We start from the raw sequence: 261,849 nt of genomic DNA, 5'->3' as shown, positions 1-261,849 counted from the left end.
TCAGCTTTCAGAAGGGGGGACAGGCGGGCAGGGTTCTGGCAACAGTGCTCCAAAAGCCACACAAAATGGAAGGACCTTGTAATGTTACATAAAATGGATCCCTGTGAGAAGCCTATATAGGCACCCTGAAGTGTATCTTCTTAACTGAGCGCCACTTCAGCTTGGCGGCGACTTGTGCAGAGAAACTGCCAGCACAGTGCGGAAAAGGAAGGCGCCAGGCTTTGGGAACCTTATCATGTTTTCGGAAGGAGATGGGAGGGCTCTGGCTTCCCACCGCCTTCCCTAAATCCGGTATGAAGACCTCCACCTTCCTGGGGCCCCCTGTTCTGGTAGTTTCACACTCCCCCCCCCATACAGGATCTTTGTCCACATTCAGCTGACAGGGGCCTCAGATTCTGCCCCCCCCCCAACATCCTGCCCTGACAAAACCAATGACTCACATATGTTTGCAGCAAAATAAAGGGTGGCGTCTAGGTTCATTAGTGATGCTGCAGACACCTCTCCCCCCTTGCCACTCACTTCTGTTCTTGTCGTGCTGGCTAACAGATGCACAATAAGACTAAGGAATATGAACAACAAAGACCCACACTTAATGTTGGTTCCTGTTGCATTAGCAGCACTAAAGGATTCTGGACAGTTCTAGTTGTGTGGTTGTGGTCCAAAGGATAGCAGAGCTATATGATTGGCACCAAATTGGCTGCAGATGTTGCCTGAAGTAGGCGTGAAGGGAAATGTACAAGGCACCATCCAATCACCTTATGGATCCCAGTATGGTATTGTGTAGGGTTTACTCCTTAACCTTTTCTTTTCCAGAAGCAATCCCATAAGGCAGATGCCATAGGCAAAACCAAGGAAGTGCAGGGGGACAGCTGCCCACCTATATCAATCAAATAAAAATATATATGCCGGACTAACTGAGCAATTACATCACAGATAGGTCGGTTTTGCCCCCCCCCCAGCATAAATGCTAGCTATGCCCATGGCAGCAGGTAAGGATTGATGTAGCTGCACAAACCCCCTCTACACAAGAGGTTAACTGAGGTAAGGCAATGGCTCTCTTGAGGTAGCAAAACAGGAGCCCTAAAAGCCGACATCTGAAGGGCAAATTCATTTCTCAGAAACCACCATTAGAAGAAACACAATTAAGCCCAGAGATTCAATCATACTCTTTTGTTCCAGGCTTTATGCAATTCTGAGAACCACCACTACAGATGCAGCTGGTATTCTTTAAGGACTGAAATAGCATAGTGCTATTAAAACTTAGAAGAGAAATAATGAACAAACAGCATTAAGTACCTCATATTATATCATATATGAGGTTCAGCTACTTGAACAGACATGTATATTGACCAGTTGAAATGAGCATCCTACATAAATGAAATGAAATGGTCAGAAATGAAAGGGCTGAAACTAGGGCTGGGCTATAGCTGTTTTTCAACATTGTGATATCTTCCCAGCTAAATATCATGGTATACAGAGGTAAAATGATATCTGAAATACGGATATAAGTAAGTAGAGGCATACCGGGTAATATACTGCAAAGTGCTACTTCTTAAGCATCTAAAACAGACAATTTTTTACTTACAACTGTTATTTTATATTAGAGATTATTTTTATATTAGCACATTTTCTCAAAGATTAAAGCTGTACAGTGGTGCCTTGCAAGACGAAATTAATTCATTCCGCGAGTTTTGTCTTCTTGCGAAGCACGGTGTCGGGAAAGTTTTGGAAAAGCTTCAAAAATCACCAAAGTCTTTAAAAACCTCAAAAAAGGCTACCACACCGCATTCTATGAGTTGCTCCTCGAAGTCAAGTCGCAACTGTATTAATGGTGTTAAGAAAAAGGAAACAAACTTGCAAGACGTTTCCGTCTTGCGAAGCAAGCCCATAGGGAAAATCGTCTTGCAAAGCAGCTCAAAAAACAAAAAACCCTTTCGTCTAGCGAGTTTTTTGTCTTGCGAGGCATTCGTCTTGCGAGGTACCACTGTATAAGTAATTAGAAGCATAGATATTCAAAGGTAAGGTGAGAGATAGTTCCCTAAAAATTTAATTATTTTACTAAGCATTAAAAAAAGGAATACTCTGACAAAAGGAGACACAGAAACACTAATACACACAGACAAGAGGAGAAGGGAAGAAAAAGGCTTAAACACCAGGGGCAGGTTTATTTTAATTTTTTTTCAGCTCTGAAGAAAATGACCTCAGTTTATTTGTCCACAGGACTCCATGTGGCTTCCAAGCTGAAAAGCTGCCTTTGCATATGGTTTCCCAGAGCCCCTCCCTCCTTCCAAAAACTGGGCAAGCACTTACGGGGGTGTAGCTAGGATTTATGTAAGGTGGGCAGGCTTCGTGTTAGGTGGGAAAGGACCTCCATTAGTTAAGGGGGGGTTGTATTGTTTGGGGAGGGGAATTGTCCCCTACCCCTTCCCAGGACCATGACACTAAGTAAGCTTCCAGCTTTCGGGTGGGGGGTGGCATTGCTCTGGCACCCCTCTGAGAGGCCTCGCGTGCCCCAAAAACTACACAAAATGGACATGCTTTGTAATGTTTCATAAAATTGCACCCTGTGAGAAGCCTGTTTTGCCGCCCTCAAGGGGATCTCTTTAATTGTACACCACCTCAGTTAGGCATGCATCGTGCAGAGAAACTGCTGCCATGCCATGCTGTCAAATATTGCACTGCAGCAGAGCAAGGTGCCTGGCTTTCTGAAGCTTACCATGCCTTGGGAAGGAAATGGGAGGGCTCTGGGATGCTACCAGAGCCCTCAAACAACCGCCTTCCCAAAGTCTGGTAAGCAATTATCCGCTTTGCTGGGTCCCCTGTTCTTGAGGTTTTTTGTTTTTTGCCCCCCTTCCCCCATACAGGATCCTCCTCCACATTCTGAGAAGGGTCTCAGATTTTGTGCCACAGCATCCTGCCCTAATGAAACCAATGCAGTGGCAGAGCATATGTCTGTGCTGCCCAGGGTGGGCACTCTCCCGAGGGGGGGGCGGGACATGGAGGGAGCTGCACACCCCCACCAATCCTGCTTTCTTCCTCTCCCCTACACTTCCCCCTCCGTTATTTACTCACCTGCCTCCTTCCTGTCCTCTCCCCTGCCTGCCAGCCTGCGAGCGTCCTGGGAGGTTTCACAGGCAGGCAGGCAGGCAAGCAGGCAGGCAGGCAGGGGAGAGCATGGGAAGGAGGCAGGCGAGTAAATAACGGAGAAGGAAAGGAAGGGAATAGGAAGGAAGCAGGATCAGTGGGTGCACGCAATGCCCAGTGGGGGTGCCAGCACCACCCGACGGGGTTGCACGAGATGCCCGGCATGGAAGGAGCGCGGCTGCAAAGATCCGCAAGGGTTTTGTTTTTTTTGTCACACACCCCAGAGATGGCACCTGGAACGAACCCCACCCCCACCTTCGTCCACCAGTGAACCAATTACGCACATATATTTGCAGTAGAATAAAGAGTGCGTCCACATTTCATAAGTGAAGCTGCAGACACCTCCCCTCTGCCATTTGCTTCTGTTCATGTCACGCTAGCTAGCAGATGCATAATAAGGCTGAGGCAATGGGATATGCACAAGAAAGAACCACCCTTAATGTTGGTTCTGTTGTATTAGCAGCACTGAAGGGACCTCTCTGGGGCACAAGCCTGGGCAGTCCTGGGCTGCCCAGATGGCAAGCACCCCCCCTTTTTCCCCATTTTGGCTGAGGTGATGCAGTCCAAAGAAGGCAGAGCTATATGTTTGGCACCAGCTTGGCTGCAGGAGTTGCCCAAGGTGGCGTACAAGACCTCACTCTGGACTTGTGTTGAATTTATTCCTTGGCCTTTTCTGCTCCTGAAGATATCCCACAAAGCTGCTGACATGGGTTTGGCCCAGGGAGCTGGGGCTGGGAGGGCAGCTGCTGTCCTCCTAATACAGTAAATAAAGAAAACTTTACTAATTGGCCAATCACATTGCCGATAGCTCAGTTCTGCCCCCCAAAACATATGTCATGCCCCCCTAACTTCAATCCCAGCTATACCCATGGCAGCTGGTATGGATTCTCCCATCTTCACAAGCAAATAAATAGTTGTCAGTTAAAGTGACATAATGGGGTGGCTTCCTAAGGTAAAAAAACAGAAGGCTTTAAAATCTGAAAGCCAAAGGGCGACTTAATTTCTCAGAAACAATCATTACAGGAACCACAATTAAGTGCAGAGGTTCAACCATACCTTTTTGTACATGGAAGTGTTTATGCCAGAGGTTTCCAACCTTTCTGAGACCATGGCTCCTTTGACCAACTACATTCTTTCTGCGACATCCCTTTGGGGCTCAGGGGCCCAGTTATGTCACCCCTTGCCTTCAGAGCTGGCAGCCTTTTTTTTTAACATCTCCCTTGTGGAGTATTCCCTCAGCCTCCTCTCACCTCACCTCACATCTCCTTGGGAGTCCTCTGGGTAGCCACTGCTGCTGCCCCTGGTCTCTGAGCTCCCTCATCCCACCCCAAAGAGTGGTACCTCTTCACACCTTTCCACAGGGGCCTGGGCAGAGGATGTTCCCAGCCTTAGTGGCCTGATGGAGACTGGCCAAAGGTGAATGTGAGGCAAGCACCTTACCTTGGAAGGCAACAGTGGCAGTAGCAAGCCTGCTACAACAAACAGCTGTGCAAGCCTTTGAGAGAAAGAGATGCAAGAGGGCATCAGAGGAGAGAGGGAATGAAAGAGGGAAGAGGCCAGTGTTGCCCACGGCATCACTAACCATCATTCAAGGCACCTCAGGGTGCCACAGCACACTGGTTGAAAACCACTGGTCCATGCAATTCTAGGATTGGACCACTAGAAGAGCATATGAGATTTTTTTAAAGGACCGAAATAGCATAGCACTATTAATCATGAGAACAGGAATAATGAACAAGAAACAGTGTTTACTACCTCAGGAGGAATATACCCTACAATGGGAGCAGGTCCTATGGCAACTATTATATCATTTATAAGGTTTGGCTACTTGAAAGGTATGGAGATTAACAGACTAAAATAAGCATCCTACATAAACATAGGTTAGAAAAGAAAAGGGCTGCAAGTAGGCTATGGGTGGTTTTCAAAATCGTGATATGTCACCAGGTAAACATTACAGTTTACCAAGATGACTCAGTGTCTGAAATAACGATGAAACTACGTAGAGGCGAACAAGGCATATGTTGTGCCATCTGCTACTGCTTAGGGGTCTAAATTTTTACTTACCTTTAATATATTATTACAACTGTGATTCTATAGTACAGATAATTTTGACATTCATACATTTCCTCTAAAAACAAAGCTGTAGAAGTAATTAGTAGCATAGATATAAAATGAAAGGTGAGAGATTGTTCCCACAAATTTAATTGTACAGTATTACTAAACATGAAACGCCCATCATGTGACATGAAGGAGACACAACCCCCCCCCCACACGCATACACATAAAGAAGGGGAGAAGAGAAGAAAGAGACTTAAACAAAAGAGGAGACTTCCCCACCCCTAAGCTCTGAAGTACGTGACCCAAGTTGCTTTTAAACAGAACTAGGAGCGGCTTCCAAGCTGAAAAGCTGCCTTTGCATAATGTTTATGTGTCAGGGCTCTGGCAGCATCCCAGAGCCCTTCCCTCCTTTCCAAAGTTGGTCAAGTGCTTACATAACTTCCGGTATGAGGAAGGGGATGCAGGGCTCTGGTAATCTCAGAGCCCTTGCACAGTATTCCAAAAGCCACACAAAATGGACGGACTTTGTAACGTTACATAAAATGGCTCCCTGTGAGAAGCCTGTATGGTGCCCTCAAGTGGATCTTCTTAATTGTGTACTACTTCAGCTAGGCACGCCCTGTGCAGAGAAACTGCCGTCACCGCTCTCAAATACCGCACTGCGGCAGAGCAAAGCGCCTCGCTTGGGGAAGCTTACTATGCCTTGGGAAGGAAATGGGAGGGCTCTTGGATCCTCCACATTCAGCTCAGAGGGGCCTCAGATTTCTCCCTCCAGATTTCTCCCTCCAGCATCTGCCCTGGCAAAACCAATGAGTCACATATCCTTGCAGCAGAATAAATAGTGGAGCCATGGTTCATAAATGAAGCTGCATACACCTCACCCCTGCCACTTGCTTCTGTTCTTGTCACATTAGGTAGTGAATCAGAGTAAGGCTGAGGCAAAATGATTTTAGTTAATATTTTAGTTGCAGTTCATTCATTTTCAGCTTTGTATTCTTGTTATAACAAAGTGTGTCAAGACATTCCATTTTTGTGTCCTTAACCTAGGATTAAGGTGCCATTTAGCCCCTACCTTTAATATCTCCATTTATAACACTGTGCCTAAAGGACCCCACTCTGGACTTCTGCAGGTTTTACTTCTTTGCTTCTCTTCTCCAGAAGCAATCCCACAATGCAGTGGGCATGGATGTAGCCAAAGGGGGCAGAGGAACAGTGCCCCCCCAATCAAGCAAATAGAAACGGATACTTAACCAATGGACCAACCATGTCACAGAATGCTCAGTGCTGCCCCCACCCCATAAATCCAGCCCCACTAACATAAATCCTGGCTATGCCCATAGCAAGAGGTGGTGGTGGTGGTTTTATACACCGCCCATCTGGCTGGGTTTCCCCAGCCACTCTGGACAGCTTACAACATATCTAAAATCATAATAAAAACATCCTTAAAAACTTCAAATGTTGCCTTCAAATGTCTTCCAAAATTCAGATACTGTAGTTGTTTATTTCCTTGACATCTAAAGGGAGGGTGTTCCACAGGGAAGGTGCCACTACTGAGAAAGCCCTCTGCCTGGTTTCCTGTAACTTCTCACAGTGAAGGAACCAGCATAAGACCCTTGAAGGAGGACTTTAATGTCCAGATTGAGCGATGGGGATGAAGATGCTTCTTCAGGTATAATGGGCCGAGGCCATTTAGGGCTTCATAGGTCAGCACCAACACTTTGAATTGTGCTCAGAAACGTCCTGAGAGCCAGTGAAGATAGTTTAGGACCAGTGTTATATGGTCTGACGGCCACTCCCAGTCACCAGTCTAGCTGCCACATTCTGGATTAATTGCAGTTTCCGAGTCACCTTCAAAGGTAGCCCCACGTAGAGTGCATTGCAGTAGTCCAGGCAGGAGATAATCAGGGCATGCACCACTCTGGCGAGACAGTCCGCGGGCAGGTAGGGTCTCAGCCTGCGTACCAGATGGAGCTGGTAGACAGCTGCCCTGGACACAGAATTGACCTTCGCCTCTATGGACAGCTGTGATTCCAAAATAACTCCCAGACTGCACACCTGGTCTTTCAGGGGCATAGTTACCCTGTTCAGGACTAGGGAGTCCCCCATCCCCACCCACCCCCTGTCCCCCAAAAACTACTTCTGTCTTGTCAGGATTCAACCTCAATCTGTTAGCTGCCATCCATCCTCCAATCGCCTTCAGGCACTCACACAGGACCTTCACTGCCCTCTATGTGAGGGGCATGTTGGTTAAAGTGAGATAAAGAAATGGCCCTCCTGAGGTAACAAAGTAGAAGCCCTTGCAATCTGAAAGGTAAAGGGTAGCTGCATTTATCCAAAACCATCATTAGAAGAACCACAATAAAGTTCAGAGGTTAAATTCTATCTTTTTGTACAAGTCTCTAGGCAATTATAAGGTTCTACCACAAGACGTGCATTTGGGATTTTTTAAGGTCTGAAACGCATAACAGTATGTAAAAAAGAGAACGGAAATAATGGACTGGAAACAGCGTTAAGTACGGTAGGGCAGGAGGAATATACCCTACAAGAAAAACAGGTCCTACTACAGGCAATGTATTATATAATATATCAGGTTCTGTGACTTGAAAAGGCATGAAGATTGACCGGCTGAAATGAGCATCCTACATAAACAGAGGTTAGAAATGAAAAGGGCTGAAACGAGGGCTGGGCTTTGTCTGGTTTTCAACATCGTGATATGTCAGCAGCTAAACATCGTGGTATACCGAGAGAACACGATGTCTGAAATAAGGACGGAACTGTGTAGAGGCGAACGGAGTTATACACTGTCAACTGCTTCTGCTGAGTCTAAAACGAACTTACCTTTAACGTATTGTTTCAAGTGTGATTCTACAGTACAGATAATTTTTAAATTAGCACATTTTATGTAGAACTAATTTGTAGCATAGATATCAGAGGTAAGGAGAGAGATTGTTCCCTAAAAATTTCATTTTATTACTAAACATGAGAAAAGACAGTTATGTAGCAAGAAGCGTGCACAGAAGCACACAGAGACAAACAAACACACATGGAAAGGGGAAAATGGAAGAGAGAGGTTTAAACAACAGGGCTTCATTTATTTGTATTTTTAAAAATTCAGAAGTAAATGGCCCCAGTATATATTGTTTCACGGGACTCAGAGCGGCTTAAAAGCTGAAAAAGCTGCCGTTGCAAAAGGTTTCCAAGTCAGGGCTCTGGCAGCAACCCCTCCCTCCTTTCCAAAGTTGGCCAAGCACTTACTAGGCTTCCAGCTTTCAGAAGGGGGGGAGGGGCAAGGCTCCAGACCATCCCATAGCCCTCGCACCGTGCTCCAAAAGCCACACAAAATGGACGTCTTTATAATGTTTCATAAAATGGCGCCCTACGACTAAACGACTAAACAACAACAACAAATGAGAAGCCTTATTGGCGCCCTCAAGTGGATCTTCTTAATTGTGCACCACTTCAGCTAGGCACGCCCTGTGCAGTTCTCTGACGTCACAGGCACTGCTCTCAATCCGGCACTGAGGCAGAGCCAGGCGCCTGGCTCTGCGAAGGATGCTCCTGGGCTCTAGCAGGGTCTAGAGCCCTTCTGTCCTTCACAAAGCTGTGCAAGCACTTAACATGCATTGGGAAGGTGATAGTAGGGCTCTGGGATGCTGCCAGAGCCTTCCTGCTGGTTTCTTGTTTTATACATTTTCCCTCCCATATGCAGGATCCTCTTTCACATTCAGCTGAAATTGTTCATAAGTGAAGCTGCATACACCCTCCCTCTGCCACTTGCTTTTGTTCTTGTCATACTATCTAGTAAATGCATAATAAGACTGAGGCAAAAGGATATGCACAAGAAAGAACCACCCTTAATGTTGGTTCTGCGGCATTAGCAGCACTGAAATGACCACTGGGGCACAAGCCAAGCCTGGACAGTCCTGGGTTTCCCAGAGGATAAGACTCCCTCTTGGTCCTGCTGATGTGGTTGAAAGGAACCCAGAGCTATACATTTGGCAACAGCTTGGCTGCAAAAGTTTCCCAAAGGAGGCGTGCAAAGTGCCATCCAACCACCTTAAGGACTCTGCTCCAGACTTGTGTAGGGTTTACTCCTTGGCCTTTTATTCTCCTTAAGATAACCCACAAGACATAGGGCATGGGCAGAGCCAAGTTGGTGTGAGGGGCTGGAGGGCAGCTGCTCCCCCCAGAATCAAGACTAATTTACCAATCACATCCCAGAAAGCTTGGTTTTGTCCTCCTAACATCAATCCTGCCCCCACATATGAATCCTGCCCGTGCCCATGGCAGTGGGTAGGGATTGTGGTGTCTTCACAGCCCCTGTCTACATAAGTAACAGTTGTTGGTTAAAGTGAGACTAGGAAATGGCACTCTTGAAGTTACAAAAAAAAAACCCTTAAACACACACAGCAAGGGCAACTACATTTCTCATAAACCACGATTAGAAGAACCCTATTAAGTGCAGAGGTTCAACCGTATTTTTGTACAAACAATTCTCTATGCAATTCTCTGGTTCCACCACTAGAGGCAAATTCAGGATTTTTTTAGGTCTGAAAAAGCATAGCACTATGTAAAAATGAAAATAACAGGAAAGGACTGGACAGAATGTTAAGTACCCCAGGAATAATATACCCTATAAGAAAAGTAGGTCCTACAAGCAATGTATTATTTCATATATGAAGTTCTGCTTCTTGAAAAAGCATGGCAATTGACCAGCTGAAATGAGCACCCTACATAAACATAGCTCAGAAATGAAAAGGCTGCAACTAGGCATGGGCTATGTCTGCTTTTCAGCATCATTATGTCAGCAGCTAAACATTGTGTTATACCAAGACAATACAATGTCTTAAATAAGAATGGAAGTAAGTAGCGGCAAATAAAGTAATATCCTGCCTACTACTACTTCTTGGGCATCTGAAATAGATTCTTTTTGACATACCTTTAACATTTTGTTACAACTCTGTATTGTAGAGATGATTTTATATTAGCACATTTTCTCTAAGATTAAAGTTGTGGAAGTGATTGATAGGATGGTAGCATAGATATCAAAGGTAAGGTGAGAGATTGTTGCCTAAAATTTTAATTTTGTTATTAAAGATGAAAAAATAAATTTATGTGACATGAGAGAGACAGAGAAACACACACACAAATACACAGACACACACACACACACACACACACACACACATACAAAGAAGGGGAGAAGGGAGGAATGATATTCAAACTGCAGGGCAAGGTTTCTTTCTTTCTTTTAACCTCTGAAGTAATGACCTCCACTTATTTTACCAAGGGACTAGGAGAGGCTTCCAAGCCAAAGAGCTGTCCTTGCATAAGGTTTATTTTTGGAAGGCGGTGTCAGGGCTTTGGCAGCCCCTCCCTCCTTCCAAAAGCTGAGCAAGCACTTACTAAGCTTCCAGCTTTCCGGAGCGGGAACAGAGGGGGAGCAAGGCTCGGAGGGGGAGCAGAGCTCTAGCACAGAGCCCTGCGCCTCTCTCCAAAAGCGCACACCCTGGGCAGAGGAGCTTCAGGCAGCACTGTCAAGCCATTACCACCACTGGAGCTGAGCAAAGCCCCTGGCTCTTGGAAGGATGCTCCCGGGCTCTTGCAGGGTCCTAGAGCCCTTATTCCCTTTCCAAATCTGGACAAGCATTGAGAAGGCAATGGGAAAGCTCTGGGGTGCTGCCAGAGCCCTCCTACAGCCATCCCAAAGTCAGGTGAGCAGTCCTCCACTTACTGGGACCACTGGTTCTGGAGGTTTCTGGTTTTATTCATTTTTTCCCATATGCAGAATCCTCCACATTCAGGAGAAGGGCCTCCGATTTTGCCCCCCAGTGTCCTGCCCTGATGAAACCAATGATGCACATATCCTTGCAGCAAAATAAAGAATGGAGTGACGGTTCAAAGCTGACACTGCATATCAGCTCCCCCTTAACATTTGCTTCTGTTCTTGTCACACTAGCTAGCAGATTTGTGATAATGCTGAGGCAAAGTGATATGCACAAGAAAGACCCACCCTTAATGTTGATTCTGCTGCATTAGCAGCACTGAAGGGACCTCTCTGGGGAACAAGCCTGGACAGTGTGTGTGGATTTCCATACAAAAAGACACACATGCCACACTAATGGGATCCAAAGGAAAGGAGATGTTCAGTTCACATCAATTTGGCTGCGGGAGTTGCCCAAAGGAGACTTTTAAGGTGCCATCCAACCGATTTAGGGATTCCACTCCAGAATTGTGCAGGGCTTATTCCTTAGCCTTTTCATCTCCAGAACATATCCCACAAGGAAAAGGATACATTTTGTTCCATCTTCCCAAAAAAACCTCTACATGACAGGAGAGACAGTTGTCAGTTCAAGTGAGATAACAAGATGGCTCTCCTGAGGTAACAAAACAAAAGCACTTAAAAACTGGCAGTTGAAGGGCAACCTCATTTCTCATAAGCCTTCATCAGAAGAACCACTATTAAGTGCAAAAATTCAAGCACTCCTTTTTGTACAAGGAAGTCTCTGCAATTCTGGGGTTCCACCACTAGAGGTGCAGTCTGGAATTTTTAAGGACTCAAATAGCATAGCACTATGCAAATATGAGAACCGTAATAGACAAGAAAAACCATTAGGTACCTCAGGGAGAATATACCCTACAAGAAAAGCAGCTCCTACAGGCAATGTATGAGATCATATATGAGGTTCTACTACTTGAAAAGACATGGAGAATGGAAATGGGCATCCTACAAAAACATATGTCAGAAATGAAAAGGAATGAAACTAGGGCTGGGCTCTGTCTGGTTTTCAACATCGTGATATGTCGGCAGCTAAACATCGCAGTGTACCGAGATAACACGATGTCTGAAATAAGGACGGAACTGTGTAGAGGCGAATGAGGTTATGTCCTGCCAACTGCTACTGCTAAGGGGTCTGAAATGAACACATTTTTATTTTTAACATATTTTTACAACTGTGATTCTATAGTACAGGTAATTTTTAAATTAGTACATTTTCTCTAAATCAAAAGCTGTATTAATTAAAAGCTAATTAGTAATATAGATATCAAATGTAAGGTGAGAGATTGTTCCCTTAAAAATTAATTCTATTACTAAACATGAAAAATGTCAATTCTTTGATATGAAGGAGACACAGAAACACACAGAAACACACACATAAAGAAGGGGAAAGGGAAGAAAGATACTTAAAGAACAGGACAAGGTTTATTTTTATCAATTCTGAAGTAAATGAGCCCAGTTGATTTTTCCATGGACTTGGAGCGGCTGAAAGGGTTCCGGCTTTCGGAAGGGGGGACAGGGCTCTGACCATCCCAGAGCCTTCACGCCGTGCTCCAAAAGCCACACAAAATGGATGGAGATTGCAATCTTTCATAAAATGGTGCCCGCAAGAAGCCTGTATTGGCGCCCTCAAGTGGATCTTCTTAATTGTGCACTACGTCAGCTCAGCAGCGCCCTGTGTGGAGAAATTGCTGTCACCACTGTCAATCCGGAACTGCCGCTGCACCTGAGCTAGGCACCTGGCTCTGGGAAGGACACTCCCAGGTTCTGGTAAAGTCCTAGAGCCCTTCTACCCTTTTCAAAGCTGGGCAAGTGCTTACCAGGCTTTAGGAGAGATGGGAGGACTATGGGATGCTGCCAGAACCCTAGTGTTGCCTTCCCAAAGCCAGGTAAGCAGTCCTCCACCTTACCGGGGTGCAGGTTTTGGAGGTTTCTGATTTTATTCCTTCCCCCAAATCCTCCTCCACATTCAGCTGAGAGGGGCCTCCGATTTTGCCCCCCTGCATCCTGCCCTGACATAACCAATGATGTACATTTCTTTGTTTATGAGTGAAGCTGTATATATCTCCCCCCACTGCCACCTGCTTCTGTTCTTATCACACTAGCTAGCAGATGCATAATAAAGCTGAGACAAAGGGATATATACAAGAAAGACCCACCCTTAATGTTGGTTCTGCTGCATTAGCAGCAGCAAAGTGACCTCTCTGGGGCACAAGCAAGGGCAATGTGTATGGCAGACCAAAGCTCCCCAGACAACAAGATTCTCCCACTAGGCAGCACTGATTTGGTCAAAAGTAAAGCAGAGGTGCATGGTTGACATCAGCTTGGCTGCAGGAGATGCCCCAAGAAGGCATTCAAGGTGCCACCCAACTGCCTAAGTGGCTCCACTCTGGACGTCTGTAGGGTTTGCTCCTTAGCCCTTTCTCCTGAAGATATCCCATAAGTCTTCATAAACTTATTTACTATATAAGTGACAGTTTTCAATTAAAGTGAGATAAGGGGATGGATCTTTTTGCGGTAATGAAACAGATGCCTTTAAAAACCCGCAGCAGAAGGACAATTCAATTTCTCAGAAACCATCATTAGAAGAACCAGAATTAAGTGCAGAGGTTCAATCATATCTTTTTGTACAAGGAAGTATCTATGCAATTCTGGGGACCCACCACTAGAGGTCATTCGAATTTTTATAGGACTGAAGTTGCATAGCAACATGTAAAAATGTAAACAGGAATAATGGACAGGAAACAGAGTTAAGTACCTCAGGAGAAATATACCCTATAAGAAAAGCAGGTTAGAAATGAAAAGGGCTTCAAGTAGCCTTTCATTCATTGGTAGAAGTGCAGTATTTAAATGAAGGAATTGATTGATTGATTGATTGATTGATTGATGAATGAGTGAACGCTTCCAATGTTTGACAATGAACTGTCACCTGATTTTAATAATGCAGAAGCATAATGCTGATATGTGCCACCTGGCGACTCTTCCTCCTCCCTCCCCACCTCTGCCATCAGCTATGGAAGATACCCCAAAAATAACTGTATCTCTGCCTTCTGAGAACTGTAACCTCAAGAAATGGTGCCTATACTTTCTTTTTCTTTCCTCTCCATCCCTTTGTCCCCATCCTTCTGCAGGGCCTGCAAGATGGAGCTGTTCCGCCTGGCCTTCGGTCCTGGCCCAGTTTGACCCCCCTCTATGGGACCCTTTTATTGGCTCATGTGGGACCAACATGGATAGCTGGCCCTGATGAATACTTGAGGTTCCCGATCCGTATGGTTGTAATTCGTGGGCAGTCATTTAATTTTACCCTGATTTTAATTTTTAAGCTGTATTTTAATCAATTGTTCGATTGTGTTTTAATGTATTTGATATTAGATGTTAGCTGCCCTGAGCCCGGTCTTGGCTGGGGAGGGCGGGGTATAAATAAAAATTTCCTTCCTTCCTTCCTTCGTTATATGTACTGTGTCCTTTAAGAGTGCAAGTACCAAATGCAGGCAAGGGATGTGTTACTACTGAATCTTTGTATGGTGCTCTGAGACCCATTTTGGCTGAGGGGTTTAAATACATAAATACTTATGTGTGCAGTCACACATAAGACTGCACATGTTGAATTATATAGAAGCTCAGGAAGTTTTACCCAATGCAACAGAAGACAGAATCAAGGATTTAAGATGACCTTAACAGATTGGAGAACTGGTCCCAAACTAACAACATGAATTTCAATTGCAAAAAAATTAAGGTTCTACAGTTAGGCAGGATGAACCAGATGCATAAATATAATCTGAGGGACACCTGGCTTGCCGGTAATACATGCAGAAAGGACCTTGGGGTCTTAGAAGACCACAGCTTCACATGAGTCAACAGTGTGAAGCAGCAGCAAAACAAACAAACAAACAAACAAACAACCCTAATGCTATCGTAGGCTGCATCAACACAAGCATAGTGTCCCGTTCAAGAGAAGTAATAGCTCCACTTTATTCTGCAATGGTGAAACTCCACCTGGAATACTGTTTCCAGTTCTGGATACCACAATTTAACAAGGATATTGGTAAGCTGGAATGTGTGCTTAGGAGGGTGACCAGGATGATCAAGGGTCTGGAAACCAAGTCTTATGAGAACAGTTGAGGGAGCTGGGTATGTTTAGCCTGGAAAACATACTGAGAGGAGATATGATAGCCATCTTCAAATATTTCAAAGGATGTCCCATGGATTATGGAGCAAACTTCCCCCCGCCCCTGCTCTGGTGGTACCTCTGGTTACGTACTTAATTCGTTCTGGAGTTCCGTTCTTAACCTGAAACTGTTCTTAACCTGAAGCACCACTTTAGCTAATGGGGGCTCCCGCTGCTGCCACACCGCCGCTGTGCGATTTCTGTTCTCATCCTGAAGCAAAGTTCTTAACCCAAGGTACTATTTCTGGGTTAGCGGAGTCTGTAACCTGAACTGTATGTAACCTGAAGCGTATGTAACCCGAGGTACCACTGTATTTGAAATTTTGTTTTTTTATCTTCAAACCCAGCTTTCCTCTTGTCTTCTTTAAGTATAGCATTTACCTGGTGGTATTGCAACCAACCTGTAAACAAACCTTCAATTTGTTCATATGGTTTAAGCTTTAACCCTTGTTCCGTTCTTCTGGTAATTTCCTCATAGGTGGCTCGCCTTCCCTCCATATTTACTTTCTTAACCGTCAGTACCTTTATCAGTGATATCCACCATAGTGTCTTTCTTTCCAATAAGTTTTTATTTCTTTCCCATACTTCATAAATTGTCCTTCTAATCACATGGTTTAGGAAACCTTTATGAACTTTTACCTTATCATACCAAAGGTACGAGTGCCACCTGTACCTATTATCGTGACCTTCCAAATCCAAAAGATTCATATTTTCCAATATTTTCCATTCTCTTAGGACGCCTCAAAACAGAGTTTCAGATCTGGCATGGAGAATCCACCTATTTCTTTTATATCTGTTAATATTTTAGATTTTATCCTTGGCTTCTTCGCCTGCCAGACAAATCTCAATAATATTTTTTGCCATTCTCTAAATTGTCCTGTCCCCTTGATCACTGGGATTGTTTGAAATAAGAATAACATTCTAGGCATTCTAGGCAAAACATTCATTTTTATCACTGATATTCTGCCTAAAAAAGACAGTTCAAATCTATTCCAAATCTCAAGGTCTTTCTTGATTTCCCTCCATGTGATTTCATAATTATCCTTAAATAAATTTATATTTTTTGATGTCAGCCAGATTCCAAGATATTTCACTTTCTTAGCCACCATAATTTCTGACCTACATTGCAATTCCTCTATCTATTCTTTATTCATTTTCTTAACTAACATTTTGGTCTTAATTTTATTAAGTTTTAATCCTGCTACTTGCCCAAATTCATCTATTTTCGCCAGAGCTTCTCGTACACTATTCTTTGGATCTTCTACTGTTAAGACTAGGTCATCTGCAAAGGCTTTTAATTTAAACTCTTTTGCCCCCACCTTAATACCTCTGATTTCTGGCAATTCTCTCACATTCTTATTTAATACCTCCAGGACCATAATAAACAACAATGGTGACAGTGGGCAACCCTGCCTGGTACCTTTGGAGATATCAAAGTTATCAGACAAATTATTATTTATTATGAGTTTGGCTTTTTGTTCTGAATATATGGCGCCGATACCTTTCAAAAACATTTCCCCTATTCCCATCATTTTTAAATTTTCTTTCATAAAATGCCACGAAATATTATCAATCGCTTTTCCCGCATCGATAAACATTAGTGCTGCTTGTTTATCATTCCTGGTCTCCAAATACTCAATTATATCCAATATATTCCTGACGTTATCTTTCAGTTGTCCACCTGGTAAAAAACCATCTTGATCCTTATGGATTACTTCATTTAACACAATTTTTAATCTATTAGCCAGTACATCTGCAAATAACTTATAGTCATTGTTCAACAATGAGATAGGCCTGTAATTTTTGACATTCAAGCCATCAGTGTCTTTCTTTGGAATCAGGGTAATGTACGCCTCTTTCCATGTATTCTGAATTTTCCCTTCTTTCAAAATATTATTCATAACCTCACATAGCATCAGCAATAATTGCCCGCTTAGTATCTTATAATATTTTGCCGAAATACCATCCTGGCCTGGAGCTTTCCCTATCTTCATTCTTTTTATTGCCATCTCAATCTCCTGTTCCATTACTAGCCGATTTACTGTAACTGTTCCATTTTCCCTAAAGGGATCTGTTGTAACTGATGACTTTGTATGTAGCTCTCTATTTTCTTAGTATCTTGTTAAAGTAGTCACCAGAAATTTAAGAACAGCATAAATAGGAGCGGGGAACCACCAGGAGTCTGCAAGACACCAAGTGAGTTACTACCAGTACTTTCTAGTGCTCTGCCGTGGTTGATGTTGCCCTCTTTGCTCTGGGGCTCTGCTGTTGTAAATGAAGAAGAACATGCACACAGAGAACACACACACACACACACACACACACACACACAGTGGGTGTGGGTGTGGATAAATGCACCCAAGACATGCTAACAAGCTAAAGTGGCCTGTTAATTTATGCAGCGGGGAGTCAATTGAAAGAGGAAGACTCAAATATGCAAAGGAAAAGTGCTATTTAGAGCTGATTTTTGCTGTTTTCTCTAACGAAACCTTTCAGAAACCACCTTTTTACTTGGAACTTTTTACTGAATGTACTTGAAATGGTTTTCTTATGATCCTGTGCATGTAATTTAAAAAAAACCCCTTTTGACTCTTAAACCATTCCTGACTTAGCGCTTGTACAGTGGTACCTCGGGTTACAGACGCTTCAGGTTACAGACTCCGCTAACCCAGAATTAGTACCTCAGGTTAAGAACTTTGCTTCAGGATGAGAACAGAAATTGTGCTCTGGCGGTGCGGTGGCAGCTGGAGACCCCAATACCTAAAGTGGTACCTCAGGTTAAGAACGGTTTCAGGTTAGTCGGTGGAAGAAGATTGGAAGAAATTTAAAGACTATTTACAGAAATATTGTAAAATTAATGAATGTTAGAATGATGTTGGACTGAAGTTAAGTGGTTTCTAGCTGTATAGGTACAAAAGAATATGGAAAAATTGGTTTTTAATATGTAAAAATCTAACGCTACAATATATCAAGACTAAGGATTAGGATTAAAAAGGAGGGAAAGGAATTGTTGGATTAACAAATTGAATTGGAATACAAAAGAGGGAGGTATGAGGAGGTCCGGGAAACAAGTAAACGTAAAAGAAGTGAGGAAAAGATGGAATTGTTTTTAATTGTTTTTTCTTTTTCCTACTTTGTATTTTTCCTTTTTATTGTTATTTTTTATTATTATTAATGTGATTTTTTTTTCCTTTGAAACTTTAATAAATATTATTTTAAAAAAAAGAAGAAGAAGAACGGTTTCAGGTTAAGAACGGACCTCCGGAACGAATTACCGGTAAGTTCTTAGCCCGAGGTATCACTGTATTAATCTGAAACAAATGTAGAAACTCTGATGGAAGTAACAAACAGTAACCATTTTGAATGTAACAAATAATGTAACAAGGGCAAATGACTTTGAAGCAATATACATTTATTGAGATACAAAGACAAAACTGCTGAAAACTCTTTCCTGGGAGTAAGACCCTTCTATGGTACCCCATGCAGCTACATTGCTTCTTAATCGTGGAAGTCTTGAGAGTGTCAGCCACCTGCCTGTTCTCAAACTTGCCTTTGACTTGTAATTTCTTTCTTCCCTTCCTGTAAAGGCAAAACCTAAATGTCAATATGATATGCAAGACATCACATTGCATCTGAATACCCTGTTTCTGACACCTATTGTACCACTCCGATTTCGTCCATCAACCTCTTGTCTGAACCACCTAAAGTTGTCACGCCTGTCAAATGCAAAAGTGTCTGCACCCAGCACCACTGTCTTTGCATCTGTGTGCCTCCTTGCATGCCTCACCAATGTACCTAAACCCACCCCACCTTTACGTTAATATGACAGCTTGCGACATTTCATACTGCCCGAAAACCTAAGGTATAAAGGTTCAAACATGTCTCTGTTCTGGGTTCTTCTTCTGCCCATCTCTGGCTACCCAATTACAACTGAATTGTTGTTGTTTAGTCGTTTAGTCGTGTCCGACTCTTCGTGACCCCCTGGACCAGAGCACGGCAGGCACTCCTGTCTTCCACTGCCTCCTGCAGTTTGGTCAGACTCATGTTAGTAGCTCTGAGAACACTGTCCAACCATCTCGTCCTCTGTCGTCCCCTTCTCCTTGTGCCCTCCATCTTTCCCAACATCAGGGTCTTTTCCAGGGAGTCTTCTCTTCTCATGAGGTGGCCAAAGTATTGGAGTCTCAGCTTCAGGATCTACAACTGAATAACCAGAATCAAATTTTAAAGCTTATTTGATCTGATACACTGCATTGCCTGAGTCTTTTCTCCACTTGCCTAGCAATCTCTCCTGAGGGCTCCTGAAGCTCCAGTAGCAGATGGGGACCTTCCAAAGTCCCCCCCACCCACCCCATTTTGTATTTTGACAAACGCCAAACGCAGCTCCTCCATGGCCCTGGGTGCTTTTCAGCACCTGCAATGGTCTTTGTAAGTGTGCCAACGCGGTTGGCCCTCCATGGGAAGCCCTCTGGCAGTTTCACCTCTGACTGGTAGCTCAGTCCATCTCCTTCAGGCGAGGGACTGTGCACACTTCTTCCTCTCGGGTGGCTGAGGCAAGCGAGGCAGAAGCAAAGCTAGCGGGGCGAAGCCATGAGTGGACACAGCATAGGATTGGGCAATGATAGCAGAGAGCAGTGGGGAAGAAGAGGTATCAAAAGCACCTGGAGGTGGGGGCAGCGTACCTAATCTCCACTTGGCAAGGAGCTGCAGATGCACTCCTGGTCTCTTGTGCCCTTGGCACCTCCGAAGCCGGGAGAGACCATGGGCTAGAAACTAAAAAATGTTGCTTTTCGTCACCTTTCGCACTCTGCCAATAGCCATTGGGGTCTGCTCTGCCTCCCTCCCTCCTCCGTTGATCCATCTGCCTGCCTGCCTTCCTCCTCCTCTTCCTCTCCCCCCCACTCGCTGCTGTCACTTCTGCCTCCTCCCTCCCTCCTTTTTTCCTCTTCCTGCATCTCTCTCCCGCTGTCTTTCCCCATCTTTCTGCTTTGATGACCCATGCAAGCAACTGGATTCCTCTCCCGAGCTGCCCGACCGCCCAGAGCAGCGGATGAGAGGCCCAGTGAGCATATGAACGGGCGGGCTCCTTGCCGCTCCAAGCCAGACTGGAGAGACGCAGTTTTTGTGCCCGCCTGAGAATGGCCACGTATGGATGGATGCAGGTGGCAATGGTTCCCCATCCACCACTGACCACTGATTATTACACTGGGCAATAATTTTTTACTTTTTGAATGTTGTCTAGATTTCTACAACTGATTTAGGGTATTTTTGCACTGCTGAATCAGGAAATGGCATCCGTTTCTCTCCATCAGGTCAGGTTTACTGTAAACTGAATGGTGGGCATTGATAAAGGTAAGTACATGTAAATTGCATGTTGCTTCACCATTTTTCAAACTTCAGGGCTTGAACTTCCGTTTCTTGGAACTCCTGGAATGCTCAGCAGCAGGGAGGTCTCTCTTCAGAGTCCAACAGTAGTCAGCCATCATGACTGCGTCCCAGCGACCCTGATACCTGGTCTCCATCTCTTTCATGTCCTGATGGAATCTCTCTCCCGGCTCGTCACTCATTGAACCCAGTTTCTCAGGAAACCGGTCCATATGTGAAAATAAGTAGTGTATCTTGACGCTCATGTTGCAGCCCAGGTTTCTGAAAGCAGTCAGCATGTTGTTGACAAGTTGTGTAGTTTCTGGCCTTATTGTTGCCAAGAAAGTTATTCACTACCAGAACAAATGCCTTCCACGCTTCCAGTTCCACTTCGTTCATTGAGTTTCCGAACTCTGGATCTCTGATGAGCTGACGGATCTGAGGACCGTCAAAGATGCCAGCTTTCAACTTCTCCATGGTCAATCCTGGAAAAGCCTGGCACAAGTGAAGCAGTCACCATCCTTGTCCAGAGCCTTGGTGAACTGCTTGATTAAGCCGAGCTTGATGTGCAGCGGTGGGAAGAGTATTCTGTCTCTGTCCACCAGAGGGTTGTTGATGACGTTCCTTTTTTTGCAAGGCACCAATTCCTCCCACACAGGCCAGTCCTTCTTCGTGTAATGCTGAGCACGGTCCCTACTATCCCACATGCACAGAAAACATGGGTACTTGGTGAAGCCAGACTGTTGTCCCAACAAAAAGTTCACCATCTTCAGGTCAACACAAATAAACCACTTATGCTGATCATAACCAATTTTCTCCAGCACATACTTCACCGCTTCATAGTTCTCCTTCAATGTACTCGAGTGAGCCAGGGGTATAGAGGCAAACTGGTTGCCGTTGTGTAGCAGAACACATTTCAGTGATCGCTTGCTGCTGTCAATGAACAGTCTCCAATCTTTGGGTTCGTACTGTGGCACTCCAAGCCTGAGCAGAAGCTGTGCAATATCTGCACAGTACACCAAGTCCTTCTTTTCCGCGAAAAAACGGAGGTACTCTTGATGCCTGTTGTGGAAGAAGCTGGTGCGAGCACTGTCAGAGAGGAGGTTTTTTTCCTTCAATCTGGATGCCAACAGTTTGGCAGAGTCCTTTGACAAGCTGAGGTCGTGAACTAGATCATTCAACTCCTTTTGGGAAAATAGATGTGGAGCATCATCTTCAAGAACCACTTCTTCTTCTTCATGTCCTTCAACACTGGAGGCATCTTCGTCACTAATGTCAGGAAGTTCTCCGAAGACAGGCACTGGAATTTCATCACAATGAGCTACAGGACGGTGGGCTGATTGAAGATCAGGATTACCGTAACTTAGTTTTGATCCCCCAACTTTATGCTTTGCCACACCAATTTATGGAAGATTTTGAGGTTTTATGACTTCAAACTGATCCCTTTTCGACATAATCACCCAGAACTATCAGACCTGAATACTTATTGTCATTAAAATAATCATTTCCAATCAAAACAGTTATTCAACATGGCATTTTACCCCCACCAACTTCTTCTAAAATGCTCCACACATGCGTACATGTGAACAAAAACGTAAAAAAATGACATGTGGCCATAGCTCAAAAACTTTTTTTTTTTAATGATATTTATTGAAAATTTTTAGAATTACAAAAAAGAACAAAACAGAAAAAAAAGAAAAAACAAAGAAAAAACAATCCACATCAAACAATACAAATTCAAAAAACAAAAATACACCACAAACACTCAAAAACAAATCCATCATTCTCATATCCTCAACTGTCATTACCTTCTTTCTTTGACCTCCTCCTCCTCCCTTTTTTTGTATCCTAGTTGTTAATTGTCGCAGCAAATCCTTTCCATATTTCATAATATTCTGTCATTACATTACCTTAATCTATTTTAATCTTATCTTACTATAAAGAACCTTAAAACTTAAAACTTAAATCTTATTTTTGCCAACTTCTCATAACCATAATATTCTTACATGATTCTTTAAACATTTTTGCTAAAGCCAAGTAATTTCTTTCCAACATTTTTCTAACATTCATCAATTTTATAAAACAATCCTAGTAGTAAAAAAAAGAAATAAAAACAATCCAGTCTTCATCCAGCATCCCTTCCTCCTGGTCCCGGGTTTTGTCAGTCCTTATTATCCCATCGATCTAGCGCATTAACCTGGTAACCTTGTATCCGAGGCCCTTAAGTCTCTTCCATGTCCCTTCCGCAGCTCTTCTTCATATTTGTAACTGTATTTTCCTTTGTTTTCTGCTCCTTTCACTCGTGGGAACTCCAGCTTAACAATGTTTTTGACCCTTCTCGACAAATCAGCCCCTTTTCCATAGTCCACACTAAACTCCATGTGGTATTTAAGAACATGTTTCAAAATCCCTCCAAAATTAAGAGCCCCCACAACCCCAAACATCTCACGGCCCATTGCCAGACTTGAAAGGTCCAAACATCCCTGCATAGGGGGGTCTATCCAACCCCCCATTTCCAAACCAAACCAAACTTTATCTTTCCAAATCTGGCTTTTTCCAAGTTCATTTGTCAAGTCCAAAAGCTCATGTTCCTGCTGGGCCACAGCTCCCTTCATCTCTGGCGCCCAAGGTTCAGCAACATCCTCTTCCCTCCTCTGTTCTGTCAGGGCACACTCCTGATTTAATTCCTGGGTGGGCTCCGTATAATTTCCCACTGCCTGTTCAAAATTTCTGATCGCATCAGCCATCAAGTCCGTCTTCTCATGTAGCTGTTCCAGTAGGGCATTTGTTTTACAGAAAGCACACAACAGAGCTTCTGAATACATTGTCCTGCAAGGTCAGAAGTCTATTCCCACGATTGTAATCTGTAACAGCTGCAAGCTCCCCGGAGTTGGTTACAGTTTCACAGTCTCCCTCTAGGGGGAAAACTTCTATTTGTTCTTTCTTTTAAAGACAAGTCTAACAACAAAGTTTCCTTTTTCAGATATTTTGTCAATATTTGTTCCTTTAAAATGCGAAGGGGAACAATGGAACCAATGTTTCTCTTCTTATAGCTATCTGTCAAAAGCGTTTGTCTCTGGTCAATGAGCTTCAAAAAACGTCAGTCCTGACACCCCGCTCCAGGATCAGGACGGTGGAAAGTTACTTTACTTTACACTCACTTCTGCAGGTTTAAACAGTCCGAAAAAATCCCCCCTCTTCTCCTGCTTCCGAAGGGGGGTTCAACAATTTTAAATGATGAAAGTTAATCTTTTACAAGCGATTTTCTGAGCTCTAGTTTGCCATGTCTTTGCTTTAATCTATCTACAAAGAAACGGAAGGCTGACTTCCTGTTTAGACCTTCCCGTTTCAGTGCCAAATTGAGGTAAACTTTTAGGTCCAATTTTCCTTTCTGCTCGCAAGTCCTTATTTAAAGTCCAATTGTCCAAAATTTAAGTACTCACAGGTGATTATTTTAGAAGCCAAATTGTCCCAGGAAAAAGGCAGCGCTCTCCGGCAAAAGCTGTGCGGCTTCGCTCCACGGAAGAAGCAGTTGACTCTCAGCACCGCGCCACTTCCCCCTCTTCACTTCGGAGTCCGTTAGTGGGTTCCTTTGCGGGTTGGGGGGGCGCTAAAGGTGCCCGCCGAGTCCCATGGTCACAGGCTTCATCCGCCTGTGATTTTTTAAAGGGTCCCCACTTCGCCGTAGCGGAAAAGACCCGTTTTGCGTGGAGCTAGTCCCTCCAGATCAGAGGGAGTCCGCCATTGCCTATGGCGCCACCCCAGAAGTCCCATAGCTCAAAAACCTGACCTGATTGAGCAAAACCAATGTGATTTTTGGATTCAGCGCATCAGATTCGTCCTAAATCAACTGAAAAAAATGCAGACAACAAATTTGTTGTTGATCAGTGTTATCAAGGGACTGCTGCCCTGATTTCCAGTTAAGCATTTGCCTTCAAAGTTCCAGCTCCTAGTGTTATGGAAAATATGCTCGTAGGAAAGTGCATTTTTACTCTCGAGTATGCATAAGCACAGCGCAGACAAACAGCACTGCTGACAAGCGCCGGTAGCCCATTAGATTTTAAAACCCCTTATAAAGCAGCAGTCTCTATAGGAATAGCCTTGTAAGCAGCAGACTAGACTCTGCAAAACCTCTGCAGAGTATCCATCAAACAGCAGGGGGCAAAGTAGAGACACGCCCCTCGCGGGACTTAGGGTTTTAATGCTGGTAAACTCATTTTTATGAATGAAAACACAGTAAATATTCCCAAATGTTCGGGTGGTCCTGAGCAGCCAGGTAATTGGCAGCCACAATTCCGGTACTCAACCTTTCCAGCAAGCTATCAATGAGCAATACCGGGTAACAAAAGGCAGAAATATGGTTATCTAATCATAAATAAAGGACTATTTGAACAAGAGGTTGAGTGAAAGCGATTAGACCGATATTATCTGTCATATGTCAAAGAGATATGTAAGTTGTTGCCCAAAAGGTGAAAGACACTTTGACTGACAACTGACAGGTCAGCGACTCGAATTTATGCACATTACCACCCCTTTCTGTGACATAATATGCTGACTGTATTACGCTTTTGGGGGTGGATTTCGGGAGGAAAGAGAAATTTGAAAAGGAGTTGCATCCTTTCGTTTGGAGCTTCTTCTTGTTGCCTCTATGAAGTGGAAGCGTCGTAACAATTAAAAATCAGTCTTACTAGCTACCGTACTTTGTTTTACCTAGACTTGGTTTCAGTTCTTGACAAATGAACCCTGCAAAATCACAAGGTCCTTTTCTGAGGGGTGAGCTGCACCAGCAACCTCTAATTGCACATCAGTAGTTTTCATGGAGACGATTGTGGGATCTCGGAGATTTTGCCTATTGACTTCAGCAGTTCAGCCACCAGTTGCAGCTCTTTCACACTAGAGAGCAGCTACCTGAACTGAAAGGAGGTCGTTTGAAGAAAGTTAAAAAAAAAAAGGAAAAATAAAAGGGGGGGAAAGGAATGTGAACATGCCAGGATTTTTTTGTTTATTTGTATGACCGCTGTGACATTAAAAATATATAAAAGAAAGAGAAGCGAAATTAAAACTCAAAGATTATGTGGAAATTAAAGGACTTGGTTTATGACTGGCTGAAACATAGACAATTAAACGAGACATTTAAGGAAGATAATAAGAAGGGATTCATGTATACTGTATCTAGATTCCAAAGAGAAATAATAGAAGAGACTAACAAATTATTAAAGAAAACATATAGTTTACTTTTAGAATGGGAGACAAAAGATGAGGAGGTGAAGTTAGTAATGATAAATGGGCACAGGATATAGGACATAATATACAAATGGATGATTGGGGGAAATTATGGAAAAGTAACCTAAAATTTATGTTTGCATATTGTTGAAAGAGAATTATATGAAGATGATGTATAGATTGTATATTACACTGGAGAAAATGGCAAAAATGTACAAAATAAGTTCTAATAAGTGCTGGAAATGTAAAGAAAAAGAAGGTAACTTTTTTCATATGTGGTGGAATTGTAAAATAATTAGAAATTATTGGGAGATGATTTATAATGAAATGAAGAAAATGTTTAAGATAATCTTTGTTAAAAGTCCAGAAGCATTTCTGTTAGGTATTTTAGAGCAGGATTTACCAAAAGACGAGAAAAATCTATTAATGTATGTGACAACAGTGGCCAGAATTTTATTAGCTCAAAGATAGAAAAGCGACCCACCAACGCCCCATCCGCAAGCTGAAGATGGCAGGCTGGCAGAGCTACGTGGATAACCTGATGTGCGATGGCTGCTGCCAGGAGGCCGCCATTGTCGGCTACTGTGATGTCAAGTACATCTGGGCAGCAAAGGCCAATGGCATCTTTCAGAGCATTATGTAATGGGCAAAGAAGGAGTCCATGGAGGCGGATTGAATAAGAAGGCATGCTCAATGGCAAAATACTTGAGAAACTCTGGGTTCTAGTTGCTAGGCAGGCTGTTAAGTATTAGGGGAAATTGCTGTTAAACTTTCCTGGCCTCAAGCTACATTGTGGAAACTTTATTAGCAAATCAGGGTGATGGGGTATGAACCTGTGTCTTCTTTGTATCCCTCTATTGGTAGGGAACCAAACTGACCAAACTGTGGGAGGCAGTGGAAGACAGAAGTGCCTGGCGTGCTCTGGTCCATGGGGTCACGAAGAGTCGGACACGACTAAACGACTAAACAACAACATTGGTAGGGAAAGGTGTTATTCTTTCTTTAATTCTGTTCGCCCTTGTTTCCTTGTGTACTCCAGCATTGATTATGGTCATGGGAATGGGAAGGTGTCCATGGAGGGACACTCAACAAGAAAGCTTATAAACTGGCTTTATACCTGAGGAGGCCTGATGTCTAAGCAGCCTCTCCCCATCCACATAGCAACTGTTTTCATCACCACCTCTTGTGTTAAAAGTACTACTAGCCTATAGATGGCAGTTTTATTTACACATTTCCCTATTGTCATGGCTCCAGTTACCCTTTTCGTTTGTATGTTAATCACTGTTGTACCCATGTTCTGTATCTGGCACCATCTATTGCAGCACAAAAGATGATATGCATGATAAGTTGAAGTCTTGGGAGGGAATCATGCCAAGTCTAGGCATCACTTGTCTTAGCAATTAGCGTGACATTGAGAACTAAACCAATTTAAATTAAACTAAATAAGGTGCCGGTTGTAAAATCCTGATTGATCAATGCATCCTTACACTTTGAGCATTTACACAGCTCATTAGTCTTCCTTTTGTAGAGCATGGTTGGGAGGGGGAAAGTGCATGCATATCTCCACTTTCCTCCCGCTTCTCCTTACCTTTAATCCACTCTTCTTTTTTGTTTGCTTCCATCTCTATCTATCTATTTATCTATCTATTTATACATTTTTAAATACAGTGCCTGGTTTGTTTTAACCAATTTGCTGCTTGAAAGCAGTCACAAGTGTTGCTTTAGTTTTGTTGTTGCTCTTCTGTGTAGACTTGCAAAACTCTTCATGGTGTCTGAAGCGCACCCTGCTTTTAAAAGGGTAACTGCAAAACTATGAAAAGGTGCAGATGCTCTTCTCTTCTCCCCTTCACCACCATCCCCATCCTGAATGAATCCCCTGGATCCCCTGGAATAAATGGGTGCACTCTTCCCACCTTAGATCAAATCTATGCTGCCAGGTGCCATAAGAAAGCGGCAGAGATAGCACAGGATAGTACGCACCCCGGAAATTATCTATTTCAGCTTCTGCCTTCTGGAAGAAGGTATAAGGTTATGAAGGCCAGGACTAGCCACCTGAAAAACAGTTTCTACGCAAATGCAATTCTGGTTCTAAACGCAGCATAAGGGGTCTCTATAGTATAGTGTATTTTATAGTATAGTGTATTTTATAGTATAGTATAGTGTATTTTAAAATGGGGTTTCAGAGTTTTAAGGGGTTTTTATAGTATAGTATAGTATAGTATAGTATAGTATAGTATAGTATAGTATAGTATAGTATTGTATAGTATAGTGCATTTTAAAATGGGGTTTCAGAGTTTTTAGGGGTTTTTGAATGTTTTATGTAGTTTTTCAGTTTCATTGTTCTGAATGGGATAATGACAATAAAGATATCGTATCGTATTGTATCGTATTGAACATTCCATCACTGCAATAGCTCAGACACATAATTTTGTTTTTGTTTTTGCCAGCTCCTGTTCTGAAGTTGAAATGTAAAAAGTCTGCCATCATGGACTTTAGATATCCCAGTGTAACCATCTGGAGTGTGTCCAGTTTCATTTTTTCATAGGACCAATTTGATTTGCAGCTTGGGTTTTTATATGAAACTGCATTGTCATTGTCAACAAACTACCACCTCCAGCTATACACCTATAGCCCAGTCTGAGATCGGTCTGTCAGATCAACTGAGAAATAAGATTTGCTGCTTTGATATCAGTGTGTGTTTTGAAGGTTGGTAGTTGTAAGATAAAATGGTCCAAACGGATACCATTTCAAATCTAATCTTCATTTGGCCTGTTATGCCCTTGCTGCAGAAATTGTGGAGTGAACTGCCTTGTGCACTAGTCATCCGAAACATGTGTAACCAAATTGTCAGTTTGAGCACAGTACTAACTTGTATGTCAATTTAAAAGAGAACTGCAGAACTCTGTATACAAAAGAAAAAATGGAAGATGGTCTTGGTTGGAATAACTGAGTTGGCTGTCTTGTGATGAATTTTTAATGTATTCTGTGCCATACTAATGTTTTAAAAAAATGAACTGTTGCTATTGTGAGATGGATTTAACTGACAAGAAAGATTTCTTCTGAATGGCACTACTTTAGAGACACTAGTATTTGCTTCTGTTGTTCGGGCCTTTGTGGTGTGATAGGAATTTTATGGTCTTAGATATATGTTAAATGTTCAATAGTGTACCAACCAAGCACATACATAGATCAGCACAGGAAGACCGACCTGGAACAATTTTGAATCCCAAACTGTCCCAAACTGACCAAATGTTTTCTCTGCAAGGTCGGGGAAAATGGAAAAGCCTCCCCATTGTCTTTTCCTTCACAAATCCTGTCTTAAGGGTATGTCTGTGTTTGAATAGGGTTAGTTACAGATAGGTAGCCGTGTTGGTCTGCCATAGTCAAAACAAAAAAATTCCTTCCAGTAGCACCTTAAAGACCAACTAAGTTAGTTCTTGGTATGAGCTTTCGTGTGCAAGCACACTTCTTCAGATACACTGAAACAGAAGTTGCCTTCTATACAAGATCTCAAAGTAGCTGTTTTACTACAAAGGAATTTCAGAAATAGACTGGAAAGAGAAGCTGCTGAATTACAACTCATTACCAAACTTAAAACCATGGAGAGACCTGGCCTGAACAAAGACATTGGATTCTTATCTCATTATACATGACAAAGCCATTTCTCACCTTCTCACCCCTTGCTTTTTCCTGTAAGACCTATTGCAGTCGTTAAGAGTCGTCAACAGACTCATCTCAGCTATCTGCCAATCACCCATTCCCACCACCCTTCTGAGTAATACCCCTCCCCACCTTCTCACTATATAGAAGGGTCTGGCAACTTCTGTTTCAGTGTATCTGAAGAAGTGTGCTTGCACACGAAAGCTCATACCAAGAACTAACTTAGTTGGTCTTTAAGGTGCTACTGGAAGGAATTTTTTTGTTTTGAATAGGGTGTGAGCCTGTGACCTGGCCCAGGAACTAAGTATTTATCACTACAAAAGAATGGCCAGGCTCCCCAGGCAATCCAATCAAGTAACCTGCCAGACAGGAGATAAACAAGGACAGGAGAAAAAACAACATTAAAATTTTCTGTTTTAGACCGCCTTTTCTGTGATGTAGGTATGATGTATCTGAGGGCTGGTCTTAGGTTACACCCCTTCTGTGATGTATGTATGATGTTTCTGGGGGTGGTCTTGATCTACAGGGTGGCAATTTCAAAAGTCTTTATAAGGCCTTGCACACCATTTTTCTGGGTCCTCCTCCTTTCCTGCGTGTGAGGGGAGCACCCTGTTGCAACAGATCAATAAAGATCAAGCTTACTAGCTGCTTTGCTTCTCAATATTCTCTGGTTGGCCTCTGTTATTTTCTCCTACCAATAGGGAACCTATGTAAGGACTCTATATGGGCTCTTGGATACCCCATAAGGGAAAAGGGCAATTTTTGTTTACAACAGTGGATAATGTACAGACTTAAAACAAATTATTGTTGATGATTTGTCCATTTATTTCCCTGCACTTTGTTACATCTGGGATACAGTCTAACTCATCTGATTTCATATGCATTTCAAAAAATGCCATAACTATTAAACACCTTGTTTACAGACAGATGAAATAAATTTATTCCAACAACAACAAAAAGATGGAAAAGCGACAAAATACCAACGAATGAACATTGGCAAGAAAAGTTGATGGAATATGCTGAAATAGTGATGCTAACTGAGAGACTCAAAGATAAGGACAATAACGACTTTAAAAAAGATTGGGAATATTTTATGATGTATATACAGAAACAATGCACTGAAATGAACTCACTGGCAGGATTTGAATAATACACTTACAATGGACAAATACAAACAGAAAATATAATTTTTTGGTAAAAATGAGAAGAATAGACAAATGATACAACCTTAATTTTAATATACAAGGAATATAAAATTATGAGCAGAAGAAACAGATATGCTATAAACCAGGAAGGGAAGTCGTGGGAAGTTGGGGGGGGGGGTGTTAACTGAAATTGTAAAATGTAATTTGAATGTTTGATTATGTTAAAATTTCTTCAATAAAATTAAAAATGTTGAAAAAAGATAAAAAAGATATCAAAGCAGTTAACATCAATAAAAACATAGCACCACACAATAAAAACCATTGAAAAGTCAAAAACCGTTAATCACCATGGAAGGATCTGTTTATAACTGCCCACACCCCGGCCTTCAGTTCTTTCTCGGCGACGGAGAACTGGAAAGGGGGGCGCGTGGCACCAGGGGTGTTGTGAAGGGGTTGCCCAGGTGGATAGAACACACACTCCTGGTCCTTTCTACCAGGCCCTGAGTGTGTGGCTCTGAGTGTGGCGCAGCCAGGGAAGCGCAGTTGCCCCTTGCCCCGTAAACAAAGTAAATAAATAAAAATACGTAACTAACTGACCAATTGTGTCGCACATAACTCGGTTCTACGCCCCCATAAATAAATCCTGGCCACGCCCATGTGGGTCTCTCTCAACTTTGCAAGTTCAATGCAAACCTATGCCATGGACCTGTGCCCCGAGGCTCTTACGGATCTAGCCATGTCCCTGCAAGCAATGAGCAACTGGCTTCTTAGTGCAATCAGAACCCATTGTGTCCTTATTCATGGCTCAGTGGCAGAGCACCTGCGCTGCCTTGCAGAAGGCGTCCCAGTTCAATTCCCAGCGGCATCTCCAGGTAGGGTTGGGAGAGACACCTGCCCAAATTTTTTGGATAGCTACTGCTGCCCTTGGCACACGCCTGCGCAGGTTCATCAGTCCCGCTTAATGCTCCGCATGCGGGCATGATTTCCTCCCCGCATATGGAGCCAGGAAACTTATTGCCCTCTCAGTGAAGGGAACTCCTCACCAGCAAACTACAATTCCCAGAACTCTTGTGGTGGGAGGGGATATAGGAGGCCAATACGCTTCGCGTCCAGGAGAGAGGCGGGCCTTTGGGCGCCACCGCAAAGCCGAGAGTGGAGGAGTTCTACGCCATGCAAGCCATAGAGGCTGTAGGGGATCGAAAAACAAGGCTCTGAAGCACAGTTGCCCCCTCAGCGTGCACAAAAAACCGTAGGGCGGAGGAAGCACGAAGAATCTGCCCGTCAAACCTCTTTGGGCGAGGGGTCCATTGAGATCCGGAAGTGTTAAGCGGGAACCTTATTCTCCTTTCCTCTTTACTCTCGCCCTCCTATCTTCTCTCTCCCTCTTGCAGCAGCTGACTTCAGCTCCGCCCCGTAAAGGCGGCCGCCGGCTAATCCACGCTGCCCTCCTCAACTGGCCAATCCGCGCTCGCCTCGCGTGCCTCGTGACTGGCACCTCTCCGCCCCCGCCGTAAAGGGAAGCAAAAATGGCGGCCAAGGTGGTCGGTCGGGGCGCCTGGGGCTCCGCGCGGAGGTGAGGCTGGAGCGGACGCGGAAAGGGTGGGGGGCGTTATTTGGGGGCGAAACGTTAGCAGTGAGCCCCGCCTCCCTCAGCTTGTCACTCAGTGGGGGCGATGGGGAGACGCTTCCTGCCCACGAGATTCTCCCCTCCTGAGAGAGAGAGCGCGCGCCAAGAGGCGGCCCCTTTCCCTGAGGGAGAGAAACCTTTTTTGTGGAACTCGCGGGGAGGGCAGGAGCTCCCGGTGGGTGCAACACAGACCTCCCCCCACGCTGTATTAACTCAATATAACGGCAAGCATCGTTTATGCACTGCTTTCCCCGTGGTGAGCTCAAGGCAGTGGCTGCGTCCCCCAGCACCCCCATTCCACCCCTGCCACTTCCAATTTTATCCTCACTACACCCCTGTGATGTAGGTCATGCTAAGTGGTTTGAACAAGGTCTCCTAGCAGGAACCAGGAAGGTTGTGGCTCATAGCTGTCAACCGTCCCTTCTTTGGCGGGAAACTCCCTTATCCCAGCGTCGTGTCCCGCTGCTGTCCCTTATTGATGATGTCCCTTAAATTTCCTGAGTTTCATGCTCGCCCGGCTCGGGAGGGAAGCAGTGGCTCGGGGTCCTCCGCGGTGAGAGAGAGCACGTGCTGGCGCTGTCATCCTGGCGCAAGGAGTTCCATCGGCCCTTCTCCCCCCGGGGGGGGGAGGGAGAGAGACTCTCGCCCACGCCACCCGTGAGTCCGGAGGTGGCAGCGGTGGTGGCAGCTGAGGAGGCAGCCTGAGGGAGGAGGAAGAGGAGGGGATGGGGAGGGACGCAGAAGGGCAGCGCTTCAGCGGACGCCGCAGCCCCGCAGCCGCCTCATGCCAGATTGACAGCATCTGTCAATCCTACCAATGTATGTAACTCTTTACAATAGCAAAATCCCTTATTTGGGCTGCTGATCCCTTATTTTTGAGGCTGCTTGTCCCTTATTTTCAAATCTGTAAGTTGACAGCTATGTTGTGGCTGCATCAGAGGTGCCAACTTGAATAAAATATTGGGGGGCCCAGGTAAGCCCCGCCCCACATAATTGATCACAAGATGCGGTGCACACCATTCGAATGGCAATGTCTATGAACTTGGGGAAGTTGGTGCCCTCTAATATTTTATTTTTGGGGGGGATGAAGGGACCTCACTCCCTAGTAGTTGGCTCCTATGGACTGCATTGATACCTTCATGTAAGTCTGGTGTGTGTGTATTATAATTACTGTTAATTTATTTTGTTTGTATCCTGCCGTTCTTACAAACGAAACACATGTCATATAAACCTGCCGTTCTTACAAACGAAACACGTGTCATATATAAACCTGCAGTATATAAAAATAAAGCAATTAAAATCCAACTAAGTCTGCTCAAACCCATTGAAACGAATAGCTCTATATTACACCATGCTCATTATTTTTCAATGGGTCTGAGTAGATCTAGCAAATGAATGCAACCTATACTTGCTGAAACTATTTATAAATCAGTGTAAATTCTTATTTATTCTTCTGTAGGTTTGGACTAGTTGCCTACCGGAAATACAGCAGTGGGGGCAGCTATCCCAACATCCCTCTGACAGCTCCTCTCCCTGGAGTGCCAAAGCCCGTCTTTGCCACTGTTGATGGCCAAGAGGGCTTTGAAACCAAAGTGACCACCCTGGAGAACGGGATGCAGGTGGCTTCCCAGAACAAATTTGGACAGTTCTGTACAGTTGGGAGTAAGTTGATTTCAGTTGCAGCTATGCAGGTTTCCTGGTACCAGATTTATCTGCTTGGGTATATTACGTGACACATTTTGTGTGGTCCAGGATGGGAAAAGCAGACTATTCTCTGCTTTCTTCCCACCAGCAAACCCATCCTGGTTTTCCAGTCTAAAGGGATGGGAATAATTTTGCTTTGGCAAAGGGCCTTATGTTTTGGGGTGGGGGTCATATTTGTGAAGAGGCTTTTGAGCCTTTTCCCCTGACATGCCTCCTGACTGGGTTCCCAATCCCAAGCGCAGGAAGATCTGAGCGTCCACACTACTTTTGGAGGGTAAACAAACTGATTCTCTTTTCTTCTCTCTCTCTTCTCCTGCCCTTTTCTCAGTCCTTATAAATTCAGGCTCAAGATATGAAGCAAAACATACTGGTGGCATTTCACACTTTCTTGAAAAGCTTGCTTTTTCTGTAAGTAAAGTGATGAGTGATAGTCATATGTACTTGAACTTACTCTTTGCAGTTATGGGTGACCAACATCCATTGAAGTCAGTGGACCCAATCAGACTATGACTTATGTTAGGTATCACGCTGAACATATTATTGTAAACTGTATGCGGTCTCTTGATGAAGAGCGGTATATAAATTTAATAAGTGATATAACAGCAGCTGCAGCAATTATTGTAGTAGCCTGTGAGCCTTACTACTGTTATTTGGTAGCATGGGTGTGCCCTATAATTCCCCTCACCTTTTTCATATCCAGCCTCCTCCCCATGTCCTGTTAATCCTATAAGTCTCTGAGAGAACCCCCCTCTCTTTGGCTACAGCCATGGTCACCCGCGGCTAGAACATGGTTTATGCTGACCCTTCCTTGCTTTTTCTGTTGTGCTTTCAGTCTACAGCTCAGTTTGGCAGTAAGGACGAAATCCTCCTCACTTTGGAGAAGCATGGTGGCATCTGTGATTGTCAGGCGTCAAGGTATGTCTATCTAAGCATCCTCCGCTGAAGACAAAATGATCAGGAAACAAATGGGCATCTGTCGAATTTGTATTTTATTCACTCTTTTAAAAAGCTAAATAATATATGGACCTCTAAAATAGGACTTTTTTTACGCCAGGCTCTTATGTTAATCCTTTTTAGGGTTCAGATTAGAGCCTGTGTTGTGTAGTGGTTAGAGTATCACCTGGGAGACCAGGGTTCAAATCACCACTTAACCATGAAGCTCACTGGGTGACTGTGGGACAGTCGCTGCCTCTCTCAACCTAACCTGCCTCACAGGGTTGTTGTGGGGATTAAACGAGGAAGGAACGACGTGGGTCACTTTGTGCTCCTTGGAGAAAAGTTGGGATAGAAATGCAATAAATAAACAACAAAACTGTTCTGACTTGTAGTAGCTTTCCAGGGTTTCTTAAGTCTGGTGCACCTTTCTTCACGTGCAGTTAAGACTGCTTTTTAATATAGTTTAAGAAAGGGCCTCAGCAGAATCACAGCAATGTAGGAGGTGTCTCAGGGCCATAACTTCACTGAGGCTGAACGTCCTAAACTGCTCATCAACCCAAATTCATCCACCTTTGCAGGGACACCACCATGTACGCCGTTTCAGCCGATGCCAAAGGCCTGGATACTGTTGTCAGTCTGCTGTCTGATGTGGTGCTACAGCCCAGATTATCAGGTGAGGCGGTACAAATCTTGAAACTGTGGCGGGAGAGAGGACATAAAATCCTGGTTTGGGGAGCCCCTGTTTCCACAGATAAAGACATAACAGGGGCCATGGTTGCTGCAGCAGATACCATGAATATGGGGATTCGGGGCAGGAGAAGAGTAGCATGGGGGCATAAATGCATGCCCACTGAAATTTATTTGTTGGCAACTCAGAGGCTTGGCTCTGTTTTGAGGACCATATTGAGGTTCAGGCAGGACTTTCCTTCCACATGAGAATGGCATGTGAATGTGCCGTCGTAAATGCAGCTTCAGTAAATGTGCTGTTGTACACTGACCAAAAGGTCAAGGAGTGACATTCTTGGCCTTGCTTTGAGTTTGGCTCTGTGAGCGGCATTCAAGGATCCTCTTGTGCTCAGATCCTGCTTGCGGCTTTCCCATGGAGGCACCTCACTGGCCACTGTGAGGACCAGATGCTTGACTATATGGGCCACAGGTCTGACCCTTCATGGCTCTTTGTATGTTCTTAGGATGCTTTTTTCTCTTGGCACAGATGAGGAAATTGAGATGACACGCATGGCGGTCCGCTTTGAGTTGGAGGACCTGAACATGAGGCCTGATCCAGAACCACTGCTAACAGAGATGATTCATGCAGTAGGTCCTGTTTGAATCTGTTCCAGGAACAAGTTTTTGAGATTGAAATTGAGCACTCTGTGTGCGATGCTTGAGAATCCCTCAGCTGCACAGCTTAGCAAAAAGAGCAGTAGCTAAGAGACCGCTTATCTCTTGAACTGACTATGAGGGTGCTCTTTGGAACGACACTGTCAGTGGGCCAAATAGGGGCATTACCGGAACAGCTGCCCAGTGCTGGTTCTGAGAGCCTTCCCAGACTGTGTACCTGTTCTAGGATAGGCTACCTCCCTAATTCCTGGACACAAGAACAGCTCACTTAGAGGATCTCCATCTTGTTGTGATTAAGCCACTGGTTTTGTTGCTGGTGCTCTATGTTCACAGGAGTTGGATTTCTGCTGAAGGCAAAAACTTTTATTGTCTTGCCTGATAAACATATTTAGGCCAGCAGTAATCTCTTGCTAATTAGACTCTTGGGACTCATCTCTTATAAGGCAAGCGAATGCAAATGAATTTGTGGATCACTTCCCCCTCCCCCCAAAAAAGAGCCTCTCCATCCATTTTTTCTCCCAATAGGCAGCTTTCAGTGAAAACACGGTAGGATTGAACAGATTCTGCCCGGCTGAAAACATAGACAAAATTGACAGGAAGGTTCTCCATTCATACATGCGGAATTACTACACACCCAATAGGATGGTATTGGCTGGCGTTGGGATCGAGCACGACCAGCTGGTGGACTGCGCCCAGAAGTATTTCCTTGGAGCTGAGCCTGTGTGGGGGAGCAGTACGGCTGCAGTAGTGGACAGGTCTGTCGCCCAGTACACAGGAGGGATCCTCAAGGTAAGCCAGAGAAAATCCACTCCTGCTAGCCAGTGGATGCTTAAAGAAGGGCTTCCAGGTGGAGTTGGTGGCGCAAGCTTCTTATTGGAAGAAGCCACAGTCTGCGGTGAGCATCTGTTTTCTTTTTCTGATTATTTTCTCCCTCTGCAGCTGGAGAAAGACATGTCAGATGTGAGTTTGGGGCCCACCCCTATCCCAGAGTTGACCCACATCATGATTGGGCTGGAAACCTGTTCATTTCTGGTAAGGACCTCCCCGCCCCCTGAAGCCTCTGCTTGCACTTGACATCCTTTACGCCAAACTCTCAGCCACCCACTGCCTTTGCCCCCTACACTCTAGGAGGAAGACTTTATCCCCTTTGCTGTCCTGAACATGATGATGGGAGGAGGTGGGTCCTTTTCTGCTGGAGGGCCAGGCAAAGGCATGTTCACCCGGCTGTACCTCAACGTGCTCAACCGGTGAGTCTCTTCTGCTCAAGGGGCAATGTGACAGATCCCCTCACAAGACCTCCTTGTCTGAGATCCCAGACTTGTGCTTCTGCACTGGGGATGAATTGCGCATTTGTACACGGGAGGTTTTGAGCAGAGGGGGAGAGCAAGATGAGGGTAGAGGAGCCAGCAAGAATTGTTGCCTGTGGGAGTTCACCTTAGCTTCTCCTCTTCCCAGGCACCACTGGATGTACAATGCCACAGCCTACCACCACAGCTATGAAGACACAGGCCTCCTGTGCATCCATTCCAGTGCAGACCCCAGACAGGTGGGTGGCTTTCCTGGACTGATTTCACATCACAGACCACTTGGTGTCCGGTCTTGGGCATCTCCTCTGGCCACCTCATGAGTTGATCACTGGTAACTGCAGTGTGGGGATGCATTTACAACCACAGCTAAAAGCTTTCCAGGCTGGCATGCAGGCAGCCCTGGAATCCCACTGCTCTCAGTGGGGCAAGATTGGGTGATACTCTTCATCTTTTGTGGGTTCCAGAAAGAACTCATTGGTGATCAGCATTTTATACAGTTGCCTTCCTTCCTTCCATCCTTCCTGTCCCTACTTGACAGCCACCTTCATTGCTGCTTTTCATTTACTTACTTCATTATTTGCTTCCAGGTTCGAGAAATGGTGGAAATAATCACCCGGGAATTCATTTTAATGGCAGGAGCAGTTGGAGAGGTTAGCTGTTCCCCATATTCCTAGAATTTCCCTGCTGTTCTTAAACAGAGCAGCAGCAGCAAATTCCCATCTGGGTACCTGGGAGGAGTTCCTGGGGAGGTTTGTGCTGCTCATGACTTTCTGGTGCCTTTGGTCACTGACCCTGCTCCCTCCTTCCCCATGGAGCACATGAAACAAAAGCCTGAAGCATAGGTTGCGTTTGTCCTCTGTCTCTTCTTCCAGGTTGAACTTGAGCGAGCAAAGACTCAATTGCAGTCCATGCTGATGATGAACCTGGAGTCTCGGCCGGTTATTTTTGAGGATGTCGGAAGGCAGGTGTTGGCAACTGGCATGAGGAAGCTGCCCCATGAGCTCTGTGTCTTGATTGGTAAGTAAACTTGACTGGCTTTTCTAGGGTCTCTTCTTTTTCTGGGCCTCATAGCTCAGAGCACCTGCTTGGCATGCAGAACATATCAGGTTCAATCCCCAGCAGCATCTCCAGGTTGGGCTGGAAATGCCCTCTGCCTGAAACCCTGGAGAGCTGCTGCCAGTCAGTGTAGACAATATGCAGCTAGAGGGCAGCTTCTCATGTTCTTCTGAGGGAGAATATATTTTTGTAACTATCAGTTTTATTTTGGCCTCTTACCAAGACCAGCTTCATTGTGCCCACATCACTTTGACACTCCTGAGCACACACACAAAGCTCTGGCTCCTAATGCAGTTTTAGATCCCTCTCATTTCTCTAGCCACTTCTTTCTTTCTCTGGGCCATATGACTGCTGTTTGCTGGCCCCTTGATCTCCATTGCTCCTACTGCACCTCCTTCCTGGCTTAGATTTCCCTTTTTGTGCTAGTCACCCCGAACTCATCTCCTGCTAATAGTAGGGTGAGGAGCCTCCAGCTCCGTGGCTGAATGCATCCCTCTGGGCCTCTCGATCCAGCCTTCATGACTTTCCAGAGGGTGTGCTCTGCACCACGTTGGGTGCCTTTGCCTGATTGGAACGTGTACTTTAGCTGTGCTGATGTTTCTTGCTTTGGCTGGGTGGAGGCTAGAGAGGTGTATGGGTGAAAAGACACCTCTGGCTTTTACACAACTGGAATGTTGCCTCCCATCTTAACAAAATAACATTCGCATCTGTTGCTCTAGCCCCACTCAGTGCCTTTGGAAGGTGCGACCCTTGGGCTGGAAGCATTTGCCTGTTATTCTTACAGTTCACCATTACAGTCCAATAGCCAATACCTACATATACTCAGCACCAAAATTTAAAAACTAAATTTGCGTAAGCAGAAAGAGCGGCAATGTGGCTTTACTTGGTATTGGTTCTGAATGTCCCTTGAAGCCATGCCTGATAGTTTTGTTCCCCTTCTTTAGGCAAAGTGAATGCTAGCGACATCAAGAGGGTGGTGACAAAGATGCTGAGGAACAAGCCGGCTGTAGCCTGCCTGGGGGACTTGACTGAGCTGCCCAGTTATGAACACATCCAGGCAGCCCTTTCCAGCAAGGATGGGCGGCTTCCAAGGATGTATCGGCTCTTCCGTTAACAAGCCCTCTTGGATCCACTTGTCAAGATTTGTGCTTTCCCTGCAAAGCAGCTCCCGGGTGTGTGAGCCCAGGAGAGGAAGCTTTGTGCAGGTTCTCCGGGTACCTTCGTAACTTTGAAAAGAGCACTCTGGGCCTGTCAACTCAAGCACCTTTGTCTCTGGAAACAGTTTCTTCTTAAGCTTCCTAAACGAACAGCAAAACATGCACCTGTGAAAAGTCAGTGGAAAGAGCTGCCCACAGAAGTACAGCCTGCTGATTTGATTTTATATGTGTTGCAAGCCACCCAATAGTGGCTGGGGCAACCCAGCCAGATGGGCAGGGTTTAGACAATAAAATTATTATTATATTCTCAAAGTTTCTGTTCATGCTGATTTTTTGTCCTAAATCAGGTGCCTGCAGCCCAGCGACCAAGACCCGTTCCACTCCATGGTAGTAAAGAACATAAATAAATTAATATAACAGGTCACATGTTGTGATTACATACTGATTTTTGCTTGGCCACAGGAATATACTGATATAAAAATTAGAGACCCAAGGTGTATATTTTTGATTGTAACGTTTCAGTATTTCACTATTAATTGCTTTTAACCTCTTAGCTAGAATGTACAAAGGAAAAGGTTTGATTTTTGTGTGAGGTTCCCTATCTAACAAGGTGGCACAGATGGCCCTCCAGGATGTTGTTCTATCATGAGTTAGTTCTGGACTGTAAAACCAGCTATCCTTGAAGCTTCTTGGGAGAAAGTAGAAGGGAAGTGAGATACAAGGAAGGCATGTTAATAGCCCAAAGGCCTGGTTGCCAGAGCAGCAGTGATAGAAGCATGACATTTGAGACCAATGGCCTGGTCACATTTGGGCCACTCCAAGGTGATTGCAAGGGTGAAGATACTGATATGGAGCCATGCGTGGTTTTTGTTGTGTTGTTTTTTTTTTTTTTTACTTCTCATGACCTGTAACCTTTCCTGATGTATGTAGAAGGATGTTTATGTTTTAAGAATGTTTAGATATTTTGTGGCTCTTTGTGTGCTGCCAAAAAGCCCTTGTTCTGATGCTCCTCATGGCAGACTTCTTAACTGGGAGTTCTAGCCTATTGCAATAGCTACAATCAATGCTGTGTCCCTCCTGGACTTGAATTAATTTCCTTGGTTCTATGTTTTATTTAAGAGGTGGTCCCTCAGCTGGGTAACAAACAGAGTGGTGTAGAAGTACATTCTTACTACAGTACTTGTGTAGAAGTATATGCCACTATTATGGTCTTTCACTTAGGCAGAAAGAGTAAAGTGCTTAACAGTGACTGGAAGCCTCAGGCGAATATTTGGGCTATCTGAAGAATGGGATTCTTTTCCTCACCTACTGCCCACTTACCCATGGCCAGCCTTTTCCTCTGCCTCTATAGAGTTACAGCAGCTTAGCCAGTGGTAGCTTCAAGTATGCTTGCAATGCCCCATCATGAACAAAAGAGCCTTGCTGGATCAGGCCAATGGATTATCTAGTCCAGCATCCAGTTCTCACATTGGTCAAGCAGATGCCCTGATGGGAATCCTACAAACAGGACCTGAGTACAACAACAGCATTCTCCCCTCCTGTGGTTTCTGGAAAACGGTTTTTAGAGGCAGGAAGTGGCTGAAAACGGAGGCAGTACACTGCCATCATGGCTGATAGTGACTGGTAGATCCACAGAGGCACATCAGGATTCTTAATTTTTAAAAGACATTCAAATTGGTGGCCCCTGCCACATGGAAGCCAGGTTTTAACTCCTGTGAAAGAGGGGCATCTCAAACCAGTCACAACCAGAAAGATGCCCCCCCATCCCAAATCCATTAGTGCACAACAGTGATGAACAGGAGAGATTCCTGCATCTCTGGGGCATTTATAGGTGTGAAATTTGCCATGAGGCACAAAATTCAACCTATTAAACAAGCTCCTACTCCAACATGGAATCATATTAATTTCCTTTTGCATTATTTACTCTGAGCAGAGTTTAATATGTCACAACATTTAGGGGTGGGGTCCTGCCTTTTCAAAATGACTGAAAGCTTATCCTAACCTGATGGGGTGCCTTATGTTTGCTTTGTGAGGATGTTTGATGGTGAAACAACGATGCAAACTGCAGCTGAAGAAGAAGGAAAGCTTGACACATTTGAAATAAGTTTTTAGAAATCCAGCTCTTGGTTTATTAAATTATGGACACAAATGCAGTCCAGAGCAATAACAAGCAACCAAATGGTGGAAGGGTAAACCCAAAACTCCAACATGCCTGCCCTGCTTTGCACCTGTTGACAAGTCAAAATTTGGTCTTGCCACAAAGAATACTGATTTTTGTAGCCAGCTGGGAAGAGACAAGCAACAAAGGTTCTTGGTTCAATGAAACCAGAAAGCCTTCTATTTCTTAATACTACTAATCTATGTCCGGGTCTGGGAATGAGGGAAGATATCCGAGGCCCTTCCCATGAGTTGCAACATGCCATCAGCACTCTCCCTGGCACTTCCTACTTCAAAAATAAATGTGCCTGTCCCAGATGGGGACTCTGTTCTTTCTGGAATTGAGAAAACAATGTGTTTTGGGGGGCAAATGAAGCTAGCAGCATGCTCAAATGTTTCTGCATATTCAGCTTCTTGGTGGCAGGGAACGAATGGAGTAAAAATACAGATGCAGAATGTTCCCAGAGCTGGTCCCCAGAGGCACCTGATGAAAACCAAGATGTGAGCACATGGTCTTGAAACACAAAAAGGATGCCCATGACCCTTTTTCAGGCAACAAGTTTCCCAAAACGGCATCAATGAGACAAGGGAGCATCTCAGTCTAGGAAAGTCTCCCCCCAGCTCCACTGGACAAGTTCGTTGCCTTCTTGTGATCAAGTGTCTACAAAGAGCCAGTCACTGTCAACCTCAAGAGCATTCCTTCCATGTTTCCAGGCACAGCAGCGACAAGGCAGTTTCAAAGACCTGATGGCAGGAGGCCCCAAGCGACAGATGCTGGCGCTTTTCCTGCACAGGCCCTTTCACTGTGGGGAGGAGTCAGAAGCTCCTCTTGTGCCCAGCTCAGAAAAGCCCTCTTTGGATGGCCCTTTGAGGTCAGGAAACAGAACAGACGGCACTGGCTTTTTGGTCCTTGAGTGCTTGCTTCCTCTGAAGTTCCCTGGTGATACGTCGCCTGATGCCAATCAAGTAGAGTTCTCGATCAAACAGGCCAGCAGCCAGTGGGATGCTGGAAAGAGACAAGGCAGCATTTAGGTGGGAAGTGACACGCAGGTGGAGGAAGCTGCATCTTCACAAGCCATAAAAGCAGGACTCTGGGACCTGCCTGGCATCTCCAACACTTGTTGAACTCTTAACTCCCAGCAACCCCAGTAGCCAGCATCGTCAAGGCTCAAGGAAGATGCTGGTGCTGATGGTGGGGAGTATTATTCAGCAACATCCAGAGGGCCTCTGTTTTCCCATCCTTGCTGTCAAGGGATATCCATGCCAGGTGTGGGGAACCTCCAGATGCTGCTGGACTATGACTTCCACCAGCCCCAGTGGCTGAGTAGGATGAGAAGAGTTGAGAGAATAATAATAATAATAATAATAATAATAATAATAATAATGTATTACTTATATCCCACCCATACAACTGGGCTGCCCCAGCCACTCTGGTTAATCATGCTACTGCCAAAATAAAGACTTTTTACTGAATTAGACCACACATCCCTCTCTGGGGACTAGTCTGCAAGACCTGTGCTGCCTGCCCATGGCGCAATTCCTGTGCCAATGTGGTTCCCTACAGCAGGGGAACAAGTGCTACCAGTCTGCTCTCTCTTGGAGGCTGCTTAGTACCTACCCCTCATCTCCAGCCCTCCATCAGATTCATGCCAAAGGCCACCATGACGCAAAGTGTCAATACTAACTTGTCTCTTCCAGGTCTCACTTTGACACGAAACAACCCATATACAGGCCGGTGGTCTGACGTTTTGATCCCAAGGCAGGAAGAGTATTTCACAGCTTGAATGTCATCCTTGTGACGGCTCCGGTAGATCACACGATCCTGAGAAATCCAAGGGGCAAAGAGGGGAAAGGTGAGTTAATCGCTACAGCAGAGAAACAGCCAGCTCTCTTCCAAGGGCACTTTCCTTTTCACAAGCATAAAAGACACTCGGTGGCCAAGTGCTGTACTTCTTTCCCACCAAGGCACAATATCATTCTTCCTGACGTTTCCAGGTGAGATGCTGTCTGCTGCTCATGTAGAAGTTCTTACCGTGTACGATGGTGTCCTCTGCTTGGAGGTAGTATCGTAGGAGTCCTGCCCAACATCAAACTTGTAGGAAGGGCGGAAAAGAATGGGAGCCTCTTGGAACCCCTTGAAAATTGATCCTGTGGGAGGGAAGGACGCAAAGAGTCAACTTTCCCCATGGCTTCATCAGGGCTGAATCAAGCTTTAGTTTTGGGATGGAAACATGGCTGTGATATTCTCCTTACCACTGGCCATTTCCTTAATCAACTGGTCATGCTGTAGCAACTTAGACATGTCCGCTTCCAGCCCTTGGCTAAGGATCTGCTCCACCACCTCCCGATCCTCGTTCAGGCGGAAATTGAAGTCCCCGAACCAAAATACATTGTCAAAGTGGGTTGTGACGTCTGCTGCAGAGCCAAATGAAAGGGAGCTGGGATTAGGTGAGGAATCTTACCATGACCCTATTTCAGCTGAAGATCCAAGATGCAGAAGCTCAGCAACCAAATTGTGAGATGCAGGAGTTTGATGAGATTGTCACAAGCCTTGACCTTCAAGAAGCACGTAAATAAACTGCTAGGTACTGCCACTGTTAACATTCTAAATTAAGGGGGATGCCTCCTCAGCAGCTTAACTCTGGAGCTCCCTTCTTCAAGGGCTTTATGGTGGCCTAAATACATTCTCTTATGTTTACTGGGCCAAAGGAAAATAAATTATAACTGATGAGGTTTTCAATCTCTCTGAAGATTGTGGACTTCCTCCTCCTTCCCTGCACAGGAGGGCAGCAGATTAGAAGTTTCAGCCTCTAGTTAGTGGAAAGCCATTGCCTGTAATTGGCAGTTCCTCTACGTCACACTAAACTGTGGTTTAGCATGACATGCATGAGCAGGAGGAACTCCAGCAAATTTCAGGCTCTGCCTTGCAGCTGGAAGGAGGAGTTCAAAAACATTCACTTTGGCTTGTGTTAACTGTGTTTACCATTAACCACATGAGGGCTAGACCACTGATTTGGAGAGGAAAATCAGCGTATTTTTTAGAACCAAGTTTTCCATGGTGGTTTACATCTACTGGGAAGGAGCAGCTCATTACAAAATTGCAAGTATTTCACACAACAAAAAAGGGCCTTTCTTCCAGACATCAAGCTACTCACAAGGGCTGGAGCGATAGGGGTTGGTATCTGGAATGTTTTTTGGAAGTGTAAGAGCCTGGATGGTTTTGTTGTAGTCCAGGACCCTCTCGTACACTTTGCCATCTCCAGCTGAAAAAGAAAAGACAGTCTGCTTAATGCAAGGCCTCTTGAAAACAGGAAACAGGGGGCAGAGTTCATGGGTAGCTTGCTCTGGCAATTAATTATCAAGAGATTCCTATATAGAGAAGAGGCGATGGATTCTGTTTTGAAACCCAGCTGTACTGCACAGGTCCTGGGCAGGATGAGGTGTGGTCCACAAGGCTGAGTCAAGGCAGCCCAATTTAGCAGTCAGCACCACCAAGCATGTTAAGCAAGATTTTCCTCAAAACAGACTATCCAAAGATCCAGAAATGCCACACATACAAATACAGACATCCAGCAACCGAAAAATGGGAAGAGGACAAAGACCGGGGGGAGGGACAAAGCCCAGAAATGCCAACAGAGGATAGTACATTAATTTCTCCACCCCATAGAGAAGCTCTATGTAATCTAAGACTTGGAGGAAAACATCTGGTCAATTGCCTTTCCTCTGCTTCCGTCTCTCTCTCACAGACACACAGTCCCATATTCCACAAATACCCAGCCTGATCTAAATGGTTCATTTTAGCGCCTGCTCTTAAAATGAGATGTTGGTGACAAGTCCCATTCAAACCATTGATCCCGGAAAGAAGGGGCAGCAGTGTTCCTTGCCCCATCTGCTTCTTTTATATGGGGATGGGGGCCTGGGGAGATACTCACACGTGAAGTGGGAGGTAATGAAGAGGAAGGAAGTGCCGAAGAAGGTGAAGCAAACTCCGAGGGCCCCCTTGGTCTTGATCTGAGACACAATGCGAGTTGTCACGGTGGCATATTCCACCTCTGGAAGGAAGGAGGGAGAGAATGCCTGTCACAGGTGATGCACCCAACTCGTGGCCAACCCTGACCTCTGGCATAAACCAAGATCACAGGCCAGTGGTGGTGGTTAAACAAGGGACTTTCCTTCCAAAAAAAGTTGAAGCTTCTGCTTATATTGGTGCAGATTTCATCACATTGAAGAAAAACAGTAACAACCGACCCCTGGGTTTGAGTCATTTTAATTCTGTTGGATATTGCGGTTTTATGGGCATTTTTAAAATTAGATTGATTATAAATGGTTAGTTTCTCTCTCTCCTATCTCCCAGTCCCTACTTCGGAATGGTTTTCTAGGATTTGGGATATAGCAGTAATGTATAATATAAATTAATTTATTGTAACCATGCATGGGGAAATATTCTGTATGAATTATTGAAAAAAAGAGCAATTTTAATTTTGGTTTGGAATTAGAAGTTTGGAGAAGACATTAAGACCCTGTTTATTATTAATGTTACTTTAAAAAGAGTAATATATTATCTGCACATTTTTTTCTCTTTTTGTCCTATTCTGTGAAACATAGTAAGAACGAGAAAATATTATGTATGGCTTAATTTAATTTGCTGGAAGCTGCCTTGACCCCTAAAGGATAAATAAATAAATACTGTCCCTAAATAAATTTAAATCCAGCTTGATTAGATTTAATACTTATACCTTGCTTTTATATCCAAGTAATAATCAAAGCAGCTTAACAATGCAAAGCAACGAAAAACTAACTAATAAACTGAAACTGATACGGGGACAAATAGAAGAAAACACCTTCACCCCGGTATGGCTCCCCTTTATCATATACACAGCCCAACAAGACGACAAGAATCCACCAATAGCATACAAATCAATATGGTTAACTTGATGCAAAAATACCCACCTCACTCACACATGAAAACGAAGTTCACCATGGCCAATCACAAACAAACAACCACACCCTAGGCCAACCCCAGCCTCTCTCACCACCAAAGGAACACAAACAAATAGTAACGAGAACCCACAAAACTGACGCTGACACAAAACCCCACCTATACACTAAGTAGAAGCATTGCCACCCACCCCCACTCCCCTCACCCATTCCCCCCTTCACCTCTTTCCCCCTTTTCTTCCTAATATAACACTAATGTCTCATCAAATGAAACTGATCTGTAGAAAATGTAACTTGAAAAAAGAGACATTGCACATACTTTTGTAAACCAAGAAACCTTTAATTAAAAATATGTTTAAATAAAAAAAAATGCAAAGCAACAAAAATACTAAAACTACATATTCAAGATCAACGATAAGAAATTCAATCCATAAATGACTTAAAACTTTTTTCAAAGACCACCCAATTGGCAAGCCCCACCTGAGCAGAACCAGATGAGGTCCCTCCGCAGGAAAACTGACATGTAGAGCACACCGTGAGATGCCGCAAAGAGCATGACGTAATGGGGGCCCAGCGTCTCCTGCAAGCGGATCTCCCACTCACGCCTGGCAGGGGGAAGCAAAGGAAAGGAAACCTGTTGCGTGAGCTTCTCCTCACCCAGCCTTGAACTCCACCAGACATGTTTCAAAAAGGCTTGCTAGTGACAAGTGTCAGGCTCATTTACATGACATGGGGTGTCTGACACTGTTCTAAAAAGTGCAGAGAATCCTCAGCAGTGCCCCCAGATTTAGGTTGTACCCAGCTAAGTCCTACTCAGAGCAGACCCACTGAAATAAATGAACGTAAGTTAGTGTCATGGACTGGCTGGATGCAGAGGAGTGGTGGGAGGCAACAGCTGGGGAAACCCTTAGGGAACCCCTAAGGGAGGAAGGCTCAGAGCCAAAGGATTTGTGCTGAGACTATGATGAGTGGTCAGAGGGAGAAGGAGCAGGCTGGAAGGAGGAGGTGTCCGCAGTAGGAGAGGTGGAGGGTTTAGTGAGCAGGAACAGGCTGTGGCAGAGGGCAGTTCAGACTGAGGCTTAAGCAGATGCTAGAGAGGAGAGGGGTCAAGAGGCTGCTGAAGAATACAGGGAATCTCCGCCTCCTGCTGCGACCAGCTCCCCTCACCCAGTCTTTGAGAATGCACAGAGAAATGAAAAGAGCAGTGATTAGTTGTGTGCAGACGCAGTTTGTGACTGCGTGGGGAAACTCTGGAAAGAAGAAGTCTTAGAGAGGGGTGGGAAGGCAGGAAACTTTAGTCCTTGCAACTGCTTCACTGGGGCAAGACGTCCTAGGAAATGTTGCTGAGACCACTAAGCCTGAGCTCTGTGGCTGGTTTCCTTGAATAAAGATTCAACTTCACTGGCCTCGGGTGATTTGTTTTTTTGTTTGTTACTGACCTACACCTGACTCAAGCCCTGACAGTTAGCCATGTCCATCAGCTTAAATGCATCTACTCTGAGTAGGACTAGTACTGGATGCAACCCCAGACTTCTGAATCCTTGCAAGGAACTCTCCGCTCCGCCCACAACAGAGGCGAGGCAAAGGCCTCCTGCCTCCCAGGAGCCCCGGGGCCCTTATTTCTGACACTGACAATGATCCAAACTGAAGAAACAGGGTACACTTGCATCAGGCAGCAGGAGGTCTGTACTGGCTATACTCTACAAGGGGAGCATTGCCCTGCATGAGGTCCCGTGGCAGTGCTCAGCTACAGACTTTGACCCCTTGCAGGCAAACCACCCTCTGTGCAGTGGGTGGGGGTTATGAGGCCAAAGCCAGCTTCTCTTGGTTTCCATACCTATCTGGGCAGCCTTCTTGGATCCCTATCACATACATGTCCTGGGCAAAGTCAGGGCCTGGCGGCAGCAGGAAATCATCCAACACCTCAGGAAGTTCCTGCAAGACAAGGAAGACTTTTCCAAACTCTAGGTGAGTACTGTACTTAAGTGGGAGGGTGATAGGGAAGGAGAAGGAATGGACTCTCAAGGACACAAGCGCCAACAGGTTAAGGGGATATAACCAGCAAGCTGACCACAATAAACCAGTAGAGTTCTTTAGGTTTACAGACACACATCATGCACTCCAGGTGTGCTTCCAATAAAGTTTCCATAAAGGTATAAAACAAGTTCAAAACAGGAATCATAAGGTGGCACCACCAGGGAACGTCTACACTTCTTAAGTGGCACATGTAAAATGTCACAAGGGATGTGAGCAGGAATGATCTACTCTGCCATCTTGCTTGCTGTATGTGGGCAAAGCTGTTATTGTGACCAGATTTGCAGGATGTGCATGACAGAGGGAGGAAGAGGCTTCCCAGACAATTTTGGAGACAACTATGCATAGAAACATAAGAAGCCGCTTGATACTGAGTCAGTCCATCTAACTCAGTATTGTCTACAATGACTGGCAGTAGTGGCTCTGCAGGGTTTCTGATGAGACATTCCCAGTCCTGCCTGAAGATGCCGCTGGAGATGGCACCTGGGACTTTATGCATGCAAAGCAGGTACTCTGCCATTGAGCTATGATAGCCCTTTCCAAATAAGTATTCTTGACTTAGCCAGGCTCCCTGGGTCAAAGGCCAATCACCAGGCAAAGCCCCCGGCCAGCCCTCTTCTTCCCTCACCTTTTGGCCCTGCATATTCCAGGTGGCAACAAAGATGCCAATGTTCCGGTCAGGAAAATACCGGTTCAATTCCTCTGCTCCCAGCAGTGCACCAGTCGCCAAAAGGCTGCCTTCCAAATAACTTCTGTAGGGAAAGATAGTGCATTATTTCTTTTTAAAAAATAATAATTATAAATTTGCTTCATTTGAGGCCAAAGTGAAAACTGCCCAGTGATGCAACAGCACTAATGTCCTGCCTGGGTGGGGTTTCTATACAGGTGGAGGTGTGCTGTGCCACACCCTGCACTCTTGTGCTTGAAAGATGGGTCTGGAAACAGAACAACAGCTGATGAGGCCACTGGGATAGTGAAGGAATACACTCCTAAAACCCAACACATAACCTGTTCACTGCATTCAAGACCAAACTCCTCCAAGAGAGTCCCATTGAGAATATGCAGCAGTAAGTCAAACTGTAAGATGTAACTCAAGCATGTGTCACTATGGCCAGATCTGCACCCTCAAGGCGCTGGCTGGCATGTCAGTCTAAGTGGAGCCGGGGCCTTGCTGGCCAAGGTTGTCACCTGGACAACTGTAATGCCACAATCCGCTATCCCAGATTGCTTTCCTCATTCTTTCTTCCTTGGGAAATGAAAAACAAAACAAAAACAGAGTTTGGGAAACATCCTATGAGAGTCAGGGAAGGCAGGCAGGTGGGGAATTACCTAGTTAAAAGGTAGTGCCCTTCTATTATGTACTGGTGTAACAAAATATAGCAGGATGCTGAATCATAAATACTACTGGGAATCCTGTAAAATATATTATGTACTTCTATTTATTTGCTCCCCCCCTCATTCCTTTCTTCTTAGTGCTTCTTAGTGCCATTTATTTCTTTTTGTGTGTATTTATATTCATAAGGTATGGGAAATAAAAAGATGAAGGCAAATGAACTAAAAGTTTAAATAAATATATTCTGAAAATCTAAGGGGCCCTTTTCGGAAAGAGATGAGAATGGGTTATCAGATTCCTGCTAACTCCTGTTCCTAAGTCTTTCCCTGGGACGACCTCAGGGATTTTTTATTCCAACAGAAAATTCCGTCCCCACCTCACTGAGCACTCAGTGAGAATTAGCATAAGTGTACCTGTGGAGGAATGCTCCTCATGACTCCCCCCTTGACCTCCCCCCACGCTACAAGGACCCTACCTGTTCCGCACATCCCTGACGCGGATGGGGGTCAAGAGACTGAAAGTGGACTTCATGGAGGTGGTGGAGCAGTTGTCACAAACCATCCCGTGGCTGTGGAGCCTGGTGTCACTCCAGCTGCTGCCTGCCCTTGGAAAGGCACTCTGGGAGCAAAGCCTGTAATCCGCCCAATCTGGGTCGATCCTATTAGTTGTCCTCAGAGAAGGGAAGGAGCCATCAAGCTCCAGAGGGGGCGGAGGATGGGTGGGCATCACTCTAGACAGCTTCCCATGCAAGTTGCCATGCCTGGTGGGGGGTGCCTCCGAAGCTTGCTGCAAGCCACAGAGGGATTCCTGGTCACAGTGCGAATTGCTTGTGGAGGCTGCCATCTGTCCCAGATGATTCTCCCCTTGGAGGGATCCGTTGGAGGAGCCCATCTCAGAGGGATCTACCAAGCTGTCTCGGCTCATCCTGAAGAGCCTCCTCCTCCGCCAGATCAGTTCATCGAGAGAAGAAGTTCGCTCAAGTCTTGGGGGCTTGCGGGGAGGCTTTGGGGTGAATGACCTGAGCTCCGTGTGGGCCTGGAACCCTTCTAGATGGCTTTCCAAAGCGTTGTTGAAAAAGGAAGCCTGGATTTCTTGCTGGTGCTTGGAGAGGAAATCCACGTTGTCACCCGCCTCCTGTCTGGCAGCCCGAGCAGCCTCCTTGGGTGGTATGTTTTGTGGTACTTTGTCCTCAGGGTTTGGTGTGTGCTCCATTGTCCCCTAGGAAAATCCATTGGATATCCCATCTATGCGGAAGTCAAGGCAACAGCCTAATGCATGTTTTCCTGAGTGGGAAAAGAACCCCAATCAGGACACCAGTGTCAGGAACGGAAGGCCCGTTGCCTGAATATGAAGATGCATTGCTGGGATCCACCTAAGAATAAAATAACAACAACAATAATGTATTTTGTATTTATTTATTTATTTTTTTAAAAAAAGATTAGCCAAGATCTCCAGGCATTATTAAAGGCTTCCCACCTGAAGCTCCCAACCTCCACATAGGATCTCTGCTTTCTAGAATAACTGTTTTTTATTAGTTTTTATAGGAGTGCTTTTGGTGTTTTATGTTGTTATCGTGTTGGACTGTGAATATGACATTCTGGGCTCCCTTTAGGCAGGACAAAGGTGTAACAAGCAAATAATTTAAATATATTATTGATTAGCCAGGTCACTCCCATTTGACAGGTGGCCAGCTGAGACTGACTCGCAAGTCAGGAACCTGGGATGAGGGTGCATCAGTTGATTCAGGGGTGCTTTGTTTCCACAGCCTGCAACTGTGTGGGAACACCGTCATGAGCAGTGACAGTGTTTGTGTACACAGAATCTGCCTGGCAGCAGCTGTTCAAGTCTAAAGCTCCGGAAAGGTGCTGCCACTCTAAGGCTCAGTCACGCCCCTCCGTTTCTCAGAGAAGCTGCAAGGACCCATAGCTACAAGCAAACAGTTTGACTCAGCCAACACACCTCTTTCCATAGCAGGTTTTCTCAGGGATTGCTTGAATCAAGAAATATGAGGTTGGCCATCAATGTGGCCCAGTGTTTGGGAAGAAGACAGGACTGGATTCGAGACCTGCTTCTTCTACAGCCGCTCTTGCTTAGCCTCTTTAGCCCTGTCTATAAAATGGGAATAGCAGCTGCCTCTGTAGGCACAAGAACGCTAAGCAGCAATGGCTGATGGCTCTGTCCTAAGGCCTTTGTCAAGGCAGTGATCCAGAGCTCAAAAGGAGGGATGCCAGCAGAACAAGGGCCTGTTTTGAAACTGTAAAAACTTTAGCATACACTGTGAGTTTCAATAGGATATTTAAGCAGCTACCCAGCTAAGTTATACTAGAGAGTAGAGCGGACCCACTAGAGGTTAATGGAACTAAGTTAGTCGTGTCCACTATTCTGCAGTGTGTGTTTATACATTTATATTGACCTAAAAAATAAAATGCTGCTGTGATACAGTATTTCATACAACCACACACACACACACACCAATGCATGTAAGCACGAAATAGAACTCTACCAAAGTTTCCGCTGGATCCCTTTTAGAATTGCGGTTTGTCACCAAGATAATATATATGTCATTGTGATTAACCAACAAAAAATATCATTTGTATTAAAGCAGCCGATGAAGGTGCGATTCAAACCGTTTCCATGCATATTATTCACAGTAATAATATGTAACACAGTAACATGCGTATACACACACAACGTGCGTTGAGACACCCTGTCCCGGGACAAGCCCCACCCGCATCCTCTTCCCTCCAGTCCCACCCGCCGCCTCCATCAGCACCCCCAAACCTGCAACCCTCTGAATGAGGCCAGGCCGCTTTCCTCCCCGGCCTCTCGTCGCCGCTGCCCTCCTCTGCCTCCTCCTGCGGGGCCTCCCTGCTGCTCCTCCCAGCCGCCTCACTCCGCGAGGGGAGCCAGAAGCTCGAGTCCTCCTCGGAACCGCCGCCTCAGAGATGGGCCTAGCGGCGGGGACTCCAATTCCCATCAGCCCCTGCGAGGGCGGCCAATGGCAGGGCATGACGGGAGTTGGAGTTCCGAAACACCTGTAGAGGCGTCCTGGAGGGGGTGTCTTCCCCACCACGGACCACGACGACGAGGGCTTTTACTACTTTAAAATAAATGGATACTGCCTTTCTATCTTAGAAACAACAGCAACAATAGTAGTAGTACTTTATATAGTATGGCACCACTTTTACCGGTTTTTCAACCTGTGGGTACTCAGATGTTGTTAAACTACAACTCCCATCACCCCTAGCTAGCAAGGCCAGAGCTCAGGGGTGATGGGAGTTGTAGTCCAACAACATCTGGGGACCCACAGCTTGAGAACCGCTAAAAGTGTCCGTGGTACATTGTGTGAGGGATCCCTAAGTTAGTCCTATACTGCAGTCATGGGCTTTAAAAGCAGGAGCACCTCTGTGGCCCTCCTGGGATTACTGGACTCAAACTCCCATCAGCCCCTGAGAACACATCCAATGGCCAGGCGTGATGGGAGTTGTAGTCCAATAACTCCTGAAGGCCCACAGCTCTCCCCCCGCTCCTCTCAAATTCAGGGTTTTACTCATTTACTACATTTATGTTCCAATTCTCCCACTTTGATCTTCACAATGACCCTGTGAGGTAGGTAAGGCTAAGAAGGAGCCACATGCTCCAGCTGGCTGTATCCACTGTTAGCTTCTACTCAGAGCAGACCCACTGAACCTGATTGGACACAACTAACGGCAGTGTATTGATTTCAGTAGGTCTGCTCTGAGCAGACGGCAATCCTAGTTTTCCAGCTTTTTTATTAGCATTATTTAAAACATGGTGCTGAGGGGGAGATGCCTATGGTTCTACTGTGGCGCATGATAGGGTCTTCTGTTGTGACCAGCCCCTCCCCTTTGGAAGAGATATACTTTGAGAACCCCAATTCTTCTGCGTGACCCCCCAATAACCACAAGCCAAGTAAATTGTGAAACGTGCTTCAGAGCACAAAATATTTTATTTTTTTAAAGAATGTACAGTGTGTTGATTCTAACATTTAGAGAGGACAGGGAGAAGGCTCTCTGTGCCAAGGAAAACCTCTTGAGCTGAGAACATGTTTTGGCGGGTCCACATGAAAAGACACAGAATCAGAGACAGCTGCACAAAATGGGCAGAATGGCCAGTGGGGCACAAGTATTTGAGAAGACTTGGAAGGTAAAAAAAGAAGCAGCCATCATCACACTGTCAGCAAAAAGTCCAGGGCTCTTGAATGTGGATCGTTAACAATTCCTCCTGAACACAAGTAATCCCTTCGTCACATATTTAAGGCTTTCCAGATTCCAAATATGTGGATTTAACCCATAAACACTCCAGTCAATATTAATAAATCAGTAATAATAATCATGATTTATTTATATGCTGCCCATCTGACTGGGTTACCCCAGCCACTCTGGGTGGCTTCCAACAAATTAAAACACAATTAAGATCAAACATTTAAAATTCCCTATAGAGGGCAGCCTTCAGATGTCATCTAAAAGTCAAATAATTGTTTATTTCTTTGACATCTGATGGAAGAGCATTCCAGAGGGAGGGTGCCACTGCTGAGAAGGCCCTCTTCCTGGTTCCCTCTAACCTCACTTCTCGCAGTGAGGGAACCACCAGAAAGCCCTCAGAGCTGGATCTCAGTGTCTGGGCTGAATGATGAAGGTGGAGATGCTCCTTCAGGTATGCAGGGACAAAGCCGTTTAGGGCTTTAAAGCACCAACACTTTGAATTGTGCTCGGAAACGTACTGGGAGCCAATGTAGATATAATTTGGGACCAGTGTTATATGGCCCCAGAAGCTGCTCCCCATCACCAGTCTGGCAGCCGTATTCTGGATTAGTTGTAGCTTCCGAATCACCTTCAAAGGTAGCCCCACATACAGCACATTGCAGTAGTCCAAGCGGGAGAAAACCAGAGCATGTACCACTCTGGCGAGACAGTGTGCAGGCAGATAGGGTCTCAGCCTGTGTACCAGATGGAGTTGATAAGACAGCTGCCCTGGACAGTGTTGATCTATGCCTCAAGGGACAGCAGTGAGTCCAAAATGACTCCCAGGCTGCACACCTGGTCTAAGGAGTCCAGTTACCCCATTCAGAACCAGGGAATTCCCTGCACCTGCCCACCCTCTGTCCCCCAGAAACAGTACATCTGTCTTGTGAAAATTCAACCTCAATCCATTAGCCGCCATCCATCCCCCAACTGCCTCTGGACACCCACATAGTATGTTTACCACCTTCATTGGTTCCGATTTAAACAGGAGGTAAAGCTGGGTATCATCCACATATTGGTGAACATCTAGCTCAAACCCCCTGATGATCTCTACCAGTGGTTTCAGTGTTAAAAAGCATGGGGGAGAGGACAGAAACCTGAGGCACCCCACAAGTGAGTGCCCAGGAGTCCATTCACTTCCCACTCCTTTCTGGACACGGTGCAGGAGGAAGGAGCTGCATAACAGTGCCTCCAACTAAACATCTCTTTCATCTCTTCAGCATGATTGGTTGTGGTGGGTGAGTGAATTGGCTCCATCACTACCAGAGCAAATCTTAACCCAGCACATAAATAAATATTTAAGTCTCCCTCCTGTTGGGGTTCTGTCAAGCTTAAGAGGGTGTGAGTGTGGCCTACTTCAAAGGGAAGGTTGGCTGAATCAAAATCTGCTTGATTTAATAGAATACCACAGTGATCCTGATCATGAAGTAAGAGAAAGACCCTCCCCCACTTAAAGAACAACAACCTTTAAACCATTACTGCATTAATTTAGAGATTTATAACCAAGAGTTTGAGAGAGAGAGAAAGAAAGAAAGAAAGAAAGAGATATATTGCACTTCAAGAGGAATCGCCAGAGAGAGAAGAGCATCATCTACGATATAAAGAGCTTCTGGGAGTTGTTTGTTTTTTTAACTATACAGTGGCTGCAGAAGGAGCCTAAACACAAACTACATACATACTAGAGAAAATCCACTTCCAATTAATTTTTAATTACAAATCACAGTTTTCCTTTTTCCTTTTTTAATTCATTATACATATATCTATTTGGATGAGCTATGTTTCCTGCCTCCCACTCAAAGGGAGGAGGTGTATTGTGGGAGAAAGGTCAATATGTCAAGAAAAATCCCAGCCAAATATCTCTTAAATGCTTCAGGATAAGCAACAATGCAGGCTGGTGGTTTTATATGCATAAAACTGTGCCCCAAGCCCTGTAAGGCCACAAACTGCAGTGTTAAACGTGACAAATATCCCCCTAAATATTGGGAAAGAGCTCCCCTTTCCTAAAGCATTCAGAAACCACTGAAGAATATATGGATTCCAATCAAAGTCAGCCAAAGGGTGGGGGGAGGACAGTCCTCTCCCCACCTCTCTTTTGATTCTTGCAGCAGAGAGTAGCCATTTCATTACTGGGGATTTGTCTCTCTCTGGAGTTAGAACACTCCAGCTGGCTTTTACGTAACGGGGTGCATTTGATGACTGATGCAAGTCAAGAGTCTCAGTGGGAAAAGCCACCAAAACGAATCTTCCCCTCAATATGAGAGAGGACAGATTCTGTACGTGGCATGGGATTTTGAGAAATTCTTTGTAAATTCATGTGTGACGGCCCAGGTGACAGACTTGCTGGGTGCTATTTTAAGGTGGGGTATTTTCTCTGTCCAATTCTGCCATGTCTTGAGTTTCCTGAAGCTGCAGCAGACTGGAAAAAGACAAGAAATAAAAAGCTGAATCCAATTTCTACCTACACAAGAGAAGAAAAAAATCAACAACCCACAAACAGAACATTTTATTTATTTATTAAATTTGTATACTCGTATACTCGTATGTCTCAGGGCAGTTCATACCAGGGACATTTTCATAAATGTATGGAAACACTACTTCCCTTTGACTCCAAGTTGAATAGATAAACTCAAAATGCAAAGCATCTGGAATTCTGTGCCAAATCAACCTGAATCCCCAAAGCTGAAAGGCTTTTGCAAAAGCATCCCCCAAGCAAACCGGTGGGCTGAGGTGAGACACAAAGAAACGTCTCCTGGTCAGTGGTTCCTCCAAATGTTGCAGGACACCAACTCACAACACCTACGGAGAATTTGCCAAGCCAACTTAGGCAAGCTGTAGTCCAGCAACACCTGGAGGCCCAAAGGTTTCCCGCCACTCCCTGCTCTTGACCATTTACTCACCCCACCCCCAAAAGAATATAGGCTTTGCTCAGGCTGTAAATTATGGGATGTTTTTGCAACAACTCCTCTGTGACCCTCATAACTCCCATCTGTAGAATGGGCAGAAGAGGGAGGATCTCCCTTACCAGGGGGCATGTACATGTGTTTTTTGTGTGTTTCCAGGAATGAACAACGTTACCTGCACAAACTGGGAAGGGTTGTAAAACTGGACTGTGCCGGCTGGGGGTCCTCCTGAAGGTGGCTGCAGTGGAGAAGGAGAGCTTTCCATTAGTGAGATGCAAACAAAAAGAGGCATCACCGTTTCTTACCAAGTTCATTTTGTGCACTTGACAGATGGAAGGAAGAGGTTGCATAACACTGCCAGCGCCCCCAAGTAGGTGCAGAGCAACAGAAGTTTGGTGTTATACATGGATGGAAACACACAAGACACACACACAAAAGGAACTAAACCCACGCATTCTTGGCCCTCCCCCCCCAGCGCTTCAAGAAGTTTCCCACATTGTCAACAGCAGCAGCAGGGTGCAGGGTCATCGCCAAACCAAGGCACATGCACAGACCCAAAATGACTTGCTTGCTTGGGGCATGCGGGAGGAAGAGCAGAAGGGGTTAATGGTGGCCAGTTGCTTGAGGAAGCACCAGCCAGCAACCTGCATTAGTGAGGCTTATGCCTTGCTTGAGAACCGCATGGTGGACTCGCCCCAATTCATATTATCAGAGGAGCCCCCCCCCCCCAGGAAAGTATAAGAAGCACTTGGCTTCTCCCTCACAGAGCTGGGGGAAAGACTTCTGCACTCCTTGCATTTTAAAGGCTAAGAGGCCCAGATGAAGAAAACCTGCTTTGGAGGCTCCTCCAAACGTAAAAGGCCTTAACCCAGACAGATCGATTATCAGATCATTTCGATCTCCAGAAATTGCGCTGTTAGAAGCACCACAGCGTCCATTCCACATTTGTGAAAATTCAGTCTTTTAGTGTGGTAGGAACTCTGGAACTCCCTGCTTATTGGTGTTAGGAAGGTGCCCTCTTGTTCTATTGCTTTAGATACCTGCTGAAAACTTTTCTGCTTCAGCAAGACTATCCAGACCCGTTTGCTTGTTTCATAAAAATTATACACCTCTCAAATGTAAAAAGAAAACGCTGGTGACCAAATGGGGTGACAGATGTCACAGCCAGATCGTGCCCTCACATCCAAAAGGAAAACCTCAAAGCGGTTTACCAAAAATTAAATAAAACAAAAGAATAAAATTGACACTAAGAAGAATTTACAGTAACGATTTAGGAATTTCAAAAATGTAAAAATAGCAGTTGACTAAAAACAGATTAAAACTTGCATCAACTTTCTAAACATCTGGGCAGGCTCATCTAAACAAGAATGTTTTAGCAAGTGCTGAAAAGAGTACAGGAAAGGTCTGACATCAATAGGCAGGGGGTTCCAAAGTGCATTGGTGCTATCTGACTAGGAGATCCAAGTTCTTACAAATGGGAAATGGGTATTATGTGGTACCTTAACAGTGCCTGTTCTGTTTATAAATTTTCGAAACAAACCACCACACAGAGGCGGCTAGTGACGTCTTGGCCCTGTGGGCGGAACCTCCAGCCTGGCTCTCCTCAGGTCAACACCTCCCCTGCAAAGCATCACACAGAGACCAGAGTGCTTTTGGTACATCTGATGCACCACCATGCAGTGGCTGTAAAAACCTTGGTCTGCCACATTCCCTCTTTTGCCCAGGGAATCAAGGACTTTCAGAGAGAGAGAATTATTTTTAAGCAGAACAGCAACATGTCCACTTGGGGATGGCGCATGTTCCAGGTCCCCAAGTATCACTCCCCTTGTACAATAGCCTTCAGCATTATGGTGCTAACTCTACTTCAGAGGTTGTAGGACTACAACTGCCATCACGCCCACCCACTGTTAGGGACCATGGAAGTTGTAGTCCAGCAACTTCTGGAAGGCACCAAGGTTAGAGGAAGCCACTGCAATAGTATTTGAAGGGCAGTAAAAACTCATATCTGAGTGTTTGACATGAGGAGAGTTTAATTTGCTGGGTTCTTCAATGCTGCTCTTTAGTCTTTGTTGCATTGGTTTCAATGTTCTTTGTGTTAAGCTTTAAAGATTCATCATGTTTATCTTTATGCTTTTCCTGTTTGAAGTACAATGCCCTGAATATTCATATCAAACACTGTCTAAATCAGCCTTCCCTTTAAGCTGTAGTTCAACGCTTCTGGTTGGGGAAGGCTGGTCCAAGAATTCCAACAAATAAATATGGGGGGGGGGGTCACCACCATATTTTGAGGAGTGGAATAAATCCAGCTCTCAGTCCTGAGTTATTTCTTCCTGCAAAGACTAAGTAAGTTGTGTCCGTCCCCCACAGAAAGAGGTGGAATGTCCAATGCAGTCAAAATTCTCAAAGGGAAGAATTACTAAGAGAGGAAGGAGCCCAGCTAAACTTGGATCACAACTGCGACTCTCTAAAGGCAAGGAGGAATACTTCATCTTTGTGGCCTCATGTTAGTCCCATGAAATGCAGGTAGGAGAAAATGTGTATTAAAAAGTAAAGCAAACATAAAAGGGGGGGGGGAGAGAGAGAGAGAGAGAGAGAGAGAGAGAGAGAGATGGAGGGTAGGGAGGATGAGAAGAGAACTCAAAGAGGGAGAGAGCCAGGGTTAAGGAAGGATGGCCAGCCAAATGTACCTGATTAAAATGCTGGCTTACTTCACGTGATAATGAGCTCATTGAGCTAGAGCGCGAAAGCTACAAAACAGCAAAAACACACACATACACACACACACAACAACACACACAAAAAAAGGGAATCAAAAAGTCATCATGCAGGCTTCTGCCTCAAGCTCTCTGTTCTCCTATTTTCAATAAATGGGGTGGAGAAAGGACCTTCCGGCACCAATGGTTAAATGATATGAATTACAAAAGGAGGTAAGTTAGCTTAAATTGCAGAAATAAAAAATAAAAGGGCAGGAGAGTAACTTCTTTGGTTAAACACACCCAAGATGCAGCTGGTAATGGTGCCTGCCTACGATTTGTAAATCTAGTGGGGTTACGGTTATGCATCTGCATTGGCATTTAATATGATAAACCACACACATGCACAGAGGGGGAAAGAGGAGAATCTACCACCCTGCCTTTTCACATAAAAAAAGAAACTTCCTCCACAACCTCCTTCCTGTGGGGAAAGGCCACAGCTCAATGGCAGAGCAACTGCTTTTCATGCAGAAGGTCCCAGGTACAGGCCCCCATGGCCTCTCCTGGCAGGGCTGGAAATGTCCCTCCTTGTATGAAAACCCTGGAGAGTCACTGCCAGTCAGTGTAGACAATACTGAGCCAATGATAAGGCAGACTCCTCTGTTCTTTTATGCAGAGACCTGTTCAATTAGCACCCCCCACGCCCACCCCCTGCCCAGCCTGAAAGAACAGCCTGCTGGAACAGACCAAAGGTGTGGCATTTAGTCCAGCCTCCTGTTCACACAGTGGCCACCCAGATGCCCCAAAGAGAAGTTCAAGAGCAGGATTTGAGCACAAGAACACTCTCCCTTCCTGTCATTTCCAGCAACTGGATTTCAGAAGATGACTACCTCCAAATGCCAAAACAGATCTGAAAAGCCTCTGCCAACTACTCCTGGTTCTGATTTTGGAGGTAACACGAAACTTCAGGGGCAAATCTGCTCATGACTCAGTTACCTGCTGCTGCTGTCCCTTTATCTAAGGGTTTAGGACTTGCCTGTAGAGGTCCCCCCACCCACTCATTTGGCCATGCAGACCTACCTCTCCAGGCTGGGAGTCCTCTGGGTTGGAGGGAGGGAGCTCAGAGCCAGGTGGCAACATGGCAGAATTTAAGTACTCCAGGGAGAAAAACAAAGAAGCAGAATTAGGTGGCAGAACAAACCAGGGAATGGGACCCTAAAGGCCCAGCAAAATGCTACCAACAATCCAAAGATCAATAGGCTTTTGAAAAAAATAGGTATTTTACGAAATTCTTTTCTTAAAACAGAAATCCTGCTATGGGACAAATCCATATCAGTCCCCAACAAGGGTTGTGTAACCTCCTAAAGACTTATAAGCGACATGCTGGATCAGGCCAAAGCGGGCCCATCTGGTCCAGCCTCCTGTTCTTCCAGTGGCAAACCAGATGCCTATTATGCCACAGGAAGGACCTGAGCACAACAGCAGCACTGCCCCCACATGTGTGGTCTGATTCAGAGGCACACTGCCCCTCCAGCATTGGAGGCAGAACATATCCATCAAGTTAGTAGCCACAGGCAGTCTTAATATTCTCTGAGAACATGTTAACACTGCAAATCCAACTTACTGAGGGTTCTGCAGCCACTCCAGGGTTGCTCTGGCTTCCTGGCACCAGCTGCCCTCCCGCCCCTTTCTCCTCCAAAGGCAGCTGATCCTCTGGAACTGCAGGAGAGAGACCCCAAGTTAGTACACAAAACAAGCTTTGTATCTCTTCAGACAGGGTGGTTGCACCCAAAGGTGCGCATGGGAGAGGCCAAGACTGAGCAGCCCATTTTCCAAGGAAAAAAGACCACAAGCAAAGGATAACTCCTCTTTGCCCCTGAGAGTAGGTGGGACTAGCAAGTAGACCTTCCACCTGCTGCTGGACTACAACTCCCATCATCCATGATTATGGGATCTGTCCTGGAGTGTCAACACAAGGGGGCTTGTGAAGAAGGCGCAGCAGAGACTGTACTTTTTGAGAATACTAAGGAAAAACCATCTTCCGCAGAAACTGCTGCTTGCCTTCTATCACTGTGCCATTGAGAGCGTGCTCACTTATGGCTTATGTGTGTGGTACGGAAGCTGTACTACCCAGGACATGATGGGGTTGTGCAGGGTTGTTAAGGCAGCAGAGAGCATTGTTGGCTGCCCACTCTCCACCTTAGAGCAGATTTATGCCACAAGGTGCCATAGGAAGGCACTGGACATAGTAAAAGATCCATCGCATCCTGGTCACTGTCTCTTCGAGCTCTTGCCGTCGGGACGGAGATTCAGGACGATGAAGACAAGAACGAGCCGTCTTAAGAACAGCTTCTTCTCCAGAGCGATCTCGGCCCTGAATGGGAAGCCCGGACTTTGAAAGTCATCTAATCTCCCTTGCTGTATTATACTGTATTGATTAATTAGTGTTTTTATGGAGCAGTCAAGTAATTTCGTTGTCCCCGAAGGGGGCAATGACAATAAAGATATTATTATTATTATTATTATTATTATTATTATTATTATTATTATCAGCCATGCTGACTCAGGGCTGATGAGAGTTTGAGTCCAACGCTGTTTGGAGGGAAACAAATTAGCCACCTCTGCACTTTAGAGCTTTCCATGATTTGCCAGAAAACAGCTGTCTGCGATAAAAAGTTTCACCCTCTAAACTGAATAGGGGTGGGGGTGGGGAGACTAATTGCTGTTTGTTAATGGGATGTTCTACACAGTGTCTACATTTCAGAGTTATGAAGCCATAAAAGATTGTTTGCTTCATATTGTATACTCTACTCTAAATATGTTTTTTAGTATTTTCATTTTTATGTTGTAGAAACTCATGTTTATTTAGCACCTTGGCTTTTACTTTTAGATCTATTGATCAATCGGGGAATATATTCTCTAGTGCTGGCTGTTCAAACATCAAGTCAACTGGTAAAGGAAATTTCAAATTTCAAGGAAGAACCAGAGAATTGTAGGGCTGGAAGGGAACCCCAAGGGTCATCTAGTTCAACCTTCAAATCCCACTTTTAAAAATTATTATTATAAAACCCAAGGCACCTAAAGAGAGCGAGAAATACTTATAGCTGCTGGCGAATCCACCCACCAAATGGCAGTTCCCATGAAGACTGTGAAAACTCATGACACTTTTATTTCCTCCTTTCCTTAAAGAACAAGAAAGAGGCCAAACAAGAGGAATAAGACTGACCCTCAAACAGTTATACAAGAGGAAGTGAGGGAGGCAGAGGAGGTGGGCTGGGGCAGGGAGAGGCCTCTCCAGGCTCGACTCACCTGAGTTTGGGACAAAGAGGTTTGCTGCGATGGGCATGGGGGCCAGGGGAGCAAAGAGGTCTGATGGAGCAGGGGGCGCAGCACCACCACTGGGTGACTTGGCCCCACCAGGGTTCAGGATGTCGACATACCGGGCTCTGCTTCCTGCTGGAAAGAGGCAAGGAGGAAAGCTTATCACCATGCAGTGATGGAGTCTGAAGGTTGAGATCAGGGAGTGGGTGGGTGAGGGCAACCAGGAAGCAAGAGCACCCTCCAAAAATAGTCATAATCACATTATCCAGAATGCGGCAGCTAGACTGGTGACTGGGGGCGGCCGCCGAGACCACAAAACACTGGTCTTGAAAGACCTACATTGGCTCCCAGTACATTTCCAAGCACAATTCAAAGTGCTGGTGTTGACCTTTAAAGCCCTAAATGGCCTCGGCCCAGTATACCTGAAGGAGCGTCTCCACCCCCATCGTTCTGCCCGGACGCTGAGGTCCAGCGCCAAGGGCCTTCTGGCGGTTCCCTCATTGCGAGAAGCAAAGCTACAGGGAACCAGGCAGAGGGCCTTCTCGGTAGTGGCGCCCGCCCTGTGGAACACCCTCCCATCAGATGTCAAAGCGATAAATAACTATCTGACATTCAGAAGACATCTTAAGGCAGCCCTGTTCAGGGAAGTTTTTAATGTGTGATATTTTAGTGTATTTTTGGTTTCTATGGAAGCCGCCCAGAGCGGCTGGAGAAACCCAGCCAGATGGGCGGGGTACAAATAATAAATTATTAATTATTATTATTATTATTATTAGCAAGGGTCCAAGCAAACCCATTAAAACTAATGGACATTATTAACTTAGGTCCATTCATTCACAGAGAGCCAGCATGATGTAACAGTTAAGTGATGGATTAGGGCCTGGGAGAGACTAGGGTTTGAATCCCCACTTGGCTATAAAGCTCAATAGGTGTGACCGTGGGTCAGTGTCACTACCTATCAATCTAATGTAGTAAGGATTAAAACAGAGAAGGAAGAGAACTATATACACTGCCTTGAGCTCCTTGGAGGAAAAGGTGGCATATAAATTAAATAAATAAATGAATTTTCAGTTACTCTAAGCAGGACAGCTGGATTCAAGCTCACTAACGCTGGGAGTGTGAAGTGCGGAGAACAACACGTGCGAGTAGAATAGCCACGTAATGGTCATTCCACACTTGCAAAGAACCAATTCTTCAGTGTGGCAGCACCTACCCTGTGGAACTCCCTGCCCCTTGATGTTAGGAAGCCACCTTTGCTGTATTACTTTCAATTCCTGTGTTGTTGTTTTAAACTGTTTTTAAAACTACTCACTTGATATTGAAAAAACAACTAACAAAGTTTTTTTGTTGTTGTTTTTTTTTAAACCTGGCCTTTGGTCATAATGGCAAAAAATAACTGCTTATCCAAGAGCAAGAATTGCAAGTTAATATGGAAATAAAATCTGGGAAAACTGGTTGCCCCTTATACATTATTGTCAGGAAAGTAACTGCCTACTCTGAGAGCAGATTCAAGTAGGTTTTGAGGTATGCAAGGTATTTTAAATAGGAAATACTGTAGTTCTGTGGGTTATTGTTAATAGTTGTCAAATAATAATTACACACACACACTTCTCTGCCTAATCCCTGCCTAGTAATTATTTGTTTCACACATAATTTTGCGTAAGGGTAACAGACCTGACATGCAGCTTCTTGCATCTGTAATGACTGGCAAAGATGGAATCCTCTGCCAAGGACCGAAACAAACAAACATGTCTATTGTACATGCTATTAATGCCCAGAACACAGCTCACACCTGAACAGTTACCTGCTTTCCTGGAGAACATGTTTACGGAGCTGTTGGGAGGTCCTCCTGATCCAGAGGGAACTGCTTGAGGGACCTGAGGGAACCCTGAAGGAGGTGGAGGTGGTGGCTTGCTCTGGAAGTAGGAGGAAAACAGACCCTTGAAACCAAGGCCACCTCCTGGGGCAGGTGCATTAGGAAAGGAAACGAACTAAACTCTGCTCTTTGCTTGACCCCAGACTATCTGTCACATTCACATCATGCACTGTGATACCACTTTGGACAGTCACGGCTTCTCCTGAATAATTTTGTGAATTCATTCATGGTGCCAAGGGTTGCTGGGAGACCCCCTTAGACCCCTCGCAAAGCTATAGCTTCCAAAATGGTTGAACAGCCAATCCCTCTTTTACAGGGAACTCTGGGAACTGCAGCTCTGCCCAGTATTTACCTCTTCCTCCGGTTCATCCAAGTTGACCCACCGCTGTTTCTTTTCATCCCAGACAATCTAGGAGAACACATAGGAACTGGTTAGGAGGCAATCCAGGCAGGTTGTGCAGATGTTCAGTTAAGGACTCACAACCACTGAGATTCAGGGTAGACCTACCGATTTGTTCTTATCATCAGGGAGGTGAGCTTCGTTCTTGCCTTTCCCCATCAGCCAGCCAAGCCACGTTGCTCCACTCTGCAGGGAAAAGAAAAGAAAGGTAAGTCTTGCAAGAGGGTGAAGACAATGGCCCCGCCCCCAACAAACCCAGCCAATTGGAAAAGCTGGGGGCAGAGATGAAGCTGCTACTTTTACCTTGAATGCTGGCCTACCTTCCGAGGCTCAGGCTCTTTTTTGCTTGGCTTCCCTTCTGGGATGGGCGGTGGGGGCGGGGAGGGCTGCTTGGCTGCAGAGTTCCGCCTCTCGCGCCCAACAGAGTGCACAGAGGATTCTGAGGTGGTCCGGGATCGCACCCCGAAGCCCTGCAATTGTTACAAAAGGAACCAGGATAACATTACAACCCCAAAAGAGAAGGAAGCTTCAGCAGGTGCCAAGAGGTGTTGTGGGTCCCCTGTTAGTCTGGGTTCCCTGTTAGTCTGACTCAAGAGCAGATCCGCTGAAATACAGTGGTACCTCTGGTTACGAACTTAATTTGTTCTGGAGATCCATTCTTAACCTGAAACTGTTCTTAACCTGAGGTACCACTTTAGCTAATGGGGCCTCCCACTGCTGCTGCACTGCTGCATGAGTTCTGTTCTCATCCTGGGGCAAAGTTCTTAACCCGAGGTACTACTTCCGGGTTAGTGGAGTCTGTAACCCGAAGTGTTTGTAACCAGAGGTGTTTGTAACCCGAGGTACCACTGTAGATGGATGGATGGATGGATGTTGACTAACTTTGGTTGATCAGCTTTGTTAACTTTGGTTCGTCAGTTTCAGTGGGTCTACTCTTGAGTAGAACTTAGTTGGACACAACCCAAGGTTCATCAGGGCAGAGAAAAAGTTCCAATGCAGCATGGATGTGTGAAGAAAGAGTGAGATATTTTTTTAAAAGGGAGGAATGAAAGAGAGAGAGACAGACAGACAGACATACAGAGCGACAGAGGTAGGGAGTCTGCGCATGGCATACCATGTGAACTGAAGAAGACTGGGAGGTGGATCTGGATCGTCGGCCCGAGCCCTGCTTAGACACAAAGCCAGTACATCAACAAGCAAGCTAAGCCAACCTACTAACAGCGGGTGCAGAGTCAGACCAGCACATTCTTCAGCCACAAGTTGAGCTTGTTAAGTGGGAAGGCAAAGGCTGTATGGTGAGCCTGATACAACAGGTTGGGAGTGGGGAGCCTTTGGCCCTCTGGAAATTGCTGAACTACAACTCCCATTAGCCCCAGCAAATGTGGCAAGTGTGATGATGGGAGTTGCAAGTTTTCAGTTGTTTTAAACTGCTTTTAATATTGTGTTTTAAAGTTGCAACCCACCCAAGGACCTTAGGGTGAAGGGCGGGTAATTAATGTTTATAACAACAGTTCAGCAATATCCAGAAGACTATAGGAGCCCCACGCCTGTAGCAGGTCTTGACTGGACTCCCCCCTTGACCACCTGGCTCCTCTGCTCTTGGCCACTCTTCAGTATGACTGTGTGGAAAGGAGGATTAGGTTATCCTGGGGGGGGGGGAGGTGTCCAGAAAATCTGGCCCACACACCTAAAACAGAGGGGGCTACTCTGCCAAACAAACGGTCTTAGGAACATGAGAAGCTGCCTTATACCAAGTCCATCCAGCTCAGCGTTGTCTCCAGGGTTTCAGGCAGGGAGCCCTTCCCATCCCTACCTGGAGATGCTGTTAGGGACTGAACCTGTGTCCTTCTGCATTCAAAGCAGGCACTCTACCAATGAGCCACCTCGCCTTCTGCTTCAGCATGCCCCTGGCGTCTGAGCATGCACACAGCACACACAAACAAGGGTGGGGATTCACAGCACGCCTTCAATACCAGACCTTTTTTTTCTGGGCTGTACACAACAAAAATTTTTCTCAGTGTACACTCACTGAAATGAATAAGCCTAAATCAGTCATGTCCCATTAATTTCACTGGGTCTCCTCCGAGTATCGGGTTAACGTTGGGTACAACCCTTTTATGTGTGTGCCAGATGAGGATGGCCACACACTCATCGTCAGCACAGCTAGCTGGGAGGACAGCACTTCCGAGCGACGGATTCGAAAGCAGAACCCAGAAGCGGACCTCCAGATGCCCCTTTGCTTGGCCCTCGTACAAACCTGAGCTACAAACTGGAGAGGAAGGAAGGACAGAGCTTTCAGACAGGGTCATGGGTGGAATTTGGCTCCAAATTAATGGCCATTATGTGCTCCCAACAAAACAAAACGTTAAAAAAAGAGTAAGAGCAGGATGGATACCATGCTTGCCATCTTCCCATAGAAGTCATCCTCTCTGGGCTCTGGTCTGGCCTTCCAAGCTTGAGTCTCCTGGGAGCCGCCCTGCACTCCTGAGGCAGATATAAAAGACAGATCAGGATGAGTATGCAATGGGTTGGAAGGAGGCACAAGAATGATTGCATCATTAAATTGCATCAATGGATAAACCAGCTCAACGTTTGCTGAACTTGCTTTCACAGGAAGCAGTGATGGCCATCAACCTAGAGGGTGATGCTTTAAAGAGGACTAGACAAATTCATGGAGGAGAGAGCTAGCAATGGCCACTAGTCAGGGTGGCCACGATGCTCTGTATTCACAGCTGGGGGCAGCCATGCTTCTGAGCATCAGTTGCTGGAAACTACAGGAGGGGAGAGGGCTCCTGTGCTCAGATCCTGCTTGAGAGTTTCCCCAAAGGCATCTAACTGTCCACTGTGAGAACAGGATACTGAACGAGATGGGCTACTGGCTGTGTTGAATCAAAGGTGAATTGTTTCAGAAGCTTTGCTAATGACATCTTGGCTGTCAAGATAACCCCACAATTAATGGCTGTCAAGATAACCCCACAATTAATTGGTAGTTGTTGCAGCAATGAGCTCACATATGTTTACAGTCACTTGCTTTTATAGAGGCTAATGATGCTTTGATGTTACCCTTATCTGTGAGGCTTGGGGTGCTGGGCTCTGAGCCCAGAAAGGGGAACTATCTTTAAGACTTGGGTATCTACCATCAATGCCCTCATCTAGTCAGGTGAAATGACATATGCTGCTTTGTTTATGAAGAATGTATGCATGTTTGCTTGGGTGTGGACAAGCCATCTGCTTGCTATGTTGTCTATCCTGCATCTGCAAAGGCTAGGAGAACTGGCAGGCTGCTTTGCTGTAAGTCTACACCTTCTCTAGAACTGGCCACTCTGATGTTTTTCACATTCTTCTTTAGCGTCCCTGCACCCAACCACTCCTACAAGCCCTTCTTTGGGCCTGCGTTTCAGAACATTGGTCAAGGGCTGGTTTCTTCTTATGTTCTTATGATATTTTGGTGTGGACATTCCATATTGTACGGCACTCCCCAATGTGACTGTAACTTTGCAATGCAGGACATAAGCAAGTGATGGGGACCTTTGAAACATGTGCAGCTCTCCAAGAATGGAAAAAAGCAGAGAGACCCCTTTCTGTCACACCCCGCCCCTGCCACAATGCCAGGACAAACCTGCATCTTGGTTGAGCTGCTCCTGCAGCTGAAGCTCATTTGCTTGAGAGGATGGGCCTGTTTGTGGCACCATCCCCATTGCGGGGTATGGAGGGTTCTGCTCGGCTCCATAGGCATGGGCATAGCTGGGTCCTGGCCCTGTAGAAGGAGGAGCCGCAGGGTAGAAAGGCGTATGGCCAGTAGCCTCTGAATGGGAAGAAGGTGCCGCAGTGACTGAGCTGTCAAGGATGGCCTGGGGAGCTATGGAGGGAGTGACAAAGAAGGTAAATGGACATCTAGGATGTTTGTAACCCACAACAGACTGGAGCCCAGAACAACTCACTATCAATCCAAAGAATATTACACCCCTCTTTGATGGATGAGAATATATTTGGGTCAATTTGCATGGCCAGAAGCAGCTCAGTGGCTGCTGGCAGGTCAAACCTACCATCAATGAACTGCATGGGTTGTGGAAACAAGCTCCACCCAGGCAGCCTGTGTGCCTTGAGACATCATAACCAAAAAGAGCAAACTGGATCCCCAACCAAGTGATGACTACTGGCACAGAGGAGGAGAAGGCTAGCAGTGGCTACTAGCCACGATGGCTATGCGCTGCCTTCACAGTTGGAAGGAGCAACTGTATCCGGCTCTTGCTTGTGGGCTTCCCACTGCAGCATCTGGGTGGCTACTGTGAGGACAGGAAGCTGGACTAGTTAGGCCACTGGAGTGACTCATCAGGGCTCCTCTGATGTACTTAACACCAAACACAACACGGCCTTAAACTGGGAGCACAAAGGGTCGTGGGGAGCCCACCACCACATTCCAACAGTGGACACTGCTGACAAATGGTTCCCACCCTACAATTCACTGTTGTTTCTTATTCTCCCTGCCCCATCTCTGACCTCTCCCTACCCCATGACACAATGGCAAGGAACACCCACCGGAAGGCATCAGCTGGACACTCGGCTGCACAGGGTGACCTGTGCCAGGAAGCAAAGAGGCCAGGAGTGGGTTGTCAGAGCCGGATAGCATCTCATGGCCAGCCCCCATCCCCTCGCTTTGACTGACATGGTCCAGTTCAGAGCTTGGTGTGCTGCAGGCATATTGCTGAGGTGTGGATCTCCCTGCGCTGTAAGCGATCCCGCCCTCCTGGGAGAAGAAAAAAATCAAAGATGGCAGTTTTCAACTGACAGACATATCTACATGTTTCCCTTTGCTAGGCCCAAGACCACCACTGCAAAAGGTTTCTAGGTTAAAGGCCCCTCTGTGACCTCCATCCCTTAGTCAGAGAGAGAGGAGCACAGGTCGCTGCCTTACAAAGAGTCAAAGCATTGAGCCCATCTAGCTCAATATTGTCTACACTGACTGGCAATGGATCCCTTCAGGGTTACAGACAGGGTTCTTTTTCTTTTGTACAATGGTTCTTGAGATCAAGGAGCAAGTTTTGGTCTATGTCTGGAGACCCTAGGATGCAATTTTGAATCAAGATGGTGGATTGAACCTTTCAAAACTGATTTCGAAACTGCACTGGTTTTTTCTTGGTTTCTTAATATTCCTGAGCAACATGAGGTATAAGGCTGCTAATGTTTCCAAGCAACTCTTTAAAAATAAGGGAAAGGTTTTCAGCTGAAACCCTCAGCTCACTTCTGTTTATACTGCACAAAGCGGGGCTACACTGATTGAATGAACATGCTTGGGAATCTCACACACTGAACTTATGGGAGGACAGCATACTCACCTTGATCTGCCCATCTAAGCTTCGAAGTTGTACCAACCAATCAGGTTCATCAAAAAATTCCTGCTCAGGTTTCTCCCTTATCTGAGGGTCAAAGAGCCGCAACCGAGGGGAGATCTGTGAAGCAGAACCATTGGAAATGGTCAAAGGAGGACAGAGAGAAGGGAGCTTCTGGGACTGCTCTGTTGGGGCAGGCAACTGCAACCACTTTTTTAAAGATTTACATATATTTATTTATAGTAATACATAACAAAGTATAATAGCGGATGCCAAATAAAACTAAATAAGACAAAAGTAGAACGGGATAGCTAAACATGTAGGAATAAATTTACATACTAAAATCCAACATAATAAATTAACATCACAAAGTTTCAAGTGACAGAAATGGGTTAACATTCTCCTGTACCTTATTACTTCAGTACATTATAAAAAGACTCCACTTCCTGATGAAGACACTATCTTTTAGTCTGCCCTCTCTGGTTCTCACTATATATGTGAGCTTAACTATGTTAACTATGTCCCAGATTTTAGTTATCCATTCCTCATGGATGGTGTTCTCATTTCCTCCCCAGTCATGACAGATAATTATTCTAGCAGCAGGCAAGAGATGTTGCATCAATTCCCTGTCCTCTATTAGTACAGTTTCTTTAACATTTATGAATAGCAAAATCTGACGATCCATACGTAAATTATAGTCAGGTATTACTTAAATTTTCATTGCTGTATCTTCCCAGAATGTTCTAAGTTTTGGGACAAGTCCAGAATATATGCTGCATTCAAGCACAGACTGCAGTCATTTCTAACTTTATGTTTCCCTCTCCACTGAAGATATCCAGGGACTAACTGCTCATAGAAACATTAGAGAGGGCTGTGTGTTGTGTTCGGAGGGGCCTACCTTAACCAAGACACACAGCACTGGAAAAAGGCAGTTGAACCTCCCCCCCACCCCCAATATACTGTACCTGGATCAGCTGACTAATCAGGACCGGGGAATAGTAACAGGGGTTCTTGAGGATGGCTTTGGAAATCACTTCACAGTAATGGAAGGCCTGTGCGGCCAGCCCCACTTCGGCCAGTCGACAGGCATAGATAAACTTAAAAACCTGTAAGAAAGAGGATTTTGAATCTTAGGTGATTTGGGAGCATGGCCTTAGCAGCAGCAGCAGCAGCAGCAGCAGCAGCAGCAGCAGTTAAAAGCATGAGGGTGCCTGGCCTAGACATGCTGCTTGCACAAGCAGCACCAATGTTCCAGAACCTCAGAGCTGTCATTTCTTCTCAAGCAGCCCAAACCTACAAGGTGCCTAGTGCCCAGCCCCTGCCGGGCCTTCACTCCAGACTCTTCTCAACAGCTCATGTCTGGGTCATGTAACCATAGAGAGGAATGTAACAGGGGACTTTGCCCCCTTATGAGGAAACACCCTTCGAGGACACCAGGATCGTGCCTGGAATAGCTTTCAGCTGATGCAAGCAAGTTAATTAAGAAAGGTATTTGTATGATCAATGTGTCATTAAAAAAATGAAAACGGGTCACAACAATAAAACCTTAAAAGCTTGCAATAAAAGCCATTAAAAAGGTTAGAAATAAGACAGCAATTAACAGTTGTGGAAGGATGTCTTCTTAACTGCCCATGTAGGGCTGGTAAAACAGAAATATTTTCAGCAGGTGTTAAAGAACAGGCTTAGTGGCCAAGTTCCTCTCCTCTGCTCAAATGTCTCTCAAGATCTGAGGGATAGCTCAGTCGGCAGAGCAAGAGACTTTCAATCTCAAGGTTGTTTGGTTTGTGCCCCACACTGGGCAAAAAGATTCCTGCATTGCAAGGGGGGAGGCTATATGACCCTTGTGGTCCCTTCCAACTCTACAATTCTAGGATTCTAAGGCGATGCTCTCATTTTAGCTGCAATTTTTTAATCTTATGTTTCTATCTTTTGCTAAATCCTTTGTACCTGTATTACAATGCATTTTAAGCAAGCAGATGTTTTCATGCTCAGGATTTATCCTGTGTGTGCTCTTGTTTTAGCGAGTCTGTGATGGTATAAAAAAATGATCTGATCTCTCCACAGCTCCATGCATCCAACCTGAAACACTCCTTTCCCAGCGTCTGTGGCCACTCCCATCTTTTGCTTTTCCTTCCTCTCCCTCTCTCCTGCCCTGAAGCTGTGTGGCCCAGAGGGTGGGGTGGAGGTGGGGCTGGGGGTTGCCACCGCCCCCAGCACACACAAGCCAAAAAGGAGCTTCCTCCAGCACACATTCCCAAGAAAGGCTCCTGAACTGCAGGGGCAAGGTGCTCCTTTTCCATGCTTTCTCAGAACTTGAGCTGTGTTGCACATTATAAGCAAGATCAAAGTGGAAGGGGACAACAGCTGTCAAGCATTTGCAACCACTGCAAAACAACAAGGGGACAAAGAGCAGCCATCACCCAGGAGACTGAGAAGACAGGAGGCACCCCAAACCTGGAAATTGGGCAACGAGCATGGTTGTGTCCCCAGGGACTGAGCATATTCGTAGGCTTCTGTCCTTCGGATGGCTTCATTGGTGGAGAACTTTGAAAAAGGTGAACTGAAAGGTAAACAGAAGGGGGTGGGATAGGAAAGTATTTTGTGAATGAGACACAGGCACTTGACTTGAAGGCCATTTAGAATATGGAGGTAGAAAAAGGCGCAAGACCCTCTGGCACCCCTTGAACAGCTCCATCAGCAAATTTCATTGCCATGGCCCTTCTTTGGCCTCAGAGATAGAAACTTGGGACAGGGGCAGAGAGACAAGCCACAGTCCCTCAGCGAGGCTGCAATTGGCCCAGGGATCAGCAATAGGTGCATATCAAAATGTACACAAAGGCAAGGCTTTCCTGCACAACAACCACAACCCTGAGTCAGGGAGAGGCAGCTTTAATGCTCTTTTTTTATAAAAAAAAATGGTGATAATGAAGGGTGGCTGCTTCAATGCATTTGAAACTGTGTTTGTGTTGGTTATTTGGTGTTTGCATGCTGCTTTGTGAAGGCTCACCCCTCTTTAGAAAGTGGGTTATAAATTTATTACTTAGGGCTTCATGGCAACCCATTCCTCCCCACCCACCTGTGGTTTGAGCCAATCAGAACCAGCTTAGTTGTTTTCTTCGTGTAGACTCCGAATCCAACCTGAGCCATCAGGTAGCAGAAGTGAGCAGCATCTAGGAGGCCTCTCGAAGCTGTGGCAAAAGACAAAAGGCATCCCTTAAAACAGGGGCAGGAGAGGACTGAGGCCCAGGGACCCTCTGTTCCCAGAGACTGATCACTCTTCCCTCCCACCCCAATCTCCATCGGTGGGATTTGCTTCTGTGGTTTACCAAGCGTGTCGCCCATGGTGGTGATTGTCCTGTGCTCCACCTCCATGTTATTTGTCAGGTTGGAAAGGACCATTGCCAAGTGGGGTCTCCAGTCTCCCCATTTCTCATCTCCACAGCACTAGCGGGGGGGGGGGGGGGGTGGCAGGGAGAGAAAGACAGGATAAATGAATTTTCCAGTACACTGCTAAGTCTTTACCTCTGTCTTTCAGTTTGTTTCTGCATTAAAAACAACAACACCACTGTACTGTGATTTTACTGTTTTACTTTTACAATTGTTTTGCACACTGCCTTGGGACTAATGTGAATGGAGGCATAAAGATATAAAATAAGATGAGCCACTGCAAGTCTGACGAATAAATAACTACAAATTCACAAAGTGCATGGCTGCTAAGGGAGCACTTAACAGTGCATTCCTGTTTAAGCACGCACAAAACTGAAAGCCCTTTGCCCAATGAGGAATTGTGGCCTCCTCCAATGGGCAGGGACAAGGCAGGCTCTCACTCAGGACTCACTGTGGATGCTGCAGGCATCCTCCCGGACATGAGCTGGTAGACAGTCTGCAGGGGGTCGTTGATTGGGAGGCTGTTGGCGAACCTGACAAGCCAAGAACACACAAAGTCAGGGGTCTTTCTAAGGAGACATTAAGAGAGTCCAACGGCACTTTGAAGGCATAAGAAGAGCCCTGCAGCAGCAGTTGGATCAAGCAAAGGGAACCCATCAAGTCCAGCATGCCAGTCCAACAGCAACCAACACGATGCTCCAATGGGAAGCCCAAATGCAAAACCTGAACACAACATCAACTCTTCCCACTTGTGGTTTCTAGCAACTGGTATTCAGAGGCATACTGCTTCTGGCAGTGGAGGCAGAACAAAGCCATTGTGGCTAGTAGCCACCGATAGCCTTCTCCTCCTTCGATTTGGTAAATCCCTTTTAAAGCCACCCATAAGAAGTCTGCTAGACTGTGCAGTCCAGCCGTCTTATGGTGATCAAGCAGATGTCCACGATGGGAAGCCTGCAAGCAGGACCTGAGGAAACAGCTGCAATTCTCCCCACCTATGATTTCCAGAAATTGGTATTCATTGGCATATTGCCTCTGATAGTGGAGAGAGAACATGTACCCATCGTGGTAAGCGCATTTATTTGCTTACTCCAGGCAAGAGACGAGTAAAGAACAGGTATGGGTAACCAGGTGACGGCAGCAGAGTTTTAAAAATGTATTGAAGTTCACTGGGAAAAGGGCTGGGAGTGCACATGGAGGTAGGTATCTCTTACCTGGTCATCACTCTTGCGTGAGCCCTACTGTCCATCTTGCTGGCCAGCAGCAAAGCGTGGCCCCAGAGCCCGTGTTTCATGGCTGATTCCAGAGCGTCCTGGTGAGAGGGGTGGGGGGACAGAAACTTGTCAAGCTGGGCATGGATCTCCCCTGGGGTGTGCTCAGCACCCATAGCTCTCCTCCTCACTCCAACACATGCTCAGGAAGAAACCAGCATTTGACTGAGAAACCTTTAATCAGATTTCTTTTGGTGTCAGCACCTAGGGTCAATGCCAGCTTCTAGAAAGACCTTAAAGGGGCTACTTCAACATCTTGGTATAGAAGGGTGTGGTTTATCGCCCTCACTGAAAACCCAACATGCAAGCTATGACTGGCAAAGAAGAAGAATACACAAGGACGCTTTTGCTGGAGAGTTGGTGGGACATCACCACCATCACAAATGCAAAACCAATCAGGACCAGTACCCAGCAGTTTGCACTAATGTCATGCGAAACACTTCCTCCCTTCCTTTTAACAGAAACATCTGCCATTGTAAGGTGGAAATTACTATTATAACAAAGATTAAGGTATCTCCAGAATTGGGAGTCATAGTGCTGTTTTTGTTGCCTTTGGTTCAGTAACAACACTAAAATTTTACACACACATACGTATTACTGTTATGTAAGAAAGAAGGAAATTAGCCGTCCCTAGCCCATCACCTTCTTGCGGCCATAGAGCAAGAGCTCCCGGAACCGGTCTGTCTCCTTTTCGAGGTTGCCAATGGTGGCGATGAGGCTGTCTGAGAGGAAGGAGAGCTGGGCTTCTCCAGACTCCTCCTCTGCCTGCTCCAGGGCCTCGTTCGTGAAGTCAATCAGGTTTGCTTCATTGGGTGATTTCCCTGGGAGCCACACTGTGCGATGATCCTGCAGCAAGAGCTCAGCAAGGTCTGTGCCCACCACTGTCTGCAAGGAAAGCAGTGGACAGCAACACTCTTTCAAAAGGGCAGCTTGGATGGAGACATCCCACAACCTGGCAAGGGGGTGGGGAGAGAAACATCTAGCTGGTCCCCCTTAGCCCAGAAACTGCAGGACTTGAGTTCGCAGTCAAGTGTGACTTTTGGTTTGTTTAGTAAAATTAACTGTTTGGTAGACTATACCCAAAGAGTGATTATCATTCTTTAGCTCTGCATTCAGGCATTCTTTCAAAGCTCAAGGTGGGGGGGCAGGGCAGGGCATGCCTTTCCCTGTACATCACTGCAACCATCCCATAAAACTGAAAGCACAGTGAGTTGGAAGGATTAATCTGCAGGATATTAAGCATTTCACTAGTTCAGATATTTAGCAGTAAGCCCAGAACTCTTACCCCATTCTGTCTGCACAGGAGAATGATGAAGTCCCAGAGGAGCCGGGCAGACTCCTTGTCGATCAGAGTGTCATTCTGAAAACACCGGGTGGCTTGGTTCTGGGCAAAATTGATAACATCCACTTTGTGAGTCTCTTCTCTATAAGGAGGAGAAGAGAAAGCAGTGGTGAGGCAGGGAACTAGGCCTCCAAGGGAGGCAGCTCGGAGCAACCTCCGACGTGACGAAAGGCAAGTGCTTCACATACTTGGTGAGGGGGCCAGGGAAGGCTCTCATCTCCTCCTGCTCCAGAGAGTGCTGCATCACCATCTGCAAGGCAAGCAGAGGGGAGCATCATGGACAGGGTCTGTGATGCATCTCATTACACTGAAGGCAGCACTAACTAGACCCTGCTGAACTCACAAATTAGGGAACTCAGCAATGGGAGAGTGGGCTCTGCTGAATTAAGGGGGACATAACTATTAATAATAATAACAATAGCAATGTATTACCCAGTCATCAGTCAAAGGTCCCAGGCAGGATTACAACATTAAAACACAGTATGCAAACCAGTTTAAAACAGCTTACAATCACAGAAATATGGTGGGTTCTAAAATATACCCCTGAAGTGACAAATGTCATGGTAAATACTAATAATAATTTATTATTTCATGAGGCAAGCCAAAGTTATTTTCAATATAAGGACATATATAAAACAGATAACTACATATAAAAACCATGAAAACAATTGTGTGTATTCACACACACACACACACACTTACTTATTAATATAAAGTACAGTTTACAACCATATCACATATAGAAAAGCAATGGGATAAATATTTTAGAAGGCTTAGTGAAATTAATGGCAAGCTTTGTTTCATTGCATATCATCATAATTTTTTAAAAAACGAGCTGGCCATTTACACACATTAAGTGTTATTAAGCATTATTAATTATTATTATTAAATACATTTGTCCCAGATCACCTGGCACTTCAAGTGTGTGACCAGCAAGGACAGCAATGAAAGCTGGGCATGAACCGGAAGCTTCCTAGAAAGCCTCCTCCTCTATTTTGTCTGTTTAAAAAGAGTCTTAATTAGTCAAGTTCAACAAATAAATAGAAGCTCTTCCAACAAAGCTCCATTTTAACTTTTTTGCACCGTCTAAATAATTTGTTCATTCCACCACTTTAGGCCTCATATTTGAGCTCCTTGAAGGAAAGGTGGGATATAAATGCAACAAATAAATGAACAGAGCAATGTTTTATACAGGATGGTTTAGCCTGCAAACTTGGTAAGGCAGTGAGAGATTCTGTAGCATTAACAATAGCAAGACACAGAGTCCTGGGTGGAGCACAGCTGAGGCAGGCCTTCCCCTCCCTTACCTCCATGCTGTGGATCTCAACCAAAGCTGGCTGCCCCTCTGAAGGCAGGTTTGCCAGGACCTTGATCAGGTAGCCCCCAGGACCGAACCTGCAGCAGACATGGGGCACTGAAAATTTCTCAGGCGGCAGAGGCCTTGAAGGGGCTGCGATGGGGAAGGAAACAGGCAGGCAGGTTAAGAACAAATGTCTGGCAGGTGTCGGCTCTCTGTTTGCACCTTACTGGATGCATAAAGCCCAAGAAGCCGCCCAGGTGCTACCTTGTTCCACAGTCATCCACGCAGCTTGAGTTGCATAGCTGTCCATGAAAGGGGACTGCTCGCCAAAGTGGTCATAGGAATACTCTGTGTGGAGTGAGACTGGTTGGTGATTCGCTTCATAGGTGCCAGCTGTCAGGTCATGGTTGCTTCGATACAGCTGGCTCTGGAAGGGAAACATAAGGAAGAAGTGCTTAAGGGCCAGAGTTTGAGCAGAGGAAATGGCAAGGTACAAGCTACTCACTGCCCTTCAAGTGAGAGCCCAGGTTGTCCTAATAAACCACAAGGACCTGCCCAGGTTCTAATATCCTCAGTCGAGCACCTTCTAAGTGCCATCCACATCAGAAGAATGGTTGGGGGTGACATGAGAGAGAGTGAAGTTTCTTCAGCTGCTCCCTGAGGATATTCTCTCCCAAGAGAGGTCAGGATGGCTCCCTCCTTGCTATAATTCTGCTGGCAGGCTGAGACTTCCCTGTACAGACAGACCTTTGGAAGACTAAGGTGCAGGTGGTGCGAACCACTGGGCTGCTGTCGGAGCAAACTCAGTTTTTAACTGCTGGTTTTAAATGTGTTTTGATGTACAGTCATACCTCGGGTTACAGCAGCTTCAGGTGCGTCTTTTTGGGTTGCGGACTGCCGAAACCCAGAAGTACAGGAACAGGTTACTTCCGGGTTTTGGCGGTCGCGCATGCGCAGAAGCGCCGACTCACAACCTGTGTGTGTGCAATGCGGGTTGCGAACACTGCAGGTTGCGAACGTGCATCCCGCACGGATCACGTTCGCAACCCGAGCGTCCACTGTATTGTTTTTAACTAGTTTCCTTTTATTACTTTATATTTTACAATGATGTTTTTAAACTTTGGAAGCCTTGAACCCCAACTTCTGAGAAAAGCAAGATATAAAGCATTGAACATCAATAAGAATAGTATTAATAGTATCATCATCATCATATCTTTATTAAGAAAAGAGCTGGTGCTGTGACATCTTTATTGTAATTATTTGTAGGCCTTAATAAATCATATATATGCGTGTGTGTTTCTGTTAATGTTTACTTGCTTTTAAAATTATTTTCTCCACCTCCCACATAGGTTTCTAGCTGTTCTTATTTTATCCTTAAGCCACCTTGAGTCTCTGTCAGGGAAGAAGGCGGGATATAAATAAATACAATAACAACAACAACAACCCTGGGACAGTTTCTTTTGGTGGTGGAGGTGGAGAGAGAAATCAGCAAGACCCAGCTGAGGCACAGCTAGTGCAGGGGGAGGGGGGAACCCAGACTGCAGCGCTGGGGGTTCTTTCGTGCTGCCAGGTGATTCTCCAGAGACAGGCCAAAGTCTTACCTGCTGGGAGCGCGAGCTGAAGCTGCTCCGCCGGCTGTGAGAGCTGCGCAGGCTGTGGCCAGACTGTTCGCTGTGAACACTGTGTCGGTCAAACTCGTCCCCATAGAGGTTCCGGCGAGGCTCTAGGTCATCAAAACTGGCGGTGAAACGGGGGTCATACTGCCAGTGCTCCTCATACTGGTTGTGGCTGCAAGGCATGGAAACAAAACACAAAAGAAAGTGCAAGGGAGGCCTTGGGATTGTGGGGAAGCTCCAAACTGAGGGGTCCTGAAAGTACTGCACAGGCTGCCAGTGAGCCTGATTTAAGGGGTCAGTGCTGGCACATAAAGTCTACAAGGGACAGGGGCCCAGGGGCCTACAAGAGTGCCTTGTTAACCCTCAAAGGCCCTGCTGGTGCCACTGCTGAGCTCTGCCTACTTGGTGTGGACCTGCAACAGGGCCCTTCAAATCCTAATTTCCACTGTAAAACTGAGGCCACGTTCACAGCGCTATACTGCTTCAAACACTCAAGGCTTCTTTCCCCAAAGCATCCCGGAAGCTGTAATTTGTACAGGGTACTGAGAGTTGTGGGGAGACTGCCCCCTCCCATTCCCCTCCCACAGCTAGAATTCTCAATGTTTCAACAATCAATCTCCTTCTGAGTGAACTCTAGGAATTGTGGCTTTGTGAGGGGAATAGGGGTTTTGTAACAACTCTCAGAACCCTTAACTACACTTCTTAGCTATGACTTTTTAAAGTGGTGTCATGTTGTTTTCAATGTATGGTGTGAATGTGATTAGGTCCCATCTACACCGTACATTTAAAAACACCATTATACCGTAGTGCTTTAAGTGTGTGGTGTGGATGTCACCTGTATTCCACACTATTACAGGGAGATTTCAAAGTTTGCAAAATCATAGAGCTGTAGAACTGGAAGGGACTCAAAGGGTCATTTAGTCCAATGCAGGAATCACAGATAATGTGAGAATCACAGCTAAAGGACAGATAGACACCTCAATCCACTTGAAGTTCTCCAGCCTCTGCCAGTCCTTTGGACATCCAGTCCTTTGAGATCGCATGCAGGCTCAGAAGCCAGGAGAACCTTAGCTGTTTCTGCCACTGCTGCCATGGCCAGGCCCTGCAAGGGCAGCAGAATTCTGACAGAGGAAGTTCCCTGCCAAGGAGGGGCTTTTTCTACTCAAATGTGAGGCCCAGAATGTGATCCTGCTACTTCACGAGCTTCAATCCTCTGGGGGTGGGAGGTGCACTTGGTGTTTTGAGAAACACCCATCAAGACCATTCCAGACATCCAGAGGTTCACAAACCTGTTTGCGTAGGGATAGGCCTCTCTCTTTTGGTAAGGGTGCTGTTCTGGGTAATCCCAGTACCTCTGGTCGTAAACACTGGGGTCTCTGTACCTGGCGTCGTATGGGTAACGGCTTGGACCTTAGGAGGGCAAAGGAAGAGAATCAGTAATCCCAGGAGCTTCACACAACCATTTCAAGCCACATTTTAAGACTTGCCAGAAACAGAGAGCACATGCTAGCATTCTATATGAAAATCCAGGTGTGTCAAATTTAAAAATGGCATCCCTGCTATTTATTATACAAGGTGTGTGTAAGAGAATTGTGTGAACTTGAGGCTGTTTCAGCTATAATTAAGAATAGAACTGGAATGTCCCCTCTGAAAACTAATGGGGTCAGGTTTTGAAGAGGATGGAGTTTGCCATCAAGGAAGTGCCCTCTTTCTCTCTCCAGAAAATATTATTTGTAGGTTTGAGATTATTTTTTAGCCAGATCCCATGCAAGGTAATAAACCTCTGAGCTCATTTACTGGGACATGCACACCCTGCATTTCCACCTTTAGCAATGGAGGCACTCAGGGAGTTCAACAGGATTTACTCCCAAGTCAGCATCCATAAGGCTACAGCCTGGGAATTTCAAAACAAAGCCATCTCAAAATATATAATAAAATTAAAACATCCTCAGCAAGGCAAATGGGGGCAATGCTATGCATCATTCCAAAACATACAAATCCATTTTCTTACAACCAATGCTGCTTAGTTTTTTCCTCCTCAAACTGGTAAAGTTGCCAATTTCATTACTGACATACAATTCCACACCTAGGGATTAGCTTTTATCATGAATGAGAAAACTGCTACTGTAGATTTACAAATTAATTATTCACAAATCTTAAAAACACTTTTTCAGGTCAGTGAAGTATAAAAGGTTCAAAGAAGAACTTCACTTGGTAGCTTGAAATTAGCATCAGTAGCTCCCTTACTAGCTTCATGAGCACAATGAGTGACAGGGCAACCAAAGTAGTTTCTGTGCCGAAACTGGGCCTAAACCCTGATTGAAATGGATCTACAAAATCCATTTCCTCTATGGTACACCTGTATCTGGTCTGTAACCACCCACACAAGAATCTTGCCCAAGGTATTTATTCACAGCCATGATGACTAAGATTTTACTTTATTTTTAAAGGAAAGGCCACAAAGCTCAGTGGCTGAGCATCTGGTTCACATGCAGGAGGTCCCAGGTTCAATCTCTAGGGGCATCTCCAGGTAGGGCTGGCAAAAATTCCCTGCCTGAAAACCTGGAGAGCCGCTGCCAGTCAGTGCAGACATGACTGAGCTACATGGAACAATGGTCTGACTCAATGTGATGCATCTTCCAATATTCCTAATCAACCATGCTCTTCTCCAGTACAAGATCATCCCTATAAACCTGCTGCTTGCCTCCATCTTTGAAACTCTGCAAACGTTATAAGGGTCCTCAGCGGAAAAGGGAGAATATAATGCTAGATTTAGGTTAACTATAAGATGAAGGAATGGTTATAAAATGTGTTTTGCTGAAGGACAAAAAAAACAGCAACCCACTGATATTCCCTACCTCCATAATCATAGGGATTTACATAATAGTCCGAGTAGTAATCATTCCATCCGCCTTTGGTGTTGTAGTAATCTTCAGGATATCCCTGCCTGCAAGAGGAAGGAAGAGGGGGGTTGTTTTATTTGTTTTAAACATCAATCATCAAAGAGATCCATGCCCATCAGCTCACAACTGAACTGCAGTGATATCACACAACTTGAAGCTCTTAACTGGTTGTTTCTTGCTAAAATTTAACTGATGGCTTCCCATTTATTTTGTTCTTCCTGATGCTTTAGAACCACTTCACAAGCACCAGACTGCTTGGTAAAGCCAGGACACAACAGGCCTTTGTAGTTTCACACTGCAGCAGCCATAAATTTATTCTGCAAATAGAGGTTCAGGCGGATGCCTTCTATGTCAACTTTTAAACGCTCGTATTCCATCAGGCTTACACAGGCAATTAAGAATAGACCTTTCCACGATAGTTAGCAGATTTACGTTTACTTTTTTTATATGGTGCTTGTCTTATGGTTTGATGCACAATTGTCATAATCTGCTCTGATTTTATTTATTTATGAAAAGCAATATAGAAGTATTTTTATTTTTAAAAATGAACAGGAAACCTCTGGATGGGGTGAGGGTTGGCTAAAGTGTCTTTCAGAAAGGGGTACACACATAAACACACACACCCCACGCCGCTTTCAAGGACTGCACACCTGGAGGAGGGTTTATCAGAGGTGTGGCTTGCTCTGGAGCTGGGGCGTTCTGGCTCCCCCTGATGATAGCTCCTAGCGTTCCTACTGGGTGCCGTGGTGTCATAATGCTGGGAGGCAGGATCATATCGGCCGTATGGATGCTCCTAGAGGCAAGAGGTTATATATTACTCAACAGAAAACTCAAGAGCCGAAGTCCACCACATCTAGATCCTCTTCCTCTCCCAGCTGACCTTTTGCCAACTGCTAACTAGAGAAGCTTTGGAAAGAATAAAGGCTCAGACGTCAGGAGAAATGGGGAATTTAGGCCATCATTCCTTTCAACAATTGCCATGTGGTATCACATGTTTGGGGGAACCCACATGATCCTCCTCTTTGCTGGTTTTTGAAGTTTCTAAATCCCTTTACCCTGAATGTCTTTCTAATTAAGAACGTAACAGCAAGGCTGACAGGTCAGGCTAAAAGAGGCCCAACCAGTCCAGCTTCCTGTCCTCACGGTGGGGAAAAAAGATGTCCCAATGGGAAAATGCTCCCAAGCAGGACCCAAGCACAACAGCAACTCTACCCTCCTGTGGTTTCCATAAACTGGTAGTTGTGCAAGCATAGCCAAAAGTAAAAAAGACAAAAACAAATTAAAACTGGGTGCAGGGAGAAGGCTCTAGTCAAAGAGCAGCATAAACCAGCCAAGTCCTCTGGCCACATTCAAATGATAGGCAAAGCTAGACCTTCCCACATGCCACTGCACTCCAGATATGTTGGCATTAGAGCTCCTGGCAACTCGCACAGAAACTGATCAGGGATAGAGTTCTAGTTGAAAGCATTTTGAGAGCATCAGGAGTGGGGAACCTTAGTCTGAAGTTGGGATTTCATCCAACCCCCTCTGGAGCAGCAAAAACCAAGGCATCTTCAAATATCTGAAGGAACATCACATGGAAGATTGAGCAAGCTTTTTTCCCTTCTGTTCTGGAGGGGAGGACCCGAACCAATGGATTCAAGTTACAAGAAAGGCGATTCCAACTAAATATCAGGAAGAACTTTCTGACAGCAAGAGCTGTTTGACAGGGGAATGGATTCCCCCAGGAGGTGGTGGACTCTCCTTCCTTGCAGGTGTTTAAGCAGAGGTTGGGTGGCCATCTGGCATAGATGCTTTAGTTGAGATTCCTCTGCAATGCAGGAGGTTGAACTAGATGATCCGCAGGGTCCCTTCCAATTCTACAATACTATGATTCTAAGCTTGTTCCATCTTCAACGTGGGAGCCAATCTTCAAAGGGCAGTCACATGAGAGATGGAGCAAGGTTGTTTTCTGCTGCTCCAGAGGATCCTAATTAATGATTTCAAATTGCAAGTCAGGAGATTATGATTAAATATTAGGAAGAATTTTCTGATGGTGAGAGCTGTTAAGAATTTGGAATGAACTTTCTCAGAACTTTCTCCTTCATTGGAGTTTTTAAAACAGGTTGTATGTCCATCCATCAGGGATTCTTCAGCTGCGATTCCTGCATTACAGGGGGTGGACTAGATGAGCCTTGGGGTCCCTTGCTACTGTAGAATTCTATGTTTCTATATATGGAACTGCTTTTAATTGTTTTGATATTTTTTTTGTTTAATGCTTGTAAATAACCCACCATGGGATCTGATGATAAAAAAGGCAAGTAAGAAGTTTAATTCAATGAATGTATAAATGAATAACTAAATTATTTAGCTGTGATTCCTGCATTGCAGGGCGGTTGGACTAGATGATACTTGGGGAGGTCCCTCCCAACTCCACAATTCTGTGATTCTCAGCTGACATCTGTCCATCAGCTGTTCAGAAGAGAGAAACTGAGAGAAGGGGGAAAGGAAGATTTTCAATGTGGAAGCAACCCCCCCCCCTTTTTTCACTAAGCCAGCCATTGCTTTTCCCCCTGGGCTTCCGCTAACACGCCCACCCTCCCTACCACCTCACCACCCCACCTACAGCCAACCACAGAACGGCACAGAGGAAAAACAACCTGTGAGCCCACCTGGTAATAAAGGTGAGCAGTCCTGGGGTCCACTGGAGGGTATGGCGTCTGGTACGAAGGATAACTGTTGTAGGGGTGCCCATAGTAGTAGTAAGGGTTCTGTGGCTGGATGAAGGTGGTCTGGCAGGGGGTCTGAGAAGGCGGCGGGTGCTGCGGCTCATGCTGAGAGGGGATCCCGGCTGGCTGACCAGCCACTGTCACTGCATTAGTCTGGCTGGTGGCAGCCGGAGCACTCTGAGGTTGGCTCGACGACACCGGCTTGCTCTCCATGGACGCCTGAGCGTAGGTTACCAAACCCCCATCAGCCTCATAAGTCCTGTGGCCTGGGGGCTGCTGGGCAGAGCTGCTTCCAGGATGCACCTGGGGGTTGGACGGAGCATGGGGCTGCCCTGAGGATGCTGCCTGCTGCTGCTGCTGCTGCTGCAGGGGGGAAGTGCCACCCGGAGGCTGCACATCTTTTGTGACCTGCTGATAGAAATGCTGTGGATCCTGAACCTCATTCTCCCCTCGGCCAGGGTGACCAAACACCAGCCCACTGGAGAGTGACTGGTTATGCACCTGGGTGCAGCTGGTGGTGCTGCTTTGCTCCTGGGACTTTGCTACCGTAAAATCTAGCACTCTGGGAAGCTCCTGACTGCCTGAGTTCTTGGGACTGCTGTTCACAGGGCCCGTAGCGAGGGTCAGAGGGGTTGACGTCACACTGGAGGCATTAGCCCTAGACTTGCCAGACAAGTCTGAAGGAAGCCCTTCTGAAACACTAGCCTTTTGGCTTTCGGAAGCTAAGTTGAAGGTGCCTTCGGAGGCTGGGTGCATCAGTGAGGTGGAAGGTTTATTCGAGGCCATTTCAGAAGTGCCGAGGGGATTTTGTAAAAAATTAGAATTTGACAGAGCAGCAGCAGAAACAGATGCCTGACCTGCAGGTCTGGGTTGCCCCAGAGGCATGGTTTCACTATGAGGGTTTCTGCTGGTGTGGAAGCCCAGTAGAGGCTTATTGCCACCCCCGGGATCTTTTGCCAAGTGGCTGCTTTCACTCTTGCTCAGCTGATCTGTGAGGGAGAAATTAACTGGCTGAGCCAAGCTGTAGCTTTGATTCGGCTGGGCGATCAGGACAGGCTGGTTCTGCAGAGCCTCCGTAGGTGGGGAGGAGAGGAGGCTTGCGTAACCCGAACTCGCCTGGGAGCGAAGAGCCTCTTCTTCCCCCAGTTTGGGAGGGTTTTCCAAGTTTTCGGAAGACACATTCCCAGCCAGGGATGTTGGGTGGGGGATGGACCCTGGTGAGAGGGACTGCTGACCAGGCAAACCTTCCTCGGGTGGCTGGAGCACCTGGGCTGCCTGCTTGGTCGGCACCTGCACTGCTGGAGCAGCCGGGGCCAACAGCACATTCCCCCCAAAATTTGGCACCTCACTTTGGGCCCAGAGCGTAGTGGCTGGGCTCTCACATTTTTTCCTGTTTCCCTGGGCCCTGCCTGGCAGTTTCTTCTCAGGGACCGACTGCACGTTTTCCACCAAGGACCCACCGCTGGGTTGCAGAGGCCCTGCAGCACCACTCCCCAATGTGAGAGGCAAGGGGTAGTCCCGGGGCACGAAAAGGGTCTCCAGATTATCGGGAGGCTGCTCCAGGTTCCCCGGTGAGGCGACTGGGGTGGCCTGGCTCTTCTTGGCACTTGAAAGGCTCTCTCTCAGCTCGGCCACCATCTTCGCTTGGTCGGCCTCAGGGGGCTTGACCCCCAACCCATGCGACCTGACAGGCTCGAATGAACTGTTGGCGCTCGTCTGAAAGACCCCCATGGGCTTGGGGGGGCTTGGGGTGGGTGCATGGGACAGAGGGCCGCTGTGGTGGTAACTCTTGCCAGGGCTCTGCCTGCTACCATCCCCTCCCAAAGGGGAGGAATCAATCTGCTTGAAGAAGCCCATGGAGGAAGACGATGATGCCTCCTCCTCTGGGAGCTTCCCGCTCTCCTGCTGGATAAATGTGCCCAGCTCCTGTGGCTGAGATGCGCTGGGAAGACTCCACTGGCTCAGGCTGCTGTAGTTGGAGGAGACACTGTCGGACCGGATGGGGTGAGGCAACAGATCAGGCGCTTCAAGGTTTGGCCCTCTTTCCAGACGGCTGGTGGCGCTAGACTTCGGCAGTGATGGGCCCAGCAGTGAGGTGTACCTGGTCGGATCTGGGGCCACCCCGGGAGACAAACGACTCTGGTTTGTAGGCTCGCTCGGCAGGACTTCCTGGTTTGGAACGCACTCCAGGTTCTCAATGTTTTCGTACTGCGTGCTGACAGGCCCTCGAGCATCGGCAAGGCTGGCTTTGTCTTCAGTGAGGAAGGCTGCACTTTTGCCAGCCTGGGCATCAGGTGGCTCACAAGTGGCTCTGAAGGGATGCTGAGCTTCCAAGCCCTCAGCTGTGCTTGCCTGCATAGGAGAGAAAGACGCTGCCGGGATCTGCTGAGAGTGGAGGGGCTGGTAGTATGTGTGGCCCATCGTCTGTTGAAAAGTGTCAGCGCTGCTGCTGGCCTGCTCGGCTCCTTCTGATGAAAGGATTTCCTCATTCTCAGCCTCATCTCCTTTGAAAAACATGGAAACTGTACCTGAATCAGTATTGGTCGGGCACTGCCTGCTGGCCGCTTCAGATGCACCTTGAGGTTCAGCTGAGGAGTCGTTTTCTTGAGTGGTGGGATTGCCAAGAGTGTAAGTTGTTTCAAGAGGTTGCAGGTAAAAGTGTTCTTGAGGGAGGTGGCCGGGCCAAGGGCACCCTGCTCCTGTGTTTTGCCAAGCAGTGTGATGGTGACCAGAGCTCTGGCTGGAAGTCATGCTGGAGACATCGCCATACGTCAATGGGGCCTGAGCAGCATTGTGAACGAGAGGCTGCTGCGGAGAATTCTGATGGGGCTCCATGTGGGGACCTGGCTGGGAAACACCAGCAGCAGACTGAGTTACAGCATAGTGGGTGTTTTGGGATGGTGGCTCTGGGTAGGGAGAATAAGCCTGGCCCTGAGGTGGCCCTGAGCTCCCTTGGGAGGGTTTCCACTGAGGCACAGTTTGCTGGGCAGGAGAGAAGAAAGACAAAGATGCTGACAGGGAAGCAGGGTTGCTTGGATTCCCACCAGCCTCCTGCCTGCTCAGAGGCCTGTCTGGCATAGGAGCCAACCCCTGGTGCCCACTGACAGAATTTTCAAGAGCGATCCCCATGGAATGATGCTGCCCCAGAGGGCTATGGGTACGCTTGCCAGGCTCAATGCTCAAAGGCGTTTCGGCACTGTTTGTGACTTGTGGAGCAAACAATGGCATGGGGGCTGCCACACTTGAAAATGCACTGTTTCCTCCAGGTTGAGAGGCAGGCGCTGCTGGGGGAAATGAGAGAAGACCATGAGGACTGTCTGCTGCATGTGGAGGAAACGCTGCTAGAGAAAAGTCTTGCACAACAGGTGGATTGCCTCTGGGGTTGTTGCTGGCAGCAAACTGGGTGCCTTGTGGGGCTTGCTTGCCAAAGGCAAAGGGGTCTGTCACGGGTTGCACCGGGCCTGCGGCTGCAGAGACTGGCACGGTGGCCCGCTTGCCGAACGGATTGCTTCGCCAATACATGTTCTGTGATGTTGCCAGTGGAGGGGGCCCGCCTGCCCCAGTGGGGATGGTTTGTGGTGGAGGCTGCATGACAGACTCCTAGCTGAGTTGCTCAGGAGAATTACTGGAGGATGCTGTGGAACTGGCTTCACTTCATGCACTCACTGCAAAGGAGAGAGAGAGAGAGAGAGAGAGAGAGAGAGAGAGAGAAGACAAAGAGTTAAAGAGGCTTCCTACTTCATAAGAAGTGTGAACTAAGCATTGCCAGAAGTCACCGTTATGATGGGGGGGTGATCCTTTTGAGTGTTTACTGAAATACTGTCATCCAAAGAATTCGAGGAACAAGTCCAGTACAGGGTTATTTCCTATGCAAGATGATTTTTTATTCATCTTGTTCATCACAATTAAAAATGCAAATGTTTACTCATGAATTATTATTTTTTGGAATGTTTGTAAATATTTTAAAATGTGACAACTCAACAGGATGTTATTCTACCACATTAGACTTTAAGGGGAGGGGAAGGAAGGCACAGAAAATTCAACATGTCAATTTTAGCATGCTTGAAGAGTTGTTAACATCAACAAGTTCTGGAGAAACAAGGAAATCCTTCATTGCTACATTAATGCTTATGAAGTATAACATAATTTTTAAAAAAGAAATATCCTGTTTCCAAAAGCTGAAAATTAATCATAGAAAAACAGAGTGGGAAGTTGTCCACATCATTAACTTGCATATATTATTTAAGTCCACATCATTGACTTGCATATATTATTTAAGTTCATTTTTCATTTGCTGCCAATTAATTTTTTACTGTGAGAATCTGAAAATAGCTCTCCATTCACAGAAGGCCGCATTGAAAAGGAAGTCCATTGAAGCACATGCCTTATAGCCAGGTGCTCCCACTAAACAATTTCAAGTGCTACTCTATCAAGACAGAAGCCTTCTTAAAATGAAGAGGGTCTCATAATAAGCAAAACCCTGCTAAACGTCAGCCCTTTGGAAATGCAACCCTGCAGTGAGTGTTTACACCTAGCTTGGTAACTCACTGGAATCAAGGGGGCTATGTCCTGAAATTAGGGAGGCCCTGCTGCAAATGTGTAAACAGGCACTCTCCTCATCACCTCTAAGTTTCTGTGCAAGCAACTTGGTGGGGTGTATTAATCATAAAAAAGAGGTCCAACTAAACAGTGGCCCTCCAGATGTTGAGGGATGACCTCCACACACACAGCATCCCTGATCATGGTTGCTTCAATTGTGCTTGAACAACAACAATGCTCCCCCACTTTAGAAAAGCCTTGCTTTCTTCCTCTCATTTTAGGCCACAGTGTTGTACCAAACAACTAATCTTGGCATGTGAAGCCTGGAAAGCTAGCAAACATGACAGTGGGCTTTCCTAGGCTTACTTTCATGGCTGCCCTGAGGTTTTAGATCAGAACCAAAATCTTTCATCTGAAATGCACTGCACTATTACGTGTTCCTAGAACCCCAAAGCAAGGGAGCCCCAGTCTTTCTGGAAAGCTAAGAAGTTGTTGTGATCACTGCAAAATGCCTATTTCAGAGAAGAAAAAATGGATATTGCTTAGAACTCCCCCACCCTCAAACAGGTATGCACACAACAAAACGGGCAACCCTTCCAACCAAAGAGAAAGGCAAAATTCCCTCCATTTTTAAAATGAAAAAGAATGGGATCAGTGGATCTTGATGGGAGTCACAGGGGTGTCTGAAGATGAGCTTGGAATTTCTCCAGCTCTGAACAATCTTCCAAGAAAGGCAGAATAGCATCACCCTTTCTGATAAGCTTCTCCAATACAAACTCCAAGACATTCAGAGTGCCAAATCAAGAGTTCTGAGTGGGGAGGAGGGACTACATGTGGATCAAATGCCCACGTACAGTATGACTTGGCGGCAGTGCAGATGGAAAGGATTCTGGCCTGGATAGCTCAGTCACTTAGAGCGTGGTGCTGGTAACACAAAGGTTGCAGGTCCAATCCCCATATGGGACAGCTGTATATTCCTGCATTGCAGAGGTTCTGACTATGATCCTCAGGGCTCCTTCCTCTATGAGTCTATGACTGCAATTGATCTACACTGGACATGATGAGCTCCACTTTATTCTGCCCTACTTAGGCTTGATCTGAAGTTCCAGGTCCAGTTTTTGGCACTCACTTCCTTTAAGATTTCTAAATAAGAGAAATAGTCAACAGCATGGAAAAATAAGTTTTGAGGAACTTGGAATGTTTACTCAACAGAAGAAAAGATTGTTAGACGGAATTACAGTGCTCTTTAAACCCCTGAAGGGCCATTATATAGAAGGGGGAAATGACTTCTTCCCTGCTGTCATAGAGGGCAGGACTAAATTACTTAGAAGTAATGGGTTTAAGTTCTAGGAAGAGAGAAAATCCAGTCCAATGTCAGAAGAAGCTTCTTGACAGCAAGAGAAGCTGGAACGATGGAACCAATAATTGAGGGGAGGGGAGGGGAGGATGCCTTCAGGTAGAGTCTGGGCTGCCATCGGGGGTGGGGGTGGGCTCTGGATTTCATGGAACATACTACCCTATTTGTAAGGCACCATTGCATAAAGTACAATGCAGATGCAGATGCCTTCAGGAAAGGCCACTAGATTTAGTTTTGGCTTTTAAAAGCAACACCTTCCTGTATTTATGGAGTTCACAACATCCATGTTTGTTTGCTTTTTGGTGTGTGTGTGTGTGTGTGTGCACGCGCACCGCCTTAAAACACACAAAGTTTTAAAGCAATATTTACAAAGCTTTCAAAGACTTGCTTTTTTGATTGAAGAAAATAAGATTTTATTCTTTACAACACATGTTAAACACTTCATCCAGTGTCATACTTGAATTAAACCCAGTGCACAAGCTGCAAGGAAATCACAGTTGCAAAGGTCAAATCAGATTCAGGAGATATCCTTTAATTGGACCAATTCATTTGGTTAGCTGTGTGGGGCTGTGATAGTGAATGAAGTCGAGAAATGTGAGATTTTAGAAATGAGCGTTTGGACTTTCAGGCCTTGGCTTCAGGCCAACTCATCCAAAAATCTCCCTTTAAGCAAAATCAGGGCTGTTATTAACCACAAGTTGTAAAAGGCTGGGATGCTTCCTGGCTCAAAGAAAAGGCAGCTAGAAATTCCCAGGCAAACTGAATATGCTACCTGTCTATTCACCTCATCTGAACACTAAACCAATCTCCAGGATTTCAAATAGGAGCTTCTCCCAACCTTACCTTCTGTCTGCAAGGGAGATCCACTACTCTATAACACGCCCCCCCCCCTCCCGCAACTCTTAACCACACTCACAGGCAAACACCCTTTTTATCACTGCCAATAATTGTTTTGAGTGACTCAGAATGTGGGATTAAGATATAGACCAACAAAGCAGTCCTGATGTTTTTACACTGCACTCCTGGATTGGCTCCCTTTTTCTCAGCACCTGTTTTTCCCCCCTGTAGGATGATGAGCAGAAACTCAACAGGTGATGCCATCTCTCACTGGAAAGAGTACGAGTTGCACAAGTTTCAGGTAGGTAGCTGTGTTGGTCTGACGCAGTTGGCCAAGTGTTTGGCAGGACATTTCCATATACTTCCTGTGCAAAAATTTCCTTAGTGGTGCAAATCAGATCTCACAGTTATGTTCAGATATCCTTCTTCAGAGTCCACAGCTATCTATTAAGGGGGAGGGTGCCTGCAGCAGAAGTCAAAATCTTGACAGGCTGTGGCTCAGTGGTAGAACACCTGCCTTATGCCAGGTTCAGTTCCTGGCATCTCCACATAGGGTTAGGAATGGCCTCTGAACATGAAACCCTGGAGAATAGCTACTGCCAATCAGTGTAGACAATACTGAGTTAGAAAGATCAAGGGTCTGACTCAGTTCCCAGTGTTCCTATAAGGTTCATGTCAGGCCAAGTTTATATTCTTTTAGACTTCAGGTGAAAATCCTTTTAAACTTTCCCAAACCACTTAGTTAACTTTGGTTAGCCTGTTCTAAGTTATATATAGCTTCTCACACTCATGGGTGTCTTGAAGCGACTTGCTGTAATACAGTTTGGGGTTTCAGAAATAGGTGGGTCCTTCCCAGGCCTACCTTGAATTGCCACTAGGTATTGAACCTGTGACCTTCTACATGCAAAGCAACTGTTCTACCTGGTGATCTGAAGCCTTTCCCAATCTACCTTCTACCTAGTCACATCACTTGACTCATGTAGCTCAGCACTGTCAACATGGAGCGGCAGCAGCACTGGAGAGCCTCAGACTCACAGGACGTTCCTAGCCTCACCATAGGAGCCTGTCCTTGCAAATCACAGGCTCTAACCACTGAGCTACATCCTCCCCTTAGAATAATTTTCGGGTCCTCGTGGTTATGAATAGAAGGGCTGAATTAAACAAGAATGCCAGCATATTTAACTTAGCACGAGTGGGGGCCGAACTTGGGCCCCTCCTGCGTGCATGCAAGAGAAGTCACAACCTCGCCTTGAGAGGCTGATTTATTTCTCGTGAAGAAAGCCCACCCGCGACCGCCGCATCCTCATCCTTATAACCTTCTCCTTCACCACAATAGCATGCGACGGATAGAAGAGAGGGTGGGAGAAAGGAAGGGCCTGCCAGATAGACTGCCGCTGAGCCTGGAGGCTCCACCTTTATCCCCGCACCGGCCTACTCCGCCCTCTCCTTCCTACGCCCCCGACACCCCCGGGGGGACTCACCTGCTTACCGCTCGTTCAGCAGTAGCACAAGCAGCGCCAACCGGCTTTAACGGTGCCTCGGTGACAGGCAGGCAGAAGCAAAAGCAGCAAGCGCCGCCGCCATCTTGGAACATCCGGCAGCGCAGACGTGTCACGTACGCCCCTAACCATGCGTGTGACGCCATCACGGCCCCCCGCCCCCCGCTTTGGCCGGCTCCTACACAAGGTAGAGATGCATGTAGACTTACGAAAAGGGATAACAATAGACTCGTGCACGATTTCACTTCCGAGTTCACTTGCGAAGGTTTTTCTTTCTTTTTTTTACTCCGCGCCCCTTTTGCTCCCTAAGAGCCACGAGGACTGGAAACTTTGGCTGCCTGAAATGCCTTGCATTTAAATCATATTTCCAATCCACCCCGCAAAGGATCGTGGGAATTGCAGCTTGCTTAAAAGTGCTAAAACTGTAGCTCTGAGGGGTGGTGAACTACAGTTCCCAGGATTCTTTCGAGGGGAGAATCGCTATGTACATTACAAAGATGTCTGCAAACGTGACATGAAGGTTGGCAACATCAATCTCGCCGTGCGTGAATCCCTTGCAGATGATCACAGTGCCTGGATCCACAGCAGTGCTCAGAGGAGGAATGACTGCTAGGAGGAGCACAGAGAGAAGAATCGCCATGGTGCAGCTGTAACAGCGAAACCGGGTGCCTTCATCTGTCCCAGATGCAACAAAACATCTCTCTCCCATATCAGTCTCTACAGCCACATAAGGCGCTGTAACCTTCCAACAGCTTAACAGCTTATCTTAAACTCCCAAAAGCACACGCCTTCATGATCTCCCGAGACAGAGGTATACTAACAACGTACAGGTGCCCTTTCTTGGGTGGGTTAGAATCGGAGGAATCGATCCATAGAAGTTGGGATCAGAGCGCCTACCTGTCATCTGTGTTTGTGTTCCGGTGGGAGGAAACAGGAATTGAAGGGTGGGCATGCTGCTCCTTATTTTCTTAGCTCTACGGTTTCGTCCGCCGTCAGTAATTCGTTGCTCGGCGTTTCCGTCCTCTGCCCCCAATCAATGAGTCAGTTAAAGGAGAGGCCACGGCGATCCCTTTAAGGAAGTTCGGAACTCTCCGGCGGGAGGAGGTGGAAAGAGCCGAAATCATTTCCCGGCTTTTCAGCTCGGGATCTTTAGTGCGTGGAGTAGGCTGGCTAAGAGCCCCACCGTGCCTCTGAGCATGCACAGAGTTCCCTCGCCTACACGCATTTCTTGAGCTTGTGAGACCCGGAGGGAAGGACGCTCATTCCCCCCCCCCCCACTTTATTACAAACACTTTCTTTTTATTTAGTTTTAAATTCTTCGCAGAATTCTCTGCAAAATGTTTTGCAACCCAAATTTAATTTACATGAAGAAGATGCCTGGAAATATTTTGAAGGTCAGGGTGGAGGCTCAAGCCATTTGTGCTAAAATGCTAACCAAATCTGCATCTGCATCCACACTGAATAATAATAATAATAATAATAATAATAATAATTTATTATTTGTACCCCGCCCATCTGACTGTGTTGCCCCAGCCACTCTGAGCGGTTTCCAGCAAATATAAAAGCATAACAAAACATTAAATATGAAAGCTTCCCTATACAAGGCTGCCTTCAGATATCTTCTAAAAGTTGTATAGTTCTTGATGGAAAAAGGTAAAAGGTGGATCTAGACGGATCCTCATGAATTCATATGATTTTTTCATTCAAATTAAATAAAATCACCATGATACTGTAGACCATGTCTTACTCTGTAGACAGCATCAAAAAAATCACACATCCACTGTTTCACAGGGGCGCAAAAACATGGTTAAAAAACATGGATCCTCATGATTTTTGCACTAGATCAGGCCAAAGTCACCATCAGATCAAACATCATGGCCATGGGCACAGCATCCACCACAAAAATCACGCATCCACGGGTTCCTGGCCATGTTGTTGTTGTTGTTTAGTCGTTTAGTCGTGTCCGACTCTTCGTGACCACATGGACCAGAGCACGCCAGGCACTTCTGTCTTCCACTGCCTCCCGCAGTTTGGTCAGACTCATGTTTGTAGCTTCGAGAACACTGTCCAACCATCTCGTCCTCTGTCGTCCTTTTCTCCTTGTGCCCTCAATCTTTCCCAACATCAGGGACTTTTCCAGGGAGTCTTCTCTTCTCATGAGGTGGCCGAAGTATTGGAGCCTGAGCTTCACGATCTGTCCTTCCAGTGAGCACTCAGGGCTGATTTCCTTAAGAATGGATACGTTTGATCTTCTTGCAGTCCATGGGACTCTCAAGAGTCTCCTGCAGCACCATAATTCAAAAGCATCGGGACTTCCGGGGTGGCGCCATCGGTAATGGCGGACTCCCTCTGATCTGGAGGGACCAGCTCCACGGGAAACGGGTCTTTCCCGCTACGGCGAAGCGGGGACCCTTTCAAAAATCACAGGCGGATGAAGCCTGTGACCATGGGACTCGGCGGGCACCTTTAGTGCCCCCCCAACCAGCAAAGGAACCCACTAACGGGCTCCGGAGTGAAGAGGGGGAAGTGGCGCGGTGCTGAGAGTCAACTGCTTCTTCCGTGGAGCGAAGCCGCACAGCCGTTGCCGGAGAGCGCTGCCTTTTTCCTGGGACAAATTGGCTTTTAAAACAACTACCCGTGAGTACTTAAATTTTGGACAATTGGACTTCAAATAAGGATTTGTGAGTAGAAAGGAAAATTGGACTAAGAAATCTACCTCAATTTGGCACTGAAACGGGAAGGTCTAAACAGGAAGTCAGCCTTCCGTTTCTTGTAGATAGATTAAAGCAAAGACATGGCAAACTAGAGTTCAGAAAATCACCTGTAAAGGATTAACTTTCATCATTTAAAATTGCTGAACCCCCTTCGGAAGCAGGAGAAGAGGGGGGATTTTTTCCGGACTGTTTAAACCTGCATAAAAGAGTGTAACGTAAAGTAACTTTCCACCGTCTTGATCCTGGAGCGGGGTGTCAGGACTGATGTTCTTCGAAGCTCATTGACCAGAGACCAACGTCTTTGACAGATAGTTAAAAGAAGAGAAACATAGTGATTCCATTGTTCCCCTTCGTATTTTAAAGGAACAAATATTGACAAAATATCTGAAAAAGGAAACATTGTTGTTAGATCTGCCCTTAAAAGAAAAAAATAAATAGAAGCTCTTCCCCTAGAGGGAGCCTGTGAAACTGTTACTAATTTTGAACCGGGGAGCTTGCAGCTGCAACAGATTACGATCATGGGAATAGACTTCTGACCTTGCAGAACAATGTATTCAGAAGCTCTGCTGCGTGCTTTCTGTAAAACAAGTGCCCTACTGGAACAGCTACATGAGAAGACGGACTTGATGACTGTTGCGATCAGAAATCTTGGACAGGTAGTGGGAAACTATATAGAGCCCACCCAGGAATCAAATCAGGAGTGTGCTCTGACAGAACAGATGAGGGAAGAGGATGTTGCTGAACCTTGGGCGCCAGAGATGGAGGGAGCTGTGGCCCAGCAGGATCGTGGGTTTTTGGATTTGACAAATGAACTTGGAAAAAGCCAGATTTGGAAAGATAAAGTTTGGTTTGGCTTGGAAATGGAGGGTTGGATAGACCCCCCTATGCAGGGATGTTTGGACTTCTCAAGTCTGGCAATGGGCCGTGAGATGTTTGGGGTTGTGGGGTCTCTTAATTCTGGAGGGACTTTGAAACATGTTTTTAAATATCACATGGAGTTTAGTGTGGACTATGGAAAAGGGGCTGATTTGTCGAGAAGGGTCAAAAACACTGTTAAGTCGGAGTTCCCACGAGTGAAAGGAGCAGGAGACAAAGTAAAGTACAGGTATAAATATGAAGGAGAACTGCGGATGGGACATGGAAGGGATTTAAGGGCCTCGGACATAAGATTACCAGGTTAATGCGCTAGATTGATGGGATAGAAAGGACTGACAAAACCCGGGACCAGGAGGAAGAGACGCTGGATGAAGATGGGAAGAAAAAAATTTTTTTTTTTAAATTAGGATTGTTTTATAAAATTGATGAACGTTAGAAAAATGTTGGAATGAAATTATCTGGCTTTAGCAAAAATGTTTAAAGAATTATGTAAGAATATTATGGTTAGGAGAAATTGGTATAAATAAGATCTAAGTTTTAAGTTTTAAGGTCTTTTATAGTAAGATAAGATTAAAATAGATTAAGGTAATGTAATGACAGAACATTATGAAATATGGAAAGGATTTGCTGTGACAATTAACAACTAGGATACAAAAAAAGGGAGGAGTGAGGAGGTCAAAGAAAGAAGGTAATGACAGTTAAGGATTTGAGAATATTGGATTTGTTTTTAAATGTTTGTGGCATATTTTTGTTTTTTGATTGTGTTGTGTTATTTTTTTATTTTGATTTTTATCAATTTGTATTGTTCGATTGTGGTTTGTTTTTCTTTTGTTTTTTCTCTCTCTCTTTCTCTTTGTTTTTCTTTTCGTAATTCTAAAATTCTTAATAAATATCATTAAAAAAAAAAAAAGCATCAATTCTTTGGCGATCAGCCTTCTTTATGGTCCAGCTTTCACTTCCATACATCACTACTGGGAAAACCATGGCTTTAACTATATGGACCTTTGTTGGTAAGGTGATGTCTCTGCTTTTTAAGATGCTGTCTAGGTTTGCCATCGCCTTTCTCCCAAGGAGCAGGCGTCTTTTAACTTCGTTACTGCTGTCACCATCTGCGGTGATCATGGAGCCCAAGAAAGTTAAATCTCTCACTGCCTCCATTTCTTTCTTTTCTTTTTTTTTCTTTTCTTTTTTAATGATATTTATTGGGGGGAAATTTTTTTTTTGAGGTTACAAAAGAAAAACAAAGTAGAAAAAGAGAAAAGCAAACCACTTCCAACCATACATATACAAATTCAAAATAGGAAAGAAAAAGACAAACAACAAAAAACAAAAATACACCACAAACATTTAAGAACATTTAAAAACAAATCCATTATTCTCAACTCCTCAACTTTCATTACCCTCTTTCCTTGACCTCCTCCTCCTCCCCTTCCTTGTATCCTGTTTGTTAATTGTCACAGCAAATCCTTTCCATATTTCATAATATTCTGTCATTACATTACATTACCTTAAACTATTTTCTTATCTTACTATAAAAAAAACCTTGAGACTTAAAACTTAAATCTTATTTTTACCAACTTCTCATAACCATAATATTCTTGCATAATTCTTTAAACATTTTTACTAAAGCCAAGTAATTTCATTCCAACATTTTTCTAACACTCATCAATTTTATAAAACAGTCCTAGTAGTGAAAAAAAGAAACGAAAACAAATCCAATCTTCATCCAGCGTCCCTTCCTCCTGGTCCCGGGCTTTGTCAGTCCTTATTATCCCATCAATCTGGCGCATTAACCTGGTAATCTTGTATCCGAGGCCCTTAAGTCCCTTCCATGTCCCTTCCGCGGCTCTTCTTCATATTTATAGCTGTTTTTTCCTTTTCCATAATCAACACTAAATTTCATGTGGTATTTAAAAACATGTTTCAGAATCCCTCCAAAATTAAGAGCCCCCACAATCCCAAACATCTCACGGCCCATTGCCAGACTTGAAAAGTCCAATTTCATAGGAGGGTCTATCCAACCCCCCATTTCCAAACCAAACCAAACTTTTTCTTTCCAAATCTGGCTTTTTCCAAGTTCATTTGTCAAATCCGAAAGCTCATATTCCTGTAGGGCCTGTTCTGTCAAGACACACTCCTGATTTAATTCCTGGGTGGGCTCCACATATTTTCCCACTGCCTGTTCAAAATTTCTAATTGAATTGGCCATCAAATTCGTCTTCTCATGTAACTGTTCCAGTAGGGCATTTTTTTTATAGAAAGCACACAACAGAGCTTCTGAATACATTGTCCTGAAGGTCAGATGTCTATTCCCACGATTGTAATCTGTAACAGGTGCCAGCTCCCAGGAGTTGGTTACAGTTTCACAGTCTCCCTCTAGGGGGAAAACTTCTGTTTAATCTTTCTTTTGAAGACAAGTCTAGCAACAGAGTTTCCTTTTTTCAGATATTTTGTCAATATTTGTTCCTTTAAGGTGCGAAAGGGAACAATGGAATCGCTATGTTCCTCTTCTTTTAGCTATCTGTCAAAAGCGCTTGTTTCTGGTCAATGAGCTTCAAACGTCAGTCCTGACACCCCGCTCCAGGATCAGGATGGTGGAAAGTTACTTTACTTTAAAGTCACTTCTGCAGGTTTAAACAGTCCAGAAAAGATCCCCCTTCATCTCCTGCTACCGAAGGGGGGTTCAACAATTTTAAATGATGAAAGCCAATCCTTTAGAGGTGATTTTCTGAGCTCTAGTTTACGTTGTCTTTGCTTTATCCTGTCTACAAAGAAACGGAAGGCTGACTTCCTGTTTAGACCTTCCCGTTTCAGTACCAAATTGAAGTAAAATTTTTAAGTCCAATTCCTTTCTGTTCGCAAGTCCTTATTTAAAGTCCAATTGTTCAAAGTTTAAGTACTCACGGGTGCTTATTTTAGAAGCCAATTTGTCCCAGGAAAAAGGCAGCGCTCTCCGGCAACAGCTGTGCGGCTTCGCTCCACGGAAATAGCAGTTGACTCACAGCATCGCGCCACTTCCCCCTCTTCACTTCGGAGCCCGTTAGTGGGTTCCTTTGCGGGTTGGGGGGGCGCTAAGGGTGCCCGCCGAGTCCCATGGTCACAGGCTTCATCTGCCTGTGATTTTTGAAAGGGTCCCCGCTTCGCCGTAGCGGAGAAGACCCGTTTCGCGCGGAGCTAGTCCCTCCAATTCAGAGGGAGCCTGCACCACAAAAAACAGTGAGTTTGGGTTGGCCCAATGCAAAAAGTGTGACGATCCATGAGGATCCATGCTTCAAAACCACGTTTTTGGGCCATGATATGACCAGGAAGCCCTGGATCCAAGTTTTTTGTGGTGTAGGCTGTGCCCCTGGACATGATGTGTGATTTGACAGTGAGTGTGGGTTGGCCCAATGCAAAAAGTGTGAGAATCTATGAGGATCTGTGCTTCCAAACCACGTTTTTTGGCCATGGTATGACCAGGAAGCCGTGGATCCGAGTTTTTTGTGGTGCAGGCTGTGCCCCTTGACATGATGTGTGATTTGATGGTGAGTTTGGGTTGGCCCAATGCAAAAAGCGTGAGGATCCATGACGATCCGTGCTTCAAAACCACGCTTTTGAGCCATGGAGTTGCCAGGAAGCCATGGATTTTAGTTTTGTTTGGTGCAGGCTGTGCCCCTGGACATGATGTGTGATTTGATGATGAGTTTGGGTTGGCCCAATGGAAAAAGCGTGAGGATCCGTGACGACCCATGCTTCAAAACCACGTTTTTGGGCCATGGAGTGGTCAGGAAGCCGTGGATCCGAGTTTTGTGTGGTGCAGGCTGTTCTCCTGGACATGATGTGTCATTTGACAGTGAGTTTGGGGTGGCTCATTGCAAAAAGTGTGACGATCCTTGAGGATCCATACATCAAAACCACGTTTTTGGGCCATGGTATGACCAGGAAGCCGTGGATCAGAGTTTTTTGTGGTGCAGGCTGTGCCCCTGGCTATGATGTGTGATTTGACGGTCAGTTTGGGGTGGCTCATTGCAAAAAGTGTGACGATCCTTGAGGATCCGTGCTTCAAAACCACGTTTTTGGGCCATGGAGTTGCCAGGAAGCCATGGATTTTAGGTTTTTTTTGGTGCAGGCTGTGCCCCTGGACATGATGTGTGATTGCATCTCGAGGCCCCAGACCCACCCCCAAAATAAATACACATGGACACTTATATTAGTTTAAGTTTTGGGGCAAATTTTGGCCACAATTTTATTGAAATACAATCACGTGAGTGGTATTGACTTAGGCATTGACTCCCCACTATAACTGACTCCACCTCTCAGGGTGATCATCCAATGGGGTAAACCAAACGAGGGAGCAAGGTTGATGAGGACCAACCTAAGCTCACCCCGGGGTTCCTGTGGTCCTGGTCCCTCAAGCGGACTTCGGACGAGATCCAGGACCCCCAAATTCCTTTAACGGAATACCCAGTTCCTGGAGGGGCAGGTGATGGCCGCACCTCTCCTCCCCACAATCCAACGGATCCAATGCCTAACTGCCACCTTACAAGTTGTGATGATTTGCTAAGAGGTAGGCGAAAACAAAATGGCTAAAGCCAATCTGCCAAATGGAAAAAATTCCCACCCAGCTCCTGTTCCAAAACAGGCGACCCAAACCAAAGCAAGGCCAAGCAACTTTGCCTAAACTAGGGAGGGTGGGCAGGTGTTCAGCCGTGCAAATACAAGTGCCCCACTTGCATCACACTGCTGTTTTTAAAGCCCCTGGGATCACGCCACCTACTGGCTATTGGCTAAAACTTCATGGCATGATCCCAGGGGAATGGCCAGGACTTCCTGCTCCTCCCCCCCCCCATTTTAACCCTGTCAGGTGAGCTCTTGGTCCCGAGCGCAACCAGGACCCTCTGTTATGAGGATCCCATTTGACAGTGAGTTTGGATTGGCCCAATGCAAAAAGCGTGAGGATCCATGAGGTACCGTGCTTCAGAACCACGTTTTTGGGCCACGGTATGGCCAGGAAGCCGTGGATCCGTGATTTTTGTGGTGCAGGCTGTGCCCATGGCGATGATGTTTGATCTGATGGTGACTTTGGGCTGATCTAGTGCAAAAATCATGAGGATCCACAAGGATCCGTGTTTTTTAACCATGTTTTTTTGCCACTGCAGCCCCACGAAACAGTGGATGCATGATTTTTTTGATGCTGCCTACAGAGTAAGAGGGACGCGGGTGGCACTGTGGGTTAAACCACAGAACCTAGGATTTGTCGATCAGAAGGTCGGCGGTTCGAATCCCCACGACAGGGTGAGCTCCCGTTGCTCAGTCCCTGCTCCTGCCAACCTAGCAGTTCGAAAGCACGTCAAAGTGCAAGTAGATAAATAGGTAGCGCTCCGGCAGGAAGGGAAACGGTGTTTCTGTGCGCTGCTCTGGTTCGCCAGAAGCGGCTTAGTCATGCTGGCCACATGACCCAGAAGCTGTCATGATGAGCGCCGCAACCACAGAGTGGGTCATGACTAATGCTCAGGGGTCCCTTTACCTTTTTTATAGAGTAAGACATGGTCTACAGTATCATTTTGGTTTTATTTAATTTGAATGAAAAAATCATATGAATTTATGAGAATCTGTTTAAAATCAGCTGGATCCGCCTTTTACCCTTTTCCTTTCCCGGGCATAGGCGGTATTCAGCCCCCTTAAGCAGTGTCTGGGTGGAAATTGCTGAAATGTCATGGCAGCATAGATTTTGGTGATTTTCAGTTAAAACAGCTCAAAAACTCATTGTCTTTTGTTAAGATTTCTTTAAAAAAAAATGCTCAAGAACTTTTCTCTCACTGAAATATGGCAACCCTACTTTTGTGGCACCTGTCTGTCCACTGTGAGGACAGGATGCAGGACTGGATGTATCCCCATCAGTGGTGCCCTGTGAAATGCTAAATAAACATGGTGCCCTTGCCACCTCTCGCACTCTGTTCTGCAGCATTGTTGTGGCATCCCCTGCAGCACTGCAGCTACACTGATCGCACTAACCTAAAATTGCCTGTGACCACATTATTCCTGACCCAGCAGCCAGGTTCTTATTATCAATGACCATAGCTAAACTATGGAACTTGCTCCCACAGAAGGCACCAATAGCCACCAACTTGGATGGCTTTAAAGGAGGATTGGACAAATCCACAGCAGAAGAAGAGACTACTGCTGGCTAATAGGCATGATGGCTGTTTACTGCCTCCAATATCAGAGGTGGATCGAATAGTTTGCAAAGGTGAGGGGAGTGCTGTTGTGTTTTCAGGATCCCCTTTGGTTGGTTGCTTCAAGACAGGAGGTTGGACTAGATAGGCCCCTGTGTTGAACTGAAGGTGAACTGTTCTGGAAGATTTGCTAATGCCACCTTGGTAGTCAAGATAAACCCACAATTAATTGGTAGCTGTTGCAGCAATGAGCTCATATATCACTTGCTTTGATATAAGCTAATTGTCTTGCTTTGATGTTACCCTTATCTGTGGGGTTTGGGGTGCTGGGCTCTGAGCCCAGAAAGGGAAGCCATCTGTAAGACTTGAGTTTTTGCCACCTATGCCCTCATCTGCTTAGGTGAAGTGATGGGCAGTCTGGTGATGTATGCTGCTTTGTGGATAAAGAATGTATGGACATTTGCTTGGGTGTAGACAAGCCATCTCCTTGCTGCAGTGTCTGTCCCACATCTTCAAAGGCTAGGAGAACTGGCAGGCTGCTTTGCTGTAAGTCTACACCTTCTCTAGAACTGGCCATTCTGATGTTTTTGACATCCTTCTTTGGTATTCCTGCACCCAACCACTCCCATGACCTATAAAGACGTAAACGGCTCAGGACCACAATACCTCAAGGGCCACCTCTCCCCATATGAACAACTGCAATCACCACCTGAGGCCCTCCATGAGAGGTCAAGAGGGTGACAACATGAGTGCAAGCCATCTCTGTGGTGGCTCTCCGTTTGTGGGATGCTCTCCTGGAAGGCTTCTCTGATGCCTTCATTACATATCTTTAGGCACCAGGCATAAACATTCCTCCTCTCCCAGGAGTCCACCACCTTCTGAGAAAGTCTGTTCCACTATGAAACAGCTCTTACAATCATAAAGTTTTTCTTAACGTTTAGCTAGAATCTCCTTTTATGTCATTTGCTTACACAACAGGACTTCCAGAGGGTGTGGGGACTCTCCAGAACAGATTTTGGGGGAACACTTTGGGTGGAGGGCTATAGGAATGAGGAGAGAAAGGTGAAGTCCTTTTATGCAAGAAGTCCACTTCCGTGGTGTTGGATTCTACCCCATGATTTGTTGAGCCAGATGGTGAGAAACTAGTCGCAAACAGCTTTTACCATCAGAAAGTTCTTCCTGATGTTAAGTCAGAATCTCCTTTCTTGTAACTTGAAGCCATTGGTTTGGGTTCTACCCTCCAAAACAGGAGAAAACAAGCTTACTCCATCTTTCATGTGACAGCCTTTTAGACACTGAAGATGCTATCATATCTCCTCTGTGTCCTATTTTCTGGACTAAACATACCCATCTCCCTCAACCATTTCTCGTGAGGCTTGGTTTCCAGACACTTGATCATCTTGGTTGCCCTCCTATGCACATGTTCCAGGTTGGCAATATTCATCTTAGATTGTGGTGCCCAGAACTGGATACAGTACTCCAGTTGTAGTCTGATCAAGACAAAATAGAGAAGGACTGTAACTTTCCTTGATTGGGCCACTATATTTCTCTTGATGCAGCCTAGAACTGCATTAGCCTTTTTTGCCACTGCATCACACAGCTGACTCATGTTGAGCTTGAGGTCTACTAAGACCCCTAGATTCTTTTCCCATATACTACTGACAAGCTAGGGATCTTATATTTTCTGCCTGCTTATTATTGTATAAACCTATCCAGCTTAATTTCAATGCATCCACCAACTTACTTGGATACACCCTTAAGTAACTTTAAACCTTACCAGACAAAAAGTGTTTTGCTGCTTGAGGCAATGTACAGTGGCGCCTCGGAAGTTGAACAGAATCCGTTCCAGAAGTCCGTTTGCCTTCCAAAATGTTTGGAAACCAAGGTGCAGCCAATCGGAAGCCGGGGAAGCCCTGTCGGACGTCCAGGTTCCAAAGAATGTTTGCAAACCAGAACACTCACTTCCAGGTTTGTGGTGTTTGGTCAGAGAAACAGTTCCTTTTGTAGTGATTTGCTGTTTCCCCCCCAGTGGGGATCTGCTGCTGCCTCTCATTTATTTATAGTGGGAAAGGTCAATAGCAGAGATCTCAGAGTGGCTGAAACATGCAGGCCCCACCTGACAAGGTGGATTTAGTGGCCAGTGTTAAATTTGCAACCTGGCTTCTGTTTTGCAGCAAGGAGGGCTCACCTTTCAGGGTCAGTGCTTAAAAGGGTATTCCTCAAAGGACTCTCATTAAATTGTGGGCGGGGGGGGGGAGGAGTTTCCATGGCAAATGCTCTGCATTTTTTTTACATCCTGATAAATGAGTATACCTGTAATATCTAGGCAGGATTTTGCTGAATCAGCAAGATGCAAGACTACTCAAAATTGTTGGCTGCTGGAAGTTAATTTTTACAATGTTTTTTTAAAAAGAAGGGATCACATCCAATGTTGATCCTACTCAGAGTAGACCTAGTGAAATGAATACCTATCCATCTTAATTTCAATGCACCCGCCAACTTACTTGGATATACCCTTAAGTAACTTTAAGCCTTTCCAGACAAAAAGTGTTTTGCTGCTTGAAGCAATGTACAGTGGCACCTTGGAAGTTGAACGGAATCAGTTCCAGAAGTCCGTTTCACTTCCAAAGTGTTTGGAAACCAAGGTGCGGCTTCCGATTGGCTCCTGCAGCGAATCGGAAGCCGCGGAAGCCCCGCCGGACGTCCAGGTTCGAAAGAACGTTCGCAAACCAGAACATTCACTTCCGGGTTTGCGGTGTTTGGGAGCCAAAACATTTTGAGTCGCAAGGTGTTTGTCAACCAAGGTACGACTGTATTTTCTTATGAAGCTCCATTAAAAATAAAAAACTGTTATAAGAATGTTAAAGAGTATGAGAGTTGGGTCACCTTGTTTAGCACCTTTGTCTTCAACAGTGGCCAACCAGATGCCCCAATGAGAAGCCAACAACCAAAACCTGAGCACAACAGCAGCAATTCCCCCCACCTGTGATTCCCAGCAACAGACGCAGGATTAAGAAGGGGGGGGAAAACCACATTTCAACTTTTATAGAATTTCTAGATGCCCCGGGGGCATACTTTATTGCAAATCAGTTAACAAAACAAAAACAAAAAACAAAAAAATACATCCTTTTGCAAACTACACATTTTGCTTGAACATTTTTATTATGGAAGGGTGCTTTTTTACCACCCACATCCATCCCATCCCACCCACCCCCACACTTAAGAAACTACACTCTAGTTTATAAAACATAAAACAATGAACACCAGAGGGTGTTTAAAAATCACTTTGCTTTAGGGATGTCCCAATATCAGCACTTCACCATGCTTCGTAAGAGGCTCCCCCCACAAGCAGGGTGTGCATGCGCGATGCTTGAGTGTGTCAAGGTGAGGTCCAACTGGACAGAGGACCACCGTAGCACAATAAACACACAGAATATTGGAATGCCCCCACCCCAACAAAGCCAGCAACTTGGATATGTTAGTACAGTGGTACCTCGGGTTACAGATGCTTTGAGTTACAAACTCCACTAACCAGGAAGTGGTTGCTCCAGGTTAAGGACCTCTGGAATGAATTAAGTTCTTAACCCGAGGTACCACTGCATAAGGGAAGTGTTTCTGAATAAGGAAGCCCCTGCAAAGTCAATGGCATGAGCGCCAAATGAAATGTGTGTCAGATTGAAGTCTTCTAGGGTGGCTCACTTGGCAAATCCTGCCAGTGAAACTAACTCGTTCTCAAAAGAGCGCTGTGGTCACACAAAGGCCTTGTTCAGTTCAATGACTCTCTCTCTCAGTGAACTTTTTGGTGGATTGGGCTCCTTCTCATGAGCAATATTTTACCACCTCTAAACCACTTTCACTTTCAACTTAAAATCGTTTTAGATTTTTTAAACAAAATCCACCCTTTATCTCTCTTTCCTTTAAGTAAAAACAAAACAAAACAAAAAACTTATTTACAGAACATTAGCTTTGCCATAGGCTTATACTATATATTTATATATATAATAATTTTTTATTTTTTTTTACAAAGTCGACCCCCTTCCCCATTCTCCTTATTGCCATAAGAGCAAACATCCAACGTGCCATTCCGGAAGACTTTGCAATCTCTCTCTCTCTCCCCCCCTGTCTTAAAAACAATGAATTCAGCCCCTTTTTGCTTTCTGGGGGTGTCCTGTGATGACAAGAGTCCAACCCAAGTCGGGCTGTAAAACTCATTTCAAAGTCAGGAACACCTAAGTGGGGCCTGGCCAGTTTGGCACTGGCATCTCCCAAAGGGCCATCCAAGGCAAATGTTTTGCCAGCCCATCAAGTTCTAGGTATCCCCACCCCCCATGCCCCCATCACTGCCCTCCTGCATGTGGGGCGGGCAGAAAGATTGGAGGGGGGGGGGTTGGAACTGCTGCCCTAGATTCTGGCAAGCAGGGTTTAATTTCCACCCAGAGTTCCACTCTCCAGCTCCCAATATTCAAGTGGGACAGGAACACAGTGAATTCCACTAAGGACTCTACAGATGAAAGGTGAGAGCCACTCACGAGATGAGGGGGTGGGATTTGCAGTTGCTGCATTGGGCTACACTGGAAGCAACAGGGGCAGGAAGAAGGTTGAAGCGGCACCCTCTCCAAGACATGTCCCTGAGTGCAGCACCTTTTCACTCTCTTCCATAGAAGTGAATGGGTTGCTAGGATCAACCCCTTCTGGGAAAATTACAGCGCTGTGATATTTATAGGTGAGCCTATTGCCACGTGACTAATGGCCTGGGGCTCATACCCTGAGGTTTCTCTACACTGCACAGACACACCAACCCTCCCTCTGGGTAACCCTAACCTATACAGCTTATGTTTTCACACAGACACATACATCACCTGCCTGTCATAATCAACAGCATTTTGTTAAAGTCTTCTCATAGTAAGAAATGTGGTTCTTAAAATGGCAACACCCCCCAAGGTGATGGGTGCTTTAAAAATAGCACGATTGGGACAATTTAGAGAAAAACCACAAAGCTATCCTGGAGTCAAAGTAAAGTTTCTTCCTCTGCACCAAAAGCCTTTTTGAGCACAAGACTTTTTTGGAGAAGGGAAGTTGGAGGGTGGGCCCCAAAGGAAGCATTGGGATTTCATTTATAGCTTAGAACCCGTGATCCTGATTTTTGATCATAGGCAGTATTTCAAATAAATAAAAAAGAAGTAAAGCTTGCTATCATGCAAAAAAGGACAAGCGAGATAAACTATATAATACTGAAACTTTAAAACAGAAATTCATGGCTGCTGTCTCATAATATTCCCCGACTCTATCCACCCTCATACAAGGGAATATTTTAAAGCACTTAACAAAACAAAACAAAAAACAAAACAAAACAAAACCCAACAAAAACCATCAACAACAACCCTCCCCCCGCAAAAAAAATCAACTTATGTTTAAATTATTATTTCCCTTCAAATAGGTAAACTTTTGTTGAAAAAATGTGCCCATCCTCCCTATTTTTCCAGAATTAAAAACAAAAACAGGAAAAGAAGTATCTTGTTCAATAAATAAATGTCACTATATAATCATGGGTCTTTGCTTACAGCTTTACAAAAGAAAACCTCTCTGCACAAGAACATCCTTGTGGTATAAAAGTTTTTGTTTTTGTTTAAAGAGGATGTCCTAAAAAAAAAAAAAAAGTAGTAAGCAAGAGAGAGCAAAGCAGGTAATCAAACCCCATTAATAAGATTTTAAAATTTGGACCACAGCAAATGCATCCCACTGAGCTCTCAACAAAACTTATAAATAAAAAAGGCAGTGTTTTCATGTAGTACATAAATAAATACTAACGAAGGAAGAAAAACGTTGAAATTTCCCTCTTACATTGTATGTAAAAATACTTTTTCTTTTTATATATATATATATATAAAAAAGCACAGAAACTCAAACCAAAGGTTACTCTGGTTCAACCAAAGAAGCGTCTCCCTCCGAAGGAAACTCTCTGGGGTCGCCTGCCCAAGTGGTTCCCCTCTTGCTCTACTTGAACGCCTCTGGGATGTGCCCCATCTGCGACTGCATGCTGGTGGGCGGGCTTGAGATGCCCTCGGACCAATCTGACAGGTTGGAGTGTGGAGATGAGCTCGACCATTGGTCCGGCGACTCCGGGGAAGGTGTCAAGAACGGGTGGTCTGGCACCTGGAGCTGGTGGCTGGGGGTGTTGTCCAAGGGGGAGGAGTAGCTATGCTGGGAGGGTGGAGTCAGGAACTGGGTGGTGGTCATGGGCTGAGTGAGGGCAGAGGGCAGGGAGGTGGCCAGGACCTGGGTGTCCTGGGGCAGGATGGTGTGGACTGCCAGAGCCCCGCCATTCACTTGCTGCTGCAAGTCAGGCTGGCCCAGCTCATTCCCCAGGAAGTTTGCACTCCCGGCATTTGGGGCGGTGCTGTGGGTCTGCTGCTGCTGCTGCTGCTGCATGCTTTGCTGCTGGATCTGCTGCAGCTGCTGTGCCTGCAGGAGATGGGGCTGGGCATTGGCTGGCAGGCGGCCGTTGGGCATGGCCTGGTAGTTCATAATCTGGGACAAGGTGGTGGTGGGCAGCCCGTTGTGGAGGGAGGTCAGAAGACCGTGCTGGAGGGCCTGGCCCTGCGGGAGTGCCCCCTGCTGCAGGCCATTCCGCATAGGGTTGTATTGGCCCTGCACCTGAATGCCACTCTGCATCTGACTCAGCCAGCTGCATTGCCCGCTCAGGCCAGGCGCTCCGCTCACGGTGAAATTCATGACAGTGGCGTTGGAGGTGGGCAGGTGGGAGAGCCGCGGGGGCACCGAGTCGAAGGGCTGTTGCATCCGACTGGCACCCAGGCCAAGGTCTTGCTTGCCCACCAGGTTGAGATGGTTCATGCTCAGGTGGGCATCGGGCATCCCTGGCAGGTGGTTGAGGGGCATGGAGGGCGACAATTGGAAGGGGGAGGTCATCAAGGGAGGAGATGCCACATCAGACAAGTACCCACGGGGGGACTCTAGGGAGTCAACTGGGGAGAGGACACTGGAGCTGTCCAGCAGGCAGCCTTTGCCCTCCTGCGACTTCTTCCGGCGGGCCTTGAGGTCCTTGGAGGACTCCTTCCCATTGCAGATCAGTCCCTTGGCGCTGGGCTTCCGCGCCTTTTTGCCCTGCATAGCTGGCTTCAGGCTGCCGATGTAACTGCTAGGCGAGCAGAGGGGCGGGGAGAGGGTAGGTGCCCCCAGGGGCCCGCTGTGCAAAGGGGGGCTGCGCACCAGGTTGTACTCGTCCAGGAGGCGGACGATATCATGGTGCATGCGCTCCTGGGCGATGTCCCGTGGCAGGCGGTCCATGTGGTCTGTGATGTCCCGGTTGGCGAAGTTGTCTAGGAGGACCTTGGCCGTCTCGTAGCTCCCTTCTCTGGCCGCCAGGAACAGAGGGGTCTCCTCCTAAAGGCATGGGAGGAAAGGGAAGAAGAAAGCAGACTTATTAGAGGCTCTTCTCCAAAATGAACAGGGTTATGCAGCTGAAGTATTATTAGTCATTCCTTACATTTATCAATTTGCTTTACACAATGAAAGGTCTAGCTGCAGCTTAAGAACATAAGAAGAGCTCTGCAGCTGGATCAGGCCAATGGCCTACTTGGTCCAGCATCCTGTCCTCACAGTGGCCAACCAGACGCCCCAACTGGAAGCAAAAGAGCCCTCTCCCCTTTTGCAGTTTCGAGCAACTTGTATTCAGAAGTGTTGCAGAGCATAGCCATCATGGCCAGTGGTCACTGATAATCTTCTCTTCCATGAACTTAGTCTTGTCCTCTTCTAAAGTCATCTAGGTTGGTGGCCATCCCTGCCTCTTGTGGGAGGGAGTTTTATAGTTTAACTACATGCTGCATGAAGGACTTTCTTTTGCCTATCCTGCATCGTCAAACGGATGCAATTCAAGTTCACTTAAAGCTAACTCCCTGTTTCCCATCCTAAATTGCAGATAAACGATAAACTTCTCCTTCTGCCCAGGGAAGCCCACAAGATGCCAGGGCACCTCTCTCCTATTTCGCAGCTTATTCCAGCAAAGCTTCTGACCCTGTCATTGAAGATCCTGGGCTTGCTGGTCCCGTCCTTGGCTGGATGGCCAGTGGCTCTGCCTTGCACTGGCCCAGCCCTGCTCCAGGAAGAAGCCCCCTCCCTTCTCACCTTGTTATTCTGCATGTCTTTATTTGCCCCGTTCTTCAACAGCACAACAGCGGCATCAATATTATTCACGGCAGCAGCCCAGTGCAGCGCTGATTTCCCTATGGACACAAAGGCACAAATGTTAAGGCCATGACCATGAGCCCCTCACCCTTCCCCAGAATGCTTTGGGAATGCCAGGTACCTAGGTCATCAACCGCATTGACGTCTGCGTGGCAGCTGATGAGGTCTTCCAGCATGCCCTCCACAGCCAAACGGGCAGCCAGGATGAGAGGGGTGGTCCCATCGTGCATGCGGGCATCCAGGTCGGTGGCCCTGTTCCTGATCAGAATCTGTCCCAGGAAAGAGAGACATCTTGGTTATTTGACATCCTGGCAGGGCAAGAGAGTGAATGTCCGTTCTACAGCCACCCAGCTGAAAGCCACATGAAGCTAACTAGAAACTCAAAAGTCCCTGCTTTGCATTGCAGGGGGGTTGGATGAAAAAAGAAAAACCTCACTGGGAAGGCAGAATGATTGCCCAGCAATGAGCATAGCAATCTCTGGGGGCTTTTGCACTAGAGTCCCAGAATGATAGGAATCATAGAATTTTAAGGTGGAAAGGAACCTCAAGGCTCATCAAGTTCAACCCTCTCCAACAGGGAGGGAGCTACTCAGCCCTCCTGCACTGCTCCCAAGCTCTGGAAGCACTGGACTCGCCTTACCTGGAAGACCCCCTGAGCGTCGGCCGAGACAGCAGCGTGGAGTGGCGTCTTTCCCATGTGGTCTTGGATGTTGGCATCGGCACTGGCTTCCAGCAGTCTCTTGGCTGCGTCTGAGCGTGAGTAGCGGGCGGCCAGGTGGAGGGCTGTCTCCCCAGTGCGATCTGTTTGGTTGTGCAAGCTGGCCCCCTGGTAGATGAAGTCTGAAATCACGGCTGGGGCGTCCTCCTCCTCTTCACTGTTGCCCATCTCCAGCCCACCTCCGCTGCAGGAGGCGATCATCAGTGGTGTGAATCCATCTGCCAAGGCACAAGTGGAGGGGAATCTGTCAGAAGCGCAATGACAGTGCCTGGATGCACTCCCATGATATCAAAGTACCAGGGCCTGAACTAAGCCTGAAGATTGGTGATTGGGATCTAAGAACAAGTGTCTTATTTCTGGACCAGACCAAAGAGGGCCCATTCAGTCCAGCATCCTGTCCTTACAATGACGAACCACATGCCTCTTCTGGGAAACCTGAAAGCAGAACGTGAACCACAAGAGCAACTCTCTCCTCCTGCCATTTCCAGCTACTGATATTTGGAATCATTACTGCTTCCAACCATGGAAACAAGAGTATAGCTATCATAGCTAGTAGCTGTCAATGGAGAAAGAGAAGGCTATCAAATTTGTCTGATCCTCTTTTAAAGAGCTGAGCTACTCCAAAGTCCTATTCCCCTCACAAAATCCCACCTGGCCTGTTTGCTGTTCGGTTCTTCCCCTGGGCCAGCTCTAATGCCCTCCCTCCTGGCATTGTCCTCCTTTCCCCTGATAAAATCACAGAAAGGGAGGAAGAGAGAGGCTTTGACACCCACACACCCTCCTTACCTGGTCCTCGCACATTGACATCCATACAGTCAGCATCAATTTCCCCTTGGGGTGGGGTGGGTGCCATGGAGGAGATGCGCAGGTCGGCTGCATCCAGGTGCTGCTGTGTCCACTGCCTGTGGTCAGCCTGGTCATTCATGTCCGGCAACATGGCCTGTTCTTCCACCTGGGAAGAGAGGCGATTGAGGTTTTAAAGGATCCTTTCAGACATAAAACTCTACTCTTTCTCGCACATTGTGCTGCTGAGTTGAAAACAAGAGTTATCCCCTCTGCCCCCAACTTCAACAAATATAAAATGAACCCTGCCACTACACGATATGGAAAGCTAAATTCTATTATCAGAATGAGAGTTGTTTAATTTTGCATAAGCGGGTTTTCCAGTATTTCCTGAAACTGGAGAGGCAAAGGGGGAGAAGGCAAGGAAGGAAGGAGCAATGTGCTGATCTTCTGCTGAGGACAAGAAACTTGCTTTTTTAAGACAAGACCAAAGATAGCTCTTAGTGAAATCAGGCAGGGAGATCTACAGATGCCCATAGGGGCCTTGGCTGTTGTGGGATAGCAAGGTAAGCCTGGGGGGGACCTGGGGGGTGTCAAAAAGTTCCATTGGGCCAGGGATGAGGGAAGGACTCGCAGTGCATACCAAATGCATCCAAACAGGATGGAAGAGACCTATGAATTAGTGAGTGCCTTTAAGGCTGAAACGGCATGGAAACAGCAGCTTGCTGGCTTACCCTGAACTTCTTGGTGTCTAGTGTCTCCTCGTCACCCCACTCATTCTGGTTGTCGTCCATCAGGGTCCCATTGGAAGCATTTTTCAAGGGTCTTCATGGAGAAAAAATAGGAAATTAGATCCACCTCTAGAAAAACCAAACTCTGCATTTTTTCACCAAGGGCTAAATGGAGTAATTAAGGATGATGATGATTTAAAAAGTTTCCCCTGCCATACTTAGACTTGTCCAAGCTGTGCCACACCCTAGGTGACATTTCAGACATCATTTATCAGAGCTGGGCACTGTACATGGGAACTTGCTTAGAAGCGGGAAAAGAAGTGAAATTAAGGACCAAGCCTCTCCAAAGTCCTTCCACCAGCCTCAGTGTGCTATTTCTGCCTTGTGTGGATGATGCACCAACCTGCTTTTTATATATGCCGTAAAACCTTGGTGCTACACTTGGAGAAAGCAGACAAAAGCAGATGGGCAGGTTGTGCCCAAACCCAAAAGGATCCTTCTTTCCTCCAAGCCAAAGGAGGACTACAGTAATGGATCTAAGTTAGCCATGCTCATCAATTTCAGTGGGTCTACTCTGTGAAGGGCTAAACCCCTTGCTCCAAACTGCCCGGCCTTCTGGCTTCCACCACCCTTCCCTGGACACTCCACGTGTTCATTTCAATGGCCTGGAAAAACTGACACTTAAATTGCGCTCAGAATATCCCTCCCAAAAACATTTTGACACCAGATTTCCCTTCCTCTCCAGCTTGTCATCCAGAGAGCTGTGGCACAGTAAAAATTAAAACCAACTTTTTTTAAATGTGCAGGGTGAAAAGCTAACATCAAGCCTTTGGCAAAACTTTGTGCCCTCTGGATTTTTGCATTACAACTCCCATCAGACCATAGTGGCTAGGACTGATGGGGGTTGTAGTCCAAAACATCTGGAGGCCACCAGGTTGGTGAATAAAAAGAACTATGGTCCCCAACAACAGCAGCAACCCAGGAAGGAGGCGGGAAAGGGCCTTTCCCTCCCTCCCCACCCAACCAAATGGCAACAAAGGAGACCCGGGAAGAGGTGAAGAGGGGGATTACTCACTTCAGCCCCACAGAATCCTCCCCCAGGGGCTCTCTGCGCTTCTTCTTGCTGGACTCGGTCACTTTGAAGCCCTCGGGGAACCAGAGCTGCCCATGTTCCCTCCGCCGCTTGCGCGATGCCAGAACCCCGAAACCAATGAAGAGGAGGAGGAAGACACCAGGCACCACCATGTACATAGGGTACCACTGGGTGCTCTTTTCGGGGTCAGTACTTTCACCTAGGAGAGAATGAGAGGCAGAGTGTGACGAGAGGACCTCGAGTTAAGATGCATCTCTGAATGGAGGCAGAAGGCAAAATGCAGTGAAATTAAGTTAATAAGCTGCCAGCCTGGCTGTGTCTTGATTCTTCCGCCTACAACCGAACCCCCACCCCTCCCCACTCACTGCCCCCAAACTCCTCCAAAGCCCCCTGGAAAAAGAAGGTCATTTTTCTACGCTGTTCATCAGAATTGCAAACTGTTTCTGTATCTGCAGCGCTGGAGGGGGAGAGGATTCCCCCCCTTCCTCCTTTCACGGATAAAGGATTAAGCAAACTTCAAATCATTGCATTCACATTGAGCTGTTAAGTCAAAAGGATTGAAGGGGGATTTGGAAGATGCAAACTTCAACACTCTGCGTGTCACTGATCGATTACAAGGTTTGGGTTGTGGGGTTAACTTTGCTCTCTCTCTCTCTCTCTCTCTCTCTCTCTCTCTCTCTCCGCCCCCCCCCCAACTCCTTCATCCTCCCCCAGCAGTAATGATTTTGGAATCAGCTATGGATGAGAGAGGGGCGGAACCATCAAGACAGAACTTCGAAGAAGAACTAAAAAAGAGTTAAAGAGATGCCACTTCCTTATTAAAGAGGAATCAAGTTCTTTTTACGATATTGTTTAAGACAAACATCATATACTGTAACTCTTTTGAATTTATTCCATAAAAATTATATACCATTTGATTGTTGAGGGGGAAAACACCCAACCCCCCAAAACAACGAAATTACCAGCAAAAAAACCCCACCATTTAAATCATTCCAAAAATAACTGAAACCAGCAATAGGCTAAAAAGCATATTCTTTTTGGCTCCCACTTAAAATATGTTTGTTGAGGAAAGTCCATCCAGACATATTGAATGATGACAAGTGTTTTAATCTGGTTTTTAGCCTACTGTTGATTTTAATAGTTTTTATATGCCTTTAAATATGTGCTTTAAACTGTCGTTTATCTGTATTTCTTAGTCCTTTAATGTTGTCAGGCTTTTATCTTTTTGGAAAATGCTTAGAGCAATGGCTCTAAAATTCTCCCCACCCCAAAAACAGACCACCTGAAAATTGCTGAGGGTCTCAGTGGACCACTGAATTATTTCTCAGCTTGCTGTAGAAACGGAAATGCACCATGCTAGATGCTGTGTGGTTTTTAGCTGCATTCTTAAATTCCTGCCTGCCAGGCAGAAGGCCTTCTTGGTGGTGGCACCTACCCTGTGGAACGCCCTCCCGTCAGCTGTTAAAGAGATGAGCAATTATATAATTTAGGAAATATCTGAAGGCAGTTCTGCATAGAGAAGCTTTTTAACGTGTAATGTTTTACTATGTTTTTATATAAGCTGGAAGCCACCGAAAGTGGCAGGGGCAACCCAGTCAGATGGGTGAGGTACAAATAATTTATTATTATTATTTTACTGCCTCATGGGATTCTAATTGCAATGCAATAAAATACAACAGAATAAATAAAAGGAAGTGATAAAACACTCCCTTGGCTCTGCTGTGACAGACCAGCCCCATCAGGCCCCTCCTGCCCCTGGATTGTGCAAGCTCGTTGTAAGAGGACCAACTGTTTAGAAACTGTTGCCTGTGTTTTGGTTTTCCTCTTCCCTCCTTGTGCTTTTTCCTTTGTGTATCATGCCTTTTTAAATTTTTATTTTAAGCCTGTAGGTAGGGACTGCCTTGTTTTGACTGTATGAAAGCTGCTCTGGGAGCCTTTTTGACTGAAGAGCCTGGTACAAATGCTTCAAATAAATAAATGAACAAGAAAGACACAATTAAAAACATTTAATGCAAAGAGTGTGCCATCTCCCATCTCCAACCTCAGATCCACAGGCATGCATGGGTGGATTGAAGCTCATCCGTGGACCACACCCTGGGCAGCCCCGGCTCAAAGCTTTCATTGCAATCAAGTGGTATGTAGCTTTTGTTAAAAGAAAGTGGAAAACTGCTAGGGGCAAAAGCTGACTGGGGCAGAGGCGGCCCAGCTTCCCGGGATATGCCAGCAGGGCTGCTAACGCATCAGCAGGTGTTTCCTGCACATGTGGCAGACTTACTCTTAACAGCTTCGATTTTATATGGGAAGTCCAGGCTGCCCCGCGAGGCCAAAGCACCAAGGAAGGCCGCCACATCTGTGGTACTTTGGAAGCACTGAGAGGAGGACTGGACACACTGGCGATTGTCAATCTCCAGGTGAACGATTGATCTGCAGGTATTGGAAGAGGAAAAGAAAGTGGGAGTAAGAAGCAATAATCTTGGATGGACAGGTTCCTAGGTTCCTATAAAATTCAGTTCCTTTTTTCAGAATGATGAGGACCAGAATCTTTGTTTTTAGGGGAAGAGCCATGGGTCAGCTACAGAGCACCTGCTTTGTATGCAGAAGGCCCCAATGGCAAGTTGGGCCAGGAGAGACTCCATGCCAGAAATTCTGGAGTCACTGCCAGTCAGTGCAGACAACAACCTCCTCCTCCCTGCTCCCAGAGAGCCCCAGCCGAGCCACTCACCCGCAGATGTCCACATGGTCCATCTCCCTCCTGCGTCTGTCAACGATGGTCTCATACAGCCTAGATCTTATCTTGAAGACAGCATCACTCACATCTGGCCAGCTCGCCAACGACCGCTTGATGTGGTGCTTTTTGAGCTCCTCTGGCTTGCCATAGTAGGGGAATATCATGTACTCGCCCTGCTCATCCTTCTTGAAGACCACATTGGTGTGAAGAATGCGGCTGAGCTCCCGCAGGAAGTTCAAGGAGTTGTTCTTTAAGTTCTCTGGGGAGGTCAGCACCACCACCACCAAAGTGCCGTCCGCCAGCTTTTCGGGAACGTTGTTGGCACAGTCGAGACCGTCCCACTCACACTCCGCGTTGTTGCAGCCCTGGTCGCAGTGTCCATCAGAGAAGTGGTCCTTGCAGTACTGGTCGTACAGAGGGCTGTGCAGGCAATGGGGAGAGGAGGAGAAGGAGTTGAAAACAAAACTGCCCGATATCTATAATGCCATTATACAGGTCTATGGTGTGGCCACATTTGGGATACTGTGCACAATTCTGGTTGCTTCAGCCCCATAGTCACTCAGAGCAGGGCCTTTAGTGTGGCTGCCCATCCTTTGGAGCAGCATCCCTGATGAGATACGATAAGCTCCACAATCTGTGCTTTTTGGAAACAGTTGAAGGGCCATTTTGTCCCCAAAAGGCTTTCTCAGCTGGATAAATGAGTATTTGACATGAGCGCCCACTGGTCTGGGTTTCACTTGTGTTTTTACATATATTTGTTGTCTTTGGAACTGTTTAAATTATATGTAAATTGCCCTGAGATGATGGTTTAGAAGGTGAATAGTAGCTCAAAAATAAAAATGAGAAGAAGAGGAGGAAGGAGAAGGAGGGGTAGAAGAAATAAGAAACAACCTTTTGCTTCTGGGCCCTCCCTGCTCTTTCCACATACTCTCATCATAAAAAAGCAAGCAGGCACATCCTTTAGCCCCAGAAGTAAATTGTTACTGTTATTATTACTACTACTACAATTTTATTATCTGCCCTTCCACCTAAAGTCCCAGGGTGGGGACTTACAACAATTAAAACATAACTTTGATATCAAAGTGCATCGTGACCCAATGTTAAAAACAGTTTAAACTCCACTCACTTGCACTGCCCCTCCATCTTCTGGCAGTCGAAACCGTCGTACAGGCAGCCGGTGTTGTTGCACTGGGTGTCACAGCGCCCGTTGTTGAAGTAGTCCCAGCACTGGAGGGACTGGGAGCAGTTCTTCCAGGGGTCGTTGAAATTCAGGGAGCAGTCGCCGCCGTCCCAGCCGCAAGCGTGGTTGTTGCACTGGGCGTCACAGATCTTGTTGCCGGCGTGACTGGCACACACAGGGATCTCGCACTTCTCCTCCAAGGGAGGTGGAGTGATGTTCTGGCCAAGACCACCTGTGAAGTCGTAGTCCAAGATGTGGCAGTTCAGACCGTTGAACCGGGCTGGGCAGTTGCAGCGGTAGTGGGGTGGCTCCTTGGCAGGCTGGCAGGTGCCCCCGTTGTAGCAGGGGCTGGAGTGGCAGGGGCTGCCAGAGGAGAACTGGCAGGCAGCTCCGCTAAAGCCCAGTGGGCAGAGGCACCTGGAGCTCTTCTGGGTGGAGATGCAGGTGCCGCCGTTCAGGCACCGCAATGGTCCGCAGCCGCGGGCGTCGTTCTCACACGTGGCACCGTCCCAGTCCTGCAGAGGGCAAAGAGTGGAACGACTGAGACTACTCCAAAGGCAGTCATCAAATCACAGAAGAGTAAAGTGAGAAGGCCTCCAAGGGGTCATTATTATTATTATTATTACTATTATTATTATTATTATTATTATTATTATTATCTGTTAAACTTATTTGTTGCTTGTTACTTGAAGGTCTCCAATTGACTTACAGTAATACATGCACACATGCAAATATTCTCCTCCCAAAAGGGAGGAGAAAAGGGGGGAAAATCAATATATTGTCTAACACAGAGCTTTCCCAACTTTTCATGTTGGTGATACATTTTTTAGGCATGCATCACTTTGCAACACCATAATTCAGTTTTCCTAGCAAACCAGAGGTTAAACTAATCCCTTTTCAGCCCCAGGAGGAGCACGGGGAATATTCACGTGAGACTCCTACACACTGCAGCCAACACACTAATGTGTCACGATACAGTTTGGAAAGCTCTGGTCTAACACAATACTTATGAAAAGAAAAAACAAAAAACACACTCTCTATATAAATAACAAACAACATTAACTATTATCGTCAAATAATAAACCAAAAATACACTCACCCACTAATGAGCAGATTTCCTACCCACTAATGAGCAGATTTCACCAACTATTTCTCCAACTTTTAACCTCACCAACGTGCCCCAAACTCTGTTCTCAGGCCAACTGTTTTATATCAGCAGTGGGTTGGTCAGTGTCCTCCTCCAGGAACTATCCATTATCTCCCTTCAGAGGGGAGCAGCTGCATGGCAAAGCAGGAACGTGGTGGCAAAAGTTTTACCTGCTTTGCCGTTGGTCTGGCTACTGCTTTTGTCCAGCTGCTGGTGGGGGTGGGGGTGCATCTAGCTCAACCCCCTGAATGCTAGAATCCCAGCTAAAGAATGGGCATTACTAACTTAAGTCTGCACATTTTGGTGGGTCCACTCTGAGCAGGACTAGCATTGGTTGCAACCCTAAATTTGCAGTTTATGCTGAAGTCAGTAGAGGTCAGCATACTCTTTACTGATAGCTGCTACAGTCTCCTAGTGTTCAGATGAGCAGAATCAGTTCTTTTTTTTTCAGAGATCATGTGCTCCCCTGTCCACACTTGCCTGGCAGGGTTGCATATATATACATGGGAACTTCTGCGTGTGGAGCAGATGCACTACCTGCTGAACTATGGCCCTTCTCCTAAGAATAAAGCAAGGTTCTAGTCCTCAAAGTTATGAATAAGGGGATGAAATAAACAGAAACATTGGAAGCTGTGTTCTTCCAAGTCAGTGCAATTGATCCATCTAGCTCAGTATTGTCTACACTAACTTGCAGGGGCTCTCTAAGGTTTTAGACTCACTGGATGTGCTCAGCTCTTCCTGGGATTGAACCTGGGGATTGAACATAGGATTTTCTGCATGCAACACAGCTGATTTGCCACCGAACCACGGCCTTTCCTCATCCAGCAATTCCTAAGCATCCAAAACAGATGCTGGCTAGGAAGGGGCGTAAATAATCCCACCCAGCCCTAGAGGCTGCTTCCGTCTCTGAACCCCACAGCTTGTCCTTTAAAACCAAAAGCTGACTACACACCGGAGGGCACCTGCAGATGTAGCCGTGCTGTGTGTTGCTGGCCACTGCACAGGTCCCACCGTTCTTGCAGGGCTGGTTCCGGCAGCCGTCTACCACCGTCTCACAGTGGCGCCCTGGAAAGGGGATGGAGAAAGCCTCGTCAGGTTGCCCCGCCATCACCTCCAACATTTCCCCTGGACCTCAGCAGTAAAACAGCTGCATCTCTCCACCTCCGAAATCCCATGTGCACACTCTTTTACTAGTTAAGGGGGGGGGCCTGATGGATACCTATTGGCTGAAAAGAAGAGGTCTATGCCATCAGGGCAGCCCACTCCACCCCATGTATCTTCTCTAGAAAGGGAAAAGTTGAAGATATTAAGAAGCTAAGAAGAGCCTGCTGGTTCTGGCCAAAGGCACCCCATCTCATCCAGCATTCTGTTCTCACAGTGGCCAACCAGATACCTTCGGGGGACCTGGGCACAAGGGAACTCTTCCCTCCTTGTGATTTCAAGCAACTGGTATTCAAAAGCATTGCTGTGGAGGCAAGAGCATTGCCATCTTGATTAGCAGCAATCTCTAGCTCTCTGTCTAATCTTCTTTTAAAGCAGGCTAGGTTTGTGGCCATCACTGCCTCCTGTGGGGGGGAGTTTAACTATCATCATCATTATATTTGTATACTGCATTTGCACAGTTAAAACTATGTAATTACACAATTACAAAAATGGCCCCGAACAATAAATAAAACACAGGGGGGAGGGGGGGGGAAGCACACAGCAAACCCGAAAAAATTTCCACTTAAATGAAAAGAAGATCTAAAAACAAGCCTGCAAAAAATTAATACCAGGAACAGCAACAACCTCCACTAAGCAATACCCCAGCACAAGAGTCTGTTCAGCAGCCTCATCTTTTGTAGCTGGGAGTCGTCAGGCCGGGCCCTGGCCCTCCCCCACAGGCCAGGTGGGAGAAGGCAGGGAGTAGGACAGTAGGACTCCCAGCTAAGATAGTCTATGCACTTGGAAGAATTCAGGGCAAACAAAAACAAAGTACTTTTTTACACAGTGCATAGATAAACTCTAAAGGGGGGGGGGGGCAAAGACATGGAGCAGGATAAGGCCTATGTTCTCCCTCCACTGTCAGAGCAGAATGCCCCTGAATACAAGCTGCTGGAAACCACAGGAGGAGAAAGTGCTGTTGCATTTGGGTACTGATTGTGGACCTCCCACTGTAGCACCAGGTTTGGTTAATGTGGGAAAAGGATGCTGAGTTGCCCTGATCCAGCTGAATATCTCTTCTTATATTCTTACTAGATACAGTCCATGGCTTATAATCTTTGGGTATATGAACCAACTGAATGTTTGCATTAGGACTGGAGAATACCTTTACTGTCAACATCAGCCAGTAATCCCTGGAGAAAAAGCAAGAGAGAGGAAAACACCAAAGACCATGTGTGTGTTTTTTTGGAAGCCTTGTGGTGCTCACCAGAATACCCCAGACGACACTCGCACACGTAGTCGTTGATGCGCTGCACACAGTTCTGGGTTCCTAGCGGGTCACAAGGGTTGGACAGACACTCGTTGACGTCACCCTCACAGCGCTCCCCAACGAAGCCCAGCAGGCAGATGCAGCTGTAGCCCCCTACGCGGTCCACGCACCGCCCGTTGTTGAAGCACTTGGGGGCGAAGGTGTTGGGGTCAAAGGGTGGGCTGCAGTCGTCTATGTTGATCTCACAGTGCACTCCTGTGGTGGGGAGAGTGATGGGGAGCAGAAGAAGGTGAGAGCTGGATCCCAAGAGGCCGGCTTACAACTTGGCCTAGCATTGATCCATTTTCTTTACATTTCCTGGAGGCACCCCCCAAAACAAATAAATTGAAAAGCTGTATTCCTGTACATACACCAAAACTTTTAACAGTATGCATCTGTAAAACACATTTTAATTAAGTGATCCACAAGTACTGTGTCCAGTTCTGGGCACCACAGTTTAAGAAGTTTATTGATAAACTGGAATGTGTGCAGAGAAGGGAGACCAGGATGATGAAGGGTTTGGAAAAGCCTTGAGGGAGTTGGGTATGTTTAGCCTGGAGAAGAGACAACTGAGAGGAGATACAATAGCCATCCTCAAATATGGAAGATGGAGCAAGCTTGTTTTCTCCTGCTCTGGAGGGTAGGAAGCGAACCAAGGGCTTCAAGTTACAAGAAAGGAGATTCCAACTAAACATCAGGAAGAACTTCCTGATGGTAGAATTGGAGAGCTGAAGGGGATCCCAAGAGCCATATACTCTGCAATGCAGGAATATCAAATAAAGCATCCATGATAGATGGCCACTCAATCTCTGCTTAAAACTTCCAATGACAGAGAGTCCCCCACCTTCCAAGGGAGTCCATTTCACTGTCAATCAGCTCTTAACATCAGAAAACAAGAGCTGTTTCAACTAAAGACAACCAACCAAACCCTGCCCCACCAACTTCTCTCACTACCAAGGAAATACAGAAAGTGAATACCATGGTACCTCTGGATACGAACGGGATCTGTTCCGGATACCCGTTCGCATCCTGAAGCGAATGCAACCCGCGTCTGCGCATGCGGCGAAACCCGGAAGTAACGTGTTCCGTTACTTCCGGGTCACAGCGGAGCGCAACCCAAAAGCGCTCAACCTGAAGCATATTTAACCCAAGGTATGACTGTAGAAAGAGAACCTACTCAGGTGGCACTGCCACAAAAAGCAAATACACTAAGCATACACTAAGCAAAAGAAAGTACAGTGGTGCCCTGCAAGACGAATGCCTCGCAAGACGGAAAAACCGTTAGACGAAAGGGTTTTCCGTTTTGGAGTTGCTTCGCAGGACGAATTCCCCTATGGGCTTGCTTCGCAAGACGAAAATGTCTTACGAGTCTTGAGATTTTTTTTCACTCCCCCCCCTTTATCTAAGCTGCTAAGCCTTTAATAGCCTTTTAGCAGCTAATCCGCTAAGCCTTTAAGCTTTTAATAGCCGCTAAACCGCTAATAGCGCTAATCCGTTAAGCCGCTAATAGGGTTGCTTCGCAAGACGAAAAAACCGCTAGACGAAGACACTCGCGGAACGGATTAATTTCGTCTTGCGAGGCACCACTGTAAGTTTTACAACCCCATCCCCCTCTCTCCCCCATCCTTATACTGTATACAACAGTCTAATGCAGCGGTTCTCAAGCTGTGGGTCCCCAGATGTTGTTGGACTACAAATCCCATCATCCCTGAGCTCTGGCCTTGCTAGCTAGGAATGATGGGAGTTGTAGTTCAACAACATCTGGGACCCAAAGGTTGAGAAACGCGGCGAAACCCAGAAGTAACACGTTCCGTTACTTCCGGGTCACCACGGAGCGCAACCCAAAAGCGCTCAACCTGAAGCATATTTAACCCGAGGTGTGACTGTAGAAAGAGAACGTATTTGGGTGGCACTGCCACAAAAAGCAAATACACTAAGCATACACTAAGCAAAAGAAAGTAAGTTTTACCACCCCACCCCCCTCTCTTCCCCATCCTTATACTGTATACAACACACTAATGCAGCGCTTCTCAAGCTGTGGGTCCCCAGATGTTGTTGGACTACAAATCCCATCATCCCTGAGCTCTGGCCTTGCTAGCTAGGAATGATGGGAGTTGTAGTTCAACAACATCTGGGACCCACAGGTTGAGAAATGCGGCGAAACCTGGAAGTAACGTGTTCCTTTACTTCCAGGTCACCGCGGAGCGCAACCCAAAAGCACTCAACTTGAAGCATATTTAACCCGAGGTATGACTGTAGAAAGAGAACTACTCAGGTGGCACTGCCACAAAATGCAAATATACTAAGCATACACTAAGCAAAAGAAAGTAAGTTTTACCACCCAATCCCCCTCTCCCCCCCCTTTTCTTCCCCATCCTTATACAGTGGTACCTCGGGTTACATACGCTTCAGGTTACAGACTCCGCTAACCCAGAAATATTACCTCGGGTTAAGAACTTTGCTTCAGGATGAGAACAAAAATCGTGCTCCTGCGGTGCGGCGGCAGCAGGAGGCCCCGTTAGCTAAAGTGGTGCTTCAGGTTAAGAACAGTTTCAGGTTAAGAACAAACCTTCAGAACGAATTAAGTACTTAACCCGAGGTACCACTGTACTGTATAGAACACACTAATGCTGTGGTTCTCAACCTGTGGGTCCCCAGATGTTGTTGAACTACAACTCGCATCATCCCTGATCTCTGGCCTTGCTAGCTAAGGGTGATGGGAGTTGTAGTTCAACAACATCTGGGACCCAAAGGTTGAGAAATGCGGTGAAACCCAGAAGTAACACGTTCCGTTAATTCCGGGTCGCCGCGGAGCGCAACCCGAAAGCGCTCAACCTGAAGCATATTTTACCCGAGGTATGACTGTAGAAAGAACCTACTCAGGTGGCACTGCCACAAAAAGCAAATACACTAAGCATACACTAAGCAAAAGAAAGTAAGTTTTACCACCCCATCCCCCTTTCCCCCTTCTCCTCCCCATCCTTATACTGTATACAACACACTAATGCAGCGGTTCTCAACCTGTGGGTCCCCAGATGTTGGACTACAAGTCCCATCATCCCTGAGCTCTGGCCTTGCTAGCTAGGGGTGATGGGAGTTGTAGTTCAACAACATCAGGGACCCACAGGTTGTCTCATAACAAATGTGATTCATCAGTAGAAAGCACAACCTGGAAAAAGAGACAATGCACGTACTTTTGTAAACCAAGAGAATCTTTCAGAAAAATTATTTTAAAAAAAGGAAGAAAGTAAAAGCTGGAAAAATGAAAAAATAGTGTGTAGGTTTATCACCCACCCTCTCCCCTCCCTTCTCCCCCCTCCCTCTGGATATTGTTTTACACTGAACATAAACCAAAAGACTTTATAATCTGACCAACAAAAAAGAGACATTGCATGGTTTTTTTGTAGTCAATGAAAAACTTTAATAAAAATTATTTTAAAAAGAAAGGAAGTAAGAGCTTTTCAACAGTGGAACTGACTCCAAAGGGTGGTAGATTCTCCTTCCTTGGGAAATTTTCAAGCAAAGTTTGGATGCTTTAGTTGACATTCCTGCATTGCAGGGGGTTGGACTAGATGCCCCTCAGGGTCCCTTCTAACTCTTCTATAATTCTAATTCTTTGGGACTAATTATTAGTTTTCTGTGGAATTAGTGAATGAAATGAAGCTCCACCGTTCTCCTGCAGAGGCATATCTATGCTTTGTTCCTCTTGCCAGCCTTAATTTGTGAACCAATTTTTCTTTAAGGGCAATACACTCTTTCAGGTTTGCACATTTTAAGTCCTTCCAGACTGCAGCTATCACCCTGTGTGCAGCTACTAAGAGAAATCAAATTAGTGGTTTATTCATCAAGTCCTGATATCCACTTAAACCCATACTCAGTAACGCTGACAACACACCTGAGGGCACCTGCAGATGTAGCCGTGCCATGCTGATGAGTCATTTTACTTATCTCTAATTAAACACTTGTTCTCTAAAAATTTCCACCAGGTACATCCACCAAAAATGCCAACCAATACCCCTGCCTCCACACTCTTGGCAGCACATATGTGAAGCAGCTTTATAAAAACAATTTGTTCCTGCTTTCTCTCAAGACCCTCCCAAATTCATAGCAATGGGCACCATCTTGGGTGGATTCAAAGGCATGGAAGTATTTGTCCAAATGTGCATCACGGGGTTGTTTCGTGAACTGAGGGGAGAGAACTACACAGGTGGTACTGAGAGTCTTGGAGGAAAGGTGGAATGTTCAACATAGTCATAAATACACAAATAAGACAAACCAGCTGCCAACCCAATGGCATTCCAGTCAGCTTCCTCGAAATAAGGTCCCATGAAAACAGCAAAGGAGAACGCGAGTGGGGAGAAGCAATGTATTTCACTTTCAATCAAGGCAAGACCCTTCCCCTGCAAAAAGTCTTGATAGAACACTGTGCCCCTTCTCCCGGCAAGTTGCTGAATACCCCTCCCACACCTTCTGAGACGGACACACACACTTACACATACAACACCCCTTTGCAAAAGTGTGTGTAGGGGGAAGCTATTCAGTCAGCCCTATATGCAAAGTCTCCCAACCGGCATTCAACCTGCACTTCATGCTCTACCACTTAACCAAAATCTCAATCCTCAGGGTTTTCAATAAATTTGGGGTTTAAATAGGAACATTAGCAAGCTGCCTTGTACTGAATCAGACCATTGGATCCATCTAGCTCAGTACTGTCAACACTGATCAGGAGTAACAATCCAGGATTTCTACCAGGGAAGGATGGGTCTTTCTCCAGCCCTACCTGGAGATTCTGCTGAGCACTGAACCTGGGACCTTCTGCATTCAAAAGCAGACACCCACTGAACTGATGACTTTTAAGCCAATACAGAACAGACTGATAGAAATACTCCACCCCCCCCTTAATCAAGTGGGACACCCCTAAAGACTGGGTCTTTACCTACCTGCCCATGCCCCTGCTTCCATCCAAACCCACATTTACCTTGAGTCCCTCGGGGACAAGAGCACTTGTAGGTGTTGATGAGGTCAATGCAGGTCCCCCCGTTCTGGCAGGGGTGGGAAAGGCACTCGTTGATCTCCTCTGAGCAGTTGATCCCGTGGTAGCCAGCAACACACTACAAGGAAAGGTAGTCCAATATTCCCGAGTTGAAATGAGTTCTAGAGGGGTAGGAGATTTCCTCCTTCCCACCTTGGAAGGCAGCCCCTCGAAAGGGAGCCCACAATGGAAAATGCCAAAACCAACTTGTAGTATATTTTTAAAAATGCAACCAGATGAAAAATAGACAAACTGTACCGTCCTCAAATCACCCACCCCACCAAAAATGGCTAGTGCCTGAGCTGCTGTAATGTCACAGGAGCTGCAAGCGTACGAGCCGCTGGAGGGTCAGGTTCGCAAGGACTGGCCAAGACTGAACTGTGCAATCTTGCCCCGGGAAGTGGAGAAAAAAACTGGGGGCTGAGACTGGGGTGGGGACTTTGGGTGGGCATGGCATGGTGTGTTGTGAATATTTCTGAAGCTCATGGTCAAGCGATTATCAAGGCTCCTTAGACATAATAAAAAATACTTGCATTACTTGGCCTTTCATTATGAAAAGCCAAAAGATGTTTAGGTGAACTCCACTCTGAAGCAGCATTACGATTTCAGCTAGCTTTGAAGTCTGCAAGGGAAGCGCCCAAATGTTCTATCATGCAAGAGCTTATGAGGCTGCCTCTGTCCGCTGATATGCATTACATTGGAAATGTAGGCTGGCACAAGCAGGGGCAAAGGTGCTGCCTTCTACCCAGCCAGACTGCCGAATCATAGGACTGTAGAGTTGGAAGGGACCCCAAGAATCATCTAGTCCAACCCCATGCAGTGCAGGAATCCCAGCTAAAACATCCCTGACAGGTGGCCCTCCAACCTCTGCTTCTAAGCCTCCAATGAAGGACAGCCCTCCATCTTTTAACTAGCTTTTGCCAGGCGTGCTGGCAGGGAGTGAACCTGGGATCTTTTGTTGGCATAGGAGATGCTCTGCTACCAAGTTACAATGTACCCCTTTCCCTGGAAACTGTGGCTTTTTTTCAGGGTGGCTGTAAACTACCCAGCAATCTGAAAATATCTATGATGGAGGCATGTCCTGTACTTCGTTCTGATGTTCCACCACATCTCAGGACATGTACCCAGCTCCGCTGGCAATGCACAAACCCAGGTAAAGGAGGGTTCACCCTGTGTCCACTGCCCCCCCACGCCACCTCCCTTCTGAGCACCAACCGTACCTCACACGAGTAGCCCCCTAGGTAGTCTGTGCAGGTGGCCCCGTTCTGGCACGGGTTGGGGGAGCACTCATCCACCTGCTCCTCGCAGTAGCTGCCTGTGTAGCCGGCCTGGCACTGGCAAGAGTGGGTGTTGCCCCTGTCCACACAGAGCCCAGAGTTCCTGCATAGGTGCACCACCTCGACGCCTGCAAAGGTATAGGAGGGAGGTCAGGTACAAGTAACAGGTGTGGGTGTGTGGGAGAACGCCTCCTCAGTGATGTTTACTCCCAGACCATGGAACACCCTCCCAAGAGAAGCCAGACCGGCTCCTTCCTTGTCACACTTCCACAGGTGAAGACTGTTTTTATTCCAGGAGGCTTTTAGGAAATAACTGTTTCTTTAAAGGAATGGGTGTTTCTATATGGTGTTCATCCTCATTATCATCATCATCATCTGTCATGTGCTTCTTATCCCCCCCCCCCCCCCCCGTTGGGAGTTTAATTTGCTTTTAAACAATTTTTAAAATATGTTTTTAGCTTTTTGTATTTTATCTGTGTTGTTTAAATTTGTGTAAGCTGGTCCCTAAGAGCCGGAAGAAATCTGTTTATGTATGCAACTACAGCAGCTCGGATTTTGTCTGTGTGTGCTGTAATATATTAAAAAAATATAAACCAATAAACACCTCACTGCAACAACTATCAAATACTGAACCACTTCAAAACGAAATGCCAAGCACCAATCTATGCATCTGGCTGGGGCCAGCCACCCCTCACCGGGTCCTGCCCTGGCCAGAGTCTGCTCCCAGGACAGACCAAAGAGGGAAGACAGAGGAAGGGGAACACAGCAAGCAGGATGGGGCCTTCTTACCTTGCTGCCGTGCAGCCACCTCACAGGAGACATTGGGGACATCGCAGTAGAGTCCAGTCCAGCCACTGGTGCACTCGCAGCGGTACAGGTTGTCTGTCTGCCAGCACTTTCCGCCGTTCTTGCAGGGTGAGGAGTCACACCAACGCACCAGGTTCTGGGGGTGAAGAATCAGAAGGTTTGTGGGTGCAACAGCACCAGGGCCAGGGTAGGGTGGTACGGAGAAGGGGCTTTGTGGGTTCAACCCTGCGCAGCTGGTTGAAGGACACGGCCCTGAAGATGCCAGGGTGGAGGGGAGTCAACAGCCCTTCCAAGTGCCATGTGATTCCAACTCCTGGCAGCCAGCATAGCCATGGATGTTGATGACAGGAGTTGTAGTGCAGCAACACGGTTTCCCATGGCTAAGCAATGTTTTGTTGTGTTAGCCATGGTTTGGCTCAGCAAACCACAAATCATCTCACAGACAAGCAAGGCCACAGTTTGTTTCACCATGCTTGGTTTCCCCAGCTGCTCTTGCAATGTGACTTTGGGGTTGTCAAAGAACCAGAGTTAAGTAAGGCTGATGGGGAATGCACAGAATGCTGAACTATCCTTAAGCCAGCAGTATACCTTGGTTTCACATCATGGTTTGTTGCCAGGTGAAATGAACCACTGTTAAGTTTGCCAGGTGGGGTTCAGACAGTCAAACAAACCATTGGCAAGCTAAACAAACCATGAGTTTGTGCTGGGTGCGAACTAGGGCTGCTGCCTCTCTGCTCTGACCTCAACACTTCAGCCATTTGCTCCTCACTCTGTGAGCCCACCCACCCCAAGCCCCCAGTGAAACAACAGAAGCAAATGAACTGGGAAAGGCAAGTCCCACTCAAGGTCAGGCTCTGCAGGCAGAACTCGTTTGGCATCCAGTGGGGTCTTGGCCCCCTTACCTGACAACTGAGGCCAGTGTAGCCCTGAGGACAAGTGCACTTGTAGGTGCCGTAGCTATCCTGGCAGGTGCCGCCATTCAGGCAGGGTTTGGAGTCACACTCGTTGATGTCGTGCTCGCAGTAGATTCCCGTGAAGCCAGGTGGGCAGACACAGGTGAAGGTGTTGATGCCGTCCACACATGTGCCCCCATTGAAGCAGGAGCTGAGGGGCAGAAGGAAACTGGCTGTGCCATCAAAGCTCTCCGTTGGAAGCTGCCTTATAGCAAAAGCCAGAATGCTGGGTCCGTCTAGTGCAGTACAGAGTACACTGACCACCACCAGCAATGGCTCTCCAGGGTTTCAAACAGGGAGTTTACCCAGCGTGACAGAGTTGCCATTGGGGATTGAACCCAAGACTCTTTCCATGCAGAGTGTGTGCTCTACCACTGAGGCTTTCTGTGGCCTTTCCCCAAAATGTAAAATAGTATTCTAGATCTCATGATTTTAAATGAAGGGCTGAATTACACAGGAAGCTGCTTATACCTAGTCAGACCATTGGGTTCACTTGGCTCAATAGTGCCTACACTGACTAGCAGCAGCAGTAGCTGTCCAGGGTTTCAGACATATTGAGTTTTTAGGGGAGGAGTGAAAAATGGCATTTTGGGTGCTTCTACCCTTAGTCGAGATTCCTGTATTGCAGGGGGTTGGACCAGATGACCCTCAGGGTGCCTTCAACTCTAGTTTTATGATTCTACAGCTGCAAAGTTAGTCCACAGCCAATGTCTGCTGAAATCTCAGAAGCCAGAGAGGGCAACAAAGCAAGATCCAGTATGGTGTAGTGCTTAGAGTGTTGGACTCAGACCTGGGAGACCAGGGTTCAAATGCCCGCCCCACTTGGCCATGAAGCTCACTGGGTGATCTTTCTCTCAGCTCTAACCTATCTCACAAGGTTGTTGGGGAAGGTAAAATGGGCTGAAGGATTACCACGTACCCCAACTTTAGCTCCTTGGAGGAAAGGTGGGATATAAATGCAGTAAGATAAATGAAAGTAAATAATTAATGTTAAGGAAGACCCGTGCCATGTTTGTCTTCCTGCAGGAGAACTTGCAAAGCTACACTTGTAGCAAGTGCAAACTGGTTGGCTTGCTGGAAGAGAAGGTACAACAACCTGAGGTCCAAATAGTCAACACTTTGAGGTATAGGGCAAGATGCAGACTTTCGCGATAGAGCTGAGTGGACTGTGACAGAACAGCAACACAGGCGCCCCAAGGGAGGAGGAAGATTGCTCATGGCAAGAGACCAACCCCTGGAGGAACGTGACGCACACAAGTAGGACTGTCAGGAACCATGCTGTGTCATTAGAACTGCGAAATCGGTTCCATGCTCTCACCTAAGACACTGATTCTGGGGCAGAAGAGTTAGGACAGCAGTTACGGAACTTAGACTACACTAAGGTAGCTGTGAAAGGTACAGTGCACATAATGATTCCTGTCACCCCCAATAGGAGGAATAGACAGGAGGAGATGGACTTGGGAGGTTTTTTTTCCATTCTTGATCTAACACTTTCAGATCCCGAATGAGTATGCTGATAATCCACCTGCTACCTTCCAAGGAAATGATCTCGGGAGAAAGGGAATTGCAGTCTGGAGAAGGCAAGTTGAGAGGAGGAGGAGGAGGAAGTACTAGAACCATAAGGTTCCTGCCTTTGTAACCTATTCCAGTAATATCCAGATCAGCTTGAAGAGACGAGAGGGGAAGACTCAAGAACAGCAGCTGCAGACCTTAGAACACTCCAAGGCGATTTGGAAAGCACCGTGTACAGAACGATTCCTGCCACTCCCCAGAGGAGGAAGAGACTGTTGGTGGTAGTAAGTGGCAAGAGGCAATAGTTTTCGGAGGAAACAGGAAGTCCCAAGAGGTGTCTTCCAGGTGCAAAGATTTGCAACGTGACAGAGAACTTGCCAAGTCTTATAAAGCCCGCTGACCACAACTTCAACATATAGCAAGGGACTATGAGACTGGGCAGGAAGCTGAAGAGCCTTGGGGCACAGGTTGTCTTTTCATCGCTTCTTCCTGTTGAAGATCATGGCCCAGGAAAAGAGGAAAATACTGAAAGTAAACCACTGGTTGTACAGGTAGTGTCATCAGGAAGGGTTTGGCTTCTTGGATCACCATCTCTGCTTCTTTGAGGAAGGAATTCTGGGTCGTACCTCACAGCGGCTGGCAAAAATGTGTTTGGTAAGAGTCTAGCATACCTGATCAGGAGAGCTTTCAACTAGATTCTGAGCAGGAGGGCAGGCAGCATTACAGGTGGCAGAAGAACACCTGGTACTAGGGATAGTAGCTTCATTGGTGCACAAGAAACTGAGGTGGTCCTTGCCCTGCTAAAGGGCAAAGTACTAGAGGAAGGAAGCAACTGGAGGGAATGATTCATGGTTCCAGTTGTCTCTGCACAAATGCAGAGCATGAGAAACCAACAAGACGAATTGGAGCTTTTAATGCAGGATGGCAAATATGACCTGGGAAGCATTACTGAAACCTGGTGGGATGAGACTCATGACTGAAATGCAGGAATTGAGGGGCATAAACTGTTCAAAAGGAATAGACCAAACAGGAAGGGAGGGGGAGTAGCATTATATGTAAAGGAGGTCCAAACTTGTGAATAAATCAATGACCTGCAGCATGGAAAGCATATTGAGAGTATACGGGTAAAAACTGTAGGAGAGAGAAACAATACTGATCTTACTATGGGGGCTTTCTATAGACCACCAGGTCAGACCTGGATGGTGCTTTCCTAGAGCAGATTTCTAAACATTCAAAAAGGAGAAATAAAGTAGTAATGGGAGACTTCAAGTACCCCATATCTGTTGGAACTCAAACAATGCCAGGAATGTAAGGTCCAACAAATTCCTCCACTGCATTGCTGACAATTTCATTTCCAAGAAGGTGGCAGAAGTAACAAGTGCATCATCTATCTTGGACCTGGTCCTCACCAACAGGGAGGAACTGATCAAAGAATTGGAAGCATTTGGAAACTTGAGAGAAAGTTTCATGACACAGAGGCAAGGGAAAGCTGAGCATAGTGAGACATGCACTCTGGACTTTAAGAAGGCTGATTTCAAAAAGCTTAAGGAGATCCCATGGTCAGAAATACTCAAAAGGGAGTCCAAGATGGGTGGGAGTTTATTAAATGAAATATTGAAGCTCCAAATGCAGAAAATTCAAACAAGAAAGAAAAGTTGGAAGTATCTAAAGAAACACTGGTGTGGCTGCATAAGGAGCTTACAGATAAGCTGAGATTTAAGAAGGGCATGTATAAGAAATGGAAGAAAGAGGAAATCACAAAGGAAGAATGTACACAAGTAGCCAACAGTTGCAGAATGAATGGCAGGTTCTGCACTTAGGCAGGAAGAACTAGCTGCACAAAGAGAAGATAGGGAACACCTGGCTTACTAGTAGTACATGTGAAATGGGTCTATGGGTCTTGGTGGACCACAAGCTTCACTTGAGCCAACACTGTGATGCAGCAGCAAAAAAAGCTAATGCTATTCTAGGCTGCATCAACAGAAGTATAGTCTCGAGATCAAGGGAAGTAACAGCCCCGGAAGCCAACCAGGCAGTCACAGAAAAAGACATTGCCTTTTTTTATTCTGCCTTGATCAGACTACATCTGGAATATTGTGTCCAGTTTTGGGTGCCACAATTTAAGAAGAATGTTGACAAGCTGCAGCATGTGCAGAGGAGGGCAACCAAGATTATAAAGGCTCTGCAATCAAAGCCTTATGAGGAACAGTTGAAGTAGCTGGATATGTTTAGCCTGGGAAAGAGGAGATTGAGAGGGGATATGATAGCTATCTTCAAATATATAAATGGCTGTCACATGGAAGATGCAGCAAGCTTGTTTTCTCCTGCTCTGGAGGGCAAGACTCGAACCAATGGCTTCAAGCTACAAGAAAGGAGATTAAGGAAGAACTTACAGTAAGAGCTGTTTGACATTGGAACGGACTCCCTTGGGAGGTTGTGGACTGTCTTTCATTAGAGGTTTCTAAGCAGAGTGTGGATTGCCATCTGTCATGGATGCTTTAGTTGAGATTCCTGCAAAGCAGGGGGGTGGACTAGATGACCCATGGGGTCCCTTCCGACTTTATGATTCTAAGGCCATTTGATTAGGGTCCAGAGCCCTCTTGCCCATCACCAGAGTAGACTATGCAAAATAAAAATTTGCAAGTGATGGGTGTGATTTATACCAACACTGCGGTGTGCAGAAAGTTGGTTCTCTTGGGATGAACCATCCCCACTCACACACAGGAGCATGACTATAGCCAAGCACATTGTTTTTTTTAAAAATGACGTTCCAACGTTATTTCTGGCTCCTGAATTACCTTTCTGTGCAGTCGGGGGTGTTATGCTCGCAGTGGATCCCGCTAAAGCCAGAAGGGCAAGTACAGGTGTAGCTGTTGACACAGTCCGTGCAGTTGGCGCCATTCTTGCAAGGGTTGCTGGCACACTCGTCAATGTCCTCCTCACACTTGGGGCCCCGGAAGCCAGCGAGGCAGTCACAGAAAAAGGCATTGATGCCATCGGAGCAGGACCCGCCGTTGTGGCAAGGATCTAGAGGTAGTGGGGAAAGGGGCAGCGATGGACTCTCATTCCATGGGGCTGATGGTTTTTTTAATTATTTTTTTGAGGCTGCCTTGGCCTCTGCAAAACTTCCCACATTCTTTCCTAAACCTTCTGTGTGAACTGAACGCACAATTCGCCCCAGCCTTTGATAACTCAGTGCCCTGTTATTTGTTTATCTAGTTAATAATAAACAAAATAAATCAAAGATAAAGCTTACAGAAACACTGCTGCAGATGGCTGCAAACTGTACACAGCTGAACATTATCACTGAACAGTCTTCCAAAACATTACAGAAAATGCCCATTTTCCCATGAAACCTGTTTTCCTGGCTTAGATGTAGCCTTTTGTAGTAAGTTAGCATATCACAGTTACTGCGGAGCAAATGTTCTCATTTCTTTCAGACATAGCAGGAGATAGGCTTCTCCAACCCCCAACCCTATTACAATCTTAGTTAAAAGTTAAAAGGTTAAACACTATTTCTTGATCATTTTCCAGAAGAACATCTTTTACATTAACCAAGCAGAAATATTTTATGTTCGAAGGGTATATGATATCCTCACATAGCAGAGATCTTATTAGCCTCAATGAGTTTCCAGAATATTTATATTTGAGAACAATTCCAATATGTCAATGAATTTTCACAAGACCTCATGTTAAGAACACCAGAAGAGCATGCAGGATCAGGCCAAATGGCCCATCAAGTCCAGCATCCTGTTCTTTTCTGTTCCAATCAACCCTTCTTCCCAGGGAGCTCTGGGAAATTGTAACTCTGGGAAGGAATAGAGGGGTCCTCTTAACAACTCTCAGAACTCCTTTATAAACTACAGCTCCCTGAATTCTTTGGGGGGAAATCTTGACTGTTTAAAGTGATGTGCAGCAGTGCTTTCAATATATGGTGCAGATGGGGTCCAGGTCTCCCAGGGCAACCCACTCCCCAGCCTCCTTGAGGCTCTTACTAGGCTGGCAGTCATCAACGTCCGTCTCGCAGGTGTTGCCTGTGAACCCAGGTTTGCAGACACACCAGTAGCTACCATTCGTATTCTGACATGCGGCACCATTCCGACAAGGGCTCTTCACGCACTCGTTGATGTCGATCTCACAGGTTTGCCCTGAGAAGGCAATTTGAATGGATATTTATTTTTTACATATTTCATAAAATTTATAGTTTGATTGCTAAAAAAAATAATATCTCAAATGAGGCTTATGAAGATTAAACAATAAAATTGCCACTAAGAAAATTAGCGATATTTTAAGACATACAAAAATTGAAAACAACAATAGATTAAAAACAGCTTAAAACTTGTACCGACTTCCTAAACATCTGGACAGGCTGGCCTATACAAAATGGTTTTGGCAGGTAGTAAAGGAAGGAAAGTGCCTGCCTGACATCAATAGGCAAGGAGTTCCAAAGTGTAGGTGCCGCCATACTGAAAGATGGGAGCTCTTACAAATTTGGAAAGGGTATTATGTGGCAACTGTAACAGTGCCAGTTGTATTCAAGTAAGTCCTCAGAGTAGTGCCAGGGTGTGGAGGACTCCCTGGTCCTGAATGGGGTAACAGTGCCCCTGAAGGACCAGGTGCACAGCCTGGGAGTCATTCTGGACTCACAGCTGTCCATGGAGGCGCAGGTCAATTCTGTGTCCAGGGCAGCTGTTTATAAGCTCCATCTGGTACGCAGGCTGAGACCCTACCTGCCTGCAGACTGTCTCGCCAGAGTGGTGAATGCTCTAGTTATCTCTCGCTTGGACTACTGCAATGTGCTCTATGTGGGGCAACCTTTGAAGGTGACCCAGAAACTACAACTAATCCAGAATGCGGTAGCTAGACTGGTGACTGGGAGTGGCCGCCGAGACCATATAACACCGGTCTTGAAAGACCTACACTGGCCCCCATTACATTTCTGAGCACAATTCAAAGTGTTGGTGCTGACCTTTAAAGCTCTAAATGGCCTTGGTCCAGTATACCTGAAGGAGGGTCTCCACCCCCATCGTTCTGCCCAGACACTGAGGTCCTGTGCCAAAGGCCTTCTGGCGGTTCCCTCACTGCGAGAAGCCAAGTTACAGGGAACCAGGCAGAGGGCCTTCTCGGTAGTGGCACCCGCCCTGTGGAATGCCCTCCCACCAGATGTCAAACCTAGCCAGATGGACGGGATATAAATAATAAATTATTATTATTATTATTATTATTATTATTATTCCTGCTGTTGCACTCATGTCCTGCTTGTGGGCTTCCCATTGGACCACCAGGTTGGCCCCTGTGGCAACAGGAAGCTGGGCCAATGGCCTGACCAAACAGGCTCTTCTTATGTTCTTAATATCTGCCTGCTGCAGACCTAGCACGGGCTCCCCAGTACTAACCATGGTTTGTGGTGTAATGGTAAACCACGGTTGAAAAAAATCATTAGAAGAAACAGGTGCTGGAAAGGGGAGAGAGGAAGTGTACCCTTTTAAGGCAGACTTTCAGGCTGAGTTTCCTGCCTGTCCTGGGGCTGTCTAGGGATTCCACATGAATGCCTGTCATTTTGGGATCAGCTCACTGACAACATGCAAAACAATTGAGACTGGTGCCAAATACAATCATTGATGTCCTTGGAGAAGAGAAGAGAAGAGGAGAGGAGAGGAGAGGAGAGGAGAGGAGAGGAGAGGAGAGGAGAGGAGAGGAGAGGAGAGGAGAGGAGTGGCTCTTTGTAAATGAGCCCAGAAAGGCACCAGCAACAAGAAAGGAGGGATAGACAGCAAAGGGAGAAGATTAACAGCGAACCACAGAGCAAGGGGCTGCAGGAAGGCAGGTGCATCCTAGGCAAACCAAGACCTATTTAGCGGTTGTCGCTTCAGGCAATAAATCAAGTAACCTGCCACTAGAGAGAGAGAGAAAGAGGGAGGGAGGTGGGGTTTTTTGGGGGGGGGGCTATCTGGGGCCTGTTCAGGGTATCTTTATTATTTAGAGCAGAGATGCAATACTCTCTTTTTCTCAGTCTCAGTGTTGAGGGAGTTGGGTGGGGGAGGAGAGGGAAATTAACAATATCTGAGACCTGGGAGACTCTCAAAAAGTTATTTTACCACCTGCACAGAGCAGAGCATAATCTGCATTGGTCCAAGTTTAAAAAATAAAATAAACAACAAAACCAACGATATATGGTTGCATCTAACAGTAGTCTTACTCAAGAGTATATCCCCTAAAGTTAATGAACACAGATGTTATTTTAATCTTATTTATTTATTACATATATATTCCACCTTTTCCTCCCAAGGAGCTCAAGGTGGTGTACATGGTTTTCCTCCTACCCCGTTTCATCCTCAGAACAGCCCTGTGAAGTAGGCTAGGCTAAAAGGCAGTGACAGGCCCCAGATCATGACTAACATAGGTCCACTGATTTCAGCACGTCTACTCTGAGGACTTACTTGGATACAACCAATAGTTTATAAGAAATAGAAGGCTCAGTCTATTAGGTCTGAATGTTCTGGCTGCTGCATCCTGCCAAAGTCTAGCCTCCTGTTCTCACAGTGGCCAACCAGATGTCCATCATGAAAAACCCACCAGCAGGATTTGAGCACAACAGCAACTCTCACTACCTCTGGTTTCCAGCTTCTGGTGTCCAGAAGCTTTGCTGCCTCCAACCACAGAGGCAGAGCACAGCCATTGCGGCTAGCGGCCTTAGACAGTCTTCTCCTCCACTGATTTGTTTAATCCACATTTAAAGCCATTCACAAGAGATCTGCTGGATTGGGCCAAAAGGGGCCTGTCTAGCTCAGCATCCTGTCCTCACAGCTGCTAACCAAATGCCCCAATGAGAAGCCTACAAGCAGCGCCTGAGCGCCACAGCAGCAACTCTCCCCACTCGTGATTCCCAGCAACTTCGGAGGCATTTACTTCCTCCAACAGTGGAGGCAATTACATAGCCATTGTGACTGGCAGTGATTGGCATCCTGCTCCTCCTCCATGAATTCACCGAACCCCTTTCTAAAGCTGTCCGAACTGGAGGTCATCCCTGTATTCTGTTGCAGTGAATGAAGCAGGCACTACCACCACCATCACCACCACATACGTGCATGCGGGCACCTCTGGAGACCATGGAATGGGAACCAATCCCTCACCTTGCCACCCTGGAGGGCAGGCACAAGAGAAGCTCTCAAAATCTTCAGATTCTCTGCACTTGCCACCGTTCTTGCAGGGACCGTCTGCACATGGAGCCAGGACATCCCGACAGGTCGGCCCTGGAGTGTAAATACATCAAAGATGAGGAGAGTCCACACATTTGGTCAGGGGAACAGCCATAGCAGCTCAACAGGCTTCGCATGCAGGAGGTCCCAGTTTCATTTCCTGCCAGCGTCACCAGGTAGGCTGGGAATGTTCCCCACCTGAAACCCTATAGTATCACTGCTGCCAGTCAAGTAGAGAATCCTGAGCTAGACAGACCAACGAGTCAGCATAAGGCACCTTCCTATGTCCCTACTTGTGCTGGGGCTGCTGCTGCCAGCCAGTGTAGACAATCCTGAGCTAGACAGACCAATTGTCTTTGCTCTATAGAAGGAAGCTCCTTACATTCTCTTGGTCCAGTACTCGCCCTGAAAATCTCGCGGACATGCTATGTTTTTCTCATGCTGCCCAATAAGAGTTGGGCTGATCTGTGTGTGCATGGGGAAGCAACATGCTGTGCAAAATTTTCGTGTGTGTGAGAGACACACAGATTAACACACATTCCTGGAAACTTTTCTGTGCCCTTTGGCCTGTGGGTCTTCAGGGTCTTGCTGGGAGCCTTGAGAGATTTTCCAAGAGATTCTCTTCTTGGGGAAGAAACATACAGTGGTACCTCGGGTTACAAACACTTCAGGTTACAGACTCCACTAACCCAGAAATAGTACCTTGGGTTAAGAACTATGCTTCAGGATGAGAACAGAAATTGTGCCCGGCAGCGGGAGACCCCATTAGCTAAAGTGGTACCTCAGGTTAAGAACAGTTTCAGGTTAAGAATGGACCTCCTGAACGAATTAAGTTCTTAACCCAAGGTACAACTGTATTTCTTATCCCTTGTGAAGGGGTGTTTTGGAAAGGTACGTTCCCAAATTTCACATGCTTCTGTATGCTGTCAGGGCGACCCCAATAAGGGAACACTATTTGTGTGGGGTGTGCAAGTTCAACTTAACTCGTATTTTCTCTCCTCCACACCTCTGTCCCATTGTCTTCCTGTTTATGAAGCCAATATTCCCCACATTTTACGTTATCTCCCTTGTCAGGCCCTTACCATCCAAGGACCCTTTTGCTGTTTTCCAGAAGGGGGCCTCTGACTCCCCCATTTTTCTCTGGATTGTTTCCACAGCAACTGGCCAAGGCAGGAAAGGAGTCATGGCTTCCTCTAATTGTGTGCAGGATGCTGCTGTTTTGTGAAGCAGGAAACGGGGCAGAGGACGACTCAACTCAGCAGAAAATCCCTGCCCTTACAAAGCTGATGGACCTGCCTATGCAGGTGATGTGGGAGAGGCCTCCATCATTCCAAAAGAAAGTATCCAGGGGCATGAGCGAAAAGTCTTTTTGCAGTATTTTTTTTTTTTTTTAGTGAAAAATGGACTCATTGAAGAAAAGCTGGTTCATATAAGGCTTTCTCACAGAACAAGGTGCTGAAAAATGTGAGTGTGGGAAAGGAGTCCCTCCTGTTCCAGCAAACCAAAAGATGACCTCCCCCCTCCCCACTCAGGAGCATGTGAAAATGATAAGCGGGAGGAAGCATCCTATGTTTAGAAAACTCTTCCAGCTGGTTTTGATTTCAGGGCAGAAAACAGGAGCAAGCAGCCCTTCAGACAACCTTGACATAGGTGCTTCTGCTGGATTTGCACAAAAGCTAAGGTCACACCTGCCCCCATGTTTAAAGCAGCACCATGCCACTTTAAACAGTTATGACACCCTCCCCCCCAAAAAAAAGGATTCTGGGAACTGTAGCTTGTTAAGGGTGTTGGGAATTGTAGCTTTGTGTGCAGTAAATTACAGGGTTCTTGGAGGGAAGACATACCTGTAAGATACATTTAAAGCAGTACCATGCCACTTTTAACAGTCATGGCTTCCCACAAAGAATCCTGGAAACAGCAGCATGCTAAGGGGTCTGAGAGACCTCTATTTGCTCACACACCCACACCCGAGCTACAATTCCCAGAGCGGTTTAATAATTAATCCCTCTTCCCAGAAAACTATGGGAAGCTTGTCATTAAACTAGCCCTTCAGAACCATGAGGACTGCCACGGCTACAGGTTTTTGATCCAGGGTTTGGTCTCTTACCGGTGTAGGGTGGAAGACAGTTGCACTGGTAACGGGCCACGTCATCAATACAGGTCCCTTGGTTCAGGCATGGGTTGGAGGCGCATTCGTTGATGTTGGTCTGGCAGTTGGGACCTGGAAAGATCGAGAGACCCACATGCACGGTCAGCCTGCCAAAGCTTGCCTCCTCTCTCCATGACTCCTAGGCTGGGATCCTTCCCAAGCCAGCCTCCCTGAAGCCTTTAACTGGTTGCCAGTCCATTTCCAGGCCCAATTCAAGGTGCTCACATTAGTATTTGAAGCCCTAAACAACTTAAGCCTCAAATACCTGAGAGGCAGCCTCCTTCCCTTCAGACCCTCCTTGGGTGTTGTGGTCGGCAAAGGGGGCCCTCTTGGTGGTTCCCACTCCCATATAAGTTAATGAGGGGGGTGTCTGGGAGGGAGCCTTCTCTGTGGCAGCCCCTATGCTGTGAGACTTCTCCTCAACAGAGGTGTGCCTAGTACCTTCACTGTACAGCTTTTATTTATAAAAATACTTTTTTATGCCGCTGTATCTAAAAATAGATTATAGTGGTTTTAAACAGCATAAAAACATAAAACCAAATAATAAAATCATTAAAAGTTTGAAACTAGTTAAAAATAAAAATAAATTAAAGCAAACGTCCATAGGCCATTGTGGGGATGTACTCTTAATTGCCTGCATAGGTCTGGAGGAACAGAAAGGTTTTCAGCAGGCATGCTGATGACGTATCTTCCTCACTCTGGTATTTGACACACCTGAGAGGCATATGTTTAGGATCCTCCCTATTCTTCTGACCTGCAATTTTATTAATTCATTTATTTGATTGATTGATATACTGCCCTTCATCATAAGATCTCAGGGTGGTTCACTGAATAAAATGCAGGATAAAAACAAGTAAATAAGTAAAACAAAAGAGCAAAACAATACCCTCCCATCCCACAGAAACATTTAAAAGCCTGTAGCATATTAATCAGCCAAAAGCCTGGTTGAAGAGCGGCATTTTCACCTGGCACCTAAAGATATATGATGATGGTGCCAGCAAAATCTCCCAGGGGTGAGGATTCCACAAACGGGGAGCCATGACAGAGAAGGCCCATTCTTGTGCTGCCACCCTCTGGACCTCACATGGAGGCAGCACATGACTACGGGCCTCGGATGATGAACACAGAGTCTGGGATGGATTATAAGGGGAGAAGCGGTCCTTGAGGTATTGCGGCGCCGAGCCATTTAAGGCAATTTGTTTAAACTGCTTTTAATTTTGTATTTTAAATTCACCTTGGGATCTTAGGGGTGAAGGTCCTAGTCCTTCTCAGACCCATTGAAATTAATAACCATGACTAACTCAGGCTCATTCATTTCAGTGGGTTTACTCTAGAGCAGGACTAGCACTGGCTACAAAAACTTCGGAGCACCTGGAAGTGAGCAACCTGTGGCCCCCAGTCTCATTTTATACAGCCTCCGACGCCCCCTGAAGAAACCCCATCCTTCCATTTAATCGAATTTTCTTCCTTCTGGTTTGTTTTCTCCTGGCTTTTAATACAGTTCGATTATTTCTCTCTCTCAAAAAAACCCCCAAGAACAGTGACCAGAAAGCTCCACCCAGCAATTGGACCAGGAAGCAATTGGACAAGAAATAACCAGGAAGTCTAGTGCCACCTATTGACTGGACTATAGAATGACACTACCTGTTACACCACAGGCCTTGGTGTGCTCAAGGCAGGGCAAGCATTCCCTGTCCGCTCTCCCCAGACCTCTTACCGCTGAAGCCCTCCTGGCAGGTACAGATGTAGCCGCTGGTCATATCTTTACAGGTGCCACCATTCATACAAGGGTTGGATTCGCACTCGTTGTTGTTGATGTCGCAGTTTGTCCCGCTCCAGCCTGGGTCACAATCGCACTTGTAGCTGTCGTTAAGAAGCAGAACGCACATGAGCATGTGCCTGAGCATGTGTGAAGACCAACGTGGAGGCTTCCAGATGTTTTGGATGACACAACTCCTGCTCCTGACGGGTGAATTGTGGTCCAAAGAATCTGGCGGGCACCAAGTTGGCAATTGAAAGGGCTGGTGCAGACTGTGTGTCTGCAGCAGCCACCCCGCAACAGAGACCCATCTTGTAATCCAACTTGTAATCTTTGGTTCCAAATGTCTGCTGCTCAAAGCAGCTGCCATCCTGCCACCCCTGGGTGCCCTGTTCCTTTCAGACACTGTGCATGTATACAGTTCTAAGAACCTCAGAAGGGTCCCGCAACAGCTGGATCAGGCCAAGGAGGCCGCATCTAGTCCAGCATCATCTTCTCACAGAAGCCCACAAAAGGAGGACCTGAATGTATTAGCCACCTCCCTGCATGTGATTCTTAGCAACTGACATCAAACTGGCAAACAAGCACAGGAAGCTGCCAAACTCTTGGCCCATCTACCTTAGCATTCTCTACACTGGCTGGCAGTGGCTCCCCAGAGTTTCAGGCAGTGGACAGTCCCAGCCCTATTGGACTTTCTGCCTGCTGTTCTACTAAGCTGGGACACTTCCCGAAACCTCTCTGCACTCTCTTTTCCTTGGTGTATGGCGGCTGTTATAGGAACATAAGAAGAGCCTATTTGGTCAGGCCAATGCCCCATCTAGTCCAGCCATCTTGTTCCCAAACTTGACCAACCAGATGCCACTATTTGGCAAGCAGGACTTGAATGCAACAGGCCCACTTGTGATTCCTAGAAATTGGCGTTCAGGGGCAACTTGCCTCTGACCCCACAGATTCCATGCAGTCACAGGAAGACCACATCTATTACAGATGCTTGGAGGATAATGCAAACCAAGAATGATTCAGAGTAGACTCAAAGAACATTAGAAGAGCCTGATGGATCAAGCCAGTGGACCATCTAGCCCAGCATCCTGTTCTCATGGTGGCCAACCAGATGCTTCAATAGGACCTGAGCACAAGAACACTCTCCAGTTGTTGTTCCCCATCATTGGTTATTCAGAGGTAGATTGTCCCTAGACACAGAGCGGTGGTTCCCAAAATTTTGTTGGGCCACCATGCCCTTGGCTCCATCAACTCATCCCCACGGCCCCCTAACCTATCAAAAGCATTATTCAGAAGAGTGGTTTTCACAACTCACTAAGGAAGGTAACAGCAGAATAAAATTCAAAACAGTAACGATTAATTGCACATTTATTCAAAATCCAATTAAAACTATTGAATTTAATTAATTCAACAAAATTGATGGAACTTGATGCAGGGATGCCAGCTTTTCAACATCTGAAAGTCATTTAGCAAGAGTCATAGTAACTCCTTCACTGTGCAGCAAATTCTTAATGTGATGCCTGGGCTTCATGAAGTGATACCAGTTTCCCGATGTCTGGTTTCAAGTCACTTAGCAGGAGCATTAAATCACCACATTTAGGAATCTGATTTCTTTGCTTGGATGACCACACTAAAAGCATGTTCCACCAAATGTGATGTTGGAATTGCAACAAGGAGCTTCTAAACCACTGTCTATCGTTATGTGCAGGATAGCGATCAGAAATTTCCTTCTGTAGCCAAAATGCTTGGTACGATTTCTTAGACTGAGCCTTCTGCTCAGTGTCATTTTGTAGCTTCCATGATGTATTCCTTTGTATATTCCTTTATATTTTTGGTTTTTAATGTTGTACATACATTTCTCTTTCTCTTTTTAAAAATTGTCTTACTGTGTTATATAGAAACTGCTTAGATGGTTTTTTTCCCATATAAATCAATAGATAATTATTGATGATGATCCTGTTGTCATGGTGCCCAACTAAGTGACTATGAGAACCTGAGAGATGCCTGTCTGGGAAGTGACTCCAGAACCTCTCACCTTGCTCTGCTCTCAGCTTGGCAAGGGCTGCATCTGACCATGTGAGACAGCGGAGGGAACTCCCCCATGCCAGGCAGAGAGCCCCAGAGCCGCCTCCCCAGAAGCTTACCCATTCAGGCCATCATTGCATTTCCCGTGAATGCAGGGGTTGCTGTTGCACTCATTGACTTCCGAGAGGCACATGGGATCATGGTAGCCCTCTGGGCAGACGCAAACGAAGCCATTGATGCCGTCCCTGCAAGTGCCTCCATTGTGGCAAGGGTTACTGGCACATTCGTCAATGTTGATGTTGCACATCCTCCCTGTGAAGTTTGGGTAAGAGAAAGAGGTCACAGGCTGGCCCAGTGTCACAACCCAGAACCAATCACCATAGCTGTAAAGAAAACCCAATACAGTACAAGAACGGCTTCCCTATATTGCACTGCAACGCAACCATTGTTGGTTTAGGTCCCTTTCAACTCCACAATTCTATGGTTCTATGATCCCACCCCCTGTCCTCACCTGCATATCCAGGCTCACAGGTGCACTCGTAGCTATTGATTTTGTCAATGCACTTGCCATAGTCACACGGATTGCTGGCGCAGTCATCCAGGTTGACCTCGCAATTGGGCCCTTAAGAATAAGAATAAGAATTTATTTCTATGCCATCCATCTGACTGGGTTGGCCTAGCTACTCTGGGTGGCTTCCAACAGATTAAAACATCAAACACAGTAAAACACCAAACATTAAAAACTTCCCTATACAGGGCTGCCTTCAGATGTCTTCTAAAAGTCAGGTATTTATCTCCTTGACATCTGCTGGGAGGGCATTCCATTGGGTGGCCATGGCTGCTGAGAAGGCCTTCTGCCTGATTCCCTTAACCTCACTTCTCACAATAAGATCCTTGGAGCTGGATCTCAGTGTCCGGGCTGAACGATGGGGGACCCAAGCTGGATACTACAGCAACAAGGGGCTGATTGAGCCTCTCGCCTGAGGAAGGCTGCAGCATTTGAGACTTTTCAGTTTAAAGAAAAGGCAAGAGAGGGCATGGTAGAAATTTGCAAAATTACACATAGCATGGAGAAAGTGGATAGAGAAAAGCTTTTCTCCCTCTCTCGTAACGCTGGAACTCTGTGGGTATCCAGTGGAGCTGAATGATGGAAGATTTGATTTCTTCCGTCATCAGTGGAACTCGCTCCCAATGAAGGCAGTGATGCCCATCAACTTGCATAGCTTTAAAAGAGGATTAGTCAAATTCATGGAGGAGGAGAGGGCTATTGATGGCCACAAGCCATAAAGACTATGTTCTGCCTCCACAGTTGGGAGGCAGCAATGCTTCTGAATACCAGTTGCTGGAAACCACAGGAGGGGAAAGGGATCTTGTCCTCCTTGCTAGCCACTTTAAGAACACGACACTGGACTAGATGGGCACCCTTTGGCCTGATCCTGCAGGCTCTTCTTATGCTCTTATTTCCTGCTTGTGGGCTTCTCGCTGGGACATCCCTGAGTGGGCATGAGGTGCTGCCATCGTGCTGGATCAATTCCTTACAAGTACAGAATAGAGATGATGTGGCCCTTATGAAAATGGGAGCAATTCTCATAGCTAATCTATGTGCTGAGTGCAGAAGCACTTTCCTTTGTCTGTCCTGAGCCTTCGCCTTACCTAAACATCCCTTAGGATTTAATTTTATTTTTTTACAAAAAGACTGCTGCAGTGAACACCCCTGAGAGCTCTTACCTGTCGTCCCTTTGAGGCAGAGGCAGTTATAAGCGTTGTTCCGATCCTGGCAGGTGCCCCCGTTCTTGCAAGGCTGGCTCTGGCACTCGTTGATGTTCATGTCACAGAGACGCCCCGTGTAGCCTGGCTGGCAGAGGCAGGTGAAGGTGGCAATGCCATCTTGGCAGGTCCCATAGTGGCAAGGGTCTGGGTCACACTCGTTAATGTCGGTCTCACAATGGGGGCCAGAAAAGCCTGAGGAGGAGACAACACCAAGCAGGTCATGACAATCAGTCCATCAGTCAATCAATAAATTGGGAGTCAGCCACTCCAACACAGATCTCTGTTTTATACTGGGTTCCCCCCACCCCAAAATATGTTATTGTTTTCACTTATTTATACAAGAAGCAACAATGAATATTAAACCATGTCACCCTCATCCTGCAGAAGCACCAAATGTCCATTTAATTACAATTAACTTCAAAGATTTAAACAAATGTACCATTCCACTAGTTGCCAGGTGTCCTCAGAGCCTATAACCATGTTCTATCGATGTTGCATATATATCGCAGAACTACACCAGTTTGATTGAACAGTAGTGGCTTGATTGTTAGTTTGACTCTCTTGGACGTGTTGTCCATGTGTGCATTAATATTAAACCCCAGAATTGTGAGGTCCAGATATGAAACACGTCTGCACTTAAGAGTCTACCATTCTGCTAGTGTTAATGTATGTGCTATTTCCTTATAAGCTGCTTTGAGTTATTTTTGTAAAAAAGCAACTTGTAAGCCTAATAAACAACAACAAAAACCAACACAGGGCAACCCATAGGCAACTTGCAATTAAGTTTAAAAACTTTTCAAAACTTTTCAAATTCCATCAACTGCTGAGTAGCCTGGGCAGGAGGCAAGGAGAGGAAAGTCTTAACTAGGCACTGAAAAGATGTCAATGTCTGCAGCAGGTGGGTTTCACTTGAGAAAGCATTCCAGAGGTTGGTGGGGCACAGCCAAAAAGCCTCTTGTGGACACTTCTGAGCCTCCTCTCTCTAAGGGAGAGCCTGATCACAGAACACCAGTATGACCAGTCCTTACAGGAATCATAGGTGGCTCTTCTCATTGCTGTGACCTTGAAGCTGGTTTGGAATCAGCGCCTGGTGCAGGAAGTGGAGGCCAGTGAAACTACGGAACTCACCCCTGCAGGAGGCAGTGACAGCCACCAACCTGGATGGCTTTAAAAGAGGATTGGACAGATTCATGGAGAAGGAAGAGGAAGAGGTTTATCAGCGGCTACTAGCCACGATGGCTGCACCCTGCCTCCACGGTCAGAGGCAGCAATGCTTCTGAATCCCATTTGCTTGAAACCACAGGAAGGGAGAGTTGCTCTTGTGCTCAGGTCCTGATTGTGAGCCACTGTGGTTGGCCACTCTGCAAACAGCATGCTAGATGGCCAGATCCAAGAGGCTCATTTGATGTTCCTATGTCATGGTCTGACTTAGCATGAGGCAGCTTCCTATACAGATGAGTTCCCGGGGAAGCCCCCACAGAGAGCCTGGGGCACAGAAGCTGAACCAAACACACACCAAGTGCCCTTGAGCCCAGCAGCTAACAACCCCTTTGCCAGCCAGCATGGCCAAGACATGGATAGGGGGGACCCTGACTGCAAAGGGAAGACAGCGCGTGGCAAGAGGATTTGGAGGGGAGGTTCCTTAACGATCGGAGGAAGGAGAAGGAACCGCACCCCCTTCCCTACTGCCTCCCAACTGAATGCAAAGAGAGCCTGGCTTTGTCCCCAGGAGCGCACAATGGCTCCCCTTGCACAGACTACCCCTTTCTTCCTGTCTTTCGCAGGAGCCCAGAGGCAGCCTCTTTCCCCACTTTGTCTGCATGCAGCTCAGAGAGGCTGGCCATGGAATCCAAAAGGGCAGGACCAGGACGGGAGGGGGGGGTGCGGGTTCGGTTGGGACAAACGGCTGCATGTACGGCTGCCTGTATGGAGGGATAATAGCAACTGAGAAGTGCCGGGAGACAGAGGAGGGAGGAGGACAAAAGCCGGGAGTGGGGGAAGGAAGAGGGGGGTTGGAAGGAAGACAAAGTCAGGCTTTGACTGTTCCCCCCCTCCCCACAGGCCTCCCCCATCAACGAAATCCACATCTCAGCTTTTCATCGGTGAGACCAAGATGCTCATTAGAGACTGTTCAGCTGGAAGATTTTTAGCGGAGGACCCCCACAAAAGCACCTCTGTTCACTGCTGCCGGCTCATGGCGTCGGCTTTGTCCCCAAACCTACTTGAGTTTCACTCATCGAGTGCGCACGGCCCCTGCTACCCCCCCCCAAAAAAACCCGTGTGTATGTGTATGTGTATGTGAGGGTTTGGAAATGGCCTGTTTTTTGTATTGCTCCGTCCCCGCTTTCTCCTTTGTGGGGAGGCGAGGGGCCCAAGAAGGAAGGAGGAGACCAGAGGCAAAGTCCCCAATGGCTGGCATACAACACCCCCTTCCCCAGCAATGTTTGGCTTTCAGCCAAGGTGAGGGGGAGCTGCCTCCATTGTGTCAGGTGCTGCACAGAGCAAAACTCATGAGGAGTGGGGGAGAGAGGGAGGAAATGGAAGCAGAGTCCAAATATTTTGGGGGGGGGGGGTGCCACCAGTTGTCGGTGCCAGGGACCCTGGCATTGCACCAGTAAAGAATCAGAGATGCTGCTCCTCCCCTCCTGAAAGCATTTCTAGGTTGCAAGCCGAACTGAGACTCCTCTAGGCCTTTCAGAAACATCTGAGGAAGTGTCATGGCGGCATCTGCTTGGCATGCAAAAGGCCCCTGGGCTCAATCCCCACATATATCTCCAGGTATGACTGGAATCATCTCCTGCCTGAAAACTCTGGAGTGCCACTGCTGCCAGCCAGTGTAGATTGAGCTAGAGGGACCATGGCATCAGTAGAAGGCTGGTAAACTGCTGCCTCTCAGGCTACTGTCAGAGGCACAGAAGGAGGACTTAAGAGTTTTTTTAAACACACACATACAGAGAGAGAATAGGCAGTAGCCTGGCTTTACGAGCAAAGTGTGTGTTAAACTCATGTCTGATGAAATGCAGAAAAAGAAAAATTAGGCACTACTCAGTGCAAACAGTACTGAATTAGATGCACCAAGGGTCAGTCTCAGTATATGGCACCCCCAACGTAACTATTTAACTCAGCCATTTCTTCAGAACTATGAGGACTAGAATCTTACTATATTTTTAGGGGAATGGTTGGAGCTTTGTGGTATACAGCCCCCGGAATCTCCAGGTAGCCCTCCTCCAATAAAAGCCCTTATTGTCCTGGGGATATGGGCGATTTTAATGACACTGTTGTTAACAATGTTCAGTCCATGCTTTACGGTGTGTGGGTTTTGTTTTGCAATTCTTGTTCCAACATTGTGTAACATTCTCTACTACGTTATGCTATTTTGCATTACTTTGCAGTATACTTTGGAACTCCCTGCCTAGTGACAACAGGCAACCACCTTCACCGTACTCTTTCTGGCACCTGTTGAAAACATTTTTGTTTAGATAGGCCTAACCAGGTATTTGGAAAGTTGATGCAAGCTTTAGTTCATTGTGCTTTCAACCTTTAAAAAGGTTCTTAAATTATTGTTGTTTATTCTTCTTATTGACAATTTGTTTTAAGCATTTTTGTGCTGCACAGAAGGGTTTTGTTTTCAATCAAGGCATGTTATGAAATATATACTAAAGCATATTAGAGACTTTCTTTTAGCACCAAGTGATAGAAAAGTCTAATAAATCAAATCCCTTTGTGTGCAGTGAAATACATTATTTCCGCAGTGGGCTGCCCCCTGTCTCAGAATCCTTGCCCTCCAGAAGAGGTCAGAAATCCCACACCCCCAACCCTGCTTACCTTCAGTGCATTCACAGGTGTAGGCATTGGGGCCATCAACACACTTGGCACCATTCTTGCACGGGGTGCTGGCACACTCGTCAATGTCGTACTGACACAGGTGGCCATTGAAACCTGCCGGGAAACAAAGAGGCTGAGCTTGGCCTGAGCACCGACTTCAGGATGGTCGAGACCCCTGCAATGGTCACCCTCCTCCTCTCCCTTGCTGATAAGGAACAAATATGGCTCCCACCTCTTCCACAGGTTTGAAGCCTCTTCTTGCCTAGTCACCTGTGGCAAGTAAGGCATTCCTCTAGATGACCAGAAAGGGAAACTGTAGGGGCTTTAGGAGAAGGGCTGCGGCATAGTGACAGAGTCACTGCTTTGCATGCAGAAGGTCCCAGGTTCAGTCCCCGGTTGCATCTCTAGGTCGGGCTGGGAACATGACTTGCATGAAACCACTGGAGAGTTGTGGCTGCCTGTCAGTGGGCACAATACTGAGCTAGATGCTGGAAACCATGGCATAGGGAGGGCTCTTGTGCTTAGATCCTGCTTGCAGGCTTCCCATACGGGCATCTGGTTGACCACAAGTGAGAACAGGATGCTGGCATAGAGGGGCGCCAGTGGCCTGATCCAGCAGCCAGGCCCTTCTTAAGTTCAATTTTAGTTCTACTCAAGATAGACCTATTAGAAATTATGGGCATTCCTAACTTCAATGGTTCTACTCTTCAGTAGGGCTTAGCTGGCGACGACCCCTTTGTGCACATCTTTATCTGGTCAGGATGCAGTCCAGACACCCTGCTTGAATTTCCCAGTCACTTTTATTTTAAAAAAGGAGTACCCAAGGGACAGTCAGAGGAGTTGGGAATAAAAGCCAAAAAACCTTTTCTGTGAAATATCTTGATGAATAGGCTGTCATTATACACTTCACAGCTGCCTTCCCACAAACATCCTCAGCCCCAAAGTGGGGCGGGGGGACCCAGTTCGGGGTGGACAATTACGATAACTCTTGTGATTTCCCACAAACTGGAGGGTAAAGCTGTATCCCGCCCCCCATCCTCAATCCCTTAAAAAATGTCCAGAAATGTGAAAATGCAAACTGACAGATGGGCACTGCTCCCCCTTCCAAGATCTTGTCCTGTCTCTGGAAATCTTCTCTAGAGAGCGTAAAAAGCATGTCATGGGGGCCTGGCTGCCCCCTTTTTTCGGTTGCCCCATTTGGCACAGTACCCAGGTGCGAAAGCGACAGCCAACTCTCTCTGTCTCCAGCACCTTCTTAGTTACACATTTTGTTTCTGGGAAGTTTGCAGCACCGAAGCAGTAGAAATCTGTTCCACTTCACTGCAGAAAGCCAATATGACTTCTCTCTCCCACCCCCGGCACCCTCTGGCCACCATACATTTTAAGTACTGTGATGCCACTTTAAAAAGCCATGGCTTTCCCCCAAGGAATCCTGGGAACTATAGTTTGTTCAGGGGACTGAGTTGTTAGGCAACCCCCCATATTCCCCTTACAGAGCTACAATTCCTAGAGCAGTTTAACCATCAGTGCCTCTTCAAAGGGAACTCAGGGAACTGTAGCTTCATGAAGGAAATAGAGAGGTTTCCTAGGAACTTACAGCACCCTGAACAAACAGCAGCTCCCAGGTTTCTTTGGGGGGGAAGCCATGACTCTTCAAAGTGGAATCATGGTGCTTTATGGTGTGAATGTGAAGCGCTCTCTCTCTCTCTCGCTCGCTCTCTCTCTCACTCACACGCAAGGACCCCTAAACTATCCCTACAACCAGGATAAGAAAAAAGAGCTTGAAAATGTGGGTTTTTCACACACCCCTCCATACACACAGAAACTCTTCCAACGAGACGCTGAAGGGGAGGGGGACCTTCAAATCCTCTTCTTGCTAGTAAATTGTGGCTTGTTGTGGCAACTATTCCACGTCAACACTTGGGGTGCCAGCCTTCTGTACCCTGGGGCTCTGCTTCCCCTCCATTCAGCCCCCAAATCAAGTTTTTCAGGGCCTTCGCTCTCCATCGCCATGGAGACGGCTGCCTGGGGTTCTGAATGGGCGCTGGACTGGCTCTCCCTGAGAACATCTTATTTACATCTACAGAGGAGGAGGAGGTGGAGGAGGAAAGCCCGGCCTCTCGACTTCAAAAAGCCCCCAAAGCCCCATTTCATGGATTATCCGGCACTCTCCCCCATTCTCTCGTCCTGTGGACTGCAACACCTCATTTAAATCCATCCAGCCTTCCTCTCATTCTGCCTCTCCCAGCTTCCCAGTGCTCCCCCTCACCAACTTATTCCCCAACTAGGGGGGCCTTTATAAGTGCAAATCTTGTTCCTGCCATTATTTAAATTGATCCTCGGTTTCTCGCTCCCTCGCTTTCATTCTGTCTCCCAGATGAAGCAGGAAGTAGAGCTTGGCTTGAAGGCCTCTTTATACTGAGAGGAGAGGTGTGTGCATTTGCTGTTCTGAGTTGCACAAAAAAAGGGGGGGTGTCAGAATAGGGCAAAACAACCGCCAAAGTAGCAGCCCCTTCTAATCAACAGGGCAGAACCCCTAACCCCCACCCTCAGCATCTTAACTCTGCAAAAGTGGCACCGAGGCTTGTTGTGCAGCTGGTGTGGTATAACTTCGGCTGAATTTACATGACAGTCTATTTCATGGGTAGGCAAACTAAGGCCCAGGGGCCGGATCTGGCCCAATTGCCTTCTAAATGCGGCCTGCAGATGGTCCAGGAATCAGCGTGTTTTTACATGAGTAGAATGTGTGCTTTTATTTAAAATGCATCTCTGGGTTATTTGTGGGGCATAGGAATTCGTTCGTTTTTTTCCTTCAAAATATAGTCCAGCACCCCACAAGGTCTGAGGGACAGTGGACCGGCTCCCTGCTGAAAAAGTCTGCTGATGCCTGGTCTATTCCCTTTTCCTGACATTTCCCCAACTGCTAGTTTCCATGTTATATTTGAGCTTTCACACAATGTAAACCCACTTCTAGGAATATAGAGAAGGCTGTAATCCCAGCACAGTTTATCCCATTTTCCTGAAGTTTCCCTAACTGTTGATTCCTGCATTATATATGAGCTTTAACATGGCGAAGAAGCCACCTCTAAAAATCTAGTGGAATGTAGAGCAAGTTTTAACATGTATCTCTGTTATTTGCTTCCAGAAGAAATGTCTGTTTGCAAATAACACAGAAATGAGAGTGAAACCTCCGTTGCATTCTGCTATATCTCTGGTTTTCATCTCATGCAAAAGTTCAAATATAACACAGAGGAAACGTCATGAAGGCGAAATAAACTACCGAGTGAATGCAGCCACTAAAAAGGTAACAGGATCCACAGAGGTCATTGGTTTTTTCCTGTGGTCACAACTACTTACCCTAAATTATATTTGCTGTTAGGAATCTTGTAATGACAAAGCAATTTTACACACACACACACACACACACACACACACACACACACACCAAATGATAAACTCAGTTTCTCCATAGGGCAGGCACTGAGCAGAGAACGGAACCAGTCCTGTCTGCCTGATGATGAGTGTGCCTGGGTGATTCCCAAGCTTCCCAGTGCACACTCCTCTCATCCACACATGACGTGCACACCAGGGCCCTGAGCACAATAGCACTTCCTTGCTAGCCACCCCCCAGCAACTGGCATTCAAAGACATAACACCTCTGATGCGGTGGGGGGGGGGGTCTTTCTGTCCTGAACACAGTGCAAATTCTGTCTGTGCAAGGCAGATTTCTATTTAAACCTGCCCTTTATTTAGAATCATGAGGACTAGTAACCTTACTTCCTTTTTTAGGGGAAAAAGCCACCAGTGGCATGGAGCTTCTGCTTTGCATGCACAAGGTTCAAAACCCCAGGGTTCAGCCTCTGGTAGCTTCTTTAGGTAAGGCTAGGAGATACCCCCTGCCTGAAAGGTAAACTGGACCTCTGGACCCAGAGGTTTCCTTTACGTACCAGGGCTAAAAGCAGTGGCAGCCCCCCCCCCAAACACTCCTTCAAAGACAGGGCAACCCACTTCTCAACACCACATTCCTCCACCTCAAATGCAGGCGTGGAGCCCCTTGGAACTGCCAGAATTAAGAGACATCAGAGGAGAAGCATCCAATTTCCCCCGAGCTGCCCACTCTGAGCATATTTCAAACCTGCCGGCAAGGTTTGCCTCTGGGTGGTGGATTAACTGCAGCTCCGTTCTCACTACAAAGGCTTTGCACTGAAGGCGGAGAGATCGATGCCCCTCCACCCCCACCCCACCCCGCTCCAGTAGTACCTCTGGGGCACTCGCAGGCAAACTCATTGATCTTGTCCACACAGTTCCCGTTGTGCAGGCAGGGGCTGCTGGCGCACTCGTCCGTGTTGATCTCGCAGTAGATGCCCTCGTAGCCTGAAAGGAGTTTCCCGACAAGGAAAGAAAAGGTAAGCCTAAAGGAGCTCCCCTGATGCATGCTGAGAGGACAGCACACCTATAGCACCTATAGCCTCAAAGAGCCAGCAGCAAATGGCTCAAGCCCACCTTTGGCAAGGCCAGCTCCTCCTTTGGCTTTATGGTGGAGGAGAGACTCCTGGCTCTGCTTAGCCACTTTCTCCTGCAGTTTGGTGGCAGCAAAATGTTGCAGTGCATCAACACATATCAGGACTGCTCTTGTTCAGGATGTGATGCATGTGTGTGTGTGTGTGTGCCCCTAAGCGAGGCTCTCCCACCCCCTTCCTTGACCAGCTGCAACACAACAGCCCTGCAGTGTTGCCAATGGGTCTTACTCTCTGGTAATTGCTGCCACCTTCCATCCTCCCACTTACTCCTGCAGCCCAGAAGGGAGGGGATCTGGGGTGCACCAAGGCAATTACTTTTAAAAAGGCTCTGAGCCTGTGTATCCAGGCTAGGGTCAAAGCAGCTTGCTTGTTTCCCTCCTAAACTTTTGGGACGTTTAAGAGGGTCTGCCAGGGAAACAAGCAAGCTGCTTGGCTTTACTTCACTGGTAGGAGAAGTCCAGGTGTGGCAAACGTCAAAGAAGAATATGCCCAGACGCCACTTCTCTCCTAGGCATCAGGCTTCACACAGTGCAGGCACAAACTGACATACAAATATGTTGTAACAGAGGCTGTCAATGTGGTGACCTGCAGCTGCTGCTAGACTACCAGCTCCCAGCATCATTCACAGGCACTGGCTATGCTGAGAGTCAGGTTTGATGCAGTTAAGAGTGTTGACTAGAACCTGGGAGAGATCAGGGTTAAAATCCCCCACCCCCCAACTTGGCCACAAAGCTTTCCAGACAGGAATTTGGGAGCCAGTCACTGCCTCTTAGCTAAAGCCTAACCTCACAGGGTTGTTGAATTAAATAAGGAACAGAGGAAGAACCATGCATGCCACCTTGAACTCCTTCGGGGCGCTGTGTTTGTGTGTGTGTGTGTGTAAGTGAATAATAAAGGGAGCTGGGAGTTCACCTAGAGGGCACACTGCTGGGGATACCTCCTGGGTGGTACGTAGAACTGGGCACTCACCTGGCATGCAAATGCAGTGAAAGACCCCGATCTGGTCCAGGCAGGTGGCATCGTTCTGGCAGGGGTTTGAGGAGCACTCATTCACATCAATCTCACAGCGGGGGCCAGAGTAGCCTTGCTGGCACTGGCATTCGAAGGAGCCCTCTGTGTTCAGGCACTTCCCCGCATGCTCACAGGGGTTGGCACCTGTTGGGTTCAGAACCATTAAAAAGACATAATCAGCATTACTGGTCTTCCGAGTTTGTACTGAACTGTGTTAATTCTTTACTACTCCTGTGTTTGCCTTTGCTTTATCTATATGCTATCGTGAGTTTTTCAATACAATAAATATTGTTTGCTCATTTGTAACACGGTTGTTGTTGTGAGATTCTCTGAGCTTGGCACTGCCGTTGTGCTCCCCCCCCCCCTTCCAGAAAGCAGCAAACAAATATTAAATCAAATCCAAATTGAACACACACACAAAAACACAGTGAAGAGAAGCAGTAGCTCCCAAAGGAAGCAACAGAGCATGACTGGGGATGGTGGCCATGGATCGGGACCTCCCAGCCTGCACCTTTCTGGTTCCTGGCCTTGTCCTTCCCCAAACTCTCTGTTTGCATGTAGTCTCCTGAGCTGGGTTTCAGGATTCCACTGTACTCCTTGAGTATTTCTTATGATGACCTGCTCTAGCTAGTTCCCTATTTTGGGGGGTCCAAATGTTGCTAAATAATGCAGAGTGTTAACTCTGGGCAGATTCAATGCCCTTCCATATCCCAAGTGCTGTGGGACAGCAGGTATGCTGGCTCCCCTCTTTCCTTCAAGGTATTATGCCCCTGTTAACTATCAGGAGCTGGAATCCACAAAACAATGTATATCTGTTCTGCTTACTAAACTGGAGTTTGGCAGCAAAATAAATTTGGCCCCTTTGCTGACCAAGGTCAGTTCAACTTTATGTTAAAAATCTAATGGAAGATAAAAACATAAACAAAGGCATCAATGGCAGCTAAATTTCTATCGGTGAGAAAAAACCAACACCTGAAACCAAGAGAGAGCATTTTCAGCGAGTAACTCTGTCAGCCGGGTTTCCAGCATTGCAGGGGGTTGGGCTAGATGACCCTGAGGGTCCCTTCAAACTCTACGATTCTAACTCGAGATTACAGTTGTTGTTGTTGCTGTTATTTTGCATTTTGCTACTTTGTTCTGAAGTCCTTGTGTGAGGCATGCTTTTTTTATTTCCTGTATGCTGACTGTATTACATTGGGTTTCAGCCTACGCAGGTCCCTTTCCACTGGTTTTTCTCCCTGCCAAGTCCTCCCTGTGCCCACTTACCAAGCGAGCATTCATCCACATCCTGGTTGCAGGCAGGCCCCATGTAGCCAGAGGGGCAGGTGCAGATGGCCTTCCCAGTGACTGGGTTGGTGTCGCAGTTGGACCCATCATTGCAGGGATTGCTAATGCAAGCATCGTTGAGGTGGCAGAGCAGACCTGCAAGGAAATGGGCACAGGTGCTTAGAGAAGAATGCTTGCAGGGGGGCTCCAACCCTCCCTCTCTCAAAAGTGCCATGGCCACCCACCCCAAAGTGGCACCCCTGGTTTCGTGTACCAACAGAGGAGAGAGCTGGGACCTTGCATTCAGCTCCCTCGATCCGCACCTGTCCGTCCATGAGGGCACTCGCAGTAGAAAGAGGCCACACGATCATGGCAAGTGGCTCCCACGAAGCAGGCAGCGTTGGCGCAGTCGTCAATGTTCTCGCTGCAGTCCTCGCCTGTCCAGCCGTTGACACAGACGCAGTTGTAGCTGCCATGGGTGTTGTGGCACGTGCCCCCGTTCTGGCAAGCATTGGGGATCAGTTGGCACTCGTCCACGTCCTCTGCACAGTACTGGCCTGGAAGAGGTTCACAAAATCATAGAATTTGAAGAGTTGGAAGAGGCCCAAGGGGGGGTCATCTAGTCCAGCCACTGCAAGGCAGGAATCGCAGTGGGGCGGAGTAAAGAGATGAGTTGGACATCACCTTTGCCCTCATTGTCAAAAGACAGCAAACTTATTTAATTCATATAATGCAAGGTCCTCAGTAACAATTGTGATAATTGTAAGAGTGGGTTGTTTACAGCTAAGTCCTATGCAGAGCTGACCTACTAAAATTTGGGTGACCTGAGCAAGTCAAATTCACCAATTTCAATAGGCTTACTTTGAGGAGGTGTAATGTGGGATAAGCCCCAGCAACATTATTAATGGTAGCAAGAGCAACAACAATAATAGTTGTAGCTAAGGCTAATAAAATGGCAATAACAACGCTAATACAGTGGTACCTTGGGATGCGAATGGGATCCATTCCGGAGCCCCGTTTGCATCCCGAATGGAACGTAAGACGTGTCTGCAGGTCACGTTTTGCCGCTTCTGCGCATGACGTCATTTTGAGCGTCTGTGCATGCGTGAGTGACGAAACCCGGAAGTAACGCACTCCGTTACTTCTGGATTGCCGCGGAGCGCAACTCGAAGCACATTAAACTTGAGGTACTACTGTATTGCGTATTTCATAATGCATAACTTTCAACATAAATCTGTAAAGGTCTGCAATCTTGGCATCTTAGGTGCTCCCTATGAACAGAGAATGGATTGGAAGGGTGCAGCTGAGCAAGTCCTCAAACCCTGACCATGACCCTCCCTGGAGCCAAACCCTCGCCTATTCCCTAGTCCCCCACCCAAAGATATTGGCCTTCATTCCCTACCTGTCCATTCAGGGGGGCACTGACAGTTGTAGGTGTTCACCCCGTCCACGCAGGTCCCTCCATTCTTGCAGTTGTTCCCTGGGCAGTCGTTGAGATTTTCCTCACAGTTCTGACCAGCAAAACCTGCCAGGTGTTTGAAGGTGGGGAAAGAAAAAGGGGAAAGGAAGAAAACGTGTGTCAGACCTGGTTTTTAGCCCCCTCTGACAATGGGAGAGAAACAGCAGGCTCTGTTACTTAGTGGCAGAGGATTCAAAATTGCTCAGCCTGCCAGAAAACCTCAAGAGATGCTGTCAATCTGACTTGATGTGAAATGCCATCCAGTCTCAGAAAATATGGGTGCCCCATTAAAAAAATATATACTGGAAAATTACCTTATATATTGGATTTGGAGCCTCCATGCTTGCTTAAGAACTTAAGAAGAGCCTGCTGGATCAGGCCAAAGAGGGCCCAGCGTAGCATAGACAGTCACCAGCCAGGTGCCTCTTTTGGGAAACTCTCAAGCAGAGCACAACAGCAACACTGCCCTCCTGAAGGTTCCAGTAACAGCTATTCAGAAGCGTTTATTGCTTCCAAATATGGAGGCAAAGCATCGCCAGCGTGCCTAGTAAACTCTCCTCTATGAATTTGTCTAAACCTATTTTAAAGCCATCCTAGTTGGCCATCGCTCCTCCTTGTGGGGGGGTGAGTTCCTCAGTCATAACTATGTGCTGCATGAAGAAGTCCATTCTAAAAGAACACAAGCTTGCTTGTTTCTTCTCTTGGGGGGCCGGGGGCTTGAACCTTGCTGGTTCAAATACAGCACACGGTGAACTGGGTGCCACCCCTCGCTCTCCAGACATGTTGTGACCCTACTAATGGGACTCCCCCTTTTTCTCTCTCAGCAGGAGGTCTTGATCCCTATGGGAGGATGATAGCTGTAGTTCAACAACAATCTGGAGGGTAAAAGGCTCAGCTCACATTTGTTCTTGGAGCATCACTATTTGTTTGGTTTTTTCCAGAAACTTAACTGCTGCACCCTGGAGGAACCAACACGCCTGAATTTGCATAAGACTATGTTTACGTTCACTTTTATTGAGAAGCCAGAGTAGCGAGCCCCCGGGTACAAGACTTTGCAGAAAAGCTGTGTGAGCATCTGGCCACAGCAACTTGTTTCTACCTAAGCTCACAAGAGAGGAGCTGTATAATAATTGTGGGGAGAGAATGCAATACGAAGTGTGTGGGAGATTCCAGTGCAGGAGGCTCCATCGCCTGGTGTCCTTCCATTCAGCACAGCAGGAAAACAGGGCCCAGAAAGGAAGGAACTGCACTGCAATTGGGGGTGGGGGTAGAGAATGGGACTGGTGCCACACAGACTCCGCCAACCACAGGGTTTTATAGCGGAAGGGCCCTGCCCGCTTCACCTCCTTTTAGCTCCCTGTGCCGTCCATGATGTAACCTGCTTTTCTCTTCCTGCTCCTGCCGCTCTCTCTCTCTCTCCCCCCCCCACCCCATGCGCAAGGAAGTCCTCCTAGCATCCTGACATTTGCAGCCCGAAACAAGGGGTCCATTTCTGCGACAGGAACCTAAGAAGAGCCCTGCTGGGGCTGGGGCTGGCCAATGGTGCACCTCGCCCAGACTTCTGTTCTCCCCGTGGCCAACCAGATACCCTCGAAGGAAAGAACACAAGAAGGACTCGGGCACAAGAGCAGCAGCAGCGCTCTCCCCCTTTTGTGATTTCCCAGCCGGCCGGCATTTGGATGCATACTCTGCCTCCTCCCAAGAAACCAGCTCCAACAAAGTCTGAAGGCACAGCAATGGACCCAGACACAGCAATGGACCCAGAGCCTTGCTCGTTTCCACACAGAAAGGATCTCCCACCCTCAAAAATAGAAGAGGAGGGAAAAGGCAGGATCTTGTTTGATCAAGGAACCCTCCTTCTCTGCTCTTCATTGACACTGATTTCTCCAGCTGCCACCCTGTGTCCTCAACTCAGGGTGAAAGCAATATACTTGAGAGTATACAGTGAAGGAGCTGGAGAAGCAGGTTCTGCAAAAAGACACACACACACACACACACACACCCCTAGAAGTGAAGCAACAGCTGTTTTGACTGCGGGCTGCAAGGGTTTTTTGTGTGTTTTGTTTTGTTTTAGCAAACTCCTACTTCCTATATGTACAATAGAAGCTGCCTTTTAATGAGTAACGACAAATGGCCCATTCCGTCCAGGACCTTCCTACACTGGATGATAGTGGCAGTCTAGGTTTTCACATGGGGAGTCTCCTGGAGATGCTCCTGGGGGTTGGATTTGGGGCCTTCTGCACAAAAAAGCAGCCCTCTCCCTAAAAATAAAGTTAAAATTCTGAATAAAACAGGAACAAGTCAGACCAAAAAGCCATCTAGCTCCATACTGTCTACACAGATGGCAGTGGCACTCCAAAGCTTCAAGAGGAGTCTTTCCCCGCCCTTGCCTGGAGATGCCAATTGGGGATTGAACCTGGCACCTTCTGCATGCAAAGCAGGTATTCTACCACTGAGCTACAGCTCAGAGAAGTTATTCTTGTCATGAAGATGCCGTGATTGGAGGAAAAATAATGTCCCCTGCCTGAAATCCTGGAGTCACTGCTGCTGCCAGTCAGTATGGGCAATATGGAGCTAGATGGACCAATGTCTGACTCGCCACAAAGCTCTTAAATTGCTGCCTCTCTGGCTGCTGTTAAGAGGCACAGAAAGAGGACTGGGTGTTAAAAAAAAAAAAAAGAAATGCAAAGAATAGGCAGCAGGTCAGACAAAAAGAAAAAAAAGGAAAAATTAGTCATTTGTGAATGCTAAAAAAGTAGGGCAGCTAAGATAAGAGGAAGCCTGATTCGTTCTTCTTTGTTACTTTTTGAACTTGTGCCTCTCCAAACTGATTAATCTTTCAAAGAAGCCCAATTGACCAATCTCAGGATCAGGCAGCAAAGACACTTCGCAACTCCTTTTGAGCCTGTCCCAAGCAATTAATCAGCTGGAGAGGCACCAATGCTTTCAAACTCAAAGCAGCACATTAACAGCAGCAGCAGCAGCAGCAATAGGGGTCTTAGATAAAGTTAGCAGGCAGTTGGGATGGAAAAAACAACAACAGGGGAAGAGGGCTTTGTTTTTGAAGAGCCCGGCAGCAGCACACTCCTGTTGCGATAACTGACCCCTCTCTGCCCCTCCTGGGTACGCGGAAGGATCTGATTGCTGCCTGGAAAACGGACTGCACTGATACTGAGCAGCACTTTGGGTGGGGAGGAAACCTATCTAAGGGACCTCTAGCTGCAGATGTCAAGCCTTGGTGCCACAGGACAGGACCACTAGTAGCCAGGTTGCTAGTGGGTAGTTTGCTGGAGGGAGCAAAGAAGCCCCTCTTTGCTCTGGGTCCAGGTGGTTTGCATAGGGCATAAAGAGCTGTCGTATAGCAGTTGGGCAATTGGAATAGTCTAGCTTTATATCCTTCGCACTGAGTGGCAGCTCTCTAGGGTCCAAGGTAAGGAGATTGTACTGGGGTTTGAACCTGGGACCTTCTGCATGCAGAGCACTGAGCTACAGCCCTCACCCCAAAATAAGAGAGGATTCTGGCCCTCATGGTTCTAAACAAAGGTCTGAATTAACCAGGTAGGGCAGGAATTGCTCCCTGCCTGAAACCCTGAAGAGCTGCTATTAGTGTAGACAATGCTGAGCTGGTTGGACCAATGTCTCAGCATTGGGCAGCTTCCTGTATTTCCATTTAATTCAGCGCTTTGGTTCAGAACTCTTGAGGACTAGAAACTCCTCTCCACAAACACCCTGGTGAAGGGCTGGAGCTCAGTGGGAGCCCCATTCTCTGGCTCAGCAGAGGGCAGCTTCCTACGTACCCACTCCCACCAAGGGCTCGCGGCCACTAGAAGCCAAGGAGAAAAGGCAGCTTCAAGCAGCCAGCAAGAACCAGGCAGTGCCCCCATCCATACCTGGCAGGCAGGTGCACTCGTAGGTGGTGTCTCCGGTCTGCCGGCAGGTGCCTCCATTCTGGCAAGGCGAGGGGTTGCAGGGGACGTAAAGGTGCTCGCAGTTCTGTCCTGTGTAGGCCTGCCTGCAGTGGCACTGGTAGGAGCCCACCTCGTTGACGCAGGTGCCGCCGTTCTTGCAGATGGCGGGGGAGCGGCTGCACTCGTTGGTGTCCTCCTTGCACGTGGCCCCATGGAAGCCTGATGGGCACTTGCACACATAGGTCGATTCGAAGGGCACACACTGCCCACTGTTGGCACAAGGGTTGGAGGCGCAAGGGTCTGCCTGCTGGCACGTTTTGCCTAGGAAAGGGGCAAACACACAAGCTTCCTTTAGAGAAACATTCTGCAGCTCAACTGATTTGGGACTGATAATAACCTGGGATTGCTGGTGCTCAAAGACTTGCTGCCCGCTTACCTGACCATCCTGGAGGGCAGCGGCACTTGTATTCCGTCAGCGTGACAAGGTCACAGCTCCCTCCATTGTGGCAGGGGCTGCTGAGGCACGCGTTCTCCTCAGGAGTAAGGCACAGCTTGTCAGTGTAGCCTAGGTGGCAGGCACAGGTATACTCGGCCACGTTGCCACGGACGATGGGCTGGCAGGTGCCCGCATTCTTGCAGGGGTAGCTGAGACACGGGTTCTGCAGGTGGCACCGGCTGCCCACATGAGAGCTGGGGCACCTAGAGTGAGGAAAAAGGGGACACATCAGGACTAAGGAGGGTAGTGGCATGGCAGCATTTACCCAAAACAGCAACCCTCGATGGATACATTGCACCTCCATTGCCTCTGAATGCCAACTACAGGAGAGGAGACTGCAGTTGCACTCAGAACACATCAGTGTTTAAAATTCTCAAGGTGCATTTTGCTACTGGCGCAGGTCCAATTGCAACTATGTGGAGATTTCTGGGTGCAAGGTTGGCAACCACAATTTAAAAACCTTTGCCTTAGGCCATAGTTAATACCATTTCTGCTGTGTTGTGTTTCTCCTTGTATACTGGGACAAAGGAATTGTTGTAGAGCAAGCTATAGTCAAGCAATGTAGCTGAGATCATAGAATTGTAGAGTTGTAGTGTTGGAAGGGACCCCGAGGGACATCTAGTCCAACTCTCTGACAAGTAAGGCACTCCATTGTAGTGACCACAAACTAGGTTTAAGGTGACCATTGGTGCCTAACATATATCTAACACTGCTTCCCATTGGGGCATCTGGTTAGCCAACGTGAAGGTCTACCATAAGAGGTCTACCATAAGAGCAGAACCTCCATCCCCAGGAGCAGTCTAGCTCTGAATACCAGTTGTTGAGAATCACAAGTGGGGAGAGTTGCTGTGTGCTCAGGTCTTGCCTGTGGGCTTCCCATAATAGGCATTTGGACACCCACTGTGAGCACAGGATGCTGGGGGGGGGGCCTTTGGCCATATCCAGGATCTAGCAATGAATACTCAACTGGTAGTAGGAGGTCTTCCAGGAGACTTTTCCCAACATGCTTCAGGTACCTCAGCAATCCATACAATGCTCAGGGCAACTGGTTGGTGGGGCTGATTCAACCCCTCCCAGCATTCTGCATGAAGAGGAAGGGGTTGTGCCCCCAAACTATCACCTCCTGCAGCCCATGTCTGCAATTGACCCCTGCCACCTGAAAAAAATGCCCTCTCATTTCCAGGACAGGACAGGTAACCTGTATATTCCGCAGGGCCACAACAGGCTTTTTGTTACCTCTTGTCACACATTTGTGGGTTTCTCTTGGATTTATAGCCCATCCCATTCAAAAGGTTCTAGGTGGGAAGCAACACATTTAAAAACAGCTGAATAAACTGTTACTGGGGACACAAGAAGAAGAAAGAAGGAGGGCAGGGCCTCAAGGCTGTAAATTCTTAACAGCCCTGCCAGATTCCATTAAAAGCCCCCTGCTTCTCGTCTCCACAGTGGCTAGACAGATGCTTCTAGGGAGTCCTCAGACAGGGCAGAAACTCAACAGGCTTCTTTGCTTCCCACCGGCCCAGTAACTGATACTTGGAGGTAGACTACCTTGGAATGTGGAGGTTCCACTGAGCTGTCATACCTCATAGCTGTGAATAAATGTGTCCCCCTCCTTGAATTTTGTCCAGCCCCCTTTTAACAACTACTGGCCCTTATGTCCTGCGGAAAGCAGCCATCTCACAATTTGCACTTGCCCCCAGACTTGCTGCAAATCAATTTCACTGAATGACTCCTGGGTTCTGATGTTATGACAAGAGATAGGGGTCACTGCACAAGATAAAGGCAGGCTTCCCACAGAAGTGAAACTCAATCCCCTGGGTTTTTAAATCACAAACTACCCTCAGCTCCTGCAAAGACCTGAGCTGGAGAATCACAAGCAATCCATCAACTGTCCAAGCCTTCCACAGCCCATGGGAACCCTTTTTTCACATGCACCTTAGGCACCCCTTTCACACCCTGGCCACACACTCCCCCCCAATGCCCACGAACCACCTGCCCCAACTCCTCCCAGAGCCACCGAGGGAGCTGTAAATCTCCCAGCCTTCAAAGAGGCAGCTCCAAAGATCAAAGAGCCATCCCTGAGAAATCACACCCTTTTTTGCTGCTGGACTAGATGGGCCATTGTCCTGATCCAGCAGGCCGTTCTTACGTTCTTACGCAATGGAAGTCAAAGAGCGAGGGGCCCACTCTGCGCTTGTCAACAGGTGAAGCAGCCCCCACCCCTATTGGGTGCACAACCTTCGAGACAACTGCTTCGCCGTTCTCTTCAACTATAAGCTCCCTTCCAAAAGTTGTTACCTACAGCTAAAAGGGCAGGAAACAAGGCTCCCCCCCCCCCCAATGCAACATATGCCAGATTATCTAAGTGTGAAAGCGCTTCCATTTTTATTTTCTCTCTTTCTTTCAAAAAAATAGAGACATCCTAGCAGCAAACACACCCATCCATCAAGTGGTCACTGGCAGAGCCATCTGTTACCAGAAGCCAAAAGGGCCAGCTCGTTAATAAAAGAGAGAGACCCTAAACAAAACAAGGCAGCATGTGACACAAACACATATGGGCCAGAGAAACAGGCGGATTTGCAGATGTGAGTATTCCATGGAAAAAAATGCTCTGAGATTCCAGAAAGCTACAATCATTATTTTAAACTAGGAGAAAGTCTTTCAGCAGCAAAATCCTGTGCAGCTTGAATATTTCTTGCGGCCTCAAGTTTCAGTGCTTTGGGTGAAAGGAAGGTATTTTAAGGATAGACTAGCAAAAAGGTGGCAGTTTCTTTTCCTGCAGCGGGCTGCAGTGGTGATGTGAGCTGGAATTCTGGAGAGTCAAAAACAGCCCTGCAATATAACCATTGCAGCATTATCCCTGGTGTGGGTGAGAGGAAAAAAAAAGATTTAAGTTCCAAATGCTTTTTTAAAAGAGCATCCAGTCTGTGTGCAAGCACCTTCCCAAGTACCAACCACCTCGGACCCTGCGATTGTCTAGTGAAGGCTTGTTGGGAGCTGCTTAGTTGGTGCTGACCTGTGACTGGGCCTTTTCAGTGATGGCTCCCCAGCTGCAGAATGCCCGCCCTAGTGGGGTGCAGCTGTCTCCATTATTATAAGCTTTTCAGGAGGAAATTGAAAACATTCCTGCTTACCCCAGCCCTTAGGAGGCGGAAGACAGCTGCTCCAGGAAGCCTCATGCTAATAGGATGGAAGAATGTTTTTTAGAATGCTTTTGCTTTGGTTTTAAATGGTTTATCTGTTTGCCACCCTGGGCTGCTTAGGGAGGAAGGACAGGGTATAAATTGAATTAAACAACCACCATCACCACCAGTACGAGGCGTCTCCAAGCAATTCAAATGCTTGGTTTGGTCTGAATGTGGCAATTTAATATTCCTGCCTCTGGCCTGGAACACTTAAATGTGGACTACACTGCTGGGCTGTTCTGAGCAACTCTCTTTGAAACATAGCATTCCTACCTGCAAGGCTGGCATAACAGAACTACACTTACAGGGCTGTTATAGACGGCTCCCTTGTCCCAAGAGAACAATGGACAACATGGCAGGAACACTGTGGGCTCCTTTCTCAGCTTTAGCCTAACACCCCACAACTTAAGAAGATGGAGGGGAGGGTCAGGCCCCTCAGGACTGTTGTGAGGATAAAATAGGGAGGAGGAGACCCACGTACACCAGCTTGAGCCCCTTGAAGCGAAGAAGGCGGGATAAAAATGCAATAAAAAGATAATAAATAAATCCACCGGATTCAGGACATAGAAGCCAATTCTGGTTCAGAGGCTGAACATGGCCCTTTGCAAGTGAAACTCTGCCTGTATGGTAGGGAGAAAACAGAGAAAAGGTGTCCTGTGTACCATAATTCCCCTCTTTCTTTTCCTTTTTTTCCGCAAGGCTGGTTACATGAACAACCCAAAGAGTTCAAAGGCGGCAAATGAAGGCCCATCCTGTGCCACAGATGCCCGAACAAAGGGCCAGGAGACAGGTGGGTTTGTGCTAGCCAGGTGTTGACAGGGGCTGTCTTGGGAATATCCCTTTGATTACAATGATGGCGATTATTATTAAGAAGCGCCCTGTGTCTGGATTCTGGAAAGAGAGAGGGAGGGAAAGTTCCCTCCTCTCTCTCTCCTTCTCCTCACCGTTCTCAACTCCCTGCACCCGCCATCTAACTTTGCCACGACTCTGCCATCCTGCACAAAGAGGACTGCAGCTGGCTTCAGCCCCAGCCTGCTCTTGCATTCATGGAGAATAAGCAGAACTTTACACAGGGGGATGGGATGTAGCAAAACTGCCACAACATGGAAGGGCAGCCTTTTGAGGCACAGCCCATTCTGCTAGGGCAGCTGCAGGGTGAGTGCCAAGAGCTTTCCCCGCTGCCACCCACAGATCACCGCGTGGGGTGCTGGAGGCATTTCAGGCAAAACTGGTAACCGCCAATTTAGCCTCACAGCCAGTGTGGTCTATGGCCAGGAGTGATGATTTGGAGCCATCCTCCTGCAACATCTGGAGGGCAACAGATGCCCCGCACCAGATAAAATCTCCTCTACCCACCCAGAACCATGCTGGTCATTTGCAACCTAAGATTGCTCAAGGCTCCACAGGATCAGCCCCTTGCAGCATCTCCAGGGAGGGCTGGTAAAGCCTTCCTGCCTGATCCCTGAGAGATACTGCTGCCAGTCAGCGTTGGAAGGACTGAGCTGAAATAACGATGGTTTGACTTGACGCAAGCGCAGCTCCCTCTGTGTCCTTGCACTGTTGCTATTATGGGGCTTCAAAACTGCTCGGCTTTGGGTGGTCCACATTCAACACTCTGAAGACCTGGGAGGCCAAAATGTGTCCAGATGATATCAATAAAAAACCCGGGGGGGGGGGGCAGCAAAAACACCAAGTGGGAGACCAAGGCAGGAAGTAGGTCAGCAGAACCAGCTGATCCAGAGGGAGCAAGGAAACCAAACCCCCAAATGTCCTTCATGCAAATGGAGAGAGCAAAGGAAGGAGGCAGCCAGCAGCCACCCCTTCCTCCTCCAGCTCCACAAACTCCCAAGCTCCCATTGTTTGGGGTCCTTGTGTTTGTGAGAATCCGAGGACATTTCAAGTTAATGAGATGGCATGAGCCAGGCCCAGTGAAAAGTGGGCATAACAGAAAGAGAAGGAGGAGGGGAAGAAGGGGAGGGGGAAGGAAAAAAGGAAAGCAGGGCATCTGCTGGGCAGACAAAAGGGTGCCAGGAGCAGGTGCGCATGTTAATTAGAGGGTCAGAGCAGCTGCTCTCCCGCTCACCAGCCAATGTGCTGTTCCAGAGGACCGAATGCTGCAGGGAAGGGGGAACTGCAGGGGGCTGGGCACACACGCACGCGCGCACACACACTGCTCTGTTAGGGAATTCAGCTGCCTGCTTTGGCGCTGCTCAGGGGAAAGGCGCCAGCGAGATGGAGGCACAGGGCAGCAATGGAGGCATCCCGAGGATGGCGGCTGCAGGGCTGCTGCTGCATGTGTGGCTACCAGCAGCTGCACCCTCTGGCACTTCCTGCGGTGGCTCCCTCTCTTCCTTCTCATAAGCTCAGATTGGAGAAGCAAATCACCCCAAGTGAATGGCGCTGGCATTAAAGAGTGTGTGAAGTGGGAGAGGTTTGTGAGTTTTTTAAGGGAAGTAGCAAACTTCCTTATTTCAGCAGCCCACAGCTGGGTATCTGTCTGCATTGGGGCCAACCAAAAGAAGTCACGAAAACAGCTGAAGGTCACAAGTTCCCCAGAGCTCCTGCTTGAATAAGTTAATGCAGCGCACATCTGAACTACGGAACTCCCTCCTGCAGGAGGCAGTGAAAGGCACCAGCTTGGATGGATTTAAAGAGACTCATGGAGGAGAATAAGGCTAGCAATAACTACAACTACTACCACCTCCATCGTTCTGCCCAGACACTGAGGTCCAGCACCGAGGGCCTTCTGGCGGTTCCCTCGCTGCGAGAAGCCACGTTACAGGGAACCAGGCAGAGGGCCTTCTTGGTAGTGGTGCCCGCCCTGTGAAACGCCCTCCCACCAGTTGTCAAAGAGAAAAATAACTACCAAACTTTTAAGACATCTAAAGGCAGCCCTGTTTAGGGAAGATTTAATGTTTAATAGGTTATTGTATTTTAGTGTTTTGTTGGAAGCCGCCCAGAGTGGCTGGGGGGACCCAGCCAGATGGGCGGGGTATAAATAATAAATTTATTATTATTATTATTATTATTATTATTATTATTATTATTATTATTACTACTACTACTACTACTACTACTACTACTAGCCATGGGGGTTATACTGTGCTCCCATGGTCAGCGGCAACAATGCTTTTGAATAGAAATTTCTGGAGACAACATGAGGGTGAGTGCTCTTGTGCTCAGGCCCTGCTTGCACATTTCTCTGGCATCTGGTTGGCCACCATGAGAGGAGGACGCTGGACGAGGTGGGCCACAGGCCTGAGCCAACAGGAACCCTCTTAGGTTTCTCCTCCACTGTTGGAGGCAGTAAGCCTCTGAATACCAGTTGCAGCAAACTGCAGGAGGGGAGAGAGTTGCTCTTGTTCTCAGGTCCTGCTTGTGGGCTTCCCATAATGGGCATCTGGTTGGATCCTGTGAGAACAGGATGCTGGACTACATGGGCTACTGGCCTGATCCAGCAGCCAGACTCTTCTTTCTTATACAAATGCAGGCCACCTGATGAAGAGTTCTGGAAGTCTCAAAAGCTTGTCACATTTCTTGAACAACTTTTTGGCCGATACTATCTTACTGCGGACACTCTCCGGACCGACTCGGTTCCACAGATGTTGTCTGTGCAGCAGTATGCCAGCCAGCCAGCAGTGCTCGCAAATTACGCTGTGCGCCACGTCTGGGAGTAATTTTGCTCTTCTACATTTCCCACGAACTTTACTAGTAAGGAAAATTGCCTCATATTTGTGAGCCACTTGCAGGAAATGCTCTCATGTCTTTACAAATAACAATGAAAAAACCATACTTTGCCTCGGTAATGGACTGGATGAGAGCCAACAGACTGAAACTCAATCCAGATAAGATTGAGGCACTGTTAGTGGGTGGTTCCCTAGACCAGATGGGTGGGAAATCGCCTGCTCTTGATGGGGTTATACTTCCCCTGAAGGAGCAGGTTCGTAGCTTGGGGGTACTGCTGGATCCTTTGCTGTTGCTCAAGGTTCAGGTGGCCTCAGTGGCCCAGAGTGCCTTCCATCAGCTTAGGCTGGTGGCCCAACTACACCCCATCTGCACAGGGATAGCCTAACATCTTTCATCTATGCTCTGGTAACCTCAAGGTTAGATTACACAATGCATTATATGTAGGGTTACTTCTGAAGATGGTTCGGAAACTTCAGCTAGTGCAGAATTCACCGGCCAGGTTGCTCACTGGAGCAAGACGGTTTGAGCATATAATATTACATTGATCCTGGTCCGACAGCACTGGCTAACAATTTGTTTCCTGGCCCAATTCAAAGTGCTGGTTTTGACTTATAAAGCCTTAAACAGCTCAGGACCGCTATACCTCAAGGACCGCCTCTTTCCATATGAGCTTACCTGGACCCTGAGATCATCTTCTGAGGCCCTTGTTTGTGTGCTTTCTCCCCGAGAGGTCTGGAGGGTGGCAACACGAGAACGCGACTTCTCTGCAGTGGCTACCCATCTGTGGAAAGCTCTCCCAGGGAAGTTCACCTGGCGCCTTCATTATACATCTATAGGTACCAGGCAAAAACGATCTTTTTAAACCAGGCCTTTGGTTGATTTGATTGACATCCTATGCCCTTTTAAAATGTGGGGGTTTTTTGGTGTGTGTGTAGGGGGGTGTTATTGGGTGGTTGTTTTTATTTTTATTATATATTTTGTGGTTTTATATATTTTGATCTTGTTCTGTGAACTGCTCTGAGACCTCCAGGTATAGGGCGGTATATAAATTCAATAAATAATAATAATAATAAAAAAATAATAATACTATAGACATCATTGGAGGTGCAAATCCTTGCAAAATCCATGTAGTTTGGGCTTAGCCAAACTATGGATCCAGGGGGCAAAGATTCTCTTAGTAACAATAACAAAAAATACAGTAAAGGCTTGCAAAGCCACCCTCTACACTGCGAGTACGACTAGCAACAATTACAATCCAGCAGCTTTAATTTTATGATATGATATTCTCTGATTTATGATGGTTAATAAACTACTTTCCCATCCACACACTTTTTTTTTAATCACTTGTTTCTTCCCCATTTTCTGTATTGGGCTGTCATCAGGTCAAACCATATTTGAATGCTGATTTTAAATTTGTTTTAATTTATGTGTTTTAATTATTGTTCTTACCTAGTTTATTTTTATTGCTTTGTATTTATTACAATGACACTTCTAAAATGTTAGAAGCTGCCTTGAATGCCAAATAGGGAGAAATGTTAGATATAAATACATTAAACAAAGAAAGAAATAGGACGATAGCTAAGATGGTAGAGAATGAGACTCTTAATCTCTGGGTCATGGGATCGAGCCCTACACTGGGGAAAAGACTGCTGCATTGCAGGGGGTTGGACTAGATGACACCTTGTGGTCTCTTCCAACTCTACAGTTCTATGATTCTTGGGGAAAATTCCCCTCCCTCATTCCCTACTGGAATGTAATGCGGTTTGGCTTAAAACGAAAACAATTAACACCTGGATCTACTGAATGAAATTTGTGCCTTATAGACATTTAAATTAAAATGCATTGGTTGGGCGGGGGGGAGGTGAATCCCTCCACAGACAGGAGGAGGCAAGACAGTAGCTAGGTCTCTGGGTGGACGAGGCAAGCATTCAGACATCCTCAAAGGTCAGAGCATGGGTCAGGAAGGTTTATCTTGCCTGGGCCAGATTGGTCCCGTAGAGATCCCTCTGTGGGCTGGATCATGTGTGAGCGTGAGCGAGCGTGCCCGCGAATGCACATGCGCAGATGCAATTTCCAGTGCCACAGAAGCAAGTCCCCATGCCTCACTGCGCCACTTTAGTGCAGCGCGTGAGTGGGCAGCGCAGTTGGGGGGCGGTTCATGGGCCAGTCAAATGACCTCTGCGGGTCACTTCTGGCCCATGGGCCTTAGGTTGCTGACCCTGGTCCAGAGTAATAGTGCTTGACTCCATTTGGTTGTCTTGCTGAGCATCTCCCAACCTGTGTCCCTGCGATAAAGGCTCTTGCTTATCTGCTGGAGAGGTTGGCTCTTAACCCTCCAGTGGATTGAAGATCTGCTGCAGATAAACACCAGATAAGCTCATGGCATATCTATCTGCCCTGGTGAAGATCTTCCGTTGGAAACTAAACCGTTGCACTGACCCACCATTCCTAGAATGTGCATGTGTGTTGTGTGTCTATAAAGACAAGCACAGCTCTCTGTGGCCCCAATGCCTGCAAATAAAAGCTTGGAAACCTGTGTGGGAAGAGGGTGCTTCAATTCTCAGAAGTCCAAACAAGGCTGAAGAAAGCTTTCTGGTGGTATGCAGAGCAGGGAGGCAAACTGTCGCATCCTGTCAAAGCTCTTTGTGGCTCCGGGGCCCTTCCATTACCTCCCATCACATCAGGACATGACATTTAATCTAAGAATGCCACAGCACCCACCCGTCAGCTTCCCGTGTAGGGCTTTGCCAACAAAGTATTTCTTTTAAAAGCACAATCTTGGAACTACCACAACAAAACTACCCATAAATGCAGGTGCTTAATCTAATCTGTTCAGCAAATTTTGGGCTTTTCTTTTGAAAACTGGCTCTGTGTGCAGTGAGCTTGGTGTATAATTTCTGCTAACACATCACAGTTTGTAGTGCAGGCTGTAGGCAACGGTGTTGGGCACTGGAAGAAGAGTTGCCGTGGTCATGTTGGCAAAGGAGGCTCTGATTTTTCTGAGCGCAGCAGTGCAATTTGGCAAAAGCGTGTGTGTAGGTGCACACATTAATTGATCTGCCTGGTGGTGCTTCCAATCGAATGGAATCACAGAACTGCAGAGTTGGAAGGGACCCCAAGGGTCATTTAGTCCAACCCCCTGCAATGCAGGAATCCGAACTAAAGCATCTATGACGGAATGGCGTCCAACCTCTGCTTAAAAACCTCCAAGGAAAGAGGGATAATCCACCACCTTCTGAAGGAATCTGTTCCACTTATTGTCAGAAAGTTCTTCCTGGTGTTTAGTTGAAATCTCCTTTCTTGTAACTTTTAGCCACTAGTTTGGGTTCTACCCTCCAGAGCAGGAGAAAACAAGATACAGATACACACACACACACACACACACACACACACAATTTGTACCTATGTGGACAGTGCTTCATGCATTTGATGACATGGTCTCTGGCCCAGGAAAGTGCACTCTACTAGCAGTGCATATGAAAAGGATCTAGAGGTTCTTAGTGGACCACAAGCTCAACAGTGTGATGCAGCAGCAAAATAAGCTAATGCTATTCTAGGCTGCATCAACTGAAGAATAGACCAAGGGAAGGAATAGTCCCTCTGCTTTATTCTGCTGTGGTTAGACCACACCTGTGTCTGAATTCTGGGCACCACAATTTAAGGAAGATGTTGACAAGCTGGAACATGTACAGAGGAGGGTAACCAAGATGATGAGGGATCTGGAAACCAAGTCTTATGAGGAATGGTTGAAGGAGCTGGGTATGTGTAGCCTGGAAAAGAGGAGTCTAAGAGAAGACCTAGTAGCCGTCTTCAAATATATAAAGGGCTGTCCCATGGAAGACGGAACCAGCTTGTTTTCTACTGCTCTGGAGGGTAGGACTCTCAATGGCTTCAAGTTACAAGAAAGGAGATTACGACTAAATGTCAGGAAGAACTAGCTGTGGAATGGACTCCCACAGAACATGGTGGACTCTCCTTCATTGAAGGTTTTTAAGCAGAGGTTTGACGGCCATCTGTCATGGATGCTTTAGCTAAGATTCCTGCATCACAGGAGGTTCCAACTCTACAATTCCACGATTCTACAAATATACGTGTTGCGTCTTTCAAAATACCACAAGATTCTCAAACATTTCTGCTGTAACAAACTGGGTGCATCCTGGAACTGGCTCTCTGCTTTTCTTAGGTGGCGTTTGTTGGAAACAAGGGAGATCTTAGCTGGTGCCTGTTGCACTTCACCAAAATGTGCAGTCTGAGTTAAGAGGCAACAGCATTTCTCACAAATTCTCCTATAAAATTCATTTCGAAGAAGAGACCTGTTGGATCCGTCCAATTGTCCGTCTAGCCCAACATCCTGTCCTCACAGTAGCTGACCAAATGCCCCAAAGGGAAACCCAAAAGCAGCACCTGAGCACAAGAGCACCCTTCCCCTTCTGTGGTTTCCAACAGCTGGTATTCAGAAACATTACTGCCTCTGACTCTGGAGGCAGAGCATAGCCATTGTGGCTAGTGGCTATCGGTGGCCTTATCCTCTCCATGAATTTGCCTAATCTTCTTTTAAAGCCATCCAAAATGCACAAGTGAGTTCTATAGTTTAACTATGCACTATGTGATGAAGGACGTTCTTTTACATGTCCTGAATCTTCCAACATACAGCTTTGTTGGATGCCCATGAGTTCTAGGTTTAGGAGAGGGAGGAAATATTTCCCCAACTCCAGCTTTGTGCCGCCCCCACATAGTTTTATAAGTGAGAATGCTAGATACCCCTTTGGGCAACTGCCTGCTTGACCTCTAGGGAAACTCATAATGGCAAAGCCCAATACTTTTCCTGAATTAAAACTGAAACAGAGGCGACAATCCTCTGGCAGTCTGGAGCCTGTTTGACAAAACGCCCCCCCCCGCCTTTTGTTCTCTTATTTCAATATTTCCACTGTTTTTCGGGGCTTTTCTGCCTTTCTACCAGCAACAGGTTTTGTCTCCCCTACACTCTCCCTGTATAGAAATGCCGTCTCCTAACACAACCCCAGGCAGATGTTTTGCTGACCTTTAACCCGCAATCAATTCAAGAGGTTCACCGTTTTTCTTTCACAGCCTCCAGCTCACCATCTGCCACCCCAGGGACAGATGCCACGCACACGCACCCCCACACATCGCACACACTCTCCCCCCCTTAAAAAAAGCCTCACAGTCCATTTCATTCTGCCCTTTTCTCAGAGCGGGGGGAGTCCCTATTCCCACCTTACGATGGATAAGCCCACTGCCAATCTGACACAGAAATCAAAAGGTCCATCACGGGACAAGAGAAAGCGTGAATTCAGGAGGGGGGAATCTGTCTGCAAAGAAAGAAGTTTCCCATGGACCATAAGGCATCCCAGCTCCACAGCCTCCCTCCCTCAAACTAATTCTGATTCATTCATTTTTAAAACTGCCTGTCTGTTCAACTTGAGGCTTGTTTGTTTTTACCAGGAAGGAACACAGAAAGTTGAGGAGCGAAAGCTATACAAAAAGGCCTAGTCAAACCAAATACAGTGGTACCTCAGGTTAAGTACTCAATTTGTTCCGGAGGTCCGTACTTAACCTGAAACTGTTCTTAACCTGAAGCACCACTTTAGCTAATGGGGCCTCCTGCTGCTGCCGCACAATTTCTGTTCTCATCCTGAAGCAAAGTTCTTAACCTGAAGCAATATTTCTGGGTTAACGGAGTCTGTAACCTGAAGCGTATGTAACCCGAGGTACGCTGTACCTTTTAGCAACAATGGAAGTTACGATCTTATTGGACCCAAGGAGAAGGAAAAGCAGGGGAGTGGGATCGAGAAAACTGGTTAGGAAGGGGCAGTGTCTCTGTGAACTGGCTGGGCCCACCAGATTAAATCAGGATTCGAAGTTAATTCTCAAACTGAGGGGGGTGAGTTTAGAGGTTGGCTTTTCTGACTAAGGCCCCACTATACATTCGAACCTGCATCATATCACTTTTGCGGCTTCCTCTAAAGAATCCTAGGAGCTGTAGTTTGTTCAGGGTGATGTTAGGATCTCTCCCCCCCCCCCCCCCAATATTCCCCTCACAGAGCTACAATATTCACAGAATGTCTTCTCAATCAATCTCTCCTCATGAGGAACTGTGGGAGTTGTAGCTCTGGGAGGGAAGTACAAATTGCTGCATCTTAAACAAGCTACAGTTCCCAGGGTTCTTTGAGAGAAGCCATGACTCTTTAAAGCAGGATCATACTTTAAATGTGCATGTGGGGCCTACGAAGCAGTTCCTACTTGCACTGGGAAAATAACATTTCACTCTGCCTCAGTGAGACTCTCTGAAGTATGGGCAGGATTGAACATCTTGGGTTAACCCTTAAAGTCCAATGGATAGACTGTGCTAACTTTGGTCCAACAGTGGCTACAACCCAGTGCTTTCCAATGGATCTTGTAGGTTTCATACTTCATAAGAACAAAGGAAGAGCTTGAAGGATAAGGCCAAAGGAGACTCATCTAGTCCAGCATCCTCATCTCACAGTGGCCAACCAGATGCCTGTGGGAAAATAGCAAGCAGGATTGGAGCACAAGAACCCCCTCCTCTCCTGTGGTTTCCAGAAACTGAATTTCTGTACCATCAGTGTGCAGGCAGTGTCCTGGCTAACAGCCATTACAGTGGTACCTCGGTTTACATACGCTTCAGGTTACATACGCTACAGGTTACAGACTCCGCTAACCCAGAAATAGTACCTCGGGTTAAGAACTTTGCTTCAGGATGGGACTACATGGAATTGGCGGAAATGACTGGCAGAATCCGAGACCAGGGAGAAGAGTCGGTGGAAGAAGATTGGAAGAAATTTAAAGACTACTTACAGAAATATCGTAAAATTAATGAATGTTAGAATGATGTTGGATTGAAGTTAAGTGGTTTCTAGCTGTAATGGTATAAAAGAATATGGAAAAATTGGTTTTTAATACGTAAAAATTTAATGTTATAATATATCAAGATTAAAGATCAGGATTAAAAAGGAGGGAAGGGAATTGCTGGACTAACAAATTGAATTGGAATACAAAAGAGGGAGGTTTGAGGAGGTCCGGGAAACAAGTAAATGTAAGAGAAGTGATGAAAAGATGGAATTGTTTTTAACTGTTTTGTTTTTTTTGTATTTTTCTTTCTTCATTGTTAATTTTCTTATTAATGTAATCTTTTTCTTTTGAAATTTTAATAAATATCATTTTTTTAAAAAAAGAACTTTGCTTCAGGATGAGAACAGAAATCGTGCTCCAGCGGCGCGGCAGCAGCGGGAGGCCCCATTAGCTAAAGTGGTGCTTCAGGTTAAGAACTGTTTCAGGTTAAGAACGGACCTCCGGAACGAATTAAGTACTTAACCCGAGGTACCACTGTAATAGCCCTCTCCTCCATGAATTCATCTGATCCTCTTAACACCATCTAGGTTGGTTGCCATCATTGCCTCCTGTGGGAATGAGTTCCACAGTTTAACTATGCCCTGAATGAAGAAGCACCACACATTAAGTGAGATCAGCGCTTGTGTGAACCAATGACTTGGATCGATTTCTAAGAAAGTTCTAGGATTGCAAACTAAATGCCCCTCTAAAAAAATTTTCCACACCCAATCCTGATAAATCTCTGTCATGGAAGCTGCTGCTCCCCAAAATCTTTATCTGTTGGAATCATATTGGCTCTGCCTGCCCCCCCCCCATGGTAAAACAACTCAAGGGGAAGTCTGAGAATAGAAAGGTCACTGCCTTTTAATTACACCCGCCGCCCGCCTCCACATTAATTAAGAACTAAGAGTTTCCACCTCTGCCGTTCTGACAACTGGGAACCCTCCCAGGTGAGCTGCCAGCCCAGCTCCGTAGCTGACAGCTGCACTCTCCCCAGCAAATTCCCTAAGTCCTCCTGATTACAGGTATCACCTGGTGGAGATTATAGAGCCCTTCTGCTGCTCCAGGTGCCGTTTTATGGCCCTGCCACCTAGCCCTGTATCTGGAAAGTGCTTAATGATTGATCCATGCAGAGGCTCAAAGTTTGAAGCTGGCTGTAAAAGTCAACAGAAAAAGTGCCTCTCTCTCCACTCTCTGTCCCAGGATGTGCCGCCCCCCACCCCCCCCCCGAGGAAAGTTTGGCACTTCTACTCTTGGGTGTTTATAAAGATTAAAATATAAGGGCTTCTTTCCTCCCATGCCTGGGAGAACTGGGAGGAATATTCTGCAAGAAGAGAAAATAGGTTTCTCAGCAATCCAGTACAGATATCGCCTGCCTGAGGTCTAGCAAGTGTTTTATGACACCCATCAAAAGGGATTGCCGCTCTCCATAAACTGCCTACAGCCACTCCAGGAGCAACAAAAATTGGGGGAAAGGCTATAGCTGGGCGGTGGAGCATCTGCTTTGCATGCAGAAGGTCCCAGGTTCACTCGCCTGGGGCATCGGCAGGTAAAGCTGGGAAAAGACTCCCTGCCTTAAGTCCCGTAGACATAACTTAGCTGCGTGGATCACTGATAGGGTCTGACTGAGCAGAAGGCAGCTTCCTTTGGTCCCCCAAAGTGGGAGATGTGCCCCTAAAACAGCAGTCTTCAACCTTTTTAGACCCAGAATCCAAACATGCATCTAGGGACCCATTTCTTGACCTTTTGCTGGTGGCCGTGCTCCTGTTGCATACCACTAGTATGGTGGTTCTCAAAGGGTGTGACGCGCCATACTGGTGTGGCAGGAGAGGATGGCAAGTGTGGTGGGGAGTTTAAAGCCAATCAAAGGAGCATTTAAAACAGTTCAGTGTAGTTTAGTGCTGTGTAGTACAGGCGGCAACCATTTTGTGTGCGCCCAGTTTGACTTCTCCAGCCCACACAAGCATCAACCCAAGTTTACAGTGGACTCATCCTCAAAGAGAACTTCGTTGGCCACTGTATGAACAGGATGCTGGACTAGGTGGGCTGTTGGCCTTATCTAGAAGTCAGATTCTCTTAGATCCTTTCTTAGAAAGTTGCAGAGGCTCTCAATCAGGCAAGGCGGAGCCACTTGCCGCTTGTGGAGAGCTAATCTGTGCTGCCAGGGAGTCTTTCATCGGTTATCCCAGATAAGATAGCTCAATCTCATGACTCACGAGCCTCTCCTTCCAAGCAGTTCCTGTGATTCCAGCACACGCTAGGAAAGGAATCAAGGGCTCTGAGCTTCTTGTCTCCACTAAAGCTGCATAGATCTGGATTTGCCATGAGTTTCTTAAATTTAAGAACATAAGAGCCTGCTGGATCAGGTCAAAAGGGAGCCCATCTAGTCCAGCATCTTGTTCTCACAGTGGCCAACCAACCAGGTGCCTCTTCTGGGAAATCTGCAGGCAGGATCCAAGTACAAAGCAACTCTCCCTTCCTACCATTTTCCAGCAACTGGTTTTCAGAAGCATGCCTGCCTCCAACCCCTGGAGGCAGAGCACAGCCATCATGGCTAGTAGCTATCAACAGCCTTCTCCTCCTCCATGGGAGTTACCAATACTATTTTTAAGCCGTCTAAGTTGGTGGCCGTCACTGATGCCTGTGGGTGGCAGTTCCATAATTCAGCTGCGCACTGCATGAACCTATGGGTGGAGGAGTTCTGCATGGTTTTGTACCTTTTTGGTCTGACCTCAAGCAAGGAGGAACATGGTGGAGGACCCCTCCCCCCTTGACTTACAAATGAATACGGCTGATATAGTAACTTTTGGATACAGTGGAACCTGTGAATACTGCATTCGGATACAGTGGAACCTTGGTTCTTGAACTTTATCTGTTCCGGAGGTCTGTTCAACTCCTGAAACCGTTCAAAAACCAAGCCACAGCTTCTGATTGGCTGCAGGAACTTCCTGCACTCAAGCAGAAGCCACGTCGGATATTTGGCTTCCGAAAAACGTTTGCAAACTGGAACACTTACTTCCGGGTTTTCGGCATTCAGGAGCTAAAACATACAAGTACCAAGGCGTTCGAGAACCAAGGTACGTATGCCATGAATAGATCCAGTTGCTACATTCCACACATTTGTATGCTTGTGGTTTATTTTTATTTGTTTTATGTCTGGTTTTTGTTCAACAGTGATCTGTAATTGCATATGGACTGTGCATATTGTCAACCTCTCTTAAAGCCATCCAAGTTGAGGCCATAACTGCCTCTTGTAGGAGAGAGTTCTGTAGTTAAAATCCTGCGCTGCGTGAAGAAGTACTTCCTATTATGCATCCTGAATCTCCAAAAACATCAGCTTGATTAGAGGTCCACGAGTTCCAGTGTTAGAAGAGAGGGAGAAAAGCTAGATGTGGAAAAGGCCATGGGTTGGCTAGAAGTCACCTTGTACCCATTAAAGAGCAACAGCGCAGAACCCTGCACAACCCTGCCCTCTGCTTTCTGAGCCTATGCCAAGTGTGGTTTTCACCCCACATTCCCAGATCATTTCTTGAGACCTCAAAATTTCATTTGAAAAGGAAAAAAGCAAGCTGTAATTCACAGGGTTGAAAATTATGCCCAAAGACATTCAGAGACTCGCATATACAGGGTTAATATTCAAAGACTTGAAGACAAGAGATTCTTCTTAGATTTTTTTTTTTAAAGAAAGAAAGAAAAGGGGGTGGATGCAAATGATCATTCATAATCCCTTCAGTTGGCAAAGGAGTATTTCTGCTGTGAATGGAACCTTGTAGATGCTTCATTCAAAAGCAGTTCCTCTCTTCCAACCCCCCCCCCGCCCCATTCAGAGACAGACACAAACTGTGATTCTCCCCCCGCACGCCTTTTATCAGTGGGGACTGTACTGTCTTTTCATTACAATAGGGACTCCCAATTCTTAAAAAAAACTTTTAAAAAAACTTGGGTGACATTTGCCTACATAACAGCACTGAGGATTTATTCCATACATCCCTCCCTGCCCCACTTGGGATGGAGGAAGGAAAACAATTCTAAGTTGCACACAAATTGGAAAAGAAACACTCCCAAACTTTCACCATAAATGGTAGACATGGGTTTTTGTTGTTGATGATGATAAAAGTTCGCAATTCTGTCTGCAATTTGTTTTTAATTAAGAATGGTTATTTTTGTGGGGGGGACGGGGACGACCGCAAACACGACCAAAGAGGCAGCTTTTTAAAAAAAAAAAACACCGTCTGCCATTCGTAACTCCCACCTTGCATTTTGCCACTGCTTAATTGTGTCCCCCGCCCCCTGCCAATGGCATCCTGGAGTGTTTTAATAAACTTGGATCTGGATGTCTGATGGATTTAATTTTGCACTGCTGTAGGGCAATAGCTGGAGCAATTGTATCTGGGCTAGCTGGTCTAGACTTTCTAAAAGGGAAGAGCAAGGTGGGGGGATTTAAAGGAGGAGGGGATTGTTAAGAAATGTGGCCCCGAACTCAGGCTGCTTTGTGGTGCTGTGGAGCATTGATGGAGGGATGGTTCTGTTTTTGAGACAAGACCACCTCCCCAACTATTAACATGTGGCCCAAGGACTGATGTCAAAACCAAACTAACTATTTCCTAACAGTTGCTGTCACCAGAAACAAAAAACTGCACAATCTTTCATCAGCAGATGAGTCAGATGGCATACCAAGCAACTGAGAGAACATTTGCAAGGGGGTTAAGTAGAGAACTCCGGACAGTCAGAAGTATAAAAGCAAACCACTAGAAATGAACATGGTTTTTGCTTTGTGTTTTTGTTGTTTATTACCTATCCTTCCCCCCTAAGGTTCCAGGACAGGTGACAACATTAAAAGCCGCTTAAAACAAGTTATAAAAACAAGGTGGGTGCTAACAAGTGTTGTTGTCGGTTTTTTCTCAAGCACTATTATAAGAGAAGCTTCTGGTTGTGTTTGGTGGGCAAGACGGGGAAAACAATTGCCACTTCCTAAAGCAAACAAGCAGACTTTGCAGAGCAAAGAAATCCTCTCTGCTGGGCTTGGGAGCATACTGTCAGCGGCTCCTCAGACCAAGATTCAGTCAGCGAAGCCCATGTGTCAACATGAGGCCTTATTGACAGACTCTAGACAATGAGGGGAGTCTTGGCCCTCCCGCCATTCTTCCATGGGGTCTCTTGGAAACCCACCTTTCATGGTGAACAACAGGCACTGTGCGGAAAAGCAGTCTGTCACCCCTCTGCCTTTTGACTCTGAAGAGGAGGAGGCAGCTGGATGGGGGGCAGGGGGCGGTTTCTGAACTTTCCCTGCCAGCCTTCCTCTGGGCAATCAATTCTTCCAGGCCACAACAAGTGTCAAGGGGTCTCTCTTCCGCTCTATCCAATCAGACCTAACACATCTCCAAACAACATTTCTGCAAGATACAGACTGAAGCCAGGACAAGGAAGATACCTTCCTGCTTTCCCACCTGTTTCTTTACCATGGGCTCTGCTTGTTTTGTGCCTAGAAAGCACGGGTCCAAGCAGTTTTCCACTTGACCCAAACTTTCTAGGTCTGGGTCCAAGTGGTTTTGCTCTGCTCCTAGGGAAAACTTGCTTTTTAGCTTTAAGTTGGGGAAAACCCAGTTGCTGTTTGCTCCAATTCAGTGCTGAAGATTGGATTTCCCCAGGAAAAAGCGGTGGGGAAAGCTGAAGTCTGGATGAGCCCAGTGTTCAGAAAGAGTACAGTCAGAAATTAAAGCCAACCCCCACCTCGTGTTTCTACTTGTTGCACCAGACTCTCGTGACCAGCTGTGTGTCTGGAGCAAAGAGGAACGAACGGCCAGTTCCATCCAAGCCCCCAAGCTATGAAGGGCTCGCATTTTCTTGCCAGAGCACCTCAAATGACTGGCTTAGCTGTGATTCCCAGAAAGGGAGAGAGATGAGGATGCAGTTTTGGCATAATTTTTAAAAGGTACAAATCGGCTTTCTGGACATATAAATGCCACCTGAATAAGTGTGTGTGTGTGTGTGTGTGTGTGTGTGTGTGTGTGTGTGGAGGGTAGAGATATACAGGTCCAAGGAGCATGCAAAGAGGAAAAAACTTGTTAAAGAAGGCACTGGTTTACGTGCCTGTAAACTCTTGCAGGTAAGCCAAGCGTGAAACTTCTCTGTTAAAATGCAACTCCTCACCATCAATCCCTCTTCCTTGAAACCTTCCTTGGTCATTCCACTAAAAAGGTATGGCAACCCAGACCCAGGAAGTTAATTGCTTTCAACTTTGATGAACTCTACCCTTGAATAACTTCAGACATGGGGTGGGGGGTGGAGATAAAGAGAAGCAGAGGCAGAACAAGGAATCAGTGCAAAACACTCATCAGACCAAGACACAAACAGGGAGGTGGGATTTCCCGGGGGGGGGGGGGTACTAAGAGGCAAGGGGTGACAGGGAGGCACTGGAGGTGTAAATGCCTATCAGACTTGGAATAAATGTGAAATTAATCCTTACCATTTTGTCTCTACAGCTATAGCAGGCACTGTAACCTTTCCACAGTTTTGACTTCACCCCCAAAGGCACACCCCTAAGCCAATGCCAACAAAATTATCATGTAAACTGCTGTTCTGATTAATGCTTCTTATAAGATAGGGTATGGTGCATGCCAGATGAGTTTATGAAACCAGTAGCCTGGAAAAAGAAAAGGGAACCACTGAGCTGTACTGAATCTGAGCTGTTGACATTGCAAAGTAAACTGCACTCATTTCTTGGGAGGGGATGAGGGGGGCACTGCCTCATCAGTATGAGTTATTGCCCCAGCCTTTGAATAAGTCAACTCTGTCCTCCTTCCCATGGATAAGAGGGGTGTGGAATGCAGCCTTTGGAAGTTCCCCCCAGGCGCTCTCAATCTAAAATTCCTGCAAGATAGCCGGCAGGTCCAGGGACTCACCCCACCCCACCCCACTTAGGAAGTGTCATTCTATTCAGTGTGGGCCAGGAATCTGATGGGAGCACAGAAGATGAAGAGGGGAAGCCTTGGGAGAAGCATGTGGAGAGCCACTGACAGCCAGTGTAGGCAATACTGTACTGAGCTAGATAGGCCAAAGGTCTGGCTTGCTATAAGGCATCTTACGAAATTGTGGACGTTGCAGGTGTGTCAGTGTGCAGGTTCCCTACTCCCCAAGTCTGGCTTCCTAAAAGCGCCTCCTGAGTCAGTGTGGTCAGAATGCTACTGGGGGTTCAGCGTCAGAGGACCAGAGTTCTGAGTTTAGTGGGCACAGGCTATCTTCCCTTAGGCAAACCACCCCCACAGGATAGACTTAGGGTTGTTCTACCAGATCCCTGCCCGGTTCCAGGTCACTCCAAGGACAGCTGCACGTGCCCAGCATCCAAAGACTGCCAGCAGCAAAAGGCGACAAGGCTATGAAGCAGATTTCTCTCCCAACCCCACTTCCAAATAGCGCCCAACCTAGGAAAGGAGCCAAAAGGCTGTCAGAACCTCAAAGAGGTGTCAATTCTTTTGGAATTAAGACAGGGACCAAAATTTCACACTCCCTGCTGCAAAGCACAGAAGCCACAAGATGTTGCCAGAGCTTGTGTGCGTGTGTGTGTGTGCTTGCAATGTTTCTATGCCAAGCCCAACACTTTATACAATGCAGCTGGACTGTCCCTGACTGAGATAAGCAAGAGAGACAGAGCGGTGTAATACTTAAGTATGTCGGACTAGCAGTGGGGAGGCCCCTGGGTTCGAATCTCAGCTCAGCCACAATCCTCACAGGGTGATCTTGGGCCAGCCCCACACATACTCGCACAACAGCCCCACACTCCCCCCCCTTCCTGTGGTTTCCAGCAACTGGTATTTTGGAAGCATTGTGGCCTCAAAACATGGAAGGCAGAGCATAGCCATCATGGCCAGTTGCCCTCAGAAGTCCTCCATGAATTGGTATAATCCAATCTTCATGAAATCTTGGTTTAACTTTAGACCTTGCAAGTTTGGGGGAAGAGAAACCGGCCCGATGCAAGGCAGGGCTGCATGCCCAACTGAGGAATAGAATTTAGGGAAGGGGTGTGTTTGTTTCCTTCCACTTGCCGTCTCTTTATAATGATGAACACAGGCCCACGATACCGGAAGCCAGTCCTTTAGCACCAAACTGCTTTTTTGTTCTGTGTCATGGGCTGCTCTCAGCAGAGCCACAAATGCATTTCATCTCTCTCTGCAAAACCAGAAATGCCCATTTAAGTTTACAGAGCCACAGAAAAGAGGAAGCTGCGAAGGAAATGGCTGTGCTTGTAGTTCAGTTCTGGGTTGAAGCAAAAGATCACCCTGTCTCAAGCACAGGAGGCACCCTTGTCAACAAAGAATGGCAGCCAAATTAGGTTTCACTTATTGTTTGTATTTTGAAAATTATTATTTATTGCGTAACATTCATAGACTTATGGATGGTAAAAAAAGGCAAACAAACCTCAAAGGGGTTTACAAAAAATATATATGAAGCAATGAAATCATCAGTTAAAACAATATAAAACTTTGGAATTCCCTGCTTGTTGGAATCGAGCAGGTGCCTTCACTGTACCCTTTTTGGCACTTGCTAAAAACATTTTTGTTTAGGCGAGTCCTATGCCAATATGTAGAATGGCTGATGTGTGTTTTAATCCAGTTTTTAGTTTATTGCTGATCTTACTTTAAAAAAAAATAATTAACAGTTATTTTTAACTGTTTTAACTGATAATTTTATTCTTTTTGTAAATCACTTTGAGGGTTTTTTCACAAGCGTAAGCATTTTACTTTTAAAAAATGCTATGTGAAACTTTAAAAAAATCCTAAACAAAAATGTTTCTAACAGGTGTACAGCAAAGGGGCTTGCCTGACATCAGTAGGCAAGGAGTTCTGAAGGGCAGGTACCACCGCATTAAAAGATCTGAGTTCTTAAAAATGGGAATGAGTGTTATGTGGGACCTGTAACAGTTCCAGTTCCAGTAAGACTATTCCCTGTTCCTTTATGGACTTCCTCTGGCTATTTTAACACCACATCCTTTTCCTGCCCACTGAGAGTCCCTATTCTCTCTCTTGCCCACCCCATCCCCCACTCCCACATTGCTGTTATTTGATGGAATTAACAGCAGCTTAAAACAGGAGGAAAAAACTCAGGCAGAAAAACTTCCACCTCTCACAGCATTAAACAATGGCGCTAAATAACCCCAGGGCTGGATGGGAAGAAACCCAATACCAGAAGGGGCTTTGGACTCCCCACCATAAGAAGCTTTCCATGCAAGGTCCTTTACTTACTCCTCTTCTGGTATGGTTTTCTCTGCAACACCCATGAGTGTTAAGCAACCCCTGCAAAAAGCTAAGAACCTAAGAAAGGCCTGTTTGATTGGGCCAAGGGAGCCCATCCAGTCCAGTATCCTTTACTCACAGTGGCCAGCCAGATGCCCCCAATAGGAAGCCCAAAAGCAGGACCCAAGTGCAATAGCTGTGCTCTCCCCTCCTGCAGTCACCAACAACTGGTATTCAGAACCATTTCTGCTTCAAACTGTGGAGGAAGAGCATAACTATCCCATATCAGACATACTGGCTGCTGGCATCTATTTTGAACCTTCCATGGCCAGAGGCTTGGGAGGCAGAGGCAGTTGCCCGGCTGGTGGGGTTGGAAACAGCAAGAAGCAGCGCCTCACAACTTCATCCCCCCTCATGAGAATGAAGAATCAGTTTCAAACATCAGAATCTAATTTCTAGGCAGCTGCCACTTCTGAAAATGATCCCTTGCGGTGCATCACCCAACAATCACCTGGCCTCCGTTCATTTCCAGTAGCCAACAGCACCAGCCATTTAAAAAGCTGTTCTCTTCATAGAGTGGACATGCCTTGGCCTTCTGCGAAAATGGCCCCCTTGGCTGGGCCACCCTGCTCCTCTTGGGGCTCAAGTCGCAGTCAACATAGGCATAAGATCAAATTGCTGGAACCAAGGTTTGGCCTAGCTGGGCAACTACCAAGGGGCCACACCTAGAAGGATGACCACTGGAAAAAGCCCCTCCCCATCCTCTTCCACACTGCTTGTCCACCTGACTCTCACTGTGGCCCAGACAACTGCGGCAGCAGGAGAGAAACCTCCTGTCAGCCAAAATGGGAATGCCATTGCCATGCAAGGCCAATGGCAAGTATGTTCACATCACCTGGGCTCCAGGGCAGCACACATAAACCAGCCCAACTCTGGGCCAGTTTATGAGCACGTCCTTCTACCCAATCACTGATCCAGCCCCCCCCCCCCCCCGCAACAGCACCATCTGCTTCTAACTAAGCCAGCGGGTTGAGGGAGTTCCTGGGAAAGTGGCAAGCCACGTCACCACAATCCCAAGACAAATAAATAAATAAGCAAGTCGCTTTTCATCTGTGGTGGGGATGCCAGCCTGAGAGACAGAGATGCCAAGGTCTAATTGGTACCTACGACAGCTACATGATCCCTACAGAAACCGTTTCATCTGATCTGGGAAAAAGCATTTAGCCCAAGTGGAGGACCCAATTTTTTTCCTCTGCAAAGCTGCAGTTAGCACTTTCCACCCCAAAGCCACAGGACTCCGCAGGAAAAAAGCTGAAGCTACCATCAGTGCTTGTTGGCACAAGACCAGCCCTGCCACCTCCTAGCACTCATTTTGTTTTTATCATATTATATATCTAGATAGATAGATAGTTTTGCTTTCTGGTTTCTATGTGCTTTTCTCGCTATTTTTGCAAGGATGACGGAACACAGATCATCACATGCAAGGGAAAAACTTCGTTCTAAGCAGGTGGGCTGGGACTATTATTCCATTTATTTATTGTAAAAAGTTGGCTATTTTCTTTCTATGGGCATATAATCTAGTAAGAACAAAATAGTGTGGCTAAAATTAACTTTTATTATTTATTTATTTTTACCCCATTTTTTGGAAAGGTCTTATCTACAAAACAGCTTCTACTGTTATCTAGAATTGTTTTGCAAACGTTACAGTATATAAAAAAGTTCACCTGGATGTGATTCCTATTTACCAAAGGCAGCCAGGAGAGTTTTAATTTGCCTTTTGAAGTTGGAAACAAGATTCTCAACTTGAGGAGACCTCCTGCACACTGCGGCCACTGAGACATGATTCTCTTCTCAAAACGCTTCAGCAGATTCCAGTTTCAATTCCTGCTACTGCCTTGAAAACATCACTGAAGTTCCTACACTGTCCACAAAATACAGTGTAACAGAAACATCTTGGAAGGGTAGGGCCCTGGCTCAGTGATAAGAGCAGCTGCCTGGCATTCAGAAGACAGTCAGTGCTCATGCATAGAAAGAGCAGAAGAGGAGGCAACTCTGGCGCATGTTGCTTCCTAGATTTTGGTCCTCCTTGCAGGGCTGATGTGGGGGAATATTTGGCCCTCCAGATGTTGCTGAACTACAACTCCCACCAGCTCCAGAGAGTGGCCAATGGGGCAGGGAGAAGGATGGGAGTTGTAGTTTAGCAACATCTGGAAGCTGAAAGGTTCCCCCCGCCCACTCATCTATCCAGAGATTGTGGTCCAGGACAACAGCACCTTAGAAATTCTGCCAAAGGATTTAATGTCCTATTTTAACTGATGGTATATAACCCACTTTGGCAGGCTCAGTGGTCAAAAAGCAGTTTGCAAGTGCTATAAAATAAATAAACTGCATATAACAATGCCATTTGCGTTTGTCCAACTATACACAGCCAGGCTTGGATGGGCAGCCATGCAAATATATCAGCTCTCAGGGCTGCAGACCTTTCCCCAGAAAATCTTGAATGGGAAAACATTTTCTCTAGGCAAATCCTAAACTTGATTTTTATCAGAACATTTTTTTCAGGTTGCAACTGAAAAATGTTCTGATACCCAAGACAGAGTGAGTGCACCATCTAACGCAGCATGTTTACTTGTTTACTTTCGTATTTAGTTGAAAAAAATTAAAAAGCTGGAAACTTTCAAACTTGCTGAAGCTTGCCTAGCAATATTGCTCCTGAAGGCTTGCTTCCATTTGTGATCACTGCTAGCAAATTTTATGAAACAGAAAAAAGGTTCCATTCCACATCGCTGCTTGGCACCTTTCAATGATGATGACCACTGGAAGCCGTCCAAATATTGATATATATATGACATGACCCACAGGTTTCTAGGCTGGCTTGAGACACCAGGAGGAAATTCATGGCTGCGTTCTCCCACTGTCATCCTTGCTCATTCTACAAGTGGGAAGTCCTCTGAACGTCCCCCCCCCCCCCCCGCTACAGCTCACACGCCTCAGGCCTAATTAGATTCCCCTGCCATCTGTACATCCAATGTAAATCAAGGGGAATACAAGAAGGCTTCTTTTTTGGAGGAAGAAAGAGTAAGGGGGGGGCAGAATAGCCAAAGAGAGAAATTGGGGGAGGGGGGACACCCAGAGAAGAGTGAGAGAGAATGGGGGGTGGGTGAGGGTACAGGAGGTGGGGAAGAGGAGTCAGTTATGCATTCTGGGAAGCCCTCCGCGATTAGTCACATAGCATTAATCTGCCTCCCGCAACAATAGCTGCTGAATTTCGACCGAATCCCAGCTGTCACTCCCTGAATGAAAGAAAACAAGATTTAGAGCGTCAAGCGTCCTTACAGCTTCTGCAGAAGGGGGGGGACTGTGCGGTGCGCATTCATTAGCGGCTCACAAAGGCGCCCAGCCTTTGTCCCTTAAATTGCTCATGTGCCCGATTAATTTGCTGAAGGGTTCTCTTCTCTCTCCCCCTGTCCCCCCCCCTCTCCCGCCCATCATCCCCGGAGCAAACAGAAGACGCCAAATGTGGGGGCAAAATTAAAGAAGTGGAGCAGACAAGGGACAGAGAGGTGCAGGCTTTCCATCCCCCACCCTCAATTCCCAACTGCACCGAAAAAGTCTGCCATTCAACAGTTGGGATTAGGAATGCCTGTAGGGAGAGCTGCTTCCTTAGAGAGAGACACGCACCCCCCCTTTTTGTAAAAGAGTCTTCACATTTGCTTCCAACAGGTGGAGTTAAAAAAAAAAACCAAAACAAGCAATCTCAACATATCCAGCTCTCAATCAAATTCTGTTCCAGGACTCTTGCAAGCAGCGGATTCCACTGAACATATCCTGAGGCTACATGCATTTGGGGACAGGAGGGGTGGAGAGGCTGCTGCCTTTTGCTTTTCTTTTATAGAAGGGTTAAGAAAAGAGAGCAGAGGTGGAGGAGATGCTGGGTCCCCACCCCACATTAATTGGTAGGCAACTTGTTCCCTGCAGCCATCACTTGGGGAAGCCCATGAGAAGTTCAAAGGTTCCTCACTGTAGGGAACATGGGTGCACTGCAATAAAGCTGCTGGCATTTCCCAGTGCAGCTGGGGGGAAATCCCTGCCTGAAAACCTGGAGTGTCACTGCCAGCCAGTGCAGACAATATCCATGGTCTGACTGCATATAAGGCAGCTGCTTATTTCCATACTTAATTCACACAAACATAAGGCAAGCGACCTCGAATGGGTCAAAAGGAGTCCCCATTTAGTCCAGCATCCTGTTCGCAACAGTGCTCCGATGGCAAGAAACCTGCAAGCAGTACCTGAGCTCAACAGCAACTTTCTCCTCCTGTGATTCCCAGCAACTAGTATTCAGAGGTATGGTGCTTCTGACATCTCTTTCTTCAGAAACATTAGGAGTACTTGGGTGGGGGGCAGGCTGCTTTGCATGCAGAAGGTCCCAAGCAGCATCCCCAGGCAGGGCTGAGAAAGACAGACCCCTGATCCCAAAACCCTGGAGAGCTGCTGCCAGCCACCGCAGACAACACTGGTCCAGATAAACTAATGGCCTGACTTAGTATTTTTTATTTATTTATTTAAACAAAACACACATACTGCTTGATAGTAGCAAAAACTCTCAGCGGTTTAAAAGCACAAGGCAGCTTCTTATGCTCATCATCCTAAGTCTAGACAAGGGCTGGCTATTCCCACTTGGAAGAGGCTCTGTCCCTCAACCCCAGTTATCTCTAATCCCCAGCACAGAGCACAAGTACAACATCCACTCATTAGGGCCATACACAATTACAGATCAATTGACATGGATAGTTTAGGATTGCTCAGTTAAACTGCAATCATCCCCCTCCTTCCCCTTCCACAAAGTTCAGCCTGAATTAAAGGGGAGGGTCTCTCTCTCTCTCTCTCTGTGTGTGTGTGTGTGTTATCCTCACGATCGCTCTTAGATGCATGCTGCCGTGTTGAAACTACTTTGGATAATGGCAACTCCACAGATGGAACTGCACCTTGAGCCCAGGTTCAGCTCCCAAGGATCCAGACTGCAAACTCCCATCAGCACAGCATCATTTCATATCACACAGACACACATATGCCTGTGTTTGCAGCAGTTAATAGAAGATGCACATCCCCAAACTCTTAGTGGGGATGGGGATTGGGAGCGATGGCAGGAAATTGTTGGCTCCCAGCGTCACATCTATCACATGTGGAGACTAAAAGTTGTCTCCCTCTTAATAGGCACACCCCAATGTAATATCAGGCTATCTGACTCCTTCTGAAAGCCATACTGTAATTCTGGACTTCAAACTCAAAATGTAAGGTGTCCTATTAAAATCTGGAGCCCTTTTCTGCCTATCAGGTTACAGATTAGTTTCCATCAGTCCATGTATGTTTTTTAAAAAACAAAACAGGTAGGGAATCTGCTTCAGCCCAAGGGCCACACTGCCTTCTGGGCAACTGCCCAAGGGCCATACTGCCAGTGGTAGGTAGGGCCAAAAGTGAGTAAGACAACCACTTTAGGTTATACCTTTGTAAGTAGGTTAAGGGTTGTTTGTTGTTGTTTTTACACACTCCTCTCCATCCAGACAAGCAGAGGGTATCCTCAGAATTCAAGGACATATTCCAAGCCACCCAAAAAAAATTGGGATGCGAAGCAGGGTGTGTGTTGCCTGGGGAGAGTTCCAAGGGCCAGGCAGAGAGGCCTTGAGGGCCACATCTGACCCCCAGGTCTGAGGATGTAAACCAGAAGTCACACCTCCACTGCGTATAATTTCGCACTTACCGGCAAACCCCTGTTCCATTGGGGTAGGTTTCACACCTTCCTCCATTCAAGCAGGACTCCGAAGCCTGGGAACACTGGATGCCTGCAATGAGACCGCAGAGAGTTACAGTGGTACCTCAGGTTACTGACGCTGCAGGTTACAGACGCTTCAGGTTACAGACTCCACTAACCCAGAAACAGTACCTGGGGTTAAGAACTTTGCTTCAGGGTGAGAACAGTAATCGCACGGCGGCAGCGGGAGGCCCCATTTGCTAAAGTGGTACCTCAGGTTAAGAACAGTTTCAGGTTAAGAACGGACCTCCGGAACGAATTAAGTTCTTAACCTGAGGTACCACTGTATTTGGGAATTTGGTTGAAAAGGCAATGTAGGACAGGGCTTAGATCATAGGACTTGAATCTTGAATCCTGGGAAACTTCAGACCACCTTCATTCTTAAGTCAGCCAACAGCCTGAGTCTGGGGCTTGCCTCAACCTCAGATCCCCATCTGTGAAATGGGGACAGGATTCCTTTACCTTGTGGGGTTGTTAATGCTGAGAGGAAAGAGGCCTGATGATTATATTTCTTTTACTGTGGCAGCATTCAGGTTTTTTTGGGGTTTTTTTTTAAACCAAACTAGAATGCTAAGTGAGTACAATGTATTGTTTATGGAGTAGGTCACCGCAAGCCGCCTGCCGCTTATCTCCACCCTAGTTTATTATTTGCAAGGAGTGATTATTCTGTGGTATTATGGCAGTGGACAAAGCTGTAGTCTAACTCCTGATTTTGTGAGGAACGTATTGTTATCATTTGTTTTAATATCAAATAAATGTGTTTAAAGAAAGAAAAGGAAAACATTATTTCCAAGCCTTTGGAGAGTAGTAAACACAGAATAAGCAAAAAGGAAACAAGTTCTGATATAGCAGCAATTGTTTGCAATTCAGTTTAGGAACTGAAAACAACCCGAAGATTTGCAAAGAGGGGCATTTTTCTTTGTAAAGAAAGGGATTTTTTTACAGCCCTCCAGTTTTTCTAGTTCTACACAATTCACTTTCCTCCACTGCAGCCATGCAACAAGTAGCAACTCAGCATCAGTCAGGCAAAAGAAAAGAAAAGAAAAGAAAAGAAAAGAAAAGAAAAGAAAAAAGAAAAGAAAAGAGAAAAGAGGCCTCTTTCCACCAAAGGTCTCTTTCTGAACACTTCCTGTGCTTCAAGTTCAGCACCACCAGGGCTAAGCCACACGTGGAATGAAAGTGTGGAAAGACATTATCGCTTGCACGTGGTCCCAAACACAGCCAGACACCTCTGCCACCTTGGAGCAGGCTAGAGATCCAGGTTTGAATGTGTTAATTGCAAGTCAGTGTTAAAGTGCAGTTAAAATAAAATATGCAGTTAAAACAAATGATGCAATGAAGCCCATGCTTCCTATCTGTGCATAATTTAGCTTGGAACCAGAGTCCCAGTTCCCCAAGAAGCTAAAAGAGGATGGAGGGGCGAGCAAAGATAGTGGGAAGAGGAGGGAGCCTAGCAGGGACAGGAATCTGTACAGAATGGCAAGTTCCAGCTCTAACTCCGCAATTTCGAGCCACATCAGATCTCCTTCTTGATTCTCCCTGCAGAGTTCCAGACTTCCCTCCACAACCATGAGGACTAGGGTGGGTTTTTTTGTTTTAATGTTTTGAAAAGGAAGAAAAATCAGGATGCCAAATTCTATGCTTAACTCAATTCAGGGAAAACGTGCACAGCCCTACAGATAAGATCCACAAACTGGAACATGTTGTGGTTTGCCAGCAGTAACGCATTGCAACAAGGCACATCCTGAGCATAATTCTGGTTAGCCAACAGAGAGACCTCAGGGCCAGTTTTGTGGAAAAGCAAATGCTGCAAGTCTGATTCTCAAACCAAATCCAAAGAACAACCATATTGTGTTCTTGGCTGTTGGATAAGCCACATTTTTTAAATGGGCAAGAGGGTAGGTGTGGAGCTGTCAGTCCCTAAATCTGTCCTACTTCCCTGCAAATAGGAAGTTCATGTCTGACCAGCAATGGTTTCAAAGCACATAAGCGTGGGCTTTGTTTTAATAGAAAAAGGTTCACGCCACCCTGCTGGAGCCCCATAATGATGTCAGCAGTGGTTATTCAGAAGATCAAGCTCAGCATCAGACCCTCAAATGTCAGGACTCGGCCACAGGGTACCTGTGCTCCAACTGCTACTGTTCAGTCTTAAACCAAACGCTCTTTGTGAAAAGGAAAAGAGCAAGAAAGCTATTTTCCAATGGGGTTCTAAGGCAGCAAATGAGACAAGGCTGAATTAGTGGCTAAGGTGCAAGAGAAGCCAGCCAGCATCATTCAGTAAGCCACAGACAGGGAGTTTTATTTCAGCTCCCAAGGGCCATAATTTTTCATTGCCAACCTTCTGGGGGGCCACATATCAGAGGAGGGCATGGCCAGGGAAAAAAGTGGGAAGAACAAATGGATGCAGCTGTTACATCTGAACAGTACGCTCTGCTCTAGCCATGCAAAAGTCAGAAGTTTGTACACACACCTCTCTCTCCATCCACACAAGCAAACAGCACCATCGTGGTTTAAGGACACCAGAGCTAGCCAGGTAAGAGCACTTAAGGAGAGGGCAGTGCAGGGCTATTTAATGCAGCCTGGTGAATGTGGGTGGTCCAGAAGAGAGAGTCCTGAGGGCCACATCTGGTCATTAGGCTCCACACCTGTGTGGTAGCTCACTGAAGCAAAGAGGTGCCTACTTAACTTCTGCTGTTGTATAACAATGGCAACAGTAGTGGAATTTAAATGCTCGTTCATTGGATTGCCTGGAAGGCATGGAAGTACTTGCTCATCAGAAAAGAATTGTTGATTTCTTCTGTTTAGGTCCCTGATGGGTCACATGAGACACGTGCTATGGGCAGGGCTGCTGCTGCAGACTTACCTGCATGGCTGAATCTTGGGATCCTGGGTTCAAGGCTATACTTAGCCAGAAGAACCTCAGACAAGCAAACCAGAACCAAGCAAAACCCTATTACTGCTCTGTTCTTTATAGGCTGCCACTTATACCTTGTTAAGGCTGCTTTTGAGACAAAAGATGAAGGAAGTCTAGATTGTGAACCAGCTGTTTGGCCTACTGAGGTAAAAACTGTTTTGTTTTGTTGTTGTTTATTGATTGCATGTAAAGCCACTCTGAGTCCTTTTGGCTGCAAGTGCTCTAAACCAGAAAACAAGGACTTTCACTAAATAAATAAACAAAATACCCCTGGCTTATGGCTTAGCTTTCAACAAGGTGAGTTCAGCTCAGCCCCTCTTTGTAAAATAAAAATGGGTATGATGCGTCCATCACATTCACTGTGAGGTGAGCATAAGCAAGAAACTGAAACATTGGTCTCTGTCCCAAAGAGGCTAGGGCAGTGACTATTCCCCCAAATTAGCAAAGTATTGGTATTTCACTTAAGTTTTTAAGCTACTGCTTCAAAAACATTCAGGCTGGAGATCATCCTTGCAGGCGGGGCACGGCTGCGTTTTAGAAAGCCCACCACTCAGGACGAAGGAAGCCAAAAACCTGTCTTTAATTCACAGCTATAGGAGTTCAGGCTCTTTTCTTTCCAGAGGGCAGACACAGACACACACCCCGCCACCATCCTGCTCACAGAACACACACACAAACACACACTCTCTCTTACAAAGCTATTTTTGAATTGTCTGGCTGCTCAGATATTCATGAATATTTTTTTTAAGCGCAGTGTGTCTGCAAAAGGAGCCCAACAGAGACCGGGATAAGAGAGAGTTGTAAAGCAGGCGGGTCCGAGTTCGTGGGAAAAAGCAACAGCTGCAGAGCAGAGCTCTGGGCCTTCCCCAAACAAAGCGGGAAGGGAGGGGGTGAAATCAGAGCTGCCCATTGTCAAAAGCCAAGGATACCTCTTGTATTTACTACAAGCTGATGGGGTTGGCTCAGTCCCCTTGATACCCAACACCTACATGCTCCTGACTGAGTCAGGAGAGAGCACTCTTCAGGACCCGTGCACACAAAGACATCACACACACACACACACACACACACACACACAACACAAACATACAGCAACCTCAACCAGGCACTCTAGTTACCGATAGCTCAGAAGGAAAGTGGAGGATGGGCCTGTGTGTAGCTGGAACTGCCGCTGGGGGGAGAAAACACAGAGCGAAACTAGACACTGACCCCAAAAGGTATGCAAAAAAAGAGAGCTGTTCCTCCTCCATTTCCCGGAAGGCAAGAGGTGAAATTATTATTTGGCATGATGACTAAGGTGACTTGCAGACTTCCGCTGCGCACAGGAACACCAGAAAAGGGTGGCCGCAGGCAGCCCAGATCCTTAGAAGGCCCTTCCAAAGGGGCGGTTCACATGTGCACACACAACCACTTGATGGGCTTGCACCAAATGTGTGAATACTGAAAGAGGACCTGCTCCAGAAGTGGCCTGTACATAGCTGTCAACTTTTCTTGCGAGGAATCCTATTTGGAATAAGGGAATTTCCCTTTAAAAAAAGGGAAAAGTTGACAGCTATGGGCATGGGAAGAGACTGCCGGGCCAGAGGCCCACCTAGGTGCCTACTGAAAGTCCACAAGGCAGACCTCAGCGCAGCAACAGCCGTCCTCTTCTGAGGTTCCCAGGAACGCTGGTTTTCAGAAGCATACTGCCTCCAACAATGAAGGCACTGCTACCTTTATCCTCCTGCATAGAATCATAGAATTGGAAGCGATCCCAAGGGTCATCTAGTCCAACCCCCTGCAATGCATCCATGACAGATGGCAATCCAACCTGAATTTTGTCTCATCGCCTTTATATAAAGCCATCCGAGCTGGTCACCACCAGTACACCTTGTGGCAGCACATTCCATAGTCCCAACATAGCACAAACAAGTTTTAGGAGAAAAGAAACCCAACAGCCCAGTGAGCACTGAGTGTGCTGAGTAGGCATGGGGCGCAGCCTGACTCTTGGAGGGGGTACAGCAGGGTGGAGTATCCTGACTGGAATCCAAAAAAGAAGGACCCAACGCTGCAACATTTTGTTACTGCTCCCAGTTGCTTGTCACAATTGAACCCCAACCTCCACTCAAGGAACTCAGCTGGAAGAGCATCCAGTTTAACCTATGGACAACCAACATGGTGCCCTCCCCCTCCATACTGTGGACTCACTTGGTGGGCCACAGGTTGCCCATGCCTGCTTTAATCTCTGCTGTGCTCTACAACTGCCTGGGGGGCGGGAGGGGGAAGGCACCCCCAACTCCCTGTTAGAACTTTGCCCCTCAGCTCTAGTAATGGAGACTCCTGCCTCCTAATTTCTTCCTTCCACCACCCAAGATATTCTTGGGAATCCCACAGAAAAACCTATTATTGTCTCAATGCTTCTGGTGGTGAAGCTTAAAAAGCTGATTGGTTGAGCAGGAACAAAGGTCCTGACTTTTTCAGTTGCTAAGGAAGCTAAAACAGTCCAGCTTCTATGAGAGACTGGGAGGTTATCAGTTTGACTGGGTCCAAGACTGCACATGCACACACAACCCAGACATGGGAAGGGGTCTGTTTGGCCACTGGCCTGATCAAACAAGCCCCTCTTATGTGAATCAGATCAGGATTGGCATATAAACTGTGATGGCCCTGCACCAAAGTGCTAGGACTGTAGAGTGCTTCTGTTCATGGGCCAGTTAATTTTATCACCAAATCAATCAGGACTCTCCATGCAAGCTGTGTATTCCGGTGTGGTGTTATGCTTAGAATCACAGAATAGGATCTGGGAGCCCAGGGTTCAAATTCTTGCTCAGCCATGATGCTCACTTGACTTTGGGCCAATGGGCCAGTCAGCTCCTCTAAGCCTACCTACAGGGTTGCTGTGGGGATAAAATGGGAAAACTGAGAACTACGTACACCACCTTGAGCTCCTTGGTTTTCCTCGTTGGATATAAAGGCAATCAGTAAGATCATAATCATAATACTCCATTTGGGTGCCTGCATGTGATGGAAACATAAGTTCCCAATCCCAGCTACGTAAAATCTTCTGATTTCTCTGCTGATTTCTGATTATTATTATTATGGGAAGTTTAATCACTTCCACCCCTGGGAGGGATATAAAAATAGCATCGCAGGTTGAACCAGGAAATGAGCTACCTAGCCAATGAAGTTGTTCGCTCTACCCTTTTCCATATCTATGTCTCTTCCTCCCTCCTCTTCTTCCATTCCATTCATCCCAAACAGCTGTCAGCCCTGCCCCTTAACCATCAATCAGGCTCAGGACCCACACTCACAAACTTTTCAAGAAGATTTGCAGGAGTTCCCTTCTCTCCCTTATGATTTTTTTATTATTATTTCTGCAAATCTCAAGGTTATGGCAAGCCTCCCAGGCACCCTCTGCCCTGCCATTGAGCCAGTGTGGGCATGACATAGGGGTTAGAATGTTGGACTAGGACCTGCAAGAGACCAGGGTTCAAATCCCCCACTTGACCATAAAGATCATTGGGTGACCTTAGGTTAGCCTGACCTACCTCACAGGGTTGTTATGAAGGTTAAATGGGCAGGGGAGAGAACAATGTACATCACCTTGAGCTCCTTGGACAAAAAAAAAGTGGGATATAAACACAATTTTTTTAAAAAAGAAAGTTAATTAAACAATGACACTGTGAGAACTGAATTAGGATCAGAATGTAAGACATTGATGACACAAAGTGGGGGTGGAGGGGGTGTCTTCCTGAAATGACACTATCTGTTGGGTATGAGGAAACCAGGAAAGACCAAGGCTGTGGGGACAAAAAGGTCTTTCTGGGTGACTAGAAATGCAAGGGTTTTGGGGGGTAGGGGATGATATTGGGCCGGCAACTTTTGGAAACTATTTACAAGCTGCTCCAAAGTAAGGGGACTGGAGTGCAGGGTGGGAAGAGAATCACTTCACTTTCACTAACATGGGTCAATCCATGCCAACTATCACCAGAAGTTTATTCCAAAAACCATTAACTGAATTGCTTGACCATTTCAAATTATTAGCTAATTATGTCCCTGCTAGAAAGGCTCCTTCTGGCAACCAAAAGAGAAAGAGAGACCAAGACCTCTAACACTGATGGGAGACTTGAGTGGCAGGGCTTGGAGTCACTAGGTCAACCCCCTTCAACCTTGGGATTTTCACATGTGGTTGGGCTATAACTCCCATCATCCTGTAAATCGGTGGTAGAGCAACTGCTTTGCATGCAGAAGATTCCTGGTTCAATCCCTGGACTTTCCAGGTAGGGCTAGGAGAGCCTGACAGCTTCCTATGATTCTTGTAATTGGGCTAAGCCGTATGGGGATGATGGTACTCTGCAGTCCTGGAAGTAAAAAGTTGAAGAATTCTGCACTAAGGGATCCAAATCAGGATCTGAGCCCTAGTCTCCTCCCAGCTCCAATCCAGAGAGAGCTATGCTTGAGATGTGTGTGTACATCTATGCGTCCAGATAGTTTAAGAATCCCACCCACCAACCCTCAGAGCAGATCTCTCTCTCCACCCCCACCCCCACAGCCCCATTTCAAGGTGCTTGCAAAAGCAAGGATGCCTTCTCCTCTAAACCCACAGCATGTGTGACAGAGAAACCTGAAACTCAATCTTTAATTTAGTTTTTGTTTTTTTGTTTTTGTTCAGAAGCTAAACAAACACACCTCTGCAGGTGCCCTGAATTATACCCTCAGCACACACAGCATCACGGCAGCAACAATCACAAACCGTTCCCTGGCAGCGAAGCGTATGAATCAAGGTGAGAAAAACTGCCCAGCGAGCACCCCAGCATTTAGCCACTGCACACTTTGATTTGAAATTGAAACGACTTCATTCAATGAATCAGGCAGCTGGTAAGAAGTTCCATTCACCCAACACACAGAGCCTTTTTCTCTTTGTCTCCACTACTCCAGTTAAAATTCTGTCTCCAAAACAGATTGCCCTGAGGCACTTCAGAGAAAAGTGAGAACAGCCTGCTCTGTGCAAAACTTTTTTGCCCCATCTCCAAGTCTAGCGCTCACTGTCCAGGTTCTTCATTCCACTGTCCCCCTTCCCACCAAGGATTCGCAAGAGTTCTGCAGAGCAAGAGCACAAGAAACAGCTTGTGACATCCACTCCCAGAAAGTAACACAGCAAAAAATAAAAAGGAAGAGGGAGGTGAAAGAGAGGCAAGGGTGCGAATACAGGAAATATTACGCATATCCACAAAGTAGAAACACCCCCCTCAACCGCAGAAAAAGCACCCTAACCTGTGACAAGAGTCCTAAATTTCCCAATTAAATCTGAAACCACCATGCAGACAATAGTCTGGCCTTTCACAGCTTCCTACCAAACAGAAGGCAAGTCTTTTCACACATTATAATGCAGCAAACACTGGTTTGGGTTGGTTGGGTGCTAGCAAAAGAAGCCCCCTCTCCAAGATGGGAGGGGGGAAACTGTGGCTGTGCTCCCAGGAGGCCCAGGAAGAGGCAGAGGACCAGGTATCCAATGATTTGGGGTCATCTCCAATGCCAGTCTTGCTCAGAGCAGACTCACTGAAATGAATGGGCATGGTTTTGTTTCAGTGAGTGTAGAATCAGAACGCTAGAGCTGGGAGGGAACCCCAAGGATCATCTAGTCCAACCCCCTGCAATCAAAGTCTACTCTGAAAAGAGCTTTGTTAGATACAACTCTTCTCCCTCCTCTCTCCCCATACAAATTTTGTCAGGACTGTGTGTACTGCACGGCTACGCATTTGCTCAAGCACGGTGCTGGGAGACTCCCACTCCCACTTCCTAGAAAGAGGGGGCAGCCGAAAAGTTTTGCAAAGCTGCTGGAGAGGGGATTCCTCTCACACACACGCGCGCGCGCGCTCCTATTCTTGAAAGACTGCCGTTCCCAGTAAAACACCAGGCTCATGCTGCATTTGCCCGGGGAAACCAACATCTCTGCAAACATTTTCGGAGCTGCTTCGCTCATTCTCGCAAAAGCAAAAAAACCCCAAGCAGCCTAGCCGTTCGGTTTTGTTTCACTTTTGTTGCAAACCCCAAAGCGCCCTTTGCATCAAATAAATATGTAAAGAGAGTAAGAAAAGAAAATCCTGCCCTCTTTCCTTTTAAGGTGAGCTGCAGGTCACCGACGCTGCCTGAACCAGCTGCCAGGCAGCTTGGAAAACTCGCGCGGAGGACAGGAAGGAACCCTCAGGGTAGACTGCGCTTGCACGGGGAGGCTTCCCATCTGAGCTGCTCTGAGCCGACACAACGGCCCGGCTCGTTGTTTTGTTTTAATCGCCCTAAACGTCAGCACCACCACGCCGCGGGCAAGGGAGACGCTTGCAAACACAATCGTAGAGTCGTAGAGTTGGAAGGGACACCAAGGGTCATCTAGTCCAACCCCCTGCAATGCAGAGCATAGGAGGACCAGCCCCCACCCTCCATTCCATCGCTCGCCATGAAATCCTGAAAGTGAAAAAAGCGGCCCAGGAAGCTCATCCCCCACCGGATCAGGCCCAAGACGGTCCCGCGAACCCCACCAGAGGATGTCCAGGCTGGGGAGCGCAACAGGTGGCCGAAGTGGCGTCGCCGTCTCCAGCGCACCTACCTTGAGCGAAGGCGGGCAGCAGTGCCAGCAGCAGGAGGCAGCAGCAGCCGCGGGGGCTCCGCACCCCAAGGGGCCGCATCCCGCCGCTCCCCAGCCGAGCACGGCTCGCCGGGTTAGAAGAAGAAGAAGCCTCCCAAAGTTGGCAGCGGTGGCAGCGTCCTCTCCGCCCTGCCCACCGAGGCTCTGGCTCCGCACACGCGGCCGCCCCTTCGGTCCGCTCTCGGGCGCCGCCGCGCTGCAACAGCCCGTCGAAAGGAAGCGCCGGGGCACTTATTAACTCTCTCTCCGCTCTAGCTCCCCTTGGAGCGCGCTGCCCCCCTCGCCCCGCCGGAGGATCTCTCCACGCCGGGCCAGGTGCGAAGTTTCCCAGTGGGGCGCAGAGAAGGAGCCCCGTCGCCCGATTCCCGGTCCCCCTCCTCGCCCTGGAGCGCGGCGGGCTCTCCTTCGGGACGGCCCTTCTCTCGCGCGCCGCACAGAGAAACAGGAACTTTCTCCTCCTCCTCCTCCGCAGCCGCCGCCTCCTCTACGCTGATAAGTTTGGGGAGTATGTGTGGGAGGGAGCGAGCGAGCGCCCGGCCACAGCCTCTCGTGGGGCGGGACCAGCCGGTCGCGGGGCGGGGTAGCCTCGGGGGTTGCTTAGTATATGAGGGGCGACTCTCCCCTCCCTCCCTCCCTCCCTTCAAAGGGGGCTTCAGCCTTCCTCTTGGTGGGCGAAGGAAAGGCGCTCGAGCGCATGCAAAGTTTGGCGCCTGCTCCGACCCGGCCCTGCCACCCAGAGGGAAAGCTACTCCGCTCCGCTCGCTCGCTTGCCTGCCTGCCTGCCTCAGCGCCGGGAAGAGGCGGCGAGAGGACCCCTCAGGAGTGGAGAGGACTTAGTTATTTATCATTTGTTTTTATTATTGTTATTATTATTACATTTCTGGCGCTCCCTTTCTACAAGGAGCTATGCCCACTCTCCATTTGACCCTCACAACTGCCCTACAAGGTAGGCTAGGCTGAGAGTGTTAACTTACCGTTTCTTTATACAATGGTACCTCGGGTTACATACGCTTCAAGTTACATACGCTTCAGGTTACAGACTCCGCTAACCCAGAAATAGTGCTTCAGGTTAAGAACTTTGCTTCAGGATGAGAACAGAAATCGTGCTCCGGCAGTGCAGCGGCAGCAGGAGGCCCCATTAGCTAAAGTGGTGGTTCAGGTTAAGAACAGTTTCAGGTTAAGAACAGACCTCCGGAACGAATTAAGTACTTAACCTGAGGTACCACTGTACTGTATGTCATTTTAACCAAAAAAAGCCCCCAAGGAGGCTCACAAGAATGAACAGACACATACAAATACCATAGTGCAAATATGAAATAATGCCAAGACAAACAACAGAAGTGATACAAATTTGAAACAACAAACACATGACTTTTTCTGCCAAAAAAAGACAAACATCACCCACTGAGCTTTATGGATAAACCTGGGTCTCCCAAGTTCTAGACTGACACTCGTACACCACACCACACTGACTCTTCCATACATGACCTTTTATCTTCCTAACAACCCTGCCAGGTAGGTTAGGGCTAAAGACAGGGACTGGCCTAGAGTCACCCAGTGAGCTTCAGGGCTGAGCAGGGATTTGAACCTGAGTCCCCCAGGTCCTAGTCTGATACCCTAACCACTATACCACCACTTCGGCCCAATCCAATCAGTGCTCTCCATACGGATGTCTACTATAGTAGCAGAACCTCAGTGCCCAAGGGCAGTCTACCTTTGAACACCAGATGGTGAGGGACACACACAACTGGAGAGTTGCTCTTGCACTTGGGCTTCCGACTGGGGCACCCAGTTGCCCACTGCAAGAGCAAAATAGGTTGGCCTATGATGGGGCCCCTTTGGCCTGACCCAGGTGTAGCCAGGCTCTTCTTAGGCTCTACAGGTCAGTGGAAGCAGCAGCGGAGCAAACTGCCTGCTTAGCCGTTGGCACTCTGCCTGGGAAGGAAGCGTGTGGAAGCAGGGAGGAGGAGGAAGAGGAGCACGAGGGCAGTGAAGAAGGTGATTCATGGGGCAGCCCGTGGGGTGGTGCCTTGCCAAGGGCCCTCTGAAACCTGGAGCTGGCCCCCGAGCACATTGGTCCAGCAAAGGAGCCTGCCCCCCAACCCTGCCACACACACAAAAGCCTTTTTAAAAGGCATCTATATTTATAAAGATAAGAGACATGTCACTATGCTGAAAATGCAAGTCCAGAAATGGAAACAAGCAAACAGTAATTACACAGTTTACCGAAAACACATCAGGTTATGAGTAAACTTTAATGAACAATGACTAATACCGTATTCCATTATATCAATATGTCTGACTAAACGAAAAAAGAAATAAAAAAGAAACCCACAATACTCAACATGTTTAATGTAGTTAATAGGGGGAGGGCAATGAGTGGGTCCTTTTATCCAGGCAAGAAGGATCATCAAGGGGAAAAGGCTGAAGAGCTGCTCATTTATTACAGTATTTTATTTATTTACATTTATATACCTCCTCCAAGGAGCTCAAGGTAGCGTTCATGGTTCTTCTCCCCCTCCTCACTTAATCTCAACAATAACCCTGTGAGGTAAGGGAGGCAGCGACTGTTCCCCCAGGTCCGCCACTGAGCTTCATGGCTGAGTGAGGATTCAAATCCTGGTCTCTCTTAAACTGCAGTCTGACACACAAATCACTACACCACACTGGCTTAAGAGAGGTCCCAAAGCTGGGCAAAGAGAAAGGAAGTAAGGGATATATTGGAGAACATTGGTATCATAAAGAAACAGTTGTTGGCCTATCAAAATGCAGGATGGGCTTGTGGTGTTAGGTACAGGGCAATAGCTCAGTTCAGTGGCAGAACATCTGCTTTGCATGCAGAAGGTCCCAAGTTCAATCCCCAAATGGCAAGCAGCGCTGGGAATGTGTCCAGTCTAAAACGGGGGTTACAAGTTGACACCCAAAAATCCAACTTTGTCTCTAAACTGATGCCAAAGTTTTGTGCTGTTTTGAGTATGGTAATTGATACTCAACCAAGGGCCATAGGTATCCCCCACTACCCAGCACTGTCAGATTCACTCTAAACCAGGGCCAAACTTTTACAATACTGTAGTTTCAAATCCTTCTGCACTTTTAACCCCACTCCCAAAATGAGGAATTGATACTAAAAGCTGGGTTCCTAGTTAATGACACTGTAGTTAACTGCACTCAAAATCCCACTTCAAAAACATCATTGTCTTTCAAAGGTAAAGGGACCCCTGACCATTAGGTCCAGTCGCGAACGACTCTGGGGTTGCAGCACTCATCTCGCTTTATTGGCCAAGGGAGCCGGCATACATCTTCTGGGTCATGTGGCCAGCATGACTAAGCCGCTTCTGACAAACCAGAGCAGCGTACGGAAACACCGTTTCCCTTCCTGCCGGAGCGGTACCTATTTATCTACTTGCACTTTGATGTGCTTTCGAACTGCTAGGTTGGCAGGAGCAGGGACCGAACAATGGGAGCTCACCCCATTCGAACCGTCAACCTTCTGATCGGCAAGCCCTAGGCTCTGTGGTTTAACCCACAGCGCAACCCGCGTCCTCCATTGTTTTTCTTACTCCACCCCAATGTCAAAGTTATGCTCCTCTATTCTTGAGGTTTCTTACTTTAAGATATGTAACTGAATGGAGAAGAAGTTGAGCAAATATCCAAACATGCATACATGGGTTGAATAACAAGGAGTATACACATATATCCATATACACAAATATCCATTTACACAAATACACTGGGAAATTATTGACAAAGACATTTTCAGCAGTTAAAGTTGGCATCACCAGGCCCAGCAAGAATTCCAGAAGCATAATGCATGAGAAGTTAAAGAAAGCAGAATAGGCAGGGAAATATGTAAGATTTATTACGCAGTTTGGGGGGGCAGCACAAAATGTGGGGTTTGCAACACAAAACAGGACAAAACCATTGCAAAGGTTTGGCACCAGTTTGGAGTGAATGGGACAATGCTGGGTTTTGGAAGAATACCTATGGCCCCCAGTCTGAGTATCATTTACTCAGTTTGGGGCGGCAGCACAAAATGCAGGGTTCATGGCACAAAACAAGCACAAAACTTTGGCATTAGTTTGGAGAGGATCCAAAATTTTGGGTGAAGCTGCTGAGCTGGGTGACATAATGGTTTGACTCACTGGGCCTAATGCAGGTCCCTGGTTCAAGCCCCAATGGCATCTTCCAGGTAGGGGTGGGAATGTCCCCTACCCTGGAGAGCTGCTGCTAGTTGGTGTAGACACCACTGAGGTAGTTGGTACAAGGGATGGGCTAGGACTAGGTATAAGGCAGCTTCCTGTAGTTCCAAAATTGCTGGAGTACCACTGTCCCACAGCAGTTGTTCTTAAAGCCGGAGACATGTTTCTAGAGGAATGTTCCGAAGGACAGCAGTTGTTGTGGCCTGTGAACTGGTCTCCCATCCCCCTTCATCACATTAGCAAAATATTTCTGCTGGATATAGTGGGGCATTCTTTTATTTCCAAGGGAAAGGCAGAGGGAACATCATGCCCCCCCCCCCCGGCTTTGTCCTTCTTCCTTCCCTCTGCCGAAGACTCTTTTATCCCCTTCTTCTTCCTGGTAGCAATTCCAAGAAGGAGGAGGGAAGCTAATCTTGGCATGTGGGCAGTTGAATATCATGGTTGCCGCCAGGAATGGGCACCTTATTTCTTGCCCCCCATCCCCCCAACAGCAATACCCGTTAGGCATGCAGCAACAGCTGAGTAGAGACAGAGGTTCTCATTTGAGGCTCACAGAGGCCTCCCAAGGAAAAGAGTGGCTGCTTCCGATACATTTCCTGCTTTCAAAAGTTCTTTCTAAGGGTGAGTGTGGAATGACTTTGGTGGTAGGAACCTGGGGGAGAGATTTCAGATAGAGCAGTTGAGTGGGATCCCGTTAAGAAAGAAGAGAGTGCTTTTTAAACTGTTGGCTTTGTTCAGCTCAAGAAGAAGTGGCAGGTCTCTGGTGCTTTGAGGAGATAGCACAGTGCAAACAGGTGATGGAGAAATAGTGGAACCATCCACTCCTGTTTCATTTTGCTCCTTTCCCTCTGGAATTACGTTTGACCTAGGAAAAGTAGAGCAAATGATTTAAGGACGGAACTGGGGCCTATGATAAGTGAGGTGACGGGTTAGAGAACACCGAGCTACTTCAGGTGAGAGTCAGGGACCTTAATGCTCCACAGCTTAAAGTATTCAGGGGCTCCATTGAGTCTTTGGCAGCAGATGGGGTACTCCCTTTCTCAGTTTGGAGGAAAGGCAAGCAAGAGGGGGCATGACAAGAAGTTCACAAAATGATGCCTGGCATGGAGAAAGTGGATAGAGAAAAGCTTTTCCTCCCTCTCATGACACTAGAACTGGTGGGCATCAAATAAAGCTGAATGTTGGAAGACTCCGGGCAGATAAAAGGAAGGACTTCTTCATGCAGCACAGAGTTAGACTGAAGCACTCTCTTTCACAGAAGGCAGTAATGGCCATCAACTTGGATGGCTTTAAAAGAGGATTAAACAAATTCATGGAAGAGGAGGTTCTCAATGGCTACTAGCCTCTATGGCTATTTTTGGCTCCACGGTTGGAGGCAGGAATGCTTTGAATACCAGTTGCTAGGAATCAGGTCCTTCTTGTGGGCTTCCAATTGGGGCACCTGGCTGGGCACTATGGGGACAGGATGTTGTATTTGATGGGCCATTGTATCCCAGAAACAAGCTCCAATGCAAATAATTATTGGAGCAGGATTAGGGTTAGCCTCCTAAAGCTTTAAAGCAGTGCAGTGGGAGGCGGGGGGGGGGGGTTTACATCCTATCATTGTTTCACCACATTAGATATACAATGGTACCTCGGGTTAAGAACTTAATTCATTCTGGAGGTCTGTTCTTAACCTGAAACTGTTCTTAACCTGAAGCACCACTTTAGCTAATGGGGCCTCCCACTGCCGCTGCTGCATGATTTCTGTTCTCATCCTGAAGCAAAGTTCTTAACCCTGGGTACTATTTCTGGGTTAGCGGAGTCTGTAACCTGAAGCGTATGTAACCCGAGGTACCACTGTACAGTATTTACTGGCACTTACAGGCACTCCTGACCATGCACTATTAAGCATCCTTGGCCTCTGTATTTTTAATATCTCTTTCAGGATTATGCCTGGTCTGTTTTCCCAACCAGGATAACTTTTTAAAAGATGGCTCATACAGAGCTAAAGGTGTACCCATGCAGAAACCTGTGATCCAAAGATATTTCACACAGGTCTGGCGGAATGTGGGTACTTGTTTGAGGGTTGCAAATAGCTGCTGCTGGGTTTATTGGAAAGGGTTTTGGGAGAAAATCAGAAACAATCTTGCTTTCCTTATCTGAGACACAACCAGTTAGTTTCAAGTTATCCGCTGGGTAATTAACCAAAAGGCATATTTTTTAAATCATGGGACTTGGGACATAGAGACTTCTTTCTTCTTTTGTAACAAACGCTAACTTTTTTCCTGTTGCTTTTTTAAATGATGCATTAGAGAGAAATGTTTTCACAAAATAAAATATCTTAAATGATAACTGGGTGCCAGATCATTATTTTTTAAAAAGAGCAATTTGAGTCCATGTTTTCAGTTAAAATAGCAGGACTTTAGGCATTTAAAAATAAATGATTGTTAAGTCTGTCTTAATGGAAACCTTGGCAAATCTCCACAGGATTCGTTGTTCTTCTGAACTTTTTTCCTGCCCAGACATATTTAAACATGTATTAAGTTCAGAGGGTTTGGGGTTGTTGGGGTTGGGGTTTTTTCCCCTTTCTTTATTCCCCCCCCCCCTTGAAAGTTAAAATAAAATGGATAAGAAAAACCCTCCGTAAGATTATTTTAATTCTTTTTCACTCCTGCAAGCTAGGAAATTATGTTCATGGAGGAAATATAAACAGGTAACACACATCTGTAAATTATTTTCATGTCCCCAGGGGCTGAAAAAAAACCTTCTAAGTGAAACCAGCATGCTTATATATTTTGCCCTGACAGCTCAGGGAACAAAAAAATTGCCAAAATGTGGAGGCTGAGGAGAGTCCCAGCGTGGGAAAGTTGGTTTAGTGAGAAATTTGCCCTAGGCTATTTAAATAAAATCAGCCACTTTTTTCTGGCAAATGCATGCTCCACACGAATCCTACAGCTACTCAATTGCCCAGACAGTTGGGTGGGTGCACCATCCATGTCCCTTTCATCTCTCTTACATAATCACACAATCAATATCTTGGCTTTTAAACAGATGGGGCACTGGACCCCCAAAAGCCTGCTATCAGATTTGATTTTACTTGCTTTTTCTAGCCAAATTTGTCAAAATGATAAAGGGGGCAGAGCAATTCCCCTAGGTGGAAGGTTTGCAGTGTCTGGGCCTTTTTTAGTTTAGAAAAAAAAGTCAAGTAAGAGGTGACATGATAGATGTTTATAAAATGATGCATGACATAGAGAAAGTGGACAGAGAATAGTTTTTCTCCGTCTCTCATAATACTATAATACAAGGATGTTCATTGAAGCTGGATGTTGGAAGATTCAGGACAGAAAATAAAAGACTTCTTCATCTGGTGCACAGTTTTCTCCTACAGCAGTCAGAAAAAGCTGCACAAGCCATAAAACATGGCTTAGTTGCAGTGGTGAAAGTTCTTAAATTATTGGTATAAGAACTCAAAAGAGTGGCTTGTGAGAGCCATGCGGCTAAGCTGGAGGAACCTTATATGAGGCTAGCTATCCCATGAATGAAACACCTTCTCCAGCTTTGCTTCACTGCCTCTGTAGCTGGAGAGCATCATTGGAACTCTGGTCATGCTTGCTTGCCTGGATGGAACATAGAGAGGGGCATATGTAGAGATCAGCCTATGGAACAAAGATATACATTTGCATCCATTGCTGGGTCCACTTTTGCCTGAAGCCCCATTCACTGTGTAGTCCCCAGAAGATCACCCAGAAGGGAATGTGCCCCCCCAGGCTGAAAAATGGTCCCCCATCCCTAACATATATGAAGCTATTTTAGAATAAAAGTCAGACCCTTGGGTCAATCTAACTCAATATTGTCTGCACTGACTGGCAGCAGCTGTCCAAAGGTTTAGATAGGGGCCTGCCTCTCCCAGCCCTGCCTGAGGATGTTATTGGGAATTGACTCCAGGACCTCTTGTATGCAAAGTAGGTGTCCTACTACAGAACTACAGCCCTTTCACCTAAATATAGAATATGATTCTAGTCATAGTTGTGGAGAAAGGGCTGAATTAAATAGAAAAGTTGAGAGCTGCCTTATACTCAGTTAGATATTTGGTCCACCGAGCTCACTATTGTCAATATTGACTGGCAGATGCTCGCCAGAGTTTCAGGCAGGGAGTTTCTCCCAGCCCTACCTGAAGCCTTCTGCATGCAAAGCAGCTGCTCTATCACTGAGCAGCAGTCCTTCCCCATATGTTCAGATAGGTTTAGGCCCAGGTGCCAGTATTTCTGAGGAATGAAACATGCATTAGCTATCTGCATTATTTCACATAAAGCATGGAAAATGAATCAACCCTGAGAATTGTGGTGTTCCTGTTTCCCTGTGGGTGGTCAGCCTGTCTCATTTGGAAATAAGTGAAGTGCTAATGAGGCTTTAAAGTTTGTTTCTGGCCTCTTAGCCCTGAGGAAGTTAGAACGAGATAGATAACCAAGTAGAGGCTAGATACTACTTTCCTTTTCTTTGATAGGGCCCCTGCTTCATGCCATCAGTTTAAAATGGCAACTTAAAAAAAAAAAAAAGTTTGCATTTATAATTAAAAGCCAAAGGCTGCAGTTCAGCTGTCTGAATATATCTTGTTAAAGCACCCAATGTGTTTTACAATTTGAACTGTTGAAGTCAAATGTAAACATCACTGAGTTCAATGGTGGATCCCTGCAGGAAGCTATTTATAAGATGACAGTCACACTGATCCTAAGAAATGGAGCATTTGTTCTATAGGGTGCTCCTGTTTTCCAGGCAGATGTTAGTCTTAACTTGGGGGAGTGGGGAGTGGTGGTGTATCAGCTGCCAGGAGGCTGAGAAACGCCGGTCTAGGTGGCTCCTAGTTGTGGTGGAGCCCAAAGGTATCATTATTAATATATAATGCCCTTAACAACTTGGGACCAGTTTACCTGTGAGATCACCTTGCCCCATATACTCTCACTCAACTGCTTCAGTCCGCAGAACTGGTGCTGTTACAGGTGCCACATAACACCCACTCTGCATCTGTAAGAACTTGATATTTTAGTGTGGCAGAACCTACACTCTGGAACTCCCTGCCTATTGACATCAAGCAGGCATCTTCGCTGCCCTCTTTCAGCATCTGATAACATTTTTGTTTAGACATGGAATGTTGGTGTATGTTTCAATCTGTATTTACTGGTAGTTTATTGATGGTTTTGCCTTTGGCATGTTTTAAAGAGTTGTTTTTGCTGATGATTTTATTGTTTTATTCTCTTTGTAAACTGTTTCGAGGTATTTCTTTTTTTAAAAAGAAAATAAAAAGCCGTGTATAAATTATATGGAAAAAAAAAATTCAATGAATGTAGTTGTGTGTGGGGAGGCAAGGGAATTTCTTTCCTGGACGACATTTGCTTTTTAGCCCAAGATACATAAATGCTTCCATTGGCAGGGATGGAACTTCAGGGTTTGTGTGAGAAAGGCGGGATTGGACAGATTTTAAAAAATGCATCAACGGAAATGCATTGATGGCAGCAACAGCAGCAAGTGTGCCAAAGAGAAACTGTAAGCTGGATTCCTCATCCTACGTGTCTGGGCAAGAGGCCTCAACTGCCACTTTATTCTAAAGAATAAAGGACGATGAACTCATTCCTAGAAGGAAGTTAATGCAACTGGATTTTTTTGTGTCTGTGAATCTCCGTGCCATTCAAAGCACCTTATAGTCCTGATTGACCCTATGGTAGATTCCTTAGTGCCTTCAAAGTAGTTTTTAAAATAAATAAAATTGTTTATTTTAAAATAAATAAAATTAAAAAGAATATCAGAATAGCCTTCAATAAAAATAATAATTTTATTATTTATACCCTGCCCATCTGACTGGGTTTCCCCAGCCGCTCTGGGCGGCTCACAGCATATCTAAAAATATAAAACACCAAGCGTTAAAAACCTCCCGATAGAGGACAGCCTTCTGATGTCTTCTAAAAGCAATTCTTTATCTCCTTGACATCTGAAGGGAGGGCATTACACAGGGAGGGCACCACTACTGAGAAGGCCCTCTGCCTGGTCCCCTGCAACTTCACTTCTCGCAGTGAGGGAACCAGCAGAAGACCCTCAGAGGAGGACCTCAGTGTCCAAGCTGAGGTGGAGATGCTTCTTCAGGTATACTGGGCTGAGGCCATTTAGGGCTTTAAAGGTCAGCACCAACGCTTTGAATTGTGCTCAGAAATGTCCTGGGAGCCAGTGAAGATCTTTTAGGACCGGTGTTATATGGTCTCGCCAGCCACTCCTAGTCACGACTCTAGCTGCTGCATTCTGGATTAATTGTAGTTTCTGAGTCACTTTCAAAGATAGCCCCACATGGAGCACATTGCAGTCGTCCAAGAGCAAGTTAAGCAGGGCATGCACCACTCTGATGAGACAGCCTGTGGACAGGTAGGGTCTAAGCCTGCGTACCAGATGGAGCTGGTAGACAGCTGCCCTGGACGCAGAATTGACCTTCACCTCCATGGACAGCTGTGAATCCAAAATGACTCCCAGGCTGCGCACCTGGCTGACATTCTCTTGGCATCGAAGGCTGTGCCCAGATGTACTGGGTGATCACAAAACAGGGTATATAAACAAAGAGAGAAAAGTAGGGCTATACAGTTCTTGTATGTGGAGGTTCCTTTTAAAAAAGAATGTGAATGTCCATGCCATTCAAAGCAGCTGTAGCCCTGATAGTCTCTGTGGTAGATTTCTCTGTGCTATTAAAGCACAGTGTTGTTTTCTTTTTAAAAATTTTTTTAAAGGTTATAAGAATAGGATGGCTGAAGGAAGCTCCATCTAGACCAACACTCTCTTGAAAAATGAGGCTGTGTGTGGATGATCACAAAACAGGGTGTGTGGCAAAGAGAGAAAAAGCCTGGGGCTTAACTGCTCTTGGATAAGTAGGTTCCATTTTTATGCCATTTTATGCCATTGCTCTCATTCTCCAGTAATTGGTCTTATTTACTTCTCAGCTGGAGGATTTCCCCAGGAACTGGGACACACAATAGATTACGCCTAGGACAACACAATAGTGGCAACCCAGCAAATAATGAATTGTGTGTAGCAGCAGAGCTCTTTCCTTGGGACGCAAGGAGCCCTGGCAGACGAACTCCACAAATACAAGGGGGAAATCCTGGTGACAACAGTGGGAAGCCACACCTTTCATCTCAACCTGCTTGTGGGCTCTGCAGAAGCCTCTGGCTGGCCTCTGTTGGAAACAGAAGAGTAGGCGTTTGCCGTGTTCTTGCAACAGCCATGTTTGCACACCCTAGTAAGCCACAAACCATACTTATGCGAACAAGCAGTGTGGTCCATCTAGCTCAGTACTGTCTACACTACCCGGCAGCTGCAGCTCTCCAGTGTTCCAGTCAAGGGATCTCCACATCCACTCAGCTGGAGATGCCATTGGGGATTCAACTTGGGGCCCTATGCATGCAAAGCAGGTGCTCTACCCACTAAGCCACAGCACCTCTCACAACACAGGTTTATTATTCTTATTACACATTGATTAGAGTTCCTTGCTTGGTTCTGTGCAAAAAAATTAATCAGGGGTTTGAAATGCAGGTTTTTCATACATGGGTGTGGGTGTGTATGTGTGCACGCGCGCACACGTGCGCACACACACACACACACACATATACAGAGCCCTAAGGTTTCCATGGGTCCAGCCAGAGTCTGCAGGGTGTCTGTCTATGTGACACCCATGGCTGGGTCCTTGCTTTAGGAAGAGGCTTTCTCACTAGGCTATAGAATCAGAATTGTAGGGTTGAGATGTACCTTCAAGGGTTATCTAGTCCAACCCCCTGCATTGCAGGATTCACAATAGTACCTGGCAAATTGCCATCCAACCTCTGCTTAAAAACCTCCAAAGAAGGAGAGTCCACTGCCTTCCGAGGGAGTCTGTTCGACTGTTAAACAGCTCTTACCATCAGAAAGTTCTCCCTAATGTTTAGTCTGAATCTCCTTTCTTGCAACTTGAATCTGTTGGTTAGAGTTCTGCCCTTTGGAGCAGCAGGAAGCAAGCTTGCAAGCTTGGGACAGCCTTTCAGACGTTTGAAGGTGGCTGTCAGTTCACCTCTCCCTCTCCTGTTCTCCAGGTGAAACACACCGGTCCCAACCATATGGATGAAGACGTGCCTGAGGTCGGTCCCCTCCTCCTCCTCCTGCTTTCTCCCTCAAAGCACAGGGGGCAGGGGCTATCATACTTTTATGATCATTGCTGAAGTTGCTGCTACCCCCTCCCCTGTGTGAAAGGACTGGTTTGAGGAGTGGGCTTCCCAGCACTCCCTGACCCTGAGTGTCTCTAAGTGAAAATGCTGCCTGGATGAGGGCCAAGCATAACAGCGAAACCCTTCTCCTACCTCCCTTCCCAGTCAGACCAAGATGATCAAATTTGCGGGATTCGGATCTAACTCATGAAGTTGAAGGTCCTAGAAAAATTGAAAAGGGGACATTCAAATGATCAAGGGGATGGAGCGCCTCTCCTATGAGGAAAGGGTGCAGCATTTGGGACTTAGTTTAGAGAAAAAGTAAGTAAGGTGTGGCATGATAAAAGTTTGTAGAATTATGCATGCGACACGGAAAGCAGACAGAGAAAAGCTTTTTCTGCTCTCTCATAACACCAGTACTTGTAGACATCCAATGAAGCTTAATATTGGAGGATTCAGAACAGATAAAAAGAATGATGTCTTCATGCAGCACAGTTAAATGTTGGAACTCACTCCCACAGGAGGCAGTGATGACCGCCATCTTGAATAGCTTTAGAAGATGACTGGAAAAATTCATGGAGGAGAGGGCTATCAGTGGCTACCGGCCACAGCTTGTTTTTTCCTGATTCAGAGGGTAGGTCTAGAACTGATTGCTTCAAGTTATAAGAAAGGAGAGTCTGACTAAATCTCAGGAAAGCTTTCTGACACTAAGAGCTGTTTGACAGTGAAACAGACTCCTTTAGAAGGTGGTGGGTTCTCCTTCATTTTAAGTTTTTATGCAGAGATCAGACGGCCATAGATTCTGTAGCTGGGATTCCTGAGTTGCAGAGGATTGGACTAGATGACTCTCTGGGCCCCTCCAACTCTATAGTTCTATGATTCTATGAATAGCTGTGCTCTTCCCTCACAGTTGGAGGCAATAATGCTTCTGAATCACACTTGCTAGTAACCACAGGCCCCATCTTCCTCACCTTTTCTCTAAATTTAAAAGCTGCAGCCTTTCTTCATAGAGGAGTCGTTCCATCTCCTTGATAATTTTGGTTGTCCTTTTCTGAAGCTTTTCTAACTCTGCAATATCCTTTTTCAGGCGAGGTGACCAGAACGGTACATAGTGTTCCAAATGAGATTGCACCATGGATTGGTATGATAGCATGAAGATATTGGTACAATGCCATGCTGAGACTCAGGCAGGTGAATTTGGGGAGAGACTGGCATCACTCCTAAGCAAGTTCAGTCATGACCTGGTTTGGCCATTGGGCCACTGGTCTGTTCTTTCCTACCTTAGAGCTGCTCTTGGGGAACATCCCACCCGTGTCCTACAACTGTACTCTCTCTCTCTCCACCTTGCCCCATTTAAATTTGCAATAATGCACCTACATTAAAGCATGCTGGCGAAGGCAATGAGAAACTCTCATAGATGCTGGTTTCCACTAGGAAAGGAGACAAAAGTTGTACCTCACCTTGCAAAATAGCAACTAAATGAGTAGTGCATAAATTCAAAGAGCAACCTGCCTATAAATGCCCTTTGCCCAATTCTCATAGGACTGGACAGATTCATGGAGAGTATGACTATCAGTGGCTACAGTAAATGCCTTAAATATCAGTTGCTGGAAACTGCAAGTGGGGAGAGAGTGATGTCGTGTTCAGGTTCCGCTTGTGGTCTTCCCTTTGGGGCAGCCGATTGTCTACTGCAAGGACTAAGTGGGCTTTGGCCTGACCTAGCAACACTGTTCTGATATTCTTATGGAACCTGGCACCCATTACAGGAATCCCTCAAGCAGGACCTACCTGACTGCAGTAAGAGCTTCCCAGCTACTGATATTATTCAGAGGCATCCTGCACACCTTGCTCTGGTATGCGCCTTTTTGTACACATTACTGGGCTGGAGAACTGTATTGCAAAATGTGGAGAAGTCCAAATGTCAAAGGATAGTTGGTGTGCTGCTTTCAAGATTGCAAATTGTGCAAGTTCATGCTTAAAGGCAGGCTTGATTCCCCCTATGCCCCCCGCCACCATATGGGGCTCAGGCAAATGTGCTTGATCCGCAGCAGGGATCTGGTGTGCAATACGAAAACAATCGCTGCTATCAGGAGGCAGGAAACACAGTTGAAAAAGGAAGAAAAATGGCATCAAAGTCCATTTGTTAGGGGAGAAAATAAACAGGAAAGGGGCAGATAAACTATTGTCCAAGAGAAAATAAGAGGCGGCAACAGGAGTAGCAGGAGGAGAGGCAGCTCCTGAGGGACCTCAAGTCACCCGAATTGCAAGCTTTCCTCCAAACCCAGAAGAGTTTGCATGGCCCATAACAATTATTTATTTATTATATTTATTTATTGCATTTATATCCAACCTTTTTTCTGCTAGGAGCTCAAGGTGGTGTTAGCACATCTTGCAGCTTGGATGAATTAGACTGGAATAATCACTTACAGTTTCTAGAGTTCTTAGGCCTTGTTTATGCAGGAACTATTTACAGGATGAGTAGAGATGAAAAGAAAGAGACACAAGGAGGATGGCTCAGCTTTTAGGGGTGGAGTTAGCTTAGACAGAGAGGCTACAAGCAAGTGCTGGCTAGATTGCTCCACAAGCAGTGCCCTCATGTAGTTTAAACTAGTACAAGTACATACATTTACTACCAACTCAAACTCTGAACCCCCACAATGACCCTGTGAAGTACGTCAGGTTGAGAGGCAGTGGGTGGCCCAAGGGCACCCAGTGAGCTTCATAGCCAAGTGGAGATTTGAGTTTCCAGGTCTTTGTCCAACACTAGCTTCTATACAACAAGAGTGCTTCCAGAGGAGTCCATCTTATTGGCAGGAATGTCAGGAGAGCCCCTGAACGCAATGCGGCTGGCTTACCACACTTTGAAGGACATGATTTAATAAACGCTGCTAGTTAAAGAAAGGACTCCATAAGTCCATTTAGCCTAGGGTCTAAAATTATCCAAGGGTATTGCTATCGAAAGCTACTTTGCACCAGGCAAAGTTGTTCACTTATCACTTATTAGTCCAATGCACAGGGACGCTTAATCAGGTCCATTTGTTGATCTGGCTCAGTATTGCCTACACTGACTGGCAGAGGCTTTCCAGAGTTTCAGGCAGGGGACATTTCTGGCCCCACAAGGAGATGTCATTGAATAATAATAATTGTTGTTGTTGTTGTTGTTATTATCATCATCATCATCATCATCATCATTTCTATATAGCTTTATAATTTTAAAGAAAAAAAATATTGAAGTGGTTTACAACAGATTAAAACATCAAATAAAATAATCCATAATAAAATATTGCTGAATAAAGTCAAGTATAAAGTATACATTCAAAGCAGCACACAAGGCAGATGCTCTGCTACTTAATTATGGCCCTTCCTACAAACAAAGTAAGATTCTAGTCCTCGTAGTTCTGAATAAAGAGCTGAATTAAATAGGAATTTAGGTCCATATAGCCTTCTGCTGCTACCAGTCATTGTTCTTTAGTGATTTGTTAAGTCTTTTTAAAGACTGTGTCATTTTATGCATTTTTATTAATCTATTTGCCTGTTGCAAATGCCCTTTGCAAAGGACAGACATATAAATGAATGAGTGAATGAATGCTATGGTTGGATTGTTGGGAGTTAGGAAGTGAGAAATGGAAGAAGTGTCCTTATTTATTTATTTATTTTAATTTCTAAACTGCCCTTCATCCGAGGATCACAGGGTAGCTTATAACATAAAAACACAAAATTTCATAACAAACAAAATATCCCTTCCCACGCACAATTTAAAGGGCAATTGATTGTTTAATTAGCCAAAGGCCAGAGAGAAGAGGAGTGTTTTTGCCTGGTGCCTAAGGATATGTAGTGAAGGCGACAGGTGAGCCTCCCTGGGGAGATGCTCTGCTACTTAATTATGGCCACCACATAAAATGGGGAGTCACCACATAAAAAGGCCGCTCTCATGTTGCCACCCTCCAGACCTCTTGTGGAGGGGGCACATAAGGAAGAGACACTGATGGTGATCACAGTGTGAAATTTTAGGGAAAAAATACACTGGATTGGGTGTCCTCTGAGTCTCCAAAATCAGCTCTGAGTCTGGAAGAGGACCAGGGGTTGCAATCATAGAATTGAAAGGCACCCAAAAGGCCGCCTAGTCTAACCCCCCTGTAATGCAGGAACCACAGTTAATGGCTGGGCTGTATCCACTTTGAGAAGGTGGGTAGCTGGGGAACAGAAAGTGCCCTGGTTCTGGCACCATTCAGGGTCCCTGCAGTGACTCTAAGCACAAATGGACTCTTGCAGTGTTCTTCAACCTTTGGTCTCCAGCTGTACTACAATACCCATTATCCCTGGCCATGGGCTAATCCGTATGGGGGTGATAAGCATAGTAATTCAACAATATCTGGGGGCCCACAACTGAAGGACAGTGGACTGTTGCCTGGGTGCCTTTCCCAGAAGCATTTGATAAAGTGGCTGATGGTATCCTATTGAATGTGGGCAGTTTGAGTTGGATAAACTGGGATCATGGTAAGCAGGGCAGGCTAGTAGATCTCAGCACCCTACTGCTGGGACAGGAGCAGGATTTGGGGATTATTTTTCTGAGAAAGACACACACGGGTGGGGAGGGGGGTGGAGAGAGAGAGAAGCAGAAGAAAGTAATAAATGCAGCCTCAGCAAGGATTAAAGGAGCCTGTCCGAGTTGTTGAACTTGGGCACTGCGTTCCCAAAGATTATTGTGTTCAAAAGGCATTCCTAACATAGTTTATTCCCAGTCATCTGTTGCAATCCATGGCTGCTCTACAAACTGGAGCATTTGCTCCAACTTCACCCCCACCCCCACCCCCCTGTCCCATCTCATAAGTGTAACCCTAGCAGCTCAGGATCATTACATGGGGATGAGGGGCTTGAAAGAGAGCAGAGCTTTTGCTTGGGTGCCTGCTTTTACGCACTGCTAGACATCTTCTCTCTGTGCCTATCCCCCCCCCCCCCAATTATCTGACATGAATTCAATGCAAGGCAGAAATCTGGAAGAATCCAAAGCAGGCAAGCTCATTTTGTTTGGTGTCTGTGTCTACTAAGCACAGCTCATTTGCACAATGCACAGGACCACATAAGAATGTCAGGATTACTTTGCTAGATCTTTTAAAAAGGTTACTGCCTTCCACCAAATCAGAATACTGGCCCATCAATCTCAGTATTTTCAGCACTGACTGGCAGCAACAGCTCTCTGGGGTTTCAGGTAGGGGGCATTCCGAGCCCCACTGGGAGATGCTGTTGTGGATCGAAAGGAGATCCAATTCAACATTAGGAAGAGTCGTTTGACAGTGGGAGAGACTCCCTGAGTAGGTGGTGGACTGTCCTTCATTGGATTTTTTTAAATAGAGGTTAGGGGACAACTGTCAGGGATTCTTTAGCTGCAATTCTTGCATTGCAGGGGGTTGGACTAGATGACGCTTGGGGTCCCTACAGTTCTATGGCTCTTTGAACCTGGGACCTTCTGCATGCATGACAGGTGCTCTGCCACTACGCTGCGGTCCTTCCAAGTCTAGATGGACTGTTGGAGGTCCATCTCTCCCCCCCCCCCCAATACACAATGTTCATTGCATGGGTAAATGACGAATCAGGTGACAGCATTAAGGAGGCTGCAGCTTCAGCACTGAGACAGCAAATCCTTCCTTTGACCTTGGACCAGAGGTGCTAAACCTGAGCTGCCCACTTCCCAGCTTCCAGTTCCCATTTAACTCAGCAGCTGTTTTGCTTTGCAGTGGAAGATTGCAAAAGGAGTATATTGCAAAAATGAGAGGCCCCCCCCCCCCATTTACTAAGGCTGTTTAACTAAGCCTGGTTGAGGGACGTGGCCCCCTGCTCTGCGCTGATGACCTCCAGATCGTACATGTGGCTTTCAGGTCCCCATTTGGAATGTGCCCCAGCTGCTCTTTAGAATTGCCCTCTGTGCTTGGGAATGCGTTTCCATAACAGGAAGAGGAACCCGCAGTGGTGTAAGGATAGCTGCAGCAGGAGGAGCAGGTTTCCTGGCTAACTTTGTTTCAGAATCATACCATGGTGAAGGGCAATGATGGTCAGTGGCATCGTGGGGGGAGGGCACAGGGGCCGCGGCAACAGGCGCAAATTTCTGAGGGGTGTAACCAGGCACCCCCATGACAGGCTCCCTCATCAAGGCTGGAGACGTGGGGAGGCAAGCTGCACCCAGGTCCTGTTTGCAGGATTCCCACTGGGGCATCCGGTTGGCCACTGTGGCAGGATGTTGGACTATGTGGGCTATTGGCCTGATTCTGCAGACTTCATATATATATATATATATATATATATATATATATATACACACACACACACACACACACACACACGAACACAGACACAGAGTGTAAAATTATAGGTACTAGCATAGCTGTCGTTTCCCTTTTTTTAAGGGAAATTCCCTTATTCCGAATAGGATTCCTCGCAAGGAAAGGGAAAAATTGACAACTATGGGTACTAGTATTCATAAGGATATTCATGGGGTAAATATTTAAAGCACAATTAAGCATATATGTATTATGTGTTATATATAGGATAATGGAATATGGAAAAATTGGTTTTTAATACGTAAAAATTTAATGTTATAATATATCAAGAGTAAAGATCAGGATTAAAAAGGAGGGAAAGGAATTGCTGGACTAACAAATTGAATTGGAATACAAAAGAGGGAGGTATGAGGAGGTCCGGGAAATAAGTAAATGTAAGAGAAGTGATGAAAAGATGGAATTGTTTTTAACTGTTTTTTCTTTTTTTTGTATTTTGTATTTTGTATTTTTCCTTTTTATTGTTAATTTTCTTATTAATGTAATCTCCTTCTTTTCTTTGAAATTTTAATAAATATCATTTAATATATATATATATATATATATATAGGATAATGTATATATTATTTAATGGGGTAAATCAGTTAATTGTACTATATACATAATAGTATTAAGATCATCATCCTTGTTCCTGGGATTCCGCCATTTTGCGCAGGGGCCCTTTGATGCCTCATAAGCAGTGTTTCAAGCTCAGCCAGAGGGGGGGAAATGCAGGAGAGAGAGAGAGAAGAGAGAGTTGCAGAAAAAGTCCCTTTTGTCCTTCCCCACAAAGGGGCTTTGAGCTGTGTTATCTGTTGGGCAGCAGCTCAGCGAATGGCCAGGAGGCCTCTGGATGCCAGCAGAGGAGGAATAGTGAGACCGGGCCAAGGCAGGGCTCCCTCCTCCTTCCAGGCACATAAGAAAGGAGCCGGTCCATCAGATAAAGTCCCTCTGGAAGAGACAAGGATCTCTCTCTTGCAGGCATTCCGGCTGTTCCGGATTGAGAACTTCATGCAAAACCAAGGCCTGCAGGGAGCTTTAGAAACCAGCCAGGCTGCCAAAAAGGGTCCCTGGGGCCTGGTTTTCGCAACAGGGCTCGAAGACACCCCCCCAAGCAAGCTGTCAACGTGAGGTATGGTGAACACGGCCTTTGTCTTACAGGAGCGACACCATCACACTGGCAGAATCCAAAGGGCACTGAAAAGAGGCCACAAATTCTGCAGCAAGGGATCATGCAAACTGCTGAAATATTGCAAACTCAGCACATTTGCTAGTATGGTTGTCGTTCTTGTTATTTATTGCATTTCTATCCTGTCTTTTTCTCCAAAGAGCTCTTGTTTAATCCCCAAAATAACCCTGTGAGGTAGGTTACACTGGGAGGCAGCAGCTGGCTGCAAGGTTACCCAGGGAGCTTCATGGCGGATTGGAGATTTGAACCCTGGTCTCCCAGCTCCTAGTCCAACACTAACCACTGTGTCACCACTGGCTGATGGCACTCAACTTTATGGGCTTCTCCTTGTGTTGGAAGGAGGGGGGTTGTGGAGACCACTTGAGACAGCAACAGGAACTCTCCCCCCTCCCATGCCTCTGCTGTTCTCATTTGCATCTAGAACAGAAAGAAGAGGCCTGCAGCTGAATCAGTCAAGGGGGGCCCACCTAGACCAGCCTGCTGTTCCCACAGTGCCCACCAAGTGCCCCAAAGGAAAGTCAATGCAGGATATGAGCCTGACAGCAACTCTCCCCTCCAGAGATTCTAGCAACTGGTATTCAGAAGCATTACTGGTGGAGGCTGAACATAAAGAGGAACCTAGGAATAGGGGGCATCTAGTTCCCACAGTGTCCTAACCCCAAACTACTGGGCCAAAGCAATGTGATGCAGCCCCACCAAACCTCCATTAAGGTCCCTTGGTTGTTGCTGTTTTCAAGTTTGCTCAGTTTTGACTTGCAAAAGGGAAAGGTCCCCCTATACCTTACATAAATCGATGCTGTGACCTGCGTTTTGTGAAGAGCCAGTTAATTTTCTGGTTCAGAGCTCAGGGCAGCTGGGAAAAGGCTTTGCAGAGAGAAGCCGCGTTGGACCTGAGCTCCTGTGCTCTGGGCAGTATGAAAACTGTGGGCGTTCCTCCACCCCCACCCCAAATTCCTCTCTCCAACGTTTCCAATCCAGACCGCTTGAGGGTGGGGGAGGCGGGTGCTGTGAAATGACTTCCTGGTTCCCAGACTTCACATGCCAGCAGTGGCCTTTATTTATGGCCCTGGAGGCTTCCCTCTTGAGCATAAATCAGGAAGGGGGAGGGGGAAGGTCAGCCTAGTTCCTGAGCATGGATGCAAAGGGCTTTCCCTATACTCCGGGAAGCTGGACCTCTGTGTGTGTGTGTGTGTGTGAGCATGGGAAGAGTTAAAGAGGGAGCCTCTGGCCTCTGCCCAGTTCCCTCCCTCCCACATCACAATTGAACCAGGAAATAAACAAAATTGATGCATATTTGTTTCATTTCACAGCTGGAAGATAGAAGGATTTCCTCTTTGATTTCCTGCTTCCAGAGGAGAGGTGATGCGCAATACAGGGGAAGCTGCCCTGTTACGGAGACAGACCATTGGTCCACCAAGCTCTATCTTGTAAACACTGGCTGGCGGCAGCAGCAGCACCACTCCAGGTTTTATGGCGGAGAACATTCCCAGGCCTGCATTGACTGAACCTAGGACTTTTTGCTTGCTAGCTTCCCCAGCCCCTGCCTGAGAACCACAAGCACAGGAATCTTAACTTTATTTTTTAAGGGAAAAGTACCATGCATGGTTCCATGCAGTGAGGGAACAAAGCAGGGTATAGATGTAAGAGAATAAATGAATAAAAATGCAGACAGCAGCTTAATTCTCAGTTTGGGAATCTCTCGCCTCCCCCCATCACACCTCCCCACACCCTGCAAAAATACCCAAGATTTTTGGCTGACTCTCTCAGAGCAACTTTCACACCTCCCAGAGAGTCCCAGCCAGGCCTCAACACCTCTGCAGCTTGGAAGGGTGTGAAATAGCACTGGGTACCAGCCTATCAGATTGTGCTGGGCCTGGGATGCCAGGAAGCCAGCAGCCCTTGACACCTAAGTGAGAGAAGCAGAGAACTCCCTTTGACACCAGTGGCTACTTTTAAGATAAAAGCACCACGGAGGTCCCTGGCAGAGTCTGCAGAAATGAGGATCCCAGCTGAGGGGATGGTGCTTGGACCTAAAAGCCAGCCAGGTGTCTCTTTTTGTGTGGGCCTCATTCTGAAAGGCGCTGGGGTCTCAGCTCTGCCTGGGCATCTCCTACTCTGACCCTGTCAGGGCCCAGGAGAGAGGGAGGTAGGGGGTACATCGTGCCACTGCCATGAATCAAAAAGGGGGTTTGGGAGTCAAAAGAGGAGACCCAGAAATTTCCTGGGACCTCAGAAAGCATTTGCATATATTGTACGAAGCCTATTATTTACATTTTGTGTAAGCCTGCATAAAATTCCATGACACTTCTCCCCCCGCCAACTTCCTCATCTGCCAATTCCCCCCTCCCCTGGGCAATCCAGAGAGGCAGCGCTGAAGTCCCAGCAAACAATATTGCGAGTGGGCAAGTTGAGAAGGCGGGCTTGCTTTGCCTCTCCTGCGGGAGATGCACACTGTCTACTGTCTGCTGGACCGGTGAAGGGCAAGGAGTGTTGGCACTGATGTCCGCCTTGAAGCAGAAGAGGGTGAAGCATCTCGTGGCCATTTTTCGGTAAAATTATCTTTTCCAAACAAGTCATCTAAGAATCAGGAAAGAGTTTGTATTTGCATTGATTCAAATTACATTTGCAGAAGTATAATAGAAGTAATAAAAGCAAAAACACAAAAAAACTCTACCAACGCCCCCACCCATTTTTCCCCCATAGTGTTCTGCTTTATTAATACTATGAATAGAAGACTGGGTCATTATTCATCTCTCTGAATTTTTATTTGGGCTTTTTCTGGAAAAAGGTGTTGTTAATTTGGAATTACTGGTTAACCTGAGAAACAGTGTTGCTTTAGAATGAACAAGGAATTGCAAAGTCTTTTTACAATTGAACACAACTCAAATTATTTTGGCCAACTTGCAACAAGCTGCAAAAATTTCAGGGGCGCACCTGCTGCATTGTTGTTTTGATCAAGCAAGCACAGCTAGGTGCTGCAGTTTTAACTTATATTTATAATATTGCTTACAACACGTCAACACGCACGGAGGTACAGAACGTAACCCCCATGCAAAACGAAGATTGCCTGTATATATCTTTTTGTCACATTCCCTTTCCCCCCTTTCTTCAGATATAAACATATTAATTTATAAATCATCTCTCCAAAATGTATTCTCACAAATCATGCGCCCAGAAGAGAAAAGATAGGAAGAATGAAAAAGGGGTCAACAAACACTTAACCCAACAAACTGGATTAAGTGCAGCTTCAGAAAAAAACCTTTTCATTGAACTCATCTATAGATTTGGAGCAAGAAGAAACTGTTGGAAACCTCATCCCCAAACAAGGAGCAGTTTATTTGGGTAATCATGCAAAGTATTCTGATGAATGGGAAGATGCAGAAAATGGAAATGGAAAACAGAAGTAAACAGGCATACAGACACATGTGGAAGTGAATTTGAAAGATGAAAGGGCTAATCATAATGCAGGCCTTGACATTGGATGCGCCATAACTGAGTTTCCATCTCAAAAGGAAATAGAAAACTATATTACATCTGGGACAGGAGTTGACATCATCTTAGAATTGTCAATAAAAGCTGAAGCTGTAAAATGGTACATGCTTTTAAAGCACATCATCAATGTTGCACTCTTCTTAGGAGAACGTGGTCTAGTATTTTCTGGTTCATCCCATCGGATTGGTAATCCAAGCAATGGAAATTTTTTAGGACTTACTGAACTGCTCTCCAGGTGGGACTTCAGGAACATGTGCTAAAGTGTAGAAGAGTCCACAGAAAAAGATTGAGTGGTTTCAAGTTCATTATCTGACCTCTGACTCACAAAATGAATTTATTACAGAATGCTCAAATCTTGTGAAATAAACACATTTTGCTTGAGAGGCAATCTGCAAAGTACTTTGCAGTAATAGTAGACTCCACACCAGATTCTTCCCATATGGAACAAACAGTATTTCTTCTGAGATACGTACTTTTAAAATAAATGCAGTATTAGATTCAAGAACGATTTCTCAGCTTTGCAGACTGTTACAATGAAAAAGGGGAAGAAATTGCTCAGTTGGTAACTGACACATTGAAAGAACATGCTATTCCTTCTCAGTGACTGCAGAGCTCAAGACTACAATAATGGAACAAATATGGCTGGAAAATACAATGGCTCACAAGCAAAAATACAAGAACAATGCTGAACAGAACAATGCTCATACAGAAAGTATATGTTTTACATTTTGGTATACAGTGTTATAGGTGTCCGCTTCAGTGGTGTTAAGCAGTTGGCAGAAAAAATTGATTTCTTGTGGAAATATCTCACCATGCCTAAAAGTGATGTGGAGAGAAAAGCTTTATCTTAGAGCAATATCCTGCTGACCTTAGTGGTGGCGATTATGGAAAATAAGTGCAACATTCACCCTCAGCAAATAAAGCAAATTTTGTAATTGCACAGTTAAAGCCGTTAGATCTGTTGAACTGGTTAACAGAGTACAGACTTGGTGATCTGCTTCCAAATGTCTGTGCTAACTTAAGAATACTATGAACAATTCCAGCAACAGTAGCTTCTGCAGCGGGGTCATTTAGCAAACTTCGGTTAATTAAGAATTACTTAAGGTCTACAATGCCTCAAGGACGTCTTGTGGATTTGGCCAGGCTAAGTATTGAATCAAACATTGCCAAGAACAATTAATTTTCGTGCTGTGATTTGAATTTTCCCCCAAGAAAGGCCTAAAAAGCTTCTTTTAAAAAAAGTAAATAATAAGTTTTCCTACTTTTTCTTTTTACTAATACTTTTGATTATTTGATCTGCATTGCAATATAAAAGGATGATTCAACGTGAATTATTTTTCCTTATCTGTGTTGCGGCATAAACAAAGATATTCATTTCAAATGTGGTTTCTTATCTCTGGCCTTATTTTATTTTTGTTTATCTATTGTTATCATGGAGTGTGCATAAGAGCGTAAGGCCTTCAATTCAGAAAAGTTAACAGAGAGCTCCGCTGTGACCTTCTATCTTCTCCTGTACCCTTTTTGACCTTACAGGCTGCAGCTCATGGCATAAAACCCTAGTGGATAAAAACAGGAAGACTACTGGAGAAGGGAAGAGGCTCAAAACAAACTTTGTGCACCCCCTCCTCCTGATAATATTCTTCTCAGGGGCCCTGGCCAACCATCACCATGGGGGCCAGTGTGGTGTAGGTATGGGACCTGGCAGAGCAGGGTTCAAATTCCTCACTCCCCCCTGCTGCCGCCGCCACCGAGTCAGCCATGGAGCTTACTGGGTGAGCTCACTCTCAGCCTAACCTATCACACTGGGTAGTTGTGAGAATGAAATGGGGGGGAGGGGGAGAGGAGACATATGTATGTCACCTTGAGCTCCCTGAAGGAAAAAGTGTGATATAAATAAAATAACATAAACAAGAACTTATCTGAAGTGTCTCTAGATGCTGAGTGAACAAGTAAATAGAAAGTACCGCATTTTTCCGTGTATAAGACTAGGTTTCCCCCCTGAAAAATAATGTCCAAAATTAGGGGGTGTCTTATACATGGATAGTGCCGAGGGTGGATTTTCTTAAATCTGGGTCCCCCAAAATACATGAGGGTGTCTTATAGATGGAAAAATACGGTATATCCCACTCCCTTCTGCTATTGGAAGTTTTGTGCGGGGGCCATGCAGGTGTCTGGTCTGATCCAACTAAGGCCTCCTTTCATTCTGTCCATGGAGAGAACCTAAGAAGAGCCCTGCTGGATCAGGCCAAAGGCCTAACTTGTCCAGCATCCTGTTCTCAGAGTGGCCAACAGGATGCCCATATGGGGAAACTCATAAGCAGGACGTGAGCACAACAGCAGCTCTCCCTCTTGTGGCTTCCAGCACCTGATGTTCAGAAGCACTGCTGCCTCCAGCTGGGGAGGCAGAGCATAGCCATCAAGAGCCACATCCACCTCCACAAATATGTCTCATCCTCTTTTAAAGACATCCAAGTTGTATTGACCATCTCTGCCTCCTGTGGGTGGGAGTTCCATAGGTTAAATCTGTGCTGTGTGAAGAAGCCCTTTCTTTTATCTGTCCTGAATCTTCCAACATGCAGCTTCATTTTTTTGTGTCAGGAACTTCTTCTTTTTTGCCAACTTTTTGCTTTGTCCCACCAAAGTTTTTAATGCCAGACATTGTGTCAGTTGCAAATCTGACAACTCCGGGAGTTGTTGAGCTGTCACTGGAAACATGAAATGTGTGGTTTGCTTTGTTTTTGTATCGCCACATATTTTACAATGTTGACTTTTTGTTATGGACAACGGCCAAGACTAATAAATGAAACTAACAATGGATGGGGGGCTTGCCAACTTTTTTGCCCTCGCACGGTTCCTCTGCCTAGGACAGGTGCACAGCAGACCACGGGCAACTTCTCGCCGCTGGCTATTGCTATTCTCAGCTGCACCTCTATCTGGTTAGGGATAGCCTAACTTCTGTTGTCTATCCTTTGGTAACCTCTAGGTTAATTACTGCAGTACATTATATGTGTGGCTAAATCTGAAGACGGTTCGGAAACTTCAGCTGGTGCAGAATTCAGCAACTAGGTTGCTCACTGGGGCAAGACAGTTTAAGTACCGTATTTTTCGCTCTATAAGACGCACCAGACCACAAGACGCACCTAGTTTTTGGAGGAGGAAAATAAGAAAAAAAATATTCTGAATCCCAGAAGCCAGAACAGCAAGAGGGATCGCTGCACAGTGAAAGCAGCAATCCCTCTTGCTGTTCTGGCTTCTGGGATAGCTGCGCAGCCTGCATTCGCTCCATAAGACACACACACATTTCCCCTTACTTTTTAGGAGGGAAAAAGTGAGTCTTATAGAGCAAAAAATATGGTATATAACATCAATCCTGGCCTGACTGCACTGGCTGCCAATGAGTTACTGAGCCCAATTCAAAGTGTTGGTTTTGACCTATAAAGATCCATGCAGACCCTGTGATCATCATCTGAGACCTTGCTGGATCAGGCCAATGGCCCATTTAGTCCAACCTCCTCTTCTCATGGTGGGTGACCAGATGCCCACGATGGGAAGCCCACAAGGACCCGGTCACAAGAGCAACACTCTCCTGCATTTTGCAGCAACTGGAATTCAGAATCTTTACGGTCTCCATCTGTGGCAGGCAGAGCGTAGGCAAAGAGATTTTGGTAGCTCAGAAGCTGACACCCTCCTTGGGGCAGCAGAGCTCTATGGAAACAAAGGTGACATCACAAAAGGAAGGAGGAGAAATGGAAAGGAGTGATCCTCTTTCCTCCACAAGAACCGCACCCTTTCCTTTTACAAGGCTCCTGTCAAAAGAGAAGAGACTGCCCTGCTGGCTAATGATGTTTTAGGCACCTTGGTGTGTTCTACAAATGTCAACCTCAGGGAGGTGCCCTGAAAGTGGGCCCTGAGGCCATGTTGCTGAATGGACTTCTTGCTTGAAAACAGGCCTCTCCAGAGCCCAAGAGAAAAGATATTGCTGGACAGAGAGACATGATGCCAGCAACCTTTCAAGGGCATGACCTGCTGCAGTTTCTGGACTTCTGAGTAAACAGGTAGGAAAGGAAGGGGCTGCCCACTTGAAAACCCATGGCAGATGGCCACCCAACCTCTGCTTAAAAACATCCAGTGAAGGAGAGTCCACCATCTTCCAAGGGAGTCTGTTCCACTGTTGAACAGCTCTTACCATCAGAAAGCTCTTCCTGATGTTCAGCTGGAATCTCCTTTCTTGTATCTTGAATCCTACCCTCTGGAGCAGGAGAAAACAAGCTTGGCCCATGCTCCATAGGGCTATCACATCTCCTCTCAGTCTCCTCTTTTCCAGGCTAAACATACCCAACTCCCTCAACCATTCCTCATGAGGCAGACCCTTCATCATCTCAGTTGCCCTCCTCGGGACTCATTCTAGCTTGTCCAATGTGTTTCTGAAACTGGGGTCGCCAGAACTGGACACACAACTCCAGGTGGGATGTGGCCAAGGCAGAATAAAGCAGTCCTATTGCTTCCCTTGATCCAAAGACTATACCTCTGTTGGTTGCAGCCTAGTATTACATTAGCTTTTTTTGCTGCTGCATCACACTGTTGACTCAGGACAAACTTGTGGTCTACTAACACCCCTAGATCCCTTTAACGTGTGCTGCTGTCATGCCTGGTGCCCCCCATCCTATCCAGCACCTCTTCCCCCTTGTGAATCCTTTCTTAAAGGATGGGGAAACTTACACACACAGAGATTCTGCTAGTGATCTGATTCTGACCCAAGCAGCTGTTGCGGATAATCATAATTTGACTCCTTTATCCTTTCTCTGCTCCCTGGTCCAGGTCCTCTTCAGTTGCAGGGGGAAGTCATGGTGTGTGTGTGTAATTTTCTCCCAGCCTCCCAAAATATAACTGCCTGAAGTTGCATTTAATGAGTTTAGCCAAAATGGGCTGGCTGGAGTGCCTTCTTCCTGCAAGGCAATGGAGGAACTCAATGGCAGACCGATGTGGCCCAGACAATGCCTGCCATTGTCCCACCAGCTCTGTCTGCCAAGGCTCAGCCGAGGGATGAATGGGGCTTGTTTCTGCCGTGGGTTGCTGGCTTATTTATTTATTTGCTTGTTTAAAATGTTTCCATCCCGCCCCCATCCTAGAGGCAGCTCACCACCATTGTTAAAACAACAACGCCCACTCTTTATTAAAAACACACACACGCTGCACAATCAAAACAACGAGGTGGCATTCAACCTTGCATGCAGGAGCTCAGGTTCAGTTCCAGGTAGGGCCAGGTAAAGACTCCCTGCCTGAAACCCTGGAGAGCTTCTGCTTCCAGTCAGACAACACTGAGCTAGATGGACTATTGGTCCGAGTATAAGACAGCTGCTTATTTAAACCATCCCTTTCTTTAGAACAGGGGGAGGCAACCTAAGGCCCGGGGGCCGGATGCAGCCCAATCACCTTCTCAATCCAGCCCGTGGGCGGTCTGGGAATCAGTGTGTTTTTACATGAGTAGAATGTGTCCTTTTATTTAAAATGCATCTCTGGGTTAATTGTGGGGCATAGGAATTCGTTCGTCCCCCCCCCCATATAGTCCATCCCACCACATGGTCTGAGGGACGGTGGACCGGCCCACGGCTGAAAAAGGTTGCTGACCCCTGCTTTAGAACCTTGAGGACTGGAATCTTTATTTTAGTTTGGAGTAAGATGTACCACAGCTCAGTGGTACAGCATCTGTTTTGCATGCAGCAGGTCCCAGCTTCCATCCCTGCTGGCATATCCAGGTAGGGCTGGGAATGCCCCTGCCTGAAACCCTGGACAGACACTGCCAGTCAGTGTGGGCAACCCTGAACTAGGTGGACCAACAGTCTGGCTCCGTATTTGGTTTTCGCTCAGAGGAGAGCTGCTGCCAGTCAGTGTATGTAATACTGAGCTAAATGGACCTATGATCTGCAACTGAAGCCACACATGACAAACATCTGAAACGCTACAGAGCTGCTGCTGCCAGTCAGTGCGTGCCATACTCAGCAAGATGAACCAAGGGTCTGATTCTGTACAAGGCAGCTTCCTGTGTTCCCACTGCCTAAGTGGCTTCTTGCTTAGACTCAGCGTGATGTGGCTGCTTCTCCACAGCTTCTGTGTTCGGATCCTTACCAACAACCCTGGGTGCTAGGCCTCTCGCATCTGCATTTTGACAGGTGGGAGGGTGCATGGCAGGCCACCCACAAGGGTGCTGGGTTGGGAGCTGGCTTTCCCAGGCTCAGCACCCATCCTCTCTCCCCACCCTTCCAGGATCTTATTGCTGAAGGAGACCCTTTTCTCTCTCGCCCTTGCCTGGAAAGGGCCTGTGCAAAGCCTGGATGGGTGCCAGGGGGAGGGGCGATGGGCAGGTGGCAGCCTGAGCTGGCACTTCCTTCATCCCTGCCCTTGCCTGAGCCACCATGATTTGAAGCCCCACAAGGCCTCTTGAGGGCAAATATTCTCTCGGCTGGGTGGGATCTGCCCAGACTCATCCCGGGAGCGACGTGGAACCGGAGACAGAGGAACGTTCCCACCGGAGCGCTTCCAAGTCCGTGGCTCGAGGCACTGTGTTCTTGGAGGGAGAAAGCAATAAACAGGTGGATGCAGGAACACCTGCCAGGTCCAGCGGACAGTCTCAACATGCGTAGGTATGGCCTACGGGCCAGGGGAAAGGCGGTGGCTTTGAGTTGAAGAGGAAGCCTTCTGAGGTTGTGAGCCACTTGGCTGCTTGGATCCTGGTAATGGTGGCCCCGAGCACCAGTCCTCTAATGAGATGGGTGTTTCCAGAACTCCAAGGCAGCTTTCATTTGAGGGTGGAAAGATAAAGAAATAAATCACTGGAGCGGGGTGTCAAGGACTTCTACACCTGGGGCTACAAGGCTCTCCTACAGTCAACACAGTTGCTCCACCAGAACAAGGACATTCCTCATCATCTCAGGGATTTTCTACCTGACTTTTTACCCATGGGGCAACCCTTGAGCTTGTATCGCTGGAACAGGGGTGGCCTTTCTGTGGCCCCACAGGCCTTATCCAGCCTGCTGGTTGTTTCCTTGTGGCTTCCACAAGACCCACAGACAACCCCCACAGAGGGCTGTAGCTCAGAGGCGGAGCACCTGCTTTGCATGCAGAAGGTTCCAGGTTCATTCCCTAACAGCATCTCTAGGTAGGTCGGGGGAAATGTCCCCTGCCTGGAACCAAGGGGAGCCATTTCTGCCTGTCAGAGTTGACAGCCCTGAACAAGATGAGCCAGTGGTCAGACCACTGATCCATCCAGCTCAGTACTGTCTGTGCTGACTGGCAGCAGCAGCTCCTCCAGGATTTTCAGACTGGGAAGCGTTCCCAGCCCTACCTAGAGATGCCACCAGCAACTGAACCTAGGGGCTTCTGCGCGCATATCTGGGACTATACGAAGGAGCTGTGGCCCTTCCCTTAAACATGAAGCGAGGTTCTAGTCATCGTTCTGAAGCAAGGGTGGAATTGAATAGGAGCATACTACAGAGTCAGACCACTGGTTCCTCTAACCAATGTGACTCTCCAAGGCTCCAGGTGGGGAACATCTACCTGGAGATGCTGGAAACTGAATGTGGACCTTCTGCATGTAAAGTGGAGATGCTGGAAACTGAATGTGGACCTTCTGCATGTAAAGTGTAACAATAATATCAAGCAGTTGCATCCAGCTAAGCTGCACTTGAGAGTAGATCCATTGAAATTAAGGGGCCTAAATTAGACTACAACCCAAACCTTATTTCAGAGTGATATTTTCTTCCTTTCTCCCCCTTCTCATAGCGCTGGAGCTGTCCCTAGGCCTGAGCCTCCCTCTGACGGAGGCAACATAGCTGGGCCCTTTGGGCCCCCCTGTGATAGGTGTCCTTTGTGTTCCTCCCGCTATGTTTCACAGGAAGGAGATGCCATGGCATCAGGCTGATAGCCCAGAGGAGGAGGAAGTCTGGATATTGTCATAGGGGACGGATATGGGATTGGCAGAGCAGTTGGTCTCCTCCTTGGGTTCAAAATTGGGAGGGGAGGCACCGGAGATGTGTGTGAGAGAGTCCAAAACTTGCAAGCTAAATCTAAAGTTATTTGCTTCAAGCAAATGAGGGATCTCTTGCAAGCACACTCCAGAAAATAATATAATCCACACGTGATGCACCTTCAGCTAATGGTATTTTGCAAATTCTGCCATCCAGCTTTTGAAGGTGGCTTTATATCAGTGGTAGGGACGCAGGTGGCGCTGTGGGTTAAACCACAGAGCCTAGGAGTTGCCGATCAGAAGGTCGGCGGTTCAAATCCCCGCGACAGGGTGAGCTCCCGTTGCTCGGTCCCAGCTCCTGCCAACCTAGCAGTTCGAAAGCACGTCAAAGTGCAAGTAGATAAATAGGTACCGCTCCTGCAGGAAGGTAAACGGCGTTTCCGTGCGCTGCTCTGGTTCGCCAGAAGCGGCTTAGTCATGCTGGCCACATGACCCGGAAGCTGTACACCGGCTCCCTCGGCCAATAAAGTGAGATGAGCACTGCAACCTCAGAGTCGGTCACGACTGGACCTAACGGTCAGGGGTCCCTTTACCTTTTACCTTATATCAGGGGTACCCAAGCTTTCTTTAGCCTGAGATCTATATTCACATATGGCAGCAGTACAGGTGCCACACAGTACTCATTCCACACTTGTAAGGAATCAGTCTTTTAGCATGGCAGCAGCTACACAGAATGACAGAATCACAGAGTTGGAAGGGACCCTTAAGTGTATCCAGACTCACGTAGAAGTTACATATGTTTTTATGTCTTGTTAGCTACAGTTGATTTTAATTCAAACATCTCCTTTTAAAAGGTTCTCCTCCAAAATGTTAATGCTTTATTTTATAGCCTTAAAGGGCTCAGGACTGCAATACCTCAAGAACCACCTCTCTCCATACAAACTTACCTGGACCCTGAGAACATCTTCTGAGGGCCTTCTTTGTGTGCCTCCTCCCGAGAACTCTTGAGGGTGGAAACACAAGAACAGGGCCTTTTCTGCAGTGGCTCCCCATTTGTGGAATACTTTCCCTAGCGAGGTTCAGCTGGCATCTTCACTGTACACCTTTAGGCGAAAAACGTTCCTCTTAAAAACCAGGCCTTTGTCTGATTGACATCCGATGTCCTTTTAAAATATGTTGTGGGAGCAGGGATAATTAATTGGGTTGTCCTTGTTTTTGTTTTTATAATGTATTTTCTGTTTTTTATATTGTGATTTTATGTTGTGAACTGCCCTAAGATCTACAGGTATATGGTGGTATACAAATTTAATAAATAAATAAAAATAATAAAAATAGTTTTGTACACTGCTTAGAGATGGTTTTTTGTTTTTTTTTAAGTATCAAATGGCATATAAATGTTGTTAAATAAAAAAGCACTCTGCTCCAGTCTGGCTACTTGCAGCCAGAGGGAGGATCTGTTCCACAGTGCCATCACTGAAGGTGGCCAAGGGGAGGTACTGCAACTGTCAGATCAGCAGAGTCAGGCAGCTCCAGGGGCCAGGAAGATTTGGCCTGGTGCCATAAACTGCTGGCCTTGAGCGACTTTTGACACAATGACAGACTGAAGCTCTGCTTTCTCTATAGCTCTAAAAAAGGTTGCCATCAATCATCCTGTCTATGCCCCTGTTGCAATACTGAACTGAATTTGGCAAAGCTGGGCTCGGCTAGTTTTATTTTGTTTGTTTTGGATATTTAACCATGATATCCCATACTTTCTTTCTTTTTTCTTTTTTGCAACTTTGGGGTCATGCTGGACACCTTCAAACTATGCTGGCAAAGCAGCCTTGGCCTTCAAATAAATTTTGGCTCAAGACTCTCTGTACGCTGAAGCCTGGGATTTAGTCACATTCCACATTTTGCATTCAAATGAAACCATCAGAGACAATCCAACAAGCTTTTAACATGGTGCAATGTTTTGATTTGAGGATAGCTGGAGGCTTAAAAAAAAAAAAAAAAAAACAACGCACAAGAAATCCTCCGCTGAAGAATCAAACTCCTCCTTGGAACAATAACAAAGGTGACATCATCAATATCACCACTGGACTTCCTTTGTTATGGAAGGAGGTAATTAATGAGACAACAAGTGTGCTCTGGACTGCTTGCAATCTCAAATTATCACTGTTTACATGCTTTGCTGCTTTTTTTTTTTTTTTTTGCTCATAAATGTCCCTTTGATGTTACAACGGGTTTATTTTTACCCTGCCATTGCCTGTCGCAACAGCTGCTATAACCCCCTTTTGTCTTTCCTGGGGTAGAAACAGCAAAGAAGACCAGCCTTCTCAGTAGGAAGAATGGGACCATGGGGATGAGCAGTCAATTTTTTTAAAGAAAGGACGTCTGGTTTAAAAATAGGCCAAAGGTACCTGGGAATTTGGCTGACTATTTGAAAATAATTATTTAAATTGTGGAAGGAAGTTAAGAAAGAGTTGGAGATATGGGGAGAATGAAACTCCCCCTGTTAGGCAGAATTTCAACCATTAAAATGAATATATTGCCTAGGATGCTGTTTTTATTCTAATCAATCCCAATTGTAAACAATTTTAGCTGCTTCAAAAATGGAAAAAAGCTATCTCTAAATTTATCTGGCAGGGGGAAAAGTCAAGAATTAAACATAAAATTATGATAGATACTAAAGAAAGAGGGGGCTTTGCTCTGCCAGATTTGCATGTGTATTATGAGGCAGCTTGTTTGTGTTGGTTAAAAAATGGATTGTATTGGACAATTGCAGACATCTTAGATTTAGAGGCTCATGACTTAAAATCCGGCCGGCATGCATGTCTCTGGTATGGGAAGGCTAAAATCTACAAGAGTTTTATAAACCACATCCTTAGGAAGAATCTGCATAGAGTCTGGGAGAAATATAAAAATTTGCTGGAAAGAAAAACACTATGGCTATTTCCCATTGAAGCAATTATGATTAAGAGAGTTAATATGGACAGACAATGGGCGACTTACAGGGAACTGCTGGATTTTACAGTGGAGGAACCCAAACTGAAATCAATGGAAAACTTAAGAAGCCACGTTATGGATTGGTTATCACCAGTTATACAATATGTTTAAATTGGATAGAAAGAATGGATTTCTGGATCAAAGATCCCAATTTGAAAAAGAACTTTTACAAAATAAGGATAAACTTTTGTCTAAAATGTATAATTTTCTACTAGAATGGGAAACAAAAGATGAGCTTGTTAAAGCTTCAATGACACACTGGGCAATAGATTTGAAAGTTTACAGTAAAATATGCCAGGGATGTATATGCAAAATGAAAGACAAGAAGGGAAGTCATTGGATATTTTAAAGTTTGTAAAATGTTTATTTGAAATTGTAAAATTGAAAATTTTAGGAAGAATTTCAGTGATTAAAATGAATGTATTGCCAAAAATGTTATTTTTATTTCAGTCAATCCCATTGATGAGCAATGTGAGCTGGCAAAGAATGGCAAAATGATATTACAAGATTTATCTGGAAAGGGAAGAAACTGAGAATAAAATATAAACTTTTTACTAACATTAAAGATAGAGGAGGTTTCTCTTTACCAGATTTAAAATTATACTTTGAGGCAGCCTGCATTTGCTGGATTCAGGATTGGATTAAATTAAAGAATATAGACCTGTTAGACTTGGAAGAGCATGATATTTGGTTGGCATGCATATTTATGGTATCAGAAGGTGAAAATCCACAAAGGATTTCATAACCATATAATAAGAAATGCAAATTTTAGGGTATGGGAGAGATATAAAGATTTAATAGAACAAAAAACACCATGGTGGATATTCCTAGTAGAAGCAATATCTTAAAAAAAGGTAAATATGAGGACAAAATGGCCAACATATAGAGAGCTGTTAACAGAAATGGATAACCAATTAAAGTTAAAAGAATTTGCGGAAATTATAGAGAAGGTACAGATTGGTTACAGTATTATCAAATAAAATGATAAAAAGAAAGGATTTAGCTATACAATATCAAGATTTCAAAGAGAAATTGTAGAAGATAATATAATATTACTGTCAAAAATGTATAATTTGCTGTTGGAATGGGAAACCAAAGAGGAAGAGGTTAAGTGTGTAATGATAAAATGGGCAAAGGATGTGGGACATAATATACAATGGTACCTCAGGTTACAGATGCTTCAGGTTACAGACGCTTCAGGTTACAGACTCCACTAACCCAGAAATAGTACCTTGGGTTAAGAACTTTGCTTCAGGATGAGAACAGAAATCGCGCGGCGGCGGCAGGAGGCCCCATTGGCTAAAGTGGCACCTCAGGTTAAGAACAGTTTCAGGTTAAGAACGGACCTCCAGAACGAATTAAGTTCTTAACCCGAGGTACCACTGTACTATTTTTCTACAGCAGGGTCACTGTCTCTAGCTTCCTAGAGCTGTCCAACCAGCATGATAGGGAAGCTAGTAGTCGTTGGGAATAAGCCTCCACACCTTTTGTACGGATTGGATGGGCTCCCAGTGTCCCTCTGGAGAAGGTGCACAGGAAAAACCCTGAGGAGGAGTTATTCTGTCTGCTCCAACGCTCAGCATTTAGGAACACGGAAAATACAAGGTCCTTCTGTTTCAAGAGAACGGGGTGTAAGTTCTGTTACATGCACTAGAACTTCAAGGAAAATGCAACTTGAGTCTCTCTGGACGAAGATATTGGAGCACTCCAAATCGTTTGCTCATGCCCGTGCCCAGAAATAGTAGATATAGATGAAAGGAAACACATGCAGATCTGCATTGATTGTTGCAATGCTTATCTATCTATCATCTATCATCTATCTCTATCCATCTATCTATCTAAGAAGGGTGGGTATCTGTGAGAGGGTCAGACTATGACTATCATGAAGGGACCTGCACTTCTGAATCGGCCCCTACACGACTGTGGCTTGGCCTCAAGCCCCAAGAAACCCCCTCACTAGGGGATGTGAAAGGAGGGCAGGACATTTGCTTTGTCCTCCAGATGGTAGAAAACATTCCTGCCTTTGCACACCAGAAACTCAGCTGTGGCTGAGGAATACCAGGGGGGACGCGGAGGGTCCCAGATTGCTCCAGGATGCCCATAATAGGCCAGGAGGATGAAGACATCTGGGACAGGCCAGGGAGCAAGGCTGGGGCTCATCTCTCTCCGATTAATGTGGGAGGCTGTTCAAACGCTTTCCTCCAAATCTCTGTTTACCCTCCTCTGCTGTGTAAACAGTTCTGCGGGGGTGATTGTGGAGGCTTTGAGGTGGGAGCAGCACACAGGGGCCGCTTGAGCAAATAAATAAGGCATGAATGAGGAAGTATAGGAGGCCAACGACAAGAGGTCAGAGGGCTATCAAGGAACAGGAGGGAGCGGCCATCAATCCTTGGGACCAGAGGAGCAAACAAATGGAAGGATCAGTCAGCTTCAGTTCCCTCGCTTCTTCCGAACTCAAATCCAGTTCTTCTCATTTCCTCAGCAGTTTTTTTATTAATTTATTATCATGATTATCGTGGTGTATTCGTTAGAGTGCTGGACTAGGACCTGGGAGAATCTGCTTCAAATTTCCACTCAGCCATGAAACTCACTGAGGGGCATACATGATTCGTCCGACCCCCCACCCTATTTAAACCCTACAACACCCTGCGAGGTGGGTTAGGCTGAGAAGCAGTCACTGGCCCCCAATGAGCTTCATGGTTGCGTGCGGATCTGAACCCTGGTCCCTCCCAGGTGCTAGTCTGAGACTCTAACCACCACGCCACACTGGCTTGCTTCTTCCCTATTTTTGTTTTGGAATTTAATCATGGCTGGTTCTCCTTTCTATCTGTGGAAATGCCACCCTTTCAAGGCCTCTCCCTGATTTCAAAGAGATGCATCAGCCAGTCACTAGCCCCAGTCTCTTCCGGGAGAGGGGGCTGGCTGGAGCCATCAAGATCTGCTCCGAACAATCGTTTCCTTTCCCAGGCACCTTTGGGGTGGAGTGGGGGGGGGGGGGAGAGAATGCAGCAGGGCTTTTGAGATACAAATGGAGCAGCTGAATCAACACCTCCCTCCTCAGAGGGGTCTGCCCCTCCGAAGATAGCTGGATCCGGCCTGGAGAAAGAGGAAGTGTGAGCAGCAGGATGAAATTTATAGGGGGGCGGCCTAGGAGACTGACTTAAGGTGCTTTTAAAAAGGGCTGTCCTCTGTTGGAAGCACAAGGTGTGGGTGGGAGGGAATTCAATTCAGATTGCATCTAAAGGCAAATTGACCAAACTCTTGGAATTTTGCAGTACAATTCTTTAGCCAAGTCATGTGTGCAAAAATGCATACAAAGTGTGCATAAAATATGCATATATTGGTAAATAGCAACATATGAAGATGCATTATGTATAGGGAAATGGCTTTGCAGAAATGTGTATTGTTGTTGTTTAGTGGTCTTATTCGTGTTATATTATGAACATAAAGAGAGCCTGGCTGCTGGATCAGACCAGTGGCCCATTCGTTTCAGCATCCTCTTCTCACAGTGGCCACCCAATGCCCCACAGACATGAAGCAGCCTCCTCGGGTGGCGGAATCCTGTAGGTCAGCATTCCCACCTGCCCCTGCCAGGGTTACACAGTGGTGATGGTGGCAGTGGAGGCTTACTATGAGATCTCATGGAACTCTTGTAAGATATTACAGAGCTCCACAAGTTATTGTGGAAGTTCTACAAGATTTACAAGATCTCACGGGTAACCCTGGTAAGTGAGGCTTGGCATGGGTGTGTGTGTGTGAGATGTGGCACCTTCCCGTTTTGCCTCAGGGGGCGAAACAGGATGGTCGGGCCCTGTTCAGAAGGAAGCCCACAAGGAGGGCCCACTAGTTGTTGCTTTCTCCGTCATCTGGTAGACTGCTGCTGGGTGTTGCTGTTCTGCTCTCATATAGACCTCTCAATGGGGAGCCAAAGCTGGATCAGGCCAATGGCCCATCTAGTCCACCGTTTTGTTCTCAGAGTGGCCAACCAGCAGCTTCCAGCAACTGGAATTCAGAAACATTACCACCTCTTAATTGTGGAGGCACAGCACAGCCATCTTGGCTAGTAGCCATGGAAAGCCACATCCTCTTCCATGAATTTGCCCAATCCTATTTGAAAGCCTTCTAGGTCGGTGGTCACCACTGCCTCCTGTGGGAGGGAGTTCCACAGTTTAACGATGCACTATATATGAACAAGTCCTTTCTTCTATCTCTCCTGAACCTTCCAACATTCATTGGACTGCCACAGAGTCCCAGTGTTACGAGACAGAAGGCGATAGCTTTTCTCTGTCCACTTTCTCCACTCCCTGCATTAATCCACTCCTAGCATGTCAGATCAGATCCCTGGGCTGGAGCTCAGCCACCCCACCCCACATGACAGAGGGCCAGAGTTTCTTTGCATCTCCCTGCCTGGCTGGCGTTTGCAGCCTTCCTGGCTCCCACACCTCCCTTTCCTGCCCCGCTTTCCTCCCCGCTTCTCCAGAGAGCTTCGCCCCCACCTTAAAAGGGCTTCCTCTGAGGGCTGCTCTTGATACGGCCCACTGGAGGCCTCGCCGCCTGAACTTCCTCCGTCTGCTCCATTCCTGAGAAATCCCAGACAGTCTCTTGCAGCAAAGGCCCCCAAAGGACTGTGGGGAAAAACGCCTCCTCCTCCTCCTTCTGCAGGGCTCGCGTGGAAAAAGCTTCTGTTGCAGTTGTCCTGACAAAAAGAAGAGGGAAATGTGGTGTGGGGGCACACACACCCTGTGGAATTTGCGTTTGGGGGAAGATTCAAATCACACTCAACATCTCCTCCTCCTCCTCCTCCTCCAGGTGTGTGTGTTTGGGGGAGTGGAACAAGAATAAGTATAGGGGTAATGCTGCTGCTGCTGCTACTACTACTAGGTAAAGGTAAAGGGACCCCTGACCATTAGGTCCAGTCGTGACCGACTCTGGGGTTGCGGCGCTCATCTCACTTTATTGGTCAAGGGAGCCGGCGTACAGCTTCCGGGTCATGTGGCCAGCATGACTAAGCCACTTCTGGCAAACCAGAGCAGCGCATGGAAACGCCGTTTACCTTCCCGCCGGAGCGGTACCTATTTATCTACTTGCACTTTGACGTGCTTTCAAACTGCTAGGTTGGCAGGAGCAGGGACCGCGCAACGGGAGCTCACCCCGTCGCGGGGATTCGAACCGCCGACCTTCTGATTGGCAAGTCCTAGGCTCTGTGGTTTAACCCACAGCGCCACCCGCGTGTCCCACTAATAATAATTTATTTCATAATATGTAAACACTGCTGGATTGTAAAAAGAAACACAAGCCTCAAAGCATTTTACAAAAAAAGGTTAAAACAATTAAATGATCAATAAGAAAATTATCAATAAGAAGACTTACAAAAAGTTAAAATAACATTAAATGTTAAAATGCACACCAGCTTTTGAAGCACCTGAATTGCACAAAAGGAGGATGTTTTTAGCAGGTGCTGGAAAGGGTATAGAAAAGGTGCCCCCTGCCAGTTGTCAATAGGCAGGAAGTTCCAAAGTGTGAACGCTACCACACTAAAATACAGTCATACCTCGGGTTGAAGTAGCTTCGGATTGAGCGTTTTCGGGTTGTGCTCCATGGCGACCTGGAAGTAACAGAACGCATTACTTTCGGGTTTCACCGCTTGCACATGCGCAGACGCTCAAAATGACATCATGTGCATGCGCGGAAGCGGTGAATCGCGACCCGCTCACACGCATACGCAGGTTGTGTTCACTTCAGGATGCGAACAGGGCTCCAGAACAGATCCCGTTCACATCCAGAGGTACCAATAATAATAATAATAATAATTTATACCCCGCCCATCTTTTGGGCGGCTCCCAACAGAATATTAAAAATACAATAAAAGATGCATAATGGATATTGTATGTCACCTGTAACAGTGCCAGTTCCACCAACGGAAGTGTATATGATTGGCATATAGGGGGTAAGTGATCTTGTAGGTATAATAATGATGATGGGGAGAAATTCAATTCAGTTGATGTTTAAAGCAAACTTAGTTAATCTGCACTGCTCAAAACTAATTCTCCAAATTTTGCAATTAAGTTTGCCAGCTCAGTACTATGTACAAAAATGCATACATTAGGGGAAACCGTCCGTGAAAAACGAATAATGAAAATGATATACAGGAATACACTAAATATGGGGAAATAGTTTCCAAAAATATGTATGTTCATAAAAAATGGCATACACTATGAGCAATACTTGTAGGATGCATGGGAGGCAAAAAGGCTCCTGGTCCGCTTGTGGAAAAAGCCTAGCATTTCCTCACCAACTTTCCTTCCACAGATTGAAGAGCAAAAGTCTCTTGAAAAGTCAGATTAGCTTTCCTCTCCTGTATCTCACTGGTACATTTTTAGGAATGTTGGAAGCTGCCTTCTACAGAGTCAGACCTATTGGGCCACCCAGCTCAGTATTGTCCACACTGGCTGGCAGCAGTGATTCTCCAGGCAAGGAGTCTTTCCCCACTCCTATCTGAAGATACGACTGGGGACTGTAACCAGTACCTTTTGCCCGTAAGGCGAATGCTCTGCCAATGAGCTACAGTCCTTTCTCTAAAAATAAATAAGATCCTAGTCCTCATGGCCGTGAATGAGTTGGAACCTGGGGCCTTCAGCATGCAAAGCAGAGGTTCTGCCACTGAGCCACCTCCTGGCCTATCCTACCTCATAGGGTTGTTGTGAGTGTAAAAGGGGGCAGAAAGAACTAGGTGTGCTATCTTCCAACTCCTTGGAGAAAAGGAGGGTCATACCCCATGTTATGTTTGCTTCGTGATACGTTTTTTCAGGTTGCGTCCCGCGGCAACCTGGAAGTACCGGAAAGGGTTACTTCCGGGTTTTGCCGCTTGCGCTTGCGCAGATGCGCAGACATGGGTTGCGTTCTTTTCATGTTGTGAATGGGCCTTCGGAACGGATCCCGTTCGCAACCAGAGGTACCACTGTAAATACAATAATATGAGGTGAACACGTGCCCAACGTATTTGGTATGTTGACATATGTACATAATTTTGAAACAGTGCCAGCATACATGAAGTGCTGTTGACTTCCTGCAAGACAGAAGCTGCCTTGGTGGTTTGTGCTGGGATTCCGGTGCAGGCAGGTGGGGCCCGATCTGTCCATGTGTGCCTCACCCTGCTTGGCTCTAGCAAACCATTCCCATGGCCTTCAGTCCCAAGGGAGCCACAGAGAAAGGCAACAACGGCTGGTTGGACCGCCAGCAAGGCCTTCTGTCTAGGAGGATTGACAGCCTTGGCGCAGCGGGGGAGGTATCTGTATTCACACGTTGGATGAATCAGAGGAGCTTAAGGGGTTCAGAGGCAGGGGGAGGCCTTAGCTGCTTGCAGCAGGGCTCTCCTCCACGCTCCCCCCCCCCATGGGCCTTGTCATGTAAATCCATTGCTCTCCATCCTTTGACTCCAAACAAATTAAAGCAATAAAGAGAGTAGCTGTATATTTCCTCTGCTGGTTCCAGTCCTGCCTGGAAAAACGCTCCTTCTGAAGGTATTATGAGGAACTCACTCCCACAGGAGGCAATGAGGTCCACGAACTTGGATGCCTTTAAAAAAAATCATGGAGGAGAGGCCTGTCAAAGGCTACTAGCCACAATGGTTGGAGTCAGCAAATCTTTTGAATATCAGCTGCTGGAAACTGCAGGAGGGAGAGAGTTGCTGTTGCACTCAGGTCTTTCTAGCTGGCTTCCCATTGAGGCATTTGGTTGGCCCCTGTCAGAACAGGATGTTGGACTAGCTGCGCCATTGGCCTGATCAGACAAGACTCTTCAGGTGTTCTTGACCCCATTATGGTAAGAGCCTGCTGGATCTGAGACCTGCTGTCTCGGACTCAGAGCATTGATAATGGGATCTCCAAGTTTGCATTGATACCCACAGTCCTGAGCAACTTGGGCTCAGGTATAGACATCACCTTGTCAACAAAGGTCCGTATAGTTAAAGCTATGGTTTTCCCAGTAGTGATGTATGGAAGTGAGAGCTGGACCATAAAGAAGGCTGATCGCCAAAGAATTGATGCTTTTGAATTATGGTGCTGGAGGAGACTCTTGAGAGTCCCATGGACTGCAAGAAGATCAAACCTATCCATTCTGAAGGAAATCAGCCCTGAGTGCTCACTGGAAGGACAGATCCTGAAGCTGAGGCTCCAATACTTTGGCCATCTCATGAGAAGAGAAGACCCCCTGGAAAAGACCCTAATGTTGGGAAAGATTGCGGGCACAAGGAGAAGGGGACGACAGAGGATGAGATGGTTGGATAGTGTTCTCGAAGCTACCAGCATGAGTTTGACCAAACTGAAGGAGGCAGTGGAAGACAGAAGTGCCTGCCGTGCTCTGGTCCATGGGGTCACGAAGAATCGGACACGACTAAACGACTAAACAACAACAACATACTTTAAGGAACTCCTGACCCCTTATAGCCCAGCCCAACCACCAATATTTTCCAGAGGAGTGCAGTTACTTGCCCCCCCTCCATGTTACAGAAGCCTTACTTGCCTCAACCAAAAGTCAGGCATTTAGGGTCACAGGTCTCTTGCTGTGTAAAATACAATTCCAGCAGAAACACAGCAGGCAGCCTTGCTTTTGACTTTTGACTATATCTATATACTGTATATAACTATAAAAGTATTTTACAAAAAGGATAAAACAATAAAATTACCACCAAGAAAAATTAACATTCATTAAGACTTTTGGAAAAGTTAAAATCACGATAAACTAAAAAAAGGTTAAAAACTGGCATAAACTTTCTAAACATCTGGGGATGAAGACAAAAGATAATGCTTTTTAGCAGGCACCAAAAACAGCACAGCAAAGGTTCCTGCCTGATGTCAACAGGTGGGGAGTTCCAAAGTCTAGGCCCTTCCACACCAAAAGATTGCGGAGCTTCCAGGATTCCCAAGCAGAGTGGGACCAGCGCTGGGTATGAGCCGCTGCTCTTTGTCTCACTTGCTTGAGTCATCTTCGAGCAAAAAATGGCTCTCTGGTGGCTCCCTGACTGTGCTCTGGATTGGTGAGCCCTGATTATTATTAAGGTGGGTGGGTGGTGGTGAGTCAGGCTTTGTCTTTGTAAAAGTTTCCTCTGAAGGTGCACGGGAGTTTCAATTTCTAGAACAAAATTTCATTTCTGATTGATCAGGTTGTGAAAGGCCAGATGGGCACCTGGAAATATGCATGCCAGCTGCACCACCCTCAACAAAGGGGGCGACTACTGGATACCCTCCGCAGTCCTGATCCTTGTTGGGCTTGTGTGTGTGTGTGTGTGAGAGAGAGAGAGAGAGAGAAGCAGATGGGAGTCTTACTTTCAGCTCTCTATTTTGGGGCCACTCTGCAGGTAGAGGAACAGGAAATGCACATTTTCAGTAAAGTTTCCTCTCTCCCCACCTCTCACCTATGTCTCTTCCACCAACCTTTGACAAAGTAACTGCTTTGCATGCAAAAGAACCCATCTTTATTTCTTTGTTCTTCTTAAACAAAAAATTATATACCGCTCGACTGTACTCAACATCTCTAAGCAGTTTTCAAAGCAATAATAATAATAATAATAATAACCAGTTTAGCCAATGAAAAGCTTTTAAAGACAATTCAGGTTAATGGCGTAAAAATAAAAGATCAAAACCCATAGCTTAGTTGGTTAGAGTGTGGTGCTGATAATGCCAAGGTTGCAGGTTCGATCCCTGTATGGCACAGCTGCATGTTCCTGCATTGCAGGGGGTTGGACTAGAGGACCCTCAGGGTCCCTTCCAACTTTACAGTTCTATGATTCTATGAACATCAGTGGGTCTAGAGTGCTGCTGCTGCGGCACTTGGGTCCTGCTTGTGGGCTTCTCCCAGTGGGGGCATCTGGCTGGCCACTGTGGTTAGAGGATGCCCACTAGATGGGCCCCCTTTGGCCTGATCCAGTAGGCTCGCCTTACTTTCTTTTGACTGGACAAACTCATGGAAGATGAGACTATCAATGCTGCTGCAACCCATGAAGGCTAGGCTCTGCTTCTGAGGTTGGAGGCAGCAATACCTCCAAATACCAGTTGCTGGAAACAACAGGAGGGGAGAGTTGCTCTTGCACTTAGGTTCTGCTTCTGGGCTTCCCTTTGGATGCTGGGCAAAATGGGCTCCCTTTGGCCTGATGCAGCTGGGCTCTTATATGTACTCCAGAAAGAGGATAGCAAAGGCACCTGCCTGATGTCAGAGGGCAGGAGTTCTGAAATATACTCGGAGTCAAGTGTGGATTTCATGCTCTTTATTCAGCTCATAGTAGTGAGGAATGCAAGCTCCCCCAAAGTGTCTGCTTTATATACATTATTTACACAATGAGCCCCACGTGATTGGCTAATTCCAGGATTCTCCTGTAGGCCAATCAGGTTGCAGATTCACTTCCACCTGGAGCTGGATTGGGTGGCTTCTATGGACCAATCGGACTGCTGCATTCTGAATCCTATTGTTCTAGGACCAATCAGACTGCTGCATTTTGGATCCTATTCAACTCAGTACATAACAAGTTCCAAAGTGTAGATGCTAACATAGTCCTTACAACTGTGGAACATGTATTGTGTGGTACCTGTTAAGAATGCCTGTTCCATGAGAGTCAATTCCTGCATGCATGGAGAGCGCGCACACACACACACAACCCCCGCTGTCCAAAATCATGGAGACCATCTTGCACACACAGACACACACCACACACAGTTCGCTTTTTTAGCCCTGCCTTGACCCTTCACCTCCACCCAAATTTTATCCTCAGTTTTGCTACCTCTAGGAGAAAGAGAATGCAGAAGACACACCTCCCCTCTCATGAGGCAACACCCTTTTCTGCAAAACAATTATTCTTTAATAGCTCCCCATCACGTGCCTGTTTAAAGGGCCTGGAAATGAGAGCGTCAGGCCAGGGGTGTGTTGGCAAACTCGTTGGCACGTACCTCTGATTTTTTGCCCTTTAAAAAATTGCTCATTTGGATTATTAGCATCATCCACCTCCCAGCCCCTAGGCGGGCGGGCGGGTTGGCAGGCAGGCAGGCAGGCAGGCGCCCTGTTCACAGCCCTATGCTCCCTTCCCTATTCTCTGATCAGATGAGATCATTCAGGGGAACCCTGAGCTCTCAGGCCTGAACCTGTTTCAGGGGAGGAGGTAGAGGAACCTGCTCATGCACCTAATTGGTTCTTTTCAAAGGATGCCGGCTGGTGATTGGCCAGGTCTGTGCCACAACAGCTGGATTTGAAAAACAACATTTGCACATTGCCTACAAGAGGTTGATAGCAAGTACCTGGTGGTTCTCCCAAGCTGAGGAAGGCAAGTGAATGAGTTGAAGAGTCAGGGAGAATGAGGACCACTTTTTCCTGACCAACACAAGTGCAATCAGTCCACAAAAATAGATCTTTTCCGCAGCAGCAGTAAAACAAGCCCTTGGGAACCATGAACAGGGTCAGCAGCATAGGAACTGTTGGAAGAACCTAAGGAGAGTCTGGCTGCTGGATCAGGCCAAAGGGGGCTCCTCTAGTCCAACATCTTGTCCTCACAGTGGCCAAACAGATGTCTATTATGGGAAGCCCACAAGCACTACCTAAGTGCAACAGCACCACTCCAGTTCACCAGCTGGTATTTAAGGGTAGACTGCCCCAGGCATGGATGCTCTGCTATCCCATTAGGCCTCCATGTGGAGAGTCCTGCTGGATTGGAACCAAAGACCAGCTAGTCCAGCATCCTGTCCTTACAAGAGTCTTCAAGAGGCACAAACGTACAGAGAGAGTGTTGTGGAAGCCCTTTGTCTTGGTCTGCTCCTGAGCAAGACCCCTCCCCTTTTCATAGTTGCCCTCAATACTCAAGCTTTCACCCATTTTGGACCCTTCAGGCAGAACCCATCAGCTGCCTTGCTGACAAGAAAGCAAGCAATATTTTGACTTTGTCAACTTCTTGCGATGAAAAAGGGGAAGGAGCTGCAAAGCTCTTTTCTGGAGGTTGCAGGAGAAGCAGCTTTGAAAACCCATCTTGTTTCGCTTGCAAAAATTTTTATGTATGGTGGGGGGGGGGGGACTTCTAGCAAAAGGGGCTGACTTGGTCAGACTGGCAAGCCTTTTATCCAGTGCTAACATGTTAGGCTTGAACAGGCCTATTGCCAATAAGTTCCCCAGCCTGGCCTCCGGCTTAGCCAGGTGAGGTTGGGGGGCTTAGCCAGGTGAGGTTAACGAGGGAGGTATTCAGACCCTAGACCCACCAAACTCCCTTAAAGCTGGCGGATCTGGGGTTCAGATGGTGGTGTCAGGTTCATTGGGTTTCCACAGCTGAGGCAGCATCTGAACCTGGAAGTTCCTGGTTGACAGCTTTTGCCACACTATGCCATGCTCAAAATCTGCTTTTAGGAAGTTGCCAAGGCTGACAAACCCCTAGTTCCACTTCTGCAATTGTAAGAGGGCAGAAGAACACCCACACCCTTCACCTCAAACTGTTGAACCTTGAGAACACAAGAGGGTGAACAAAGAATATTAAAATCTAAGCTTTTCTAACAGGAGTGAGCTTTTTCAGTCCTGGGGCCACATTCCCTTGCAGGAAAGCTTCCAGGGGCCAGAATCAAAGTGGGTGGGGCAGCCTATGTAGTTCATGCACTTGTCCCTTCAAGACTGGACTAATGCACTGCACTGACCGTGGGACTTCCCTTGTGTTTGATCCAGAAGCTGCAGTTAGTGCAGAATGCTGCAGCACAATTGCTGACAGGAGTGAGGCTTGGGCAACATTGAATGCCTGTGCTCAGAGATTTGCACTGGTTGCCCATTTGCTAAGAGGTCAAGTTCAATGTGTTACTACTAGCATATAAAGCCCTTAACAACTTGGGACCAGTTTACCTACATGATCACGTTACCCCACATGAGCCAGTCCACCGCTTCGATAGGTGGAGTTGGCACTTCTAGAGGTGCCACATAACACCCATGCCACATTTGTAAGAACTTGGATTGTTTCGTGTGTGCTTTGGAACTTCCTGCCTATTGATATCAGGCAGGTGTCTTCACTGTACTCTTCGGTGCCTGCTAAGAACATTTGTGTTTATGCAAGCCCAACTAGACATGCAGAATGTTGATATGATTTTACAGTAATCTTATTGTTTTATTCTGTTAACTTTGAGGTTGTTTTGTGTGTGTTTACATTTATGTAATTAATTCATTAATTATATTATGTGGCCTTTATGTTTTTCTGTCCTCAGCTCAGGGAAGCAAGCAAAAGGCATGATCCCTGTTATTCCAGCCTGGCAAAAGCCCTGAAGCAAGATGTGGAACATGTCGGGTGAAATGGGTACCCTGGAGAAAAGGGCTGTGGTCTGGGGAGACTTCTGAGGGCCAGGAAAAATGGCCTGGAGGGCCACATTTGCCCAACCAGCTGGAGGCTCCCCCATCTCTGCTGCACGCTGAAGAGAATTTTTAAAGAGAGCTTAAGATGGTTTGAAAGGTAACAACAACAATAACTTGAGATGTATATTTTTTAGAATCCACCTTATTATTGAGATTGTAAGTTATTTTCAACTGTTTTAATGTTGCGTTTCAATGTTGTCACTTGTCCAGGAACTTCAGGGTAAAGAACGGGTAATTATTAATAACCATAATTTATTGATCTTATTTGTTTATTACATTTATATCCCACCTTTCCTCAAGGAGCGCATAGTGGTGTACATAGGCCACCCCCATTTTAACCCTCACAACAGCCCTGTGAGGTAGGTCAGGCTGAGAGGCATTGATTGGCCCAAGGCCACCCGGTGAGCTTCATGGCTGAGTGGGGATTTTGAACAGATCTATCTCAGGTCCTGGTCTAATCACTTCACCACACTTATTCTACATAACCCTTATAATCATAATAAAAAAGAGGGATTTGTGTGTGCACACCCCACACTTTTCGCCCCTGTGCCAAAACAGGTCAGGCAGGTTGTTTCCAACCTATCTGAGCAGAAAGGGGACCTCAAGTTGCGTCGCAAGAGGCACGTGTGTGTTTTCAGAATGGAAAGCAAAGAAGCCTCTCTCAAACCACGTTCAGCATTTGTGAGGCACCTTTAAATCTGGACCAGCTGGTTTATTGTGGCAAGAGGACTCACTGGCAACAACAACAGCCACACCCACAGCTGGTTGTCTTCCTTTGTCAGGCACACGCAGCTGACAATCCGCTTGCGCTCCACTCGTGTCCCAGCCTTGGGTTCGATGGGTGCGTGGGCCGGGTTTGCAAGCTCAGCCCACGGGTCGAAGCACATTGATTTTTCCGCAGCACGGACGTGCTCATGCAATCTCACATGACTTTGCTTGTGTGTGCGTGCGTGCATGTGTGTGGAGCCAGGCACTCAAGGGCTTAAGTTACTTAATCGAAAGGTGTGCCTGCTTCTCTCTCTTTTTTTAACCTAAGGCTAAGTCAATCATTTATTAAAGAGCCGTTGAGTTTGTACTTTGTGATGTGTCCAAATGAGTTCAGATGTCTTTATTTATGTCTCATTCCTGCATCTTTCTGGCACTGGGGGCAGAAAGGGGGGCTCCTACCCACCCACCACTGATCTCAGTTCTTTCCCACACCTCTCCCACCTATGAATCATTTGGAGAGACACTCCCTTCCTGATTCCTGATCCAAGCAGCTTTCAGGGACAACGGGAAGGGGATTGCTCCTAAATCTGCTTCCTGTTGCTTCCTGATTTCAGATCTTTTTGACCTGTTGGCTGTGTAATTCCTTGACTGAAAAGCAGGAGACATCCCTGTACACACACACCTCCAAACACACACACACACACACACACACACGCACACAACTTATATATATATATATAAAACTCTATAAATTTGCCTCTTTTACCAATATGTTTTTAAGAGCAAAATGGAAATTGCTGAATGCACAATAGGGAACATTTCCTAAAAAGACGCACATGTTGGATTGGCCCATTTAGTCCAGCATCCTGTGCTTATCCTGACCAAGCAGATGATAAGCCCACAAGCAGGATCTGAGGGCAACAGCAACTCTCCCCTCTTGTGATTTCCAGCAACTGATTCACAGCTGTTCTTCTATGCACGAAGGTTATACTATCACAGTAGATCTCCATATGGAGAGCCCTGCCACATTGGACCAAAGATCCATCTACTGCAGCATCCTGTTCTCACAGTGGTCAACCAGATAACCCAAAGGGAAGCCCAAAAGCAGGATCTAAGCACAACACCAACTCTTCCTGCTTGAGAACATTAGAAGTGTTGGGGAAATAACTGAGGAACACCAGTTGATCCTGAAATCCCACATGTGTGGGTAACCACAGCAGAAAAACAGTTTTTGGTCCTGGGTGAAGCCTCCAGAAGGGCTCCATTGAAGCTCCCAGCCTCTGTGTGTGTGAGTTTGCAAATGCACATTGGGTGTGTGTGTGCTAAACTGGGACTTTGACCCGGGTGAAATAAAGCCTAGTTTCGCCCCTGCTTAAAATGCTGCTTCCCTGCCTCCACCCCTGTTAGACCACAACCTTAAGTAAGTTCAAATGCCTTACTTACAGTAAGCACAGGTCCCACTCATACGTAATTCAATGCTGCAGCAGAAATAACACAAGATAATTATTATTGCATTTGCTGCTTCTGAATGTGGAGGCAGAGCATAGTCATTGTGATTAGTAGCAATTGATAGCCTCCTCTTCCATGAATTTGTTCAATCTGATAACAGTGATCCTGAAACCAAATGAGACAGCAGGGAGGAAGACTTGAAATGCTACTGGGTGCCTCTGAGGTGCAGACAGCCCTGTCTCTTGCCTTGTTTCAAAGCCATTCCTACTATTTTGATGAGTACCTACTGTTGTCTAGATGTGCGAGTGAATGCCCAGCTTTTTGCCAGCTGGCTGCTAAAAGTAAGTGATGCAGTCTCCTAGCCAAGTCCCACACAGGCACATCTCTTGTGTGTCTGGGTCTCTCCCATTCCAGCAAGGCTGGTTGTGAAGTCGTGTGTGTGTGTGTGTGTGTGTGTGTGTGTGTGTGTGCATTTTTGGCAATGCTGTTGCCTCCTTCCCAAATGCCCTATTGTACTTCTGCAAGATGATGTGCCCCAGTGCAAAAGGCAACCATTGAAAAGAAAGCACACACGACAATGTGACAAACATTTGCAACCTCTGCCCGACATGTTCCTCTTTCCGTAGACACTGGGGAAGGCTCAGTGATGAAGATAAACAACTGAGAATCGTGACCTGGGCCAATACTGGGCCACGAAACCAAAGGGTCATCTCCACAGGATATTCTTCGGGGAGCAGAATCGCACTATGCTTGTCTGCAGAACAGGAAGCTACGTCATATTTGCAATGGTACATCCAGCTAAGTATGGCCTGCATTGCACTTCACCTGGCAGTGAATCTCCAACCCTATCTAGAGAGGCCACTGGGGATTGAACCTAGAACCTTTTCTCCATGCATGCAAAGCAGGAGCTCTGCCTCTGAACTATGGCCCTTCCCCATAAAAAAGTAAGATTCTAGACCTCATAGTTCCAAATAAAGTGATGTGGATTGATTGCAGCTGCATACCTGTGATGGTCAGAAAAGGATGCTCATCTTTTCCCCCTGACATTTCAATCCCACACTGCCCTCGTTGCTGGGAATCACAAGTGGAGAGAATTTCCCATTGGCCACTATGAGAACAGTATGCTGGATTAGATGGGCTCCTTTGGCCTAATCCAGCAATCAGGCTCTTCTTATGTTCTTATGTGCAAGGCCATCCCACAGCACCACCATGACTGACTGTCCTTGCAACGTGCAGGAGGCAAAGAGTTAAAGACCTTTTGAGCAAAGGGGCGAGGCAGGTAGCCCACTTCCCCCTGAAGACACTTCTGGTTAATTACCACCTCTGATGCAAGAGCAGCAAATTATTTGAGAAAATGTTCTTGGGCTGTGCAACTTTCCTTGGTTGTTTAAAAAATGATCCTTAACTTTTCTCTTTTTTTGCAACAAAACACACACAAAACACACATACCCCTCCCATTCCTTCCAACGCTCCAAAGATGCCCCCAAGCCACAAATCTCCATGCAGAAATTCTTGGCCTCCATTCATTTTGTTTTGAATCCTGTGGGAACCTGGCAGCATCCTCTGGCAGGTGAACCATTCCCTGTCATTTACCCAGGTGTGAGAATTTCACATCTCTGGGCAAGAAAAACCAAAGGGGTCTTTGAAGGCTGAGCCCCAGTAAAACTGGGGGTGGGGACATTGGTTCTGTCTCATTTTATTATTTGTTTATTTCATTGCATCTATATCACAAGGTAGTGCACATGGTTTTCTTTCCCTCCTCATTTAATCTCCAGCTAATTCCCCAATTGCGGAAAGCCCACAAGCAGGACCTAAATACAAGAGCACAACCACCTTGTGGTTTCCAGCAACTGGTATTCAGAAGCATTGCGGCCTCCAACTGTGGAGGCAGAGCCTAGCCATCGTGGCTAGTAGTCATCCATCTCCTTCATAAATTGGTCTATTCCACTGAGAGCCAGTGTGGTGTAGTGGTTAAGAGCGGTAGACTCGTAATCTGGGGAACCGGGTTCGTGTCTCAGCTCCTCCACATGCAGCTGCTGGGTGACCTTGGGCCAGTCACACTTCTTGAAGTCTCTCAGCCCCACTCACCTCACAGAGTGTTTGTTGTGGGGGAGGAAGGGAAAGGAGAATGTTAGCCGCTCCTTCGGGTAGTGATAAAGCGGGATATCAAATCCAAACTCTTCTTCTTCTCTTCTTTTAAAGCCACATAGGTTGGTAGCCATCACTGCCCTGTTTGGGAGGGAGTTCCATAGTTTAATTCTGCACTATGTGAAGAAGTCTGTTCTTTTCTCTGCCCTGAGTCTTCCAACATTCCGCTTCATTGGTTGACCACCAGTTTCAGTGTTATGAGACAGGGAGAAAAACTTCCCTCTTGCCACTCTATCCATGCCATCTATAATTTTACGAACTTTTAGCATGCTACCTATTCTTTAAATGGAAAAATCCCAAACGCTGCAATCTTTCCTACGTTTGGAGATGCTTCATCCCCTAGATCATTTTGGCTGCAGTTTTTCTGAACTTTTTCCAACTCTACAATACCCATTTTGAGGTGAGGCTACCAGAACTGTATTCCAAATTATGGTTGTCCCGTAGATTTCTATAAAGGCATTATGATATTAGCAACTTTATTTTCAATTCCATGGACTTGTGGAACTTATTTAACTTTTCTGGAACAAGGTGTGGTGGGGGGCATGCGTCTTTTAGGGAGCTGGACACAGTACCAGTTCCTGGGGGTGCCTCCTTCCAGGTGCCTCCTACAGGGGCCAGCCTCACAGCCCCAACACCTCCACCCACAGCCACCTTTGTTGCTTCTTCAGCCTCAGGCCTAAAGGGAGAGGAGCTGGTTGTGTCAACAGCCGAGAGAAAAAGTAGGACTTGTTCCCCGGGCCCTGCAGTGGGCGTGGCATAGGGATGTGGAGTGCGCCTGGCAGCAGAGCCTTGCACAGCCAGTTTGGAGGCTTGCTGCACAGCGCCACAATCCTTTCCTTTCCCGCAGCCGCTCAGCCTCGTGGATTCACCAGAGGCCTGGCCCCTGGCCAGGGGCTGCTCCTGCAGGTGGACGTGTTTCTGGGGTGCCTGTTGGAGAGAGAGAGAGGCTGGATGCTGCAGTTGTTTGCAGCTAAGGAAGGGACAGGTGTGGCCTCCTTCCCTCAGCAGGCAGGCAATGAGACCCTGTCAGTGCAGTCGTACCTTAGATCTTGAATGCCTTGGCTCCCGAACAAATCGGCTCCCGAACAATTGAAACCCAATAATAATAATCATAATAATTTATTATTTATACCCCGCCCATCTGGCTGGGTTTCCCCAGCCACTCTGGGTGGCTTCCAACAAAATATTAAAATACAATAGTCTATCAAACATTAAAAGCTTCCCTAAACAGGGCTGCCTTCAGATGTCTCCTAAAAGTCTGGTAGTTGTTGTTCTCTTTGACATCTGGTGGGAGGGCATTCCACAGGGCGGGTGCCACTACCGAGAAGGCCCTCTGCCTGGTAACTTGGCTTCTCGCAGCGAGGGAATTGCCAGAAGGCGCTCGGCGCTGGACCTCAGTGTCTGGGCAGAACGATGGGGGTGGAGATATTCCTTCAGGTATACTGGACTGAGGCTGTTTAGGGCTTTAAAGGTCAGTTTTCCAGTTTTCAAACCTTTTTCAGAAGATGAATGTCTGGCGCGGCTTCCGCGGCTTCCGATTGGCTGCAGGAGCTTCCTGTGGTATGCAGAGGGTCCCATATTCAATCCCCAGGGGCATCTGCAGGTAGGACTGGGAGACTCCCCTATTTCTGCCACAGAACTACAATTCCCAGAGTTCCCTGCAGAGCAATTGATTATTAAGCCACCCTAGGAATCATAGGTCTGTAAGGGGAAATACGTGTTTGTGTGTGTCAGGAACCTCTTAACAACTCTCAGCACTCTGAACAAACTACCACTCCCAGGATCCTTTGGGCGAAAAACTGTTTAAAGTGGTATCATAGGGTTTAAAATGCTTCAGCTAACTCTTAAGTTTGTTTTTATGTGGAGATGTTTTCAGGCCAGTCTCTTATGCGTTTATGAAGTTGTTTGTTTCATCATTCCTTTCTAACTGTTGCTATAGTTTGTGCTCTGCTTTCTTTTGCATCTTGGCAAGTTGCCTGCTAAATTTATTTGAATAATAATAATAATAATAATAATAATAATAATAGCAACCTCAAAACAATTTTTAAAGAGAAAGGGATGCTTTGTGAAGAACCAAGAAACCAATCCTTACAAGGAACAGTTGAGGGAGGTGGAAAAATTTAGCCTGGAGAAGAGAAGAGAGAGAGAGGAGATGTGATAGCCATCTTCAAATATCTGAAGGGCTGTCACATGGAAGATGGAAAAAGCTTGTTTTTGTTGCTCCAGAGGGTAGGACCTGAACCAAGGGCTTCAGGTTACGAGAAAGGAGTTTCTAACTAAACATTAGGAAGTACTTCCTGAGGGCAAGAGACATTCAACAGTGGGACGGACTCCCTTGGAAGGTGGCGGGCTCACCTTCATCAGGTTTTTAAAGAGAGGTTGGGTGACCATCTCTCCTAGGTACTTTAGCTGCAATCCCTGCATTGTAGGGGGTTGGACTACATGACCCTTGGGGTCCCTTCCAAGCCTATTATTTTTCCTAACACCATGATTCTACCAGAAGCTTTCTGGCAATGGCTTTCCACCCTTAAGCCAGGCTCATTCATTGCTTTCTGAAGAAAACAGGACCTTTTTTGGAGCCAAGCCAAGGTTCATAAATAAATAAGGGACCAGTCCAAACAAGCCTTGTGAATAAAAAAGCACACAAAGGCTCCAGTGTACCTTGTCAGGGGCTGACTTCTATAGGAATCCAAATTCACCAGCCAACCTGTTGTTGAAAATGTCCCTGAAGTTTGTTCTGCCCCTGGAAACCAACCCTTAACACTGGGGTGAGCCAGCCTGGTGACTATTTCACGCCAATGTTCAAGGTGAATGATCCTTCCTGATCCGGAATCTTATTATTTCCAGCTTTACATCATCTTTGACTGATTATATTTACCCTGAAGTTTAGAGTGGAGGCTTTCTAGTTTAAAGAAGAGGCAAGTGGAAGAGGGGACATGATAGAAGTTTATAAAATGTTGCATGGCATGGAGAAAGTGGACGGGGCAAAGTTTACCTACCTCTCTTATAACACTTGTGGACGTTCCATTGAAGCTGAAGACTTGGGACAGGTTTTTTTTTTAAAAGTTTTGAAGTTAAGCTACGAAACTCTCTCGCACAAGAGGCCATGATAGCCACCAACTTGGATGGCTTTAAAAGTAGATTTGACAAGTTCATGGAGGAAGAGAAGGCTTTCAGGGCCTACTGCCTACACTGGCTATGTTCTGCTTCCACAGTCAGAGACAACAATGCTTCTGAATTCCAGTTGCTGGAAACCACAGGAAGGGATTCTATGAGTTTCCAGAGCCTGGCATTTTACGCCATCTGCAGAGTGTTTTATAACACCAAAAGTTTCCCCAGTTTGCCTGCTATCAGATACTGGGTGACCACCGGCCACTCCATGACTGAAGCAAAGCTTCTTTGATAAGGAGGTTACTCACATCCTCCCTTTTTTCTGCCTGTCATCATTTTGGTTCCTGGAAGATATCTGTGTGCCCCATTTTAACTGTGCAAAGCAGATATCGAGCGAACACAGGTTGTTTTTATAATAACGAGTTGCATTAAAAATCACATCTGGATGTCTTCATACGGTGGCTGCATCCACACACTTGAAACACTTCGCCTCCCACAAGGGATCCTGGGGACCATAGCTCACACGAGGAGGGCTCAGCTTTGTGCATGAAAACGTAGGAACGTAATAAGAGCCCTGCTGGATAAAACCAAAAGGGGGTCCACTTAGTCCAGCATCCTGTTCTCACAGTGGCCAACCAGATGCAAGCAGGACTTGAGCACAAGAGCACTTTCCAATTGTTTCCCCCCATCTCATATGCAGATGTAGACTGTCCCTGGACATGGAGGGACTTTTATCACAATGGACCTCCATAAGAAGATCCTGCTGAATCAGTCCCAAAGCCCATCTAGTCCAGAATCCTGTTCTCACAGTGGCCAATTAGATGCCCATTATGGGAAGCCCACAAGCAGGACCTGAGTGCAAAAATAATTCTCCCCTCCTGCAGTTTCCAGCAACTCATATTCACTGGAGGTTTCTAAACAGATTGGGTGGCCACCTGTCAGGGATCCTTTAGTTGTGTCCTAAAAAATGCAGAGGAGACTTATTTTGAAAAGCCTTTCCTTTGGATCGGGGAGTCCCAGTGGAAAGGTGACCACCCATAAACATCAGATTGTTGTTGCTGGCATCCGTCTGTCTCGAGAGAGAATGGAGTGCACCTCAGGGGTGAAAGCAAACCACTGTGTTAGCAGCACCAAAGTCACCTTCCCAGGGTGCAGGGAACAAGGTCCCTCTCTTGGCTGTGCTGATGTGGTCCAAAGGAAAGCAGAGCAATATGTTTGGCATCAACTTGGTTGCAGGAATTGACCAAAGGAGGCATACAAACTGCATCCAACCGCCACAGGGACTCCACTTCGGATTTGTGTAGGGTTTATTCCGTAGCCTTTTCTTCTCTAGAAGATGTCCTGCAAAGCACCAGAGGTTTAGGATCAGAGTTTTCCTTTTCCTAGATGGGCTGCCTTCCTAGGTTGACCAGCCCCCTCTGCCCCCACAGCAGGTACAGAAACCACCTTCTTAACCATCTGATGCATTAATTGGCATCATCGGCTCAATCGGCTACCCTCACCTGTTTTAGCTAGCCAGTCAAAGCCATTTCCTTGGGTGTGGCTGCTGTCACATATGGACACTTCTATGAGCCACATTGAGAGCTGAGTGCATGGTGGGGACCAAAAATGGACAAACTACTCCAGAAAGACCATGACATGTACCTGACAAAAGGTACTACCCCCCCTCTAACACTCCATACACTCTGGTAGGGACACAGGTGGCACTGTGGTCTAAACCAGTGAGCCTCTTGGGATTGCTGATCTGAAGGTCGGTGGTTCGAATCCCCGTGACTAGGTGAGTTCCCGTTGCTCTGTCCCAGCTCCCAACATAGCAGTTCAAAAGCTTACTGGCACGAGTAGATAAATAGGTACCACTGCAGTGGGAGGTAAACGGCGTTTCCGTGCGCTCTGGTTTCCATCATGGTGTCCCGTTGTGCCATAAGTGGTTTTGTCATGCTGGCCACATGACCTGGAAAGCTGTCTGTGGACAAACATCGGCTCCCTCGGCCTGAAAGCAAGATGAGCACCGCAATCCCATAGTCACCTTTGACTAGACATAAGCATCCAGGGGTCCTTTACCTTTTACCTACACTCAGATAAGCATCACAAAAATGGGCCGTACAGGTAAATTAGAACATGTACAGAATACAATTTTTTCCAATACATATACAAGTCTGCCACTCAGACATTTAATAGAATCAGAATTGTAGAGTTGGACCCCAAGGGTCATCTAGTCCAACCCCCAGCAATGCAGGAATCTCAGCTAAAGCATCCATGACAGATGGTCATCCAACCTCTGCTTAAAAACCTCCAAGGAAGGAGAGTCCACAATCTCCTGAAGGAGGCTGTTTGACTATCAAACAGCTCTCACTGTCAGAAAGTTTTTTTCTGGTGTTTAGTCAGAATCTCCTTTCTTGTAACTTGAAGCCATTGGTTTGAGTCCTACCGTCCAGATCAGGATAAAACAAGTTTGTTCCTTCTTCCATGTGACAGCACTTGAGATATTTGAAGATGGCTATCATATATCCTCTCAGTCTCCTCTTTTCCAGGCTACACATCCCCAGCTCCTTCAACCATTCCTCATAAGGCTTGGTTTCCAGACCCTTAATCATCTTGGTTACTGTTATGTACTGAGTTGAATAGGATCCAAACTGTAGCAGTCTGATTGGTCCTAGAACAATAGGATCCAAAAGGCAGCAGTCTGATTGGTCCTAGAACAATAGGATTCAGAATGCAGCAGTCTGATTGGTCCTAGAACAATGCAGCAGTATGATTGGTTGGCAGGAACCACCCAATCCTGCTCCAGATAGAAGTGAATCCACAACCTGATTGGCTTACAGTAGAATTCCAGAATTAGCCAATCATGTGCAGCCCATTGTGTAAATAATGTATATAAAGCAGATACTGTGAGGGGACATTTATTCATTCCTCCTCACCACTATGAGCTGAATAAAGAGCATGAAATCACTTTGCGACTCTGAGTATATTTCACTGGCGACGAAGGTGGGATCCCGCTGAGCTGACTGCCACACACAGCACCGCAGCACCGCCAACTGCCGCACCGCTGCCTCGCACCGTGTATCCAGGCTTCAGCTCCGGGGCACAAGGAACTCAGAATGGCAGCCAAAAGCAGCTTCTCGCCATTCAACCCAGCATCTGGAGACTGGGAAGCGTACGCCTCCCGTTTCACCTTCCTCCTAGAAGCCAAAGGGGTCACCGACGAAGAAGACGCCAAGAAGAGGGCGATATTCTTCAGCGTCTGCGGAGAGGAGACGTTTGAAATCGCCCGGGCTCTCCTTGCGCCTGAAGACGTTGCTACTGTTCCATACAAAACAATAATGGAACAGCTGAAGGGGCACTTTTCGCCGCAGCCCTCAGTGGTGGCTCGTCGAAATGCCTTCTACGCAAAGCGGCAAGCCCCTGGGGAAACCATAACTGGGTTTGTGACCTCTCTCCGCCAAGCCGCCCGGTTCTGCAACTTCTCAGAGCTGGAGAACATGCTTCGTGACCGCCTCGTCGGTGGCCTGAAGGATGAGAAGCTGCAACGACGCCTCTACGCTAAGAAGGACCTAACGTTCCAGGTCGCTCTGGAGGAGGCCCTGGCAACAGAAGCTGCCGAGAGGTCGACCCAAGAGGCACGGCCGAGCCTGCCATCCCAACCGAGGGTCCACCATGAAGACCTCACCGACGACTCAGGATCCGACAGGGAGGAGGTGCACCGAGTACAGCAGCGCACTCAAGCAGCGCACAGACCACAGCTGCCTCGACGAGAAGGAGGGAACTGCGCAAGCTGCGGGGAGAGTCACGAGAGGAGGACCTGCCGTTTCCGCAACGCAGAGTGCAGGCAGTGCAGAAAATCGGGACACATCGCCCGGGTGTGTCGGGCTCGGCCCACCCGACACCAGGCATCAGATGACCAATCCAAGAGCCCCAGGTCCCGGGGCCCAACGCACCAAGGCAACTCGACGGAGCTCACGGACTTCCAGGTATACCAGTTGCCCCACCCCAACGTAGAGAAAATTTATGTAGAGGTACAGATAGAGGGGGCCCCATGCCGCATGGAGCTTGACACGGGTTCAACTCTATCCATAATCTCGGCAAGGACCTTAAGGAAACTGTGTCCCACTGGGGGTCCCAAACTCAGGCCGGCCCCATTCACCCTCCGGGACTTCCAGAAACGTAAGGTCCCCACAATGGGGGTGGGGACCTTCAGGGTGCAATACCGAGGGCGGACGCGGCAACTGGACTTGCTTGTGGTCAAGGGCCCCTACATTAGCTTACTGGGATTGGCATGGTTTGGACCACTGGGGCTAGCTGTCACCGGGGTGAACCACACTAGCTTACAAGTGGACGTGGACGCCATATGCAAGGAATTTCCAGGGGTTTTCGATGGGAAATTGGGACAGTATACGGGCCCCCCCATTGCGCTACAGCTTGACCCCGCAGTACGACCGGTCAGGCTCAAGGCCCGCCGGGTCCCGTTCGCCTTGAAACCCCGTATAGACGAGGAATTGGACCGACTCGTAGAGCAAGGAGTGCTGGAGCCGGTGCCTAATGCTCCCTGGGAAACCCCAATCGTCACACCCGTCAAGCCTAATGGTTCGGTCCGCATCTGCGCAGACTACAAATGTACCATAAACAAGGCCCTCACGGCCCACGCATACCCAGTGCCAGTGGTCAGCCATGTCCTTGCCACCCTGGCTGGGTCGAAAATTTTTGGCAAGCTGGACTTGGCCCAAGCATATCAACAGCTGCCAGTAGATGAGGCCACAGCAGAGGCACAGACGATTGTGACGCACAGAGGAGCGTTCAGGGTAAAGCGGCTGCAATTCGGTGTCAGCGTGGCACCAGGCATATTCCAGAATATAATGGACTCTCTCCTTAAAGGGATTCCTGGCGTCACCCCCTTCTTCGATGATGTGTTGATTGCCGGCCCCACACCAGAGGAGTTTGAGGACCGCCTCCGCACCGTTCTGCACCGTTTCCAGACGGCGGGTCTCAAGGTGAAGCGGGAAAAATGTCTACTAG

At 46.6% G+C, this 261,849-nt stretch overlaps 4 protein-coding genes and 5 long non-coding RNA genes across 18 annotated transcripts; 4 read left to right on the top strand and 5 right to left on the bottom strand.

The window, feature by feature from the left end:
* Positions 1 to 28,496: 28,496 nt before the first annotated feature.
* Positions 28,497 to 30,756, bottom strand: LOC308468212. Its single transcript, XR_013981525.1, has 2 exons — positions 30,164 to 30,756; positions 28,497 to 28,842 (listed from the first exon to the last, which is right to left on the bottom strand). It is a non-coding gene; the product is annotated as an uncharacterized lncRNA (long non-coding RNA).
* Positions 30,757 to 31,997: 1,241 nt separating this feature from the next.
* Positions 31,998 to 39,824, top strand: PMPCA (peptidase, mitochondrial processing subunit alpha). Its single transcript, XM_080990136.1, has 13 exons — positions 31,998 to 32,111; positions 33,625 to 33,827; positions 34,198 to 34,277; positions 34,702 to 34,784; positions 35,384 to 35,478; positions 36,019 to 36,119; positions 36,672 to 36,935; positions 37,086 to 37,178; positions 37,275 to 37,393; positions 37,602 to 37,692; positions 38,041 to 38,103; positions 38,326 to 38,470; positions 39,454 to 39,824. Exons 1-13 carry the CDS (start codon positions 32,065 to 32,067, stop codon positions 39,621 to 39,623), a joined length of 1,554 nt encoding a protein of 517 aa, XP_080846262.1. The 5' UTR covers positions 31,998 to 32,064; the 3' UTR covers positions 39,624 to 39,824.
* Positions 39,825 to 41,767: 1,943 nt separating this feature from the next.
* On the bottom strand, positions 41,768 to 53,095 carry INPP5E (inositol polyphosphate-5-phosphatase E). 2 transcript variants are annotated; one of them, XM_080990021.1, is made up of 11 exons: positions 52,910 to 53,095; positions 50,604 to 51,500; positions 49,424 to 49,547; positions 48,599 to 48,696; positions 47,242 to 47,366; positions 45,756 to 45,875; positions 44,979 to 45,086; positions 44,077 to 44,235; positions 43,856 to 43,971; positions 43,509 to 43,645; positions 41,768 to 42,829 (listed from the first exon to the last, which is right to left on the bottom strand). In XM_080990021.1, the coding sequence occupies exons 2-11, from the start codon at positions 51,338 to 51,340 to the stop codon at positions 42,697 to 42,699; spliced, it is 1,857 nt and encodes a 618-aa protein (XP_080846147.1). In that variant the 5' UTR covers positions 51,341 to 51,500; positions 52,910 to 53,095; the 3' UTR covers positions 41,768 to 42,696. The 2 variants fall into 2 exon arrangements, with proteins under 2 accessions (XP_080846147.1, XP_080846146.1); XM_080990020.1 differs by having other exon boundaries at positions 44,077 to 44,238; positions 52,910 to 53,094.
* A 367-nt stretch (positions 53,096 to 53,462) lies between these two features.
* Positions 53,463 to 59,998, top strand: LOC308468097. Its single transcript, XR_013981469.1, has 2 exons — positions 53,463 to 53,741; positions 59,665 to 59,998. It is a non-coding gene; the product is annotated as an uncharacterized lncRNA (long non-coding RNA).
* Positions 54,067 to 94,668, bottom strand: SEC16A (SEC16 homolog A, endoplasmic reticulum export factor). 7 transcript variants are annotated; one of them, XM_080989695.1, is made up of 32 exons: positions 94,567 to 94,668; positions 85,381 to 89,102; positions 83,380 to 83,522; positions 82,685 to 82,773; positions 81,116 to 81,236; positions 79,812 to 79,998; positions 78,475 to 78,637; positions 78,218 to 78,360; positions 77,099 to 77,160; positions 76,854 to 76,992; positions 76,211 to 76,453; positions 75,512 to 75,609; positions 74,752 to 74,833; positions 74,240 to 74,357; positions 73,990 to 74,101; positions 73,368 to 73,473; positions 71,879 to 72,019; positions 70,920 to 71,033; positions 70,123 to 70,330; positions 69,203 to 69,442; positions 67,979 to 68,067; positions 66,698 to 66,751; positions 65,904 to 66,053; positions 65,692 to 65,769; positions 65,536 to 65,592; positions 65,112 to 65,223; positions 63,296 to 63,442; positions 61,611 to 61,705; positions 61,067 to 61,141; positions 59,981 to 60,040; positions 57,469 to 57,531; positions 54,067 to 56,809 (listed from the first exon to the last, which is right to left on the bottom strand). In XM_080989695.1, exons 2-32 carry the CDS (start codon positions 89,026 to 89,028, stop codon positions 56,741 to 56,743), a joined length of 7,206 nt encoding a protein of 2,401 aa, XP_080845821.1. In that variant the 5' UTR covers positions 89,029 to 89,102; positions 94,567 to 94,668; the 3' UTR covers positions 54,067 to 56,740. The 7 variants fall into 7 exon arrangements, with proteins under 7 accessions (XP_080845821.1, XP_080845819.1, XP_080845823.1 ...); XM_080989693.1 differs by lacking the exon at positions 94,567 to 94,668 and adding an exon at positions 93,652 to 93,800; XM_080989697.1 differs by lacking the exon at positions 94,567 to 94,668 and adding an exon at positions 93,652 to 93,800 and having other exon boundaries at positions 63,296 to 63,439.
* An 11,787-nt stretch (positions 94,669 to 106,455) lies between these two features.
* NOTCH1 (notch receptor 1) lies at positions 106,456 to 202,205 on the bottom strand. Of its 3 annotated transcripts, XR_013981396.1 has the most exons (35): positions 201,695 to 202,205; positions 192,147 to 192,228; positions 163,357 to 163,619; positions 162,903 to 163,241; positions 158,956 to 159,078; positions 157,877 to 158,110; positions 157,554 to 157,709; positions 156,246 to 156,431; positions 155,017 to 155,130; positions 150,757 to 150,870; positions 146,890 to 147,123; positions 145,673 to 145,783; positions 145,281 to 145,473; positions 143,095 to 143,240; positions 141,336 to 141,449; positions 139,163 to 139,282; positions 136,025 to 136,177; positions 134,828 to 135,056; positions 130,467 to 130,668; positions 129,547 to 129,700; positions 128,701 to 128,885; positions 127,427 to 127,559; positions 122,407 to 122,664; positions 120,949 to 121,061; positions 118,796 to 119,364; positions 117,664 to 118,089; positions 117,217 to 117,365; positions 114,924 to 115,140; positions 113,852 to 113,942; positions 113,121 to 113,286; positions 112,257 to 112,552; positions 111,738 to 111,885; positions 111,557 to 111,654; positions 108,154 to 110,815; positions 106,456 to 108,122 (listed from the first exon to the last, which is right to left on the bottom strand). XR_013981396.1 is itself a non-coding variant. In XM_080989691.1 (34 exons), exons 1-34 carry the CDS (start codon positions 201,771 to 201,773, stop codon positions 109,409 to 109,411), a joined length of 7,602 nt encoding a protein of 2,533 aa, XP_080845817.1. In that variant the 5' UTR covers positions 201,774 to 202,205; the 3' UTR covers positions 106,456 to 109,408. The 3 variants fall into 3 exon arrangements, 2 of the variants coding, with proteins under 2 accessions (XP_080845817.1, XP_080845818.1); XM_080989691.1 differs by having other exon boundaries at positions 106,456 to 110,815; XM_080989692.1 differs by lacking the exons at positions 192,147 to 192,228; positions 201,695 to 202,205 and adding an exon at positions 186,363 to 186,394 and having other exon boundaries at positions 106,456 to 110,815.
* Positions 202,206 to 221,169: 18,964 nt separating this feature from the next.
* LOC308467873 lies at positions 221,170 to 223,304 on the top strand. The gene is made up of 2 exons (XR_013981350.1): positions 221,170 to 221,567; positions 222,935 to 223,304. It is a non-coding gene; the product is annotated as an uncharacterized lncRNA (long non-coding RNA).
* Positions 223,305 to 224,402: 1,098 nt separating this feature from the next.
* LOC308468085 lies at positions 224,403 to 240,751 on the bottom strand. The gene is made up of 3 exons (XR_013981458.1): positions 240,564 to 240,751; positions 234,027 to 234,182; positions 224,403 to 225,932 (listed from the first exon to the last, which is right to left on the bottom strand). It is a non-coding gene; the product is annotated as an uncharacterized lncRNA (long non-coding RNA).
* On the top strand, positions 228,894 to 234,426 carry LOC308468083. Its single transcript, XR_013981456.1, has 2 exons — positions 228,894 to 229,171; positions 233,934 to 234,426. It is a non-coding gene; the product is annotated as an uncharacterized lncRNA (long non-coding RNA).
* Positions 240,752 to 261,849: the final 21,098 nt, after the last annotated feature.

This window comes from Podarcis pityusensis (assembly GCF_964106645.2).
Source record: "Podarcis pityusensis genome assembly, chromosome: Z".
Classification (NCBI taxonomy): Eukaryota; Metazoa; Chordata; class Lepidosauria; order Squamata; family Lacertidae; genus Podarcis; species Podarcis pityusensis.
The sequence above is the reverse complement of the archived record's forward strand: the minus strand, read 5'-3'. Positions and strand labels throughout refer to the sequence as shown.

Bases quoted from the DNA above. Each gene is read 5' to 3' on its own strand.
- SEC16A (XM_080989695.1), bottom strand. From the start codon at position 89,028: ATGCAGCCTCCACCACAAACCATCCCCACTGGGGCAGGCGGGCCCCCT. The intron at 68,068-69,202 runs GTTTGTCCTGGC...TATCTGCCTCAG, and splicing joins GCAGCTCAACCAAGATGCAG to GAGTGCAGGGCGGCTCCCAG. The intron at 61,142-61,610 runs GTAAGTTGGATT...TTCTCCCTGGAG, and splicing joins GAGTGGCTGCAGAACCCTCA to TACTTAAATTCTGCCATGTT.
- NOTCH1 (XM_080989691.1), bottom strand. From the start codon at position 201,773: ATGCGGCCCCTTGGGGTGCGGAGCCCCCGCGGCTGCTGCTGCCTCCTG. The intron at 157,710-157,876 runs GTGCGGATCGAG...ATTTCCTTGCAG, and splicing joins GTGCCCTCATGGACGGACAG to GTCTGCTCTGCCACCTCAAC. The intron at 111,655-111,737 runs GTACCTGGCATT...TTGTGTCCATAG, and splicing joins CAATGCGGTTGATGACCTAG to GGAAATCAGCGCTGCACTGG.
- PMPCA (XM_080990136.1), top strand. From the start codon at position 32,065: ATGGCGGCCAAGGTGGTCGGTCGGGGCGCCTGGGGCTCCGCGCGGAG. The intron at 36,936-37,085 runs GTAAGCCAGAGA...CTCCCTCTGCAG, and splicing joins ACACAGGAGGGATCCTCAAG to CTGGAGAAAGACATGTCAGA. The intron at 37,693-38,040 runs GTGGGTGGCTTT...ATTTGCTTCCAG, and splicing joins CCAGTGCAGACCCCAGACAG to GTTCGAGAAATGGTGGAAAT.
- INPP5E (XM_080990020.1), bottom strand. From the start codon at position 51,340: ATGGAGCACACACCAAACCCTGAGGACAAAGTACCACAAAACATACCA. The intron at 43,972-44,076 runs GTAAGGAGAATA...TCCCTCCCACAG, and splicing joins GATTAAGGAAATGGCCAGTG to GATCAATTTTCAAGGGGTTC. The intron at 42,830-43,508 runs GTTAGTATTGAC...GTCTCTTTCCAG, and splicing joins GTGAGACCTGGAAGAGACAA to CATCCCACTGGCTGCTGGCC.